At 40.0% G+C, this 288358-nt stretch overlaps 11 protein-coding genes and 2 long non-coding RNA genes across 24 annotated transcripts in view; 6 read left to right on the forward strand and 7 right to left on the reverse strand.

Moving 5' to 3' along the window:
• The first annotated feature begins 2838 nt into the window (after positions 1-2838).
• Positions 2839-7531, forward strand: LOC146501428 (C-C motif chemokine 3-like). The gene is made up of 4 exons (XM_085133294.1): positions 2839-3007; positions 5949-6060; positions 6179-6321; positions 7398-7531. Exons 1-4 carry the CDS (start codon positions 2935-2937, stop codon positions 7529-7531), a joined length of 462 nt encoding a protein of 153 aa, XP_084989420.1. The 5' UTR covers positions 2839-2934.
• Positions 7532-14888: 7357 nt separating this feature from the next.
• LOC146501429 (atypical kinase COQ8A, mitochondrial-like) lies at positions 14889-35357 on the forward strand. Of its 2 annotated transcripts, none has more exons than XM_085131855.1 (17): positions 14889-15430; positions 18362-18461; positions 20477-20556; positions 20642-20889; positions 20972-21164; positions 21281-21347; positions 25212-25286; positions 26926-27054; positions 29142-29227; positions 29386-29526; positions 29776-29857; positions 30010-30103; positions 31795-31936; positions 32109-32216; positions 32330-32395; positions 33304-33390; positions 33565-35357. In XM_085131855.1, exons 2-17 carry the CDS (start codon positions 18368-18370, stop codon positions 33859-33861), a joined length of 1989 nt encoding a protein of 662 aa, XP_084987981.1. In that variant the 5' UTR covers positions 14889-15430; positions 18362-18367; the 3' UTR covers positions 33862-35357. The 2 variants fall into 2 exon arrangements, with proteins under 2 accessions (XP_084987981.1, XP_084987979.1); XM_085131853.1 differs by lacking the exon at positions 14889-15430 and adding an exon at positions 15437-18243.
• Positions 25293-26856, forward strand: LOC146501430 (uncharacterized). Its single transcript, XR_014869164.1, has 2 exons — positions 25293-25962; positions 26112-26856. It is a non-coding gene; the product is annotated as an uncharacterized LOC146501430 (long non-coding RNA).
• On the reverse strand, positions 34472-59740 carry stum (stum, mechanosensory transduction mediator homolog). Its single transcript, XM_085131856.1, has 3 exons — positions 58744-59740; positions 47973-48155; positions 34472-42540 (listed from the first exon to the last, which is right to left on the reverse strand). Exons 1-3 carry the CDS (start codon positions 58952-58954, stop codon positions 42506-42508), a joined length of 429 nt encoding a protein of 142 aa, XP_084987982.1. The 5' UTR covers positions 58955-59740; the 3' UTR covers positions 34472-42505.
• A 6261-nt stretch (positions 59741-66001) lies between these two features.
• Positions 66002-67072, reverse strand: LOC146501432 (monocyte chemotactic protein 1B-like). The gene is made up of 3 exons (XM_085131857.1): positions 66899-67072; positions 66411-66522; positions 66002-66294 (listed from the first exon to the last, which is right to left on the reverse strand). Exons 1-3 carry the CDS (start codon positions 66969-66971, stop codon positions 66183-66185), a joined length of 297 nt encoding a protein of 98 aa, XP_084987983.1. The 5' UTR covers positions 66972-67072; the 3' UTR covers positions 66002-66182.
• Positions 67073-81769: 14697 nt separating this feature from the next.
• ehd3 (EH-domain containing 3) lies at positions 81770-101184 on the reverse strand. Its single transcript, XM_085132973.1, has 8 exons — positions 99941-101184; positions 94627-94803; positions 93996-94093; positions 87982-88123; positions 87748-87847; positions 86903-87073; positions 85350-85514; positions 81770-84177 (listed from the first exon to the last, which is right to left on the reverse strand). The coding sequence occupies exons 1-8, from the start codon at positions 100165-100167 to the stop codon at positions 83650-83652; spliced, it is 1608 nt and encodes a 535-aa protein (XP_084989099.1). The 5' UTR covers positions 100168-101184; the 3' UTR covers positions 81770-83649.
• Positions 101185-105701: 4517 nt separating this feature from the next.
• il20ra (interleukin 20 receptor, alpha) lies at positions 105702-110671 on the reverse strand. Its single transcript, XM_085132971.1, has 7 exons — positions 110339-110671; positions 109558-109684; positions 109099-109307; positions 108843-109018; positions 108319-108463; positions 107941-108077; positions 105702-107637 (listed from the first exon to the last, which is right to left on the reverse strand). Exons 1-7 carry the CDS (start codon positions 110385-110387, stop codon positions 106798-106800), a joined length of 1683 nt encoding a protein of 560 aa, XP_084989097.1. The 5' UTR covers positions 110388-110671; the 3' UTR covers positions 105702-106797.
• Positions 110672-111486: 815 nt separating this feature from the next.
• Positions 111487-134070, forward strand: med23 (mediator complex subunit 23). 2 transcript variants are annotated; one of them, XM_085132969.1, is made up of 31 exons: positions 111487-111701; positions 111956-111987; positions 112775-112862; positions 112945-113069; positions 113287-113398; positions 113647-113745; positions 113841-113942; positions 114041-114110; positions 114320-114432; positions 114515-114610; positions 115487-115504; positions 119614-119820; positions 120749-120892; positions 121050-121195; positions 121363-121608; positions 121689-121831; positions 122367-122541; positions 122999-123162; positions 123305-123429; positions 123552-123757; positions 124138-124318; positions 124433-124603; positions 124731-124947; positions 125194-125303; positions 125391-125517; positions 125877-126042; positions 126197-126269; positions 126356-126570; positions 126649-126769; positions 126872-127003; positions 132130-134070. In XM_085132969.1, exons 1-31 carry the CDS (start codon positions 111651-111653, stop codon positions 132355-132357), a joined length of 4203 nt encoding a protein of 1400 aa, XP_084989095.1. In that variant the 5' UTR covers positions 111487-111650; the 3' UTR covers positions 132358-134070. The 2 variants fall into 2 exon arrangements, with proteins under 2 accessions (XP_084989095.1, XP_084989096.1); XM_085132970.1 differs by lacking the exon at positions 115487-115504.
• A 23345-nt stretch (positions 134071-157415) lies between these two features.
• Positions 157416-205305, reverse strand: akap7 (A kinase (PRKA) anchor protein 7). Of its 3 annotated transcripts, XM_085132899.1 has the most exons (11): positions 204715-205303; positions 204393-204642; positions 203560-203715; positions 203051-203205; positions 202578-202714; positions 200405-200565; positions 197160-197272; positions 196640-196686; positions 195480-195580; positions 167640-167675; positions 157416-160825 (listed from the first exon to the last, which is right to left on the reverse strand). In XM_085132899.1, the coding sequence occupies exons 1-11, from the start codon at positions 204892-204894 to the stop codon at positions 160605-160607; spliced, it is 1557 nt and encodes a 518-aa protein (XP_084989025.1). In that variant the 5' UTR covers positions 204895-205303; the 3' UTR covers positions 157416-160604. The 3 variants fall into 3 exon arrangements, with proteins under 3 accessions (XP_084989025.1, XP_084989027.1, XP_084989028.1); XM_085132901.1 differs by lacking the exon at positions 167640-167675 and having other exon boundaries at positions 204715-205301; XM_085132902.1 differs by lacking the exons at positions 157416-160825; positions 167640-167675 and adding an exon at positions 182845-185258 and having other exon boundaries at positions 204715-205305.
• Positions 178093-182003, forward strand: LOC146501437 (uncharacterized). Its single transcript, XR_014869356.1, has 2 exons — positions 178093-179907; positions 181701-182003. It is a non-coding gene; the product is annotated as an uncharacterized LOC146501437 (long non-coding RNA).
• A 675-nt stretch (positions 205306-205980) lies between the features above and the next one.
• LOC146501438 (uncharacterized) lies at positions 205981-217521 on the reverse strand. Of its 3 annotated transcripts, XM_085132896.1 has the most exons (15): positions 217351-217521; positions 217166-217234; positions 216065-216186; positions 215888-215948; positions 215588-215734; positions 214692-214760; positions 212036-212157; positions 211874-211934; positions 211568-211720; positions 211077-211145; positions 210276-210338; positions 209178-209234; positions 208979-209053; positions 207172-207381; positions 205981-206913 (listed from the first exon to the last, which is right to left on the reverse strand). In XM_085132896.1, exons 2-15 carry the CDS (start codon positions 217224-217226, stop codon positions 206603-206605), a joined length of 1581 nt encoding a protein of 526 aa, XP_084989022.1. In that variant the 5' UTR covers positions 217227-217234; positions 217351-217521; the 3' UTR covers positions 205981-206602. The 3 variants fall into 3 exon arrangements, with proteins under 3 accessions (XP_084989022.1, XP_084989023.1, XP_084989024.1); XM_085132897.1 differs by lacking the exon at positions 208979-209053 and having other exon boundaries at positions 217351-217519; XM_085132898.1 differs by lacking the exons at positions 208979-209053; positions 210276-210338; positions 211077-211145 and having other exon boundaries at positions 217351-217518.
• A 21720-nt stretch (positions 217522-239241) lies between these two features.
• LOC146501439 (triadin-like) lies at positions 239242-264529 on the reverse strand. Of its 6 annotated transcripts, none has more exons than XM_085133389.1 (6): positions 264369-264529; positions 253066-253264; positions 249101-249142; positions 241149-241196; positions 239874-240023; positions 239242-239425 (listed from the first exon to the last, which is right to left on the reverse strand). In XM_085133389.1, exons 2-6 carry the CDS (start codon positions 253250-253252, stop codon positions 239403-239405), a joined length of 450 nt encoding a protein of 149 aa, XP_084989515.1. In that variant the 5' UTR covers positions 253253-253264; positions 264369-264529; the 3' UTR covers positions 239242-239402. The 6 variants fall into 6 exon arrangements, with proteins under 6 accessions (XP_084989515.1, XP_084989517.1, XP_084989514.1 ...); XM_085133391.1 differs by lacking the exon at positions 264369-264529 and adding an exon at positions 263483-263894 and having other exon boundaries at positions 239904-240023; XM_085133388.1 differs by lacking the exon at positions 264369-264529 and adding an exon at positions 263488-263890.
• A 23658-nt stretch (positions 264530-288187) lies between these two features.
• The window catches only part of nkain2 (sodium/potassium transporting ATPase interacting 2), a 110838-nt gene continuing 110667 nt past the window's right edge, over positions 288188-288358 (forward strand). The window contains exon 1 of the mRNA XM_085134071.1: positions 288188-288358. This exon is cut by the window's right edge and continues 1273 nt beyond it. The gene's annotated coding sequence lies outside the window, so the exon portion shown is untranslated.

Here is a 288358-nt window from a genome sequence, read left to right on the forward strand (position 1 = left end):
TGGTCCGAAAAATGCAGTAATTTCTACCTTCCTTTAGCATGTCCAGAAGTCCAATTTTATGTGCGATGGTTAGCATCTTCCTCTGCTTTTTGGGTGCTTGTTTTTGTTGTACAGTACTTCAGAGTCACACTGCTAGCGATAGAAGATTTATGTAAATTTGACAAGCTGAATGCATTCTGTACTGTACAGGAGACAGCACGGAGGAGATTGATTAACTTTTTTTTTTTTTTTTTTTAAAAAGCATGCAAAATTGCACAAAAAACCCAAAAATCTGCGAAACAGTGAGGCCGCGAAAGGTGAACCGCGTTATATTGAGGGACCACTGTATGTAGAAAGCAATAAATTGAAAGTCACTATGAGGAAAAATATTTGTGACATGCAGAAAAACACCAGTTATAAGGAACATACCTGATCTCAATTCACCAAGTTCCCCCTCCCCACATTTCCTCCCTCTCTGATCTAGTGGGCATCTCTCATGAGATTCATACTCCTCCCTAGTCGTCAAAGACTAAAATAAAAAGTCTGAGATGTTTTTGATTGTATTTCTTCTGTGACAACATGACATCATCTAACACTGATTCATATTTATGTCTGTATATTTTTACTGGTCACAAACTTTCTATGTACATTTATAATAAACCCTCTTGAGGCCTTCTAACTTTGATCCAGTGACTAGATATATGTCAGTAAAATTTCCCCCATGTTGTTTACAAATAAGTGAAATTCAAATGTCGAAGCAGATGTGTTACTCTACTGGTTTTGACACATGCACATGTATGCATTTATATTAAAATGCACTCCTGCCTGTTTCAAACCACAAGTTTCAGTTCAAGCTAGCGTAGGGTGCAGTTCTGCTGAAGTCAGCCTCGTGGTTTTTCTGGTTTTTGTTTTTTTTAAATTTATGTTTCTATACATAAAAATTAAACTAAATATATTCAGATTTTTCTTCTCAATATTTTATTTGTACCTATACATACTGAAAGTAACACAGTATCTGTCACATCTGGGGCAGCAGTTGTGTGGTAGAATAAATGAGGACCCAAGATGCAGACGGTGGTGGAGATGCGAGTGGGGGTTTATTTACAGTGAAAATAACAGAGGTGAGGGCAGAACTGAACATAAACCTAAACTGGGTGAAACTAACAAACAAACCTGGAACATAAGGTCAGCGGGAGAAACTCAGAGAAGGCAGATGAGGGCGGCTGGACAGAGAGACGCAGAGGACCATAGAGAATGAACACAGACGATCCAATGACGAGCAGAAGCCAACACACACTATAAATACACACCAGGTAATGAGGAGATGACACGCAGGGGTGGACACAGCTGAAACTAATGGACATAACGAGAAGCAGACCTACAAAGTAAAACAGGAAACACACAGACTGTTTTACAACACAAACTTGGGGATACGAACAGAGCACAGAGGACAGACACAGGTAGGGCTGATAACAACACTCAAGCACTAAACACAAGAACCAAACCCTAAGAACTAATACCAAAATCAGAATTAACACAAAACACAAGGTGATACCAAAAAGGAAACAAAACGCTGGGTCAAAATGACCCAGGACCATGACAGTATCTAAACATATTGTACAAATACAAACCCCAAACTACATTTTTGTGCAAACAGCTCAGACACACCAATAACATCAGCATGTGATCACCAAATATTGAGATAAAAAACAAACAATTAGTAATATGACTTGGCAGAGATGGGGAATCACAAACCCATTCTTGTGCATACCTTCCAATCCCACAGCACTCATCTCCACCCCAACAGTGTTTATATCAGGTGGCGCTTTATAATAATGTCACACTATTAAGTATTAGTAAGATATTAGTAAGGTGTTAGTAAGTGCTTAATTACTCCTCCTTAGTGTGCCAGTTATGAATACAGATATATCCATTTGTAAGGGTTACACCATGTACAGCTATCACTATTACTACATCACTGCTAGTAATAGCTCTACTACCTGACTGTAGTTTAGGTAACCGGAAGGTTGTTAGCTGTTGGTTCGATACCAGTCTGCTCCAGTCTGCATGCCAACTATCCTTGGGCAAGATACTAACCCCAGGTTGCTCTCCGATGCATCCATCGGAGTGTGAATGTGTATGAATGTTAGTTAGGTAGCACTGAAAACCTAGAAAAGTGCTTGTGTGAATGGGTGAATGAACAAGTTGTATAAAGCGCTTTGAGTGCTCAGTGAGAGTAGAAAAGCGCTATATATGAACCAGTCCATTTACCATTTAATAATCACAATCTTAGTCATAATCATAGTCATAAAAATATATCTATATTTCAAAGCAAGAGTTTGCATTACCATCAGTTTAGTCATAAATACTGTGAATAAGCCAGAAAAAGGCTTTCTAATAGATGTAACTACAGTCAGAAAAGCTACAAAGCCGCTGGCAGACAGGTTGTGATTGCAAAACCTGATTTATTCTTTTTTAGTTTGAAAGAGAGCCACTCTTAAAAAGTACACTGTAAATTTGATCAGACCAGGAAACAACTTATTTTTTCTGACACATTTACACCCAAATATGTGTCATTTTATCTCATCATATCACATATTATCTTATCTTGTAACAGGGAGACAAGCTTAAATCCATAAGGCATCTGCAGAATGCGCAATCATGCATATGTGTGTGTGTGACACATACAGCAGTTATGTTATGTTTTCAACTTCAGAGAAACGGGTTTCAGCCGCAGCATCATTTACCCTCCTCCCCTGATTCTTCTTTCCCCTGCTGACCACAGAACCACAGAACCACTGGGTAGTTGCAGCTCATATATTTTTGTAATGGAACACACATGCTTATGATAGCAGCTTAAAAAAAGGGAGAGGGGCAGTGTGAAAGAAGCTGTGCAGGCGAGTAAGCAGGCCAAAGAGACAAACAGAAACAAACAGGACAACAACACCAAGGAAGATGATGATGATGAAGAACCCAGTCATTCTGATGGCCTGCATCGTTCTTTTGTCGTCTCTCGTTACGTCTGAGAGTAAGCTGACTGCATGCTACTTATTTTTCTCGTAAAGGGCAAATTGCTTCTCCTTTTCTGTCTTTCAAAAGTCAAAATTTGGTCATTTGAACTTTTTAATTAAGCGTGATCGTGTTTGCTGAAAGGCCAAAAAAGGAGCATGATTTAAAAAAGAAGTCTTAGATGAACAAAATAGTTTAATAGTTTAATTATTTCTATAGCACATTTAATTACAACAAGAGCGTTGACCAAAGTGCTGTACAAGAATACAACATACATAATAAAATAACTATACAAGAATACAACATACCTAATAAAACAACTTAGAGTATTAAAAGCAAACACCAAATATGAATTAACAAATAACTCTCATGCTGTATTAAAAGCCAGTAAATAAAAATGCGTTTTAAGATAAGATTTAAAAAGATTGACAGTGGGAGCCTGTCTGATGTGTAGGGGTAAATTATTCCACAGCTTGGGCGCTACGGCTGCAAATGCTCGATCACCTCTATGAACCAGCCTCGACCTTGGTACAGCTAAGAGCAAAAGATCACTTGATCTAAGAGATCTAAGGGGGGTATAAGTCTGCAGGAGTTCAGATAAATACCCGGGAGCCTGTCCATTCAGGGCTTTGTAAGTCAACAATAAAATTTTAAAATTAATTCTGAAGGTAAGGGATCTAGTGAGGCAGAACTATTTCCCTTCAGCTGAAGATAGATCTGAGTATCATCGGCATATGAATGAAAACAAATGTTATATTTTCTAAAAATTAGACCTAAAGGCAGCATATAAATGGAGAACAATATTGGCCCCAGTATAGATCCCTGGGGAACACCACAAGTAAGGGGAGCTGAGGAAGAGATAAAATCGCCAAAGCTCACAGAGAAGGTCCTGTCAGACAGGTATGACCTGAACCACTCTAATGGGGTGCCCTTTACGCCACAATGCTCCAACCGTGTGATTAAGATGCTGTGGTCAACAGTATCAAAGGCAGCGGTCAGATCTAAGAGCAGAAGCACAGCTGAGTCACCTGAGTCAGTGGCTAATAAAAGATCATTAAGAACTTTTAAAAGCGCAGTTTCTGTGCTATGAAGAGTTTTAAAACCAGACTGAAACCTCTCAAGAACATTGTGTCCTTTTACAAAAGATTGCAGCTGAACAAATACAATCTTTTCCAAAATTTTCGACAGGAAGGGGAGCTTTGAAATAGGCCTGAAGTTAGTGAGGACGGAGGAGTCAAGATTAGGTTTTTTGAGTACAGGCTGTACAACAGCATGTTTAAAACAGGCTGGCACAACACCTGAGCTAAGGCTGCTATTAAAAATAGCTAAAATGTCAGAACTGACAACCTTAAAAATCTTTTTTAGAAAATGTGTTGCAATAATGTCATTTGGACACGATGATGTCTTTGTGCCATAACATACTTCCTCCACCTGACCAAGACACACAGGCTCAAACTGATCAAAAACAGCAGAGCAGGTGAATATTTTAGACGTGTCATGTGAAGGCAGGGCGATCATAGATCAAAGCTGTTTTATCTTATTGATAAAAAACTGCAAGAATCTCACAGGTGTCTGAGGAGCTATTAATACAAGAAGCTGGGGAAATATTCAGGGCAGAGTCAATAATTGAAAAAAGAACCCGAGAATTATTGGAGCTATTCTCAATAACATTAGAAAGAAACCTTGACTTTTCTGCTTTAACAATGTCCTGATACCTGTACAGACTGTCTCTCAACATGAGAAAGGACACCTGCAGCCCATCTTTTTTCCACTTACGTTCAGCCTTCCTGCACTCTCGTCTGGCTGAACGAGTGGCCTTATTTATCCATGGGTCTGGTCGTGGTTTCGAGTTTATAATTTTAAAAGGAGCGACCTCATCAAGGACAGTTTTGCATTTATCATAAAAATTAACTGTCATTTCCTCGGTACCAAAGCCAAGGGGAGATCTTATAACTTTTTTAAAAGCAATAGAAAATTGTTCTGTTGTAGATGGGTTAAAAACACGACAACGACGTGTTGAAATAAGAGGTGTAAAATGGCGGAGAGATAAAAGTATGTCAAACACAACAGGGCAGTGATCAGAAAAAACAGCATCACATATTTCCATGTTTAGGACCGGTGTTGTGCCAAATTAGGTATCCCCGACAGAATTTGTTTCCCCTGCGTCGGGAGCACACGCTGGACTGTCCAAATCACGGACAAATAGTATCCCACATTGTTGATTTTTAGTTTACAAACACTTCTTATAATGACTAACTACTCCTGACATTTTTGAGATGTTAGCTCTTTATACAACGAAGTTATAGTGGGATACAAATAATATCAGGCTGATCCTGCCACAATTTGTTCCCCCTGTGTAAATCACGGACAAACAGTATCCCACATTGCTGATTTTTCGTTCACAAACACTTCTTATTATGACGCATTACTCCTGAAACTTTGGAGGATTTAGCTCTTTATATAGTAAAGTTATAGGAGAATAAAAATAGTTATCAGCCAAAACGTTAATGGTTTGTTAAAAATAATCCCATCTGATACCCGTGAGCAATAAATATATAATTTTCTGTTGTAACCCTCAAACTGAATGGTAATGTAACAATACTAATTTTTCACTTTTTCACAAAATGAAAACATCAGTACTTCTTGGTGCTCCCAGCACAGGGGAAACAAATTCTGTCGGGGATACCTACTTTGGCACAACACCGTACACACTGGTGCCATCTTGAATTGCTAAAATGCAAAAGCTAAAATGAAAGACATCGTTATTCTTAAAAATACAGACAAACTGAACTGAGGCCTTTTAACACGACATTACTGCAACAATCAAAGTCCTGTGATTTTGAAAAGTTCACAGACACACAAAACAGCCAACTGTAAAAACAATTTTACAGTGATATAGTGACATAATTTTCCACTTGGATTTCTTTTAATAGTTTGTTATATCTCTATAATGTTTCCAGGCACCTTCGGTCCAGAAAAATGCTGCTTTCAGTTCCTCCAACTACGTCTTCCAGCCAAAAGAGTGACGAGCTTCGAATACACAGATAAACGGTGTGCAATGGAAGGCGTGCAGTAAGTGATTCCAGAGTTCAAAATAAGAAGAGTAGTATATATCTAGTATGCTTACATATATATATTTAAAAAAAATATACAAGTTGTCAGTATCATTAATTTTTTGTCTCTGTTTTAGCTTAAAGACGGTGGCTGGTAAACAAGTCTGTGCTGATCCAACCATGCAGTGGGTAAAGAAAATCATTGAATCCATCCAGTCGAAGAATGCCACCACCCCTGGGTTTCATGGTCCTGGGTTGGTGACCCAGTGTTTTGTATTTTGTACTATTAATAATCCTTGATTTCATAATTATGTGTCATTGCTACAGAAGAGGATAGAAGAAAAAAAAAAAGACGTGCCCACTTGTTTTTTCCAGTAGCCCTAATCCTCTTCCGTACATTGCTGGTCTCTTGATTTTTGTTTCTGTTTTTCTAGCTCTCTAAGTTCTTTAGTATCTCTGTGTTTGTTACCCTAGAGACTGTTCACTCCATCTCAGCTGAGATGGAACTATTTTTAAAAAGCTGATACGGGTGGAGGGACATCTCAACCTTAACCGTAGTTAATCGTATTTGTTTTGACTGGTCCTTCTGTTTGGAGCTACCTGGTTCTGCCTCATCTTTAATGGCCATGCTGGTATTCTCTGTGCCTGCCTTCATGTGGTGACTGTAAGAACCATTTATAGTTACTTCATGTTTTCATTTGAGATAATTTGTTTGATGCATATTCTGAAATTTGATATTTGGGGGAATATATATCATTTCAGTTTATTTTGAAAAGTCTCAACACGATCTTGAACTTTATTGCGAAAGGTTTGTGGAAAATAAACAAGCAGACGGCGGAGCCACATGATCGTTTTTACCGTCATTGTTGCTAACGAAAGTATGCGTAAAAACTAGAGATGGCACGATACCACTTTTTTAGATGTCTAATACTGATATCGTAAATTTGCATAACTGCTGGTACCGATATGAATCTGTTATAGCGTATTTTATAATCAATAAAAAATGTCACCATCTTCTCTTCCTCTATTTTCCTTTCAACCATTTCCATAAACTTTTCCATTACCTCTAACCTGGGTTTCTCAATCTGTCTCTCTTGCTCCACCATTTTACACGCCTGTGCATAGGTCACTTTCTGCAGTACCCTCGATTTTTGAGCAACTGTCTGCTGCCTCAACACTTCACATCCCCAAAAAGCAACACTGTGTCCCTCACACTGAATTTTATTTATGGTATTCGTGTTCGCCTCAAGCCTTATTTAAACTCACTGCATGTGAGCAGCTGGATGTGAGTAGCTATCATGTATTTTTAAATACCTTACCTCCTTCCCATGCTCTCCGGGATCGCTTCTGCTTTAGATTGCCCCACCATCGCTGTTTACAGCCTATTGGACACTATGCTCACCTGGATTCGCCAGCTGAGTTTCCACCTGTTCGGAGCTGGGTGCGGCCTTCCAGAGGTGGCACGAACCACAGCAATCTTCGCCTGTTGAGATCTGCTCCAATCAGCAACAATTTTATTTTACTCCGGATGGCCTTGCTAAATATCAGATCACTGGCTAATAAGACTTCTATGTTAAACAACGTTTTCCTCTTATCTGGGCTGGATTTCCTATTTCTGACAGAAACCTGGCTTCGTCCCGGGAGTCTTCTTCTTTTTCGGAGCTTCTTCCCCCGGACTGTGCCTTCGCCAGCTCCCCTAGGACATCTGGCTGAGATGTAGGATTAGCTTTGATTTTTAAACTTAAATTTTGGTGCCGGGAACTACCACCAGTCTTTTACACCAGCTTCGAGGTGCAACCTTAAGGGCCCCGTTTTCATCTGTAGTCTCAAATCCAGCTCCAGCTTTTAAATGCTCTGCTGTTTTCCAGCAGTTTGAGCCTGTGTCTCTTTTGGATGTGAAGGAAATAACTGATCACTTAACAATCTCCAACTCCCGACATGATATTCTTCCAGCCCACATTTTCAAGGAAGCGTTGAACACTACTGGACCTTGTATTTTATTCATATTGAATGCAATTCAAGCATGCTTTTGTACAACCTGTTATAAAGAAGACTAATCTTGACTCCAATGTTCTTTCTAATTATAGGCCAATTTCTAAACTTCCCTTTATGTCAAAAATCCAGGAAAAAGTAGTCTGCAAACAACTTCAGACCTTAGATACCAATGGTGTTAGTGAAAAGTTCCAGTCTGGCTTTAAGCCTCAACATAGTACTGAGACTCCTTTGCTAAGAGTTTTTAATGAATATTTAATGAATATGGCACCTAGCTATTTAACATTTGTATAACCAGTTATATAACCCCCGAAAAGCACTAAGATCCTCTAATCAAATGCTCTTAATGCAACCCAGGTCTAGGCTGAAAACCAGAGGCAATCGTGCCTTTGCTATCGCTGCACCTAGACTATGGAATAATCTCCCTATTGCCATTCATACTTCTGATACTATTCAGTCTTTTAAATCTTGATTAAAGACTCATCTATTTACTTTGGCCTTGACTTAAGTTAAATGGTAAATGGCCTGCATTTGTATAGCGCTTTTCTAGTCCTTAAGGACCCCAAAGCGCTTTACACGACATTCAGTCATTCACCCACACATTCACACACAGGCGATGGCAAGCTACATTGTAGCCACAGCTGCCCTGGGGCGCACTGACAGAGGCGAGGCTGCCGGACACAGGCGCCACCGGGCCCTCTGACCACCACCAGTAGGCAAACATGGGGTTAGTATCTTGCCCAAGGATATTTGGCATGCAACCAGGAGGCAGCCTGGGATCGAACCACCGACCTTCTGATTAGTGGCTGACCTGCTCTTCCATTAGTTCTCCTTTCCCCTATTCTTACAGTATTCTTCACTTTGACTTTGCACACCCCCACAAGTTTCCTTGCTTTTTCCACCTGCACTTCTGTGTTACAACCAACCAGTAAATTTCCATCTCTGAGTATCTTAGCATATTTGATTTCCCCAACTTGTGCTTTAAGTGCTCTTGTTAGCTTAAGTTAGCTTTTTCTGCTCTTGCTCTTGACGAAGGCGGTCGCACTTTTCTCCTCTCCTCCTCTCCCTTAGCTTCCCTGCTTAGCCTCTTGTGTCCTTGTCTAGTCTCGTGTTTTTTGTATTACTTTTCCCTGGAACACTCTCTTACAGTCTGTTCTCTAAAACCTAAAAGAGGAATTATGAATTGGATCATCTGGTCCCTAAATGCAATTGACACCCCTTTCTCAACGAGAAGTTTGGGCTTGGGTGAGCCTGAGTGCTGAAGATATCTACCTATTCGGAACCATGGTAACAGGGTTCTGGCTGATCGGAGCTGGCTTGGCCCTGACTTATTGAAGAATTAAGAAAGCGGAACCGGCTGTTCAAACCCCCACAAGGCTGCCTGCTGGGATTGGAACGATGGGAAAAGGCGTGAGTTTCTTAAAATGGGCTCATTGAGTGCAGCACGGATAAGATCTTGGAGAAGCTTATGGCTGTCGTGAATACTCAGAATAAGACTTCTGAGTGCAGACTGGATTACATCTTGGAAGGGCTAGCTCGGAATAACATCTCTGGGCGCAAATTGGATGACATCACTTCATGCAGATACCCAGCTGCGGTCGCAAGGCTGGAGCCGAACAACAACACCCTGATAACGACTGTGTTTAGTCTGTTCCTTCCCATTCCATGCAAGACCACCTGGGCTGGCTGGAAGACTGTTTACTTAGCCTAGCAGGGCGAAGGACACTGTCTCAGCTGAACTCTGGACACGCACACACATACATATACACTGATATGCACACACTCATCCCCCTCCCTTTCCAAACGGTCGGAGGGTAAGATGGCGCCATGCAATAGGTTGGCAGCCTTATGAAATTTCCCCTTGTGGGACTAATAAAGGTAAATCAATTCAATCAATTCAATTCAGTTCAATTAAGTGGATCCATTTTCTTCACGCCCTCAAACCTCACAAGGACATTCATACTTGGACTTGTTCCCTCTTCATTACCTTCACTATCAGTTCCTTCTATACAACCTTCACTTATTTTTCTTCTTCCTTTCACTAGCCCTGTGCCTCTTCCCCCCCTTTCCAACTTTTTCCCACTCATTCTCTTCACCATGACCACCAATTTCTCTAGAAGGTACTCCCTTCACTTGAATCCACACAGTTTAAAAAGTTTACATGTGTGAGTTTTTAGAGACACATTGTTGGAAAGAGAACAACAATGACTATCTTTTGAGGGTAAAATGATAACTGTAGAACTGTGGATACAGCAGCAGTTGAAAGAAGTTTTTTTAGATGAATTCTTTGGTTTCTCACACTGTGTCGGTTGAAGCTCTCACTCTAACCACCAACATTCTGTTCCATAGACACCCTCTAAACTCTGAACAAACTCTGAAACAAACCATGAAACTCAAACTGGAAATGAAGAAAAAGTATAAAAGATATTGAAAAGATAAATAAAAGCTGAGTAGTTCAATTTCTTGGCTTAGTTTTAAAGTTTGAATGGTGTCGGTAGCTCAACGTGTGTGAAAGTAGATAGAGTTGAATACTCAATACGCAATACTGTGACTGCTTAATCAGCATTCACACTGATAATGACCAACCTTGTCAGAATCAGAAAACAGGATTTTTCCAACAAAAATGCAAACCCCTGCTGAGAATTCTGAACCATGAGAGAACCATAACTCAGAGCCCCATTGTGACCTCCATAGGATAGCATCTTGTGGAGTAGAATGGGATTACTGTATAAAACAGAAGTCAGTACCATACTGTTTACAGTATAGGAATATGGCTTTTCATTTTATGTTGTCTCTTAAACCTCTGGCATTAAGGGAAATAATAGACAGTGACATAAGAACAAATAAAACAAAAAATAAATAAAAAGCTGTCAGAGAGAAAACTTACAGTCCTTGGTATCCTGAGAACCATGGGAGGGGGAGCCACAAATCTAACTTTACTTAACTTTAGGAACTTTAACATGGGGTGGAATAAAGTAGAGTTCTGAGAACAGATGGGCACAGTATAGTGCATGAAGAGGAAATTAATTCTATGTAGGTTTTTCCACTAAGAGATAACAAAGGGTAAACAAAGACAGCCAGAGCAAAATAGTTGTGGAGGGAGTATGCATCTTAAGGTGGATCTGGAGTGCATAAGAGGAATATACCTAGTGAGGTACTTAGTAGAGTTAAAGGGAGTCCACAAAATTTTAGAGAATAAGAACAACAAAAAGGTGCCACAGCATACTGTACCCTGAATAAAGACTGAGTAACAGTCAGTACAGTTTATGGTGGGAATACTTCGATTCCATTCTCGAGGGCTCGGTACCAATGAAGTATGCCGGTTTATTTTTTTTCCATGCTTTTTCTACAGCAGGCCACAGTATCTTTCTTCTCTCTCTTTCTTCAGTAGATAAATCCTCTGCGAGTCTCATGTATTTTTCAAGAAGGATGAGTTTTTAGCTGGGCAGCATCGCGGTAAATTCAGGAGGTAAACTGCAGAATAATGCCTCTGGGACAGGTGTTATTCATTTTCTTTGGACCAAGGCGATGCACTGTGTCCACAATGTCCGCTAGTTTGTCCTTGGCCTCTGGTAAGTCAAGTCAAGTGGCTTTTCTTGTCATTTCAAGCATGTACAGTGTTACAGTACAGAGTGAAACATTCCTCCAAGATCCTGGTGCTCCAGATGACATATAACAGACAAATATAGGACTATGTAAAGTGCAATGTGCAAAGACTGCAAAAAACCAAGACAGTGCAAAACTTCACACAACAGGACGATACAGACACAAAACAGTGCAATGGAACTGTGCAAAATACAGAGTATTGTGCAAAAAGTAACTTGGTGTCTGAAGGTGTGTGTGTGTGTGTGTGTGTGTGTGTGTGATACTGAAGATAAGTGCTTGGTAGTGACGTGTATGAAGGTGTGCGTGTGTGTATGTCATTCCAGTCACTGAGTGTTCAGGAGTCGGATGGCTTGGGGCAGGGGTAGGGAACGTTAGTCCTCGAGAGCCGGTGTCCTGCAGGTTTTAGATCTCACCCTGGGTCACCACACCTGAATCAAATGTATAGTTCATTACCAGGCCTCTGAGAACTTCAAGACATGTTGAGGAGTTAATTTAGCCATTTAAATCAGCTGTGTTGGATCAAGGACACATATAAAACCTGTAGGACACCGGCTCTCAAGGACTAACGTTCCCTACCCCTGGCTTGGGGGAAGAAACTGTTCCGCAGTCTGGCAGTGAGGGCCCAGATGCTTCAGTACCTCTTTCCACAAGGCAGCAGGGTGAAGAGTGTGTGTGAGGTCCTCCACAATGCTGGTGGCTTTGCGGATGGAGCAGGTGCTATAAGTGTCTGTGATGGAGGAAAGCGAGACTCCAATGATCTTCTCAGCTACTCTCACTATCCATTGTAGGGTATTTCGATCCGATATGGTGCAGTTACCATACCAGACAGTGATGCAGCTGCTCAGCACACTCTTGATAGTCCCTCTGTAGAACGTGGTGATAATGCATGAAAGGAGATGGGCTTTTCTCAGCTTCCGCAAGAAATAGAGACGCTGTGTGCCTTCTTAGTTATGGAGCTGGTGTTGAGGGACCAGGAGAAGTTCTCCTCCAGGTGGATGCCAAGGAATTTGGTGCTCTTACTGACCTCGATGTTAAATGGACAGTGATCTCTCCGTGCTCTCCTGAAGTCAACAATCATCTCCTTTGTTTTGTCCACATTCAGAGAGAGAGGTTGGTGAATCTACACAAGTCTGTTCTATGTTGCACCTCCTCTCTGTATGCTGACTCATCGTTCTTGCTGATGAGACCCACTACAGTCATGTCATAGGCGAACTTGATGATGTCGTTCGAACTGTGCATTGCTGCACAGACGTGAGTCAGCAAAGTGAAGAACAGTGGGCTGAGCACACAGCCCTGAGGGGCTCCAGTGCTCAGTGTGGTGGTGTTGGAGGCCTCTCCATCAAAAAGTCCAGGATCCAGTTGCAGAGGGAGATGTTCAGGCCCAGTAGTCGTTGTGAGGGGGTGTGGACTTCCTCACCAACACATCATTCTGAGTGTCAAACCGTAGGTAGGAGAGCTTGGCAGACTTGAATTGCTTCCTTTCTTATGTCCTCTTTTTCTTTTTCCTCCATGCCATAAAGGTAAAGATTCCAGTGGCGCGACTAACTTTCCAAGCAGGAAAGCTGTTTATATTTATTGATAATTTCTATTTCTTGAAATTTGGCAAGCTGTGTCTCAAAGTGGTCAACTCTGTCCTTCAAGAGTAAACTCCGCCTCTAGTACATAAGTAAGGACTCTGGTACGTCCTTCTTGTAAGTGGCAAATTTCGACTTAGATTATGAACAGTGTGTGCGTTCCTCATTATCGCTGCACGACACACGAGTGGGTCACGTCAACGCATGAAAGTGCTGCTGTATTTATTTGAGATGTTCCTTTAAAAAAATTATTTTGGGTGAAAGAAAAATGTGTCCATCTGGGATTTCGATGAACCTTTGTAAGTTTATCTATCTATCCATCTATCTATCATTTGATTTATATAGCATCAAATCACAATAACAGTTGTCTCAAGGTGCATTATATTGTAAGGTAAAGACCCTACAATAACAACATACACATGACCCCCTATGAGCAAGCAATTAGTGACAGTGGGAAGGAAAATCTGGAAGAAACCTCCAACATACCCAGGCTCAGGGAGAGGAAGCCATCTGTTGTGACTGATTGGGGGTGAGGAGAGGGAGACAGGTCAAAAGACACTCTGTCTGTCTATGGGAAGTATGCTATGGGTTGGTATGTAAGCTGACAGCACAAGAAAAGTTTTCCCTGTGGCCCAGACCTGAGGAAGCCAAAAGCGACCTCAAGCTGCTGCTTCTCTTTGACCACATTAGTTGTTGTGTTTGCATGAAGGTAATTCAAATCACACCTGTCCACAACAGCAGCCACATCCAGAGCTTGTGGGAAAGAAAGTCAATGATTCATGGGACCTTCTGAACAGAGAGGTTGATGTGGGGGGTCTTCCCCCTCCCTCCTTTATTAAGGTTAGGGGAGAAAAATTAAGCCTCTATGAGTCTTCTTTTTTCAATTCTTCAATTTTTTTCTGAACTTCGGGGACATAAAATTATTTCGTTTCATCTGTTGTGTATCTGTGTCACAAAATCTGGCTTAAGTTTCACAGCAAACTTATTTCCCATATTTTGCACTGGAATGCAAGCTGGAAAATTTGTCTACATCCTGGTCTCATATAACACATGTTAACTATAGAGGACAAGTGAATTTATTTAGTCTAGGAAAGCGGTTTAAATACAACTTGTTTACATAATGTCACAAGAGCTGTGCAGCTCTGTGGTGCCCTCTGTTGTCCCAATATCTAAACTGCAGGGAAAACAATAACATCCCTGTAATTTAAAACGAAATATACATATACATCTTTTGTTGTTTGTTTTTTGTTGATGTTGTGAGTAAAGACTGCTTCGAAGTTTTTTTCTTCTGCTAGACATTTCAATGTAATGGTCCAATCAGAACATTTTTAATTTAATTAAACATGGCCGCTCTAGTAAGGTACCGTCCTCTTACCAACAGTAGAGGGAAGCACAGGCCCATTTCACCGTCGAGGGCTGTATTTTTGTTTATATAGCTGACACCTTTGTGGAATTTGTCTTTTATCCACGCCGCCACCCCGCCTTGTAAAAGTTAAACTTGTTATCAGTAAACTCAGCTACAAATCAGGCGGTGGTCACATCTAACCGTGACTTTGTTTTTCTCCGTGATAAACCAATCAACACGCGCCTTTAAACTCCGCCTCCCGTCAAACAACCGTTGCTTGTGTTGTCAACAGACGACGGAGGACCAATAGGAGCAGAGAGCGGGACGGAGCGAGGGAGGAGAAAAACCAGAGTCTTGTAAAGCTAAAGTTATGTCAATTTAGCTTTAGTACATAGCTTATTATAATAAAGCAGGAAGACCCCCGAAAAATAAACATGGTGGTTGTACATGTCCCGCCCCTCCAGCCCCCCAAAGTCTAGAAGGACTCTGGTGCGTCCTTCTTGTATGTGGTAAATTTCGACTTAGTGTGTGCGTTCCTCACTATCGCTGCACGACACACGAGCCGGTTACGTCATCGCGCCGTTCTTGGTGTTGAGAAGTTGGTAAATATGGTTTGACCTCATGGTGGAGAGAGAGGGGGAGTGGAGACAAACTGGATTAAACGCTACCAGCAGTAGCAGCAGGAGGAGGAGGGCGGCTAGTAAATAACCTTTAGCTCCTGCTGTTAGCACACCGTTTCCCCAGATAAAGAGTATCCTCGGGAAAGTGCTGCTGCAGGTCAAATAAACATCGGCTGCTTTGACTCCTCAGGCGGGCCACCTTATCTGATAAGACTTGGGGAAACCAGCAAAGAGCCCACACGACAGCTGCTGGTGAGTACCTATCGTGCATTAGCTGCTAATTATTATGTACGCAGTCAAGTATATTTTTGGTTGGCCTCGTCCGCTTCTCGTCGCTTCAGCCTCAAACCAGCTGAACGTGAAAAATCCTGCGCAGCGGCGTGCTGACGTGCCTGCCATGACCATGGCTGCCCCGTACTTGTACAAACTTTGTCAAGCTGCAGACCGAGCGCTAATTTATTCGGGACATTTGGAAATCCGCTCAGGCTATTCGCAGCAGCCGTAATGCTAGTTTTAACTCCTTAACGTGGCACGAGTTTGTTGTTATGAAGTCTCGTGCACGCTCGCCTACGAGGAAGTGAGTTAGGAGGAGTTTTAAAAGAACAACTGTCGTTTGTTGTGCCCTTGCATTGAAAGAAGAGAGGCTGTAGTGTCTCGTTACGCTGTTAAAACGTGTGTTAAAGCTTAATTCCAAATGTATACGTTTTTGGAAGAGCGTGCACCTAGTGACTAGCATATGTTTATTTCAGGTACTGCGGGAAAAATAAAATTTCGCTTATTTGGCATAAACGGAAGTCAATTGTTGACACTCGTGTACGTGTTTTCGTTTCGGTTAACCTTTAACTGAAACTATTGTTAATAGTTTCCTGTAGTAGTTGTGCAACTTTCATATCTGCACAACATTTTAGAGCAATCGTTTCAAGAATCAAACACTCTAAAAACATATAACACATCTATTACTATAGATGATTATAATTTTTGAGAAGTTTTCTTTTTTTTTTTTTTAATGTCAGTCCCAGTACCCATCATCACCTCGATGTTATATTATTGTTTAAAGTTTTAGCTGTTATATATTATAATGTGTGTCATAGTCTCTTGTGATATAACTAATAGCATTAATCTGGCCAAAAATCTAATAAAATAGAGAAGCATGCTTTCCCATTTTACCATGTCAGATTATGTACACATAAAAGTGAGGTAGGTCAATCTAAGCCTCTATGAAGTGCTAACAGATAAAAGTGTAACAACTGGCTGTGATTGCATTATTTTTTAATACAGGAACTGCCTTTGATTGTGCAGTTTATTAAAATGGGAGAGACTCTTCTTTTCCAGGAGTCTCGCAGGGCGACGTGAGTTTATTCACGTTTCCTGCATAAACAGTGGTGACGCCACTGCAAAGATAACGGGAAACATTTCCCACTCTTGGCTCAGGAACACTTGTCAAGGGCAAGTGATGGTAGACTGTCAGGAAGCCATGAGGTGGACTGAGCAGGATTCAGACGCTGACTAACACTGTTTGGGCTATTTCGATAACGGTGAGACAACAGCTTGAGCAGCAGACAACAGCTGCGGCTTAGGTGTGCATATTTGCCACACAGTCAGTGTGCTGTTACCAAAATCATACCTTTCAGTTTCCCTCCTCTGGAGATGAGGGCTCGGGGCCCACACACACAGGCCACACACCGACTCTGGCAAATGGGAAGTTGCTCAGCCGATTAGATTTGGCAATAAAATTACATCTTAGTCACAGCCAGAGAAAAATCAACGGCACTGAAATGAATGTGGACCAGGGCACATTCTAAGCCAGAAAAAACCCCTGAAGTGTTTCTGAATCTTGATTTTATAACCGTGGAATCTAAGTACAGTAGGAGATTTTCTTTTACAGATTTAGGTCTAAATAAACAAATAAGAGATCTTGGAAGAGGCACACTGTGGGAAGTTAAGTTTAAGATGGCACAGCTTTGTAATTGGAAAGAGAGCGTTGTATTTCTATAAAATCAAAGACTGAAATTACCTTAAAAATTAGATGAATTAGCTGTACCCTTTATAGCTATTTCAACTTTCAAACTTAATCTTTAAACTTAATCTTAAACACTGTCAAGGAAAATGAGCATTCAGATTTCTCAAGCATGATTATTCCAGTGCAAATATTACTAATCTAAAAAAAAGAGAATAAATCCTATCACGTCTTTCCACAAACTCTTCATTTCTTCCCCTTCCTCTTGGTGCCTTGTGTCACAAAGTATCCACCATCTGAAAACAGAGCAGCCCTGAAGGAGGATGGATGACCCACTTCTGACTCAGGCGATGTATGTGCACTGCTTCACATACACGCTTATTGATATATTGCGTAGATTCCTTCAGCCACAGCCCCAGCAGCTTTCTCCACAGGCCCAAATCCTCGCCGAGCTGTTTTGCAGCCTGTTGTCACGCCCACAAAGCAGCACCTGTAATATTGTAACAAAAACAGGCAGCAAGCTGTAAGAGGTAGGAATGCAGCGGTGGCTCTGTTGTTTAGATAAGCCTGAAACAGACCCAAGTTTTATTCGTGTCTCAACTCAAACTTGAGATTTGCTTTCAAGCGTTGCCATCGCATTTTAAAGGCAACAGCTGTAACGGCCTGTAAAGATAACCAGGTTGTTTCCTGAAAGGAAGATGCGACATATTTAGATTCATAGAAAACCAGCCTCGTTGTCCCGTCGCTCGGCATAAAATATGACGGTGAGCCTCGAGCATGAACTCAACACGTGCACAGAAATAGCTGAAAGATTTATCCCTTGCTCTCCTCCCGTTTTGTTTCCAGTGACATTTTCAGATGCAGCACTGGACCACATGCACGCATATTCACAGCTTACGAGCATTCGCCTTCCCTTTCTTGTGCCTCCGTGTGCCCAAACAGGGATCGGAGGTCATGGGTATTTTTAGACAGAGTATTAAAGTCCTCTCAAGATGTGACAGCTGTGTATGTTTGTGAGTGTTTCCGTTGGCAGTGACTCGACAACGGGTTTTATTTCTTTCCATTTGCCTTCTTTGTTTCTATGGTCTTTTTTATCTTCCCTGAAGAGGTGAACTGACACGTTAAAATCTCCGACTGCTTTGTATCGGAGCTTCCAGGGGAATCGAAGGATGACATTCACCCCACATTTTTCTCTGTTTTGTTGTCTTTCTGTCTTCTGTTTGTAGTCCATCATGGCAGGTGATATGATGTTGCTAATGCGAGGCCTGGCTAAGCTGAGCCAGGCAGTCGTAGAGACTCAGACCAACACCCTCCGCAGTGGGACAGGTATGTTTCTGAACAATATTCCCTGTGCTTTTATCTTTCTGTTTCTCTGGTAGTCATGTTCCCACTTTACTAAACCAGACATTTCAGTGTGGGACTTGCAGCGACCCCAAAACTGACTTTCATTCAAATGATATGAGGCAGAGCCCAGTTAAATCCCCTTCCCTCCGGGAGGAAAACCAATTCATTTGCTTTGTATTGACTGTGTTTTGTGTGAAGGTGACTCCTTCTCGAGTCTGCTGATAGGATAAGGAGCCCAGAGCTCAGCGTTTATCAGGAGCTAAAGGAAGAGAAGAAAATGGTTTGAGGAGGCAAAAGTCACAGATGTTGGACACCAGCAGGGTTCAGGATGAGAACACAGAGATCCTGACATCCCTGTAGCAAGCATTTTGTCACTGATAAATGAAATATTCAAATTGTGTCAGTTTTATAGCCAAAACATGTTGACAGGAAGTTCATTTGTACTGTAGTGTAATGCACCCAAAGTTATAAGTAAATGTTTGTAAGTGCTTGAACTGACTTCTATCTACAACTTGATAACAAATAGCGAGTGTACTTTAACGTGGCATGTCTAATTTTCAGGCAGCTAAAGAATTTTTGTTAGTGTTTCAGTGCTTGTTTGGTTTGGAGCCCAACTTGTAATGTAATGTTAAGACTTTCATTGGGAGTGACCAGGATGGACATAATTAGAAATGAGCACATCAGAGGGGCAGCTCAAAATGAGAGGTTTAGACACAAAGTTAAAAAGGCAAGGCTTGGACATGTGCAGATGATGTTCAAGGGTGTTTAATATGGAGCTGCCAGGCAGGAGGAAAAGAGGGAGACCTCACAAGAGATTCATGGATGTAGTGAAGGAGGACACGCAGAGGGTTGGTGTGGCAGAGGAGGATGCTAGGGATCAGGTGAGATGGGTGAAGATAATCCTACGGTGGCCCTGAGAGACCAAACGCACTGCAACTTAAGAAAAGAAGAAAAAGCGTTTTTGGGGAAACAATAACATGACAGAAGAGCTGTGGAAGGGATAAGTGATAAGCTAATAGCAAACATGTGTCTATAGTATTATATATATATATATATATATATGAGTCATGCAATGAAAACACACATTACCTGCATCTTTTTCTTGATCACAGCACTGACGAACCCTCTGTTCTTTTAAGTGTGTCCATTTCTGTCACTTCCTCAGCTGTTCTGTCACATTATTATGTCCCCAAACACTTCTGTTGTGTTTTGTGTGGTTGTTTTTGTTTTTCTATTTGCTGTTGCTTTTTTTTTTTTTAAATTGCAGTGTATTTGACCCTGTCAGGGTCATCGCATGATCCGTATGAAAACAGCACATGAAACATTAACAGATTTCCCTAACGCATGTAGTTATTTACTACATTTATGCTCCGCCCATCTCTGCTTAGATTAGTTGGTTGTTATTTGGCTGTTGAAGGACATTGCAGAGAGCCCCCTGGTGGGCAAACTGTGTAATGTCAAAAGTCATTACATGGTTGAAGGCTGTTTCTCCATTTCTTCTTTACTTTTATTTCAATTTAGTAATATAAATGCCGCCACTGATAAATCAGCAAATAGCCAGTATCATACAATAAAGTCAACCCACCGATAAATCGATTGGGCTGTAGTCTTCCCACCAGTGGATCTCAGATTGTGACACAGTGGGGTGTGTCTGTATTAAGCTGTCCACTGAGGGCAAACAGAATCGTTTTATGATTGACGACTTTGGAATCATTTTCTAAATAACAGCACAGTAGTCTTGCGTAAAAGGACATCCTAAAGCTGTTTTGTAACTGTTGCTCAAGTTTTAAAAGAAATGAAAGTTTTACAGTTAATAAAGTAAAAGGAGGAATTGGTCCAGGAAACAGGATGGCCACAGGAACGTAGGGCCTTCTGCAATATTCAGTTGACTATTTTTAACCAGAACACTAAGATGCATTGTTGATAAAATATTAATACAATAGTTGCTTTATTATTAGCAGAAAACAACTTGAAGTTTCCTGTATTTGTATAACCAGCCCCAGGAATAGGCGCTGCTGTCCAAAGTGTCCAATCAGCTGCGGAGCAAGGCATCTCGGCAGCCATGGTAAAAATCCAGGTTTGTGCAGATAATACTGTGTATTTTAATAAATGTCATAACGGTACTTTGACTTTGTTTTAAATGTATGCATTTGTCTCTAAAGGAAATGTCCGGCCAGCAGCAAAGCTATTCCTCAGAGTCCGACTTTGACTTTCCTCCAGATGACAGCACATTCAACGCTTCAGAGTTCAGGGATGAAGGTGCAGACTTCACAGTGGATCACTCAGGAAGCAGCGATGACGCAGCAACAGGGGCGAAGCATGCCAGTGGGGAACACTCAGTATTTGAAGGATACAAAGACCCCAGCAAACAGTTCAGTGGGCACACCAGATCCTACCACCAAGATGTGAGGTAAGACTGGTTGTGCCATAAACGAGTCACTGCTGCCGGTTATGGTGGATTAAGGTAATTCTCTTTCCTTTCTCTGTGGCAGACTTCTTAGTGGACGTCAGCTCTACAACCACAGAATGAAAAAACATGTGTGGAGGCAGCTTTACTTTCAGCATCCTGTCAGTCAGTTCAGGAGCTACCATCAGGACCCATCCACGATGGGGGGATTGACGGCCGAAGACATCGAGAAAGCTCGAGAGAGCAAGGGGACTGATGGAAAACCACATAAACAGATGGTAATTCCTCTTTCTCATTTCCTGTTCGTTGAACACAAATATACTCGTGTAAACGCTTAATTTCTGCTATTGGTTTCAAATTTTAATGGAAAGTCACATTGCGTTGTCTTCTTCAGCTGAGTGAGAGAGCCAGAGAGAGGAAAGTGCCCGTGACCCGGATCAGCAGATTGGCCAACTTTGGAGGTACAGCATTACACTGCATCTGAGTCATGGATGATTCAGTGGATGTTAATATCTGGCTGTATCTGTAGTCGTGCAAGTCTGCATATACATCAGCAGCAAAGTAAAGCTTTGTGTGGCTGGACCTCAGCTTTTAATGGTCCAGATGACATTTATTGGATCCTACATTCAAACTAATATTTGAAAACAGGGGGATTTTTTTGTGTGTGTTCTTTCTGATTACACAGAAGTCAAAGTGAGTCTCTATTAGTTGAAAGATCTAGTTGTGTTGGTGAAATGTTGTCTAATTGTTGAGCTTTCTTTGTGCTTAATAATATATAAAAACTGAGTTGGTAAAATTCTATTCACCTAATCTTTTAACCTCCCACTTACCTTTTTAGATGAGGTCACTGGTGTTAAGACAGTACTAATAAATTCACGTGGACTACATAAGGCCATATGTAAATGGCAGCGAATACAAAAACAAAGCCCTTAAAGGAACCAAAGTAAACAAGACATTGAGAAATGTGTGTAACATGCTTGTCAGACCTTGGAGCCGCACTCAAAACAAAAACCTCTAGATATGAGGTCAAGCTTCCGCAGCCTTTTCTTTAACTAATCTGCTCCTGTTGAGATAAAAACATGCCCTGTTAGGCAGCTACAAGCTGGCACAGCAAGACACCGGCAGCCTGAAAGGGAGTTCTGCAATCGTGCAGCCATAAAAGGAATGAAATGTGTTTGACTTTGTAGTGCACACGGCTGTTGTTAATCTACTATTTCACCACGTTCACAGTTTTCCATTTATTGTCTGTGACACATTTAATGAATAAATTAATGCAGTTCAGTTATATACATTAAAGAAAAAATCAAAAATTTATTTTTAAAATGTAACATTCTCTGTCTGGTTTACAATATACTCACTTGCCACTTTTTTACGCACACCATTATGAGGTTGGACCTGTTTTTATTTTTTAGAACTGTTTTAATTATTTGCGGCATAGATGCAACAAGGTGATGGAGACATTTATTAGACATTCTGGTTAGAATTAGACGATCAAATCTCACAGTTTCTCCAGATTTGCACATCCATGATGCGAATGATCCCGTTCCACCCCATTCCAAAAGTGGATTGTGGTATTTAATGATGCATGGAAGCACAGATCCAAGAATGGATCTGTGTTTTCATGTTGTTTACGCTAAATTCTGACCCTACCATCAGAGTGCTGCAGCAGAAATCAAGACTCATCAGACCAAACAACGTTTTTCCAGTCTTCTTCTGGTCAATTTTTGGTGAGCCCACGTAAATTGCAACTCAGTTTTCTGTTTGTAGCTGCAAGACTGGCACCTGGTGTGATCTAAGACTGCTGTAGCTTAGCTGCTTTAAGATTCAGTGTGGTTTGCGTTCAGAGATGCTTTTCTGCATACCTTGGTGGCAGCAAGTGCTTTTTTTGAGTTATTGTTGCCTTCCTGTCAGCTCAAAGCGGTCTGGCTCTTTTCTGACCTCTGACATCAACAAGGCATTTTCAGCCAGAGAACTACAGCTCTCTGCATACTTTCTTTTTTTCCCACCATTCTCTGTAAACTCTAGAGACGGTTGTGTGCTTTAACTCACCATTCTTCCTGATTCTGATACTCAGTTTGAGCTTAAGCAGGTCATCTTGATTGCTGTCGTTGACTTTATTGACTGATTAGACATTTGTGTTAGTAATCAATTGAGCGCGTCTAATAAAGTGGCTGGTGAGTTAACCATTAGCCAAAGGTTCAATGTGTATCTTCCAGAAAATGACTGAAGTCATCAGCCTGCTACTTGTTGACTTACCTTACAACACTAGAGGCTAGCTGCCTGACGTTGGATGACTTTCTTGCTAACCTTGTTGCTAGCAACATTTGTGTTTTATTTTGTTTCTTTGTTTTTGTGTTGTTTTTTATTGTGGAGTTCGTGTTGCAGTGTGAGTTCACCCTTTTTGTTGACGTTGGTGATTAGGGGACGCAATTTCTAAGCTAACATTAGCTAATGTTGCTAGTTTTGAACATTGAGAGCAGAGGCAAGGTCCTGAAAAAAGACCTCAGCAGCAAGCATAAACACTTCAGAGGCAACAGAGAGCGCTGTGGGAGATCAGCTTTTACATTCTGTTCACACATTAATAGTACAAGACATTTAATACATAAAAAAACACTTCACATTATTCAGTCAGTAAGTTTAAACATATCAAGTGTCTCTTCTGATCCTCCAAATTGTGCCACGACAGGATGTTTTTTCAGTGCTAATCTTACTCAAGGCTCTAATGTTCACACAAGCACAGCAAAGAGCTCGCAGCTAGCCTCAGAAGTAGTTTAAGAGAACTGATCGGCAGCTTTTGTGTTAGGAACTTCTCCTCAGACAGATGATGGATCTGTCAGCAGGAGGCACAGAGTCAAACCGAAGCCAGAAATGTGAACGCGAATATAAAGTGGACAGAAGTGAAACATGAACAGCCTCACATAAGTCCGCATGGACCATCGACACTGCAGAATTTAGCCACAGCTCATTCCAAACAAGTTGGAATTGCAGGGAGCCACGGCAGGTAGAGAGCTGAGATGATTCAGCATGTTGACAGCGGTAACATTTAGAAGGTGTTGAAAAGAGGAGGCGATGCATGAGCCTGGCCTTGACCCCGTCCTTCACTCCCCTACAACATTTGGCAACAAAGTCAGACAAGGCAAAAAGCGCTAAACCGATTCATTGCGTGGCATCGGCCTCCTTTCGGCGTCACCTTTCAAGTCACCGTTTCCAAACGTTTTGCTGACAGTGCAGTTTGGTTCTGAATACCAAATAAACTGACGAGAATAAGCACCGCAGTCATTTTTGCAAACACGTTGCTTTTCTTGAGATCGAATGATGGACAGACACTTGTGCGTGGTCTGGAAAACAAAATATGTCACTCAGAGATGCTGCTAGAAATGCTGATCTCTCTTTGGCTTGACAGTTGCACATGCTGACATCATACAGTTTTATAGGTACAGTCACGTAACCGGCTGCCTCATATTCGGTGTTTAAATCTGTGCATTGCAAATCCTCTCTAAACCAGGAAACAAAACACATGCACATGACATTACTGTGAAAGGAAAAGTTACACACACACACACACACACACACACACACACACGAAGCAATGATGAATAAGTGCTCAGTTGACTTGTATACATGACACTGAAGCACACCGCGTCCCCATTTGTCCGTCCACCGCTGCCTCTCTGCTTCAGAGAGGCCGCTGACTAACTGATTATGTAACGTTGAGTTATGTAAGTTAGAAGCAAGCTCAGAGGAACTTCACAAACAACCGCCCACTTGCGCAAACTCTTTCTTTTTCTTTTAATCCTCTAATTTCTAACATGATTGAGTTTTTCCAAAAGCTTTCAGTTTTTTTGACATTATTTCCACATGCTGTGTTGGATGCAGCTGTTACCACTGCAGCCATTGCCAAATACTGACACGATCAAAAGCTTTATATGCTTTCTATTTTTGTCATATTTTCTGTTGCATATGTTTTATTTTGATAGGAGTGATAGCAGTTGCAACAGATGGCCTCGTTTAGTCAGGTTATTTACACTCATCACAGAGCAGAGGTGACGGTCCCGTTAAAGCCGCAGCCTGTCCATACTCTGATTTACTAAAAGGATTTTTTTTTTTATACATACGCTGCATGATTTGTGTTTTACTGTCAGTGTAGATGTGAGCTTTGTTTTGTTCTTTTCATCAATTAAAAAAAAAAACAGCACAACACCATCAGATGACGCATTCAGTGCTTTAAAATGTGTTGTATTTGTGTGTTAATGATGAAAACGCATTGGTCTTTGTTGTTGTAATACATTGGTATGTGTTTTGGTTTTTCTGTGTGTTTGCACCAGGTCTGGCTGTAGGTTTGGGTATTGGAGCTCTGGCAGAATTCGCCAAGAAGAGCATCAGACAAAACGGCGCAGAAGGTAACACTCAGAAATGCGCACACGCACACACACGCCTAAGTGGCTCGAGCAGTGAGCGGGATTTACACGTTACAGCTAAGAAATGGATGAAAACCTTACAGTTTGCTTTTAAAACACTGGTATATTTATTCATTTTTTACATGACGCTTGTTCTTAACAGTAGTATACACAGAAAAAAATCTTAGTAATGTTGTGGTGAGGACTCTTCACAGTGCGTTTGTTTTTGGTTTGTGGTAACAACATGCAGAGATTTTGCAGCAGCATTCCTATGAATTGCCCTCAGCACCAATCCCTCTTGCATGTTATTACATGTTGCACACTTCAATTAGGCCATCTCCCTCACAGCCTGCCCCCTAAACAGACGTCCCTGCTCTGCTTCGTCAACCTGCTAATCCTGAAACACAGGCTAAGCTGAAACAGAGCGTACAGGCGTAAATCTGGCATTTATGCATCTGTTTGTTGCTATTTATTTTTTGTGTGCGCTTTAATCCCAAGCACACACTGAACACGTGTGTGTGTGTGTGTACGTGTGTTAAATCTTCATTAAAGCCTCTGAAGGCAGCTTCAGATGTACCAGAGCGTACTACCTGATGACCTACTGACACACGTACACAGTCACACCCCTCACACATTGGTACAGTCAGATCCACAGTGCTGCGTCCCATTTACCACAGAAGTCGGATACCGGAGCTGCGAGTAACATCACTCCCAAGATATGCGTGTTCTAGCAGTAAAGCTGGATAAGGATAGTCACATGCATCACTAGCAGGACGGCTCAGCTCTTCTTTTTTTTGTTTTTATGCACTGCCAGTGTTCTGCATATAGCTTATATAGCAAGTCACAAATACACAACAGTAGTCCTGCACATTGCAAATACGGGGTAGGCTTAAATGTAAGGACTCTCTAAAAATTGTCCATAATTCCTAAATGTTGCACGAAATATTTCTGTTAAATCCTTGAATTAAAACGTTTGTCCTTCAGTCAAATCCTTGCTGCCTTATTTTAAATTAATTGTGTTGCTGCATAGAAGTAAAACAGTAAATGGGACACAAGAACTTGTGAACCTGACTGTGCACACAAGCACAGACCAGTCTTGACAAAACTTTGCAGAAACATTGCCTACTTCATATAAATGTGAGTGCCCACATCTGTGTGGCGTATACAAATCCCACGATCATATATATTTGTAGAATTGGGCACGACGACCTTACGACTACTATCACAGTGGCCACTTTTGTTGATGTTTAGTTTCTGCACGGCCTACATTTGTTACACTGTGGTCAGTGCAAATGTTTTAATCTTTCTGGAGCAGATTATCAATCAAGTTATCAAAATAAGCCTCAATAAAAATGTTCAAAGGCTAAAAAAAATAGCAGAGGAGAGCAGACAACTATGTGGGGATAAGTTTAAATTCAAAATATGTGTCACATGACCAAACAAGCACTTCAGGTGCAAAATCTGTCTGTATGGAAAAAAGCAAATACATACAAATACTTAATGAAATCTGTGAAACTTACAATTAAGAAAAGTAAGTATGCTTTTACAGTTATTGTTTATTGACCTGCTGATTGGATAAAACACTTAATATGCATCACAAAATGCACTACATGCAAATGTAATACTTTTTTTTTGTCTTCAGGTGAAAACAGGAAAGCAGTTCTGGACTCGAGCCCTTTCCTGTCCGAGGCCAACGCTGAGCGCATTGTCAGAACTCTGTGCAAAGTCAGAGGAGCTGCATTAAAGTTGGGACAGATGCTCAGCATTCAAGGTGAGGGACGGACATAGTCGCATTGAAATTTAGATTAAGTTTTCTGCTTGTGAATAAAAAGCATTCCTTACCCTGCCTTCTGTGAAGGGAAACGCTCTATATACAATCACAGTTTTCAGACTGATTATTGTGGTGCAGGTTAGCTTGACCGTGTGCTGTAGTAGCTGAGAACTTGTAAACTGACTAAGAGTTGGTACAGAGGACTTTTTGGTGAGCTTGTTTGTTTAGTTTTTTTGCTGCGGCTCTGTGTTGGCTCTAACCTGCATTTAGGTCAGTGCTTGTACACAAACAGATAATCCGAGAGCGAGGCCAGCGGCAGTAAACAAAACGACCAGTGCGTTAATGAAGCCGTGTCAGGTAACAGAAGTAAACCCATCATCACAGCTTTGTTTAGCTCTGTTGCTACCTCTGCCCAACCTTGACTTGGTGACCTTTTCCTTTGGTATTCGTGCCATCTTTGCCTGAACAGTGCAGTGCAGTTTCAAAAAAGACCAGGTCAGTCCACTGTGCTGAGACCTGTTGAGCAGTGTTACCATGTCTCTCAAGTGGTGACAAACTGCAGTTTCGAAGTGTGGCTGGGTCAAGGGTTAATGTAATATTCTGTGGGTGGACACACACAATCTCTCTGCTCTTTTCACAGAAAATGTAAAAAGCTGAAATGGATATTATTATAATAATAATAATAATAATAATAGTCTGCGGTTGACTATATGCAGAGGATAGAAATCCTTGCAGTCTTTGCCCTCTGCTGACATTTATCTGCCATGGCAGGAATGCAGTGATGGGCAGATGATTGTGTGTTCAGCCATTGTGCTCTTTTAGCACAGCGGTCAAAACGGTGTTAACCTCGAGAAGTCTGAAACTGTTAATAAAGTCTTTAATCCTGGTTACATATATCTTCTACAGCGCCGGCCCAAGTCAACATTAGACACTGGCATCAGTTTACACAGTCGAGTCTGATTTAACTCGCTGATTATGATTATGATGTGGTTTATTGTACTCAAGCAGTAAAATCAGGCAATTATTAAGAGTATTAAAGCTTGATTGCTGTATGTGCTCTTTATGTAGTATCTACCATTTTCAGTCCCATTAAACAAAGTACTGAACTGTACTTTTACTACACATTTTAGTAGGAAACTACACAGTAATTTAATCTACACATTATATCGATGTGTCTGGCTTAATTGTTTATGATAAATTGCTGAGTAATTGCACAATTACATTTGTGCTGTTACTCTATATTCCGACTGCTTTCACACTCACACTGTGATTTTTGCTTTTGACAGCTCAGCTTGTGTTTATAAGCGGACCCACAGCTTTACAATCAGCTAGCAAACCGTTGCCTTTGATCATTAACTCATGTCTGTAAAGTTAAGTTGACTCAAGCTGCAAGTATAAATAAAGCACGTCTGATAAGAACAGGTGACCCACAAGCCAGTCAGCTGAAAACGGCATTTCTCAGTCTGTATTTGATGCACGTTTCTCTCAGATTTCTCACAACCGGCTGCACTTAAATCAACGAGAGTCCTCTGACTGTAGCGAGGCACATGTTCAGTTCTGCACTACAGTCACTAAGAGCAGGATCTGTGTTTGTGCACTGGCCTGTGAGAGAGAGGGAGAGCTGCCCCTCACACACTGGCTCAGAGAGAGAGAGAGAGAATGTTTTTTTGCATCAGTTTTGCATCACGCAGTGTCTAAATGTTACTTTGATCTTTGATGATTAGGCTCTGGTGCCTGTTTCGTACGTGTTTCAGCACCCACTCCTGTGTGTCGTTCACATTTTTTGGGTTTTTTTTCTAAAGTAATGGTGCCGCTCAGGTTGCGTTATGCAACACAATATGGCAGTGAAAAAATAAGCAAATGGGTTTGCTGATGTTATCACTCTGACCTTATTTAACAAGAGTTGAACTTGGATCATTCTTTTTGCTCAATGATTGCTCAAAGTTGTGGGTAGAGGAGCATGTTTGGATTATTTTTTTTCCGTTGGTTTGTTTTTCAGCTTTTATGAGGGAAATAGCAGGTAAAATGTTTGAGAACCACTTAACGTAATCTGTAATTAAAGATCTCAAGATGTTTTTATGTTTCAGATGATGCTTTCATCAATCCTCATCTTGCCAAGATTTTTGAGCGTGTGAGACAGAGTGCTGACTTCATGCCAATCAAACAAATGACAGTAAGACTGATAGTTATGCCATTTCCTCAGCAACTTATATTTTATTTAATGATTTGAAGTAATGAAGTAGTATTACGTTGTGATTCCTGCCCCTGGCTGTTTTGGAAGACTTTTTTTCCAGTGATGTTGAAATCCTACTTGCTCCTGTCTGTCTGCAGAAAGCACTGAATAGCGATTTGGGCCCAAACTGGAGGGACAAGCTGGAAATGTTTGAGGAACGCCCTTTTGCGGCAGCGTCCATCGGGCAGGTTCACCTTGCACGGATGAAGGATGGCAGGGAGGTGGCCATGAAAATACAGGTTAGGATAAAAACATGTGACACTGCGTCCTCGTGTTGTCAACACTCACTTAAACTTGCATGCATACAGGAAACGCATAATCTGATTATCAGATGGCTGCGTTTCCTTACAGAGGAACATGTGAGCTAGTTATCTCATGCTTTTACTGAATAAAATAGTTTTATTGCTGTGCTGTTTATAGTAAATATGATTGTGTGATCAAATTAAACAAAGTGTTTGAATGTTTTTCTCTCTGTCTGTTGTCTTCAGTATCCTGGTGTGGCTCAGAGTATCAACAGTGATGTCAACAATTTGATGACGGTGCTGAATATGAGCAATGCCCTGCCTGAAGGTGTATACACACACACACACACACACACACACACACACACACACACACAGCATCCTCTTCATCTCCCCGTGTCTGCTTCTCTCTACCTGTTTCTGAGTTACTGTTTCCACGACTAGTCTAATGTTTTTGTCCTGTTTTGTTTGTGTCTGTAGGTCTGTTTCCAGAGCACCTGATAGATGTCATGAGAAAAGAGCTAGCCCTGGAGTGTGACTATATTAGAGAAGCCCAGTGTGCAAGGAAGTTCAGGTATTATGCAGCAAATGTTGTTGTAATCTGAAAGCCAAGCTTGAGAAATATTTTTTCCTTTAATTAAATTACTAAAGAAAATAATTTTTAGCTCATATGGCCAAAGGATTCGTGAGCTCATGCTATGGCAATTTCCTAGAATTGCTTTTCCTGGGGCATTGCTCAGATTTTAGTGACCACCTAATAGATCTTCACCCAGATTGTGGTCAAATTTGAGGTTCTGAGTGGATTTGAATTTCTACTAATTTAGCAATACACTCGACCGATGACAAACTTATCACTTTGTTTCCATATTTCATAAACATATCTTAAATCCTGGATTTCTAAAACTCAGTCTGTGTAAACCTGATTTAAGAAATAAAAGGTGTAGGGTAGGGCTGCTCGATTATGGCAAAAATGATAATCACGATTATTTTCACTGAAATTGAGATCTTGATTATTTGACGATATTTATTTAACAATAACAATGTATTGAATAATGACTTTAAAAAATAATATAAAATAGTGTGCAAATACTGATAACAGTGCAAATGTTTGCAATATAAGAAATAAATGAAAAATGTAAACATCTATGTTTAGTGAACTTTGCAGTGTTGCTCTGTGGTGCAGCTACGACACTGTAGCAAAGTTTACACACTGTGTCTACTTGATCCACGTCTGACTCCGCGAACCCATAAAGTTTTTTTACCTCTCTTTTCAACCAACGGCAGTCACTCTCCTCTCCAAATAACTTCTGCTTAGCTTTCCGAGCTTCCCTCGGGTCCTCTTAATTGTTGTGATGCATGTTCGAAATGCAGAGAGGTGCTCTCGATTTGCCACACGGAGCAGCGCGAGAGTAAAGCACGAGGGAGGGGCTAATAATCGGCTCAGTCATCGTAATTTAGATTAAAATTCGATTAATTGAGCAGCCCTAGTGTAGGGTCTAGCTGTCATGAATTCACATGCAGGAATCTGAGCCTAATGCTATATTACACTGGAAATGGGAAATCAGAAATCTTGAATTCTGCGTCATGATCAGCCCCTCAAGTGGAACTTGCCACTTACAAAAGTCTGAGAAGTCCCACCAACTCCAACTGCGTGATTCCAGCAGGATAAATGGCAGTAAAGCTGCAGAAGTTGTATTTGTGACTCTTTAATTCAGCGAGGCACAGAGAACCGACCAGGCTGCAGCATTGCATTGTGCTCCAGGTATTGTTAGCGATGGCTCCACCTGGCTTCAGAGCGAAACAGAGCCTGTATTCGTACTCACTGGAACACAGTCACCTCGTGTGTGACAGTCATTCCCAGCTCCAAGATCTGACTTCCAAGTTAAAAGGAAGGCTGCATTAATCTATGTGCTGGGATAAAGTGGCCCGTAGACCTAACTGTCATGCCAGTGACGGCACACTATCGTACTCGACTGAATCCCTGATGCACTGATCGAGTATTTGAGCTCACATCACGGCTCGATTCTCCTTTCTGTTCTTTCTCCACACTGTGCAGTCTGCTCTCCGTCACCCCTGAAACACTCGGGTTACACAGATATAGTTAGCTTATTCCATCCCCCTTTTTAAATGTTCGTTGCTTGGGTTCAAGGTCAGGCTGACTGTGATTGCTAGCCAGTTTTATATATAGACTTAACACTCTATGTGGAGTGTTGTGTTCTTAATTTGTATTTCATGTGTTTTTGTAACTGCTCTTGTCTGGCTCAGGGAGCTGTTAAAGGACCATCCGTTCTTCTACGTACCAGAGGTGATCGACGAGCTGAGCAGCCGCCATGTTCTCACTACTGAACTCGTTCCTGGATTTCCCCTGGACAAAGCCGAGAGCCTCTCTCAGGAGCTGAAGAACGAGGTACGGATGGTTATGATTACACAAGTTAGTTTGTGCAGACGGAGACATTCCTTTCTTAGTTGATCCCAGTTCAGTCAACACACTAAACACCACAAAAAAAGCAGAAGCGAGTACAATCTGGCATGTGTTTCTTTTCAGCAGGTTGAATGTATACCTTTGTCTTTTCTTTCAGATCTGCCTCAACATCTTGACTCTGTGTGTCAGAGAGCTGTTCGAGTTCAGGTACATGCAGACGGACCCAAACTGGTCCAACTTCTTCTATGATCCACAGGCGCACAGGGTGAGTTTCAGTACAACCTGTTGTGTGTTGTCATGAAGTTTGATCAGCTGTAAATATAAGTAATATGAAGTTGGCAGTTAATGGGAAGTGGTAACTGCCGTGTGCTCCTCTAGGTGGCGCTGTTGGACTTTGGAGCCACGAGAGGATTTGATCAATGTTTCACTGATGTCTACATAGAGGTGAGACCAGACAGCTGCTATATAATTATCATGAATGGTGATGATGTATGCTCTTTATGGGGCTTCACTAACCTTTTCTGTGTTGATCTTCTGACTGTGGGACGTTAATCTCAGATTATCAAGCCTTAAATGACTTTAGTAACTCTTAATGCTTCTGCATACCAAGACTTTTTGAACAATTTCTTTCATTCTCTCAACTTTGGGGGATCAGTTTGGGTTTGGCTCCTTCTGTTTCAACATGACTCATCACCAGTGCCCAAAGCAAGGTGCATATAGATATGGATGAGCGGTGTGGAAGAACTTGACTGGCCTGCACAGAGTCTTGACCTCAACCTGATAAACAACCTTTGGGACAAATTAGAGTGGAGACTGTGAGCCAGGCCTTTTCATTCAACATCAGTGTCTGACCTCACAAATCTTAAAAAAAAAAAAAAAAAAAAGGTCAGAAATTCCCATAAACACTCTTAAAGCCTTCACAGAAGAGTTGAAGCTGTTATAGCTGCAAAGGAGCCGACATCATATTAAAACGTATGGATTAAGAATGGGCTGTCACTCAAGTTCATATGCATGTGGAGACAGATGAGCGAATCCTTTTGGCAGTACAGTGCAGGTGCAGCTGTAATATTTCTAGCAGTAATCCAGAGACAGAGACAACATAAAGTTCCAGTAGCTGTACATCTCCCCTCAGGGTTTACGGCTTAGTTTTTTTCGCTGATGTTGACATTTTGTTACTCACACTTGTACTCATTTGCCTTTGATGATTGGTGAACTCGATCTTAATGCCAAATCAGAAGGTGTTAAAAGACCTTAATTGTTCATGGCAACCCAAATCCTCGCAAGAGATTCGAATCTAAATTTGAATGAAGAAAAAGAGAGTGACATGTGCGACCTGTGTGTGTCCTGTGCAGATAATCCGTTCAGCTGCCATGGGCAACAGGGAGGGAGTACTAAAGAAATCTATCGAGATGAAGTTCCTGACCGGTTACGAGTCCAAGGTAATGATCTCTTTGAGCTTTTTCTGCCTGCTCTGCTTTAGAAATGATGGCTCTGGCACTGTGGAGTAGCCATAAACAAGTACATAAGAGTTGTAAAAGTGTGCAAATATAATGTGTTAAGCATGTGTTTTGGTTTGTTTAATTTTTGGTTTTTTTTTAACTTGTGTTGTCCAGGCAATGGTGAATGCCCACGTGGATGCAGTGATGATCCTCGGCGAGGCTTTTGCCTCCTCGGAGCCCTTCCACTTCGGTTCCCAGTCGACCACCGAGAGGATCCACAACCTCATCCCGGTGATGCTCAAACACCGGCTCACCCCGCCCCCCGAGGAGACGTACTCGCTCCACCGTAAGATGGGCGGCTCGTTCCTCATCTGCTCCCGGTTGAATGCTCAGCTGCAGTGCAGGGAGATGTTCGAAATGTCGTATCAGAAGTACTGGGAAGGCCGCACGCCACCGTCTGACTCGGCATAAAACCAATCAGTGTTTGGAATTATGATGGACTGGATGGGGGGGAAGGGGGCCAACAGAAAAGTGCCCATAGATACCAAAACGGAGGAAAGAAACTGTCGTCGAGCACCAGCGTGTTGGGCATCCAATGAAAAGACCCGCATACATATCAACACCCATCATTTTTGGTTCGAAAGAGGGAGCAGCAACATGGTGTGCGTGTTGCGTTTAAGGCCAGAAGAAAAAAAGCTGTAAGAGACAAGAGTGAAGGAGAGAAGCAGCCTTGTTTTAGGTGTAAACTGAGTGTAAAAAGGTTGAATTTGCATCTCTTGATGATTTCACGATGATTCTTGCATCTTATGTTGCTGTGTTTTGTTGAGCTTTGGGATAAACTGTAAAGTTTGCTCTTTACCGTAAATGTCACAACATTGCATTGCGTTAACTAAGCTTTAATTTTAGGCCAGAATAACAATGCAGGTATTTCTGCTTCTTTTTTTAAAAAGCACATTTAATAATTAGATATTATGGCTATAAATAATAGGTATTGGTCTAAAAGCAGACTGCAGATAATTACAGTCTTTTTTTTATAAAATAAAAATAGAGATGATGACAATTATTCAAGCATTTTGCTTTGTTTTGTTTTTGTTTTTTGTTTTTGTTTTTTAAAGGGGGTGACAAAGTGATATTTCTCAGCACTTACACACAAGAATGTGTGACTTTAGCATATGTATATGTAGTATACAGAATCTTGTGTATTAATACACTCTTGTGTATTAATGCAGCCAGACAGTACTAAATGATGTTGTTTATAGCTTGTAGCTTCTAAGGGAAATTGTTTTGGGAATGAGATTAAGTCAAGCTGAATTCACAGGAGGATGAAAGTCTCTAAATTTAAATAGGTTCTGTCTTCTTATTGGGTTTTAAACAGTGTTCATATGGACTAACTAGCCAAGTTAGCATTATTGTTGCTCAAAATTTAAATTCTGTCAGACATAATTCAGATTTCCTGAATCTGAATTGGGTTTTTTTTCCTTATTTTCAGTCAGAAACTAACAAACCACATGGATCCATGTTGCTCTCTGCTTAGAAATTAATGTTTCCCAGAAGAAACCGGTCATAGCTCACACATCAAACACTGGACCTGAATGTTCACAAACTACCTGGATGGGAAGCGCTCGTCCTGATAACGCACAAGATCAGCTCGTGGGCTCGGCTCGCTCCCGCAAGTCAGTAATCTCTCCACGCCTCCTTGGGTGAAAAATCCTCCTAACTGGTGTGTGACTGTGAAAGTTCTCTGTGATCTGCTGTGTGAATACTGTTATGATGATATGATGATATGGTGTGAAAATGGGGGGGAGAAAAAAAAACAAGGTGCCTGATGTTTCTAGCAGATGGTTTGTAGCTAGAAATCTCTACTTTATATTTCATATTAAGCATCGCTGAGCAGAGGGTTTCAATTTTGTAATCGAAATGCATTCTTAACTGAACGTTGTAATAAAATATCGAATGAAAAGAGTAAATGTTTGAGCTACTCTGGTCGGGGTGTCTCTGTGTGGGTTTATGTGTGTGCGTGGTCCCTGCTTTACGTTATCGCTGTTACCCAGGCATATGTGTGTATAACCCAGATTTTGATGTGTGCTGGCCCCTTGGTTAGGTTGTAATCGAGTGAAAACACAGTAGAGGGAGAGAGGTCATCTTCCTTATTTAGCTACGTCTTGGCCAGCAGTGGAGGAACTGGCACAGAGCCTGGGAAATGAGAAGGCACGCTGAAATATTCAGACGATGTGAACCCGCACACTTAAAATATCCGAGCAAATAAATCATGCTGGTACCCGTGCACAGGGAGGTGAGTTGCTTTGGGGTGAGTGGGCGTCGATAGACACACTCTTCCTCTATGAATTTGCCCTCTTTGTGATCATTTTTGTCTTTGTTTGGAGAAACCCAAACCTATTGCAAGTAATTTCAGTTAACTGGGGCTTTCATCTTTCAGTGTGAAGTGCACGAAGAACCTGATGTAATTCACTAAATATCCAGCACACGGCGCTGCCGTGTTCTCCCACAGCGACTTCACAGATCAGCCGCTGGAGTAGGGACAACATCCTGATGAGAAAACAAAACATAAGCAGCCTGAAGCCAGACGGATAATTATATGGAACTCAGCTGGCTGCAGGTACAATATTGCTTTATTAAAAATATCCGGTGTGCAGAGGCGGGAGAGATTACACACAGCAGCAGTGATTAAATCAGGTGCGTGTACTTGACACTGAATGCTGTGTGTGTGTGTGCATGAGAGATTCATATAAATGCACACATGAAAGGTCATAAATTATACCTCTGACCCTGAAGCATGTGTTTATTGTGTTAGAAAATAGCCAAACAAATTATACAACAATTAAGTATTGGTATGGAAAGCTTGATCAGGGTTTTATTTTGTTAAATCTAGTCAAATACAGTCTGCTTGTATAAACCATTGACTGCTACAGTCAATGGTATAAACAGTACTGTGCAAAAGTCTTGAGCCACCCTTTGTTTCTGCACGTTTTGCTAAGAAAAAGGAAAATGGTTACAGTGATATAATGAAAACTAAGACCTGTTGACACTGACTTTCAGTCCAGTTCTTGTGTAATCTGGAATACCTCAGCCTTTCTCCCTGTTTCCCTTCTTTGACGGTGGCTTCCTGATGGCCACCTTTCCACTGAGGCCATTTTTGGTCAACAGTAGATGGATCAACTAATGGTCCAGTTCATCACTCGGGCCCTGTACCAGATACCAGCTTCCTCAAGGACACACTGCATGGCATGCCGAGATATATAGGTTTTTAGCTAACACCTCTCTGAGAACTGCCTTGTTAGTGCAAAAAGGCTATTTTATCCCCATCAAAGGGTGTTATTTTTGATGTTTTGGGCTGGACTGAAAATGAGTAAAAAAGTACTTACTGTCCAGAGGAAAAAATACCTTCAGTAAGCCTAAAAGCCGAAAAGAAATGTTAAAAAATTAGGAGTGCCTCAAGGCTTTCACACAATACTGTATAATAATGTTAGAAAATCTATCTGAACATCCTGTCTATCAAACTCAAAATACTTTTTAGAACTACTTTATAAACCCTGGCTGTGTGGCAGTTGGTTAAGACGGGCATCCAGCATCCATGTTTGGATTAAGACGTTTTTCTAGCCCACGTAGGTGCTGTGCTTCATCCCAGTGCCATGAATGTCTGTACTGACACTCCAACTTGCTGAGCTGAAAGAGATTTGTCTCAACTGTGGCTGTGTTTACATTACAGAGAGGATGGTGGGCGTGTTAGTAGGATGCCGTGGATGAGACATCTGGTCAGAAAAAGCAAGGGGTAAGAAATCCTTATTTGGTGACCAAAATCAAGTCTGTGTACAATCAAAAAGCCAAACTGCTCTTACTGCACAGCCTTTACCAGGTTCCTTCAGCGTGTTTTTGCACCAGGTTTGTCCTCGTAAGTGTGGAGAAGGTGAATTGCACATTTATTTATTTATTTTTTTAGCAACATGGGAGCTAATTTTTATGAAGTAATCAAGACCTGCACATCTCAGCCTCTAAATCAGATAAACTCTAAATTACCTCATATTTGGTAAACACATTTTAACTCCTGGCCCACATACAGCACATTTGATCTCAAGTGGGCTGGACCAGGAAAAATAATTATAATAACCTGAACAGATGATGACCAACCAAAGATACCTTTAAAAAGTGCAATTTCAACAATAATTAATTATTTAATTTTTAGTAACATTGCTGGAGCACCCCCCTTTTGGTCTGCCAAAATGCTCCCACACTGCCTAAATAATATTGAGGTCCGGTCTCTGGGGAGGCCTATCCACAACCAATAGTCATGTGTCATGATGTGTGTGTTTGAGATCATTGTCATGCTAAAAAGGTTTCCCAATGGTATTGCAGTGGTTCCAGGGGCGTAATTTCCAGTGGGGTTTGGGGGGGTTATGACCCCGCCACCAATAATCAGACCCAAACAATATAACCCCCCCGCCCCCCAATAAAATTATGAATTATCTTGCATAAATAGGCTGTTGATTTTCTTTACTCATTTCAGTTATTACCAGCAAAATAGTTGCATGTTTAATCATCTGGGAATTTACCCAGATTCATTTATTTATTTAGACAGAGATCTTGACCTCCCACCCCCTCCCATTGCACAAGGCGTTGCACTTCTTCTTTTTTCCTCTAATTGTCCAGTTTTCTGGGGTTTGTTTTTTTCTTGAAGGACACACTACACAGCATGGGGAGTTACATCCAGTTTTCAGCTGCTCTTTGGGAATCAATTATCTTTGGCATTTTTTGTAGATTCAACAAAAGAAATTGGGTCTAACTGTTTTTGCAGCAGACTTTTACGAATAAAGTGCCTAAAGGTACATCTTTAAATGAGATCTTTGCAAAATTGTCCGTTGTAAGCAGACACAGCATTGGTTCTTCCCTTGGGTTTGGTGCCTGTTTTATGCTTGAATGATTCATAGTTCAATGGTAAATGGTTTAACAATCAAACATAAAGATGAAAATGGTAAGGTACAAGGCTGGACTGAGAATAAGTGGGAGAGAAAATAAGTCTGGAGAACTATTGCTCAAGACCAGCAGTTCTTGAGCCACTGGTCTTAAAAATGACAAGACAGTCTGGGGGCAAAATATACAGAAATACAGGGTTGCTCAAGACTTTTGCACATTACTGCAGTTTCTGGATGAAACAGACTTTCAACAATCAAGTTTATACTGGAGATAAATGTCAAACATGTGACAGTCTGCAACCAGCAGACGCGTTCAAAAATACGAGTCAAATGAAAGTCCATCCACAAATGATTTATTTACATAAAAATGTAAAGCATAAATGCTGCTTTATGGTTTCCAGATGAAAAACAGAGACTGCAGCTGTTAAACCAGATTGAATGCAGGTGAGACACTCCACAAATATGAAACACCTTTAATTTAGAGGATGAATAACCAAGAAGGTTGGTTAGGTTAGTAGGAAGCAGTTAATAAATGTGCAAGAAGTCATTGTAGTTAATGACTGAGGCATATATTGATTCAACAAAGCACACACCATACAGTTACAAGTTTCCCATATTTGGACTAAAATGACTTTTAATTGCAAGACTTTTATATCTTTTGCCTCAAACTGCTTAATACCGACGCAGCAAAGCCACAAAAATAAGCCACAATCATAAATTATGCAAGTGGTCATTTGACACCAAAGATTCATGCAGAAAAAAAAATACTGTTCTACAATTTAAAAAAAGCATTACATCTATTTAATGTTCCCCCTTAAACACACTAAAGAAACAAAACAAAACAAAAACAGGATTGTGACAAAATCGTTTCATATTTAGATCTATGAAAAGAAACTCCAGCACCACACATACAGAAACACATGTGAGAGAACATCAGTCCATTGTAAGGCATAAGATATTGTCACCATTACAGACATCATTACCATCATCATCATTATCATTACCTCTATGTTCACACACTAACACTGTACGACATGTGCACATTTAAAACATAAAAATATTGGTGTTCGCAACTAAAATACAGAAATCTTCCTAAAAGGCATTTGTCTAAAATAACGAATATCATAAAAAAAACTCAAAGCGATATATCAGCATTACAAAGTATGGGGTAAAAATCACATGAATGAATGAATTTGTATTATTACGAGTCCACTTTTCTATTTCATATGCCATAAGAAATGATTCACGTGTATTTAAAACGCTCTGAGGAGCATTTTTACTGTTTTTCAGCTGCAAACAAATTCCACTGTTAAAATACGGTAAAGTGCTATTGGTGAGATTTGCTATTGTTTAAACTCTAGTCAGTAGTCACAACCACTTCGTTAGGTACACCTTGCTAGTAATGGGTTGGATCCACGTTTGCCTTAATTGTTCGTGGCACAAGTGCAACAAGTTGCTGGAAACATTTCTCAGAGATTTTGGTCCATGTTCACATGATAGCATCACATAGTTGCTGTGGATTTGTTGGCTGAATCTCCTGTCCCATCACATCCCAAAGGCGTTCTATTGGATTGAGATCCGATGACTGTGGAGGTCATTTGAACTCACTGTCATGTTCAAAAATCGATGACCTCGGCTTTGTGAGTTATTCTGATGGAAGTAGCCATCAGAAGACGGGTACACTGTGGCCACTGTGGAGGCTGTGGTCTTTGAACAATACTCAGTTGGTACTCAGGGGCTCAGCAGCCTAAATCTTTGAAAAAAGGCAGGACAGATTCATGCTTTCATGTTGCTTCTGCCAAATTCTCACCCTACCATCTGCATTTTGCAGCCGAAATTGAGACTCATCAGACAAGGCAACATTTTTCCAATCTCCTAATGTCCAATTTTGATGAGCCAGCGTGAGCTCTAGTTTCGGTTTCTTGTTTATAGCAGACATGAGTGGCACCCAGTGGTCTTCTGCTGCTGTGGCCCATGTGCGTTAAGGTGTAGTGCATTCAGAGAGGGTTATTTGAGTTAGTGTTGCCTTCCTATCAGTTTGGCCATTGAAATCTGGCCATTCTCTGATCTTGATCTTCATCTTGACCATGTCTGCATGCCTAAATGGACAGAGTTGCTGCCATGTGAGGTAACCCTAATGAAATGGCCAGTGAGTGATTGAGCTTTACAGTGTAACACTGCAGCTGTTTATTTGCTATTGTAAGGTCATTTGATCATTTCTATCGTAATCTCTATAAGCAGTCTATTAATGTAAAACACATCCTGAAGCAACACTGACCTTGCACCACTCAGTTAAGTGATTGTTGTTGCAGTCAGTACCATTAACAGCTGCACTGAAGACAAATGTCGGTCTGATTCATCGCTTTAAGAGTCTTTATTGCGGTGGCCCGCTCCCAGCTAAACCCTACCACTGCTCTCAGTCACACATCAACGAGAAACCAAACTTCGCATCCACAAGAATCAGGTCTAAGCATAAAATAGCTGATGGTGATTTAAACGTAAGCATTTGCAGTCCCTTAAGCCCTGCCAAAGAAAAAACAGCACTCTATTATAACTTAAAAAATGTACAATAGCCGGCCATTAATGTTCTTCACCGAAGGTATCTGCATTTAAAGTCTTAGTGATCAGGGAAAGAAATAGGGTATAAATGGACCTGATTTTATTAATTATTTCCTGCCAACACACTTAATAATTTTGATCTAGTACGCTGTTTTTCATTGTCATTTACTATATTTTTATTTTTATTTTTTATAGCCTTTTTGACTTGTTATACTCTTGGGTATTTTTTGAGGGAAATAGGGCAATGATGTGGTGCATGAGAAAGCTAATGGGGTATCATGGGAAAGGCTTTATTTGGCTCAACAACTCCACCGCAACTTACAGAGTGATGCACATTTCTCCCCCTTTTAGCCTCAGGACCACTTACACAGCTAAACCACATTCTTCAGTCTCCCTCTTGAACATTGCACACTATCCATCACACTAACGCGCCACTTACGTTTGGCTGCATGTGACACGAAACAGTGAATTAATCAGCTTTAAATGTTTCTGATCTGATTGTTTCAAAAAGGGAGATCGGAGTTTCTAATGGGAGGAGCTGGCGGCTTCCACCGACTCTCATCAACAAATAAACAATAGCTGTTGGAACATGGGCCTGTAACTTTATCTTCATCATAATGTGACAGACAGTGTGTCTTCCAGAGTGATTAATAGTGGGAGCTGATATTTTGAGACTGTTAATTAGATACAGTGCAGGAATAATGTGCTATATCCCTTTGGCACTGATTTACACATTTAAGAGGTATGAAAACTCAAATCAAATATTCATCAGGAAGAATGAATCACTTTTAACTCGTTTTTTTTTTCAGGTTTTTTTAGGCTCAAGCACATCATGTGACCAGCAAAAAAACATAATAGCTTCATTAGCAAGGATAAGATAATCGCCTGGTTGCAGATTTTCTATCCATTGTCATGAGTTTTTACTCAGAGTTGAGTGAATATCACGTAGCATGGTGTTGTATTTTAACCATGACATGGTCCACAGGTAGACGTGTGTTTCACAGCCCGGGCTCATGTGCTGTAATGTTGAGTTTTGGGATTTTTTGTATGAAGATCAATGGACATACAGCGCTGTGGCTGTTACTGTATATCCTGACATTACATGGAGAAGACTGGCGATTTGATATTATAACAAAACTGTAAGGGAAAGGCCACAATACACTAGAAGCTAAGGCTAAAGGTAGTCTCTGATACAACATTTAAAACATGTGATAAAAAGTCCTGGGGCAGCTCAATCAAGCTGCTCACAAATTTTCCTTTATCCATATTTGGCAATTAAATCAAAGAACAATGAAAAAAAAAATCCAACATCACTTTTATAATTACTCAACAAAGTAGTAGTTTTTATTCATTATTAATATCATTATTATCCCTTATATTTCTTGTGGCTGTAAATGCTAAGTATAATTTTCGGCAAACGTAAATGTGACCAATCAGCAGCTAGCGATTAAAGATTTCCATGAAGGGCAGCCTCTCGCTTCACTGTTCATTAATGAATCCATTCATCAGGTCTCGGCTTCTACACGGTGTCAGCTCAAGGTCATTACTAATGAAAAAGTCACCTTTGGGGAGGTCAAAGAGGTCAAGCTGTCCGTGCGACCCACCAGCTAGCATGAGAGCGGCTTCCCTCACACATCCTGAGGAATGCCCTGGTCTCTGCAGCCTGAGGAGGGAAGGAAAACACAAGGCTCTCTATCATTTGGTGTCCCTGCTATCATTTTTAAAAATGTTTTTAAATGCCTGCATGCAATTACAAATCATTCATTTGGAACTGTTGACAGCAGTCATGATTTTACTCTTCATTTCATCCAATTTGGCAAAATTCAAAGCGGAACTTGGCAGGACCCTGGTGGGGACTACCACGAGGCACGAGGGGCAAAACTAGGCTGCTTTGAATCCTGTTGTTGTTGGAGATACTTTTGCACAGCTCTTTCTGCATCTTTTTGCCATCACAGGTGGAGGTGAGCTGAACATACTGGGCTTGGAGATGATCAAGCGCAAATAAGAGTCACTAGAAACGAGAACAGAGCTTTGGCAACAAGATAATGGCATGTGCCTATACTGCACAAGCAAGTTTAATACAGTTAAAGCAAATGTACTGTGTTTATGCAGCACAATACTTTCAAATAGACCTATCACAGAGGTTGGCAAGGTGCAAAGTGTAGTTTGCAGTGTTTTAGGTCTGCCGCACATTTAACCCAGAACTATAAACCAAGCATTATCTCTGCAGGGAGGGAGGAAAGGTAATGCTTATTTCCCCCATAGGAAAAAGCTCCAAATCTCCCCCAAAACCTACAGGATGATGCCATGGGGGAAGATGTTGAAAAACTGTAAGCAGCAGCAGCAGTGATGGCAGCAGCTTAACTCCTGGAAGAGTCTATGTATGCCCATACCCCCTGCATTAGAATAAGTACTGGCAGATTAGGTGCAGTACTGTGATTACGCGGTGTGTTGGATATATGTTAAAGTGGGAGGAGGGAGTCATGTGAGTGGAGCAGCAGACTTGGGTTTGTCTAACAGAACAAGCATGCAGACTTTGTTTAATGTTGTTATCCATGACAAATAACTCAGAATCCACCAGTTGCCTGGAGTGTGCTTGTTCTAAATGCGTCTAACATTGCTTCATCCCACAATCCAAAGACATGCATGTTAGCTTAAATCAGCGGTGTCCAAACCCAGGCCTCGAGGGGCGGTGTCCTGCAGGTTTTAGATGTGTCCTTGATCCATCACAGCTGATTTAAATGGCTAACTGACCTCCTCAGCATGTCTTGTAGTTCTCCAGAGGTCTGGTAATGAACTAATCATTTGATTCAGGTGTGTTTACCCAGGGTGAGATCTAAAACCTGCAGGACACCGGCTCTCGAGGCCTGGAGTTGGACAAGCCTGACTTAAATGGTGTTTCTAAATGGGTAGGCATGGTTATCCAGGGATTTTCCTGGTCCTTCCAGCCCTCCTTAGCCTGAAGATGGACAAGCAGTTAAGAAAATGGATGGTTAACTCTGGGAATGAGAACTGAGCATTCTTGTGGAGCTCTTTAATCACACACACCATGGGTAAACTCAGCTCAGTTAGTAAAGCCGTCACTAAGCTTTTAGTCATATTACATGGTGCGATACCATAGTTTCGAATCAGGTATGTCGGATTAAACATGGCTGGATGTGTATGAACATTTACTGAGCTTAGCAGAGCAGGCTTCATGACAGCTCAGTCCACTGATGAGCAGGACGTTGTCACACAAATAGAAAGCAGTGAGTTGCCAAACTCTTGCTGCCAAGATCGTGAGAACGTTCCGATTTGTGTTGAAGTCCTTCAAGGGTAACTGTTTGTTTCTGGCTTACAATAACTGTGTTAAATTTAGAAGGAAAAAAAAGCTCGCTGTTCGCTATTTCTTTGACTTGCTTCTACATCCTCCGCAGTTTTATTAACTCAGTGGGGGACTGTTGGTTGTAAAAGAAGGGAAAAAAGAGACACCTACCATCAGAAACTTTCGTGAAGGAGGAGCGTAGAGGGGGAGAAAAGAGACAAGAGACGGTTAGTGAGAACACGTTTCACTGTTTTTAAGGTGATGTGTGAAGCTGACGGCACTGATGTAGTTCAAAGAAAACAGTTCAGTATGAACTATGAAACCCTTTTTGAGCTACAAATAAACGCAGCAGTTTTGGGGGTAACGTAAACATCCTCACTGTTGAAACAAAATGAGTTTTTATCTTAGTTTAAAAGTTATTGTTTAACAGAATAATCAGTTATTTATCATCATTTATCATTATTAAATATTATAATCAGTATTTTTTGTATATTGTCAGCAACCATCACTCCTGTGTTCCAGGTCATTGTGTTATCAAAGGGGTGGTGCTGGTGGGGACTTTATAAAGGACTTTTAGTCCTTGTGCAGCAGAAGACCACATCGGCTGTCATTTCTGTCAGGTAAGAACAGAAAACTGAGACTATGGTTCACACTGGTTCGCCAAAATTGGACAACGGAAGATTTGAAAAACGTTGCCCGGTCTGATGAGTTTCAGTTTCAGATGGTCAGGTCAGAATTTGGCATGAAATTTCTCAGCTCTCAATACTGTGTCTGCAATCTGCATCAACTGTGTGATGCTATCATTTCAACATGGAACAAACTCTCCGAGGGCTGTTTCCAGCCTGTTGTTGAATCTGCCGTTATTAAGAATTAAAGCATTTCTGAAGGCAGAGCGAGATGAATCTGGTCAGCGTTTGTTTGCAGTCGTTATCTGGAGCAGCTTTCATCTGTTGGGATGAGCAACAGTTTTCTGCCGTGCTAGTATCTTACAAGAAAACAAAAAAAGTTTTAACCTCAGTCTTTTAACATGAAAAACTTGTTTTTGAAAGCACTCTGAGCCCGTGAAACAGTGGAGCAGTGGTGGCTGACAATGATCATCTGTATGCTTAAGTAGATATTCCAGTAATAACCATAAATCATTTGTCACTTGCAACATTTCAAATTCATTTAAAGTTTGTCTGTTTTTTTTTTTTAAACTTTTTTTTCTTTAAAAGCAAGGACATTTGGAAGTGACCTCAAACATCTGAGTGGCAGGGTACATTACATGATCAAATGAACACATTTACAGTAACACGACCCTCATCCACTGGATCGATGGGATGAGAGATGGAGACGGGAACCAGTGAAAACCAAAAACTGAAGAAGAAACTGAGGCGGCGAGGAAGACTGGGGAGCGGGCAGCGAGTGGGAGGAATTATGTGAGAGTGAGCAGGAAGGAGAGGAAGAGAGGAAGCAAGGATATGAGAAGATCAAACAGGAACAATCACTGGATGGAGAAAAAAGGCAGATGGAAGGCGATCAGTGGGAGGGAGATAACACCATGATCATTAGATAGATGGGAACAAAAGAAGAGGGCGGCAGCCATGTATGTGGAGCTGGAGTTATGAAGAGAGAGAAAACTGATCATATACAGCACAGGCTCATTAGAGGGAGAGAGGGAGGAAGCTCACACAGAGATCACATTTTCAGAGGCATTAAATGCATAGAGGAAGAAAGCTGAATCAACCCATACGAGCATGAACTCTCAAAGCTACCGTGTATTGTGGTAATGAATAACTGAATAACAACTGATCTTCTAAATAAACAGCCGGCATTATTTCAGTCCAACTGGGAAACAGTCATCTTACGCAAACCCGAATATTCAACATGCTACCAGAGAATGATTTTTACAGTAACAGTTGCAGAAGAGGTGTGCCCAGAGGCCTGAAAAACAGCGGGGATCAGTGAACAAAAACACACCGGGAGGGCCGCTCACTCCCACACACACACAATTACTGTACCTCGCGCACAACAAACACGCACGTTCTCGCGGGCGTGTGCGAATCAATACACACTGGTGGCGCAGGCAGGCAGCAATTAGGCTACCTCACATAAGGACACTTACAGGGCTGTGGATAATTCAAAGGCTGCACTGAGACAATGGTGACTCTTGTGCGTGTGTGTGTGTGTGCACTTGTTCATGCATCAGTGCCTAAGGAGAGGCTGAGTTCCTGACAGAGAGGGTGGTAAAATTACCCAACCTTTTCATGTCTGTTCTCTGCATCTTTCTTTCTTTCATGTTTCTGCACGATTAATGTAAAATCCTTTGAACAACTTTGCAATCCAGAGCCACTGATTGCATCCCTTTGCAACACAGGCCTTGAAGGATAATGCTGCTATTATCCTGCTTTATTTTATTTTATTTTTGGAGGTTCTTTTTACCAATAAAAACCACAGAAAACACCCATGCCAGCAACAAATCTCACAGAGCGCCCTGGTTTCCAGCTGATCATACAATTCTTTAAAAATGGGTCGTAATTATGTTGTTTAGTTTTTCGGCTCTGCCACGTCTTGAGGATAGAATATTTAGCTTTGATATTTTCTAAGTGAAATAAAATAAGTTCTGCTTTAACAGCAGCAGGTCAGGGAGCGCAGATTTGTGTTAAATAACTGAATTTACGAATTTACTGGAGGGCATTTAGTGCAAACAGAGTAATTTTTGGAGAACATGGGAGGACTTTGGCTGCCGTCAGTGATGGCTGGTTTGGGCCAGACTGGTGAAACTCCCCTTTCTGTCAGTGTAAATTAATTTAACTACACATTTAACCCATGAAATAACTCAATATAAGGAAAAGAAGTGTAATTTCAACAGTACGTCTGAGTTTTTTTGACATGATAAAGAAATGTTTCGGTATTAAATGAAAAAAATCTGTGCTTAAATGGTAAGAACAAAATCTGTTAAATTACAGAAAAAAGTTCCATTAGCTCATTGCCCTAAGGAGCCCCGCAAGGGACATGGGAGAAAGAAAATTACGATGAACTTTTGCGAGATCTCGCAAAACAAACTCGGGATCTCGCAAAAGTTGAATTCCAACAATGGCGGTAGCTATTTAGTTGTAACATTACTCTTTCTGGGTCACAAAATAAACTTTTAAGATATTTTGAGGCGTGAATGTAGTTGTCAAATATCTGCTCGGTTTACAAGACATCACATATTTGCAAAAGTGCTCCAACGTTTTCAGAGATCTGACACCCACCATCTCGAAGCTAACGGGAGGTCGAGACCTACTACAGCTGGAAGGAACACCGCTCTCCCAGCACATCGTGCCTCGACCTCCCGGTCGCCTTCTTGCTGGCGGCCCCCGAAGAATGCGGCTAAAACTTTTGCGAGATCTCGCAAAACTTTTGTGAGATTCCGAGTTTGTTTTGCGAGATCTCGCAAAACTTTTGCGAGATTCCGAGTTTGTTTTGCGAGATCTCGCAAAAGTCCATCTTAATTTTTTTTACTCCCATGTCCCTTGCGGGGCTCCGTATTGCCCAGATTGTCCTGTAATTTTAAACAAAAGTTTCTGTTAATCCACAGATTACCCACAGAAAAAAAACACTTATGAAAATGCCATTAAAACAGCTCAAAATTTATGCTAATTTATTTGAACCATTCAGAGGGCCAGATTGGACTCTTTACTGGGCCAATTCTGGTCCCCGGACCTTATGTTTTGCTTGCTGAAACTAACTTTAAAAGTGCATGTGACACAGGTGGACAAAAGAAAGCAAAGGGGAAGATAAACACAGACACTATAGCTGCTACTGACTTGCCAGGATGACCATGTCCATTCCCCAGAAGATGCTCATGATCCATCCGACCATGATAACAGCTGTGAGGATCTGAATCAGGGCTGCTGCTACGTTGAGCCAGAATACACAGCAAACACCTCGCTCTGAGATCAGCTCACTGCGAGCGCCGCACAGCACTGTGAACGCTGAGATGAAGGTGCCTGTGGGAAAAACACCACAAGTCTGTTACCAAAAACAATCCAAGAAGTTATTGTTTTAACAGTTCTGATGTACTTTGCTATCAAATATCTCTGCGATGTTTATAGTCCGGCATGATAAAAACCTTTGAGGAGTTTTCCATTCTGGTTAATCTCCGGCGAGACCAAAACAGACTCCGGATGAAATGAACCAGAAAGGGTTTTTTTTTTATTGTTTCAAATAGAAACATCACACAGGTAAATTGCACTTACACATTTTAGTGCTTTGAGACAAATGCAGATATATTGAATACAATAAGCCTTCAACAAAATCATGTGGAGTAATTTGTAGACAGCTATTCAGGGCATGAGTACACTTCAAGGACCTTAAATGTACATGAATGTGCAAAAGTCTTCAGTCACCCCTAATTTTTCTGAAGAGACAGATTTCTTTGTTACTTTTTAAGGGGTCTCAAGCAATAGTTCTCCAGACTTTCTGAAGGTCTTTCAAAGATTTTCTTTGGACATTGGCTGCTTTTCCACTCATTTTCAGGAAAGTCCTGAACAATCTATGCAAGAATGCCAAAACATGACACAACTGGACAGATATAAAATAGTTAATTCTGTACCAACAAGCTGATTCCCAAAGAATCAGAAATTTTCTCAGTGGAAGGGTAGCTCTCAAGAAGCTAACCTAAAGAAGGTAAACTGGAAGTATCAGTCATGGACTGACCTCCCCAGAAACCGGACCTCAACATTAGTGAAGCTGTGTGAAGTGAAGCTGTGTGTGATCATCCAGGAAAACAGCTTTGAATGTCCTTCAAGAAGCCTGGAGAATTATTCCTGAAGACTTCTTAAAGAAATTACATGAAAGCTTGTCTAAGAGACTTCAGGTTATGTTGAAGGTCGTTAGATCTGTACAAACGAGGGGTGATATAAGACTTTTATGCAGTACTGTATTTACAAAATGTTATAAATCCATCCAGGAATTACAGTCTGCTACAGTAGTGAACCAGAACAACTCTCTTTATTGGTTTGAAACACACAGTCATGGTCATGGACAGTAAATGCTGCATTTCCTCTCACAACTGCATCTGTTCTTAATCCCTGAAGAGAGATAAGAAAGATTTTCTGTGACTGCAGCTGTCAGTCATGACATTACGCCCCGCTGTACTGCATCAGGTCCAATATGAACAAAAGAAGAAACTTATAAGCCTTGAACTTAGATCAGTGTCATAAGAAACACTTAAAATGTGAAAAATCATCTTTTTGTTTTAGTTTCAGGACCCTTGTCCCATCCCAATTAAGAAAGCAAAATCACCGTAAACAATGATTTTGTGAAGGGGTTTTGTTTTTTTAAATTCAAGTACAACAATAGTTGTTATCTTAATATTTATTCAAGCTTTCAGAAATGAAAAGTGGTAGATTACTGTTAAAGATAACAAAAGAAATTTGACTCACTGCTACTGTGTAGCAGTAGCAGTGAGTCAAATGATTGAGCTTAAATGTGCAGTCACCCCCTCAGAGGCCCATTCTGGGCTAAGAAAAACCAGCACTTCATTTTATGCGTTCAGTTTCATTTTTTTATTATTATTATAGGAGCAGTTGAGAGCTGCCCAATTTCTAAGATGTCAAAAGCAGTAATATTATTAATATAACGTAGTAAAAGTAGTAAAACACTTATTAATACAGATTTATTTACTTGTTTAATCTCAGTACTTTAAGAGATCTCTGTATACAGTAAAGATGGGCATGGAAATAACAGCAGCTGGATAAGGTGATACAACCAGTCACACCTGGAGAGCAAAATATTTCTCTCTGCCACAGAGAAATAACTGAAACTAGACTAAAGAAGCTGTTCTCTATTTTTTCTGTGTCTAAGAGAGAGAGTCAGTACTTAAGGTTTTCCCAGTGGCAGGTACCTGGCCATTGCAGCGATGTCTCTATGCCCTGGAGAAAAAGCACATATACTGGCTGTTTGTAATAGAGCTGAAACAGGATTATCTCAATGTTCAACTCCTATCTGTCTGAATTAAGTCCAGTCACACTCCTTATCCTGCTATCTGAGAGCCTGGAGACCATCCCCTGCACAGTAAATGCTCTGTGTGAAACTGTATGCATCCACGTATACAACTCTGGAAACCTTCTGGGTCCAGTTTTTCAAGGATTGCATAAAAACTAAAATCAAAAAATAAACCTATAAACAGAAGACAAATTCCATTCTTGTGACATTTGCAGAATATAAATGCTCAGATTAAATCACTATGCAGACTTGTGGATTTCAGACCCACAGTGTTTAAAGTAAAGATGCTGCAGATGTCATATTTTAATTAGGTCATATTTACTCACAAGTTCTTGTTGAGCTTAAAATAGCTCTTATGTGTCTGATAGTATAGTATTTTCTCAAAGTCACAACATCAAAAAAAACTTTTTAAGACCTAAAAAAGCCTAAATTGTTCAGACAATCAGTTGACGCTCGGGCTTGCTGTCCGCAGGCTTTTTGCAAAGACTAAATACTGTGAATATTGCATGCGACATAAGAAATGCCTGGTGGGCGTTGTGTGCATCATGGCCTTGGCCCTTCCCTTTCTGCCAGCTCCATTTCTTGTCACATTGGTGAAATTCAAATAACACAGCAAGCAGAACAGGTGGGGGGAGGGAGGAGCAGGCTCTGCCAGGCTGCCGGCCGTGTGTGCTTTTTTAGTAGAAAGGAAAGGCCAGCTCATGTATAAGTTAGTTTCTCACTTTATTCTCTGTTTCATTTTCTTTTTTCTCTCTCTCTCTCTCTCTGCTTCAAAGTTTCCATCCAGTATCAGTCTCTTTCATTAACTATGCGTTTGGAGACAGTTGTATCGTGGTGAATCTTTCAACAGAAGCACTGCAATAGTATGAGTCCGGATTGTCCGAGCACATCTGATGAATCTGAATGACATAAAATGTAATATTTACTCTCACAAGGCTTATACTTGACTGTCACAGAAAAGTAAGATAAGTAAGTATATACATTGGTGGAAAGGAAGAGATGAACCCTCATCTTTTCTTTGCTCATTTCAAAGCCTCGAGCAGAAAGAGCAACAGCGGGCTAAAATGAAAGTCCATCCAGGACCGACGTGGTCTGATCAGGAGCAGAAATTTTCAGGTCACAGAGGCCACACCCACCAGCAGATGCTCTGGCTGCCTTAGGAGCTTCCCACTTCCAGACATTAGCTGTGATTGACAGCCAGCTGGTAGCTGAATGGTTACGCATCACTTCCGTCAGAGTTTTGGCATGCACTGAAGTATTTCTATGGTGTGTTTAGTTTTACTTCTTCTGTATGACTTCCAACGTCAGCGGTCTCTGTCAGGTACTGTTCACATGTGTCGCTTTCACTGGATGCATTATTAGGTACACTTTAGTAGTACTAGTTTGGACCCTCTTTTACCTTCAAAACCCCTCAATTCTTCAATACTTAGGTAGGCTGTGGCATTTTGACAGGCTGTCAATCTGTCACAGGGCTAACCTGTCATCACAGCACAAATCAAGGCTGATCAGACCAAGCAGCCTTCTATTGTTCAGTAGTAGCCTTAGTTTCCTGTTCTTTTCTGACAGAAGTAGTGTGGTTTTCTGCTGCAGTAGCGATCTGTTTCCTGGTTTGACATGTTGTGCATTCAGATGTGCTCTTCTGCATAACTTGGTTGTAACAAGAGTTACTGAGTTGCTGTTTACTTCCTAGCTTGAAGCAGTCTTCTCCTCTGACCTCTGGCATCAATAAGGCATTTTTGAGTCATCGCTCACATGCTTTCTTGCTTTGTGGTAGATCTTTGTTCTGTCTTCACTGAGATATTTGAATGCTAATCAATAAAAACATATCACTCACATCCCAACAGAGTAGTACTGCTCACTGGATATTTTTTCTTTTTCAGGCCATTTTCTGTAAACTCTAGAGATAGTCTCAGTAGATCAGCAGTTTCTTAAATACTCAGCCGAACTGGCACCAACAAACATGCCACGCTCCGAGTCACTTTAATAAACTTTATTCCCCATTCTGATGCTCACTTTGAACTTTAGCTGGTTGTTTTGGTCATGTGTTTGGCTGATTAAATATTTGTCTTAACAAGCAGTTGAACAGGTGTTCCCAATTAAGTTTTTGCTGTCTGTTCCAATATAATTTATCAAATAGCAATGCAACAAAATATTAGATCTGCTTTTGAAAAAACAAAACAATTTGGAGTATTTGTTTGGCTCAGCACACCAAAACCTACAAGTTCGTTCTTCGAAATTAAGAAATATTTGAATCTGAGAAAGCAGGATGATGAAGGATAACTGAATGTAAAACCAAAACAGTCAACTGAAAGATACTAAAATGCTATGAGAACTGCAGAGTTGGGCTCTTCGAATTTGTCAGTGTGTCACTTTGTCAAATAAAACAACATTGATTAAATAAGTTTAAATTAAGTCAAATTATTAAGTCAAATTATCATTTTGGCATTAATGATCACTTGCCAAGTGAATATTACCATGAATCCGTCTAATAAGAGGATTTTGCATAGGGAAAAAATTATATAACTTTAAATATATTTCCAAAATTATTATATGTTGGATTAATTCTTAGATCATATTAAAACCATCAAAACAGTAAATTGATCAGTGGAGAGCATTTTAGTCAGCATGTAATCAAAGAGCACAGAGCTAACTATAAGGAAAATACTCCGCTAAATAATTGCAGCTGGGTAAAACCTGAACAAATATATGTGCTTAACAATATACATTGAGCTGATGCAATAATCAAGTCAGAATAAATCTTTCAGTTTTCTGCTAGAGAAATCCAACAATCCTCTAGGTGCGAAAAGCTCTTGGCTTCGTTGTATGTCGCATGTGGGATATTGTGAGTACGTACATGCGTGTTTGTGTCTATGTGTGTCAGTAGATATTACCCAGAATAATTACTATAATTACACAGAGAACTCTACAAAGCACCCACTGGTAGTGTGGGAGGTTAATGATGGAGTGTAAGAGTGTCAAGACAGCAAGAGAAGCTGACATAAAGGGAGAGAGAAAACAGGAAGGAAGAGAAAGGACCAGAAAAAAACGGAGGATGTGAACTGTAAAGCTGTGTTGATTAGATGAAATGGTACTTGCATCATTGGGTAGTTCAAATCTAAACAAAAAAAAATGCATTCAGCATTTTCTTGTGAAAAAATGTGCCTTAAAATTACAATTTGTAAAATCTCACCACTCGATCTCAGTAGATTGCAGTCAACTCTCCTGTACTGGGTTTCATGGGTAGCTGGTGTACATTTTTGTTTACTCTGAAGGAGGCTGTAAAACTTTGTTGAAGGAGTTTGATACAAGTCAATAACTCACATCACAGTGATATTGAGGTGACCTGCTGAGGATATACTGAACCTCTCTGTCAGTAAGTGCTACAGCCACTATTAGCTGCTCTTATCCTCTTTTACCTGCTGTTAGCCTCTGTTTGCTGCTCTTATCCTCTTTTACCTGCTGTTAGCCTCTGTTAGGTGCTCTTTAGGCTCTTTTATCTTTTGTTAGCCTCCGTTAGCTGATCATAGCCTGTTTTACCTGTTGTTAGCCCCTGTTAGGTGCTCATTGCCTTTGTTTGCTGCTCTTATCCTCTTTTACGTGTTGTTAGCCTCTGTTAATTGTTATTAGCTAATGTTAGCTGCTCTTAGCCTCTTTTATCTGTTGTTAGCCTCTGTTAGTTGCTCATTGCCTCTGCTGCTCTTATCCTCTTTTACCTGCTGTTAGCCTCTCTTTGCTGCTCTTATCCTCTTTTACCTGCTGTTAGCCTCTGTTAGGTGCTCTTAGGCTCTTTTATCTTTTGTTAGCCTCCGCTAGCTGATCATAGCCTGTTTTACCTGTTGTTAGCCCCTGTTAGGTGCTCATTGCCTTTGTTTGCTGCTCTTATCCTCTTTTACGTGTTGTTAGCCTCTGTTAATTGTTATTAGCTTATGTTAGCTGCTCTTAGCCTCTTTTATCTTTTGTTAGCCTCTGTTAGTTGCTCATTGCCTCTGCTGCTCTTATCCTCTTTTACCTGCGGTACTTTTACCTGCGCTTTTACCTGCAGTTCTCTAAAGTAGATAAAACATTGCTAGACCTGAAGAGTTAGCAAACTATCATTCAGTGCAATTAAACTGTTTATCAGAGAGTAAGTGTGCTTTTTATGACACTCAAGCTTAACATTAACTCTTGGAATGTTAGTTTATAACCAGTGTTAGTGTAACATGACACAAAGAAACATGTTACAGTAATCGCATAATATTTTTCAGTAACACGGTAATGTAATGCATTATTGTGCTAAATTCAATAATCACATTACAGTAACAATTTATGTGGTTACTCGTGTTATAAGGGTTCTTCAGTTATCTGCAGGCTGGGTTGATAGAAAGAAAACATATTAAAAAAACATTAATAAAAAAAGTCTAAACAATTAGACACGAATCAATGTATATTTCTGAGTACAATATTATTTTTCTTTCTATCAAATAACTTCAAAAAATGGTGAACTAGGCTGACTTAATCCCTAACTAAAAGTACTATTTCTTTATTTATTTTGTAAATAAGAGCAGTTGTGCACTGAACACAATGTTATGTCACCCACGTGTTAGACCAGTGACAACTGATTCATTTTGTGCACTGACGTTTAGATACCACACGATTTTTAAAATAGTTGCTGCTGATTGGGTAACACTTCTGACAAAACCACCAAAGGAAAAACAAACATACTTCATAGACAGTTGCACAGTCTTTCAGTGAAATGTTTTTCAGCCTGCAGCCATTTGCAAAGCATTTTTAGGCTGAACCTGCCCCTGACTTTTAAGGAGTATCACCTCACTGGACATATTGCTTTTGTTACTCAGCGCACCTTTGCCAGTGTTGCTTTTAAACTCAAAAGTCACGGGTTATAACAAAACTATGGATAACATTCCCTCCCTGGCAGAGTAGCTAGCCACCTACTACTAAAGAACTTCAAGCAGCTTTACATGTTTTTGTGTTTGCAGCCAGTAAAGTGTTAGCAAAACAGCATGTCTTTGGCTCAATTGGCTTGCCCTGTGAACACATATTTAACATGAAACTAAGTCAAATATCCAGGACAGCCTGTGCTTTGTCGCCCTGCTCTCTTCCTTGTCATACATCGTTTGAATTTGTTAGAGGATGACACATTCTGTCTTAGCAAATATAAAGTCCTCAGTTTAGAGAAAGCTAATGACAACAAGCAGCGTTCTCGGCTCTGGTGAGAGCCTGTAGCTCGTAGTTAGTCCCTCTCCAATTGAATGACCCAAGCTGGCAAGCTAACAATCTCTAGTATCTAAATTAGACCAAGAATGAACGCCAACCTGAGTGAAACAGCGATTATTAACATGTACCTGTTTTTAAAAAAAACCTTCATCACAAACTCCAATTCTTTTGTATTCATCATTTCCTGCAAATATGATGCAACATTCTCTGTTTCTGTTGGTTTTATATGTCAAATTCAATGTATTTAATGTATTCTTTATGTGACAGAATTTAGTTTGAGTGACCACTGAATACAGAATAAAGAATGAGGAAAAGCTGCCAGATGCCAGAAAATGCTAATCGAGGGTTGTTGTTGTTTTCTAGTATAAGAAAATGTAATGCAGTTGCAGAAATGGGACTGACAAAAAACCCATACACTACTGGATTATGTTTTAAATTAGTATTTTTAATGAAAACGTGTGCACTATGAGCATTAATCATGCAAATTGCTTTTGCCCAGTGCTGTAGACAAGTGAGACTGAGTGGCGTAAGAGAGGAACACTGCTAATTTTAGTGCAAGTAAACACATAAAAATTCAGGCACGAGATATCAACAGAACTCAGTAACAACACACTGCAGTGTCTCTAATATTACATGCAGTCAATCTCACAGGAACACACACAGAGAGAGGACTAAGTCACATATTTACTTAAGTGTTTTAAAGCTTCACACTTTCCTCTCCTCTTATGGCAAATATCGTAATGCAACCAGTGACCCGGAGTTTCTTCCACAGTAAGTGTGCGTAATTATTTACAGCTCTTGTATCAGTTTACACTGAAGCTGCTAACAGCTTGTGTGGTACTCGCCTGTAGTTTTTAACTCAGTCTCTGCTACATTGCTGGGATGATATAAGATTCTTGTTCTTAACATGTCAGCGGGCAGAGGCGGGGTTAATGCAAAGTTTAATCACGTAGGCTTGTGAGACAGAGGCTGTTTAAATCCTGAAAGTCGGCACAGACGTGTAGTCGTTGATGTTGGAGGCTGAGGAAACACGTCTGGCTAGATTTGAGCCTACTAGTCAATATCCACATGATATGTGAACTACCTACTATACATGAAATGGTTTGACTTTGACACCACTGTTACACAGCTCCGTGCAAAGTTTTTACACTTGATCTGTTTGTGGAGATTAAATAAATGGTATGTAACATGTTAAATATTCATCTTAAGACTTTGTCACATTTGAAAGACTCAAGGCAGGCCGGCTGCTTTATCTCAATGCTTTTGACTCAAGGACAAGTGTGCCCCAACAATCAGACACAAAGGAGCATCTTTTGTCTTTAAACAAACCTGGAGCGGATCTTTAGGTTTCTGTAGTAATAGTGCCAGAGATCATACCAATAATAGTAACTACTGTGCCAGGTGCTGTATCACCTGTTATCCTGACCTGTTGTACCTTTGCATGAACATGAATGTCAGGGGGGGAGAGGGCTCAGCTTTGGCTCATGTCCAAATTCAATTACACATTTCTAAATTTTATTTTGTCGGCAGGTTGAATAGCTTGAGACACTCTTTTCAGTCCCAGTCAGTTAGACTACACGCACACACACACTGCCATGCATGCATTGTGTTCATTTTAGTCAGGGTTGTCATGGCAACAGCTATTCAATGAAATGTCAATGCATTCAGGCAAACTGACACACATACACGCACACACACGCTGTAAACGCACGCTCTTCGATGAAGTGCTGCCGTGCTGCTTTCCGCACATATTAGGGATCAATTTTGTGCTCCTGTCAAGAAAAGGGAAAACGGGTCAACGGGGGTTTGCTGACCCTGTTGTAATGTTTGTGGCAGTCTCGAGGAGTCAACAATTCAACACTTAAAGAAAGATGGCAGCAAACAGACTCCTGAATGTGAGTCAAAAGGGAGGAAAATAGGAATGAATGTGAGAAAATATTTGGGATTTGAAGGCTATTTTTAGATGGAAGTATAACAAATAAACACGGCGAGAGTAGAGAGGAGTATGAATCCCATGAGATATGCCCACTAGATCAGAGGGGGAGGAAATGTGGGGAGGGGGAGGCTCTCCCTTGGTTATTTGGTGAATTGAGCTCAGCTATGTTCCTTATTGTGAATGTGCGGTGTTTTCCGCATGCCACCAAATCTTTTTCCTCATAGTGACTTTCACTTTATTGCTTTCTACATATTCTACTTTTCCTTGAAATCAGCTCCGTGTTATCGTTCCTGACGTTCTGCTGCGTTTGAATCAAACCACTGAAGTGATGAGTAAACAGCTGTGTGTGAATGCCGGGGTGCGGACGCGTGTGACTAAATGTCTTTCAAAGCCTTATGTAGCAGTATTCATTTGTTGACAGCCGCTCATTATATCTGTGTTTGTGCGTGCGCGTGTATCAGTCTGGCGGCAGTGGTGGGCTTTGTTATGTAGTGGCGATGAGCGTATCTGTGTGTCATTAGCTACCAGATGTTACATAATGTGACAAAGTGGAGGAATTAGATGGAGAAGGCAGAACAGAAGGCAGAAACACCCTTCCATTAGCTAATGAGCTGCAAACCCGGTCGATGTCGGCTTAGAAATACACACACAGCGAGACCACCGGCTTCATCACACACCTGAGAATGTGTGGGTGAACTGTGCACACTTTAAAGTGAGTCAGACTCAGCTCTGCTGCTTTGTTGTCATTTAAATTCATATTTTAGGGGGGGGGGGTTGTTTTGGGGTTTTTTGCTACAGATTTAACTAAATGTGAAATGCCTTTAAATGTATAAAATCCTTTTTTTAAAGTTTCAATTTGGATAAATCTACAAGTACTATGCTGTCAGCTCCAGGAGCTTAATTCAGCTCTTTCATACACTTTTGTAGTAAGAAAAAAAACATTTCTAAATAACATATTAAAAGAAAAAAAAAATGCAATTTGTGTCCATTTTACAAATATGATGATTAGTTATGGATTTGTGTATCATGTGATTCCCATAACATGAGCTTTGTATGAAAATGACACATGTTGAGTGTGTCCTCAGTGATGATGTGTCTATCTGCTGTAGCTGCACGGACTTTATTAACACCTGGCAGACTGAGCCCGTGAGTTTCTTACTGTAACACAATGTGTGAGTGGGGTCTTATTCTTAACACTTTTCTCACACATTTATGGAAGTAGCAGGAAAATACAAGCAGGGAGACTATTTTTTTCACTCCTCTGAGTTTTCTGATCTAATTCATGTAATATTTCTTTTTTCTTTTTGCCTTTACATTTGTACACCTCGTCTTGTGAGTTTGCTGACTGTTTGCACCTGAGTCCCAAACCAAATCAAAAACCAGGTGAAATTAGAGGGAATTAGAAAAGGAAAGAAGAAGAACGTGTGATTTTGTCTTACCAAGTCCAGGTATGAAGGTATTCAGAAAAAGACAGATGACCGCCAAGGGGAAAGGCATAGTGGGAATTGCAGCTCTCAGGGGGCCTTTCTTCTCCCTGACCTCCACCACCACTCCTCCACCTGCTGTAGGGCCCAAGGACATGGCTTTAGTCCCCAGATTATCATCTGTTTTGACACGCCCCTGCTCCGTTCCTCCGTCTTTCTGTGCCATCTCTCTTTTCTCTTTAGCTTAAAAGCAGCTTCAGGTGAGTGGGTGAGATTTGTTTCCCCTGGATTAGGATTTAGATGAGGGCAAAAATAAATGTAAAAAAATAGTTGTATCCACAGAGGATTAGCTAAATATTCAGCAGTTCATGTCATCAGCTGGCTCTCCACTCACAGCTTATGACACATTCACTGGCAAATAAACAGGAGCAGCAACAAGCTATAAATGTGAATTTGTGGCAAAAACGGTTAAACTGTTTATAGAAAAGCAATGCATATTTAATTTTATTTGAGATGAGATATATTTTTAAAGTCAGCTTAACAAATGTTCACACATATCCACGTCTCAGGAGAGCAATTGTCTTCGAGAACATATGAGGGAGATGTAGAGATTCGTCTGAAAAAGTAAATTTAAATCAGGGAAAAAAGTCTCAAACAAAGCAGAAGTTTCAAAATCCTGCAACTGTGAGTCCTTAAAAAGCACTGTGTCCATCATCAGAAGTCAGTGACATCGTCTGTTTGTTTCCATACATGTCCAGCATGTCCTTAAGGAAGCCTCCTTAAAATATTTTCAACATCTCCAGTAAAATCCTCAAACTATGTGCTGCAATTTCTTATTTTCTTTCTTTCTCTTTTTTCTTTCTTTCTTCAGAAAAATTCTGCTAATCCTACACACCTCTCCAAGACAGAGAGCAGATGGCGCACACACCGACCCCCGTTTTTCTACTACGTCTCTCTCTCCCTCTCCCTGTTTTCTCTCCCTCTGCCCCCCTCCATTTAAAGGAACAGTGCCATCACTTGCTGCCTCTGAATGAAGTCGATCCATAAAGCTAATGCAAAAAATTACACACTGTTGCTTAAATTAGCTTGCATGATGACCCTAAAGAAAACCTTTGCACGATTTTCCTGCAGCTTAATTCCAATCCAACTGATTACAGCCCAGTCCTTTTTGTTTACATTTATTTCATGTGTTCACACATCTCCACGAGCGCTTTATGTCAGCGTCAGATAATGGTTGAGAGAAGACACACATTTACAAATGTCCCCAGTCTGTAATATAGATAATTACAACTGATGGATTGTGTAATGATTGTGTAATTGCAGCGCTCATTTTCAAAGCTACCTGCTGTTCTTTCCCGTGAATACACAGCTGGGTTTACAGCAGGTTTACAAAACCGAGGAAGAAAGGAGAAGGACGGGAAGCTGAGACAAAGCAGATGCGGGATGAAAGAAAGAAGAAAACTCAAGGGCAGTGGAGAGCGAGATCAAACGAAGAGACAATCACTGTCAGTATTTCAGCTATCATTCATGTAATAGCTGAAATACTGACATACCACCCCCCCCCACTCCTCCCCTGACTTCCACTTAATCCTCCACATCTCACTTTTCAACTTCTCTTCCTCATCTTCTTCACCACTTCTTCAGTCTGCTCGCGCGAGCTTTATTTAAACACAGTTGCAAATCTGTGAAAGCCTGAAATTAATCTCGGTCTCAGTTTTCATCTCTCTCTCTCCCTCTACGTCTCTCTCTCTCTCATTTCTGTTTGGTTTCCTAGCAACCCAGGAAGCTGAAGGTAATTATACAAAAGATATTGATCTCTACTTTGTGGTCCCTCTCTATCCCCCTCCTATTTTTCCCATCTCTCCCACTAATTTCAGTTCAATCCCTACTTTTAATTTCCTCTCATCTCTGAATCACGGGCGGTGCTGTAACTGCCGACTCGGCTGTAGTCTTCTCTTTTGTTTTGGTTATGCAAAGCGGCATTATTATGTGTCTGACAGCCCAGGACTCTCAGAAATCTGGACCGATGAACTCAGTCATCGTTGGATTGTTGAGCCAAAGGCATGTGGTGTATGCTTATTACCATGACAACATGACAGGAAAAGTAATACAGTGTTTTAAAAAAAACAAAACACATTTCACAATTTATTTACAGTGAGCCAATTGTAATCAAAAACAACTTCTCATCGTAACAAAAATGTACATTTGAGCTACAACAGTTTAATACTACTGTTTGGATTCAGGTTATAATGATATTCTGGCAGTTATACTCCAGTCTCTATAAATAGCTTGATGCAGATTTGTTGGCGCATCCGTGATATGAATTTCTGGTTCAACCACATCCCAAAGGTGCTCTATTGGATTGAGATCCAATTACCAGGGAGGGCATTTGAGTGCAGTAAACTCATGTTAAAGAAACCATTGTTGGATAATTTGAGATTTGCAACACGATGTGTTATCCTGCTGGAAGCAGCCATCAGAAGATGGGATACGCTGTGGTCATAAAAGGATGGATGTGGTCAGCAATACTAACCAAGTAGGCTTATTGCAGTGCAGTAGGGCCCAAAGGGTGCCGAGAAAATATCTTCAACCACCACCAGCCTGAACTTCGTGCTTTTATGTTGTTTAAACCAAATTCTGACACTTACCACCCAAATGTCACTGAAGGAATCATGAGTCATCAAACCAGACAATGTTTTTCCAGTTTTCTATTGTGACATCTGACATAAACGAGTCATTTTCACCCAGAGAGCTGCTACTCATTGGATATTCTCTCTTTGTGAGGCCATGCTCTGCAAACCATCCAGACGGTTGTGTTGGAAATCCCAGCAAATACTCACCAGTCCATCTGGCACCAACAACAATGCCACATCAAATAAATCACCGTTCTTATGTTCAGTTTAAATTTTAGCAGGTCACCATGACCATGTCTGCGTTCCTAAATGCATTGAATTGCTGGTATGTGATTGGCTGATTAGGTATTTACATTAACAAGGAGTTGTGGTATCTAATAAAACACTCACACTACTGATGTAGTTTGGTTTGTTATCTTTCTTTGATTATAACAATAAATTAGCCTTCTTACAGTTCTTTTGTTTCTTACATCCCACAGCTGCATGACTCCTGTCATAGTTGAGATTGGGGAAAAACCAAACAGGGAGATGGTGAAAGCCGGTCACGGGTCATTAATCGCTACAGGAGTCGTGGTCACTTTGGCCTGTCGCTAGCTAAATCATAACACTGCATCAGCCACACAAACACTGTTTTTGAACATGTACTTTCCCATTAGTATATTGCATTCAAAATGTAAAGTAGTTTGCAATAAATAGCATTTTCCTCGTTACCAACAGGACATTATGTTACAAGTGCTCTTTATTTTTATAGCTAAACTAGGAGTTCAGTAGCCATCTTAAAATGCCATTTTGCTTTTAAAAGTTACACCAGGAGCTCAGAAAGATGTAGCTTTCTCATTTATCACTTCTCAAATGTAGCTGTTTGAGAAGTGATAAATGACCAACCTCGGACGGGTGATTTACAGTCTAATTTCCCTGCTGAGCACGTTAATAATCTTCTAATTGAGGGTGTCGGCAAGTAATACTTAACAGTGTGTGTATAAAATCTGCTTTGGAGGATGTCAGTTGTTTGTTTGTTTGCTATCATTGGTCTCTCTTTTTTCATTTTCATGTACCTGCAGCACATCCTGCTGGGCGTGTGTGTGTGTGTGTGTGTGGGGGGGGGTGCATAGGCCCTTTGTCATGAACAAATGCTGCTTGCACATTCAGCTGTGTGGACCTTGACTTCTTTGTATGTCTGTTTTGCTGCACACGCACACACACACACACACACAGAGTTTTGTTCTCTCAGGGCTTAATTTATGTTGATCCCATCTGTCAGGAAAAGCTGACATGACACACCAGCTATTTATACACGCCTCTGTCTTCATGTGTGTTCCATGCATGTGTGCACATGCATGTGTGTGCGCTGCTGCCGCTGATGGCATCCCATTGTGTTCCTCACCTCAGACCGGATCACCACGGTGACTGTACCATTCACCACCTTTCATCTCCATCCTTCGGCTGACTCGCTGGCTTTTATGCCTCCATGTTTTCCTCCTGTTTGCGCCTCTTAGTCGCCCATAACGCTGCACGAATTCCTCATTCAAGTGTATCACAGTGGATTGAGTTTTCACTCAGCTTTTAATGAACAAAAATTCTTTTATTGTTTGGGTGAAACAGCAGGAACGTGCTGCAAAGAAGGCACACTGTGTTCAGCCCAAGGTTACCATTTTATGACTGTCATACCTCAGTGCGAGTTAGACTGCACTATTTTGTGCACAGAAGGTCGGGAAACATTCTGATGAAGTCTTGGAGACAAAATAGTGAGTGACCTTTGACCTCAAACAACATTTCATTCAAAAAACCCCACAGATTGCATATAAAAATCAGGTGGACCTGCAGTAAAACATACCCTTCTTGATTCATGGTTTATTTAAAACTACATGGAGCCATAATTTACAAAACGAACATGTGTTTTACTTAGGAACTCGAAACTAGCCGCTATGACCATAAACACATCTGGAAAGCATTTACTGGGGTAGCAAATCAAGTGAACAGTAGGCTCATTTTACCATGAACACTGGGGAGTCGCCTCCTGCTGGCCTTCAGAAATAATGCAGGTTTAAGACACTTCACGAGTGTCTCACTCAGCACAAACTCAAGCCTTCTTGAAGTTATAACTTTAAATACTTTATTCTAGTGTTCACATATACGTTGTTGTAATGATTGATCGGTTGTTTGAGTTATTGTTGCTTTCCTTTCAGCTGGAGTCTGGCCACTTTCCTCTGCTGCTCACTGGATATTTTTGGATTATTATCCATAAATTATAGAAATGGTTGTGTGGGAAAATCCCAGTAGATCAGAAGCTTCTGAAATACTCACGCCAGCTGAGAAATAGCAATGTTGCATTCATTTACTTAAATCATCTACATGTCTAAATGCATCGACTTTCTGCTAAGTGACTGGCTGATTACAAAACCAATTGGAAAAAGTTGGGACACTGAAATGCAAGTGAAAACAGAATATAATATTAGTCATATTAAGTCATATTAAAAACAAACAGTGGGAGGAGCATTATTTAACTACATAGGGCAACTGGCAACAGGTCAGTAACATGACTGGGTATAAAAAGAGCATCTTAGAGAGGCAGAGTTTCTGAGAAGTAAATATGGGATGAAATTTGATGAATTTCTCAAAATAAAATTGCAAAGAGTAAATATCTTCAAAGATTTGGAGGATCTGGTGAAATCTCCGTGTGCAAAGAACAAGATCAAAAATCAATACTGAATGGCCGTGAACTTCACGTGGCGCTGCATTAAACACAGACATGATTCTGTCATGGAAATCAGTGCATGGGCTCTCTGTCTGTGAACACAGTTCACTGTGCCTGCCACAAGTGGAGGTTATTTATCTAAATTTCAGGAGCGAGACCACACCTCGCACACTCTTCTTCCAGTTCTCTGTCTATATATGCTTCCTGCACTACAACCCATTGTTCTCATTTGCGTCTCCCAGGCACACCTCCTCCTTTTAATGCATTTCCTTCTCATTAGTACGTGGGGATCCACCTGCCAGTCCCCTCTGAGGCCTTCCCCAGACCACAGCATCAGTTCACTGATGTTACAGGTTGTTGTGGAAAGAAGGGGATGCTGCACAGACATGACCCAGGCCCAACTTTTTGACATGTGTTGTTGCCATCAAGGTACAAAATAAACCACTTTCTCAGTTTATAATAATATGATTATAATTATCCTTTTCAGGGTTTTGATTAAAACTTTAGAGAGCCTCCAAGGTTTTCTGCAATTGGAGGTTATAGATTTGCAGTTTGGGCTAGCGAGCAGGTAAATAATTAAAGTGCGCTATGCTGATAAATATCAGCCATTTTTCTGTGCTGTAACTTTGCATTTTTCTGATGTCTGGTACTTTAACACTAATTTCACTTGTGTAAAATTCACCACTGGTGATTGCAGAACTTGAGGCTGTCTACTTCTTGCCCTACTTTCTACAGGTAGGTCAAGCTGACAGACCTGCTTCATGCAAATTTGACAGGGCATCTCCATAACTCCCTCCTTGGCCCCTTGAATGAGGATTTTATTACCATGACAAAAGCCGTGTGCGGCGTGGTTTAAATATAGCACTGATTAACAAAGCTGTTCAGCCATTTATCCCCTAATACGCTGAGCTCTTGTGCTGCCGATTCATTAGTTTGGTGTTTTGAAAACCATCATCGCAATTGCAAAGAAGGAGCACTCGAGCTGGCCCGCGTCCCTTCTGTTTTTCCCTTATTAATATGTAAAATTATTCAGCAAGGTCCTTCAAAATCTAATCACGCCATCTCTCCTGACGGGTCACCTGTGGCGTCAATAAGGCACGCGTTGTGAGCTTTTATGGAGCAATCAGATTGTACGTTCAGAAGGCTGCGCGCACTCATGTGAAGAAACATAAGGGCATGAAAATAAAAATCTAGGTCTGAAACTATTTAAGGAAAATCTGGCCGGTGATGTCACTGCGCTGATGTCATCTGAGGCGTCATTCTGGGGCAAAGGGAAAATTTCAGGTCATCTTGTTTTGAAAAATTACAGAGATTTGACAGAAAAGTAAGACCGTTTTGCTTTAGTTTGTAGCTGCCCAGTGTTGTTGTTGTTGTTATTGTTTTTTAAATATCTTCGTATTGAATCGTCTTTCATTTCAGTGTGATTTAACGATAGAAACCTCTGCAGAAGCTTGTAGCTGATGCAATACTCATAACCCAGATGAGATTAAACAATTCGTTGTTTGCCACAGTTCATTTAGAGAAGGAGAAATTCAGTAGCGGTTATGAAAGGTTTTTAGCCTCGCCAAAGAAATAAAATAGAGAATAGAGCGACATCTGCTGGCCACAGAGATACATCACAGCCAGAAATAATATCTTATTTACAAGATTAAAAGAAAGGGTTCAAAGAAAGTTTGTAAAATAGCAATGACCATAATAATTCTGAGGTAATCTAATTGACTTTTTTTTTTTACTGTGTGCATTTAGTTTTATTCTTTGTGGTTCTTTTTTCTTTTCTTTTCCTTTTTAAAATTTCCTGTGGCTTCATCAACCAGAAACCACATCACACTTTGATGCTTCGCTTTTACTGGAGGCAATGCAGTGTGTATTAACCCAGCGAATGCCGGATTTCATTCTTTTAGATCAAAGTTCTGATTTCACAATAAAAGCAAACAAAAACAAGCTGTAGAATAAATTTCATTTAATTTTTTTATTTTGCATTTTCAGTATATGTTTTGCTCTACAATAGCTTATACACAGACAAAGACAAGAAAATCAATCTGAAGATTTGATGGTTTGAAAATAGATTCATACACCAAGAGATCTGCTTGGTTATACTGTTATTAAAATGTTCATTTCACACTCGGTTATGCTGATCTTGGGGTGGTGGCATTCTTCGACTGGATGGATTCAATGATTTTCTTTACCCACTGCATGGTTGGATCAGCACAGACTTGTTTATCAGCCACCGTCTTTAAGCTAAAACAGAGACAAAAAAATTAATGATACTGACAACTTGTATATTTTTTTAAATATATCTGTAAGCATACTAGATATATACTAGTCTGCTTATTTTGAACTCTGGAGTCACTTACAGCACGCCTTCCATTGCACATCGTTTGTCTGTGTATTCGAAGCTCGTCACTCTTTTGGCTGGAAGACGTATTTTGAGGAACGAAAAGCAGCATTTTTCTGGACCGAAGGTGCCTGAAAACATTATAGAGATATAAATAACTATTAAAAGAAATCCAAGTGGAAAATTATGTTACTATATCACCGTAAAATTGTTTTACAGTTGGCTGTTTGAACTTTTCAAAATCACAGGACTTTGATTGTTGCAGTAATGTCGTGTTAAAAGGCCTCAGTTCAGTTTGTCTGTATTTTTAAGAATAATGATGTCTTTCATTTTAGCTTTTGTTCATCTAAGACTTCTTTTTTAAATCGGTTCCTTTTTTGGCCTTTCGGCAAACACGATCACGCTTAATTAAAAAGTTCAAATGACCAAATTTTGACTTTTGAAAGACAGAAAAGGAGAAGCAATTTGCCCTTTACAAGAAAAATAAGTAGCATGCAGTCAGCTTACTGTCAGACGTAACGAGAGACGACAAAAGAACGATGCAGGCCATCAGAATGACGGGGTTCTTCATCATCATCATCTTCTTCTTTGGTGTTGTTGTCCTGCTTGTTTCTGTTTTTCTCTTCGGCCTGCTTGCTCGGTGTCTGTCTTCTTTCACACAGCCCCTCTCCCTTTTATTAAGCTGATGTCATATGCATGTGTGCGCGTGTGCACATACGTGCATGCGTCTCTGTGCAGAACATGTACAAGGTAGCAGAACAAGTTCCATTACAAAAATATATGAGTTGCAACTCCCCAACATGCAAACAAAGTGCGGTTCTGTGGTCAGCAGGGGAAAGAAGAATCGGGGGAGGAGGGCAAATGATGCTGCGGTTGAAACTTGTTTCTCTGAAATTGAAAACACAACTTCTCCACCTGAGTCACCTAATGTTGCTGTATGTGTACTTGAGCATATGCATAATTGTGCATTCTGCAGATGCATTGTGGTTTTAAGCTTGTCTCATTGTTACAAGATAAGATAAGATGAATTAAAATAAAATAAGATAAAAAAACACATATTTGGGTATAAATGTGTCAGGAAAAATGTCTTAAATAAGTTGTTTCCCGGCCTGATCAAATTTCTGGTGTATTTTTTAAGAGTGGCTCTCTCGCAACCACAACCTGTCTGCCAGCGGCTTTGTAGCTTTTCTGACCGTAGTTACATCTATTAGAAAGCCTTTTTCTGGCTTATTCACGGCATTTATGACTAAACTGATGCTAATGCAAACTCTTGCTTTGAAATCCAAACACCAGCAGCACTTTATAATAATGCCACACTATTGAGCATTACTACAGTATTAGTAAGTGGTTAATTCATCATTTATAAAGCATTACTCCACTTAGCATGCGATTTATAAATATAGATATATTATTATGAGTATGATTATGACTAAGATTGTGATTATTACTAGCAGTGATGTAGTAATAGTGATAGCTGTACATGGTGTAACCCTTACAAATGGATAAACATATCTGTATTCATAACTGGCACACTAAGGAGAAGTAATTAAGCACTTACTAATATCTTACTAATCCTTAATAGTGTGACATTATTATAAAGCGGATATAAACATTGTTAGGGTGGAGATGAGTGCTGTGGGATTGAAAGGTATGCACAAGAATGGGTTTGTGATTCTAAAATGTTCCGGTTTTTGTACTCGTATCCTGTTCTTAGAAGTTGTTGATGTGTTTTAAAGGCTTTTCAGAGATAACAGGAAACGATGGGATACATATGTTGTAGTTCCTGGTCCCCACTTTACTAACCTGTAAACCACAGGAAGTCCACTGCTCTCTACTGAGATAGCAGCACAGTTTAGGCAATAAATAGCCACCGAAACTCCTACGAAAAGTAGGTCAATATAAAACAGCTGCTATGACACACGAGACAAGATCATAATGGAGGTGGTTTTAATGTGTGAAGGAAATTTTAATATCAGTCCAGCATCAGCAAATCACATCTCTGCCAAGTCATATTACTAATTGTTTGATTTTTATCTCAATATTTGGTGATCACATGCTGATGTCATCGGTGTGTCTGAGCTGTTTGCACAATAAAAATGTGGTTTGGGGTTTGTATTTGTACAATATGTTTAGATACTTTGTTTCTTTCAGTATGTATAGATAAAGATAAAATATTGAGAGGGAAAATCTGAATATATTTAGTATAATTTTAATGAGTTGGGTATGGAAACAAATTTTAAAAAAAGAAAAAAGAAAAAGAAAACCCCCAATGAGGCTGACTTCAGCAGAACTGCACCCTACGCTAGCTCGAACTGAAACCTGTGGTTTGAAACAGGCAGGAGTGCATTTTAATATAAATGCATACATGTGCATGTGTGAAAACCAGTAGAGTAACACATCTGCTTCGACAATAGAATTTCACTTATTTGTAACCACCACAGGGGAAATTTTACTGTCATATATCTAGTCACTGGATCAAAGTTAGAAGGCCTCAAGAGGGTTTATTGTAGATGTACATATAAAGCTTGTGACCAGTAAAAACACAAGACATAAATATAAAATGGCTTTAGATGATGTCCTGTTGTTGTAGACGAAATACAGTCATAAACATTTCAGACTTTTAATTTCAGTCTTTGACGACTCAGGAACGACTCAAAGTCTAGTTTCTATTTTTTTGGTGACGGTGCAGAAAGTTTTTGTTCCTCAGGAAAGAACCGCAAACCTGCACAAGACATGACATGACATGATATTCGAGACCGGCGAGGTTTTAACGGAAAGTCTGAAGCGGAAAGCCCGCTTGCAGATTGGATTGAAGAGGCGGGACTTGCCAGCACCACAGGTAAGAAAATGAACACCACAGGTTGTGCTACCTTAACCTCAGAGTTTTCCCCTATGATTTGGTGACAGGAAAAGTCTCCCTGTTCAAAGTTCACCTGAGAACAGATTTAAGTGATTTAGCCGATTCAAAGTTAAAGTGTGTGACATGATGTAACGTAACGGCATTAACTTATCACCTCGTTAGGCATCTTTTAAGTTCTGTATGACAAATTTAAAGCCAACTTAGGTTGTGTCTTATTCTGATGTTTGTAAAAGTCACCTTTTTTTCTATATCTAGCATTGAAATTTCATCTAGATTACCTAAAAACTACAATATTTCATGAACATGATGGATGGTACACTATAAACAAATAGATTTTATGAATTTTGATAGAGTGCTAGATTGCTTTTATTTTAAAACTGGAAAAAAAGGTGTCAGTCTTGCAAGAGGAATCCACTCTCTAGGGGATAAACAAAGAAAAGAAGAGGTTTAATGGAAGGGTCGCAAAGAGTAATGCATGGATACTTATAGGAAAAGAAGAGGAATGACTGATCACAACCCAGACATGAAAAAAGATGCTAAATGGGTAAAAGCAGAGTGAAGCAAAGCCAGTGGTTTTCTGCTGAGAAAGAAGAATATAGTAAATGACAAACACAGGGACAGATGCAGGAAATCACAACATGAGTAAGGTGCTGAGTCGCCATATTTCAGCATTTTGACAGCGATGTCAAACATCCTGCTCTGAATTATCTGTGGGTTCTCAGTTGGCCTGAGATACAAATTATTTTCAGAGAAGCAAACCACCAAACAACACACACCAAATCCAGTCTTTACCACTACATTGCTGTGTTATACACAGTCAAACACCAGCGACACACCAGGACTTAAAAACAATCCAGGACTCATTTGGCTTCATTCAAACTGGAACATGAATTAATTTTTTTATACAAACGAAAGCGATTGCTTAAAAAAAATTATCTTTATTAAAAAATGTAATTAAAAAAAACAAAAACAGATGAATGTGTAGTTTCATTGTTGGGTGTGGGGGTTTTTACCTTACATTATAACTTGGCTTCAGGCAACTGCTGTTGTGATTTGATGTTATATAAATAAAACTGGATTGAATTAAATATATAAACACCTATCTTAAAAATAAGATGTGTTGCTGACCATTAGGTGGCAGTGGGGATATGTAGACAGGTGTTTTTTCTTTGCTCTCTTACATTTTTACGCAGCTCACAGTGCTGTCCAAAAGTCCGGATCCACCCCTCATTTCTTTATACTTTCCTTCCAAAAAGCCAAACTTTCCATTGCTCAAGTGCTCTTGGGCAACAGTTCTTCAGGTTTTCTGAAAGCCTTTCAAAGTTTGTCTTTGGACATTGGCTAATTTTTCACTCATTTCCAGTCCAGTCCCTCCAACTAAAGACTGACCTGTAAATCATTCAAACATCAAAACAGCAACAAACTGAAGCAATGTTGTGTCTGCACATAACAGATAACTTATCAAAGAACCAATTTTACATTGTATTTGTTAGTAGTAGCAAAATATAAAGAAACAAGTCTTGATAAATAATTATCAGGCAGGTAAGGAAATCCCTGAAATTTGATTTTGTTCATCTGGATGTCGTGTTTTAAGTGGGAGAAACATTTTGGCACTAACCCGCCTTCTTCACGGTTAGCTGACTCCACGTTTCCCCAACCTTATAAAAGGCACAATGACTGAAACTAGCACTACTGACTAACAATGATATTTATCTTAAAAATAAATACAAGACCGTATTTACTTTTAAGGGTATATTGTATAATTTCATTTTTTTCTTTTTTAAAAGGTACTTTAAGAAATGTTTAGTGCAGTAAAAAAAGTTCTGTTATTTACATTATTGAAACTCATTTTAATATACTTGTCATAATTTGACGTAATGTTATTATTTTTAGTACAATGTATTTTTTTCTATGTGGATCTAGTATATTTGTAGAATTCATTTAGTTGTTTAGTAAAACAAACAATGACAATTTAAAAAATAGTGTTTTTTAAACAGAAAATAAATGTATTCAGAAAAGTTGTACATTTATTCAAATTGTTATGTCTATAAACAGTTATAACCTGTTACTGTAATGCAATACAAATAAAAGTTTGAAAAATAAAGTAATTAAAATTTAATGAAAATGAGAACTTATTTGACCTTGAAGAAGAGGTCAGAGGTGCAAAGTAATATATCTAGATATTTTAAATCTTTATGCCGTACTTTCAGTGTAACTTATAAGGACTTTCAACCAATAAGTCATTAAGCTGGTTTTAAAGACCTCAATGGATGTAATCCAAATTTAATGGCTTGTTAACATGACCTCATTCTACACCTTTACAAAAGTTTCATAAGAATTAATTCAAGATTTTTTGTGAGCTATCGTGTTTACAAATAGAAAGAATGACACACATGAGCCCAGTCAAGAAGAGAAAATCTTAGATGGATTTAATGAGACGTGTGCACAGTACTGTACATTTTTGTTTCTGCATTTGTATTTTTATTGTATTTGGAAGAAGCAGATCTAACAGGTACGATGGAGCTTCTGTCAGTACTGTAGCGACTGGTCTGCTAAAAGTTCAGTCATTCAAAATAAATGGTAAATGGCCTGTATTTGTATAGCGCTTTACTAGTCCCTAAGGACCCCAAAGCACTTTACACATCCAGTCATCCACCCATTGGTGATGGCAAGCTACTTTGTAGCCACAGCCACCCTGGGGCGCACTGACAGAGGCGAGGCTGCCGGACACTGGCGCCACCGGGCCCTCTGACCACCACCATGCTGTAATTTTATTACAAACTACTGTATGATTGCCCACTGCACATCCTGTCTCTCTGTTAAGGAAGAAAACATTTAACAATCAGCATACACCCTCTCCTCTCTGCACATCCTCTCCTCTCGTCACGGTGATCTTTGACCGCTTCAGATAACGGATGCTCATTCATCAAAGGATACGGCGTTCCCCTCAGCGTAGTGGTGCTCCATGACAACGAGTCTGCCTACAGGAAGAAAAGAAATCCCACTCTGCTTTACACTCAGACATCAAACCCAATTCAATTCAATTCAATTCAATTTTATTTATATAGCGCCAAATCACAACAAAAGTCGCCTCAAGGCGCTTCATAGATACAGAGAAAAACCCAACAATCATATGACCCCCTATGAGAAAGCACTTTGGCGACAGTGGGAAGGAAAAACTCCCTTTTAACAGGAAGAAACCTCCGGCAGAACCAGGCTCAGGGAGGGGCGGCCATCTGCTGTGACCGGTTGGGGTGAGAGAAGGAAGACCATATCACCCTATTAGAGCATGGATAAAGACATGCTGTGGAAGAGAGACAGAGGTTAATAACAGATATGATTCAATGCAGAGAAGTCTATTAATACATAGTGAGTGAGAAAGGTGACTGAAAAGGAAAAACTCAATGCATCAATGCATCACCCACCATGAGACAATTAAAGGATAAATCAGAACTACAGTGGAGCGGCGGGGACGGCTGGTGGGAAGTGACTCTGAGGTAAATTTAGGCCTAAGCAGTGCCAGGAGACACCTCCGTGGGTCTAAAGATGGCAAAAATTTTATTTTTATTGCATTACTTAACATGTAAGAACAGTCGGCCAATACGACTCTCACACAGTAAGTTATGTTTAGAATAACTGCCTGTAAAAGTAGCTGAATCAGAAACATCTGTAGGGAGCTGTGTATATCTGCCTTTAGATGATGTGTTTGAGTTTGTGGGAATACTGAAACATTACTGCAATACTGATGATTAGCTGCGGTCCACGCCTGAATAAATAAGACCTGCTGTCAGCAGTTGAGTCAGTCTGGTGCCTGCTGTCTCTGAAAAACATAACGTTCCCTGATATCATATCAGAGGATTCCTCATTCTGACATCTCTTATGTAACTCTGACCAAACCTTTGTTTCCACAGACAGTTTGTGTGGACACGCATCTGAAACAAGATCTCCATACAGAGAGACAGATTTAGCCACATCAATGAATTTATTACATACTTGCCATCATATTTAGCTCGTATTTGACCACCAGAGGCATTATGATTATTAATGTCAAAGCTAAAAATGGTTTGTCCTGCTTCGCGTCAGATCAAGAAGACTTTAGTCGCACCTTGGCATTTCTATCTAAGATTCTCACAGAGAAACTTCCTGGAAGTGATTTGTGTGGGGCTGGAAATCCTGGGAAAGTTAAAAGAATGTGAAACTGATAACTAACTGATAGCTGTGCCCAAGGACACTTCAACATACAGACCAGATGAGCCTGGCATTGAACCGCTGTTTGTCCACCGGAACACAAGGTCCAAAGGTCAGACTTGTTCGTGAAGAGATTTTTTGGGAAAAAAAAGGCATGCGTGTGGTTGTTTTCACAGGATGTCCACCCCGTCCTTGGCTTCAGTTTTAAGCCAGGGGGGAGTTCAAGGAATGGTCACCAGGATTTGGGATTATACTCTACACATACTCACACACATACAGTCATATATGCATACATGCATGCATATAACACTGAGGCTGCGTCCACACTACCCTGGATAAATTTGAAAACGGCGTTTTTGTCTGAAAACGCTCTGCGTCCACACTAGTGTTTTCAGTCGTTTTCACAGGGCTGTGCGTCCACATTGAAACGGCTGAAATCGCTTACGTTCCAGTACTGCGCATGCGTGAAACGCAAGACGATTTGACCTGCCTCATTTCTGTCTGTCTTTTGTTTACTTTCCGGCTCTTTGAAACGTCGCGGCAAAATGTCGAGGAAAAGCACAGAGTTTTTTTTAAATGGACTAACAATGAGGTGGAGTTGTTGCTGCAAGTAACACAAAAGTACAAAGTTGCAAAAGCAAGTGAGAATTAAAGAATTTGAAGAAAAGCTATCGGGAGCATGTACAGACTGATATTAATCTTTAGTAGGGCTGTCACAATTGAGAGCAAACAAAACAACTGCTGTGTGATGCCCTCAGCTATCTTAGTTTAATTGGTCAATTGACTGCATCACATGACATGTGTCATCGTTTTTGAAAAGGATCCTTTTTCGCTGTCCACACTGTGACGCGAAAATGGCGGTTTCAAATGTATCCGCTTTGGAAAGCGTTTTCAAAACGCTGCGTTTTACTTGACCGAAAACGTCGTCTCAGTGTGGACAGAAGGCCAAAACGGAGAAAAAAGGATGCGTTTTCAAACAAAAATGTGGACATGGCCTAACACTCACACACCAACTGTCATGTGACGGACAAACATGATATCAAATCATTTAAAGTGTTGAGCATTGTCTGTATTTTTGATACTTCGCTTAAAGCCATTCAGAGACTTTGGTGCATCCTTATCTTTATGTTAGAGATAGGCACTGAATGCAGGCAGTACATATGTCTAACTCTGTGATCACTACTTTAAATTCACTACCTGACAGACACACGGCTTAAAAACAAGATTTCCTGTATTAATTAAATGAATTTAAATAAAATACTCTCAGCAATAACAAAAACGAAGTTGAACAGCTGTGTTCTGTTTTGCTGTCGTCCTTTGCTTCTCACACTTTGTGTCCATGGACACTGAACGCAATTAGCAGCCGGGTGTCACCACTCGACCGACCTGGTGACTGCTACACCCTCTGCCACACTCACACTGCATGACTCACAAGTGGATGTGCCAACTAAAAAGGGTTGGAGAGATACAGTGGGAGATCCCTGGTGCGGTCCTTTTTATAGAAAGGTGACCTATCAAAGAATTGAAGGAAAAACCCGAAGCCCTGAACCCTAAGGGATCTGGTGATTTGTTGGTTTGGTTCACTTACAGGGAAAGGTGATGAAAGATTTCTGTTTTGGTCTCTTCCAAGGCCTCCATCTGACCATATGGGAAACAATGACCAACATGTTAGAGAGCGCTCTAACGTGAGCCTCAGAGACTCATTGTTAAGCAGCACCAACGCTTCCTGAGACACTTTAGTTTGTAAATTAGCATTGTTTGCCATTGGAAACAGTGACACATCATGTCCCTGTCACAGCACTATAGTGACTCCTATTGGCTGGTCAAAGAGATGTGAACTTTCCACAAGTTGCGTCCTCATGGTGAATCTCATGCTTGGCAGATGAAAAGAAGCAGCTACCATGAGTATGTGTCATACAGGCAGGACATGCCTGTTTCCAGGCCAGCTCAGATCAGGAGTGAGAGGATACGCAAACCTTCAGAAACGAGGAGCACTTGGCCTCTGACCTCAAGAGTCAGCTAACAGATCATCTGCAGAGGAATGGTTTATTTGAAGAGTTTCAGTCAGGTTTCAGAGTTCATCACAGCACAGAAACAGCTTTATTGAAGGTTACAAATGATCTTCTTATGGCCTCTGACAGTGGACTCATCTCTGTGCTTGTCCTTCTTGACCTTAGTGCAGCATTCGATACTGTTGACCATAATATTCTATTAGAGCGATTAGAACATGCTGTAGGTATTACAGGTATTGCACTGCAGTGGTTTGTATCATATCTATCTAATAGACTCCAATTTGTGCATGTAAATGGAGAGTCCTCTTCACACACTGAGGTTAATTATGGAGTTCCACAGGGTTCGGTGCTAGGACCAATTCTGTTTACATTATACATGCTTCCCCTAGGCAGCATCATTAGAAGACATAGCATACATTTTCACTGCTATGCAGATGACACCCAGCTCTATCTGTCCATGAAGCCAGATAACACACACCAATTAGTTAAACTGCAGGAATGTCTTAAAGACATAAAGACTTGGATGGCCACTAACTTTCTGCTTCTTAACTCAGATAAAACTGAGGTCATTGTACTCGGCGCTGAAAAGCTTAGAAATATGGTATCTAACCAGATTCTTACTCTGGATGGCATTACCTTGGCCTCCAGTAACACTGTGAGGAACCTTGGAGTCCTTTTTGACCAGGATATGTCCTTCAACGCACATATTAAACAAATATGTAAGACTGCGTTCTTCCATTTGCGCAACATCTCTAAAATTAGAAATATCCTGTCTCAGAGTGACGCTGAAAAACTAGTTCATGCATTTATTACTTCCAGGCTGGACTACTGCAATTCATTATTATCAGGATGTCCAAAAAACTCACTGAAAAGCCTTCAGTTAATCCAAAATGCTGCAGCAAGAGTACTGACAGGGACTAGAAAGAGAGAGCATATTTCTCCTGTTTTGGCTTCCCTTCATTGGCTTCCTGTTAAATCCAGAATTGAATTCAAAATCCTGCTCCTCACATACAAGGTCTTAAATAATCAGGCCCCATCTTATCTTAATGACCTTGTAGTACCATATCACCCTATTAGAGCACTTCGCTCTCGCTCTGCAGGCCTACTTGTTGTTCCTAGAGTATTTAAAAGTAGAATGGGAGGGAGAGCCTTCAGTTTTCAGGCCCCTCTTCTGTGGAACCAGCTTCCAGTTTGGATTCAGGAGACAGACACTATCTCTACTTTTAAGATTAGGCTTAAAACCTTCCTTTTTGCTAAAGCATATAGTTAGGGCTGGACCAGGTGACCCTGAATCCTCCCTTAGTTATGCTGCAATAGATGTAGGCTGCCGGGGGATTCCCATGATGCATTGAGTTTTTCCTTTCCAGTCACCTTTCTCACTCACTATGTATTAACAGACCTCTCTGTATTGAATCGTATCTGTTATTAATCTCTGTCTCTCTTCCACAGCATGTCTTTATCCTGTCTTCCTTCTCTCACCCCAACCGGTCGCAGCAGATGGCCGCCCCTCCCTGAGCCTGGTTCTGCCGGAGGTTTCTTCCTGTTAAAAGGGAGTTTTTCCTTCCCACTGTCGCCAAAGTGCTTGCTCATAGGGGGTCATATGATTGTTGGGCTTTTCTCTGTATCTATGAAGCGCCTTGAGGCGACATTTGTTGTGATTTGGCGCTATATAAATAAAATTGAATTGAATTGAATTGAAGAGTCGTAGGTAGCGTTTTAAAATAAGATCATTCAGAGAAGAACATGGAGAACACGGGCCATTTTATTAGGTACACCTTACCAGCACTAGTTTGGACCTCCTTTTGCATTCAGAGCTGTCTTAATTATTCACATACTGACATGATAGCATCACACAGTTGCTGCAGATTTGCTGCACATCCATGATGTAAATCTCCCGTTCCACCTCATCCCAAAGGTGTCATGTTCAAGAAACCAGCTTGAGATGATGTGATCTTTGCGACATGGTGTGTTATCCTGCTGGAAGCAGCCATCAGAAGACAGGTACTCTGCAGCGCAGTTAGGCCCAAATTGAGCCATGAAAATATCATTACATAAAACTATTACACCGCTACCAATGGCCTGAACCATTGATAGACAGCAGTGTATATTTTCCTGACTTATGTTGCCCCTGTTTTGGTGAGCCTATACGCACTGTAGCCTCAGTTTCCTGTTCTTAGCTGACAGGAGTGGCACCTGGTGTAGTCTTTATGTTATTTTATGTTATGTTATGTTATGTTATGTTATGTTATGTTATGTCTCTGTGTTTATGTTATGTTGTCTTTGTGTTTATGTTATGTTATGTTATGTCTTTGTGTTTATGTTATGTTATGTTATGTTATGTTATGTTATGTTATGTTATGTTATGTTATGTTATGTTATGTTATGTTATGTTATGTCTCTGTGTTTATGTTATGTTGTCTTTGTGTTTATGTTATGTTATGTTATGTCTTTGTGTTTTTGTTATGTTATGTTATGTTATGTTATGTTATGTCTCTGTGTTTATGTTATGTTGTCTTTGTGTTTATGTTATGTTATGTTATGTTATGTCTTTGTGTTTATGTTATGTTATGTTATGTTATGTTATGTCTTTGTGTTTTTGTTATGTTATGTTATGTTATGTTATGTCTTTGTGTTTTTGTTATGTTATGTTATGTTATGTTATGTCTCTGTGTTTATGTTATGTTGTCTTTGTGTTTATGTTATGTTATGTTATGTCTTTGTGTTTATGTTATGTTATGTCTTTGTATTTATGTTATGTTGTCTTTGTGTTTATGTTATGTTATGTTATGTCTTTGTGTTTATGTTATGTTGTCTTTGTGTTTATGTTATGTTATGTCTTTGTGTTTATGTTATGTTGTCTTTGTGTTTATGTTATGTTATGTCTTTGTGTTTATGTTATGTTATGTCTTTGTGTTTATGTTATGTTGTCTTTGTGTTTATGTTATGTTATGTCTTTGTGTTTATGTTATGTTATGTCTTTGTGTTTATGTTATGTTATGTCTTTGTGTTTATGTTATGTTGTCTTTGTGTTTATGTTATGTTATGTTATGTCTTTGTGTTTATGTTATGTTGTCTTTGTGTTTATGTTATGTTATGTTATGTCTTTGTGTTTATGTTATGTTATGTCTTTGTTTTATGTTATGTCTTTGTGTTTATGTTATGTCTTTGTTTTATGTTATGTCTTTGTGTTTATGTTATGTTATCCTTTTGCATTATTTAATATTGTATCATCTTTATATTTATTTGATATACTTTGGTTGTATTCAGACTGTATGTGCATACTGTACATGATCCATTTAGTCCTCGGTATTTATTAATAACTTTTTATTCTTGTCTTCATGAGTCAAATTCTTTTAAAGACCATTAGATGTTGGTTAGTAGAGATCACATTAAGGCTGCAATTCTCACGTCACCATCCTCTGTAACATATGAGATAAAGAGCATCACCCCCACCCAACGCTCTTCCGGTTCGCTCGAGTGGATGAAATGAATCCTGATGTACGGCTTCCTCATGCGTGCTTCTCCACCAGATAAACATAGTCATCAATCACGCGCATCCACTGTACTCAAACACAGGCGCATGTTCATACATCACCGGTGACGGATGCACCATGTTTAGTAGAACAGGGGAATCGGCTCAGAATACGCTGTTCTTTCCTGCTAAAAAGACAAACAATGAACCAAAAACAGAGACAAACACATTTCAGCATGTTTTTGCCATTCTTGGAATACTGGATTCCTTCTTCCTGCCTATTTATGTCTATTTCTGGTTTACATCCATCAACCAGTCGTAGTAGTCCACAATTTGCAGGAAAGAGAAAAATAGTGGACTTGAAATAGAGTTATTTATGTTTCTGATCACAAATTTTTGCCTGTCATATGTTATGTGTTTTTCATGATCTAGGGGTGCTTCTCACACACTTAAAATATTCACTAAAAAGAGCGTATAGTGTTTGATTTGCATTATTAAACATGAAACATCCTTCTGGGTTCTTAAAGGTGATAAAATGTAAAAAGTTAACGCTTACAAGACTAAGCTACACACATAATGTTAATATGAAAACATATTACGGTAAAGGATCCACGTGTGTGTGTGTGAGCGCATGAGAAAGAAAGGGAGAGAGTGATGGAGGTCAAGGTGCAACAGACAGGAAATGGAGGACAAAAACAGAACTTCCTGTGTGCGAGAAAAGAGAGCTGCATCTTCACTTTATGTGGTATATGTATATGTGTGTGCGTGTGTTCGCACGTGTGCATGTGTGTGTGTGGGTGTGTATGTGTGGTATATTTTAGGAGAAATTTAAGTCATAATACAGAGGGATGTTTTGGCTTCCTGTCAAACATAAACCGCATACATACATACACATGGAAGTCTCTAGATAATAGAGTAATGTCTGTGGTTCCATGCTTGGTTTCCTGTCACTTGGAGCTCGTCTCACGCTGTGGTCCACGTCAGATACACTTGCAAAGCAATCTGGAAATGTGCCCTCATGTGCCGCACAAAATCTTTTTAAGAATTTCGTCAGAGAAGACATTATCACCAGTTAAGCATGTTTTTGGTGTTACATAGAAGGGAAAACCTCCCTGAACTGAATCCGAGATAAGAACAAGCCCCTGGAGAAAAGAAAGACAGTTTCCATACTGTACAGTTTCTTCCACCCTATTTTTTATTGGCTGGGGGCTTAAAAAACATGCTTTTTGTACATTCATAGAATTCCTTGAATGCATTTCGTAGATCAGCCTTTCAAGTTTCTGGAAAAATGTATGTGAAAAAGAAAGCAAACCCTCTTAAAGGTTATACTTATCAGGCCATATTATTTATTCAACAAATACTGACCCTGTTAATACTTTAGAAAAGGATAAGAGCACCCAGGTGCTGCTCAAAAATGCATCATCAGCAATTCTGAGCACGTCGATTAAAGCAGAAGTTTTGGCAGTTTGATGAACTGAAGCATTCAGGCGTGTGTTAAGTCAATGCCACGGAGGGTAGACACCAGCAATGATCTTACAAGAGCAAGTGTTCATCAATCTGGGAAGGGTTATAATGCCATTTCCAAAGAATTTCAAATCTATCATTCAACAGTGAGGAAGATTATTTACAAGTCGAGAATATTCAAGACAGATGCTAATAGTCCTAGGAGTAAATGTCCCACCCATTTCACCCCAAGACTGATTGTGCAAGACTCAAAGAAACTGCAAAAAACCCAAGAGCTTCTTCCCAGACTCTACAGGCCTCGGTTAGCATGTTACCTGTTAAAGTTCATGACAGTACAATTAGAAACACACCGAATAAGTAGGACTTATTTGGAAGAGTTAGCAGGAGAACGCTTCTTCTCTCTAAAAACATCGTGGCAGCACGGCGTAGCTTTGCAAAGCTGCGTCTGAACAAACCACACGACTTCCAGACCAAAGTGACGTTGTTTTGCTATATTGAACAGCGCCACGTTTGGAGATAACCAAACACAGCATGTCAGCGCAAACACCTCACACCACCTGTCAACCACGGTGGTGGAAGTGTGATGATTTGGGGCCTTTTTTGCAGCAACTAGGATTTGGGTGCCTTGCATTTACCGAGTCAGCCAACTCCTCTGTAGACCAAAGTATGTCATCTGTTGGCCAGTAAACAGATCACATGTTACTGGTCCAAACTGGATCTTAACTACAGAACAGTGATCCCAAGCACGGCATCAAATTTACAACAGAACGGCCGAAGGAGAAACGAATAAAGATGTTGCAATGATCCAGTCATCAACTATAAGAAACCTGTGCATAAACAAATGCCTGCAAACTGTATAAAAAAGGAGGTTTAAAATTCCCTGACAGCAATGTGAGAGACTGAGAAAGTCATACAGAAAACGATGACTTTAAGTTGTCGCTGTTAAAGGTGGTTCTACGAGCTAATGAATCATTGTCTTTCACACCCTCCTTCTGCATTTCGACAGTCTAATGTGTTGTTGTTCCTCTGAGTTGTATTTAAAACATTTCCATACCTGATAAGGACCAGATGATTTTTTATTTCTTTACGTTCTGATACACAGAACCTTAGACCTGAAAGAGGATCTACTTTTCCTCTGAAATGAAAATTCCTCTAAAAATCTACACGTGTTTGGTCACAGTTCAGTTTACTAGAATTAATCTGAGGACTTGCAAATCAGAGAAATGATGTCAGAGTCTTCTGGCTTCCAGTGTTGCAGCTATAATTGCACTAAAATAATTTATAGCCATTTTTACAAATCTTTTCCTCAGCTTCTTGGGTGGTCGGGTGCAAAATATATACTGCACATGGTTGCCTTTTTGAAAACAGAGTCAACACTTAGATAGTTGTTACACATGAGTTTTATTACACTGTCGGCCTGTTTACATTGACAGAAAAGCAGTGAAGGACAGACTTAAGTACTGCATCACCAGCATAAAAACAGCCAAAATACCGTAACGCTAGTGTTTCCACTTAATGTGTTTACACAGGGTCCGAAAACAACTTGTGAATTTGACGAGAATCCACATCCAAGTCTTTTTTTTTCCCCACAGTCCAATCTTGCACACCTCCGAAACTTGAGCCGTAACGGGATAACGCCTGTGCGATTTCCCAACTCGAGTTAATGGAATGCAGTAAGTCTTCTTATGTGCATTTGATTCACAGTAAAGCACGAGGGTCAGAAAACGGCCATGAGCTGGAAACATTTCGATGAAGACATGCTTAAGATTTTTGTTGCCATGTGGGAATCCAGTTTTACTTATTTGAGTTGGGTTATCTAATGATACACCCAATAAAACCTCTGTTAACAAACATGAACATGGTCCTAACATGCTATATTTATGGAGACACACTCACACACACAGGCACTGGTGTGTCAATAGAGTGATGGACCGGAAACATGGCAAAGAAGAATTACATTTATTACATGTATACAATTTCAATGTGTGACATGGAAAGTTTCCAGCAAAAACACATAGAACAATGTTAAATGTGTCAATTAGTGTCATCACAATAAAAACAAACGGTGCTTTCAGACTATTACTTTTGGTTATACTACATTATTTAGGAAGGTGAAGAATAACTGATCAGTTTTCAGTTGATAACCCACTAACATACTCCACCCTCAGTAGTTTTAATAATGTTTCTCTTATGAATATATACTGTATATACTACAAATAATAACACTGATAACATGTGGTCAGATACCATTGTACATACATACAATAACCAGGATGTGTCCACACAGAACAATAGATGCGTTTCCATTCAAAATTCAAAGTCCGACCAAAGCGGTTATTCAGAGCATGCTGTCGCGCTAGTTTCCAAACAACACCCATAATATGTTCTGTTATTATAATCTCAGTATCAGCACGTGTTAATGAGAATCATACAGGTTCCTTCGTCCGAAGCAAAAGGTCGAGCAGCACGTCACATTTAATACGAAACGCAGGCCTGTTCCTCTTTAGGATGTCATTTTCATTCTGTTGTCTGTATGTGCGCATTATCTCAAAATACAAGGAATGTAAAATCTTCCGGTTTACATTTAAAAAACACATAATTTAATTTGGGTTTACTTCTTAGAGTAAACTGAATACTAATAATCATCATAATAATAAATTGGTTTGACCAAAGGTAAAGTTTTAACAGAAAAAGACTTTTTTATTTTTGTCTTCACATTGTTGCAATATTTCTCCTTTTTCCAGTAGTTTAGTTGAACGTACATATATGTCTTTATATTCCAGTGTTTCTTCTTTTGCACATGTCTAACACCCGTCCTACTCCAACAAGTATTCTGCTTTAATTTTGTAAAGCTGAGAGCCATGATTTGCAATCTTGAAACGCTAATAAAAGCTATTTAATTTTATAAAATTAATCCTATCTGGTTTAATCCTAATGAAGAGGTAAACTCACTTTGTTTTTATTTTTTGTTACTCAAAGCTTGCAGCCAGTATGCTAACAGTCTCAGTCGCGTGAAGATACATTTGAATGCATTGGCAGCTTAAATTAGGAAATTAAGACTACAGATCAGACGATGACAGCAACAGAACAGGAAGAAGACTTGAAATGAGCTCTACTTGTGTTAAATTGTTTTGTCTTTGTTCTTGTTGTTGCTACAGGATGACTCCTTTACTATTAAAGAACATTTTCTCTGGGGAAGGGGGAGGGGGCTACCTATGGGTTCTAGGGCTGAGCAGGTCATTACGGGTAATCTGAATTACATTTATTCAACTATTTTCCTCTTGGAAGGAGGCACCAGGTGTCCAGGCAGCTCTGATGGTAGTTCATGTCCCTCAAGTTTCACCTTTATCAGATGATTGGCTAAAGCAAACTCCTCATCGTCGAGCATGCCGTCCTTATCGATATCTGCCAGCTTCCAGATCTTGCCCAGCACTGTATTGGGCAGTTTTGACTTGACCATCTCCTTCTTGGCGTTGGCTCCGGTCACCTTCCCATTGACAGGAGATAACGTGTAGAAAATCTCGTCGTAAGCAGGTTTGTCGCGAGCGACGACCCACTCCGCTTCGTCGATGCCTTCGCCGGCTCCTTCGCCGTACCCGTGACCGAATGGGCCGTCCAACGTGCCGTCAAACGCACCGCCCTTCACTACCGCGTTGGGCCGCTGGGTTTCCTCTTGTCGGACCAGGACCATTAAGCTGGCGATGTCATTGGCTAACATGTCATCGACCGCCTCCAAGAGTTTAGGTTTCAGAGGCTGGAATTTGTTGAGATCCTGAGCTTGGAGTTGGTCCTGGAAAAAACACAAGTTTGTCTCAAGTTAGGTTATAATCTATATATAAACGATACCCTCAGCACAGATAAAGATCATTTTAAAATACACATCTGTAAAGAATGCTGATGTAGTCAATCAAATGTTCCAGAAGTATTCTATAAAATTACTTAAGTCACTGAAGTAACAATAAAATATGCTACAATAAAAGTTTCACTTTAGTAATATTTACAAGTACAATTAGGTAAGCATTACACAGTTCAAGTAAATAGCCTGGTACTTATATCACTATAGCACTCAAAGTGCTTTCTACTACAAGCCTCACTCACACAGATTTTTGTTTTCTACACTTTTATATAACATAATGGGAAGAATTGAATAAGCCCTTACTTCCTCCTTCTCCTTTTCAAATATAAAATGGTCAACATTTTATGTTTTTTCCATATGAAATTGATGGATTTCAATGATTTTGTGTTTATTTATTTTTAGTGCATTGATACTTGTTATTTATGTGTTCAAAACAAAGATTGGATTGACAAACTGATTGATTACATTCAAAAATACTCTGATGGATGTAATATCTTGCCCAAGGATACTTCAGGAGGAGCTGGTGATCAATCTACCGACATACTGCTCAAGTACTTAGTTAGCACTCTACTTTTAATGGAACTCTGTTTCATCCCATTTGTAGCCACAAAATATCTTAAAGTACATAAAGTAAAATAGAGTATTGTTCCAAAGATCGAAAAAAGAAAATAGAGAAACACAAAATATAGAGTGGTATGCAACGTTACGAGAAGCTTATTGAAATGTACAATATCAACAACATCAGAGGCTGACAGTTCTCTGTGCAGTAAGGATTAATATCAATCTCATATGACAATAATAATAACAATAATAAGTTAATAAAGACCAATTATTATCAGTTAAAGTCTCTGCTGAGTGTGTTGTACTTCAGTGGTTAGCTCAGGAAACGGTAAAACTCTTTTTCTCTTTGGAATTTGATTAGACTGACTGTTACTACTGTCTCTATTTCACTCCCTTGTTAGATTTTTTAAAAAAACAAGACATCAGCTAAAATTGCAATTAACTAACGCTACTCGTGTAACTTAAAATCAGTGAAGCCCCTGCATTCATTCCAATCATGTCAAAACCTCATTTACTAAACCTTAATCCTTTGCTTCACTGCTTACCTGCATCTTTTTCAGATTAGGAAAATCTCCAGGTGATATCTGATGTTCTCTTTCGATGCGTTTGTAGATATCTCCAAGGCTGGCAATGAGCTCTTTCTTCTTGTTCTCCTTCCCAAACACAGCGGGCATCTCTTTTTTAAGTGAGCTGATGATATAAGCGTGGACCTGCAGATTAAGAGAGTTATCGATGACTTCACATGGAAAGTATAAGCAACTGTGTTTGAATTCATTAAGCTTTTATTTGTTATTCTTGTCATAGGTGCTAATTGATGTTTATTAATTGATGGGAGCAGAAAATGCTCTTTGAGCAGGTACTAGGAGACTAAATTCTTTATAAACTTCAGTTAAAATGATTCAAATGTTTCCACTTCAAAATCGTGTTTGTTATAATATTCCACATTATGCTATAAAGCAACATCCCAAGTATGCAGAAGCAAAGAGCTATATAACAAAAAAAACTGTGCAAAACTGAGCTTGGAGTAGGTAAAAACAGGATCAAGTGCAGCAGAGGAAGTTAATTGTTAACTTTTTATGAGTGGGAAAAAAGTCACCTATTAAATGTCATGAGATTGACTTGTTTTTTTTGTTTGTTCTTCCAAGGCCCACAAGAGACACAAAGAAAAACAGATGCAAAAATGCGTGCAAGGAAAAGAAAAACATCTCTATCTGTGATATTTAACCAGACACACAACTGAAGCACTCTAATAAATCTATGAGCTCATACAAAGTAGATAATCAGATTACTTTAAAATAAAGATTATGTGTTTTATTTTCTCGGGTTCTCCTTGCAATGATTGAATTCTATTTGAGCTTCTGACAAGTGGGTAAAATGTAACACAAGCCACTGTGACAACATTAAGCTTGAGGACACTTGTTATTCCATAAACCGGATTAGTCATCCACTTCACTGTTACCTTTGTGGGCATTTCTTTTAATAATTAACAAATTCTAATTCACATTTGGAGTCCACTTTTCATTACAAAAAGGTTTTTCCTGGAAAAAGTGTTTAAACAATATTCAGCAGAAACTAAACGTGCAAAAAAAAAAAGAAAGAAAGAAATCCACAAATTTGTTCATCACTGTGGCGATACACGCATCCGGGTCTACCTCATGTCCTTGAAACTCATCACAAAACACACCAACACCCATCAGCTGTCTAACAGGAAAACTGTGCTCGACTCTCAGTGTGATAAAGCTGTGCGTGTTTGACTGTGTGCACTTGTGCGTTTCCTTTGCTGTGTTTCCTCGAACTACAACAGGCAGCAGACTGTCGCCTACCTAACTTCCTGTCCATTGAGGAAATGGGAAACAATTCATTGTCATTTATCTAACTCTATTAGTTCTGCGAAACATCTCTTTCTGTCAAGGTTAACAGCTGAACAACACAGCTGAGCACAATAAATAGGAAGCACACAGATAAATCGGTGATACTGACAACTTAAACATGTCAGCATGGTGTAACAGCTCAGCACTAAATGTAGGAAATGTTGCGTAACATCGACGTTATTTGACGTCAACTGTTTCGAACATCCTGTGTCGCAGGTGCTCCTCACCTTGGCTAGTCTTGCCCTCTTTATCAGATCGTTGAGTTTTCTAAGTGCTGCATTTCTCGGTAAGGACTGGATGTCCTTAAATAAGTCCTGTTCCTCAGCCTCGAACAGCTTCCTGTTGTCAGGAATCAACAGCGGGTGGGACCAAAATGAACCGATATAGACGCGAATCACCTGTCAGTAAGGGAGACAGAACAAAAAATAAATTAATAAGTAAATAAAGTCAGAGGCAAACTGGACCATTCTGACATAATATGCCATTAACAGTCCTTCAAATGGCCACCGTTATGGATCATAGCTCCTCAGATATTACATAAAAAACATTAAATATAAAGTCTTTAAATACTCCTACAACCAGTTAACAATTCTGCAACCTGTGAGCCCACAGGCTAGTCTGCAAACTTTGTCTGTGGGAGCCAGCATATGTGGATATCAGATGACAAATATCTGGTTCAAAGCTCCCAGTTGCATCTGATGGTCTTTATTTTAAGAATCCAGATCAATAAAAAATACATGTACAATTGCCAGTGGTTTTAAAAATTTAATTTTGGCTTTTAGTCTCCGTATTGATCTGTACCAACTCAACTCAGACTAGAAAAGGAAGTCTACAATCTTGTACCTCAGCCACAGATTTCACACATTTATGTGCAGATATCTATGTGGTTGCAAATATTAACAATCAAGTGCCTAATTTTATTATTTCACTCTAAAATTATTTCTTCAAAGCAATTTTTAAAAAAAAGAATCATTACAATTCTGTGATTATAATATTTTGACATAGGTGAAAGGATCAATTATAGGCTTAAAACCATATGAACGCCATCACAGAAACCCTCAGCTTAGCGTACCTCAGGCGTGTTGACTATTTTCCCCAGTGACCACATCAGAGCACCGTACACTCTCATCAGCTGCTGAGTCTCTATCTGGTCGGCCTTGTTAAGCACAACTCTGGAGAAAAAGACAGAAGAGAGCGGTGATGATTCTTATTACAAGCTACTCACATTAATATTGCATGGATGCCCAGGTACCAAGGATATGGTATTTAAAAAAAGAAAGGTGTGAATTTAAGAATCCCACAGTACCTGATCTTGTCCTCGTGGTTCTTTAGGGCCTTTATCACCTCTGAGAACTCATCAGAGATGTCCAGTTTGTGAGCATCAAACAGTAAAATGATCCTGTCCACTCGCTCTGCAAACCACTCCAGGACAGCTGCAAAGTCATAGCCTAGAAGCGGGCAGGGGACATCAGAAGGATATCAGATAATTCGATGGGGCACTGAGTGAAGCAGATAATTGAACACACATATATTTACCTCTCAATCCATTACCCACATCCAGTACCCACATCAAAACAACTTTAGTTATTGGTTATACTGGTGATCAACACAACTGAAGTTACAGACTGAGAACATGCATGCAACTTTAGAGGTAAAAGTCAGCAGAGCAAGTTATGATAGGAACATCATTATGGCCTAAAAATAGTCCCAAGACAAATCCAATGGCTGCAGGTCAAAGAGGAGGCATTAAAACTTATGCCCATATTGTAACATGTTGAGAGAAAAGAATGTCTGTTTCCTGATGAAAACAGTGCTGCCAATGTTCAAACAAGGTGGCTTTTTAAAGTTGAACAATAGGGGGAGAGCCCTCAAACTACAGACTGTTACTTCCATCTATCATAAGATTAATAATGAATAGTTTACACTAAACAAGTGCATTGTACTCGTGGCATTCTGCAAGAAAGCTGTGAATAATGCTTCCTCTGTGAAACAAGTAAACATGAATTAATGAATGAGTCCAACAGCAGGTGAACGCCACTGACTTCTTTGACTTTCTACCTCAGTCAAGGACGAAACGCTAGCTTACCTGAAGGAATTCCACAGGATATGAGAGGGAAACAAAGAACAAAGGGTAGATCGAAGGATTAGTAAGCTCTAGTGTTCAAACAACACTGAAGGACACACAACAGACGCAGAGTCAGTCCAGTGCTGCAGTATTTAATTATGAGCGATAACACCCAGGAGAAATCCTACGAGTAAGCAATAGTTTTAGGTTAATTCAGGGATTATCAGATGGATTTTCTTTGTAAAGCTATGCACGTAAAATATGCCTTTACATATTTAAAACTACATTCAGAGGCTGTTTGCTCTGAACATAACAACATTTGATCTTCTGTACATAGCTGTGATAAGAAGCCCCCATTTCACATACTTGCTGCCCAGTAGTGGAACAGTTTACACTCCACGGTGGAGTGTTTAACAAAACGTCCAAATATCTGAGTTCTTGTGTTAATGTTTACATGATGCTTCAATTGTTAACAAAAATGGGTATTTTAAGGAATAAATGAATCTCACTTGGCTAAAATGCATTCCCCAGTAGGACGTGAGAAAAACTTTAGCAGCAGCAGCAGCAAGTATGTAAAGCATTTGTTTCGGACTGCATCTGTATGAATAGAGCCGAGACGAGAAAGAGGTGTTAAGAGAGATATGGATACCTTGATATTTTAAAATTCTACTGGAATATTCTTCACCCAGTGCACTTCTCACGTGTTATGGGATTAAAGCAACACTTCAATTTTAAGCTCCGTTATCCAACTGTGAAGGGCACGGTGCTCCTAAGCGAAAAGTCAAAGTGAAATAACCTGCCTACAGTGGAGGTAAGATGCTCATGAGGTCTGACAGTGATGCTAGTGTTATGCTCTTGGACTATTAAAATGTGGAGACCAAAGGTGCCCAGGAGATTATCAAAATTACAGGAATTCATAAGAAGGACACAGACTGTACATAAAGGATGGGTGTAGCCAGTGTGGCTATTGTCATGGGGCAGCAGTAATTTTTTTTATTTGTTTGCATGTGCGTGTGTGTGTGTGTGTGTGTGTGTGTGTGTGTGTGTGTGTGTGTGTGTGTGTGTGTGTGTGTGTGTGTCAAATCATAAAAAGCCCAATTTTGAAGCTTCACACATTAGCTGTGGATTTGAGAAACCCATCACCACTTTTACTGTCTGACCAGAATGTAAACAAATAAAAATCATCATATAAAATATGTCTGTGTAGGTTCTCAGTCATCCAGGTCATGGTAGTGTAAGGAGTTTGAGAAGAAAGCAACTGGACTTCTTTAAATGAACTTAAAGTTAGTCAAAGAAGTACAGTCGCTTTCTTTTTAAGCTCCTTTGACAATTTTGTATTAACAAAAGACTTAAAAGTGTTCTATTTGTAAACAGAGAAGTCGCCCCCTGCTGACCATTCCAGAGAAAGCAGATTCAACTCGACATTTTCTTTATTTTCAGACCTGCTGGCTATGTCTATCTTTTATATACAGTTTATGAGTGGCCAAAATAAGTCAGGTAACTGCACAGATAATATTAATAATAATTTTATGAAACAAGGTGAACTTTTCCCAAAGTCACGTGACATGACTGGTGAAGAATATGTAAAAGCCCACAAATTCATCAGAGTCAAGGTATCATTTGAAGCCTTCTGCAGCTGGTTGTTGCCAATATTTATTATCTACAATACCTCCATAACGACATCTGCGCAGGCTGCTATAGCCTGACAACTCCTCCTCTGGAGACAGACACGCACACACAGTTGACCACACACAAACACAAACACTCTTAAAAACACTGAAACAGAGTAAAAGAAAAGTGACTAAGAGAAAGAATGTGACACAGAACATGTAAATGAAACATGATGATGATGATGGGGAACTAAATGAAAAGTTAATGAACACACAATAACAAAAAAATTGCACACAGAGTCCCCAGAGAAAACACAGCTGTGCTCACTCAGCAGAGGTTAAGTTTAACTTGTATTTGTTCTTTTGTGTTGGCCACAGAGTATCCGTGTTTCACCTCACTGTGCTGTTTATTTGGTTTAACACCACGTTTTTTAGACACTTGGGCCAAAAAGGAAAACAAGGTGAAACAGAGCTGGTGCTTGTCTGGTTCCTTTTAACAACTTCCAAACATAAATTTCATATTTGGTTAATGTTGATGAAACACTGATTTACCTCATTTCTCAACAGTAAAGCTGGAGACAACAAAAACTCTCATGACAAGCATTAAAGTTATGAATAATATCCATGCAGACCCAACCCTGATATGAAGTAATGTCCTGAACTCTGTGACCAGAACTTTTTCGCTTTTAATCAAAAGCTGAATAAGCTTCCTGTTACGTCATCTTATCACAGGACTCCAAATGTCACAGTACTGGTCATGCACAAGAACACAATAAATACTCTCTGGAGCGGGAACGTAGAAAATTATTATATTAAAACACCATTACTACTTTTATTTTTCAAGTATTCATATAATCAGTGATTTGCTTTGATGACAGACAATACTGGATATGCCAAAAGTCAATTAGTTCAGGCTTTACTTGGGTGCCTGTTCTCCTCGAACGGGGGGAGAAACAGGAAAATAGACAAAAGATGGAAGAAAAGAAAGCATTCGCCTTTGAAAGAAACTCAAAGAGGGTGGGTGCAGGACAGAATAAATTAAGACTTACTTTAACAAAAGAACTGGAATGGTTAATGTTAGCGGTTGGTATAGCGATGCCACCATTTAGCTTTGGGAATGCCAGCCATGCCAGACACACATCATCCTGTGAGACAGCTCGAGAACATTCTTGAAAACTTTCCACGCAAAGTTTCTCTTCACGTCATCAGCTTTTTGCATTTTAGCTGGAGCTCTGACAACTACCAGTTCGCTCTTTGTTGTAAGGGCAACATTATGGGCATGAACGAGGTGGTAATTTGGGGCGTTTAATGTTTACTTTGAACTGTTCCTTTTTCCACAGTGGAATGAATGTGCAGTATATATGTTTAATGACTTTAAAAAACAAGAACTGAGCACAAAAGTTTGTATTTATTTTGGATTTTCTCTCATCTATGGACTACACTGTTACAGCAACGCTTGAATCCAGGGCTATAGTGCACTGTGATTCCTCCGTTATCTCTTCCTATGCTTCATCCTTCGTGGCGCAATCCTGATAACAGCTGGAGGACAGCTGTTGAAACCTCGTATTCATCTTCACATATTTTTGTTTTCTGTTTATGTTTTTCTTTCCACTCACACACATACACACACACAAACACCAGTGTTGTACCGACCGCCGCATCTTTTCATTGCGAGGTTAGCAGACACAAATCGCAGAAGCGAACACACTCTGAGATGGTAATCACACACTTCTGACATGTCACAATTTTGTTCCGTCTATCTTTGGTGGGACAGTTATGAAGCTTTCAATATTGCAAGTATGAAATGTAGGACCATGGTTTTAAAGCCATGAATATTTACTGAAGTCTTTAACACTTGTCGTCCTTTATCAGGAATAGGGATGGGTACCGGTATCCGGTGCCATCATGGCACCGGTTCTGACATAAACGGTAGTAACCAGACCGAAAAGCAGCGCGCATTTCGGTGCTTTATTTCGGTGCTTTTTTTTCCTGAGCTGTGATACACTTTCTTCTTCCTTACATTTCTATTGGCGGTTGGCAAACAACTGAAAGGTGCATTACCGCCACCAACTGGTATGGAATGATACACTTTAGATTCTAGCCAATCATTTTACGTTTCAAGGATTGTAGGCGGGTCCAGGTACGTACGTTCTTTTAGAGCAGAGCTACAGATTAAAAATGCCCAAGGCAAAGCGGTCAAAAGTCTGGCTGTACTTCACAGCAAAAGATGCAAACTCAGCAGCCTGCAACAAGTGCTTTAAGCTGATACTGTCAAAGGAGGTCACACTTTAAATCCGATGAACCTAGCCCTGCCAGTGTAGCAGAAATGATGATGGCAGCAGCAGCCGTTCTTCTCTGCGTGAGTAGCTTAATGTTGTTCGTGTATAATTTACGTTGAGTAGGCTAACCGCGTTATTAAATTAATGCATGTAACGTGAACTAGCAAACACCATCATAGCTACATGCGGCTGTCTTCTTGTTTGATGGCAGATACTCCCTTCACCCTGGCCAAAAAGGCTAAAATGACCGAAGAAAAAGTGGAAAACAGCTAAACATGAGAGGTTTTGGACAAAGTTTGTGTTTTTTCCATTGTTTAAGCACTGCTTCCAGCCCAGAGTGATACCATATATGCCCTATACCTGCAGAAAAGACTAACATTGTTATCTTTTTACAAAAAAAAACAGCTGAACATGAGAGGTTTTTGGACCAATTTTGTGTTTTCCATTCTTTAAGCACCGGTTTGGGCACCGTTTAAGCACCGGCACCATTTCAAAAGTACCGGTTTGGCACCGGTATCGGATAAAACCTAAACGATACCCATCCCTAATCAGGAATAACTCAAAATTACACACACCTGCTTTACTGTATATGATATTAGATTAGAATAATAATGTCTTTGTCTAGATCTGACAAAGAGGTCAGAAGTTTGGGGTTTTGTTTATGTCAATCTTGTCCCCAGAGAAAAGGTATCAAAGCACATTGTACTCTCACCACTGCAAGACTCATACCTTAGATAGTTTTACACTTCTTTGGCTGCATGCCCTTCCTACTTAGAAAACAGTTCAAGATTGAAATTCCCAATCTAGCATGTCTTGTACAATACCTACAGATGATAAATATTCATAAGCATCCTCAAAATCCAATCAAATGTTTAAAAAGTTTAACCTAAAATGTATTTTATGGCATACTGTGCAAACATTTGGTTACCCACGAGTCCTCTTAAATCTGCAACTTTTTGTTTACACTATATTAAAGTTGATCCAAATGAACCTCATATAATTTTGTTTTTCTCTTTTTCATTTCCATGCGAGACTTAAGAAAACCACAAAGTAGAAAGTGTTCAAATTCAGGCAGTGTGCACTTATGTGTGCATGTTGGAGAACAAATTCAAAGCTCATCTTTTTGTAACAGCTTCCTGTTCTTTGAAATGAATGAAGCATAATCCTCCTGATAGCAAAAGCTAAAACAAACACACGGGTCCAAAGGAAATGCTGACATTGTAGTTCAGAGTTCAGTGGGACTGGGGGGGCTGCAGCTCAATGGATGCAGAGGATAAACACACATGCGCGCGCACTTACACACACACACACACACACCATAAACAGAAGAGAATAGAAGTTTGAGCATCACAAATGTGTTTCTTACCTCGACTGATTCTCTGCTTTTCTCCAGACAAAATCCCTGGCGTGTCGATCACGCTGATGCTTTCCAGTACAGGGTTAGGAAGCTGAGCACACACAAACCTACACACACACACACACACACACACACACAAAACAGACATGAGATAGAGAAAAAGTTCCAGGACACAAGTTTAAAATCATCCATCAGCATGGCCCTATCTCAGTTACCCTCTCTCCTCCGTCTCTGCTGCTCTCCCCCCAGTTTTATCCAGCTGAATAAATATGAACAGGTAAGCGGTCGTCTTCAATGCGAACCCTCTAAATCCCCACTGACAGACATTTTTTCCTGTCTCCTTTCAACATTGCTTGAGCCTCACACTGAGGACACTGCCATAAGAACTTCTGCCAGTGTACTTTTAAGCAGAAGGATGGCTCTACAGAGACTGCTGGCTGTCTCTCACACAGCCATTAACAAAGAAAACCCTGACCAGTGAGCGGGGGGGAAATTCAATCACAAAGGAATGTAGAGCTGCGGTGTGGATTCTCACTTGTGCTCCCTCAGTCTTTCCCTCTGTGCTTGAATACTTAACTCACTGTACACACCAATAAAGACCATCATCTGAAAGTGTGAGTGTGGCCATCTAATCATTTACCTGTTGAGAAATGCATTTCCAAATGCATTCAGCTTTCTGAAGGGCTTCTTGGGGTCAACCACCAAAGCATTGCCGGGGATGACTCCTTCTGTGTCGCCGTGCATCACTGCGATGAAGGAATCTGTGGTGGGTTCGGGGCCAATCCGCATGCCAGGAAAATCCTGCTCCAACAGGTAGCTGCGGGTGAGATGACAGGAAATAGCAGTTAGCAAAACAAGATGAGATAGGAGATGTTTTCAATCACCGTGTAAGAATAAGTCAACTGTGCAAAAAGGCTTTCTAAGTATGCTGAAATAATTCCTCGAAGATGAACAAAGAACAATAGTGAAAAAGGATCAACAAGATATTACAAGATTATGATCAGCATCATAAAGTATTATATAAAGGTTATATATACACATTTGTATTAGAATGTTTGATCCAGCATCAATTTTTAGATAAAACCTAAAATACATATTGCATCTGTAGCCTCTAATTTCAAAGTTCTGCTTCATTTTGTATGATTTTTTTAAAAATTTCTGATTCTGCTGATAAATGAAGTTGGTCAGGATGGTAAGACGCAATTGAGAAAAAAAAAAAACAGAAAACATGTCTGCCTTGAATTAGACGCTGCTGGAACCAAGATGTAGGGGAATTTTAGATGATCACAGACTGGATGGCTGCCACTGACCAGATCCAAAACAAGCAAAATTTAGTTTACTGGTAAACACATGGACCAATAAAGGGCTTTTGGAAAAGAGTGTTCTGATTGGGTGAGGTAAGGATGGAGGAATTCTGTCAATAAAGTGGATTTAAAAGCCTTGAAAATGCATACAAATATTAAAGCTTCTGTTACTTCCAAGCACAGATTTCTGCTTCTTTTCTGTTTTTTTTCCCCCTCACTGGTTTTAAGCGACCACAAAGCAAAAAGTGGTGTGCCTGACTGTCAGTCTTGTAACCATACAATCATGGCTTAACCGCAGACACATAGTCCAAAAACAACAAGGCAAACTCGGGTATTGAGGCTTTTCAAAGAGTTATCAAAAAAATTAAAGGAACACTTTTTAATTAGAGCAGAGCATCAAGTCAGTTAAACTTCTAGTATTTTGATATGCTTGCAGAGAGGGTTGCTAATCTGTTTCAGCTGCTTTGATGCACTAAAGAGGGGAATCAATAAGAACACCTCCGAAACAGGAATTGTTTTCAGATGAAGTGCCACTGACATTTTTCCAGAACCATAGAAAGTCCTTAACCCATCAGCAGGAATGTTATCTGCTCCTTTGTGGAAGCAACATGATGCACACTGATGTAAATGCCTCTTACAAAACAGCCAGCAACAGACTTCATGAGGGCTCTGTGCTCACTGCCCAGCACTACGGAGCCTGATGCCATAGAATACCTGAATTGGCAGGTCGACCACTGGTGCCCTGTGCTTTTTCAGAGATGACAGCAGTTTCACATTAACCACGTGTGAAAGACATGAAACAGTCTGGAGAAGCCATGGAGAATGTCATACTGCCTTTAATATTATTGAGCATGACTGGTTTGGTGGAAGGTCAGAGATGGTCTGGTGAAGCATATCCACAAAGGGACACACAGACCTCCACAGCCTAGGCAACAGCACCCTGCCTGCCATTAGGTATCAGGATGAAATCCTTGGGCCTTCTGTGAGACTCTACACTGACGCAGTGGGCCCTGGATTCCTTGTGGTGCACTACAATGTCCAGCCTCATGTGCAAAGAGTATGCAGGCAGTTTCTGGAGGATGAAGGAATTGATACCACTTACTGACCCCCATGCTCACCTGACCTAAATGGGACCTTGTGTTTCAGCCCAGCGCTGCCAAGTACCACCTCAAACTGCCCAGGAGCTGAGCGATCCCCTGCTCCAGATCTAGCAGGAGATCCCCCAGGACACCAGCCATCAACTCATCAAGAGCATACGGGGGCCAAGCAAACTGAGTGCCATTTTAAGTTGCTGCAATTAAATTTTGGCAAAATGAATGAGACTGACAAATCATTTTTACACTTTATCGGGATGTCTATGAATTCAGACATCCATAAGATGATCGTTTTAATTTCCATCAAACATTGTGACATTGTTTTGTTTTTAAACACATTACCCAGTCTATATCATTATAGAAATCCAGCATGATTTTCCCCCCATTGAGATCTGATCTCATTTCAAAGAGTTCCCTTTTTTCCATGTTTTTGAACAGTATATTCTCACACTGTTTAGATTAGTGGTACTGCAGTTAGAGGGCGTATATTTCTCAAAAGTGTCAACCGATTCCATTAAAAATTTAAGCCAAGCTTTCAATTTCAATCTGAATCTCTACTCCAGCGCTATTATTTTTTAGAACTGGTTCACTGGAAATGAAAAGAAGAAAGTGGACAAAACCAGAAATTAACATTGAATCAATCTTCTGCTGCACAATCAGCCACTCTTTTTAACCACTGAATATAGTGTTATTGACATTCCCATGGTCTAATTCTTGCCAGTTAGTAAGAATTTGGTTAAGAGCTTCCTCTTTGTAGAGGTCAAACAGTTAATATACAGCCTTGCCACAGGCTTGTTTAATCAATGATTATCACAGACTGCTGAAGTGAAAACGGCTTGGGAACAGGAACATTAAATTTGATGTATGGAGTGCTGTGCATAAATTTGTCAATGTGTTCTGCTGCAAAATATATCACAACTAACTCACAGCACAACTAAACTGGCCTTGTTGGCATTGCAGCTGACTTCCATGTGATATGTTTCAGATGTGAAAGGTTAAATCCTCAGCTGTGGATTCAGTGACAACACACATGTTTCAAATGAAGGCTGGTGTGTTTCTGTTGAGTTTCACACTCCCAAAAATGCAATGTGAGACCACAAAAGGAGATTTAGGCAAAGAGATTTATAGCTATAAGGGTGTGGGGTGCGTGCACATTTTAACTGCTACAAGGTGTACGGATGGTGCCCTGATATCCACAGACATACATCCACCTTGTCAGAGCTTGTCAAAGGAGCCAGTAGTGCCTGGTGGAGCCATCTCTGTGCACACATGTCTGTACAGTGAGCTCTTCTGTCTATAAAGAGGTTGTGTAATGCATGTGCACAACTACATACATATGCACTAGTATATGTGTCTTATCACACATATAATCCATGTATGTGCACTCCAGATATATACATCTGCTCCCATCCTATCAGTTTTCATTTGACTGTAAGATGGAGTTAAGAAAATCCTTAACCTCAATGATGCATCTCTTGAGTTTTAAAGATCAAAGTATATTGAAATTTACCTGTGAATGAACAGATTTAGGCACATGAGGAGGGCCCAGATTTACAGTTTATTATATTCTATATTGAAGGAAATTGTATATCCTGGCATTGGCTTGCTCTATGAAAAGTCACCAAACAGAAAATGTGAGACCTAGAAGGAAAAATCAATAAATTCAGCCCCAAACGGAGGGAAAGTTGAGACTGCTTAACTCTGAATAACTTCAAAGGCAGTCAGACTATATTACCCTCCATCAGCTTCTCCTGTCTTTAATCCATTTCCCGTCTCTGTCAGGCAGATATCCTTCTACGACTTTTCTAATTCATGCCGAGACAAATATTGTTTTAGTAAACATATTCACTGTAACGCCTCGTTTAAATCCACTGGCTATACAAGTCTGAAAATAAACTTCTAGCAAAGTAGGGAATAACACTGCTGGTAGTTTGTAGGTTGGCAGACCATGCAAGCACATCAAACCCCGAGGGAGACCACGGGGCATGAAATGAAAGAGAAGCAGCAGCTCCATCCAAGTGTTACTCAGCAGTTTGTACATTCTGCATCCTACTGCTACAATGTCAGTGGCGTGGGGGTCAGGCTGCTGACCGGGATGGTGTCGTGAGTGGTGACAGAGGAAGGAGAGAGGAGAGCAGGAATCAGACACAGAGGAGGAAGAAGAGAGAGAAGGCAGAGATTGGAGCAGAGATGGTCCCATCTTACAGAAGGAAGTCACTAACAGCATCCACTCTCTGGCTTTCAAAGGCTTAACCCACTAATTGCCTACTACTCTCCACAAGTGTGTGTGTACGCACAATTGTGTGTCTATGTCAAAGGGGTGAGATGTTAGCAATAGGACTGCAGCTCAAAAGAGGCTCGACACCCAGCTGCTAACACTTCTCACCATCACACACTAATTTCACTGATACTCCAGGTCATGTGCTCTGACAGAACAGCAACACATCATTATGAGGATCATTGCACAAAAGCAATGATCCAGTTCAGTAATACCAGTCAAATAGCAACATATGTGCTGGTTGCACTGACTAGGAAATTCTGGGCCGATACCGATGTTTAAACAACAATTTGGTCAATTGTTTCTCAGTTTTGTTTTTTGTGTTTGTTTCTCCACTTTGGTTCCAGGGAATCAAAGAATTCCTGATTTTTAAAGACTTTTATCTCTTTAAACGTTAAACCAGCATAAAACTGATGGGAGAAACAGGTTAAAAACTGAGCCAATACCAATACATGGTTGATAAATCGGTGTATCAATCTCCCTATGTGTAGTTGCAACAACAACAATGTCAAAACCATATTAGGACACTGTGTGTTACATAATATAATAACACAAAATGTCTACTAAGACATGAAAATGTGGTCAATTAGAGAGTTCAAAAGGTTTAATAAAAGGAAAAAAAACACTCAAAGCACATGTTTGTATACTTTTTTTCTCCATGCTGTAAAAAGCAAAAGTTAGGAGCGAGTCAAGACTTCCTGCACCTCAGGGCAAAACAGCTCTGCATGAGTCCTAACAGTGGGTTCCTACATGGAAGCCTCGCTGCCCACCTCTATCAGTTCACAAACTATATCAGCAACAAATAGCTGCTTATTGTTATTCCACAATAATTAAAACCAATAATAAACCATTTACACCTACATTTCCTGAACTTTGCCTCAAGTGAACACATTTATTTGACCAATACTCATGAAGTAATGCTCATTCAGTCTGACTTCATCAGGGAGAGCTCCAGAACAATGCAGTAATGCCTCCAAACGCAACAAGTCTGCGTGTGTAGGAGTCATGCCAAATAAACCCTTTATGAATCCAATAAAGCTTGAGGAGGTGTGCCTCCTCACAATGTTTTTCTCATTGTTCTGTGGGGTTTTTTTGGTTGCTTTGTGTGCATAATTATGACCACCTCTTCCTCACGCTTGCTGTCAAACTGCTGGAAAAGTCAGCTTGGGTGTGTCACGTTCTCCCTCTCTCTATCGTTCCTTCTTTTTTGGTAGCCTCTCCCTTATTTGTTTGTGCTTGTTTCTAAGGCTTTCTTTGCATGTGTGTGAGCAAACATACCGTATAAAGCTGGTCTTGCCAGTAGAATACTGTCCCACCAGTAAGACCATGGGCTTGTTGTCAAAGTCAGCATCCTCCAGTGCCGGAGAGTGGAACTCATGAAACTTGTAGCTCTCCTCCAGTGGTAGGAGCTTGGTTTTATAGAGTTTCTTCAATCCTTCACTGACTGTCTGAAAGACTTCCGGCTCCTTCTTCCTCCTATCATCGGTTCCAAGCCAGCTGAACATCACTGCTGGTTACTTATAATTAGACTTAGTTATGCTCCAGATAGGTAATGATAATCAAAAATGCTAATTATTGATCAGCTAGAAATCTATGCCAGCTTACTCTGTTTGTCACTGAACTGAAAGGCTACTAAATGTGTCCTCAATGTAGCTTAAGTGAAATATTCCAAAACTATTAAATGATATATAACGAAAAAAAGATCTAAGTTATCAAAACCAAATTTACACTAAAGAAAATGTTTTAATAAGACCTGCATAAATATAGATATTTTGTTTGTCCTGAAAATGTATTTTAACACATGTATTTTAACACACACAATACAGGACTATTAGTGTCCAATGGTTAACGTTAGTCGCTATCCTACTGCACTAAATGGGTGGTGACACTTGGGGTTTTTGATGATATATTAAGTCAATTTTGATTATGTATAGGCTTTACTCTGTGGTGATATGTACAACGTAAAAACAAACAAAACAAAAACAATCCTAAAAACAAATCGCTCCGTAAATCAATCAGAATTTAAACCTGATCATTCAGGTTCATCATATCAAGTCCATCGGTCCTCCCAGTCCAGTCCAGGCCACCTCTGCTGCAGAGCCTGTTTATGTTTACCCCCAGTCTACCTCAGTAAACAAACGCTGCCGAGAAAAGCCTAAATCATTCTGCTCTGACTCAACATCACATTACCGCTATTCAATTTCGTCCGAGGGCTAGCAAAGGAATCCCAAAAATGACGCACCGACAGGCTGTCAGGAGTGCAAGCCCCGTTATTGTTCCGCCGCTCCCGCTCTTCTGCTCAAAAACAAAAAGGAAAAAACAACACGACAACCAGAGCAAACAATCTTCAGGGACAAAGATATATTTTTTTTGTCGTTTTCGAGTTAAAAATAAGAGCAGACTGTCTTGCTAGCACTACCGGTTATTTTCTATAACAGCACTGGCTGAAAGTAGCAGCAGCTGATGTCCTGCAGCTCCATTTAAATGCCGAGTCGGAGGAAACCCGAGCCCGCCGGAAGTGCCCAACGGCTGGCAGCCCGACCCACCGTGGACCCGCCCAGTGATGAGAGAGCTGGAGAAGCCGGCCCGGACGACGCCATGTTGGATGAGACGAGACAGGGGAGCTACAGTTCAAACACATCGCGCCACCTAAAGGTTAATAAAATAACTTGAAATATTTGAACACGTTAACCTTTTCTTTCTTTCTTTCTTTCTTTCTTTCTTTCTTTCTTTCTTTCTTTCTTTCAATTATTGTACCAGAGTAACTTGTATCAGAGTAATTATAGTTTTGTATTTTCTAATTAGTTGGTATTTTATTGTTATTATTATTTCGACATTTTGTTGTTAATTTAATTTAATTCAATTTCCGATAGTTCCCACATTGGATTTCCCAGTTTCAGTTTAGGTTCCATTGTTTGAAAATGTTTCGTTTTAGTTTAGTTATTTTATTCAGTGTAAGCGTAAGATTTTCGTAGTTATTATTGCATGGAGGACATGTCAGAGGCAAGATATAGGAAAATCAGTATGCCAGTAAGGACACAAACTCTGGGAGTGGGGGGGGGATCAACGTTTTTCCACATGTAGTTTTAGTGTTTAGTTCAATTTTAGTTAACTACAATAACCTTGACTCATACACTTACAAATATTTTAAATTCTCTGCTTTGTATTTAACCCGAATACATTCAAATACGTGCCTTTATTCTTCCAATCCAGAATTAGACATTTAATCACGGCCCATTCTTAAAGTAATTAAACGTGTAAAAAAATGAACTTTCACAGCCTATAAATTACGCAGAGAAGAAGAATTGGCACGATAAAGGTTTTCAAATCACGGCGGGTAGCAAAGGTAAAGCGAATATTTCAACATTTTATTAACATGTGGGGACATACCTGACTGGTAAATGAAAGGTAGATAAAAGTATCAGCTGAGATGAGGATATTTGATATCCCAAAGCAAAATTGGAAGTTTGGATCTTGAATGATAGCGTCTGTATGCATTATATAATATTTAAGAACGACTTTTTACCCGCTTGTGTGGTTTAAAATAATCTATATAATTAAAATATAGTAATAATTACAGTATTAATAAAGTAAAACATCATTTATCTGTCTCACAAGGGTCCTTCTCTAAATAAGTACTTATCCCAGTTTTGTTTTCAACCTTATGTCATCTACAGTTTAACCAGCAGATGTCGCTATTGTCTCTACTTTCACTTCGGAGAGGCGCTAAGCATGTATTAGGAATAGAAACAAAAGTAAAACAAAAGTATTTGATGTCGTGTAAAAAAAATGCGATATTCATATGTTGTTGTTGTTGTTGTTGTTGTTTTATATATAGGTTTAAAACGGGCCTGGGAGTTTGAGGGTCCTGCGCAGTATCTTTACTTTTCCTACGAATGTGCTCTTCTGGACAGAGAGATCTTGGATGTCAGAGATATTGGATGTTGTGGGATCCAATTAAGCTACTCGTCCAGTTCCCTTGCCTTGCCACTTGTCTTCACCGTCTCATGTTCCTTCTTCCTGATGTTCCTATCACTTATATACAGGAACAACAACAAAGTGCACAAGTGAATGAAAGAACTTAATTTTGTTTCACCAACTTCTCAAATCAGGACATAGAATGATAAATGTTTTGAATGATCAGGGGCGGTAAGTGTAAAGACAAGGCAAAAGGTACACTTGCTTACTTTATCCTTTACTCTTTTAACAATTATCCTTTTATCTTCTTCAAAGCTACATATTTTGAACATTCATCACATATTGTGACACCTGGAACAAAATTCAAGTTATAAGCATCCTAAATCTAAACCACATTACCATAAATAAAAAATGTGACTTCAGGGTAAACTTGTAATTACAAAGTTCACTCTAACTTTGAGTTATTGTTCCTCAGTATTTTTGTCATTTTCCATCAACTGAATATTTCTTTTCTTTCTGCAAATAAAGCACACACAGGTGTCAGCAAAACCTAAACACTGAGATACACAATAAGCCAGGTTGTATTTATGTCTTTTGTGAAGTATACAGAGCTCAAAACCTCTGCAATCTCAAAAAGATAAAATGAATTGTAAAAAACAAAACAAAAATTAAAACCATGTAAATACTATCACAGTGGGTGGAGGAAGGTGACTTGAATACGAGGACTCCAAAGAACTTAACAAGCAAACGTAGTAATCAAATGACTACCCTTTAATTTAGGTTGGGTGCCAAAGTCTGTTGGACAAAGCAAGTATCCAGTGACAGAACACACAAACGAAGGTAAACAGATATTCAAAGATCTAAAGAAAAGCATGTTGTCAAGAAATTATACCTGGGTAATCAGAGTGAAGTGCAGAGAAAAAATCAGAATACACTGAATAACACAATTATATAATGACACTATACATCAAAATAATACATTACATATCGGATTTTGTGTTTTTTATTTCTATTTTATTTTATTCCTAAAAACAATGAAAGTCATGCTGTGTAATAACACAATGGCAGTGCTAAATTAATTGCTGTACTTTATTCAAACTTTATAAATATAATTTTGCAAAAGCGCTTTAATGACACTTAAACCTATCCCAGGCTGTTTTTGCAAGGCCTGCGGCGCTTGTTCGCTTGGCTCATGTATTAAAACAGAGACATCTATTTCTACAGCTACATCTATTTTATATGATATAATAATTATATATAATCAGATGGTAAAAATGGCTTTCATAAACACCAAGAATAATAAGTAATGAACAATAAATACATACATGTCTCCTTCTTTGCAAGCTACATATTCATTGCATTGAACCAAGTAATTAATTACAGGTACTATTAGCATTACTTTTTGGGGAACAGTTCTTCACATATTCCCGTGACCCCAAAGTGCCACTGCACTGAAAACTGTTTTTGCAAAATTTACTGACAACAATGTACATGTAAGTTACATGTAAATGTCAGTTAATTCTGAGAACAGCTACTACATAATGAATATAATCGGTAAGGATATGAGTGTTTAAAAATAGTTCCCAAACACTCTATAGACATTTAGTAAGTTTCTTGCAGACTGTTTAACGTATCTAGGGGGATTTAGGGAACAGACATCCATACGTACACAAACTTTGAGTGGGCCAGATAGAAACATTTGTCTAACCATACATCAAAATTGTGTTATATTATGTGCATTTAAGAACAGATACTTTGGTGCCAATTCTGTCTATTTGCATAGATGCAGGCTGAAATAAAAGCTCGCACAAACCTGTTTCCTGCGTATAAACAAGCTGTTAACAGGAGGATTACAAGCTAAGAACAACAGCTTAGAGCAAATAACAGCGTGCCTGATCTCAGCATCCTTTGATTTCTGGAAGTGTTCCTGAGTCTTTTACAGTATCATGCCTTTTTTTTTTTAAATGTGGTGCTACTACAGGGCCCAGAGATCAAAGTCATCCAATATTGATTTTTGTTCTTCTCCCTTGTGCACAGAGACTTCTCCAGATTCTCAAACAAAATTGATAATATTGTACTTTATTATGTACTATAGATAAAGTCTTCATAATCACACACTGAGAAACGTCATTCTAAAAGTATTCCACTATTTCTAGATGTAGCTTTTTGGGCAAACCCATGCTCACCTTTTGAGAATCTCTGCCTCTGACTTGTAGACTGACTTGTTGTCAATTAACATAATTAGTTACAAAATGCTCTTCCAAATATTTCTTTTTAGTACCACTTACCTTTCTAGCTTTTTGCTGCCCCCCATCCAAACGTTGTGATGTGTTGCTGCCATCTAATTTTTAAAAAGCTAATAGCTTTGATGAAACCGTAAAATGCCTCAGTTTAAATATTTGATATGCTCGCTGTGTTCAATTGGGAGTAAAATATGGGTTTATGACATTTGCATTGTACTCAGTGTCATAATGCCTTCTTAATATACAAGGGTTTAACTGGACAACAAACTATATAAAGCTATAAAACAACAAGAATATCATGGTTTTAAATGAACGGTTAACCAGAGTTCATGCACCAAACTGAGTTCTGTAAATGCATTAACCTGAAACAACTTGTTTTAGATGTTATCAGTGTGCAGAATGGACGTTAGAAGTGGGTATCGGAAACTAAATGTTCCTGTTTCCCCTCTGTGTTGTTTTAGTAACACAAAGGTTGAGCTTCTACAGGAAGAAATCATTTATTCTCAGAAAGTCCCATCGAGCTACAAAGAGATCGTATGAGTCAGACGTTACAAATTAACATATTTTGGACAGTTACAACTTCATGCAGGAACAGCACGGGCACAGAAAGAGGAACGGCGTTAACACAGACCACACTTATTTCCTTCAAAAAAAGTCAAAACAAAGTATAATTTATGCACAAATGTTCAGAAGTGCCAGTGACAGCCTTTTGTGTACTTTGTAATGATCACATATTTTAACTGCTATTTGAAGCGCGTTGTTGGTGTTGGAATGCAGGACTCACTGCAGCAAACAAGTCTGACAAGTTCTAAAGGACAAAGTGTAAAATATGTTCTGTTCAGCTCAGAACAGAAACAGCAAAAATGGAGAAGAACAAGGTAAAACCATAATGTTTTAATACTGCAGATGGGAATACATTTGCAAGGTTCAGAGAAGCGACAAAAGACGATATGATGGCATAATCAGATTTCACAGATTGAACCAGTTTTTTTAACCCAAAGGCACAAAGGTAGTGGACACATACTGCAGATCATAAAACTCATTATTAGATGTTGTACATTAAATAAAGCAATAAAGAGTAAAGTGCCTCTTGTCATGATCATGTAGTTACACTTCTCATTCCACTTAACATCATCATTTCCAGTTACAGAACAGATACTGCTGTTACTGGCGGTGAAAACGAGGGATTCGTTTCACAAACACAACAGCAAAAGGTGTATAGTCCACAGTATTTAAATAAAAGCAGGTTGAATGCTTTTCTCGGAACAGCATGATGGACAAGCTGATAAAAACAAAAAACTACCCACTGTAATTCAACCTTTACAAGTAAACACGGACACGGACACGTACGGTCATGCAACATCTACAATACACTGCGATCATATCCTTAAAAGAAAACACACGGGTAAAGTTTCCTATATAGGATTTTGCTGTACTTTCTATTTAAAAAAAAAAACCAAACAAACAATACATCTGATTATCTTAGAGAGAGATGTCAGACACCAGTCCAGAATGAAGTGTAGTTTCTTCGTTATGTTAGGTTATGATCATATGTTGTATTATCTTCTGTCACTATCAGACAGCTACATGAGGATAAATACAGATTCAAAACAAATTACATTAAAATATACAGTGTATCTTGTAATTAAGATAAATACATATTCTTCAAAGTTCACCATAGTATGATTTCTTCATGTGTATATCAGTAGATTTTCAGCTATAAAGGTAATATTATTAAGTGAGTACTAAATACTAAACGCTGCTTTTATCACACACTGTATGCATTTGAATAGAGCTGAAGAGCTGAAAAACTGTATACTGGCCATGTTTCCTGGATTATCTTTCAAGAACAGGGTTAGTGCTTTTTACTGATGAATATCATCTACTGATCCATGGGGATCCCAACAAAGTCCCATTTGTTGAAAACCTTCTCCACTTCACTCCCTGTTTCCACCTTTCGTGTTCTAACTCTTTCTATTCCTCTTCGTCACTTGCTTGGCTGACAGAAACGTTATCTAGCCTCAACCTAGCTCTCGTCACATACTCCTCTTCACTTCTACCTCTCTCTGAAAGTAGAGGTACATGCAGTCCTCTTTCATGATTGACACTAAAGTCATCTAGCGTGATGTCAGATTGGTCTGAGTGGGAGGCAGACATGTTTGGAATGTTCTGTGGGGCATAAGCAGAGATTAAAGGCACATTTTCACAGTTGTTTCCTTCCTCCACACCTCTGTTTGCCACTCCCTCCCTATGTGTGCTCCAGATCACCTCTCCATGCACCTCTTCTCCCCTTTTTACTTCCTCCATTGTTTGCAGATTTAACCGAATGCTTACCAGTAAACTTTCAATCTGTCCATCCTGCTTTTTATTGAGCCCACATGTAGCTGATCTTGGAAAAGACTGTAAACCTGCAGATGACTGGTCATGTGTTTGCATGGGGGTTTGTTTGCATGTCCAAGAAGTGTTAGCCTGAGGAGCGTAAGCTCCACCAGAGTTAACGCTCTCAACTCTCCGGTCTCCATCATTTTGATTCCCTCCTCTTGCTTCCTCTTCTCCTTCAACAATGATTTGAGGAGCCATGCTGATACCCCCGTACTCAACGGACAAATCATCCAAGGGAGCCTCATGCCTCTGGGGTGAGTAGCTGGGTGGGGGATCCACAACTTGTAGAGAGTAGATGGGGTGTTCAAGGCCTGACATTGTGAATAAGTTTCCTGGTGGCTCAGGGCTAATGGGGCTAATGGGGCTGATTGGGATGAGGTTGGAACTCTCAGGAGGGAACAAAATAGGAGACTTGTGAAAAGAAGGTGGGTTCTGGAAATTGGAAGGGAAGGAAAAAGGTATGAAATGTTTGATAATTTACCTTTGAAACACTACTCAAAGATATATCATTTAGGTGAAATGCAAAGCAGTAGTTTCAGTTTGCAAGTGCAATTATTTCAGTGGTTCCCTAAGGTGAATTGTTAAATTCGTATTAAAAAAACCCAACAACAAACAACAACAAACAACCAAAAAAAAACAAAACATGCATTGCCCAGTCTGGTGAACCTACATTAATTAAAGTTAAGTGCTGTTTAGGTATTGAATTGCCAGTATGTTTATATGCATTTCTATTACCAGTATATTTGGACTGTGTTGGTCTTTCCCAGACAGGTAGCGATGGAAAAGGTAGGCAGCTGCAATGATCATACCAATGCACAAAGCTGGAACAACAATACCCACAATCACACTCTGCAGCTGCTCAATCACAGGGTCTAGAGAAGAAAAAAAGAAAAAAAGAAAGAGGGTGAAGTGAGTGAAAAGAAAATAATCTAAAATTGGAACCATTTCCTTGACCGACATATTTGGCTCACACAAGGAAGTACAATACACCTGCCGCACAAACACTAATTGCTCTCCAGCTTTGATATCATGTTTATTGAAATTTTTTTCTACATTTCAAACAGGGAGCCGAATATTCTCATTTACAGACACGGTCACGCAATGGAGTTGTACCTTGAGGTGTGGTTATGCAGAGCCATGCAGAGGACTGGCAGTGGATTGGCATCGAGGGGAATTTTGACTGTGCAGAAAAGCAGTATTCCATGTTGTACTTCATCAGGCAGTATTTGTACACGCTGCCAACAACTGGGAAATGGTGCTAAAAACCAACAAGTGCACAGATTAGGCAGTGCTAGAGAGTGGGAAAGAATTTTGTAAAAAATTGCTGCACAAAAAACAAAAAGTTTATGCTTTGTTGGCGTAGGTTAGTTTGTCGTCATAGCTAAGCAGTTAAAAATACTACAAAAAAAATGAAGGTGTAGTAGGTGACTCAGTGCTTTACAAGGAAGTTTTCAATGTAATGTCTAGCATGAATCTTTTTATTTGTGCCTGACAATCCTGTTTTTGAAATGAAAGCAATTCAGGGCAGCAACATCAGATAGAGATTGTTTCACCTCTTCCTAGAATTTTAAAACTTTTCTTAGTATGCAGCGTCAAGCTACAGTAGTCATATATATTTCTACTTGATTTATACCTACCGTGTGGTTCTGACGGGTGTTGCGAACAGAGAGGTTGTAAGTCATCTCGGGGTAGAGTGTCGCCATGGAAAGCGCTGGGGTGTGGTTGTTTGATGGATACCTCATCGGTCCCTTCATAGTGATGGTGGCACTGTTGTTTTCAATTTCCACAGAAAGCAGTGGGGGCCCCAAAGTAGCTACAAAGTTGGACAAACTTCTATTGTTTAAAGTGTAAACATGTTAAATATGATGTAATGCTTTTGTTTCTTTAACTTACTGTCTATCTTTGGCTCAAATCTCCTGGATGTGATAGCCCATTTGGAAGATGCTCCCCTCTCCACAGCACGAACTTTGGCATAGTAACTCTGTTTCTCATCCCACATCTCACTGGTCAGATCACACCACGTCCGCACTATTTCTGTACAGTGCTGCACTGCCTTCCAGTTCACCCGTTTCCCCTTCTTACCTTGAATTCTGTCTCCATAGCTGGAAAAGACAAAGACCCACACATTCAGAGGTGAACTTTTGCACAGGTTGAGCAGAGTTTGCTTAAAGTCACAGTCAATAAAGAAAATTAACTTAAACAAAGCAGACTGATTTTGAGATCTTGTTGCATTTTATTTCTTTTAGCCTTGCTGGAACTTTTTTTTGTTGCTAATAAATCCCTTTGGGACTGCATCTAGGCTAGTTCTTGGGAACTATAAATTTTTATTTAAATTCTAAAATATTTACTCACATGGCATATTGCACTGTGTAGAGTGTTTCATCTGCATAATTGCCTTCTCCTGGAAACCACTGCAGCACGTTCCTCAGATTTACAGAAGAGAAGGTGACATTGATGGGGCTGGGAACAGACTGGGAGACTGAGGGGAAAGAGACAAGAGGTGAGGTGCCGGTCATCAGAATATACACTAACTTCTAGTTGTCCTGACTGTCCTTTAAACTTCCCTTGTGTTTAATGGTACTATTCAACTAGTTGTCCACATATGACCGTAAGGTGTGAGCTATCACTATGATTCACTGCCTTTCAGACTTTGTTCCACCTCACATAGTACACTTAGCTCCTTATAAATCATTTCAAGTAGGCAAACACAATAAAAGTGTTTGATTAAAGATTCTCTATGGGAAGATTATCCAGAGTACATTTTCTGTTTGCACACAGATCAAATAATGTGTTTTATGCTTTGATCTCAGGATGAAAAACCTGAGTCTGTAAAGTGAGTTTACACTTAAAGTAGAGCTAGATGGACTAATACATTTGGTGTGTTTTTGTGTTAACAAAACCACACGTGTTTGTAGCTCTAACAGCCGCTTTCTGTATTTAATGTGGAAGAACTAAATGTTGTGTTAATTTCTTTAATGATCTCATCGTTGGCTGCGTTGTTGTAGTATAAAAGTCAGTCCGCTTAAACTGAATAAACGCCATAAAACTAACGGAAACAGTGGAAACAAAGAAACCCAGCAGCCACAAAGTAACAACAAAGAAAATAGATATTAGCATTTAAATGCAGACCTACCTGTGGAGTGCAGGCTATAAAAAATGAATAATGTGAATATAGCCAACATCTTTGTACGGAGTCGTCATGTTTTCACAAAAACAAGAAAGCAAATACTTCCAATCCCCTCTGCAGGTTCCCCCCAGTTCCTCCTCATAGTACACCTGCCCGCAGTTCTCTCGATTAAAGGAAATTAAAACCACGCACTCAAGGTTTAAAGTGAAAGAATGTAGCTGAAGTCAGAAGGGTTACGTGAAACTGCCAACCAATGAAACCCCGTGGATTCAGTTAAAGGAATCCCTGCGACCTGACAGGTTTCCTTGTTCCTTATGGGGAAAGGAATGTGACCTTACTCGTTTGTGAACAGTTCACCTATGAGCCGCGTGTGGGCGTGGGCGTGTCGACGTCTATTGAGATAATAGGCTACAAAAATCTAAGCTTACGTACAAGTAATTAGTAAACAATTAGATCCACTCCAATATGTGGAAAGAAATAATACATTATACGTGACCCATTTCCAAATAAATCCGTGAACTGTGTTTAGTTTTGCGGTGGTGTGGCGTGTGGAGGCTGTTATGTGGGAACAGGTACAGTTTCCTTAAGATGTTCCTGTGGTGTTTATCCGGATAGCAGCCTGAGTAATAAGGTGCTCCATGTTATTTCCTTAGTCCGTTTCCCCCCAGCTAATATCCTCTCTCTCTTTAAATACACTGTCAAATGAGATTAGATATTAAAAATTAATATTGACCCTACTGAGCTAAACCTGGGTAACCCATTTGCAAAGTGAAAGCTGTTTTGTTTAAAGTGTAAACATTTACTCTTACTCTTCTTCATCACACCACAATTATTCCACCACGAACCTCACGAAAGCTATAAACAAAACATGGAAAAATCAATTAGCAAATATCGAGAAGAACAGCAGGTGCTCAAACATCGTCCATTGTGACATCTTGTGGCCACAGACCTGTCTTAGTGAAGGGACAGAATTTTTGAATACAGATTTTAAACACTCAAAAATGCAAGCGTTGTGATAAATATTTGGAAAAAATATTATTAATGTGTAACTTTATTATTTGCAAATTACTAAGGTATGAGAATTACAATTTCTAATAATAATAATAATTAAGCAAAGAAACAATGGAGCGGAACTGTTCCGCTTGTGTGTCCGTTGCATACCCGGATTGTTTTTGCCATCGCGCTTCTCATGCGGCGGCTTTCATCCTGCTTCATTTTAGCATTTAGCTTGTTGGGGTTATCGTCTGTGCTCCCGTAGAGGAGTAACGGGTTTGAATTCTGGGATGGTTCGTTGAATAATTGTCTTTTGGTTGCAAACATGGCGCTTTCGATGGAAACGCAGCTTCAGAGCATCTTTGAAGATGTTGTGGTAACTTGCACCTTTGTTTACTGAGTGGCAGCCGAGCTAACATTAGTTAGCATGTCAGATAACTGTAGTAGTATTTTCTATTTACTGAACTTACTTTGGATTGCAAATGAGCAGTCCTAAAAATAACCAGATGGTGTTTTTACTTTATGTCCCCAGCTCGCTAACATATGAGAATTAATAGCTATGGGTGTACCGTTAATATCACAAATCTTCACTTACGTTAATGCATTTTTATTTTCTCCTTCTTTTCTTAGAAAACTGAGATGATAGAAGAGGCCTTTGCTGGGTAAGGCTGCGCTGAATTCATGTTAATAACGCCCGATATTTGCAATTGTATTGTTATTACCTTTAAAAGGTGTAATGTTAAGTTACTGCACACTGGTAGTGCTGTTGGATGTTTCAGCAGTAAGACCATACATACACTCACAGGCCACTTTGTTAGGTGCTGGAAACATGTATCAAATATTCTGGTTCACACTGACATGACAGCATCACATAGTTGCTGCAGATTTGTTGCAGCAACTGCATCCATTATGTTCCTCAGCCGCTGTAGTCCATCTGCCTCGGAGTTTGACATGTTGTGTTCAGAGAAGCTCTTCTGAATAGGGGGGTTGTGTTTATTGGAGTTGCTTTTTTGCTCCCAGCACCTCAAAGCAATCTGGCCATTGTCCTATGACCTCAACAAGGCATTTTCCCTCAGAGAACTGCTGCTTGCTGCCTTTTTTCTCTTTTCTGGACCATTCTCTGAAAACCCTAGAGATGTATATGTGGGGAAATTCCCAGCAGATCATCACATCAATTTCTGAAATAATCAGACCAACCTGTTTAGCACCTACAACCATGCCATGTTCAAAGTCACTTAAATGACCTTTCTTCCCCATTCTGATGCTCAGTTTGAACTTAACTAGGTCTTCTTGACCATGTCCACATGCCTAAAGGCAGTTAGGTGATGTCGTGTGATCGATTGATTAGATAACTGTATTGAAAAGATGTGGCTAACAGAGTGGCCGGTGTGTGTATATTAAAATGTATGGAGCAAAATTAAATGCTAAAATTAAGAAGTGTGTTTTTAGGATGTTTATGGACACTCCAGAGGATGAGAGGACTAAGCTGATCAGTTGTCTTGGAGCCTTCAGGCAGTACTGGGGAACCCTGCCACAGGTTTTTACACACACACACATACTTCCACTTGCTCACACCTACATGGCTGAGATTTCTCAGTTGCTCCAATGTCTTTCTGCAGGAGTCTCATGAACAGTGTGTGCAATGGATTGTGCGCTTTATACACAGTCAGCACAGCCCTAAGAGGATCTCCTTCCTCTACGACTGTCTGGCAATGGCTGTGGAGACCAGTCTTTTACCACCCAGGTACACACATACATATAGTGTGAGATTATTTGACGCCTAAAGAAGTAAAATGGGTTCAAAGAATGATTTATAATATTTCGTTATATTAATTTATTATATTTAATTTATCTGTTTTATGACATCCCAATAATGAGTTGTTTTTAACTGTATTTATTATGTTTGAAGTTGTAACATGTAATCTGTTATTTGTCTATCTCATTAATCTTTGTGTCTTTAGGATGGTGTGCGTGGCCTTAATAAGCTCAGACAGTTTGGAGTGGGAGAGGACACAGTTGTGGGCATTAACTTTCAAGCTGATCCGCAAGATCATCGGGGGAGTGGACTACAAGGTCTCTGACACGAAACTTCTAGCACACAGACACATCTGGATCGATTCTTCCAATTCGTTTCTTCAATTCTTCGATTGTTTGTGCTTTTTTGTTTTGATTTTCAGTGGTTTTATATTTGTTGACTGCTGCTAAACAGGGATCTCTGGCTTTTAGAAGAATATCCTACAATGTGTCATACATTTTAAAGTCGTTTTAAGCTTTCCACGTGAGACACTTGTTCATGAATTCTTTTATACTTGTTGCGTCAGGGTGTTCGGGACCTGTTGAAAGCTGTGCTGGATAAAATTCAAACTATTCCTACCACTGTCAGCTCAGCTATAGTCCAGCAGCTTTTGGCTGCCAGAGAGGTACCCATCTTTTTACCTTTAAAATGAATCATATGTCATTTTTGATGGTTTATTTGAATACTTTTTAGGTTTACTTATATTTATGCATGTTTCAGGTGGTAGAATATATCCTGGACAGAAATGCCTGTCTCCTTCCAGCCTACTTTGCTATCACAGAAATTAGAAAACTGTATCCAGAGGGGCAGCTCTCACACTGGGTGAGTGTTTGTGTAGCTATGTGTAACATTATATGTAACACTATAGTCTGAATTTTTATTTGTGAATTCCTTATCATGTCTGTGCATCTCATTTTCAGCTTTTGGGCAGTTTGATATCAGACTTTGTGGACAGTTTTAGACCCACAGCCCGGATCAATTCTATCTGTGGTAAGAGGAACTGGTTGCTTCTCCTTTTATGGATTCCTGGAGATTTAAATAAGCCGCTTATCATTTGAAGTGTTATTATTATTATTATTATTATTAATAGGACAGTCACTAGAAAGTGAATGAAAACTAAAAAGACAGTTTGTAGTTATTTATCTCATGTAGTCAGTCTGGTATGTACAATCATTTGTTGCGTCCGTGTGTCCTCACAGGACGATGCAGTCTGTTGCCAGTGGTGAATAACAGCGGTGCTATCTGTAATTCCTGGAAATTAGACCCCAGCACTCTTCGCTTCCCTCTGAGAGGCATGCTGCCGTTTGACAAGGTAACAAACGCGCTGGACTTATATACCACGCACACCTTTAGATGTACAGAAGTTTGATCGTGATTTGTGTGTTATCATATAGGACCTTTTTGAGCCACAGACAGGGTTGCTACGCTATGTACTAGAACAGCCTTATTCAAGAGAGATGGTGTGCAACATGTTGGGGCTCAACAAGCAGGTAAAACAACCTCATCTTCTTTTGTATTTGTCCCTTTGCCTCCATATCAAGCCCTCCAAATGCCCTCACACTTCCTGCCCCCGTTATTTTCATCTTACCATCTTTTATCTGCTCCTGCTCTTGCTGTTTCCCTTATCCTCCATGATCTTTTCTTTGCGTTTCGGCACGGGTTCTTCACTTTTCTTTGCCACCCCCCTTATATCCTTCTCCCCTCACACCTCTCTTTTACCTTGTTTCCCTTGTAGTCCTTATGACACACCTATATAAGAACAAATGTAAAGCAACGCTGTGAGCTTGGCCCATAATGCACTGGTGTCAGTTTGCCCTGTTGGGTTCATGCAGTTTCAGCTCAGCCCAGTTCACTTAGCACAAACATCCACACAGTGTGTCAAGCTGTCATTGAATCCAGACAGTTTGGCATTATCACAAATATTTCTGTGTAGGTTCTCAGTTATCCCGGTCATGGCAATATAAGGAACTTAAAAAGAAAAGCAACTGGACTACTTTAAGTTTCTTGAAGACGAAGCTTCTTCAAGAAACTTAAGGAAGTCCAGTCGCTTTTCTTCCGGGCTCCTTGGATTGTTAACACAAAGCTATAATCAACGCTGTATATGGATTTTTCTTTATATTTTGACTTGGAGTAAATAACCCAGAATCTGGTTTATATATCTGAATTGGCTGAGTTGAAACTAACTGTGCTGAACAGACAGTAAACAACCTAGCTACCTTAGTCACCACTTTCTTTTCTGTCTCTCCTTCCCCCGCCCCCCCTCCTCTCTCCGTTTCATCCTCTTTCTTTGTTTCTCTTCCTTTTCTCTCTCTTTGTCCTCTGGCTGTGTGTTGTATTTGTCTGTCTCTCTGCCATGCGCTCTCTAGACTCTGAACATTGCCCAGGTATGTCCTCTTCCTGGTTGCCTGACCGACCCAACTAACCAGCTCAATGGACGCTTAGCTTTTTTTTTAGGCACACTGACGACCTGAAACTGGAGAAATGAAGAAAACTTGAAGTGGAACAAAAGGGAAACATGACAGAGCTTGAGATGGACACAGCAGGGCTCCATAAATGGTAGACTGGTGTAGTTAAATAAATATTTGACAGGTGCACTGTTAGGGAGATATTAAAGATTACCAGAAAAAGCAGTTAGTTTAATGGGAAGCCAGGGAGACTTTGAGTCATTAACTGCACATGACTTGTTCAATTAACAGGTCGCTGTGTACATTTTTAATAATGCCTGTTTGCTTTGCATCACACCTGCACACCTTATCTCTACCTTACCTTATCTTTTTTGTATCCTCCTTGATATTTTCTGTTAATATTCAGTATATATGATCTTGGCAAAAAAAGAAGTACTTTGATTATAATTATTTAGGCTTAGTTAAATTAATGCATATGATAAATATATGAAAAATAGGTCTGTGATTAGCCATGATTACCACTAAGCCTCTTACATTGGGGGTTGTCAGTCAGCTGAAAGCTTTCAAGCTCCAAGTTCCTCAGTAATGCTTAGTACTTGGATTTGTGCTTAGCATGTTTCTGCATAATTCTATTTACTTATTAATGAGTACTCCGCAACTTTGCCTTATTGTGGCCCAACAGACACAGTTGATTACGATTTTTAGTTAGCAATCCTAATGTCAGCTGAGCTAACTGACACTGATCATACGGATACAGTCCAGACTAAGAGAGCTGCAGCTCCTCTGAGCCGCAAAAGAGCAAATTTAGTCCCAGCTAACAAGTCAACCTTAATTATTTCTGACTTTAAACCCTGCTGTTGACATTTCAAGTCCTGCTGCACTGCATGTATGGATGTAGTCTGGTGCTTGCCTGTTGTTAGCAAGGTCCTCCCGTGTCGGACCTGCTGCTGCTTTCTGTTGTGCTGACCGGGGGCAACACTGAACTATTTTGAATAAGCGGTGCTCTTGTCTTTGGTGATTAATGCAATTTGTTATTGTTATATTTGTTAGCCAAGAGCAAGCTTGCAAATCAAGCAACAGCTAGCCATGTGGCAGACAGTGACTACAGCAGACTACAGACCCAGACAGAAAGGTTAGTGTGTGCCACAGCAAGCGCAGAAACATTGTGCTGTACCTACAAGTAGACAAGCAAAACATTAGGCACCTCACAGGTTAATTTATCATTCCAACTTTATTACTTTTTACATAAATAAAAGGCAGGCTGGCTATGCTTTGTTTAATTATAGTCCAGTCTGCATTTTAAGTTGGTAGCTCTTAAATAATGTTACTGCAAACTGGATTTTAATGCAGCTTGTCCCTTCCACTCATTCAGTTGCATTAGTCAAAAATGAGAAAGTGGCTCTAATTTGTGTTGCTTACATTCACCTTAATCCTTTCCAGTAAAAGCTGTGAGGTGACTCTGAAAGGTCAAATAAACTGCAACTTTAGAAAACACCAGGTTTAGCACACAAAACACAAGCTAGGTTAAATAAAACAGTGGAAATAGGGAAAAAACAGGTTAGTGCGATGGCTAGCACAGTTGCCTCAAAGCAAGAAGGTCCTGGGTTTGAACCCCCATCATGCCGGGGCTGTTCTATGTAGACCTTGCTTGTTCTCCCCGTGTTTATGTGGGTTATGTCTGGGTTCCTCCCACAGACTTAGTGAGGTTAGGTCAATTACTGTATATAAACTGTCCATAGATGTGAATGGTTTGTGACCTGTCCTGGGTGTAGGGTCTCTCACCCCATGATCCTGAGTTGGATAAGTGGAAGAAAATAGACGGATGGATGAACATAGAACAAAATACTGTCAAAGCACACAAAAAACAACTGAAATAGAACAAAATCTCACAACACTTTGCAAAAAAAGAAGAAACACAATGAAAGTGTCTTTGGGGGACACGATAATGTGACGGAAGAGCCGTGGAAATGACAAGCTAACAGTAAACGGCTAATAGCAAACATGTATCTACAGTATTATACAAACCACGTTATTAAAACACACATTACCTGCAACCTTTTCTCCTCAGCTTCTTGTAAGTAGGTCTCAGTGCGGTCGTTTGCATGTTTTGGTTTTTGTCTCCCCAAAAAACACTTCAGTTGTGTTGTATACATTTGTGTGTGTGATTTCTTTTATGTTTGTTTGTTTAGTTTTTTCTGTTTCCATTGTGATTTGTGTGCTTCTGCGGCGTGTTTTCTTAAGTTGCAATGCGTTTGACCTCTCTGAGCCACCGTAAAGCTGGCTCATAAACCAAAAAGTTCTTTTCAGGTTTGAGATGGACTGGATTTTTGTTACAGGTCAAAATAATTAAATAAGGGGGTGGCCTGTGAAGACCGCAGTGCTTTATTGCATTTGCATAGTTTGTGGTTATTGTCAGCAGGTCAGTGGAACATTTTAATTCTGGGCACCCAGGTGTTATGTTAATAAATAAGATGCTACCTGAGTTTATCTTCCTGAAAATGCAATTTCATTACATTGTGCTGGTGCATGATGGGTTCGAATTTTAAAAAAAAGAAGAGAAAAAAAAAGGTTCCCATTAGTCAGGCTGTTGATCAGTTACAGTATAAACTAGCTGCTGGTTATATTGCTGGTTTTTAAATATATCACTGGGTGATCTGTGTACATGATTTATTTGTAGACAACAGATATGCCTGTGGATCTCTCTCTTACTCTTTTTCTTCTATCTGTTTGTTGCCCTTTTCTCTCTCATTCTGTGAGCATGTGTGTGTTTGGCTGCGGTGGAAGAGAAGCTGTGCCGAAGGCCAAAGCAAAGAAAAATCGGATGGTCATTTTCACAGCTACTCTTCTTCCTCCCACTCACACCTTTCTTTGTCCCTTCCCAGACCTGTTAGTCTGCATGTGGGAATGTGTTGCAGTGGCTGGTTTGCTGTTTTATGCTGTGCCTTTTAGTGCTGTACCTGACTTGTTCGTGCTGTGCTGTTCAGTCCCTCGTGTCTCAGTGTAAGAAGGGCTCTGTTAAGAGGCCTGACATGAATGTCAAAGCCTGCGCTGCAGAGATCCTCACTCCTTCTGCTCGAATTTTGCCTTTTTACATGTAGAAGACGGAACAAATGTGAAGGCCATATGTCAGGAAAGTGTGCAGCATTTTCTTATGAAATCATAGTTCTTTTTAAATTAAATAACAGACCCAGCGACATGAAATATCAGCTACCTCATACAGTAGAACAGGGGCTGTGTGGATTGTAAGTGAAGCCTGTATTATTATTATTATTATTATTATTATTATTATTAACCCTTATTAGATGGGAAAAAAACTCTCATTACCACTAATCCTCCATTTCTTTTCCTTTTTTTTCTTTTTACCCCACCTGTCTTTTATAGAGATGCATTTTTTTTAATTCTCCATGACAGAGCATGGGTTATACTGGATATACTGGAGCCAGTACAGATTTTGAAGTGTTAAAAATTCTAGTATGGATATTCTGGCCAATGTTCTTTCTATATGTTTGCTCAGACTATAATATAATTATATTAAAAAGGAAAATTAAGGGTTTATTTGTCAAACTAGTTAGCTTTAGCTTCTATCCGTTTCTGAATCTTCTGATATAACAGCTACTTCTAAGCTTGTGAACCTTGTGACTGGTTCATATATAGAATGAAAACTCTTATTTTATATCTTTTGTATGTATTAGAGCTATAAAAGATTTCACAGAAGACGAAAACACATCTTCTTTTCTGTATAGTAACACAAGCTGAGGATTACCAGAATATTAAGGGATATGGGTAAATACTGGAATATGGCTACAGTCCATTGTGACAACACAAGAAGGAGATGCTGTCCTGCGCGCAGTGATCTTTTTAACAGTATCTGGAATAACTGTCAACAAAAATGTTTGAATGTGAAGTAATTTATTAAAGATGTTATTTTTATTCTCTCCTATGTCTGTCTCTCTGTCTTTCTTCCTTCAATCCAACCTTCCTTTCCTCTCTTCTTAACCCCTCTTCTTTTTGTCTCCTTTGGCTTTTTTCTTCCCTTCTTCTCACCGTTTTCTTTATCCTGTAACACACCTCCCCTCCTCCCCTCCCAGCATAAGCAGCGTTGCCCGGTGCTGGAAGAGCAGCTGGTGGACCTGGTGGTGTACGCCATGGAGCGCTCTGAGACTGAGGAACACTTTGACGCCGATATCGGAGGAACTAGTCAGCTGCTGTGGCAGCACCTCTCCTCCCAGCTCATCTTCTTTGTGTTGTTTCAGTTTGCAAGTTTCCCTCACATGGTGCTGTCGCTACACCAAAAGGTATGAGGAGTTGACTGCAGGCACGCTGATAGAAAAAGAAAAACATTTACAGCATGTTTACAGTCAGTTAGGGGCATGAGTGTAATACATGTGTTTACAGTGAACTGGGGAAGCCTCTTGGATGAGAGGTGAAACATCTTCCCAAACTTTAAGAAGCCCGGTTGCCTTTTTCAAGCTTTTGAGACGTGTTTAAGGCTATGTCCACACGTACACGGGTATTTTTGAAAACTGAGATTTTCCGTTTTCGTTTTAAAAAATAATCCCGTCCACACATAAAGGCAGAAATGAAGGAAAACGCTGCCAGGAACATGCCAAAGCAGCAGGTGGCGATATATTCCTACCGTGCAGAAATGTTGGCCAATCAGAAGTCTAGAAGCCTCGGTGGGAAAAAGTAAACAAAGCTGGGGCATAGAAGCAGAACCGAGTCGTATGTGTGGAGGGACAGTAACTGTGTGTGTATATGTAAGCATTTAAACACTGCAGAGAGAACAATTAACAGTAATAGTATTGTAGAAATTCATTTCACCGAAACAATAACGTGGCGCACAGTGTGACGTCAAAAAATGCGCACACCTTTGACGCTGCGTTTTCTCCGTTTTTAACGCAAATGCAAAAACGGAGTTTTCAAAAATATCCACCCTGGCCGTAGTTTTTAAAAATCTCAGTTTTTAGTGACCAAAAACGCCGTTCACGTGTGGACGAAAGGTGCAAACGCATAGAAAAATCTGCGTTTTCAAAAATACCCGGGTACGTGTGGACATAGCCTAAATGTATGCAGTGGAGTGAGTTGTAGCACGTGTCATAACATTTATTAAATATGTTTAACAACATGTTACTAACAAGGAAAAAATTAAATGAAGCAGATTAAATTCTGTGTATATGTGTTTTAATGATTTATTTTCTCTTTTCCCTTATTTGTTCTCATCAGCTTGCAGGTAGAGGTCTCATTAAAGGGAGAGATCATCTTATGTGGGTCCTGCTTCAGTTCATATCAGGAAGCATTCAGAAGAACGCCTTAGCTGACTTCCTGCCTGTCATGAAGCTTTTTGACCTGCTTTACCCAGAAAAAGAGGTACAAGTTATTGCAACTTGTACTGTCCCATTTTTGTCTTGTTTTTTATTAGATCTATGTTTTAAATATTCATCATTCTAATATTTTACTGGGGTGGTACAATAGACTAATATTGCTTGTGGTATGAGTGTCACCATCGCTTTCTGTTCCTCTTCAGTGCATTCCAGTTCCTGACATTAACAAACCCCAGTCGACCCATTCGTTCGCTATGACCTGCATCTGGATCCATTTGAACCGCAAAGCTCAGAACGACAACTCCAAACTGCAGATACCCATACCGCACTCTCTGAAGCTGCACCATGAGTATGTCTTTCACAAAGATATGCATTTAGCGATAATAAATACTTCAAAAGTCATAATTTTCCCTATACATGGCATACCTGGTTAATTGCTAATGTCTTCCAGAATTCATAAAATGATAAACGTCCTCTGCGGCTCTCTGTCCACCGCTTTTCCCCTTCTTTCTTTAGATTTCTTCAGCAGTCTCTGCGTAACAAGACCCTGGGCATGTCCGACTATAAGATCGCCCTGCTGTGTAACGCCTACAGCACCAACTCGGAGTGCTTCACTTTGCCAATGGGCGTCCTGGTTGAGACCATCTATGGAAATGGATCCATGAGGATCAACCTTCCCGGCACCAACTGTATGGCTTCGGGATCGGTCACTCCGCTGCCCATGAATCTGCTGGATTCGCTCACTGTGCATGCAAAGATGAGGTAAATAAGTAAAACACAGAGAATGTTTTAATTCATTTCTTCTACTTCAAATCCCTGATCGCCTGCCCTCCGGTTTCCAGTCTGATCCACAGTATTGCCACGCGTGTCATCAAATTGGCCCATGCCAAGTCCAGCATTGCTCTTGCCCCTGCATTGGTAGAGACGTACAGCAGATTGTTGGTCTACATGGAAATTGAGTCCCTGGGCATCAAAGGATTCATCAGTGAGTCTATTTTTAAAACTCACTTAAAGTTTGCACTATGTTGAATTGTAGATGTATGAAATATTATCTTATTTGAGGAGGAGATCATTTTGCTTCTTAACGACTAATAGTTGTAAAAATGTAAAGAGAAGAATATACAGATATTTGTAAAAGTAAAAAGTTGCCTGAAAAATAAATGCTCAGGTAAAGTACAGATACATGAAAATTCTACTTAAGTAAAGTATGAAGTATTTGTACTTCATTACTTCCCAGCTCTGCAAATAGCCGACATAAAGCCGTCTGAATGTGTCAGGCTTCAGAATAGTGTTATTAATCTCTATATTTATAGTATCATGAACATTTTAATGACATTTACTGAGGAAGCAGGTTTATTTACAAGATACTGTTTCATTATGGGGTTTTGCAGTACTATCAATATACTGAGCTAGTAAAATTTGCAAGTATTACAGTTTACTGGGACACAGTTACATTATTATTTATTCTCTTTGGGGCTGCAGAAACGTTTTAAATAATGAGAAACACTCTGTCTGTCCAGGTCAGTTGTTGCCCAACGTGTTCAAGTCTCACGCGTGGGGAATCCTTCACACGTTACTGGAGATGTTCAGTTACAGGATGCATCACATCCAGCCACACTACAGAGTCCAGCTGCTGAGTCACCTGCACAGCTTGGCTGCTGTGCCACAGACCAACCAGAACCAGCTACATCTGTGGTAATGTAGAAGCATGTGTCGCATATAGCTAGTTCCTGCTAATATTAGAAATTTAAAGCAAAATTACACATTTTGTTGCTTTTTGAAGTCGAAAGATTAAATCAAAACAAATATTAAAATGCAGCTTGAGTGTTGTGTGCTCTTTTAATGCACTTTATTGCCTTTGAACTTAAAATTTGTATTTGTGATGTTCCTACCATGAAGTGAAAATGATCTGAAATCTTCTTCTTTTAAGAAGAAGATTATTCTTTTAAGTGCTTCTGTTTGAAATAGTTATTTGCTTAATTCTAATTATTTACTCAGGTAAACAAACTGTGGAAGACAGAAAAGTCCCACACAACATGTTCTCATGTTGTCCAACTCAACTGAGAAACAAATTAAGCACAAAAAATGTTCATCAGGATTATGATGTAGTGAAAAAGAGTCATCCATTCCTCTTTCTGTCTTTGTCTTGAAGTGTTGAGAGCACAGCTCTGCGCCTGATCACAGCTTTGGGGAGCTCGGAGGTGCAGCCGCAGTTCACCCGCTTCCTCAATGACCCAAAGACAGTTTTGTCAGCCGAATCCGAGGAGCTGAATCGCGCCCTGATCCTCACTCTGGCCAGAGCCACACACGTCACCGGTACTCACTCAGTTTTTGAAGCCTCATTTGCAGTGTTGTTGGGTTTTTTTAGTCGTTGTTTCGCTTTTTGCTTCACTTCTAATCATCGTGTTTGACTGAAATCCGTCTCGTGTTATTTGTCACCTGCTTTCTGTATGTGCAGATTTCTTCACAGGGTCTGACTCCATCCAGGGCACTTGGTGTAAGGACATCCTGCAGACAATCATGAGTTTTACGCCTCATAACTGGGCCTCACACACGCTATCCTGCTTCCCTGCACCACTACAGGTGCAGATATTATGTTATGCAAAATATTCAAGTGATAATTGTGGTTTATTGTTGTTTTTCTCTGTCAAATAAAACGTCCGAATCTTGCTGTAGTGACTCCTGGACCTCTGTTTTTGCTTCAGGCGTTTTTCAAGCAGAACAACGTTCCTCAGGAGTCGCGCTTCAATCTGAAGAAGAACGTCGAGGAGGAGTACAGGAAGTGGAAGTCGATGGCCAATGAGAATGACATCATCACCCACTTCTCCATGCAGGGCTCACCTCCACTGTTCCTCTGTCTGCTGTGGAAGATGCTGCTGGAGATGGACCATATAAACCAAATAGGCTTTAGGTTTGTTATACATGAGTTAAGCTTCCACATTTATATAAAAAGTAGACCGCAGCGGGGGAAAAGAAATACTTAATTAAATAATCCAAAGCTGTGATCAGCGAGACTATTACTTGTTTATGTTTCCAGGTTACACTCGCTATTAAAGACACTGCTGAGTGTATTTTAATGAACCCTGTGTTAATGATGCATGTCATCACTGTTGTTGAGGCATTTTAAATTTAACATTTTACATCAATTAACCAGGAAGGGGTTGCGGGGGTGGGTCCTACACAGCATCTGTGACTAATTGATCCCGAGGGAGAAAGCTGCCTTATTGTGGGAGGATGAGCTAACTGCTGTTTTTTGTGGGGGGGGGTTCCATTTCTTTTTTGGTCCCTCAGGGTCTTGGAACGTATTGGAGCACGTGCACTGGTGGCTCACGTGCGCACATTTGCCGACTTCCTCGTCTATGAGTTCTCAACGTCAGCTGGCGGGCAGCAGCTTAACAAGTGCATTGAAATACTCAATGACATGGTGTGGAAATACAACATAGTCACGCTGGATAGACTCATTCTGTGCCTGGTGAGGACAGACGGAGAACTACAGGATTATATACTGTAACAAAGACATCATTGATTCTACACTTTTTCTTTGCCCATGCTGCAATGCGATAAGAATCCATGTCTCTGCCTTCAGGCGATGCGTAGCCACGAGGGAAACGAGGCTCAGGTTTGCTACTTCATAATCCAGCTGCTGCTGCTGAAGCCCAATGACTTCAGAAACCGAGTCAACGATTTTGTCAAGGAGAATGCTCCCGAGCACTGGCTGCAAAACGACTGGCACAGCAAACACATGAACTACCACAAGGTATACGTGCGACAGAACATGTTTCGTTAAAAGTTAGATAGTTCCACAACTGTGAGACATCTCAAAAAGTCAAGTTAAATGTAGAAATTAAATTAAATGTGTTTTAAAATGACTGTTTTTCTTCCAGAAATACCCAGAGAAGTTGTACTTTGAGGGTCTCGCAGACCAAGTCAACCCTCCCATGCAGCTCCAGCCTCAGTACCTGCCAATCTACTTTGGGAATGTGTGTCTGCGCTTTCTGCCTGTTTTTGACATTGTCATCCACCGCTTCCTGGAGCTCCTTCCTGTCTCCAAGTCTCTGGAGACGCTGCTGGATCATCTGGGAGGGCTGTACAAGTTCCACGGTGAGTAGGGCCAAAAGGAGGACTGTGCAGGTCCAAGATGAGGGGAGTTGGATTCACTAGGACGTCTTAACGCATTCTGAAACAGGAAATCCCAGGCAGCTCATTCAGTGGGAGAAATGTTTCATCACTCATCTAAGTAACTTCTCCAGTCATCCACTTATCAGAATCAGCTTTTTGGGATAAAAAAAGGGAAAGTGAACTTTGCCATTATTAGCGGATTTGTATTTTCCGCTGCGTTTTTTGCAGATCGCCCTGTGACCTACCTGTACAACACCCTTCACTACTATGAAAGACACCTGAGAGACAGAACCAACCTCAAGAGAAAACTGGTTCATGCCATCATGTCTTCACTGAAGGTAAACAGAGAAGACACATTCATTAATTCATGTATCTGAATAGCTAATGCGCAATTATTGATATCAGTGTAACGTTTTATTTTGCAGGACAACCGTACTCCAGGCTGGTGTCTCAGCGAAACCTATCTGAGGTTTGGCATGAACGCCCGTGAAGAAAACGTGTGGATCCCTGATGACACCTACTACTGCAAGCTGATTGGACGCCTGGTGGACAATATCCTTCATTAATCACTCTTAACAACAAAAGACCAATGTCTGAACATGGAAAGTCATTGGTCTTTTGGGCTGCTGGAAAGTATATTTACCTTACCGCTGTGAGTTCTTGTCTCCCTTAATAGCTTTAAAGAGGGATTGTATTTATTAATCCATCTAAGCTCATTTTATTGCAGCCTCGGGGGTTGTTAAAGTGGAAAAGAGTTATTAAAAACAAGATAAAATCGGTTGGATGGGGTTCGTGTGCTCCACAAAAACAATATGCGGTTAATTAAAAGTGGAACAAGTAAAACATCCGCGCTTCCACGAAGGCTGTTTTCTCCTCCGGTGATTGTTTATCCTCCTTAGCTTTTACCTTACCCATGGCGGGAAAGTCACCGGGTCCTTTTCCCAACTGTGACTGGAGGTTCAACGAGTTCCCCAACCCTGCGGCCCACGCCCTGCACGTCACCTGTGTGGAGCTGATGGCTTTGGCCGTGCCAGGAAAAGATGTGGGAAACGCTTTGCTTAATGTTGTGTTGAAAAGGTGCAGTAAGCAAGCCATGTGCAATCACTGTAAAGTTTATGGGTCTCATTAGGCTTAAATGCCATCCTTTTGGAATTAATAGTGTTCTGTAGTGTATGTAGAATATTTTAATGATCCCTAAAATTACCTATCATCTTCTCCTTTCACCTTTTAGTCAGCCTCTGGTCCCCAGAGAGAACATCACTGCCTGGATGAATGCCATTGGACTTGTGATCACTGCACTTCCAGTAAGAAAAATACTCTGACTTTCAGCTTTCACGATAAACTGATGTTCAGATTTTTCCGCCGTGACGACCTGCTATCTCCTCTTCAGGAACCATACTGGATCGTTCTCCACGACCGCATCGTTTCTGTGATCAGCTCTCCGGCATTGACATCGGAGACAGAGTGGACAGGCTATCCCTTTGCCTTGCTGGACTTCACCGCCTGCCACCAGAGCTACAGTGAAATGAACTGCAGCTACGTGCTAGCATTAGCACACGCCGTGTGGCATCACTCATCCATCGGACAGCTGTCTCTGATCCCCAAGTGAGGCGCTCTCCTTGTTTCTATCTTGTAAGACTGTTTCTTTTTGCTCTCCTCATGTCTTTATGTGTCTGTGCGTAGATTCCTGTCAGAGACTCTGAAGCCAATCGTCAAGACAGAGTTCCAGCTGCTGTACGTGTATCACCTGGTGGGGCCGTTCCTTCAGCGCTTCCAGCAAGAGAGGACGCGTTGCATGTTGGAGGTACACTTCAGACGTTCTCTTTATCTTACATCAAAGATATCATTTAGTTTTGTCTTTCTCCTGGTGGATTTTTGTACATTTTGTTCTGTGTTGCTATTTCAGATTGGTGTTGCCTTCTATGAGATGCTGCAGGCAGTTGACAAACACTGTCAGCATCTCAGCTACATGGACCCGATCTGCGATTTCCTGTATCACATTAAATACATGTACACTGGAGACAGCGTGAAGGAGCAGGTGAGCTTTTGACGTCTTCTTGGAGCATAGCAGTGTCACAACAACAATCCAATCCAGTTTTATTTATAGGGCATTTTTTATACGTGCAAATTTGACAAAGTGCTGTACAAAGCACCAAAACACCACACACAATCAGTGAAACAATAAAAAAACAACAACAATAAAAATAATAATATATTGAAGGTAAGAACACACCACTGTCATTGTGAGTTAAAAGCCAGATGAGTTTTTTAAAAATGAGGAGATCATCCTAAAATATGGGCAGGGAGATCTTTCCATAATTAAGAGATGATAACTGAAAAAATGGTCCATGTACCTCAGCGATCTTGAGCGAACATATGCGGTCAGCAGAGATGGGCAGTAACGCGTTACTTGTAACATTAGATTACCGTTGCTTTCCCGTAGGAACGCTGCGTTACTGCGTTACTAAAACCGTGATTTTTTTTTTGCAAGAATGTCTCATGACAGTGACGTAAGCGAGTGCGACGTTCGTGACAACAGCTGTGTGCAGATCAACAGTGGATCATATATCGAGTGCAGGAGAGAGTATGAGCGTGCAGCGTTTAAAGCGTGGAAGTACTGACCTTACTTTGAGTTTGATTCCATAAAAAGTGACAAAAACATTAGTGTCCGTTGTGCGTGGGAAGAAAACTTCTTTTTACAGCGAAAAAAACCCTCTAAACTTCCAAGCAAGCACCGAGTGCGCTACGACATAATGGGAAATTCACAGAGAATTTGCCCTGGTGCGGCACACCTGCACCAGGGCAAACCTCCGCCCACCCCACTCCTGCTTTGCAGGTGAAAATAGAGCAACAGGACCGCTAGTCTTTGACTTTATTTATTTTCTGCTGTGTTTTACTTGCATTTATTTGAAAGACTGAGTGTAAACACAAAAAATATTTTATTTTATGTGCTGGAATGTGCAGAAAATAAGTTTAAATGTTAAACTAATTTCTTCAAGTCAGTGAATGTTGCATATAATTAAATTTTTGCTTGATGCATAAAGTTAAAAGATTAAAACTAATAAAACAAGTTTTAAAAAGAGACTTTTCCATTTGATTACATTTTGTATGATGATTATGCAGAAAAAGTAGAATTGGGCTGAAAGATCTATCGCTTTATCACCTATTCAGGTTGTAAATCGTGTTTTTAAAAAGTAACTAAGTAATTAATTACTTTTGAAAATAAGTAATCAGTAAAGTAACAGGATTACTTTTTTGGGGAAGTAATCAGTAATTAGCTACTGATTACTTTTTTCAAGTAACTTGACCAACACTGGCGGTCAGCAGCTCAGACATGTACACGAGCGGTCATCCAGGAAAGGTTTTAAAAGCAAATAATAAAATCTTAAAACAAACAGGGAGCCAGTGGAAGGAGGCCAGGATGGGCGAGCACTGGTTAATACAAGCTGTGGCATTTTGGACCAACTGCATGCGAGCAATGGAAGCTTTGATTTATTGTGAACTCACTAATAGTGGATACAGGAACAGGAAAGTTCCTGTCATTTAATTGTTTATCTGTTATTGCCAGTGTGGGAAAAGTGTGGTCTTTATCAATAACAAACGCTGTGAAAATGATGAAAATACAGTTGAAAGTTAAAAATCTTTGCACTCCTTCACATTTTCTAAAGCTGTCCAGTGAGCCGGATTAGCGTCATCATCAGGGGATTCTGGCCCCGAGGCCTTATGTTTGACACCACTGCACTAGAACCATATTAATATTATTTATGAGCCCTAAATATTACCCTCTAAATACAGTGCAGTTATCAGCATTGCCTTGTTTAATTGCACTGCAGAGGCGTGCATACGGCATTGTTTGTCTGTAAATATCACGCTTGCTAACGGAAATTTCCCTGCAGGTTTGAATAAGAGGCCTGACTGAGGCAAGGGTTACCCTGTTTTCTGCTTTTTTTTATCCACCGGATAAACTACTACTGCAGCTTAGATTGTGCACAAAATTGACCTATTATGTTGCAGATGAAAGCTTCCAGAAGACGGAACTACTGCAGAAATTCAAATAAATCCAAACAGAAAGTCTCTAAATATTCATTTCGTTTGGAGAAATGATGATATGCCAGTAGGACTGTGTAATTATGTGCACAGAGATTAAAAAGTGTGCTACCCTTTGAATAATAGATACCCTAAAATCTGCAGTAAGAAGATGATGAAACCATCATCATGTAAAACAGGGAAAACCAACTGACAAGAAATCTGTGGCTTTTACACACATTCTGAGTACATGCTGCTCCTCAAAACACAGTTGCTGTTTTTTTTAAATCTCCATTTATCCACTCATTCATTTTTTTGTTGCTTATTTGGATCTGAGTCACATGGGCAGCCATCTCAGCACAGATGCCCAGACCTCCCTCTTTTTGCAATGTTTCCAAGCCACTTGTCAGATGTAATCTCTCCTTCATGTCCTGGGTCTTCTTTGGAGCCTCCCTCTGGTGGGACATGCCAGAAATATCTCACCTGATCAGATGCCCGAACCTCAACCTTCCTCCTCTTGATGTGGAGGAGTAGCGGCTCTACTTTGAGTCCCTCGCAGTCTCTAAGGTTGAGCTTAGACACCGTTTGCATGGAGTTCATTTCTGGTGCTTATATCTGCAATCTTATTCTTTTGGTCAGTTCTCGCAGACATAGGTGAGGTTAGGTCTGTAGATGTACAGCTTCACAACAGCAGGTAGCCTCTGCATGGATGTCAACACTGCACAAGTCTGTTCCCCTCTCTCGTGAACAAGACCGATCCATCCAGGGGTTGCAAGGGACCTGGAGCCTATCCTGTGTCAGTGTGAAAGAGTCAAGAGAAACACTCTGGACAGGTCATCAGTCTGTCACCAGACTAACAGACAGACAACCATTTGAACTCACATTCACCTGTGGGTAATTTAGAAACACAGTTTAAGCCAGGCTACCTCGAGAGAAACCTTGCAGGTTCCATGCAGAAAGGCTGTCATGGATTCGAACCCAGTACCTTCTCTCTGTAAACACTAAGATCCCAGAGATACAGTGGGGCAAAAAAGTATTTAGTCAGCCACCGATTGTGCAAGTTCCCCCACTTAAAATGATGACAGAGGTCAGTAATTTGCACCAGAGGTACACTTCAACTGTGAGAGACAGAATGTGAAAAAAAAATCCATGAATTCACATGGTAGGATTTGTAAAGAATTTATTCGTAAATCAGGGTGGAAAATAAGTATTTGGTCACCTCAAACAAGGAAAATCCCTGGCTCTCACAGACCTGTAACGTCTTCTGTAAAAAGCTTTTCTGTCCCCCACTCGTTACCTGTATGAATGGCACCTGTTTGACCTCATCATCTGTATAAAAGACACCTGTCCACAGCCTCAACCAGTCAGACTCCAAACTCCGCCATGGCCAAGACCAAAGAGCTTTCGAAGGACACCAGGAAAAGAATTGTAGACCTGCACCAGACTGGGAAGAGTGAATCTACAATAGGCAAGCAGCTTGGTGTGAAAAAATCAACTGTGGGAGCAATCATCAGAAAATGGAAGACATACAAGACCACTGATAATCTCCCTCGATCTGGGGCTCCACGCAAGATCTCATCCCGTGGGGTCAAAATGATCATGAGAACGGTGAGCAAAGATCCCAGAACCACACGGGGGGACCTGGTGAATGACCTGCAGAGAGCTGGGACCAAAGTAACAAAGGTCACCATCAGTAACACACTACAACGGCAGGGAATCAAATCCCGCAGTGCCAGACGTGTTCCGCTGCTGAAGCCAGTGCATGTCCAGGCCCGTCTGAAGTTTGCCAGAGAGCACATGGATGATACAGCAGAGGATTGGGAGAATGTCATGTGGTCAGATGAAACCAAAGTAGAACTTTTTGGTATAAACTCAACTCGTCGTGTTTGGAGGAAGAAGAATACTGAGTTGCATCCCAAGAACACCATACCTACTGTGAAGCATGGGGGTGGAAACATCATGCTATGGGGCTGTTTTTCTGCCAAGGGGACAGGACGACTGATCCGTGTTAAGGACAGAATGAATGGGGCCAAGTATCGTGAGATTTTGAGCCAAAACCTCCTTCCATCAGTGAGAACTTTGAAGATGAAATGAGGCTGGGTCTTCCAACATGACAATGATCCAAAACACACCGCCCGGGCAACAAAGGAGTGGCTCCGTAAGAAGCATTTGAAAGTCCTGGAGTGGCCTAGCCAGTCTCCAGACCTCAACCCCATAGAAAATCTGTGGCGGGAGTTGAAAGTCCGTGTTGCTCGGCGACAGCCCCAAAACATCACTGCTCTTGAGAAGATCTGCATGGAGGAATGGGCCAAAATACCAGCTACTGTGTGTGCAAACCTGGTAAAGACCTATAGTAAACGTTTGACCTCTGTTATTGCCAACAAAGGTTATGTTACAAAGTATTGAGTTGTATTTTTGTTATTGACCAAATACTTATTTTCCACCCTGATTTACGAATAAATTCTTTACAAATCCTACCATGTGAATTCATGGATTTTTTTTTCACATTCTGTCTCTCACAGTTGAAGTGTACCTCTGGTGCAAATTACTGACCTCTGTCATCATTTTAAGTGGGGGAACTTGCACAATCGGTGGCTGACTAAATACTTTTTTGCCCCACTGTACTTAAACGCCTCCATTTGGAGCAACAGCTTACTCCTGATCAGGAGTGGCCATTCCACTCTTGACCAATTGAGAATCCCGGCCTAAGGCTCAGAGGTACTAATTTTCATTTTCAAGTGTTCACTCTCAGCTGCAAACCTCACCAGCGTGACCTGGAGGTTACCGCTTAAAGAAATTCATCATCTTCAAAAAGTAGAGAGGCGATCCTGAGACTTCATCTCTTGGCTGGTTTTCATCACTTTTTTGCAGTTTTAGTTTGAGCTTAGGTGCAGTCCCAGAGGCGTGCCCGACTTTATAAGAGCAGATTTGTTCCAAGCCACCACAGGACACAATATGCTGTAATTCTAAAGAAGCAAATGTGATAAATACTGATGTGATGCTTGACTGGTAATTACAAAGCACCTCTCTGACACAACCTAATTGCCTTTCTTGTTTAGTTCCTGCTTTTAGCTCTGTCTACATCAGTGTATTCACTTCTCATCCTTTATCCATCCACCCTTTTTGTGCTTTGTCTAGGTGGAGAAAATCATCATGACTCTGCGTCCTGCCATGAAGCTGCGTCTGCGCTTCATCACGCACAGCAGCAAGATAGAGACGTCATCCTCAGCTGCCAGCGCTGCCTCCGCTTCCTCCGCCTCTTCCTCCTCCGCCACCCCTCAGCCCCCTCCGTCCACACTCTCATCCTCCACCGCTGCCGCCTCGCCCTCGCCCTCCTCCTCACAGCACACACACACACCTATGTAGGTGGCCTTGCCAAACACAAACGCACAGTAGCGATCATAACTATGAACTTACATTTTGTTCGTTTTCTTCTAATTTGGATATTTTGTATCTCGTGTGTTTATAAACAAGGCCTCCTGCAAGAATTTTGTGCAAATCATTTTCAAAATCTCAACTTATGACAAAGTTAAAACAAAGAATTTTTTTTCTTCTAATGTTTTTTTTGTTCAGGAAATTCCATAGACTGAGTTTGACAAAATATTTAAGCCTTAACATAACAGACAAAATGGGTCACAGGAAAACAGAAGGTTTTTTGTGGCGTAATTTTATTGTATTTTTTTTGTAGACATTTTTTATGTTGTACATTATTACTTCATTAAAAACGAGGGAATTTTTAAAATAATGGGTCTTTGTAACAGAAACTGTGTATTTCTTTATTTAGACTGTATCCTCATGGTCTCAAACCAGTGATCTTTCATGTGTTCATGTGTCAACCACTTCACCTACACATGGATCCACTATGTTACTGTAAATATAATAACCATGCATATTAAGGTTTTTCTAAGAATTATTCAGTCAAACTAAAATATTGTGTTTTTTGTTGCTCCTCTCATGTTTTTCATTTGTTCCTGGGCAGACTAGAAATACCAGACTGATTCTGACAGGTCAGCTCACCCCTTACTCTTACTGTGGACAAACACCTGTTTAGTAGGTGAGCGTCTGCACAACCCAAAGCTCTCAATACAGGTTCTGTCTGATGCAATATAGTAACAACCAGCAGGGGGAGCCCAGCATTTACAGTCGACATCAGTCACTTTCCTCACAGATGGAATTAATGAAGGATGGAGGGAGTCATACATTAGGAACCTTACCTTACCTTGCCCCTTTTGATTGGTTCCCTTTCTCTATGCCAGAGGATATGAACAAAGCACATAAACAGGTATCCATTAAGTTTGGTAGAAAGTCGCACTCTGAGCCAGTAACACTTCGTATTCTGGCAGAGAGCTGGATCTGGGAATTTTGCCATTTGACAGTTGGCAGTAAAGCTAATGGTTAGACATAGACTTCTTTCCAAATCCTTGGGGTATATTGTTGGGTCAGTAAATCAAATTATAATTAAATTGGTGCCTTTGCTGTTGGGCAGTGGCGAGGGTAACTACATAGTTTTACCAACTATTTTTACTTCCCACTGGAGAAGCTGAATTACAGCAAAGCTGATCAATGGAAATGTAGTTTAGATTCCTAAAGCTGCTTAGAGGAAGTAGTTAAACATTAGTTTACATCATTTATTCAAAATATCACAGAAAACTACCAACAAATGATATTTCCTTTTATGTCACATTGTAGTTTTAGTATGTGTTTATGTAAATCATCATGGAAATGTATCCAACTGCAAAACTGAGTCAGAAGGAGTGAAGTCTTATTCTCTAATGTCAGTGTTCATCTCTGATTATTATCCCAAATTTGCTGTTATATGGCACGTGGGTAAACTGTAAACATCGTTCCACTCAAGAACAAATGTAATATACTAAAATAAAAAAGGTCACACTGGTGCTGTAAAGTGTAACATATTACAAAAGCATCTTAAAGGAGTGTGTTACTGCACTTGTGTGTTGAAAGGCATAATGCTCTTTGACCCACAATCTGGAAGGATGTTAATCGTGGTCATCAGCAGCAAAAAAAAAGCACACTTGGACCAAATGCAGTTCCTCAAATGGCCACTTGAGGTTGGCTTCATACAACCCAACAAATGACTTACAGACTGTCTGCAAAGCTTCACTTTAGTTATGTGTCGTTTGCAAACGAGCCGACTCTAAAAGCTGATTCTTTGTATTGAACAAGAAGAGCTGAATCTTCAGACGGTCCTGCTCAGCTGGCAGAGGCAGGACTTTATTTTGATGGTCGCCCCATACAGCCAATCATATGCAAAGACAGACAAGAATCATAACATTGTATAAAAGAAGGAAGGGGAGAGACACTCTGAAAACAGCGAGTATAGTGCACAGGCAAAGGTACACAACAACATTGTGACCCTGCAAAGATGTCTAAGAACCGCTCACCTGTCCGTGCAGCTGGAGGAAAGCTGGCCCTCTCTCCTCCAGCTGCCACCCACTAACCCTGGAAAAGTGTCTTGTTTTGAGTACTTCTGCTGTAGCATCCAGTCTTGCCAAAAACTGCAGGTATACCACCTTAAACTATAATGACTCACTTATCAACAGGTAAGTGTCGATGACGAGCTGGGTAGAATGGTAGCCAGTGCTATTTTCCATTGTTGAGAACAATAGGGTTCAAACTATCGGCCAGGCTTTAAACTCCATGTAAGTTCTCCACAGTGGTGGTAAATGTTTATGAAAACGCTGATTTAAAAGTTGCTTATCAACATACAAACCATTAGGCTACAATAGAAGGCCTAGAACTGAAGAGCCATTTGGGCTGGCTCTTTGAAAAGAACCAGACCTCTCATCACTACATCCACTGAATCAAGTCACCGAACTGGATTTCTCGACTGTGTTTATGCCGTTGGTGCCTTTTGGAGCATTTTAATGCAGCTCTTTAATAATCACTATGGCAGTACAAATAAACAAACAGCTCATCCAAGAAGTGTAGTGTTGTTTTTGTGTGAACTTAGCGCTAATTAGCAGGTTTCCAGAGACGTGGGAAGAGCCGAACAGGTCTGCACAGCTGAGAAAAATCATAGCAAAATGAGCATAATATTTGAACAGCACAGCATTAATTAAACCTCTGCTCATGAAGTACACACACAGGTGAGCAAATTACCATAAATAAGAAATATTTTTGCAAAGAGATCCCTTTACACACAACTCCCAAGAATATGCATTAAGCCTAACATGTCCCAGTACACATAATATTTTAATATGTTCATTCATGCAGCTGGAGTCAAATTTATTTCTGCAGCAATCATATTAATGTAAAACTGCTCCTTAACATTAATGCTAAACTCCTTGAAGGCAGCTCGTAATAAGTCAGAGCTTTACCTTCATCCGGATGTACGATCCAAATCCAAATGTATCTTTGAACTCGGAGTCTTAGGAGATATATTTCCTCATGAGGGGCACTAATGTTGCACGTGTTAAAAGTATCTGTGGATATACTGATCGGGAAGAGGTGTGTGAGTGTCCTTTGTGTCAGGGTGAACCATGAGGAACTTTTTAATTCACGCTAGCTGGAGGCCAGTGATACTGGTAAATTTTAGGATGGAGCTGATCGCCCTCTCATCACTTCTGTTTGAAATATGTATAGATTTTAAATGTTCAGCGTCTGTTACATCACATTACCCCCACCATGAAATCCTTGACCTTGCTGTCACTGTAAAAGTGGTATTTATAGTCAGCACACACGCACCAAATATGAGCGCTGGTGTAAAGTTGCACTTTAACCTTGAACGCCATCAACCATAAAGATGTTGTCAGCAGGTAGGTGCCAGTAACTGCACAAAGGTCAGTCTGGTCCATTTTCTCTCACACTTTGCTGATTCACTTCCTCACCAGTGCTTACCTTAGGAAGTCTTGACACAGGCTGCAGTCTCACCCTGAGCCCTTCGTGTTCACTTTAAAGGCTGTCCTTTTGCCCACACGTAGAGTATTTGAATTCTGATTAAAAAAAAACAGTGTTTACACAGATCGATAATCAATCACTCCTGATTATCCACTCTCAATTACATTACATTGTCAGTAGGTCAGCTGTAACTAAATTACATGAAGATTGTGCAAGCTCTTTGTTAATTACATTAGAGACTTGAGCATCTCTTGTGATTTCCATTGTGGTGACAGCGCAAAGTCTTATTCATCCTCCTTGTGGCTTTAGAGAAGAATGTCTTTGTGTTGAGCAACACGGATTTGGCTTTTGGAGACATGCGGCTTGATGTCATTGTTCCTCTTTATGAAAGTTTTGCGTGTACCAGGTCAGCTGTGACCTAATCACATCACCGTTGGTGCCATGCACTCCGGGTGTTTAATCCCATTCTCCTTTCTGTATGTATGAGTCATCCTGTGCTCTCCCTATAAGGCCCTCGCTGAGATGTAGGTCAGCGTATGTGCTGCTGGGCCCGTGGCTTACCCATTAAACTCTGGCCCTAAACACAATGTGGCAACACACAGGCCTGTAGATGTACTTTGGGAGGGGTGGCGGGGTGATATCACAGTGTAGTCAAGTAAAGCTGTCATTACATATGTGTCTCAGCTCTTGTAGTGTTACGTGGGAAGCCAAGGTTTAAATATAGCATGGCAGCATATAACGCCTATGCGCTGGGCCAGTCTACAGCTTCATGTGTCATCCTGTATCGATTCTGGATCCACGTATTACCTCGGTTTGATTCCTTTAACCGTTCCTGACTCTTCTCACGCTAGAAGTTTATTATTATTGTTATTAATAAATAAAATGACATGAAAATCAAATTAAGGACTCTTTTTGTCACCTATATCTCACCGCTAGGTGAATTACGATGGAATCAGTGTTTTTTCCAGAAAATTAAGCCAAATGATCTTAGCGGCCCTCTCAGTTTGCATCTCATGACACAGTAGTATTGATTGCCCTGATATTTAGTACACACATTCATGTTCCCTCATGGGATAATTGTAACAATGGGTGAATTTATTTTGTGTCATTATCAGGTAAAAATGTACATTTGTCTAGCTATTATACTATAGACTTTGCTGCAGCCTACTTATTTGTGTTTAGCACTGATCAGCATGCCAAAATAAAATAATGAACATAGTAAGAGAGTGTATATAATGCTGGATGTAGCCACCATCACATCACCCATTGGTTAGAGACATCCTGTGTTAAAGGATGTAACGTACACTCACAGCGTGGTCTGACACAAACGCTTACCTCAAAAACATCTTTTATTTCTAAATGTTCCTTTTAAACTGGATCAGAACTGCTTTTAGTCTACCATTTCTCAATTATGTTTAGTTACTGTTTCACCTGGCCTTCACTGTTAAATTACCATTGAAACACTTTATTGTCTACTTTTAGCTACTCCTCCATTTAACACCAGTTATCTATTAATTCCATCCATTTCTCCACTGTGTTTAACCTTTTTGTAGCTAATCATTCAACCACACATTTGTCAAATTTACAAACATTTTATTCCTAATTTTATTTTGGCATGTTTTTAAATTTATTTATGAAATAAATTCTTTATTTCTTAGTGCTAGCTATGCTTTAGCTAGCTATTTTGGCATTTATGAATGTGGTTTTATCATTTATCCTTTCCATTTCTACAGTTTATCCATTTCTTTCAGTGAAATGTCAACCACAACATTCTGATTATTAATTTAATGTTAGTTTATGTGAAATTGTGAATGGTCTAGGTGAACATCAAAATTTGCTGCCTACATTATTGTGCTGTATCTTTTTAAATATAATTCAATTTCAGCTCATTAAATGTTTATTTATATAGTGCAAAATCACAACAACAGTTGCCCATATTAGAGAGAAACCCCAACAATCAAACTAATCCTATGAGGCCCGTGCAAACTTAACTCTTCAGTCTAATCAAAATAGAAGAGAAAGTCATGGATTTCCTAAAATGTTTATTCAAAAAACATACACAACACAGGCTATCGGCTATAAAATGCTAATGCTACCCAGTTATATGCAAAGTGTTAAGGCCAAAGTGTGACCCCGACCAGCTGCTGGGACACAAACTTCAAGACAAGAGCAGCAAAGGTAGGTCAGAGTGATGAGTATTATCACAAACTAACCAGCTGCTATTACCAGTTTTAATTCACTTAATTAAATGCATAATGGATTTAATAATTAAATGCATTTATATAAATATGTAACCGTACATGTAATTAATTTCAAATTGAATTTCTGTTATTACTGCAGCCCACCTGCAATACTTTTGCCCATACCTTAGGAATCAGTTTGACTGATTCCTATCAGTTTGACTGATTCCTAAGGTATCAGGAATCAGTCAATCTGACTGACTAAACTGACTAAAAAGTTTTTACCGCTGAAAGTTGCTCCACACACTTCACAAAGTATCTTATTGTTCCTGAACCAAATTGCAAAATGTGTCCACACTCCTCCCAAACGTTGATATATTTGTCAGATTTATAATAAACATGGGAGCTAGTTTTGTCTTTTAAGAAGTTCCCCCTTCCTTTGTAGCGCCATCATTTGCTAAAACGTTTCGGTTGTTGTTTCTCATTGAACTACTTGGTTTGACTCTTAAAGGGTTATGAAAGATTTCCCTGTACAAAGAAGTTTCATCACAGTCATGTTTTTGTTTCCTTGCCCTTCAGGCAGAAACATGAAAACACAACCGTCCGTCTTTGCGTTCGATTACTCTTTAATGGGACGCTCTGAGCTAAACACACACGCGCAGACACAAACGCAGAGCACTCCAGTCACTCACGTACAGTTGCCATGGTAACCGGATGTATCTGGGGACGCGAGTATGCTCGTCGCTTACTTGCCTCTCTGACCTGAACGGCGCACACGAGTGGGTGATGATCTCTTAACCCAGTCGCCGTGAATCTCCTCTGAAAATTGTATTTTTCTGACAAGGAGCAAAGAGTTCGGGGAGAGGAGGAGACGGGAGCCGAGGGGTGAGAAGAACAGAGAGGAGTGGTAGACTGACAGAAGCAGCAGTGAAAGGTGTTGATTGTTGTTTTTTGGCACAATGTCAGAAATCACACCTGTTGCACGAGAAGGACTCAGATCGGAGTAGAAATCAATGTGCTGTTTATCTTAAAATGAAAAAGAAAAGCGTGTGGTTAGAGTACCCACAGTAGGGAGAGTAGGGGAGACCGGGGATAGTTGTAACGTGGGTCAGTTGTAACACTTCCAATATCTCCAATCAGGGCTAAGTTTCAAATGATGTGACTCATCCTGTGCATGCCCAATTCATTTCTGCTATCACATGTGAAAAATCAGCACATTTAGTCAAACACAGACAATTTAACATGAAAAAAAGTAATTTGTATACCAAAAAGTAAGTTTTTCTACTTTATTTCAATTTCTAATAGCATTATCTGCTTTGCAGTTAAACTCATCAAACTTAAATTATGTTATTTGTATGTCTATGAGGATATATTCTGTGTAGGTCTTTAGTGCTAATGTTTTAGCCGTTGGCTGTAATGTTAGCTAGTTCATGGCTATAGGAGTCTGGGTCAGTTGTAACTAGGGTTGCCAACCGTCCCTTAAAAAACGGAATCGTCCCGTATTTAGAAACAAAAGTACACGTCCCGTATTGAGCTAATAAGGGACGCACTTTGTCCCGTAATACAGTGAGAATCAAAAGTAGTCTATAAGTTTTAATGTAATTAACGCTTTGTTTGAAACCATAATTCCCAGCCCCGCCCCTGCTTTGTGACCAATGAGCTGACAGCACACTTATGACAATTCGAGTATGACAATTCAGATTACCGCTCATCTCATTGGTTGAGGAAAGGTCGCTTGCGGAGAAAATACCGGAAGACAACAGATGACCACAACAAAAAGCATGGCCAACAGGGAAATAAACGCCGACACTGCGGTGCAAGTCTCAGACGACAGTACACCTGAAGCTGGGCAAACACTGTGCGATTTTCAAACTGCACGATTGGCTCGCATGGGTTATAAGTTCGTAGGTCACGATGCAGGGTCTCACACTATACCGCCCGATGCTCTGATGCGACCTGAGTCACACTGTGCCTCCATAAAATGAAGGTTATAACAGAAAATCTGTCGCTCGCTCTCCCTCTCTGTCTTTCACTCACACAGACACACACCGCCATCAACATTGCTAAATTACTAATGACAAACATGATCAGGCAGCTGTGATTGAGCAGCAATGTAAATCCAACTATTTTCACGGTTGTTGTGGTCGTGATAATTTGGTGATGCCACATCGAAAAGGCTCGGATGAGCTTTCCAAAGTTCTACAAGTTGTGCCTCCATCGCTTGTGTCCAGATCACACGCTGCACAGCCGTGCTGCTCCGTCTTTTTCACCGACATTTACGTGTTTGCGCGTGAGCAATGTGAGCGGCTGCGGTGACACCCTCACGAGCGATTGATGATCGGGAGCTGGTCGTGAGGTGTTAATCGCTTCTCGTTACCCCACGTATACTACACTATGCACGATGAAGGCCAAAATCGGGCCGATCACGACTCAAAAATCGGCTCAAAATGGGCCAAAAATCGCACAGTGTGAGCCAGGCATTAGACCAGCAATGTTTGTGCCTCTCAGAGAAAGAAAAAAAGGCTGCAAAAGTGCAGGGAAGAATGGGAAAAGGAAAACACCTGGCTGGAAAAGTTCACGATAACACCTATAAAGCGCACTGCACTGTGTGCCGGCGCACTTTTTCCATAGGCATGCTTCTAATGGTGGGCACATGAAGAACATGAGGGGCGTGAAAGCTCGGGGAACCCTTAACCAATTTTTGTCTACCAGGCCACGGCAGAACCAGATATGGTAAACACTGGTTTGTTTGTTTTTAAACCCTCTGGTTAAGGTTAAAATGGGCATGTGCAGTGAATATCAGCGCTATGTGGCCAGAAGTGTGATAATATAATTTATTTTGTGTAATAAACAACTGCAAGGATAGATGATTACAACAAATAGATGAGTAATACATAAAAGTAATACATAGATGAATAATGATGATGAGTTATGACGCGTAATCATGGGAACAAGTGGGTTTACAAACGGGAGCAAAAGCTGAAATAATGCCTCTGCTGAAGCCAATTGCACTAAATGCACTAAATGTGCACTGTTACAAGAATATTTTTCTTTCTATTGTTTTCTATTAATTTATATAATTTTAAGTTAAGCAGGACAGAGTTCTTTTAAAGAAAGATTTACTTTTATTATCAAAAGTTAAGCATGACAGGCTTCTGTTTAAGAAAGAGACCTGTTTTATTGTGTTAATGTTGTCATTTTGAGCTAAAAATAAATGGCTAAATGATTTTTGTTTCCCATGTGTTGATATCACAAAGAATACGCATCTACTTAAATCAAATTCAAGTCAAATGGTTAAAAAAAATAATTTCACACACAAAAAAAGAGCTAAAAAATTCACCACACTGGGAAGGGTGAAGACAACTGGGTCGCCCGGCCCTGGCCACGAGGTGTCCCTTATTTATTTCTCAGGGAGTTGGCAACCCTAGTTGTAACAGCAACAGTATGGGTTAGTTGTAACAATAATGCAGATGTTACAACTTACCACACTATTACTTTAACTTATATTAAACAAGTTTGGGCAACGAAATCAGCAGAGAGAGGTTCACTGGTTGCCTTTGTATATGCGGTTAATACCATTGGCAACACAATTCCTCCACTGTTTGTGTTCCCACACATACATTATGCAGACCACTGTGTCAGAGATGGACCAGTAGGAAGTACTGGTAGTGGAAATAAATCAGGATGGGTGCAAGAAACATTGCTCATCTTTCTGAAGCACTTTGCAAACCACACCAAGGTAAGCCATGATAAAAAGTAATGGAATTGTGATACTACATTTTTTCAGCTTCATTGTTATGTTCATTGGTGCAAGAGTTGTAGGTTATAATGCCCACTGAGGCCAAACTCAAGGAAGACCAACCAAAATTAATGAAATATTCAGTTGCAGAAAATTCCATAATTTGTCTTTTTTGGGGGGGTTGGAATATGTTCAAAAGCTAGATTTCTGCATTCTGTCACACACACGCATAGCTACATAAATGGCTCTAAGTGCATTCATGTGTTGAATAAACAAAAATTACATGGTAATGTTTTGTTAGTACCCTTATTTCATTGTGTTACATTTCACCCCAGGATATGTTACAACTAACCCAGACTATGGGGTTAATTGTAACATTTCACTCTTTGTGTTTGAGACCATACCATGCAATGGGTAATTGTGCTGCAGAGAAAATAGCTGCACTATTTAATAGCCGAGACATGTAAATACTTTGCATTACATTTTGAATCCACTACCTTAAAAGAACTCTAATTTACAGACAGAAATGTCAAAAATGTTACAACTATCCCCGGTCTCCCCTAATGATGCCAGAGAGGAAGCAATTATTCCTGACCGCACAGTAATTACGATTATCGTGGAGGACAATGACATATGGGCGAGGAGAATGAGAGCAGCGTCCGGTTCAAATGAAAAATCACATCATTTTTTGGGCGCGCGATTATGAAAAATAGGCGTGGAGCCTCAGTTTCGACTTTAGCGAGATAACTTTATAATTGCAGGGCTGTATTACTTACAGTAAATACTTATTAGAGGTCATTACGTTTTGTTTGCCTTAAAAAAAACCTCACCTGTTCGATTTTATTGGTCTTGAACAGATAAACAATGAATATAGAAAAAGCAGAGACATAAACCTTCCCAGCTATATGCAAGCTGAAACTGCTCGGCTGATTGCTGATTGCCACTAGTGTGTCACCAGATAATTAGAGGTACTGTTTTCCAACATTTGCACAGGCACAGATGGCCCCTGAAAAAAAAAAAACCTGCCCTTTTAATTGTTAGAAATCTGAGGAATGAATATTGAAGACCAGATAATCACTAACATTGTTAAGGCTTATTTTTATACTGAACTGACGCAAATGACCGGTGCCTTAATCATCACACTTCACATTTCTGGGCACTCACTGCTGAGCAGAAAAAAAAGTGTATTTCAAATGCTAAATACTTAGTGGGGGCTCACTTTGGGAAAAAAAAAAGTACCAGTGACGAATTTCTGTGACTGTAAACCATTTAAATTCACTTTGATGCAGTTCCACTTGCACAGCAGCATGTGTATTTGCGGAGGACACCAGATGGTAATCGGTGTAAGCGTAAAGCAGGTGGACAGTATTCTCATCTTCATTATTCCCGATTAAAGAAACAGACAAACACTTTCATCCTCCTCAGTTTTCTACTGTTGCTAGGTGAAAGCTTCCCAAGGACAAACTGAACATTTTGGACAATAGGAAGCAGCAACATTGTGCTGAAGAAATTGTGATAATTGGAAAGACTGGGCCCTGAAGGCATTTACTGCATGGTGTTTTTATCCCAGCTTTCCTGTCTTCTCTTCTCACTGTGGTGTCACAATAAAGGCTAACAAACATTTGAGAAGTGTGGCTCTTTTGTCTACATGTCATTAAAAATGTCATTAAAAAAAATCCTTTTAAAAGCCTTTTGAGGGTTATGGCCAAGTGGCAGCCTTTGAGCTAACATTGACCTGCACTTCCTCAGATGTCCACTTGAGGCACAATCCAAAAGCAAGTTAGCACCTTCAGACTCTCATGCTAAAATGCTGAACTTTACAGTGAACAGAAAACAGCCGCAGTCTCTGTTCTTACTTGTCTTTGAGCTGAAGTTATTAATCTCTGTCTCTCTTCCACAGCATGTCTTTATCCTGTCTTCCTTCTCTCACCCCAACCGGTCGCAGCAGATGGCCGCCCCTCCCTGAGCCTGGTTCTGCCGGAGGTTTCTTCCTGTTAAAAGGGAGTTTTTCCTTCCCACTGTCGCCAAAGTGCTTGCTCATAGGGGGTCATATGATTGTTGGGCTTTTCTCTGTATCTATGAAGCGCCTTGAGGCGACATTTGTTGTGATTTGGCGCTATATAAATAAAATTGAATTGAATTGAATTGAATTGAAAGATGTTTTAACTGGAATGTTTACATTTTTAAGGCTTAAATTTAGTGGAGTGATTTCCTCGACTAACATTTTAACCAGTACAAGCAGCTGTAGCCATTAGCAGTTTATTAGGCTTTACCTCCTCTTATTTTCAGGATGCTTTTTTAACTGAATTGGATGTCTCGGCTGTTTTTATGGTATTCCTGGAGCACTTTTAATGTCATTATCTGATGTAAAAATCATTAGTGCTGTCACCGTTAATCTCGTTAAAATAAAGCCATGCTGGTAATGCCACACCGCATTAACGTGGCAAATCTCCAATAGTGATTTAAGGCGGATCGCCCGCAGTGCCATGCAGTGCGTGGGGCTGCAAGGCACCAATGCGTCAGCGCCGTTAGCTCGTTAACACGTTAGCGCCATGCAGCCCCTGGTACGTGGCGATCCACGTTAGCTTGCTAATGGAGATTTAATGCGGTTATGGCATTAAGGTCATTTTAACAAGATTAACGCTGACAGCACTAATTGTTATAACAAAGACTACATTCATCTTTTATATGAAATTTAAGTTCCAGACTTCAAGACAAAACACTCTGGCCGTCTGTGGCTCCAGAAGTTTGTCAGCTGATTGGATTATTTGTGTGTTTGGGCACATTTGTCTGTCTTGATCTCATCTGAGCTTATAAAAGCTGCTTTTGTAAGTCAGCGACTTTTGAGGGAGAGTGGAAAGATTAATATTTCTGCTCTAATTTGTCATGCCTGCATGAAATAAACCGAATTAAATTCAAAATATAAGCAAAAACCACGAGTTATATCACATATATTGCTTTGTCTTGTAAGATCTGCTGCTGATTCTCACATCGCCTCACGCCAGGTCACTCACAGTCATGCCTGGTCAGTCACAAACAAGCACACAGTGTTCACAAATTAATTTGCTGGTGACATTTCTCTGTGGTGTAAATTAGAGTCGTTATTAGAGTCAAAACAATCTTTACTTGAGGCCGGGGGGACATAAACAAGGCTGCCAGATACTCTATGTGAAAGTGAACCGTCAATAAATCCTTTCTGTCACTTTCCTCTTTCTAATCATCTCACACAAAGATGCAATGACCAAACGTGCACACACGCGCATTTTTAACTCTGTAAGGTCCAAATGAGACAATAAAATACTGTTGCCTTCACTGGCTGCAGGAACTTTTCCACTGGATTCATGCAACATGATCTGTTTCACAACATTTTCTTGTGTTTTATTTTTAGAGGCCCGGACTTTCATGGTTGTCATCACCTATACATTACAACGTCTATAAAACTTACTTACTTTGTAGACATGGTCACACACCAACTTAATCAAATGTATTATTTTATTTTTGTAGATTGTATCTGATTCCATGAGAAGTCTGTGTGTTTAGCTTCAACAAACTGCTGCCTTAAAAATAAAAAATCAAGTAAATTAAATTAAGTAGAAATTTTTATCGTTGACTTTTAGTATGTTCCTATGTCAGATTTAATTACCCAGACTCTAACAGATATCTTTATGGGAACTTTATTTTGATGAATTTATTTAGAAAAGACTATAACTGATATAATTTGCCCAAACGTGCACTTCCAAAAAGCTGAATCAGTGACTGATTAATGTTTTATCCTAGGTCTCTCTTTGCTCTGTGCTGTCTATGTCTGCCCTCACCCCACCACATATTAGTGGAAGATGTTACCCTTCCAAAGCCTAGTTTCTTCCTGTTAAAACAGCTCTTTCTTGCCACTGTCATTAAGTGTTCAATCAGAGGGGGTCATCTAATTGTTGGAACTTTCTCAATATTATTGTAGAGTCTTTCCTTTACAGTGAAAAGTATGTTGTTGTGAATTGATGCTGTATATAAGTAAAATGAAATTTAATTTAATTTAACAGAGTGTCCCTGACATAACCAGAAATGTCAACCATATGCTTACAGTACGCTATATGAGATTATAAAAGAGTAAATACTGGGCTTAATTTCATCAGAGAGACAGAATCATTTCAGTAGATGTGCATAGATAAAATCTGTCTCTAATATTAATATAAATATTAATATAATGTGGGGCGATCGTGGCTCAAGAGTTGGGAGTTCGCCTTGTAATCAGAAGGTTGCCGGTTCGAGCCCCGGCTCCGACAGACTCGGTCATTGTGTCCTTGGGCAAGACACTTCACCCGTTGCCTACTGCCTACTGGCCTACATTGTGGCTGTGGCTACAATGTAGCTTGCCATCACCAGTGTGGGTGGATGACTGGTTGTGTAAAGCGCTTTGGGGTCCTTAGGGACTAGCAAAGCGCTATACAAATACAGGCCATTTACCAAATAACTGACTGGCCGTAGGTGTAACGGCATTAAAGGTGCACTGTGCATGTAATCAGAAACCAATTAAAATCACAGATTTTTTAAAATTAATCCACAGAAAGCAAATAACCATCACTGGCATGTCTTGGTACACATAAAATGCAATTGTCTGAAGTGTCTCTTACCACCTTTAACATCTTTTAAAAAATTATTCTCAGGCTTATTAAAAATCACACAGCCATTTTGACCCTGTCAGTATGCACAGTCCTTTTTCTATTAACCGCTAAATTCATATGACAGGCCTCAAAAAGCCTTTTCCCTGCTGCTGTATGAAAAAATTCAGTTCATTAAAATTAATGTTGTTTGTTCACTCTGACCCAGTGGTGTGCTGGTTTTTATCCTCGTGTGTCTGTATGATGTACTGCAGATAGCCATCGTGTGTTTGTGTTGATTCACTCCATCTGTGGTGAATGATGAGCCCACATGCTCGGATGCTTTGATGAAAAAATGAAAAGAAAAAAGAAAAACATCGCACCAGCTGTGACTGTGTCATCGCTAAACCTGAGTGAAACCTGGTCAGGGAAAAACAGAGGAAATGACACGATTATCTGAGAAGATGACCTCGGGATTAAAGTTTACACGCACCCGTGTGATGAGTTATAGTCACATCTGTGCTGTGACGGGAAAACCCAGAAAGTATCAGTCAAACAGAGCTGAGAGCACAGATATGAAATATGGCTACATATGAAAAACATGACTGAAGGTGAGTCACAACTGAGCTGAATATAAAAACCATCGCAGAGGCTAACGGGTGAATTACTGTTTGTGTTGTTGCTAAAATTTAAAGCACAACTGCAATCTGGGAAACGTGTTTGCATTTGACCCACCTGACAGCAGGTGTTTATCACAACAAATGAACAGAAAATGGCTTTTGAGGCAATGTAGAAAGAGTTTTTACAGTTTTACAAGCACAGTCCATTGTTTCCAAAGCTGTGCAGCATGTAGGTTGACAGAGTAGTTCATCACAGCTGCCATTTGCGGGTGAACAGTTTCACAGTGTTACAAATACCTGTTCCACAATGTTGTAGTATCACAATAATACTGTACTATTGCAAAATGAGAAATAAAAAAATCAGCCTTTTAGTTTACATTATGAAAATGTAATAAAACAACTATCTGCAGAATGAATGATGCGTAACCTGAGCTGTCCTAACACAAATGAGTTTAACATTTACACATTTAGACAGCTTACCCTTAATATGTTGTAAATCAAAGAAACATGTTGGAACAGCTCGTCAGATTCGCTGTTTTACTTTGTCGAAGTAGGCGGGGTGTTTTTGCGGAAATTGGGGTTCAGCATGTTAGCGCGGGGACAGTCTGCAGACGGCATGTCTACCTGCAGAGAGCATCTGTGGTTGATGGAGGCAGTGTACAAACCGGTCTGCAGGCTACGCCTTCTTGTGCTGTTCTTGGTTCTTCAGAAAAGGGTAAAGTTATACAATTTATTATTTATAATATAATGATGCTGAACTTTGGGTGGTGGGGCCCCCTGTGAATTTTTGCTTAAGTCCTCGACAGACTCTAGAACCATGAGTGTTTCTGCTTACCCTTGGCCACTTCTAGCTTAGCTTCTAGCATTGCCCAACATTGCTTATGTACTTTAGGAAACTCTATATATAGACAGAGAAAATGGGCTAGAGAATCAAAACAAGGTAAAAAGCTTGTCTCTAAAATCTTGTTTACTTATATTTACATTTTTAATTAATATTCACTATTCATATATAGAGTGATGGGCAGTGTTGGGTAAGTTACTTTAAAATAGTAACTTAGTTACATTACTAGTTACTTCTATCAAAAGTAACTCAGTTACTTCAAGTTACTCGTTACTTTCAAAGTAACTAGTTACTAGGGAAAGTAACTTTGGTTTTACTCAGAATTCTCTTATTAATGTGTTGCTTCCATAACTTTGCCAGTCTTCTAGCTTGCTTACTTGCCACAAGTGCACTGTGCCACCTACCAATAGAAAGGAAAAGATAATACATATTTCCACGAGAGAAATCCCACGCCTGGACCGTCATTGACTGCTGCCATGATTCTAGCCTACGTCACAGCATCATGTGCGCCTTTTACATCCAACACAAAAACTGCAGTCGTGGTGCTTTGATTGTACTCAGAACTCGGAAATTCTGCCTTCTAAATAGGAAGATGTAGGTAACACCACACTGCAGATGAGCTGCATACAGGGCTGGACTGGGACAAAAAATCGGCCCGGGCGTTTTGACTAGAGACCGGCCCACCATTATAGGAAAAATCATAAAGCCTTTGAATGAAAACAAACGCTGTTGTGACAGTGATGTTCACTGTTTTGATGGTATATATGCATCAATCTATCAATCGTTTGTTGTAAGATTCAGATAATTAGTTTTTAAAATCTAGACATTTTAAATGAGAATAAGAAAGAAAAGTATTTCTTTGTGCCCACCGCTCCCTGTTAATGCCCTACCTGGCCCCCCTGGCAAAACTTTGCTAGATCCGCACCTGCACAGTTACCAGCTGTCAGCTACCTAAAAAAGGATCCTGGGGTTATCTGTCTCTCAGAAACAGTTCATAACTTCCCTTCAACTCATTCATGTCACCTAAAAGGTAAACCTGTTTCTCCATCACCTGTTCAGCTCCGATGATTCAGTAAGGACATCTCCTGGTTTCATCTTCATGTTTCCCTCTCACCAGATAACCAAACTGATATCATGACCAGCAGCTTTTTTGCAGCTGTGGCTCCAGCAAACATCAGCTGATACTAGAAATTAATATTAAATAAATTCTAACAACTGCTAATCAAGCTTAAACGTGCTGCTGTTGTTTAACGTGACATTGGCTGGTTTCCTCTTTCTGGCGCAAAGTGGGCGATAAACAAACAAGAGAGCCGATCAGCTGATCATTGATCAGTTTTCATGATTGAAGTAGAAACAGGAGAGAGAGGGGAGAGAATGAAAGAAGAAGAGGCAGCTGTGCAGCAAAGACACAGAATAACTCCAGCTTTGTGTCTTTTTCATTGTAGCTGAATTACGGGACAAACTGTTCCTTTTCACCTCAATAAGAAACGCGTAATATTTTCTCTGAATACCAGACGGGACAGTTGGCAACTCTAATAACTTATGAACAAAATAAAGTTCAACATCATTAACTTCATAGCACCCACCCAGCTGTATAGAAACTCCGTCATGCTAGCTAGTACGCAGTACGGAAAAAGTCAGAATAACGAAAATAAACTCCACCTAAACTTGGTTTATATCTGACTCGGATAGCCTGCAGGTCATAACTTCTTACCTGAAGTTCAGTTCACACTTGGACCGGCGGCCGCCTCGGGTCTCTTTTCCTTCTGCGTCCCCTTTCCCTCATCCACCTGCTGCCTTGATGGTATATATGCATCAATCTATCAATCGTTTACAACAAACGATTGATAGATTGATGCATATATACCATCAAAACAGTGTACATCACTGTCACAACAGCGTTTGTTTTCATTCAAAGGCTTTATGATTTTTCCTATAATGGCCGGTCTCTAGTCAAAACGCCCGGGCCGATTTTTTGTCCCAGTCCAGCCCTGTATGCAGCTCATCTGCAGTCTGGTGTTACCTACATCTTCCTATTTAGAAGGCAGAATTTCCGAGTTCTGAGTACAATCAAAGCACCACGACTGCAGTTTTTGTGTTGGATGTAAAAGGCGCACACGACGCTGTGACGTAGGCTAGAATCATGGCAGCAGTCAATGATGGTCCAGGCGTGGGATTTCTCTCGTGGAAATATGCACATTATCTTTTCCTTTCTATTGGTAGGTGGCACAGTGCACTTGTGGCAAGTAAGCAAGCTAGAAGACTGGCAAAGTTATGGAAGCAACACATTAATAAGAGAATTCTGAGTAAAACCAAAGTTACTTTCCCTAGTAACTAGTTACTTTGAAAGTAACGAGTAACTTGAAGTAACTGAGTTACTTTTGATAGGAGTAACTAGTAATGTAACTAAGTTACTATTTTAAAGTAACTTACCCAACACTGCTCCTGAACCACAGAGGTGTCTTACCTGAGCTAAGGAGAAAGAGAACCAAGCTGCTGCTTAGTGGTTCAAAGTCCTATTTTCAGATCAAAGTATATTTTGTATCCAGTGTAAAGTTTCTGCAGTCTGTGATGATTTGGGGTGGCATGTTTTATTAAGTCCAAAGTCAATGCATCCGTCTACCAGAAGATTTTAGAGCGTTTCGTGCTTCCATCTGCTGAAAAGCTTTATAGAGATGCTGACTTCCTTTACCAGGAGGACAGTGCCAAAATTACTACCAAATGATTTGTTGACCATGTTATTACTGTGCTTGACTGGCCAGCCACCTCATATGACCTGAATCCCACAGAGAATCTACAGAGTATTGTTACAAGAAAGAAAATACAGACGAGCTGAAGGCTATCAAAGCAATTCTGGCTTCAATAACACAGCAGGGCCTCCACACCACACTGTACTGAAGCAGTAATTCGTTCAAAAGGACCGCCAACAATGTGTTGAATATATAACTAAACATGTTTCTGTATTTTGAACTCATTTTTGATTGCTTTTAGGAAATCTTTAATAATTTGAGGTGCTTGAGCGCTAATCATCAGCATTAAACCAAAAGAGGTTTGAAATATTTCATTTATGTGTAATCAATTCACACTTGTTTACCCTTTTAATTTTAATAATTTAAAAAAGACTTAAAGTGCCCCATAATGGCTCATAGAAAATAATAATCATCACTAAGAAAGCATTTTATAGTTTTATGCATTGTGTTGAAGATTAAATAGCAAAAGAATGAGAGTAGCACAGGATACCATGAGGTATTTATATTTATTAATTTAAGAAAATCGGTTTGTTCTATTATATCTGCAACGAAAATGTATGCCAGTATTTCTTTAGCCAAAGCTGATCTTTCACACTTAGTGTCTAACTGCTGGAGGGTTTGGTAAGTACATAATCCAGAACTTCCACCATCCGTCAGGCTCTAATCGTTGTATTACAAACATATCGCACACAAATGTGCTGCTGTTCAAAGACAGGCCTGCAATTTGTACTTGTCCTGGTGTTTGACAGATACAGTGTCACTGTCTCTAACAGATCCTGTGGATCCATATATGTGGGTAAGTGCAGGAGGGTTAGCTTGCTCATATTCCAGTCATGTTTGTGTCACCTTGCAGCTGAGGCTCTTCACCACAAATAATTGCTCTCTGTTCCTCCTCCTCCTCCTCCCTCTGAACCTCATTTTCTTAAAATTAATACTGCGATAATTGCCCGCTTTCCGCCCACAGCCTCAGTAACACAGCTTTTTATGTTCAGATTTTATCATTGTTATTACAGTATTTCACATATATATACAGTGTGTATATCTGGCACTTCCAGGCTGTTTATTGAAGTAGGAAGTGAGGGGAGAATTAAACAGGATCCACAAGATGATGATGGAAAGATGGCTTGAAAGTGCACATGCACTTTGTTTTAAAAACACACTGTCTGAATGTGTTCAGGAAGGCAGATGGTGCCATGACCCGAGACTGAAATAGAAAGAAAAAAAGAAGAAGGATATTTTGTCTTTCAGAGCAAAAGCAGAGAACAACCCTGTGGGCTTCAGAGAGTGTGCACACAACATGTATACACAACACAGAAACAGCACATTACAGTTAATGGACACTGGCCACATTTCTTTTTATTGAATTATTTTTTTAAAAGCTCAAAATAATAACATTTATAGGTCGGGACTGTGAACCCCAACCAAACCCAATCTGAAAATGGCTTAATTATCAAAGTGTCCAACAAAAAAAACTCCCAAAAAACAAAATGCTGGATCCTGCACTTCCCAGAGTGCTCACAGCACAACCCTATTAGACCACATCTGTCTGGTGAAAGCCACAAATATTTTAAACTCTGTATCTCAAGTTTGTGACTCATACTTTCTCATAAGTCTCATGCCAAAGCTGTGATTTGTAATTCATGACACTCCCTCAGACGCCAGAGAAAAGCTCAGTAATCCTCAATGAACAGTAAAGTGATCTTCATGTTTAACTCTGCAGAAGATTTGATAAAATGATAGATCTACCTTAGAGTTGTTTTAATTTAATCCAATTCCAGTTCTACTCTATTCAATTTTATTTATATAGCGCCAAATAATAACAGCAGTCATATCAAGGTGCTCTATATATTTTTAAGATAAAGACGCTGCAATAATACAGAGAAAACCTAAACAATCAGACAACCCCATTTGAACAAGCATTTGGCAACAGCAGGAAGGAAAAACTCCCTTTTAACAGGAAGAAACCAGAACTAGGCTCAGGGAGGGGTAGATATCTGCCATGGCCTGTTGGGGGTGATGAGAGAAAGAAAGGATTAAAACACACTTTAGAAGAGAAGAGCTAATGATTAAATGCATGGATGTGTATAAACCCATAGTGACTGAAAAAAGATGAGTGAAGAAGAAACACTCAGTGCATCATCTGGTCATTAAGTCTGACCACATTAGCCGTCCAAACGTCGCTTCAGGTCCCAATGTCAAATGAACTCTGCGGTATCACTGAGAGTTAAAAACTGTCTAAATTCTTCCATCTGCAATAAAATGATCAGTGTGGAGGCTCTACCAGGTGTAACAATTAAGTTTAACATGCAGGCATCCATGAAAACAGAATTTATGAAGTTAAACGGAGGTTAGCAGGCATTTAGCTTGCTAGTTTCCATCTAAAGATGAGATACCATGTTCTGATTGAGGGATTTCTGAAAAATTAAAAGGCACAGCTCTGCTATAACTCGTGACATAAATGAAGACAGAAAACTAAACAGCAGCAATGTTTGTAGGGTTACTGAAGTTGGGCTAACTGGTATATAATGATGTGCTACGTGGTGGCTAGCTACACAGCTATGGTTAGTATGATATAAACACATTAGCACAGTGAAGCTGGAAGATGAACGCTAACTTTTTTCCACTCAATAAAAATTAGCAATCGCATGGCAAGATGCTGTTAATGGACCAAACTGAGATAATCCATCCACAATCAAGGTTAGTCATTAATATATTGTTGCATGGGCTGGGCTGTAGTTACATCATAAGTTTGTTTTTTTTTTTAAACTGAGCTTTAAAACATGCTGCTGACGAAGTGTGGTAATACAAACTGAGCGAGATCGACAGCGATCATCTCCTTTTATGGGGGGCTTGTTCAGATTAAATAATACAAGATACAAAGCATTAAAACATCTTAAAAACATAACAGCCTTAATAAAAGCAGAGTAGTTTGGACCCAAAAGCAGAGTTCATACGTCATCATTTAACAACCAGATTGGAAGCCGCCGGCAGCTTAGGCCTATTGCAGCATAACTAAGGGAGGATTGAGCGTCACATGATCCAGACCTAACTATTTGCTTGATTAAAAAGGAAGGTTTTAAATCCTATTTTCTATCTACACTGAGAAAGATGGAACAAGTGCATGCTGGAGCTCACATTGTGCAGAAAGCCAGAAGAAACTCTTGCTATCCTCTTCAAGGTTAAATGAACTGAAGGAACAACCCAGGTGGTCACAGGGTTCATGAATATGCAGGAGCAAGCAATGAAATGAATTCTGTTTGTGATGAGCCACAGCAGGTACGAAGCCCTACTTCTAACACTTTGCAGTAGGTGCTATCATTGACCTTGTGATGAGCTGACATTTTGACATTTTGCAGCAGTGAAGTCACACTATGAAACGTTAGCACTGACAACCCAGAAAGTCAGGAAGAGTAGTGCCCTTTACTCTCCTATTTGATGGGACCGCAGAAGAACAAGCTTTCACATTTACCCCGATGTGAAACTCTGAGAGGGCCGTAAATGGGTGACAGCCGAAGACAAGATTTCAAGAGTGTAACTTTAAGATTGCTACACTGATTATTTGAGTCACACTGGATGGTGATAGAAACGTGCCCTCCATCCACCCTCAGCCTCACAGTCACACTTGGCTTTGTGAGTGCTGGTGAATCACACCGAGTGTGCTGCCATCACTGTACTATATCGCATACAGGTCGGCCGACGACTGACTCATGGAATCGGTTGTGCTGCATTACTCTGTGTGATTCAGCAAATTCGCACATTATGAGGGAAGCTGTGAAATAAAAGAGCTCGGAGGGTTTCTGCCGATAACACCCTGGTGACCCCGTTTTACAGAACTCTTACAGACATTTTCCATTTATTTAAAGATGATGTAAAAAAAGAAAAAGAAAAAAGGAAAGCTCAGAAAAAAATACTTTAACAGTGTGTACTTTACTTATGTGTATGTGCTGGTTGCCTTCCTAGAGATGGAGGGTCATAAATGTAAACAAGCAATAAGGTTATTATAATTTGAACCGAGCTTTGAATCATTTCCAAGTCACGTATTGACCGTTGTTTTGTTTCTTGATGGCTCCAAAACTCAGTGTCCGGCTATCTGCCTCCTACTGGTCAGTAAGCAATTAAGCAATTATCTACAGAGAGCACACACAACCACATCCATACGGTTCATTGCCTCACCTTTAAAGCTACATGAGGGGTTTCTTTGGCCTTGCTTTCCCATGAAGCTAGAGAAAAGAAATACAGTTGTCAAATCCTTCATGTCTAATACAGTACTGTGCAAAAGTCTTGAACCATCTTTCATTTCTTTATATTTTGTTTCCAAGGAGCCTGAGTTTCGTGTAACTTTTAAAGTGGTCTTGAGCATTAGTTCTTCAGGCTTTAAGAAGGTCTTTCAAAGTTTTTCTTTGGACATTTTCTGCTTTTTCACTCATTTTGGTGATTCCCGAAGAGCTTTTAGCCAAAAAGCTGGCATATTCCAGCATGGTGTGCAAGTTGTCTCTAAAATATTTGAGGAAACTGGACAAGTGGCAGTCCTAAAAAACATCATCAACAAAAACAATCCGCAGTAGATGAACACATACCTAAAAGTTATTTTCTTTAGAAATAGGAAGACTCTGATGTGAGGACTTGAGAGATTGAATGAATCAGGTGAGTCAAGATTAAGAACGATTCGGATGTGGCTATTTCCGAGTGACAGGTGGGTTTCTTGTTAAACAATTGGTAGCCAAAGAATTTGATCTTGTTAATTTATAAATCAATGGGCACCATTAGACTGGCTAGATTTATTGTGTTTTGTAAAAATATAACTGGAGAGAGAGAAATCAGCCTTGCACAGAGATTTAGTTGGACAGGTTCAAGTAGAACAGACTCATGTTTGAAAGCCTCCAAAGTCTTAAAGTTTCAAGGTGTAAGTTGACATCTAACAGGTGAGAAACTGTACATTCAGACAGAAATGGAAAAAATAACAGGGGGCAACTTAAAAACAGCTTGTCACTAAAATAACAGCAAAATATGTACTTCAGTGCACTATTAGAACATCAGTTTGAAGATTCCCATCACTTTGCTGTTGTTTCTAAACAAATACCAGTTGAATTTACCTGTTTGAGTTGATGTGAAGTACATGTTTTCCATTATAAGCTTGAGTAAGGATGTTTGAAGTGCTGCGACTACAATAACCAACTATAAGTAAAAGATTTGTAACCTATAAGCCTATTTTATGTGGGACGCCGAGTCCTCTCTGCCATTAAATGAAAGACCTTAGTTACCATTATTGAATGCATAGTAATACAATAAAGGGAGTTAGTGTAGAGATTCATGCCCACATTGTCCTAGAGCTTCATGTACATCAGCTTTGAGGTGGTTATATTTGTAAACAGAGCCTTTTCTCTCTATTACAATCCTTCCTCGGTTTCAGCTGAGGCAAAATAAAAATTGTGTGTGGGTGTGCTTGGGGTGTGAAGGGCCTGTGAATGGTAAATGCATAATGGTAAATGTTCTTTTCAAAAGATGAGATGTGCACAATTTAGCAGTGATGCTTGGAAAGCTGATAGAAATAGAAACATTGCTTTAAAATGATTTTACATTCTTAAGAATCCTGATTTAAATGTTAATGGTGACTGGTTGCTTTTTGGATAATGGATTTTGGTTTTGCAAGAACAAATTGTGGTGATTCAACAGACAAAATTTCTTCTCCAAAATGTCTGTGGGAAAAACTGGGCCTTTTACTGCCAGGAAACCATATTATCTATCTATCTAACTTATTCTTCTGGGGAAACTTTAGTGTTTGCATTAATGTTACTTAGGCAAGTACCATAAATCTAAATGGTGAAGCAGATCAAATATGACCCTGTAGGGCAATAGCATGTTTGACAACAGCATGACCATGTAACCCGCTACTTTGCAAAAGGCTGCTGAGTAAAACTTGAGGAACATGAAACTAGAGCCCAGCGTGTTCATCCAGCCTCTAAACTCCTCAGATCAAAATCCCAGTGACTGTCAGTGGGATGCAGTGGAACTCAGCAGCCTACAGTTGCCCAAACCCAGAGTTTCACTTGCAAATGCACTGGTGGCCTGGATGGAGGCAACCTGTCTCCAAATAATCACAGACTGCCTCAGGCTGACTGCAATCACTCTCAGGTAGATTAGCAACATGCTGCAATCAATCCGAGTAAGTGTGGGACAGTGAGTGCAACTCATCCGCATCTCCACTCAGCTGGTTTGCAACTGGTTGCCAAGCGCTCATGTCATTTTGCAGTTAAGTGACCATACTGCAGAAACTAAATCACAATTTGTGCAGGAATTTCTATTTTAGATCCATGAAGTTCAGGTTTTACTCTGAATGCAAATAGTTAATTTGGGAAGTTTTGTTTAAATTTTGTTTGTAGATGGCAACAATTTGCCTAAAGTTTGCACTAAAGTTGCTTTGAAGATGGCAACTGACTGAGTGGTTCCAGACCCATCTTTGACTCATCTTCTTTTTTTTTTTTTTTTTTCTTTTTCGCCTGTCCCATTTGGTTCTTTAGCCGTCAGAATTGTTGCCTGAAGACCAACAAGGATACCCAATGGATTTATTTTGCCAAATGGATCATCATGGCATTGCCGTATTGGTCCATTTGATCGACCTTTGTTTTTATTATTTATTTTATTTTCAGTTGTTACAGACGGGACAGACATGAGTGAGGGATAGGAAAGGGAGAAAGAAAGAGGAAGGAAAAGAAAAACAGAAGGGGAGAGGGACAGTGAGAAAGGGGGGAAAAATATCTCCGGGATCACCTGTTGAGAGAAAAAGAATAGAAAACAAGCAAATAAAAAAACAAAACAAAGCAACATACTAAACACAACACCATCGCATTAATCTAGCTAAGTGTAAACAGCAGTAAATACTAAATATTGAATGTTGTTGTGCAGCACGCAGGACAGACAGCGCACAATGTGCTTTGAAGTAGCAGCCAAGAAAGGTGTGATTTAAGTCTACGAACAGTGAACACCCGTGTGCACACCTGTGTGGATCGGTGCGCTTGTATTCAAATGGTTTCCCCATGTAATGGTCTGCAAGAGGATGTAGAGAGCCATAGCCCTGTCCCCCAGGGCATGAAGCAGGCATGGAGGAGATCCAGGCCCCAGACATCCAGAGGCCCCAGAGTGCAAGAGCCCAAGGAGGACCACCGGAGGGGCATCCGTGCCACCTTCATGGGAAGGGCTGAGGATCCCCAGACGAGGGGTCACCCAGTAGCCACCGGGCAGAAGCTAGAGGGGGCTGCACCGACGTGCCCGCCGGCAGACTCATCTTCAAAGGCAACAAGACTTCAAAGACTGCAGTAATTTTGAACGTGCTGCGGTCTCCCACCACTGTGACTCCAGCATATACAATTGTATCAAAGCAAAACAGTCCCTTTAAAATGCTCGCCGCTGTTAAAATAATTTTCTTACTGTAATCTTAATGTAGTAAAACACACACACACGCGTGCACCCAGACTGAAATAAGGAGACGGGGATAAGAGGATATTAGTTCTGAATCTCATATCCTGTTTTATTGTTCAAATATGGCAGAACAAGATATACAACACAGTACAAACAACACACCCACTCAGTCGGACATACACGTGGAAACATGGAAAGGCAAACAGAGAAGACATATTTGTACACTTGTTCACACACGCGCACACACACACGCAAGTCTGAGTTTCCATGATTGATACAGACAAGAATTTCTCAGGGGAACCACTGATCAAACGTCCCACAGACAAACACATCCACGCTTTCACAGACACATGAACAGGCCAACAGGACAACTTGTGTATTAAAGGGGATTTTAAGGAGATTAAGGACCTGGTGACAACAAAAAAAAAAGCGAAAAGAAAATCTTCAAAGTCCACCGTAAGACAGCTACCCCCCTCCTCCTCCTCCTCCCATCCGTCTGTGTTATTGACCGTTTAAGTAGGTTCCACAGAGATGAGAGTGCATTTTCCACACCTGTTCTCTCTGCAGGGAAATGAAACCTCAAACAGCTGAAAATCAAAGTCACTTGCTTTTTTCTTACAATGGAAATAACACATTTTCTGTTTTATGGTGGACTTTTTAATTTTTTTAAAACATTTAACTCAAGAATCCAACCCTTTAGCCTCAGGCTGATGTTTAAGAGACTTTGGCAAATCGCCGAACCTACCCCACACGCGGGGTAAAAACCATCCTTCAGGAAAACAAGAATCGCACGAGTTTGTTTTAGTGACTGAAGGCCACTTTGATCTGAACAGTATAAACCTGCTCTGTAAAATCCAAAACCAGATTTTAAAAACATAAATTACAAAAATCTTGTGCTTTGTACACCTTTGAAATACAAACTAAAATCCAGCGTCTTCATTTTTTTTTGTTTTTACATTAAATCGTGTAAATCAGCTGTAAGACAAAGCAGCTAAACAGATAAAAGAATCACCGTTCTAGCCGTTTCCTGCAGTAATATCTAATTTAACACTGGTGCGTACGTATTTCTGAATAACAGTGGATGGATTTCATGAGCACAACGCTATAAGGGCCTATGTCATTAAGCTTACATTTAAAAAGAAGGATGGAAGACAGCAAAATTAGGAGCTGTGGGGTTCTCAGCTGTGAGGAGCTATTGTGTGACTCTCAATCACTGCTTGCCTTTAACAGCTCTTCCATGTACAGTACTACAGAATCAGATGCTTCTCAGCATCAGCATACTGATACACCCCAAAACAAAAACACTGAGCCTCAAACAAACGGACTCCAGCCTGTGTCACAGACTTAATAATTGACCAACGTGCGGCGCTGCTCTTTAAAACTGCATTTCATAGAGAATCAAACAAAAAAGAGAAAAATCACACTAATGTATTAGAGAAGAAGGTGAGTTCTGAAATAAATACTTGAGTCTAACAGTAATAACAGCTTGTCAAGGATTTAATCATGAAGGTTTTGGCATTAACGGAGATACATTTTTGGCAACTCATAGTGTAATGTTACGCTGAAGCACATCATTTTATTTTGTAGCATCCCCAATCCACCAAAGTTAGTGTTTTTATTTATTCTTAGTGGAGGTCGATTTATAGGATTTTGCTCAAAAGCATCACTTAATTTTCCAAAGTGAATCTATCTCAACTCCATGATTGTCTCGGTGCTGCCTCGGTAGTACACGCTCTGGTAATGCAACTGTAATACATGACACTTAAAGCAAAGCTGTGGAGTGGGGGCAGGTTATGTCAGTTTCTGTACCAGACGTGAAGAAGATAAAATAAAATGCTAGAAATTTAAATAAGATCTATTTAAGTGGACTGCCAAATGCAACAGAAGCTTGCACAGATTCAAGTCCAGCATACTGAAGCGTGTCTCACACTTAAGTTTGAAGAATCCAGCCAGTCACACGGCTTCTTCAGCCTCAAAGATGAACAAATGATTTTCTGTCTATGAAGGCAGAAGACGTTTAAAGGATGGTGAAAGACTCTTCACCTGAAACCGTTTCAGCAAAAGGCTTTTTTTCATTATCAGATGGAAATAAAGAACATTTCAAGTTCATTTTAAAAGGTAAACTAAACTATAAACAAAACTTAATTTTTCTTATTCTAAAAGGGCAGTTTTGCAGTGACGGGTCACAGTGAAGCCTTAAATACGGAGTGTCTCTACAGGAGTGCTTCACATCTGTGTTCTGGGTTTGAAGTGCCAACATGTTCCCCCGCAGATCAGTGCAGAAGGAGGGGCCAAACTCTCGCTGTTAGATGTAGGACAGCAGAGTTGGTGCGGTAAGTCAACAGGCTAAACAGGCTGGCCTGTTAGGACGGTCACCTGGCGTTAATTTCAAGCTACATTACCTATTTAACTAGCACTGTGTCGAGCTAGGTCAGGTGGGCGGGTGGCTAGCGTGGCTGGCTAGCTGGGTTAGCTGGTCAGCAAAGCGGGCTGACTGGTTGGCTGGTTCAAGCTTTGTGCCCAGGTCTTACTGACTCTTCTCATGTCTAACCAAGCCTGGCTGATGGTGTCCGGACTGCTGGTTTTTCAGTCTCTGCGCCTCGGTCGGGTGAGGTCACTTCCTGTTCACTGTGATGGAGTTGGTTGTAGTGTTCGTCTTTGTAGCAGTTTCCTCTGTATTTCCAGGGGGCTTCACTGCGGCAGCATTAGGACCGCCCCCATTCTGAAGTGTTTCCTGTTTGTACTGTTGCAAGGCGCGGTTGACGGCGTCCTCGACCAGTCGCTTGCTGACCTTCAGCAGCTCCGCCTCGTCTGGCTCAGACCGGCGACGCCCACCTGGGTAGCAAAAGCACAAGTATATGAGCACGTCATGTCGATTAACAGCGAGTTGAAAAAAGTAATAAATCACCTTTGCCAATAAAAGAGTTTGTCAGCAAGATTGTGGGGAAACAAAAACAAAGAAAATCACATAATTGATCAAAATCAACAAATCTTAGAAGATCAGTGGAATTGTGCCAAAGGAGGAAGCCATCCAGCCATGGGCCAGATTCAAATTACTTAATTAAAAGGGCACTGGACATAGCAAAACATTTTACATAAATATTGCCTCAAGGTCGAGAGTCTGGTCAGTAACGACCCCTCCTTCCCTTAGTTAGCTCCAGTTGCTAGGCAAAGTGTGTACCACTTGCAGTTGCCGAGTTGCTGCTGGAGTTGGTGGCAACAATGATGCAGCACATGGAAGGCGCTAGTGAGTAAAACTAGTGAGTAAAACTTGCTTCTTACCAGTGCAACCAATATTTTTCAACACATTGACTTTAAGTTGAAAGTCAAACGTTGCCACGTTTCTGGCTTGCATATCAATTTTGCAAGTTTGACTACTGCTGAGTAAGTTGTTGGTGAGTATTTTCAGACAAGCTGGCATCTGCCATTCAATCTAGGATGCAGCACTAGGTGCAGCACACTCTTTGCTACCAATTACACCCGGCAACTCCAAGCAACCTCCAGCAACCACTTGCCAACTGGTTGGGGAACACGTACATTTCCCTAGCAACTGGATGTTGCCATAGGGTCAATGACTGATCTGTAAGCCTGCGTGACTGAGGTCTAAATTCTTTTTAGCCCATATTACGCGTAGTTTTAAAATGTAATAAAGGCAAATTTTGTATAACTGGCACCTTCAATGTTAAAGGCGACCTATTATATTTTCACACACTGTTATAATGATGGGTGCTCCTATTAAACACAAACCAGTGCACAAACATCTGAATGATGTCAGTGGTAGGAGATTTCCACAGTATTGTCATCAACCTGAATGCAAAGCTACGCTACACAGTCCAAGAATAAAAACATGGGAGTGATAACAAGGATGCCAATGAAACTCTAAACCCGATTTATACCACCATCGTCAACTGTCAGACTATAAATGCCCCCTCGTGCCTGTAAAAGGGCATGTTAGAGCAACATCCGTACCTATAAAAAAAATATCCAAACCCATCATGAAACTGCTGATTGTTCTCTGTGTTGGTGGCTCCAGCTGAGCTTCCACTTCACCATATGTGTCAGGAATTAGTCAGTTTTTAACTGTAGTGACATTTAACTCGACGGTAAATTTGATTGCAGCACTAAGCTGCTTCCTGTGGTGTCTGAGTGCCTTTATGATGAAAGCACGACCCGTTTCATTCTTTTTCTAATATGCTCAAAATGAAAACAGAAAATAACCATTAATCTGACAATAATTAACTGTGTGCATTCTCCACTCATCACAGACTGAACACGGCGACAACAGATTGATGTCCCAATAGGAAAGAAGTGATCGTTGCAGAGATGATAGTCACAGAAGATGTAAACAGCTGATATTCATTTCCTTTTTGGTTTGAACACCAAAGCAAATCATTTAAGTTTAGTTCAGCTACAGACAAAATGGCAGACAGAAAGACGGCAACGCCAGTCAGAAGAATCGCTGAGATGGTCAGTCAGTCAATAATTCATGTAGAAAGAGAGCAAAGCAGGCAGGCAGGCTGTAGGATGGACAGGCAGGAGCAAGCCATTCAGAAAGAGAGTAATAGAAAAATCATTCAGCCGTCCAGTCTGTTTGGCGCACACAAACACACACACAGACACGTACGCACAAACACTGTATAACCGCATTAGCTTTTGATTACCAAGGCCAAGCACAAGATTCGCACACTAACCCTCTTTACCACAGAATCCCACTGGGCCCATAGGTTTGTTTCATTTGAAATCAGCGTCATGCTCTATTATTCATTATACAGCGAGACAGAGCATACAGCAGGAGACGATGACGATGATAATTTTGCTGAGGTCAGAACCAGCCGAGAGTATGATGTGTAATTTATTGTCATCCGTTTTTTTTTTTAAATTATTTTTTACATACGACAGAGGTGTCTCAAACCAGCCATGTGTCACATTCTGTTCTTATGTTTTTTCCCCCGTTTGTTTTGTTGTTTTTAAATATTAACCTGCAAGATGGTGAAATTAAATTAAAGCAAGTTCTGCTGCTGTGTTAATTGTTTAGTCATCGGCTGTTAGACTGTTACATAAGTGGCAATCCACACACACAATGAGTCATTTTATATGAAAATCCCTCTGTGCAGACTACTAAATTAGCATACCCATGAATAATAAATACAACAAGGTGCCACCGACCTTGCTGTGCCCTCTGTTAATATGCAAATACCAGTGAAGTGCATCTGCTGACCTCTGTGCAGAATATAATACAGTGGCGTCAGTCACCAAAGACCGACTGTGAGCTGAAATCTGTTGTCTAGACCACTGGAATAAGTCACTGTCGCGAGTATATCACCTCCGCCACGGTCTGATGACACGAGCACTGTGCGACTGTGGATTTATGCTGTTTATGCCAAGCGTCCAACCTGCTAACAGCACGCCAAATAGAAAACAGGAGTCGTCAGAACAAGCCAGCAGTTGCTTCTCACTCCAACTTCCCCATGTGCTCGAATCAGCTTTTCCATCTATTGTTTTTGAACATGTTGTTCTGTTTTAGCAACTTGAGGTTTATCGAGTTGTGATTTCTACAAAACAGCTGCTGCTGCTGTTGTACTGAGATGTTATTTGATTACCTGCCTGCTTGTCTTTTTGAGTGAGTCATACCTCTGATTGATGTTTGTTTTTCTATCTACCCCTTAGTTTTAGTGACTGAATTCACTGAATATGCCTTTTCTCAGTAAAACTGCAGGCACATTTCTAAGTAGCGCAGAGTGGCGCTCCTAGCACTAATGATCGCAATCGTTTAAATCATGTGACGGTCACCCTGTTTAGTCTTTGCTCCACTCTTAGAACTCCCTCACAGTCAGCGCCACAAACCGTCCGCTCATTACTGATGACCGGTTTCTGATTCATGAGATAAACAGCAACTGGGCCAATACTTATTTATTTATTTTTTTAAGCAGGGAGCATATTCTGCACTTTACTTAGGCAACCTCCTAGTGGGCGACCGTCTGAAGTAAAACAAACATTAAGATGTTTGCAGTCCTCTCTGCTGTCAGAAACCATTTAATCAACATTTAAAATGTAGTAAAACTGCAGTAAATGTAGTTAAATAAAACTGTGCCTAACAAAAGTAAAGCTGTAATTTGGTCAAACTAATCTCTGCTTTCTTTATTTAATTAAACTGTTTAACAACACCCTAAGACTATGTGAGGTCTCCCTGTTTTTGTTACATTCTTTTCAGCCAGGTTGCAACACCTTGTTCATCTGTAGACTACTTCTGTTTTCTTACCCATCCCAATTGAAGTGCTTAATCTCAGCTATAGTAGTTATTACAGGACAAACAAAAGTTTGAGTCAGCCAAGAGAGACCAAAAACATTAGGTGTAGACTGTACCTCATATCAGACACTGACGGCATGTTTCTACAACTGTTTGGAGCCGAACTGTCTCAGAGTTTTTTCCCATCCGTGCAAGACTGTCAGTCCACTGTTAACCTCAGCTGTCAATGCCGGGTGACATCTACCTTTATTTACTCTGGAGGAGGCCGTAAACCTTTGTGAAAGCAGTCCAGTACGGGTGAGTGAATCAGAGAATCCTACTTCACATTGATGGCAGCCAGGCTGAGGAGAATTGTTGAGGGTGTGCTGAACTGCCGAGAGTAAACGCAGCAGTTTTTGTTGCTCTTAGCTGTTGTTAACATCTGTTAGCTGCTGTTTGTCAGCATTAATTAAACTTTCTTTGATATGGCCTAACACATTACTGGACTCTGGGGCAGCTGATTTATTACATTCTCACATTGTATGAGAGGGTATTCAAAGTGTTTATCAGACATTTGAGCCTAGCATTAGCCTACATACATAATGTTCTCCTCCACCTTTGGAGTACTACATATTTGACTGGTCTCTAGCCACATGTGTAAAACACCAATAGTTGGAAGGGAGATGTCCTTCCCAGACTCTGTATTCAAATATGGTGGATGGTTTGTTGGAAGATGCACACTTAGACTGAGTACAATATGCAACCCAATATTGATGAGTGTACATTTAAAAAGTGCTTCTTCAACATTCTTTTCAAAAATTATATTTTTTGCTTTGACTGACTTGCTGGGAAAAATGAGGAGCTTTAGAAAGCACATTGCTTTCGAACAACTTTACATTGCCTCACCCCAATGGAGACTAGGGATGGGTATCGAAAACCGGTTCTTGTTGAGAACCGGTTCCCACTGTTTCAATTCCTTGGAGTTGTTTGCCATTTTTGCAAACGATTCCCTTATCGATTCCAGTCGCCCCAAATGACGTCACCACGTTGCGGAGCGTCATTTACCTGGCAGGAAACACGGCGCCTAAGCGGCTCAAACGCTCAAAAGTTTGGTTATACTTTACGAGAACGGATGACAACAGGGCAGCTTGCAATACTTGTAAAGTAGATATTTCATTTAAGGGAGGAAACACTACAAATATGAAAAAGCATTTGCTCACAAAACACACGATGACCTTAAATGAATGTCGTGTTTTTAATTCCGCTCCGGACTCGTGAATGTCAACCCAGCAGCAGCGGTAACATTTGCACGTCCTCTCCCGTTAATGCCGCAGGTAAATAATCAACTAACAGTGCATATTATGTTAGCGCGATCTGCCTTATTACAAAACCTGCCATTACTGTGCATTTAGGTGACCATGATGAGAGAGACAGACAGAGTCTGGCTCAGATGCTGGCAGTTCTCGCTACAGTCTACCGGTAGCGTCTCCTTTCAGGCCAGGATAGACGAATGTCACCGAGCAGTGACTAAGTTTGTGGTCAAAGGCTTGCACCCATTTGCCACAGCAGATGCCTCCAATTTTCGGTAAGTGAATGTGTTTAATTGTAGGCAGGGACATTACTGGATATTCTTGTGTAATTGCTACTGAATAATTTATGTTATACTTTGTTATTGCTACAGAAGAATATTTATTTTATTATTTTACATTTACAATTTTTTTTCCTGGGGACCCTGTGACACCCCATTGAAGAGCCGTAGGCTGTGGATCTCTTAAGATGTCACTGTTGGGTTTGTAAGGCCATGTTACTCCTAAATTTCTATCTTGTTCAAAGAGAAGATATAAAACAAAGTCCTAAGCTAATCGACCTTAGTGTTCTCCTTTTTTAAAAAGAATCGATAAGAGAATCGAATCACTAAACAGAATCAAAAATGGAATCGGAATCGTGAAAATCTTATCAATACCCATCCCTAATGGAGACTGCTGGCTCAAACTTAGTTGAGTAATGATTAATATTTATAAAGGTTGCATATAGTGCTGGCTCCAAATTAACAGTAAAAGATGTCATTGGCGTGGCTGGATTTTCTTTTTAAACATTCAACAAAGACATCCATGATAAACTCTGCAGCAGTTCACATATAAAAGCTGAAAACTGTACATTAATTGTGTTTTGTTATTGAGGTTTTGTTAAATTTTATGTTGGATATTTGAGGGTTTGTATAAGAATGCATTAGAGCTGGCATATTTCAATATGTTCGGTCTAATCATCATTTTATGAATTGAGAAATAGCCCAGTCAGTGACGGTTACAGCCAGAACAAACTGGGTGAAACCTCGCCTCTCATCAAAACAGAAGAATCATATCACAGTGGGAACTGTGTAATTTACTGCAAAGGACAAGACGACTACAAGAGATATGGAGCATATTTGCCTTAATTAATTGAGGCCAATATGGCTTGGGCCTCAGTCCCGCAGGCCTAGCGACAAGTCTGCGCAACTTCCAGTAGCTATGGGTGTTCCCTGACTATTTGGCAAGTGGTTGCTGTAGGTTGCTGACAGTCGCACTGAAACCTCCTTGTGACTGTGTTGGTCAACAGCAGATCAATAAGGTGCAACTTTTACTCCGTGAAGTCTCCAATTCCCCTTTGTGTTGCACTTTTTCCAAGTTTCATTACTACTTAGCAAGTACCAGCTGGTTGCAGAATGATTTGTAGGCCTACATCACTGGGAGGTTTTCATTCAGTGGCTGGTTCTACAGTTGAATTGCAGTTTGTACACATGCTGAACCCATTACATGTCCACTAGTTTCTAAAGGTCTCAACCCAATTTAAGTAATTTATTTGCATATAGATTTAAAATAAAACACACGAAGAAGGAATGCCTGTAATAAAATATGTGTAAGTAAATACCAAAGTAAGAAAGGTAAACCTAAAATGTAAACAAGGATTATGATTTAGAGTGCAGGATGAATTCAAATGAAGGGGATGCAACTGAAACAAATACATAAAACCCAGCAGCACGATTAATGGACAGCCTACTTAATCACTCCCTGCCCAGATGCTCTAAATAGGACAGAGGCTGCTTCTGCTTCCACCATTTACGCTAACTTAATAAAGAGGAATGAGATTGTCTGTGATTGGATTACAACAATATTAGTAAAAATACTCAGAATGATCAGAGAGACGATTTGGATACAAAAAAAGCAACGAGATGGTATCCTCTTTTGTAATCAATAAACTGGAGATTATTCCAAGGCCGGAAGTAATCACACCATTAATCAGCCTGAATTTGATTATTGTGAAGGTATATGGGAAATGATGCCTTTAGGGTCATTGCAGTTGTAGCTTGTAATCAGATGCAGATCACATTTTGAATGAACCCTCCCAACTCTGATTGCACACATATGACGGGAGGAGGACACGTACTTGAGCGTTTAGCACGGACTGGAGCCTGAACCAAATCTGCAACACAAGCACAAACATCAAATATTAAGTAAGCACGAACAAACAAAGCAGACATATTCTGGCGTCTCAGGGATTGCACACACTCTCCAAACAGCACCGTTACAAGAGCCTCTTTGTGTGTTACCACGAGGGAGATACTTTCAGTGCTAGACAGCAGTGATTTTAAACATTAGGTTTGGACCCCGGGGCTACATGAAGCCTAAAAAGGATGCAGAAATACTGTGAAGGCAAAACTGTTAACCAAAGCCACTGAGTCATACTACCAAAATACTGCATTAGGTTGGACAGAAGGATGGAGAAGGAAAGCAGGGCACAATACCGTGGGCAAGTTTTCTTCTTGTAAAAGTGGCTTTTAAAAGAAATCTGTTGCATACCAGAAGCTTTTATTTTGAGGCCGCACTTCAGAAAATAAAACACTGGACAAGATACGATGACGTAAGAGTGAACTAAAACCGTGACTTAGCGCTTCTTGAGTTCCTTCCGTTGCATTGAACACCCAGAAAATATCGCTTTCGATGCCAACCTTACGTAAGGCGGTTTCGTCTCGCTTGTCAAAGGTCTCTTCTGTGTCTGTATCTGTTAATGTGACTGCGTGTTTCTATCTGCCTATTCAGTCTTGACCTGTCGAAGTGACGGCCTTTATGATGGCAGTAAAGCCATCCTCTGTACCGGTTTCTCACCCACACACACTAGCAGAGAAACAGATAAGCTTTTCAAACTGCGGATAAACGGACTCCACAGCAACGAGGCTGACAGACACATGAATCTCACTCGCTCAACTTATCTCTTTCTCTCTCTCCCCCGACACACACTCTCAGTGCTCCCACAATTTCTCAAAGCGCCAGCCCTCCTCGTATCCTCTCCTCTCGCTGCCACTCTGCTTTTACCTTCTCTAACCTCGCTCTCTCTTTATTCAAACATTTGTTCCTCTTGCTCTCCCTCTCTTTACCTTTTTTTTTTGCTGGCTGTGTAGTCATGGTGACAGTGATGAGAACCATACACACACTTTTAAAAGCAAAAGGAGGTTGTACCGACTTTCCATCTGTTTTTGTTGTCAAGTTTAACTCTCTATAGCCTCTAAGTATCATCTTCTCCCAAACCAGTTTGTCTTTTCCTATTTGGCTTCTTTGCCTCTTTCTTACGGTCCACTTCCTCACTTTTTGGCCCTTTTCAAGTCTCTAAAACAGCTTTTTTGGTCTTAGACTGAAAGAAAAAAAGAAGTAGAGAAAAAAGTTGCAAGTGCTCTGAACTGAGGTCTCATCATCAAGGAGTGACCCTAACCCTAATCATATGCTAATGTAATTTCTGCTCTCATTTCTAAAACAAAGAGGTTCATTGGTTTTCTACTTCGATCCAGGTTAATGTATCTGAACTATCATGACTAATACATCTTTTAGTGTAACTTTATTGACTTGACTTGATTTTATCCACATCCAAACTAGAATTACAGCATTACAGTTAAAATTATTACATTACAGCCTTGCAGTTGTGTCCCTCCCGTAATCAGTCAAGGTGTAGTAAAGACTTTAAAACTCATTTTATTAGTAATTCAGTTTCTTATCTTTCCCTGAGTCACTGAATAATAGGGGTGGGGGAAAAAATCGATACTGTGTAGTATCGTGATATTTTGTTTGCTAATAATGTATCGATACAGGGACAGCAGAAATTGATATTTTGTTACAAAAAAGTTTTTGCTCTGACTTCAGAGCATGTTGATCCTTTTTCTGAGCAAGAATCCTGACATTCCTTCACTGTCCAAATGTGTTTAACTTTTTTTATGGCAGCAATAAACATGACAGTTTACGTATTTTAATTTAAGACATGTTTTATTTTAATTAAGTTTAAAACTTTTTTATTTAATGTAAAATTATATTTTGTTTTAATTTACTTTCAAATTCTTCAGTTGCTGAAGGGGCTGCATAGTTTTCATAAATTGCATAGTTCAGAATAGCTATAATTGTACCAGAGGGTTGCATTCAGTTAAGTTGGACTAGACTGTAATACAAACCGTTCAGTTTGTCAACAATAAAACTGAAATGAGAGAAAGACTGAGTGTGACACTTTGATATTAGATAAAATGAATATTGATAAAGTTTACCTTTATGTACAGAATCTGAATATCGCAAAAATATTTAAAAAAATTGCAATAATATCGTATCGTGCGTTAAGTATTGTGATAATATCGTATCGTGGGATGTATGGTGATTCCCACCTCTACTGAATAATGGTCCAAACAAGGGGTTTTGCAAATCCTTTTGATATTACAGAAAAGCTGACCCTTGATCTTTTACAGCCACAATCTTATCAGTTCGTCCTTGGCTTTAGCAGATAGATGGAGACTCCTTTCAAGAATTACTGTGATGACATATTCACAAGAATGGGCTTGGCACTGTCACCATTGACAAACAAACTCTAAGACGTTTATTACTAAGTTTATTGTTATATCTGCTGCCGAGTCCATGTGAAAAGTTGTGTAAAATGTAATTAGTTCCCTCAATGTGTTTAGGACATGTGACGAGGTACATAAAGACATATGAAATCACTATTCTGCTGCTGCTGGTTCAGATCCACAGAAACTCAACCAAATGAATATGCATTCAATCAACAGCAACAGAAACTGTCTTATTAAATAAAACAATTCTAATCTTAACACGTGGAGTGGTTTTCAATAACTCAAAGAGGTTTTCTATTAAGTTTTCTAAATAAAAAGGTCACTCTGCCACAGTCACAGCATGTCAGTGTACTGATGCCAATATATAGTTTAAAGCATCGGAGCTGCTGGGTGTTCTTGATATGTTCTCCTTTAACTTTGTTCCTCTCTGATGTGCTCCTGCTGTCTCCGTCTCTAATATCTTCCAGGTCTCATAGTTGCTTCGAGAGGCAAAGGTTGAAAGGTTCTTGGTGTGTTGACGCTATGTTTAGGATTTTGACCGTACACTGTCAGCTTTGAGTCTGTGCAACGTCAAGTGGCAGTGTGTGTCTGCTCGAAGTCACCACTCCACTGTAATATATGTTGCCCTTTGAAGGGACTGTTAAACACCATTACTGCAAATTCTCTTACACAACCTCCCCTACTTATTCATCTTGGTTTTAACAGCCTCTTCTTCAAGAGAACCATTTGCAGGATTCTGTTGAATTCTCAAACCGGAAATTAAACGTACCAGATAACGGCAGCTACTGATGATGCAAAACATGCACAGGAACTAGCTGTAGTATCTAAAATGATCCTTAATAATCGCATTGAATTGAATCTAATTTACTGGATTGTGTTTGCTAACTATCTGAAAATTTGCTGTCATAAATACACTCTTTTTACTTTGAATGAGCTGATCATTTTTGAAAGCTCTCGCAGGGGTTTGAGCAGAACATCAATGGAGCATATCTGCAGAAGGAGGATGAAAGGAATGGGTAAATAAAAAGGAGGAGGAGAGGAGCATGTTCGGGCCCTAGAGGAAGGCTTGCTGTATCATGAGTGCGTGCTTTGACCTCAGCATCTGCAAACAACTGGGAAAACAGAAGAATTTCATAGTAGTCTAATAATGTAGAAGAAACTGAATGTAAAAGCTTCTTCTTCAGTACGTGACTTTAGGAAGCAGAGGGTAACAATATCTGCGCAATAGGATGGAGCTTGAAATGAGAAAAAGCAGGGAGAAAAAAAAAATGAACTCAGTGCATTTGAGGACAAAGACGAAGAGAGAAAGCTGAGGTTGAAAAAGAAGAGGCCGGCGGGGTTTTGTAGGCAGTGGAGGGGTGGGTTGGGGTACAGAGCACTGACAGTTTGCAGAGAAATATACCAGAAAGTTTTCCATACTTGATTCTGACTGCAGCAGAGTGCAGCACATTTATGCCTGATTCTCAGCAGCCCGTATCCTGGTATACACTTTATGAGGATGAGCTGTCCATGGATCGTTTATTATTAAGCACCAGGTTAGATTATTAGCCTCTCAAAAAGCAAACAAATGCGCTCCCTAAAAACATGCAGGACGCAGTATTAATCCGCCTGATTAAACATTTGCTTATCTGCATTAATTCAGATGAATAAACCTGCCAGAAATGGCTTTGAAAAGAAAATTCTGCAGCTGTAATGTGGCTTAATTTTCCACTACTTTGTAAATTTTGCAACACAAGAAACTAATTACGTTTCTGACCATCTCTTCGCCGTGCCAGAGCAATGGGATACAGCAGGGTGTTGGTGCCCAGATGTGTGCAACTCAACCAACGCAGTGAAGACAATTTTAATGGCTCAAATAAAATGAGGATGATGAAGAAGACACCAGGATGGACCCACTAATCTGCTTTCATATCATTCTAAATACAAAATAATGAGATAAAAAAACCCAATGGTGATACATAAAGTGTGATCAGAATTGTTTTTGTTAATTTCAAGTTTCTCTCAATAAACTTGAAAAGAGGGAAGCTTCCTGATTTCCACGCCGCTCAGCAAACTGAGCTGAAAATGGACACGGATGGTAGCGAGCCAAAGCCATGCTGACTGCACAATTACACACGGAAACAAAGTGCTGAGGACTCATAGATGGCACCAATAATCACCAATAATAACAACAGATTTAGTAAAGTGGGGTAGCATTACTCTGTGGGACTATAACTGAAAATATTTCAACAACCTACGCTGTAGTTCCAATTTTTTCAAACATTTTGAAAATGTGGCAGCTTTAATACTGAAGCAGTCCAATAATACTTGAACAAAGTACGTTTTCAATTTTTTTAGGCAGCAGTGGTTCCAACAATTACCATAGTTTTTTTTTGGAAAGATGATTATCACAAACTCAGTGAGAGGAAATCAGTTAAATGAACATCATGCAGGAAGAAAGGCTGATTAATATGTGAAATATATGGTTTATATGTTTGACTGAATAAGTAAATGTAAATACTGCAGCGACATCTTCTACTTGTGTTGAGCCATTTTTATCTGGTCCAAAAATATAAATCCAACTGATGAGCTGCAAGAAATGTCAGCAGATCCAGTGAGCAATGATATCTAGCCCAAAAGACCAGCGCTGCCTTCATTGAGCCATGTGACCGACAATGAATAAAGATAACAGTTCCAGCGTTGCTTTCATTAACTTAAGAAGAAAAAAAAGTGGCACGTGATCTTTTAAGATTCGGCCTGTGGGTTTGACACTGGAAGCAGACATTAAAGCTGCGGAGCCGGGCATGTGCGGCGTCTGTGAACTCAGTTTGACTGCATCAAACAGCCCGGTCTTTTAGTGTGAAGGAAAACAAGCACGGGAAAAAAAAATCCCACTGCATTTTGATTTGATATGTTTCAGTCTTTTACTCTGGTGTGACAGAGCAACACATCATAGTCTGTTTGCTCATTTCCACACCTCAGCAGTAAGCAATGATAGTAAACTGGTTTATTTTCATTACTTACACATAGAACTGTATCTAATTTGGCTTTATTGTGTGCTGGAGATCTTTATAACGGCTGGAGACAGTCTGGTCCGGTTCTAAAACAAATTGCGCTTAAACAGAGTCGGCACAAACACAGACGCTGACTGCAATCCTGTCACAATCAAGCACTGATGGGGAAAAGGCACTGAAGAAGTGAACATCACGTATTGATTGCACCTTAAAAAAGCAGACAGTGGGTTGTCTTCATGTAACAAAAGCTTAGTCCCCAGGCCATTCTTTGGGCCATGTGTGGTGTAATTTAAACCCAAATGTGACTCACTCCTTAGTATCAGGACATGAGGAAAAGGCAGACAGCACTCAGAAATGGCCTTTTCTTCTCAGTGACCTGGGCTGTCAGGTCCACTCTTATAAAAACACACTTACAGGTCATGAAAGAATGGGAATATTGCAGTGTTAGTAATACAGAGAAAGGTTTTTGAGTGCTTTGGCATTAGCAAAACTTCTGATCTGATTACTAATCCAATGTGGTTTGATCAAAGACAAACATAAAACATCTTCAATTTAGGAGAGGAAACTTTAAATGTGGGTTTTATAAATAAAAACACACAAAATCCAGTTAATCACACAGACTGATTTCCTTTACAAAAATAAAAAGGCTGTTTGGTGTGAACCATGCAAAAAAAACAACAACAACAACTTAAGACTGTTGACAATCTACTTTAGAGTTGACATCTGGCTTGGATCACATAAAAAGCAAGACATGTAATGATGAAAAGTTAGAAACAAAACCAAATAAAACCCCCAAACCCATGGGTACCACCAAAACATGCACAGATCAACAAATTCCTAAAGTCGTGTTCATGTGTCTATCATAAGGAAAACACTGAATGGTGTTAGAGGAAGGCTGGTTCCCAAAAACCAAATCTGCAGCATATTTTACGTTTGTGAAAGATGATTTCAGTGCTCCACAACACTCTTGGAGTAGCGTTTTATGTGGACACACGAGACAAAAGTTGAACGTCCGCGGTTGAAGAGACGTCAAAGCAGACCAACACAAACATCCTACCCCAACTACGAGGCATGGTGGAAGCAGCATGGTGATTTTGGGCTGCTTTGAAAGGTGACTGTTGCTCCTAAAGGAGATGTTACTAAATTTGAGAGTTTCCCTACTTTTTCACTTACCGAGTGTGTCTGATCAATTACAGCTTCCTGTATGTTGTTAGTTCAGTCAGATTGTTTTCGTCTATAAACGCCTGAGCCCATCTGATGGGTAATCATTTCAAAAATCCTTTCATTTCCTGATGTTTCCATACAACAAGGACGAGTGAAACCAGAGAGGCGCCAGAATAAAAGAAGATATGTTAGCACAGAGGAGTGGCTGGGAGGAAAGAGGTGAAATGAGCAGCGCTGTATCCATCTCTTCCCTTTCTCTGTTTCTCTTTGTTGTCGACTTGCTTCCCCTCTTCCGCACGTGGTCCCTGCTGACTTCATCAGCACATCTCACAAATACAAACACAGAGCTGGATATCTAACACTTCTGTAATGTCACAGTTGTGCAAACCCATGCGACAGGGAAAGATGTCCGATCAAGGTCACTTCTGCTCTTTAGTTACAGATCATGCAGGTGATGTGTGAGGAATAAAGTTTACCTTTACCAGACTGTTAGAAGAAGAAAAGAATCTAAGATATGGGTACAAATTAACTGCACTGAAAGGACATGAGTGTTGCTCCTGTCCTTTCCATGTCAGAAAGAAAGCTGGTTTAAGTAAGTTTGAATGTGGCATGGTTGTCGGCACCAACAACAGCTGCACAACAGTTTCTGAGTATTTTAGAAACTGCTGATATTTCCCCACACAACCATCTCTAGAGTTTACAGAGAATTTTCTGAAAAATAGAAAGGATCCAATGAGCAGCAGGTTGTCTGGGTGAAAATGGCTTGTTGATGTCAAGAAGTCAGAGGAGAATGGCCAGATTGTGTTGAGCTGAGGCAACAGTGAAGCTATTTGCACACTGAAAACGATGACTAGTGATCATACAAAGTGAATGACATTCCCTGACTTCAGTGGACAATGGGTGAAAAAACACTGGCAACACAGAGTGAGTGGACCTGAGATAATTTTTCTGAACTATCAGGTGAGAGATTAAAGCAACTACCAATGAGAGCCCAGGATACTGTTGACTGATGTGTCATTTCGTAGTCGAGGGTCAATACTAGTCAACTGGAGCCTGGAAACTCTGCAAGCAACCAGCTGTCAGCTTCAAACAATGCAAAACAACCTAACTACATCTTTTTTTTTTTAAACGCCGCAAATCAAATAACCACCTGTTACGACCAAGCTATAGAAGAGCACACATAAATGCATAACACATTGAATGTTGAAGCAGATAAGCTACAGCAACAGAAGACCAGACTGGATGGCACTCCTGTCAATTAACAACAGGAAACTGAGGGTATAATTCACACAGGCTCACCAGAACTGGACAACAAATGATTGGAAATATGTTGCCTGACTTGAGGAGTCTTAACATTTAACATCGTCTGCTGTAACATTTAGATACTGGCGTCCAAATTGGGTGTAAACGACGTGAAAGAACAGATCCATCCCACATTGTATCAATGGCTGAGGATAGTGGTGGCGCGTAACGGTGTGGGACATGGTTTCTTGTAACACTTTGAGCCGAGCATCATTTAAACACCACATCATACCTGTTTATTGTTGCTGATCAAGTCCAGGATTGGGTTTCGATTACATTTCTCACAACTCGTCCTTGCACAGAGCTCCAACATCCCCAGGAAATCCACGTGCTCATTAATACTCAACTAAATAACAACCGTAAGAACACATCTAGCTCTCAGACGGCATTTTAATGAGTATGACAAAAAATGGCTATTATTCATAAAGTTATAGTCATATAAAGAAATTAATTCCACTGTTTCAATTTTCTAAGTTTCACCAGCAGTGACAGCCAACACCACCGTGTGACACCCCGTCTTGTTGGTCAGTGTTTTATTCACACACAGATACACAGCAGGAACACAAGTACGCATGTGTCTTGTTGCGCTCACGAGGGGCAACTGTCACCACATCACAGGGGTAGCATCTGACCTACAGAACACACATACGCACACACACACATATTTGTTGTGTATGTGTGTGTGTGCGTTGGCTCACTCTACTTGCCTCTGTCTTTGTCTCAATATTTCTCTTAAAGCCCAATCCCTCCTTTCTCCCTCATTAGTTTTCATTCCCTGCGCCGCTCTTTCCTTTTCTCTATCCTTCTCTCTCCACACAGAAGTAGGGCACAGTGGCTCGACTGTTTATAGCAATGCAGCTGCAAGCGGGGGAAAGAGCAAAGAGACACATCGGGGAGAAAACAGAGAGAAGGAGGGGAGAACACACTCAGCCCAGTTTAATATTTCTGCCCTTACGAAAAAAGAAAACACACACCCACACACACACCTTCTGCAGACGAGCCATTTCAGCTGGTGTCAAAGTCTGTCTTTATGACCTCATGATCAGCACGATCAACATCTCATGTAAGGCCTGCACACACAAACATACCCTTAACTGACCATAAATCAGTGGACGATTGTATTACTTTGTATCTCTGTTTAATTATTAATCTAACTGACAGGTCGTAGAAGGCATCATCTACCTTCTACGTAAGCGTAGCCTCACACAGAGACTAGCTTTCCTATTAGTATCTACATTAGATCAATTTCAATTTACCGACTCTCATTTCATTACTGGGACTGAGACAAACAAGTAGCGAATCCAATTTTACCGAAGAGAAAAGAGAAACCCTCACACTGACTGAAACCCTCCTTTAACTAGAGCAAATCTATATGTGGCAGCATGTGTGCATTCAGTTTAAGACGAGAGATGTATTGACTTTTAACACTACTCTTTGATTTTGCGTTAAATGTGACATGCTATGACCTTCCACAACAGATTGTGTGTGTGTGTTTTGATAATATTGGAAGAAGAGAGTAATAATTGTAATTCTTGTCTTATGACATGCAGCAGCACCAAAAACTACGCTGCACATTCATGCAAAACCCAAATTAACTAACAATACAGCTGCTGCAGAACAATGAGAGGGAAGGCTGCAATCAAACCACAAACTGCTCCCATAATTATCCTCTGGAGCTCGTTTAATTTCATGTAAGCTGATGAAGAGCAGCCTCTTTTTTGTCGCTGTCACTTAGTGGAAAATTTGTCGCCTGACTTTAACTATTTATTCATTTGAATTTTCCTTTAACCGACCGCAGATATTGTGCAACGACCCCGTGCATTAGATAACAGTTGGTGCTCAAAAAACAAAAACCCATCTTCCAGAAGACGCGTTAACTGGCTAATCCATGGCACATGACGATTAAACGAATGCAGAATGATAACTCAAGAGGCATTTACAAGTTATTTTAGAGCCGCCCCTCCCTCCACTCGAAAAGCGTTTTGCTTATTGTTCCCCTCAGTCGGATATTTGACCTTCACTGCGCAGCGTGACTTGCAGAGCTTGACTGTGAGATGAGCGTTTTCGTATTTGTCTGCAAAAAGGTCGAAACTTTCTTTGTGCCCAACTTGAATCTGAGTTTTAAGACGTGCACATATGACGATGACATTGTGGCAAAGCAACAAATCGGAGCCAATTATGCCCAAAATTGTAGCTCGGCCAGCTGATACGCTGACCGCAGATCGAGAGTTTCAGTGAAACAGCGGGCATCGAGTTTAAAACAATCAAATAAAAACCATAGAGTAATGAACAGCTGTGAAGGGGGATGAGGAGATCTAACTTCAAGGAGCATTAATGAAAAAGTGCGTCAGTGTGACAGGATCTTTATCTTACAGTCCATTATGTTAAAGCAAAGCAGCAAAAGTTAATAAAAGAACATACTCATAAGTATTATAATTTATACGATTAAATAAGAAATATAAACTTATAGGCAAGTACAAAAGCAAAAAGCTCCTTTACTTGTTTATTTAATAACTTTATTATATTACATAGCAGTGGTCTTTCATAAAAATAGAGGTGGAGTAGTAAGTAGTAGTCACAGTTTAGCCCCGTTTTGTTTGGCTCGTGTGCAAAATAATGCACATGCACAAGAAATTAAGGACCTGCTTATCAGAAGCAGCGACGCCGAAAACAAACAGCCAAACAAACACTAATGAAAAGCCACAGAGCAGCTTTCTACAGACACGTTTTGCACTCCCTATTCACAAAGTGTTTCATCTGAAGCTGTCACTGCTTTGTGGCTCTGCTCGGCCACTGATTAATTACACACCGATGACACAGAATTACACAGCTGAAATAGGACCACTCGTCTACAAACGCTCAAACATACACAACACGAATCTGCACACAAATGCTGTGACATGGTGCTGCTCTCTCACAGACACTCCTTGTCCATGTGTAGGTCACACACTGACATGTATGTAGCTGTGCGCACACACTCAGCTGACACAAAGCACTGCGCACACACACATATACGATGTGCAGTATCTTCCTACACTGCACACATAAAGTCTTTTCCAAAAAAGCAGCACCGCTGAGTATCAATCCGATTGGTTTCTCCAACAACACACACCCACGCATGGAGACAGGAGCAGGAGGCACTTACTGATTTTCTCCTCGGCTTGGGAGAAAGGGAAGCAGCACAGTTGACCCATGGCGCCTCCTTCCCTCTCCTCCTGTTCCCCTCGCCCTGCTGTTACCCCTCTTTTTCCTCAGCCCCTTGTTCTAAGCCTGACGGATGGAGGGAGAGCCCCGCTTCTCCTCCCGTCTTGCCCTCTGTGTCACTTGTTCTTCTCCCCTCTCAAAGGGCAGACAAACCCAGTGAGGATGAAAGCAACCAAACAAGAAAAAAACCCCAAAAAACCCTCCCTCTCCGTCCGCGCAGCCCGAAGAAGACAGAGAAAGACAGCAGACGCTGGAAAAAAATGAACGAGTGATTCCTTGCTCTTGCTCTACTTTGCACTAACACAGGGAGGAGGGGGGCGTGTATCAGAGAGAGGGAGAGAGATAGGGAAAGAGGGAGGAGAGAGAAAGAGAAGAGAATGGGAGAGCTGGACGGTGCATGTGTAGGAGACAAAAAGACAGAACAAATAAAGAGTGATTTTGGTTTGAAGTGAGCAAAGCAGGGGAGGGGCGTGCACGAGTAAGATAAAGAGTGCATGTGTGTGAAACTACATGAGGACAGAGGAGGAGGGCTGCACGTATGAGCAGGCTTCAGTGAGACGACACTGAGCAAGCCTTCGGATGTGGAAAAGGGAGCAGCGCGTGTGAGGAGACGGTGGACATCGCTCTGTGTTTGTGTGTGTGTGTGGAGGGGTCGGGTGCCTACAAGCTCCGCCTCCTCTCGTCACTGTAGCTTGAATAATGATTGTTGAACAGCCGGCAGCTGCAGCCTGCTACTGGGTTTATCTGTGTAATTTATGAGGTCTGGAATGGCATTAGGACGTGGTGAAATAAAGAGGATAACATAAATTACAGATAAAAAAAAAAAAGTAACAATTCTGGACTCAAGTGTGGATTATGACTAAAACAATAGTCCGGGCTAAACACCGACGTCCCAAGATGAGGGTCAAGGAAAGGCACATAAGGAGATTATCATCAGCTTCCTATATATATCCACTCTCTTATTGTGAAGGTTGCAGTCGTTCAGATGTAATGACTAGTAATTCAATGTGGCATTTACATCCTGGATCTCAATGAGCCTGACTGCGGGTGCTGAACTGCTAATGTCTTCTTTTTAACATCTTTACAGCAAGTTAGTTGGCAATAAGTGATTTTCAAATGCTAAACAAAAAATGGTTTGGAAGAAAAGTTTGTCATGGTTTCTCAATTTTTGCAGGTAAATATTTGCAAATTTTGTTTGTTGTCTGGTGACAGTTGTCTTAATTTTTTTGTTATTATTTGCAAAACCAGGTAAATGCGCTCTAGACGACATAGACTACTCCTTATTATTAGAGATGCAATCGATCATTATCCAACCTGGATATAAATTTAATTGGAAATAAGCATGTCAATTACTGGAAATACAGTTAGCAGATAGGGCTGGGCCATACTGGCAGGCATGTCTGACAGCGAGAGCAGTGTTAGCGCCTAAAAACTAAGATGCACAGTTCTTTGTAAATGATGCAGGAAAACTGATCCTGCTAACAGTGGAAACAACAAATGTTTCACCATTTGAGGTTAAAGCACATCACCGAGTACAGCCAGACCGAATCCACATGAGGAAGACTAGGGCTAGACCCACGACACAAAATATTTTCTAATTTTATATTTTATTACACAATACTGTGTAGTTCCTGAAGAGTTACAAGAATGATCTACATTTCTGTTAAACTGGTGTGTCAGGCAGTCAAAATTACAAAGGAAACCACTTCTTAGGCTACTTTTGTGCTCACATGTAGGACTGGGTATTGTCACTGATTTCTAGAATCAATTCGATTCCTATTCACAAGGTCTGGTAAATTTCGCCTAAGACAGTCAGAAATATTATAATTCTGATCATTTATCAGTACTGACACTTGTGAGACTTCATCAGAGGTGTAAGCATCACAGCAGATGCCTTCGTATCAAAGTAACTGAGGATAAAACACAGAAAAACATGAAGGAGATTTTCCTGGCCTGGCTTTTTATAGCAGATAACCTTAAAAATATTCTGCAGTAGAATAAAAACGGAAGAAAACATGACTCAGCATATGAACATTACCTGATGCTGCTGAAGTGAAGTTACAGAGGTTTTATTAGAGACGCTGCTAAGCATTTTGCCAATTTGTCATAATTTTAAAAAGTTTGAATTTCTGCTGTTCAATACTGAAGAAATGTAAACTAACTTAGGTAGTGTTTCATCATTGACAGTAACTCATTAACTGAAGAAGATGTACTATTACGTGTACTATTGAGATTTCTTTTTCTATTTCTTTCCTATGCCAGCAAGACTTAAGACTTTTGGCCTTTCAGACACTTATTAATATTTATATTCCTTATAAATGGTAAAAACATCATTTTTACATTACTATGTATATATTTCCTGTTTCTTCTGTACTGAAAAATGTATTGAACTGAGGTGCATGCAGATTTATGTGCCGTGACATCTGTTAGGAGAGATAAGTGAAAAGTATCGTCTGTGAATCGATTGGTTTCTTGTGCTTATCTTTAACGAGTACATCTCTTGGTCTTGGCTTAATCCAGCTCGATGATGTCAGCAGGTTTTTCAATATTTATATAAAAAAAAAAAAAGCTGCTCGACAGCAATGATGTAATGTGCATTATGGTGCCTAAAAATGCAGATGTTCCTGCTCCTCTCTCAGGTAAGCGTGAGGTCCTACATTCAAAGGCACTGACCTCAAAGAAGGATCGCAGATGGAGCTCGGTGTAACAGGCATTGCAACTATTCCAGCAAAGGAAAGAAAATGTTTTGCTTCATCCATCTGTGAAAATTTATTATGATAATGGCCAACAGAGTCAAAACAGACCATCAGATTGTGCCTGTTTTAATGAAGTTCTTCTCAGGGCGCAAAACACAAAATATGGACGCGCATGATCCCTGTAACACTTTCTCTGTGGAAACTCACACCTAAATCAAAACGATGGGCTGCTGAAGAAATTATATCCATGTATGTATATGCCACTTTCTAGCTCTGCAAGCCAACATGCAATCTGCAAAAAGTAGAGAAGCAAGGATCAATTTTACATGAGGATGGTGATGAGAACTGGGTCTCCAGGTGTAAGGCAGAGACCAAACAGCTGTAACCAAGGTAAGATTACAACCAGGAGCATGAGTATCACGCTGCATGATCTGTGCTGTGTGCCATGTGTATCTTTTAAGCCTTGCCAACACAATCCTTGTTCACCACCAGCTTCACCTGCCAGATTTTCCTCTCTAAAACTTCACCCTATACTCCACAATGAAATTAAAGTTAAAGAGTTGTTTTTTTTTTTTTTTAAATAAGGAGACAGATTCAGCGTGCACTGCAGACCCAGAAACATCCAGAGGTGCACAAGGAGTCTATTTTCAGGGGTACATAAGACAAATTTAAATAAGGTGAGTGAGGAGCCTCATTCTCCCTAAACTTAAGGTCTCAACTGGATGGGTCAAACACCAATACCTCCCCTTGCATGTTTTCAAGTTTCAATACCACTCTGTGGTTAGTTAGTAAGTGTTTGAAATCACGTGCGCATCTTCCATGGAAACTACAGGTGACCATGAAAATCTATAATTTTTTTTCTCCAGCAACCGGAGGCTGCCGGGGCCTCACCAACTGCTCTGTCGGTCTGCACGGCTGTGGCTTCCATATTCAAAGAATTTTTGATTTGGTTTTTCAGTCTTATGTCAATGTAACTTACATCAATATGGGAAAAAAAAACAACAAAAGCAAAGTCAAATTACAGGCAAACAAGTGTTAAGCTAAAATTTCTAGCCGTCGTTGTTGGAAGCACTTTGCTGTTACGCAGACGATTGTGTGAAACAATGAGGATTCAAGGAGAGTGACTACACACACGACACATAAAAACATAAGGGTGCATTCAAGTGTCCTCAACAACTCCCTTCAGAAGCTCTGCGGATTGGCCCTTGAGTAATAAATTACTCTCCACCAGTTCCAGGGACGCGTTTTTCTAGCTGCAAGTGTTCATGTGGGTCTGCTTAAAAGCACACCTCTACCCTCCAGCATTAATGGTGGATTACACACAAGGGCTAAGGGTAAGGGGAGATGTGTTAAAGGAAACGCACACACACACACACACACACACACACATATATATATATATATATATATATATATATATATATATATGTAAACCATGTGCATTGTGGAGTTTTATAAGCTGAGCTCAGCTGCGTAAGTAGACAGCGGAGCCCTTTCTCTAACTGAAGAATTCAGCTCACAGCTGCCACGTTTGACACAAACACACTCGCAGTTGTGAGGAGGTGTTCTCATTGATTTGCCTTGATTTCTATTGAGTATCAGTTACACCATAATAATACAGTATGTGTACACGCAACGCTTGGTATTGATTTTGGGCTTTTTAGTGTCAGATGTTCAGGGTTAGCCACAGGGTTACTTATGCAAACAAAAAGCGATGTGAGGATGTTTTATCCCAGAAGAACACATTTATTCTCCGCATGTTAAACCATAAAAACAGTTGGGGAAAATTAACACAGCAGTAATTGGAGGTATCTTAAGTACTCTTCCATTTAAGCCTCACAGTGCACACACAGCAATAGCTAAAAAAAGAAAAGAAAAAGACACAGTGTGGACTTTGTTTAGCTGATCTGAACTCATGGTGCCTCAGCACTTTGTCACAAGACAGGTTATGCACACAAAGCAAACAAGACAACTGCATACTTTAGATAACCGAGCTCTACTGAGAGCCTGTTGTTATCAATGCTATGTGATTATCTATACAAGTGCCCACAGTTATGTAAGACTGTGTAACACACCTGGCATTTCAATAAAATCAACCAATACTTACTTATATAATTACTATAAACATTTGGTCATATAATTTGGCATTTCAAATACATAAATCAAACCAACGCCTCTCCATCTATTCACTATGAACAAACTGAAAGTTATCTTATTGCTGCTAAGGTAAACTAAAGCTACAGGAAGGTAAATTATAAATCATCTTTCACTGCAAAGAAGATGAGATCTATTCAGCACAGAGGTGCAGATTTAGAGATTACTGCTCTCCTGGCGCGGTCGCCACAAAGTAGGATTTTTACCATAAAAACTCAAATTACTTATCAACCTAAAAAGGAAAAAAGATTACTCATCTGCATTGCACATTTCAGCCAAGACTGAACACAAAACCAAATGAGCTTTTTAGTGGATAATGTGGTCTTTCCACAGTGCAGACAGATGAGGTTTTTCTAATTGTCTGTTTTATTTAGACAGAAAACACCACATAAATTCACTTTACTTTGGCTGCTATAATGTAGCCTGTTTGCTCGTCTAAAGTAGCACGTCCCTCTCCACACACGGGCCTTGTTATCATGTTCAATTGTTTGTTGTGTTGAATCAATTTGGCGAAACTAATGTAAAGTAGCATTTTTCACGTGGTCGCTCCATCAGCGTTCACTCACACTCCAATAAACAAACTGTCCATTGAGCTGGGATCTGTATTTACTCATTCACAGGCTGGTGGTGCTTCTTTCGCTCAAACATACAATACTACTATGTGAAACCCTCAGGCTGTTTGCAAATGTCATTTTGGTAATGTTTTTTCCCCCAAAGTAACATGTAGTAACATGATTCTGGCAATTGGATATGCATCAGAAAGACATAAATTATGGTAAGTATTATGGTAATATCTAGGTAAGTAACAAAATTCTCTTTTGTATTTTAATCTTGAATATTTCACATGCATATGAAGAGATCAGCAGCCTGGTGTTGTTGGATTGAATCAAACATCATGTCCCAGAGGTTTTTCTATTGCAATCAGTGGTATCAATTCCTTCATTCTCCAGGAACTACCTACACATTCTTGCCAAATAAAGCCGGACATTGTAGAGCACCAAGATGAAGCCAGGTTAGAGTCTGACAGAAGGCCCAAGGATTTCATCCTGATACCTAATGGCAGGCAGGGTGCTGTTGCCTAGGCTGTGGAGGAATGTGCGTCCCTACATGGACATGCTTCACCAGACCATCACTGACCCACCACCAAACCGGTCATGCTGTGAATCAGACTGTGAATGATGTTACAGTCTCCAAACGCTTTCTCGTCTGTCACATGTGCTCAACGTGAACCTCCTCTCATTTGTGAAAAGCACAGGACGCCAGTGGTCGACCTGCCAGGTCTGGTATTCTGTGGCAAATGGGCTTGATACAGCCAGGCTCACTAGAGAGCATTCAGACATCAGTCCACCCTCATGAAGTCTGTTTCTGATTGTCTGGTCAGAGAGATTCCCACCAGTGTCCTGCTGGAGATCATTTTGTAGTTCTAGCAGCGCTCAGCCTGTTCCTCCTTGCACAAAGGAGCAGATACTGGTCCCGTTGATGGGTTAAGAACTTTTGACAGCCTTGTCCAGTTCTCCTCGACTAACTGTGTCCTCTAACTGTTCTGGCACTTCTCCATGCTCTTGAGACTCCATGCTTCTGGAGTAATGATGTGTCATCCTGGAGGAGATCGACTACCTGTACAGCCTCTGCAGCGTCCCGGGATCACCTCATGCTACCAGTAGTGACACTGACCCTAGCCAAATGCAAAACAGGTGAAAAACAGTCAGAAAAAAAATTATCAGTGGCCTCCACCTGTAAAACCAATTCTGTTCCTGTTTCTCCAACTTGATTAAGTAGATTTGTATCTGAGACATTTAATTGACTTGATGCTAAACTCTGATTAAAAAGCATTCTTTTATTTTATTTTTTTAAAAGCCACTACCCAGTCGTCCATCTTTTGCCAGTCCCTCTTGTCATTGCAGTGTCTCCTTAGCTCGGCCGAGCCTCCTCCACCTCGCCTTTTAAATCAAGCTTCAATTCGGTTGTCTGTTTAATCTCATCTTCACTCAAATCTCCAATTTTCTCTCACCATCTGTCTGGCCAACCTATCTGCCCTTTCCATCCGCACGATCTATTTAATTCTACTGATTGTGCAAGCCCGTTCCTCCCTCCTCCGCCTTTCCATTCTCTTCCCGCACTCATTTATCGTTCTCGATTAATCTTACTTATTTCTTGCTCTCTCCTTTTCAATCTCTTTCTGCTGTGCTTCCATCCTCCCATCTATTCGGCCGGATTATTTGCTCCTTTCTCCTTCTCTATTCTCATCTCCTTTATCTTGCTCCAACACACCTGCTATCCTCTTAGCGGTCACTACTGCAAATTGTCAGGTGCTTATAGTTTGCTGCGCTCCCTACAGATTCAGATGTCGACCTGAGATAACATAACCGTGTGCCGCGCATAAGCTTTACCGTTCTTTTTTGACATCTGAAAAATTCCTGGCAGGGCCTGCTTGATGCTGGAGCCTTGTTATCTGGGATAATGTGTAATTCCAGGATCATCATAATATTTCTTTTAAGATGTGAGATACAGCAGTGAGAGTCAAGAAACTGCTACTTGGCCATGAGACAAGACTAGACCCTAATCCTTCATACGACAGCTTGGCATTTTCATAGCGTGCATGAAGGACAAAGGTGATTGTGAAGGGGGTGTTAATCATGGCAGCACTGTCAACGTCCGCGCTCTTCCTCGTCAACATATTCTCATGGTATTCGTCGGGACTATGACACACTGCAGAATTTGTCAGACTAGCTGAGAAAATGACGTTGTTCCCAGATGATGGACAGTTGTCTTATAGTTTACTTCTAGTAGTAACACAGCATGCAATAAAACAAGCATCTGTTTTACTGTTCTGCGATCATTGGACTAATATTGTGTAATCTGACTGTGTACAATTCCTGATTTAAATCGGGCTCCCCTTCAAGGTCAACCTCAGTAGTCCCTATGGTTCAGCTTCAGCATTGCTGCTATTTTTAGGCAGTTCTGTGGGAATCTCGTTCGCTGCCTTTAAACTTCCTCTTTGATTAATAGTCGTTTTTCCTCCGGTGTGTCAAACTGGTGATCCTTTAACTGGATTTTTATTTCAGGGGAACTTGACGAGAGATAAATCTGGCGAGTCGATGGTATTCTTCTAGGTTCTCACTGCAAGGTTTACATGCTTCAAGACATTTTCATCCTAGGGAACAAATTAACAGTGCACAACTTAAATTGTGGCACAACTTGGTGTCGCTGGATTGACTGCGTTTGAACTGTGGACCTCAACTGAAACATGCTGGGTCAAAGCCAGAGACCCACTTTGCCACACAAAAATCAGGTCAGCTTGAAGGAGAAGTTTCACACCAATAGTTTGCTTACTCTGGTCCGAATCAGTTGATAAGTTTGGAAACTTGTAGCTTTTCCCCGTGACTTGGTTTCTTTTCACAGAGAAAAATCCAAGTGACCTCCACGCGAACCTAAAGGCGTCACTACAAACAATGTGTGAATGTTCAATCGGCTTATTGGCCAGATGTGTCTGAGGCGGGAGCAACAAAAACAAATAGAGGAAGAAGATGCTAAGTTGTGTACTATTAAGAAGTATACTGTGTATACTTAAATTATAGTGTACTATAGTCCCTTGCCACATCCCAGAATACACAGCACACATGGCTACAGAAAGTTTTTCTTAGCTCAGTCTTGCAACAAACCCCTGGTAGCTGTTTCAGATTAAGGTTGGATCGCCTTGGAGTACATGGTCTTGGTGCTGTTCTTTTGGTGAGCACGAGTGCTCACATCTGCTCAAATGAACCAGAGCTCAATTTGAAAGGGACTAAAAACTGCAGGTGTGAAAGGATCCTAAAGTGTGCTCTACAAATGTTCATGTAAGTAGTTATAAAACGATTTCCAGGTTGCGATTTAAAAGTGGCTCTGAAAGCAGTGAAAAGTGCACAAGAAGAAAAAAAACTTGAAGGAGAAACTGCCCAAGACATTTATGATTACATGAAAATTGTTTACATTTTTATTTTTGTACAATTCTGTTTTCCTCCCTTGTAAGCACATCCAGAGTTACTTAAGTATAAATTATGCTGGTCACACCAAAATTGGCAATACCTCTGTTTTATGAGATGGCGCTATATAGTACTAAATCGAAGGCCTTACACAGATGCTCCAGTGTAACAGACACTCATATCTTCCCTTCTTACAAGGAATTACAGAGGAGGAGGCGTGTACAGGAAGAGAGGTAGTGTATATTAAATTAAATCAATTATTAGAAACAGAGCCAGGCGGATATGCCAATATTACCACACGGGAAGCTTTAAGCATTAACAGTGAGAGCCTTTAGTATAATTAAGGCTCGTTTGTTTTACTGTTTTATTTCCCTAGCGTACCCAAAATTGTTGTGCTTACAGTCGAATGAGGACACTGATCACTGCTTTTAAAGCAGTAGTGACAGCCATAAAAACGCATCTTGTAACAAAAGATGAGAAATAAGGGGAGAAAATCTAAATTATCTGCTGAGTGACAACAAACAATGAACCATTACCGAAGTAATTCCAAAAAAAAGCATTTTTCCATGGTCCCTGCACTCGAATGTTTGGCATGTGTCTTTCAACAAATAAATGCAAGGCAGATAAGATTCAGCGGACCTACCCGTCCTTGTGCCTTCTACAAACCAGAGGAGTAAAAAGAAAAAAAATTAATAATTAATAATCCATCCAACGAAACCATCTATCTTTTTTTTTTTTTTTTTACAAAACTCTTAAATGTTCAAAACATCAGCGGCCCCTGAATGCCGTTAAACTCTTTACAGCTCAATTTTCATCCTTTAAATATTGTAAACCCCCGATTCAATATTTCTCCAGAGAGAAATTAGCCCACTTACACTCAAATTAACAAAACCGCATCATCAGTCTGTGTAGCTGCTGAGCGGAAAACGAGCACTGCCAAAGAGTTACTTCATAGAAGAAAGAAAACATGCAGCACAGTCTGTAAAGAAGTGAGTAACCTTATCTTAACAAAATACCAAAGGGTCAGAGAGCAACAAAGCACCTTCTTGAGTCCATGTGCACACAGTCCCACAGTGCTGCTGAGCACTTCTAGTCTCTGCATGCCTGTTAATAAGCATTTACACCCATTTATTTGGGTGTCTGTACATAAAGCTGTAGGTGTGAATACTGTAAATACCAAAAGGTCCCGAGTTGACCTAGACCTATTATTCTACCTCCACAGACACAGACTGGAAATAATACACTGACCATCTCCTACGTAAGGCTGCTTTTATTATAGGCTCGATTTCCCTTGGCTGTAACTACATACTAATGGGAAACTGTTCTACCTCTAGCGGGGGATAAAAAAAAAATAAATCAGGATAAGTATAACAGTTTAAATGTTCCAGGCACATTTTGTAGTGACATGAGTGATGAGGACACTTTTCAACACACGCACACAGACTTCTTTCATTGTTTTGACTCCGTGGCTTAAATTTATGTCACATTCCAACAGGCCAGCGAGTGGAAAGAGAACGAGAAGAGACTCAAGTGTTTTTTGGCGTCTTCGTGCTGAACTTTCAGCACCTGTCCAAACAAAAGTGCACAAACAGCTTTTCCATTTATTCTCTGGCCGCCAAAGAACAAAATAAGTCAGATAAACATGTCAGATTTTTGTAAAATCAGACCGTTTGTTTTATATTACATCTGCAACACAAACTCTACATAGTATCTTTTTAACTATTTCCTGTTTTGATTGATGAAATTATTTTTTCATGTGCAGGTGAGTTAAAAGCAAATAACATAGTTTTTCTTATTTTTAACTATGTGGTGTGAGCCTCACTGTTTGCACTTCACTTTGCTGTATATGTTAGGCACTATCGGCTTCTTTGGCAACACTGCAAACACAAACCAGTTGCTCCCTGTTGCATGAAATCCCTGCTTGCTTCAGGACCTGTACTACTAAACTGTAACCGCCACACCAAACTGATCTCTACCGAAAACATAAAAGTATACAACTTAAGAACATTACAACAGGCAACAAAAATCCCCCCCTTCACTCTTTGTTCTTGCACTCTGTACAGTCTTGCTTCTTCAAACATAAAAAGATGCCCTTTTAGATTACATTCAATGAGCTCTGTGGATTATGTTGTAGTGTGGATTATGGGATTAAGATATACACATGCAGACTCTGACCACTGTGTGAAAAAAAACAGAATGAGAGCCTGAATAATTCTGGATTTTATGTTTTTTACCAATCAATTTATAACTTGAATGCGTTAGGGTTTTACTGGATTTTTAGTTGATATTCTGCCTTTCCATTAAAATTAAACCGAGACTGTTCATCTCTTTGTAAATTCAGCAGGGGATCAAATAACCATTTCCCCTGCTGTATGTATTAATCAGATGCTTCGCTGACCCTCGACATGATCCCGTGAGAAACACGGATGTAGAGGAGAACAAGCCCGACCAGTTCATCGGGCGCTATCACCTGCAACGCATTATGATATTTTATGCAATATTTTGTAAGCAAGTACGAGGCCTTAATGAAAACTAACAGTATGCGATAAAGCTCCACTTTAAATTAGCCACGTTTTTAGCAATTTCCCATTTGAAATACGGTTGAAGTGCCAAGTCTATTCCCGCTGCATCGTCGTCTCCGTTGAGCCATAAAACAGCAGCAGGTGTGCTGGCTGAATAATTGCTCTCCTACAGAGAGAGTGATGACACACGCTGCTCATCATGTGTTCTTTGCTTTAAAGATTTCAAGTGTTCGTGCGGATGTCGGTCACTCTTAAACCACAGGTGTTTGGGAAGATGAATAGTTTGTTTTTCTTAACTGCTTCAATTCTGCCATTGTTGTGCACCGGTATAAGTAGATCCATCATACACAACATTTCTGCTCTTAATGCTGCTGTTGTAGCATGGCTGGCAGCAAGATGGAAAAAAAAAATCGGTTTGTATCGGTTTATTGGTGTGTTTGAGTGGTTTGTGGGAAAATGAAGAAACTCTGTTTCTAAACATAAAAAAGCACAGTGTGCTTTGGAGGGCATCCATCAATCTGGTTTGCTACAGAATAAAATCAAACACTATCGATGGCTCAGAGGAGAGGACTTTTGCGGTACAGACTCTCATCTTGCTCTCAGTGTTGCAACAAGTAGCCCAGTTATAGCGATCTAAAAATATGCTCAGGTCTCATGTCAGATTTCTGTCTCGTGTTGGTGAAGCTGTGATTATGGTCAGCATTGTTCTGGTGTTTAGTTAGGTGACGACGTTAACAGCTGTCACAAATATACAACACTCACAGGAATACTGACAGACACCAGTGCTACCCCTCAGTCCCATGATAGCTTCACCTATGGTATCAATTTGAAAATCCTTCCTTCTTCAGTTATCGCATTTACAACATTTTCAGAAAACCTCAGAACTTGTTTTTGACATCGAGGTAAGTGAGATTTGATTTTTTTTAGTAGATGCACGTATGGCATCAATTTGAAAACCCTAAGTTCCCTTGTTCTTAAGTTACTGTGCTCACAAAGTTGGGTTCCAAAACCCAGACAAGGACGAGCATGGTGGTCAGCATTTGCCGTCTTGGTCGCAATTTACTCCTCCCTCACCTCCATCAGCACTGGCTTTATCTTTATGTGGCTTTTACAGTTTGTGTATTAAGTGTTTAGTGTTGTGTATTAGTCCTGATGGACTAACAGTAGTTTAGGGGAGAAGCTTGAATCCGCCAGCCCACTCCGAGGTTGGTTCATGGTCTTCTTCTGTGTGTTTTAGCCGGGGCTCCCATCTCTTTTTGTTGCAGTTGTTTGTAGGTCACTATTTTCATTATTAAAGGCTTGTTGAATGGCGGCAGTGAGACCACGAGACTTTGCACAGTACAAAACATCACTACAGCTTCAGCTGAGTTATTGTAGTTCTTATTTTGTACGAGGACGATTTTGTTTTTCTCTTAAAGTTTACATAGTCTCGGTTTAAAGCTTACGTAACCTCTAAGCTTGAGGGACTCATCCACTTAAATCCTGCCTTTCCTAGTATTTTGCTCACACACAGCGAGCAGTATCACATCATATTTAAACTCTTCACTGTAACATTCAGTGTGCAGGCTGCATGGTAACATCAGAGCAATGGATGCAATATTTTCCCCCCATTTTCATACATTTTAAATAAGCGCTGTTTTGGAAAAACACTTGACAAAAAACACAAGCTTTTTGATGATGTGAAGTGTGAGGTAAACACCCCCCTCCCCTCGACTGTTTCTCACTCCCACACACACACACACACACACACACACAGTCGCTCTTTGTCTCTCACAGACAGCCCAGTGATCCACAAAACATTGTGACAGCCTAGTTACACTGACAGCTCTCTCACTCACACACACACTCACGCATACACAGCAATTACTGCAGATACTTGACAGCGAGACTTAGGAAGTGCTTGTGTGTGTGAGACTGAGGTATACACAACTCCTGTTAACTCCATGGTAACTAAGTGTAGGACAAATTTTGATGTGACGACATATCGGAGTGCTTTTTCTTGTGAAAGCTTTCTGCAAAATACCCTAACTAAAGTTTATGCCACTTTTCAGAGCCAAACTTTATTTCAGACTCATGACTGAGACTGAGTCATAAAAATATATAAATATTTCTACTGAAGTAAATATTGTAATTTTTTTGCTTTGAAGCCAAGAGAAATGAGATATTCAGTGGATCCTTTCATCTGAAAGACGAAGATGAAATCCACCATGAATCTTCCTTCAGTACTTCGGACCTGTTTTACTTGATGGCATCTGGCTTGGACCCCAAATTTTGATGCTTTTATCTGCTTATTAATTTAATTAATTTTAATTTAATAATTTACGGGCGATCGTAGCTCAAGAGTTGGGAGTTCGCCTTGTAATTGGAAGGTTGCTGGTTCGAGCCCCGGCTTGGACAGTCTCGGTCGTTGTGTCCTTGGGCAAGACACTTCACCCGTTGCCTACTGGTGGTGGTCAGAGGGCCCGGTGGCGCCAGTGTCCGGCAGCCTCGCCTCTGTCAGTGTGCCCCAGGGTGGCTGTGGCTACAATGTAGCTTGCCATCACCAGTGTGTGAATGTGTGTGTGAATGGGTGGATGACTGGTTGTGTAAAGCGCTTTGGGGTCCTTAGGGACTAGTAAAAGCGCTACACAAATACAGGCCATTTACCATTTACCATTTTTAATGACTGTTTAGGTTTTCTGCTACACTTAAAACATGAATGTAACGTCTGGGTGAAACCAAGGAAAAGGGGCTGATTTGCGTGGTTGCAAAAAGACTTCTGTACCTATAGAAGTCGGGCAAACGGCTTCTGTAAACACTTTCCTGATGAGTTAATGGGCTCAGTCACTCATTAGTTAGTCGGATCATTTTTTAAGATTTTGTAAATTCTGGTAATACTGTGTTAAGAAAGGATTATTTCGGGTTTGCAACAATCACAAAATAAGAACTTGTGATTGACAAGTTGTTAGCCAAAGAGCATGCGGTTTCACACTCAGACCTGCCTCTTCTCATCGCATCAGGTTTTCGTGAAAACATCTAAGGCTACGTTCACACTGCAGATCTTAATGCTCAACTCAGATTTTTTGATCAAATCCGATTTTTTTGTCTGCTTGTTCACACTACAAATAAAATGCGACAGCAAACGTGCTCTAGTGTGAACGCTCAAAGCGGCCCGCATGCGCAAAAGAAGACGTCACACACAACGCGCTCTGTTTAGACCCAGAGCAAACAGTATTGTTTGACTGATGGCCCTTAATATAAAGACTTCGGACTTCACGTTTCCCAATTTTTGCTTTAAGTTATTTTGTTATTTACATAATCATGTAAATAACCTAATAATGATCCTTATTGCTGTTTTAGAGGAGCAGTGCTTCAAAAGATAGTTGCAGATTTCTGTCAGAATCTGCAGATTATACAGTACAAATAAAATGTTCACGTTTCTCCAACGTTGTCTTCCCAACAGTTTCACCGGATGGCCAGGAAGCGTTCACGATGTCTTATCGGGTGCTTCTCCAGCGCTGATAATTGGTGTCTGTCTTGTGTCAGTGACGTAAAAGACGGATTTAATGCGACATGACCATCAAACAGCAGTCGCTTTCTAAAACATCGGATATGTATCGGATTCAGTACCACATACGAAAGTGACCCAGATCGGATTTGTGCCGTTCACACTGTCATACCATGATCGGATATGGGTCGCATAGGGTAAAAAAAAATCGGATTTGATGCGCTTTCGCCTGCAGTGTGAACGTAGCCAAAAAGCTTCAAAACAGGACTTCACAAACAAGTGGGTGACACCAAGGTGGTTTATGTTCTTACCCAGCACTCAAACCATATTTTATACTGCAAGCTGCATCCAGCATTTGCTAATTTAATCAACTCAATTTGAAAAGAGGGTCATCAGTCATTAAATTCAGCACTTCATTCATCTTTTCCTCCAGCTTTCTTGGAGTACCTTTCACATTTACTCACAGATATTATGAAGCATCACAGGTGACCCTATAGGGCGTTAAATACTGTGATACCACTGGTGTGGCTCCTCTGTGAATCCCACTCATAATAGAAAAACATGTGGCCAATGCACAGAAACAAGTCACTCAGTGTTTCCATCCCACTGTGAAACTAACTGAATGATTATTTTGTTTTTTAATTATCACACAAGTGATTTTCATTGAACCACAGACCACATTAATTAGGTCAGCAGAGTTTCTCAAGTTAAGACTTCTTAGTTGGCAGATTGAAACACTAATCAGTCACAGCTTAAAACTACATGATGGATGTTTTATGAAAAGCACCATAAGTGACCCTGAGAGAAGCATTTGTGCTTCTAATCTAAGTACAGCATGTTGCTTTGTTGGTATTTCAGAGCCGAGGGGCACATTTTCATTTTGTTTCTAAAAGCAGATTAAATGATTACAATAATTTAACATCTTTTTTTTTGCATTTTTTAATAACAAAATGTCTCCAATCTCATCTCATCATGCGAGGACAATCAGTCTATTGTTTTTCAATGACGCATGACAAGAAGTGGCCGCTCACAAACGAATCACGGCAATTTGTTTTATCCCAGACAGACAAAGCTGATGGAAGTAATCCTTTAAAAGACACGTTTTCCTCTAAACACAATTCCCTGTCGGCTCCCGGTAGCTGCTAGACAAGAAGAGCACAAACGTACTGACAGTCTGGCAGCATCCCAAGTCGACAGTGCCGTGTCAAATCATATCTGGCTACAGAGTAACAAACAGCACGACATCAATGACAAAGGAGCTGAACGGGCACGAGAATTATTCTACTTGATTCACATCAAACCGAACTAAAAGCATGAGCCATTCCCCTTCATGTTCCACTCACAGTAATGAAACTGCTTAAGTTTTTAAAGCAGAAACCTTCCAGTACTTCTTACATTTAGAGGAAATTTGAGTCATTATTCTCTACCGCCAGGTTTTCAAAGACCCGGCAGGCGTTAATACACAGCTGGGTGGTAATGGCTAAAATGGAAATTAGCTCTCTTGTGTAACACTGCTGTGTTTGATTAGACCACTGTGCCTCTCTTTTAAGTTCTGCTAAGTACTTGAGGTTTGATGGTGTTACACAAATCCCCTTAGAATAAAAAAGAAAACTGATCAAACCACCACCAACAACAGCAAATAGCAAGAAAATGAAAAAACTGTAGTCATACTGGCAGATAAAATCAGCAAAACCACCAAATCCTCATTCTAATGAATAACAAAACTGAGCTCCAGTTCACTTCTCAAATTAAAAAAATATTAAGCCAAACTGTTGTTGCTGTGAGCACATTTTACCCACAGCTATGAAAACCAAATTGTTGAGACTCTCATGTGAGCTGACAGCGCCCTCCGGTGGTTCAGCTTTGCCTCTGACACAACAAAACAAGCATCAAAAATAACTGTGTGAGTTTGTGCGTTCACTAACCGAGCTGTAGTGACGTTTCAGTGTGGTAATATCCATCTTGCTGCTTCTTCTTCAACATAGAACAAAGATCCACCCGCTCCACCGTCTGATCTCCAAAAAATCTGTGGTGATGAAACGAAAAACAGTCACAATGACAAGATAAAGACGCAGCGAGCACCGAGGCCTCCAGCAGATAATAAAGGCAGATGTCAGTCATATAGCCGCTTGATGGCAAAGAGCAGCGGGGGTGACAGCCAAATTTAAGCCTTTTTCACACGCGGCAGGTGGGAGAGAGAGGATGAGCACTCGTAAGCTGGGAATTCAAAGGATTATTACCTGCACTATTCTCATGCTGGAGTGATCAGATGTCAAATGTATTTTGCACCAGGGAGATGGCTTTAAATACATGGTACACTAGGTTTCTGTGTAAATTTGCATCTTAAAAACCACAAAAACTGAGTCAAAACATTACGAGATGCCATAGGCTACGTCCACACGTACACGGGTATTTTTGAAAACTGAGATTTTCCGTTTTTGTTTTAAAAAATAATCCCGTCCACACGTAAAGGCAGACATGAAGGAAAACGCTGCTAGGAACATGCCAAAGCAACAGGTGGCGATATATTCCTACCGTGCAGAAATGTTGGCCAATCAGAAGTCTAGAAGCCTCGGTGGGAAAAAGTAAACAAAGATGGGGCACAGAAGCAGAACCGAGTCATATGTGTGGAGGGACAGTAACTGTGTGTGTATATGTAAGCATTTAAACACTGCAGAGAGTACAATTAACAGTAATAGTATTGTAGAAATTTATTTCACCGAAACAATAACGTGGCGCACAGTGTGACGTCAAAAAATGCTCACACCTTTGACGCTGCGTTTTCTCCGTTTTTCTCGTCCACACGTAAATGCAAAAACTGAGTTTTCAAAAATATCCACCCTGGCCGGAGTTTTTAAAAATCTCCGTTTTCAGTGACCAAAAACGCCGTTTACGTGTGGACGAAAGGTGCAAACGCATAGAAAAATCTGCGTTTTCAAAAATACCCGGGTACGTGTGGACGTAGCCATAATGTTCAAGCACCGTGTCATCTATAGCAGCTGTGTGAGTCTTACAAGAAGTCCAAACCTTATAATGTGCTGTGCAGATTATGAATTTTTCATTGTATGAGAAACAAAGCACCTACTTGTCAGTGTAGTTGGAGTAAAGGGCCGGGTCCACACGCTTTATACCCTGAGAGAGACAAAGGAGAAAGGAAGTCGTATTAGTCACAGGTTGCGATAAACAAAGTGAAATTTCTGCACGCACACAAATGCACTGACAGGAAGAAGACAAGTACGCCGCCCGGCAGGCACCATAAGGATAAGCTAAGATAAAGTGTCAGAGGGAACGAGATAGATGCTATAATTCTTCTTCCCTCATCACCCACCCTCAACCATCTTTCATATATTCTTTGTTTATCTCCTCTCTCTTCTTGGTGTTTGGCCCTTAACCTTTACAGTAGTCATCACGAACTCTAAAGTGATATAAATTCAATTTCTTCTTAGTTATTAATTCTAATGGCCATTATCAGTTTCTGCTGGAGCCACAATGTGACATTTACCTACAGGTGAAACATTTTAACAGCTGCTGAGAGGAAGGGGAGGGAGAAGCACCAGTGCAGATGGTGTAGATAAAAGCAGCTTTTTATTAAAAACAACACAAACCTGAGATCGGAGTTTTGAAGCTCTGGACAGCTTCATAATGGTGAGGTGGGGTTCAAACCCTCGGCAGTCTCCTTGCAGAAGCCCCTGCTCCTCGAAACGGCTCCGCAACAACTCTGCAACAGACGTGCGCACATTTATTTTTAATATAAACCTTCTCCCACTGAGTCATTCAATTAAATACTGAAAATAAGCACATCAAAAAATTCAGCACATTTTCACAGCAAACCAAAACAAGCACATTTAATAAACTAAAAGGAAGGATGATAACTGATATAATGATACACATGCATAAATATAGAGAACATGACGTGGATTCTAATGCACAATAACGTGACTCCATTTCTTCCGCTCAAGCATCTCGACTCCCTATTATAGATTTTTTTTACTGCTATAACAGAGCAGACAAATGGAGCGGCCACAGATGGCTGAGAATGTGTGTCGGATGATGGGGAAAAAAGCTTTTAGCCCAAATATCATTTATCTACTGAGATAAAGATAGATAAGTGAACAAAGGCGTGAACACACAGACAAGCCTGCAAGGACAAATATACAGACAAACAGTGTTTAGAGTCAGACTACAGAGGTATTTTTAGATGAGGAGCTCTACAGGGAGAGAAAGGTTAGTATATAATCAATACCAGTGGTGGAAAGTACAGACAAGATGACGAGAGGGCCTGACTTCCTGTCTTATATTTCCTTTTCTTATAGCACTTCCCATAAGGAATTTTGAGTAATTTTCTGCAAAAACAACAACCGGAGCCGTTCTTTATGAATGCTGCTTGTTAAACTTCCAACTTTTCTAAATGCTTCATAAGTAGGGCTTCAAAAGAAGCTTCAGTCTACGTGAAAACTTTAATGTTTCAACATAAAACTTTGTAGCGGTACTAATGTTACTACTAATGAGGAAAGCCTTATAAACTCAGAGATTCACAGGGGGTGGGGGGGCCATTAAAATATTCCATTCATCCCATAAAATGTAACTCTACACCTTTAACTTGTTTAATATGCAAAGATCTATGACTTTCATATCAGCCCTTTTGCATTATCCTTCCACTTGCCTGCAACTCGTCTCCCAGAGTCCTCCACACTCTCAAATTCTCCAGCTTGTTTTGATAACCAGATGAGAAAAGCCCTGTTCATTAATGTCTTAACCAGGAGGTCCTGGAACAGGTCCTGGTGCTGCTGAGAATTCAATACAGCCATCCAAGCAAAGCTTTTACATACATTAACATTAGTGCAGTAAAAGCTTCCCAGCCAAAGAAACATCAGCATTTTCTTTGAACCTTAATTGTCACTTTCTCTCCTCTGTCTGCGTTTCTGTTTCGTCCGGAGGAGCACAGGAGACGTACACGATGAAGCAGAGAGCGGAGGAAAGAGCGAAACACCAGCACGGACGTAACATCAGCCAAGCAACACAGCGATTTTGCAATACGTGGCACGCTGCTTTGACAGATCATGGCATCCATGCAACCAAAAGATTTAAAAAACCTGCATAAAAGGTGTGAAATATGAATTTATTCCCTGCACTTTGGTCTCAGTGTGCATCAATACCATTTAATTTCAATGCAAGTGTTACCAGCTGTCCAGTTAGCATTCCCCACTGTCCGCCATTTAGTATTACCTGGTACTGTTCTCTGCTTCAAACAGCTTCAAGTTTCACTAAGATTGATATCTGGTGCCAGCTTACTGATAATTGTATCATAACAGGATGTGATACACTATATACTCACATCAGCATTTCATCCCACTTCTTTTAAGTTAGATAACCTTGTCCCAAATCACTGGTTCTGGCAAGTTAGCCCCAGCTAATTACAGCCATGCCCAAAACCCATCGCTGTCTGATTCAGTGTTTTTGAGACTTAGATAAAATAAAACCCCCTCAAACGCTCAGCTCAAAAGTAATAATATGTAGAAACTTTGCCTTTGTAGCTCTGTATAAAACAAAACAGCTTCTGTTTTGCTGAATTACACCAAACCCTGACATTGAATTCTTTCTGGGATTTGCCTTTGCTTGGCCAATGTAGCACATTTTTGGCTCTCAGCAGCAAATCTCAGCATGAGCAGCTACAAATCCCACAAAAACAGTAATGCTGCCCAAACACTATATGTTCACTTTAATATAGAACATCTCACAGAGGTAGAAACAATCGAAAAACCTTAAGTATCATACACACATTAATTACAGCATACTTCCAATTTAACTGTTAAGGGTGCAAATGGAAAGTATTAAGTGAAGGTCACCTCATTTACTGTGTATGTGTGTGTGTGTGTGTGTGTGTGTGTGTGTGTGTGTGTGTGTGTGTGTGTGTGTGTGTGTGTGTGTGTGTGTTTTAGTGGTGCAAGAGTATTGGAGTGGGAATCCTCTTAGAAATGGCTTAATGTTGTTGCCAGAGGCACAACACAAAAACAAACACGCAAAAGATTCTGAAGGCACCCACACACGAGGATTTAGGCACAAGAAGAAAAATGTAGGAACAGAAATGTTGACATGTACACACACACACACACACACACACACACACACACACACACACAGAGATAACAGAAAAGGAAAAACACCAAAAATTCCATTTTATTTAATCAGATCGACTAAATTACAGATGAGGACGTGTTCACACTGTGAAGTCTCAAGTCTCTGCACTACATAGAGTATGACTTTAATCATTTCTACACGTTTGTACGATGTATAACTTTGACCCGGAGGTTCTTACCAAACTGGTTGCCATTTATTTTAAGAATTCCGCTATTCTCGTTTTACCAGGTCCTCTGTTGTCTCCGAGACAAACGTCAGGCTTAGACTTTCCATGACTTCTGAATGAGAGACTTATGACTTAAAACATCTTAAAAGATCTTAAACATCTCCTTCTCTTGCAGTTGTCTAATCATTGATACCCATAAGAAAGGCTCCACCACATCAAGCATCCACCTGCATTAAGGTGTTTTAAGCTTCGTAGTGTCTCGAGAAGGAAAAACCCTCCAACTGTACATACTTTTAATTGATCTCATATGTAGAAACGTAAGCAGACACTATTAGCTACTAGCAGCTGATTCCAACTTCAGACACCCCTCCAGAGTGCACACCAAGCCAAGTACAATATCACATTAGCATTGAATTTCACCCTCTGCTAAAGCGTGAAAAGCAATTAGAATAAAAATGTCACTCAGTGCTTTCAAACCTAAACACCAAAGAGACAGAGAGAGGAAGGATGACCACAAGAGCAAGAAGCTAAATGTTTGCCACTGACCTGCCAAGCTGTCCAGTGTGTGTCTGTGTTGTCCGGAGGCCAGTCCGACAAACACCACCTCCTTCCTGAAATGACTTATCCCTGAGAAGGGCAAGACCAGATCCCTCCCACCCAGCAACTCAGCCAGTGACGGCTCAACCTGAGCCAGCACCGCTGCCGCCCTAAAAGGAAATATACACATGAATATACACAACACACAAACACGCACACACATTCATGACTTAATCCCCTCTCTCGCTCCCTTCCTGTCACATTACATAATGGGAGAATCTAGTGATTACTAATAACACCATCTTCTTCTTGATGGGATTAAGCATCACTTCATCACATAACGCAGCTCCGATGTCCCCAAGTGTCACGGAGTTAGCTCACAAAAACACAGACTGCCTTTATATTTCCATCAGCCTCTAAAGCTATGCGAGAACAGCAATTTCAAACTCAAATCTTTATTTTTCTACTGACTTTCAAAATACTTCAGTTATATATGATATGTGCAGTGGCAGAATTTGAACTCATTTAGTATTTTAGCCTTTAGGATGTGTGTGGGACAGATATGTGCTGACAGAGTAAAAAATAACTGAAAATGCTTAAAATGATTAAAAGAAAGTTTAAGATGAAAACGACTAAGCTGATTAAGACAAGGCTTACTCTAAAACATCCAAACCGCTCGTAAAAATGTACAGCCTGACCGTCGTGGAAGTGCTGAGAGGAAAAGATAAGACAAGCCGTACCTAATGTGACACGTTGGTAATTAGTCACTGCCGACACTGCATCCATATATTTACTTCTGCAACAGGATTTTGCCGAGCTATCAGAGCTATCTGATGTTGTGATAATGTGCAGCTTTAAAGAGGCTAAATGGGATTCAATGAGAAAATTTGATTCTGACAGTAAACTAGTTTGAGAGCACTCTGTTTGATTGAAGTTCGGCATTTTAGGATTACTGTGCATTTTATGCTCAGAGAACAAATAAAGAAAATGGAGAAACCGGAACAAAAGAGATGTTGTTCTAGTCAACCTACATCCCAAGACACGACACCTGCTGTCACTGAGTACACCGCTGCTACATGCATGTGTGCATGTTTGGGGGGGAAAAAAAGCTGCTGAGGATTCTCCGCATGGAGGAGGAGGAGCGACCCAACACAGTAATCTGGGGGATACAATGATCTCAGTGAGGGGCAGAAATTTGTTTTGGTAAAACAGTTTTTTGTTGCATAGCTTTGGCCATTTTATTTGCCGCCCCTCTCTGAGCCTGGGTCTGCTGGAGGTTCCTTCCTATTAAAAGGGAGTTTTTCCTTCCCACTGTCACCTAGTGCTTGCTCATAGAGGGTTGTGCAATACTGAAGGGTTTCTTTCTTATATTTTAGGGATTTTACCTTACAATATAAAGCACCATGAGGTGACTGTGGTTGTAATTTGCCACTAAGTTTACCTGAGTTGAACTGAATTGAATCTGAGTCCTCTTAGGTACAATAATGAGCCTCGGCCCAGCCCTGTAATGTAGCATCCAATGTGTGTTATAAAAAAAAAAAGAAGCTCTGAAGGAATGAATCAAAGAGCTGCAAGAATGTGTGTGTGTGAGAATGTGGCTCGCAGTGCTAGAGTGATCAATAAGACCAGAAAAGTGGAATATAAAAAGCAACCCACAACGCTGTGAGCACTTAGATGATCATTTTCAAGCTCACAGAGAGAAGCTCTGCTGTAACTAATAACATTAACAATAGCCGTCTTTTTACTGTTACTACTCAAGGCCATTTTTAATGCTATGAGTAACAACTGAGTTCAAAATGGCTGCTGTAAAAAAATCATTTTGTTGTGCGATCAACAGAAGACTTTTGTGACAGAAGTCATTTTATTATGTCGCAGTAAGAAAAGGATGGGTATCTAAATGATAATTAACTTCTTCAGTCTGAGGGCGACTCTTATTCAGAGCAAAGTTTACTTCCTGATGTAACTACTAAAACATAATTTATTGCTGTCATGAACAATATAATGTCTGCTTTTTAATGTTAGTGTGCTATAGCATGACCAAAATATGACATGCACTTACATTCTACAATCTAGTTATAGTTAGTTAAAGAAGCAAAGGTCATTTCAATTTGGGTGTCATAGTATTCATATGAACTTCTGTGTGTGTGATGTGATGTGGATGTCAGCATGCGCACCAACTCACAGGTCTACTTGCTCCTGATTGGCAAGATGAGTGACTAAAAGCGTGATGTGAAGAGTTGGGACAGGGATCATAGCTTTGGCCAGTCGGGGGTCCTGCTGGAGCACGGCCTCTTGAACCTCACTCACAGCTGAGCTTATCTGTCAGTGGACAGAGAGCAGAAGTCAGTTAAAAGCCACGTCCTTAAACTGTGATTTCATATTGACTGTATGAAAGAGGAAACTAAACTGACAGCTATCAGCCTGAGAGAAACTTGAGGTTTGTTAAAGAACACCTGCCAAGGCCCAGGTGAGGTTCGTAGTGTTGGTTACCATAGTAACTGTCCCTTGATTTCCTTCACTTTCCTGTTAACAAACTCAGAGCTTTCAGTAAACCCACTTTCTGGAGGAGACCCTTTTTTCTAAACACACAGCTTTTTATAGATGAAGAAAGGAAAGATGCTATGTGCATAAACTCCACCTGCTCCAGCTTCTTACCTGAGTGTTAGTAATGGGGATGGAGACAAAGTAATTGGGTCGCTGGCTCTCTTTCTTTTTCTTCTTCTTGTCCCCATCGTCCTCACTGTCCACTCGGCCCTCGCTGTCTCCTCGCTTTCTCTTTCTCTTTTTCTTAGTTGACTCTTGGCTGGGGACTACGGACAACAGCAAAATGAAAGTTACAATTAAAAATATCAATTGAAAGGTCCCAAATCGTGAAAACACATCCTATTTTGTTATGTAGTTCTAATGGAGTTGGAGGTGTAAAATATAAGCTATGAAAATATGAAGTTGCTTCTGATTCCGCTCCTCTAGCACCAACACCAGTATGAAAAAAACTGGACATCATGCTAAGGATTTGCATAAAAATAAATATAATACAGGATCAGGACAGTGAAAACAGACCACTTATTAGCCACAACGTGCCCGCTTGACTTGTCATCAAGGCTTCTTAATAGTGGGGGAAAAATGCTGCTAATTCAAGTAATTATAAAACATTAGGAACATACATAGTGCTTTCCATGTTGTTGGGCTGGCCAAAGCAAATGGAAGCTCTGACAATAAGTTTTCAGAAGTATCAGAACACTTCAGCGTTGTCTTCATCAGTTTCTTCCTCTCCCTCCTCAACTTCCTTCTAGTCTTCTTCTCACTTGATCCTGAAGGAGCTGTCAAAAAGCAAACAAGTTTAGCATACTGTATATACATGAACTGAATATACAAATGAAAAAAAGAACAGACATGCAGTGTTACCCACAGACTCGACATGGCTCATGAAATAGTGTGCTAGAAACAGCACCAGAACCCAAAATTATGATACCCAAAATCTGAAAGTCTGAGAATCATACAAGACGTGTTGGTACTGAGTACTAAGTTTCTGGCACCGTAACATTTTTACAGTGTGCTTAAGTTGCTTAGGTGCAGAATGCCGGCATAGAAGATTGTGTTCTTCTAACGTTAAATTATTGCAACTGTACGAGTCATCATCTAAATTGCATCTGGACTTTGACTCAGGCAGAACCGCATTATAAAACGTGTTAAGCCATAATCTTAAGAGTTTCTGGCAAAAACTTAAAGTTATGTTTGGTCACCTCATAAAATTTTAAAAAGCAGTTATGAAACCTTTTTTCATTTAAATTCAATCATGCAAGGACATGTGGCAAGCGTGTTTACTAGTCTATTGTTTTCCACGCTCACATTTGATAAATATTGCTTTGCTAAATAAAACACAGATTTCAAATTATGTGGTACCAGGAAGCCAACAAAAAAGTGAATCTATTCCCCAATTAAACCAAAGATTAGTCAGTATTGTATGACAGTTTCAGCCATTTTTTTTTTAACTTACTGGACACCGAGGCAGCTTCAGGATCTGCAGGACTTTCCTGGACCTCCATGCCGACTGCCCCTGTCTGGGCTGAAGTCATCACCATCTCTCTCAGCTCCTTGTGCTCTTCTCCGACCTCCTTTCCTGCCAGATTTTCATCACCCTCATCATCCTCATCTGATGCAACTGCAGTTGTGTCTCTTCCGTAGGAGATGCTGGCTGGTTGCATATCACACAAGGTGAGCAGATGATGATAGGACGGTGCTGTCACCTAAAACAGAGAGGCCATGTATCATTTCCAGGTTACACTTTCTGCAGCCAGCTTGATTTTTCCCTTCATTACCTGAAATCTGAACCGCTGTGCAGGCGGCTTGAGGCGAAGAGCTCTGGCTTGTTGGGAATGACCGACAGATACTGAATGCTGACTCCTAAGCAGCACTTCATTAACAGCACATATCCTCTGTAAACACGCGCTTTGTGAACGCTTAGACCCGAGGCTCAATATCACACGGCTGAAGATCATAACACACAAGTCTGTTCAATTTTAGATATAAACTTTTAGATTTTTAAACAGAGAAATATGTGAAGTAGGCATCACAGAGAACAACATTGCAACTACCACACAAAAAAAACAACAACAACAAAAAAAACACAAGTCTGCAGCTTTTTATGAAACTCAAAAGACTGGCTTTACCTCCGTTTACAACACCTGTTGAAATATATCAGAGCCATGCTGCAGAACATCTGCTGAGCTACACAACTGTTAGCTAACTCTCTCTAACGGAGCTGTGCTACTGTTTATCAAATTAAACGAAATACGTGCACATTTTTCTTACTTTTCTTTATATCGAGCTGGTAGTGTTTGTATCAAAACTGGTAAGGTAAATAACACAAAATAATATTCATGCCAACGCGCTAAGTAGCAGGACCTACCGGAAGCATTCATTTGTAAACAATATCAAACTTCCGGTCTAGAAAAAAACTAAAACAAACATTTTCAAAATAAAAGTACAAGTTATATGTCCTCTCCATTTAGGAAAACAAAGACACTAAAGACACAATCATATTCATCCAGCTTAGTTTAACTTCATATTTACTATTTTTTTCCACCTTAATTTTCCCTTTCATGAATGCCTTTCTGCAGAAGCTCTACGCCCCAGGGGGCCTCAAAACACGGTTTAAGTACCACAGTGCTAATCTAAAGAATTAATAACACGTCATTTATGTGACATTAATTTGGCGTTGCTAGCAAATCAAAGGACCGGATTAAACGTAATTATTCCGTCAAATACTAGAATACAGCGCAGTTTATATTAGTTCATTTTTATTTAGATGACAAACTTTACACGAACCATAAAGCAAAAAAAAAAAAAAGAAAAAAGAAAAAAAAAGTTTGTCACACACAATTTTTCATTTTCTATGAATATAATGTATACATGTATAAAGTGGCTTATCATTGAATATGTGGTCTTTGCACTCTTTAGTCTTTCTTAGAGTGAATAAAGGTCAAGAATATCGAAAATAACAGCAGAAATATTAGCTGAACTAGGTTAAATTATACTGTAAATACACTGGTGTTTGGAACTGTTCAGGACCCCTCAATTTAAAAAAAAAAAAAAAAAGGGAAAAAAGAAAAAGAAGACAACAGATGTTTTTTTTACATTTTTATTCACAATTTTAAACATTGGCTTGATTTTTTTTTTCCTGAAAGATGAAAATAACTTGCAGATTTACATAGCAACTGTGAAACTAATCACAATACATTTGACTTTGATATAAATATATTTATAATTTATCTTAATGATCAAAGGACTTACGATGTCACTGTGTACATATAGCTGTAACTGTCACTTTTGTTTTTTTTAGAGATAAACAGCAGTTGGTACAGTTGAAAGTAGTTTTATGGCTATCTACACCCATATACTGTGTCTCTGACCTCTTCTTTGACACTTCATTATCACACCTGTTGACTCTGCAACTACCCTTACAGCTGAAATATCTTAAAGTACTGAAATAAAGGTCACAAAGACAATTCTGTGCTGCCCTTTTGTTTCACAATGTACAAAATAATTATTTTGCATGATCAAAACCATAAAATCTTCGCTTCCTACTCAAATGGTCAGAGCAATCTACACTACTGAAGTGATACAGCGCAAAAAAAATTTGATTACAAAAGAGTAATGCATGGGACATATTTACAGTTTCTTTGACTTGTGATATCTGACTTTACACTATGAAAATCCCAAAAAGGATTGAATTCTCATTAATCGACCACCACTATTACTACTTTTAGCAGTGACATTCTGTGTCTTTCCACTTGTATCTTTAATTGTCTGGATATCTGCGTGCTGCAGTAATGCCTTACGAATTTCAGAAATGGCATCGTTATTTTGCTGACACTGCAACAATCCATGCACTGTCTCATGGTAGAACACATGGAATGGTAACATAGCATTAGAAACGTCATTCCATGTTTTCATTAAAGCTACATGCTTGGGTTCATGTGTGTGATGCATCAAAACCAGAATGACAGGCTGAGAACCTACAGAGAGCAAAAAAGAGGAGACGGATTACGAGAACATAACATAACAGTGGAAAAGTATTAAAAGAAAAAAATTTAATGGCTACAGATTTTCTTATACTATAGAAACATTAGACAAAATTCATGCTATTCTTGATGCTTTTAAAAGCTCATCATTATTATGAGTTACTTTCAGGTTGTATTCTCAAACCCAAAAATGTCTCATAAAACACAACTGCAATTTTTTGAATGCATGACTAATTTAATTCTTTCCCTTACCTTTGACTTGCGTCATGGCTGCATCAATATCTGTCCCCATACGTGAAACAATGGGACAGAAGACAATAATGGCCTGGCAATCCTGATCGCTTTCTTTCTGTTCGATCAAATTCAAATCTGGATCCTCACTTAAAGCCTTTACTTTTTCCAGTATCTGTTGATGGGCATTAAAGGTTTGTCCACTTTTCACCATCTTGTACTTCAGTGTGGCTATAGAAATAATACAAAAAAATACAAATAAAGACCAAGTTAAATTCACAGGAGAATCAAATTAAACTTCCTGGAATACAGTGATTCATGATAAATGAAATAAAAGACTTTGCTTCAATGAGTGAAATCAATTTATTAATATAGCACAAAAAATTCTTGCTTAAATTTCCAAAACATTACTAGAATGATTAACAGAGCTGTCTGAGTCTTTTAAATATAAAGTCTTGAGTTGAACAGGTTTTAAACATAGTGTTTTAGATCATCTAAATGCAAATATAAAAATGTTAAGCATTCTCGAAAACAATATATGTGCTCAGGTAACTATACACTTTACAATATGCAGCTGAAATTTTAGGGTTTATTTTTCAATAAATTTTTTTAGAGTGGAACAAAATATCATTTGATACACTGTACTGCCAAAGGTATTTGCTTGTCTGCTTCTACACACATATGAACTTAAGTGGCATACCATTCTTAATCTATATGGTTTAATATGATGCCAGCCCATTGTTTTCAGCTATAACAGTTTCTAACTCTTCTCGGAAGGCTTTCCACAACGTTTAGGAGTGTTTATGGGAGTTTTTGAGCATTCTTCCAGAAGCACATTTGTGAGGTCAGACATTGATGTTGACGAGAGGCCCTGGCTCGCAATCTCTGCTTTAATTCAACTGAATGTTGTCCTGTTAGGTTGAGGTCAGGACTCTGTCCAGGCCAGTCAAGTTCAGTCATGTTCCTTCTATGTTGGAATAGAAAGGGGGCATCCCCAAACTGTTCCCACAAAGTTGGGAGAATAAAATATTTCAAAATATCTTGGTTTGCTAAAGCATTAAGGGGCCAAGCCCAATTCCTGAAAAACCATGCCCCATGATCCAAGCTATGATCCCCCTTCCACCAAACTTTGCACTTGGCACAATGCTGTCAGACAAGTACTGTTTTCCTGGCAATCGCCAAACCCAGACTCATCAATCAGATTGCCAGACAAAGACGTGAGATTCGTCACTTGAGAGAACACGTCTCAAATGCTTCAGTAATGTCGTGTTTTACACCACTGCATCTAACACTTTGGACTTATTGAAATAAAGCTTGGATCTAGCACCTTGGCTACGGAACACCATCCCATGACTCTACGCATTATGTGCCTCGCTAAATCCGCTCTGTGATTTTACGTGGTCTACCACTTAGTGGCTGAGTTGCTGTCATTCCCAATCATTTCCAGTCACTGAGAGTTGATTGTGAAATATTTAGCAGCAAGAAAAGTTTACAACTGCACTTGTCAGACAGCTGGTGTTTTTTTCACGATACCATGCTGGAATTCACAGAGTAAACTATTCTTTCAGAATTGTCTGTAGAAGCAGTCTGCATGGTTAGGTGCTTGATTTTATACACCTGTGACCATGGAAGTGATTAGAACACCTGAATTCAATCATCTGGATGGGTGAGTGATTACCTATAGTGTGTATAACAGTGTATTAAGTTAGATTTCTGAGATTTTTCTTAACATATAATAAGTGAATATTGAATATTGCCTGGAGTTGGAAACCTTAAAACCTGGTCAATAATACAACCTTACATTTTAACAGTGAAGAGCTAAATTTACCTTGTCTTTTCTGTGGATGGTCACGCTTGAAAGAAGGAGAGCGTGACAACCGATTTGCACTACTGGTACTTGTATCTAACAAATATTCATGTAAAACAGCTATGTAGCTATATATGGCTATTGTTAAATAGCCATACATAGCTCCATATGCATGTGTCTGTGTGTCACTAGAGTGTAAGTAAAAGAAGGGGAAATTTACCTTGTTGTATTTCTGGAAGGTCACTAGTTTGGCTATTGTGACTACTTGACGAAGAACCTGTTGAGTACAAGGGCATAACACATTTACAAGAAATAAAAAAAAATACAACTTATGAATGTATGTAAAAATCTTAACTGTACTTAAGTAATAATTTACCATATCGTCATATACTATAGTTTTATACTATATGTAAGGGGTTTCTGAAAACCTATCCTGTGAATGACAACATAGCAGAATTTTGACTGACTTGACCTTTTCCATGTGTTTGTGATTCATGTGCAAGATTTAACACTTGAAGCAGACTGCTACACCAGCGGATTTTGTGGCAGGAACTTAAATCAGATAAAATTACACGAATGTTTGCACTTTTACTTTTAATTCTAACCAGTGAGAAATACATAAAATCAACTAAATGAAAAGCCAGCAGTGTTTAAATTACTGACTAAAAAGAAGATGCCTGTTGAATCTACACTCATGAACTTACAACACGTTAAGATTAGGCTGATTATACAAATCATTTCATTATAATTACTTTTGTGGTTCTGTTTTTTTTTTAATTATTATTATTAGTTTGCGGCATAAGGTATGTGTTTCTGACACCTATACTCAATTGCTGCAACAAGAAGCCTACTTACTTATAGTACCATCTAAATGCAAAACATGTTGCAGCGAGCACAGAAACTGTGGGAGCTGTTAGCCCTAGCCGTTCGAGTACCAACAAAAGGTGTCGGCAGCCCAAACTTGATGAAATGACTGGTTTTAGGACCAGACAAACTTACAAATTCTCTCAGAAAATGGATTGCTGTAGACCACCATCAGTGGTACAAGATAGGGGGTTAGAAAATGTGCTATTTAGAGTCAGGTGATCCAACTTTCCAAATGCCATGCAGAAAAACTATATCATGTAAAATTCAACAGCTTTATGACACTGAAAAGCAAGCAAATAATATTAAATTCGATTAATAGAGATTCATTAATTACAAAACCTCTAGTTAATTAGATTAATTTTTTTTAATCGGGTCCCACCTCAATATAAATATTTACATTTTATTTTCTCTAACAGTGTAGAATAAATATTCCCAAAACACTGCCACTTACCTTCCAGTTTATCGGCTGTTTTTTCATCCTTGCGTCTTTTGTCTTTAAGCAAAACATATTCCTCTGCAGAAGAGAAGAAAAAAATCAGAGAAAACGGAGGTTGGACATTTTTGTTGCTGTCATCCTATTGGATTGGCATGACTTCTAAACAACATGGAAAAAGACCTGCTGTGCAAGCTGGGCCTGCAGGAGCAAAAGACAAGATGCCCCAATACTGTTAGATGTAGATATTTGCATTGTACTGTCAGTCTATTCAAGCTTCATCAAAAAAACACCCACCATTTACGGTCAACAAAAAGTGAAAGTAGACTGACTGAACAGTTTGGTCATGCTGTGGTTATTGGAGTACATGCGCAGCCCCGCCCACTATAACCACGCGATCGCTGCAAAATGTCCACCCTACTGTTACTCATTTTATATTAAGATTTAAAAATCTAGTTGGTATTGGTATGGTGAGTAGCCTTCAGTAATAGTAATAAATCACACAGCAATAGTACATTCATGTAGTTGTAAACAGCATGATAATATATTATGTAATCCAAAGTATTCAGAATACGTTACTCTCATTGAGTAACGTAACGGAATATGTTACAAAATACATTTTGGGGCATGTATTCTGTAATCTGTAGTGGAATACATTTTAAAAGTAACCTTCCCAACACTGACCTTAACACCTGGTGAAGAGCTAAATTTACCTTGGTGTGGACAACATTGCACTACTGCTAATTGTATCTAATAAACCTTCATGTAAAACAGCACTGTGTGTCACTGGAGTACAAAGAAAAACAAGGTGAGATTTACCTTGTTGCATTTGTGGAGAGTCACTGGTTTGGCTATTGTGGCGCTTCACTGGACCACTTGACAAAGAACCTGTTGAGTACTTCTTATGAATCTTATGAATGTTTGTAAAAATCTTAACTGTACTCTAGTTCTAATTTACCATATAGTCATATACCATAGTTATATACTATATGTAAGGGGTTTCTGAGAATCTATCTTGTGAACGGCAACATTTTTGACAGACTTTACCTTTTCCATGTGTTTGTGATTCATGTACAAAATGTAACACTTTTTGTACACAGACTGCTCTGAGCATGGCATGGGCAGAATGACATGTTAATTGAGACTTCATGTCTCTGTTATTTCCATTCAATGGATTCATGTAAAAAATAGATGTAAAAGCAAAGAAGGTTGAGCTGTGGTCAGATATTGTGTCTATTCAATACCAAAGACATGGCTTATGAATATTCAGCATAAATGGACTGGATCAGATAGAAAACTGGATTAAAAACCTTTGTTCTGGTTCTGCAATGGTTGAGATTTCCTGAAGTCCTCCAGTAGATTGATATGTGCATCAAGGAAATCTTGCACTTTATTCATTTGGGTCTTCATTTCCTTCAACATTTTCAGGTAGTCGACCAAGACTCCATTTTCGGTTAAGGCAGCTGGATGGAAAGTTTAAGGTTATGTATAAGAATCTACATGTGATATTTTCAAACTTCCCCAAAACATCCTAAATCCATCCATCCATCTATTTTCTTCCGCTTATCCAAATCAATCAAATGCAAGAGCCAACAATGTTAGCAGGCTGTACTTACCCCTGAGAGATTCATGTGGGATGAAGTCCTTGAATTCCTCTATGAGCACACCAATTGGTTTCTGAAACAAAGAAAAACAAATAAAAGTGTTTATTGTCCAGATCTGACTTTCTATATGGGTTACACACGTCCAGCTGAATCCCTCTCCTCTTGCTTGCTTACCTGCTTGTGTATTATATCAAAGATTTCCCTTATCCGTTTGACATTTTCAACTCCAGGGAACAGCAAACCCAGGTCTTGTAAAGTCAGTAACTGGAGATCTGAGTCAGCTCTCAAACCTTCCCCTGAAAGATCAGATGTGTTATTGATCAAGTAGTCTCCTGATTGTCTGTGAAGGTTCTCAGTCATCCAGGTCATCGTAGTCTAAGGAGCTTGGAAAGAAAAGCGTCTGGACTTCTTTAAGTTGCTTGAAGACGTTTCACCTCTCATCCGAGAAGCTTCTTCAGTTCTAAGAGTCAAATGGTGGAGAGTCCCAGATTTAAACCCAGTGGGAGTTTCTCCCCAAAGAGGGACAAAGGACCCCCCGATGATCCTCTACCTAATCACATGAGTCAAGGTGTGAAAACGGGTGTGAGCTCATTGTGAAACCTGGCCCCACCCTATCATGTGATTTCCTGAGGTCAGATGGCCCAGGGTGTGAGTGGGTGTTAAGACGTCTGGGAAGGATCTCAAAACTGGATTATAGATGGCAGACAGTTGGTGTCGTAAGCCACCGCCTCTGTTCAAAGATGGTCAGTCACAGTGGACATAAATGGCTTCTTTCACTCCTCTTTCAAACCAGCTGTCCTCTATGTCCAAAATGTGAACATTGGCATCCTTGAAAGAGTGACCTTTGTCCTTAAGATGCAAATGGATCACCGAGTCTTGTCCCGTGGAGGTGGCTCTTCTAAGTTGTGCCATGCGCTTGTGAAGTGGCTGTTTGGTCTCTCCAATGTAGAGGTCTGGGCATTCCTCGCTGCACTGTACAGGATACACCACATTGTTAAGTTTGTGTTTTGGAGTTTTGTCTTTGGGATGAACCAGTTTCTGTCTGACTGTATTGCTAGGTCTGAAATGCACTGGGATGTTGTGCTTGGAGAAAACTCTCCTAAGTTTCTCTGATACACCAGCTACATAGGGGATGACAATCTTGTTGCATCTGTCTTTCTTATCCTCCCTCGCTGGTGTCCGATCTTCTTTTCTGTGCATCTTTGCTGACTTTATAAACGCCCAATTAGGATACCCGCATGTTTTGAGTGCTTCCTTTACATGTGTGTGTTTCTTCTTTTTCCCTTCAGGCTTAGAGGGAACATGTTCTGCCCGGTGGTGTAGGGTCTACTTGTGAAAAGATTTTACCTTATTACCTTTATGTTTAGCTTTATTTGAATTGCACAGTAATGCCTGTACATAGCATGTCAGCAAATTCTTTAGCTGCAACAAAGTGATCACATGAGGAAGTTGCTCAAGTTTAGACAACACCCACATGTATGGCCTCGTATGCAAGCAGCAGATAAGAAGTTGTTTTTTCCTAACTTGTACTCCACCCATGAGTGTTACGTGAGAGGACAGTATATAATAAACTCTGAGTGAATGCCTGGCGCGCTTTGCCTACACTTTCTGTAGTCGACGGAACGTGTCAGGCAATCGTCCATGTACATGAATTAACTCTGGGCCCGTGATTCTTTGCTTTCCTGAGGTTTTTCTCCTTACACTACTTTTTCCAAGTTTGTGTTCCAGAGGGTGATGGGAGTCAAAGAGGAGGTACTGGTCCGTGTGTGTGGGCTTCCGGTAAACTTCAATGTTGAGGTTGCCATTCTCTTCAGTGTGCACAGCACAGTCCAGGAAAGGCAAACAGTTGTCCTTTGTGTCTTCCCTGGTGAACTTGATGTTTTTATCCACGGCGTTAATGTGCGCTGTGAAGGATTCCACTTCTTGTGTTTTGATTTTGACCCAGGTGTAGTCTACATATCTGTACCAGTGGCTGGGTACTCTAACTTTAAAAGAGCCAAGAGCCTTTCTTTCCACTTCCTCCATGTAAAGGTTGGCTACAATAGGTGACACGGGGTGTCTGTAGAAACCCTCATTGTATTTGAAATATATAGGTGGTAAGGCAGAGGTCTAACAGTGTGCAAATCTGATCGGGTGTGAAGTTAGTCCTGTCCTCCAAGGAGTTGTCTTCTTGTAGTCGTTTTCTGACAGTCTCCAATGCCTCCATGGTGGGTATGCAAGTGAAGAGAGAGACTACATCAAAGAACACTATGGTTTCATCTGGATCCAGGGTAAGTTTCTGGACCTTGTCGGCCATCTGGACCATCTGACCTTAGGAAATCACATGATAGGGTGGGGCCAGGTTTCACAATGAGCTCACCCAAAACCATGGCAGATTGTGACCCACACCCGTTTTCACATCTTGGCTCATGTGATTAGGTAGAGGATCATCAGGGGGCCCTTTGTCCCTCTTTGGGGAGAAACTCCCACTGGGTTTAAATCTGGGACTCTCCACCATTTGACTCTTAGAACTGAAGAAGCTTCTCGGATGAGAGGTGAAACGTTTTCAAGCAACTTAAAGAAATCCAGACGCTTTTCTTTCCAAGCTCCTTAGACTAGTCTCCTGATTATACATTATTGAAGTTATTATTGTTCGTTGTTGTGATTTGGCGCTGTATAAATAAAACTGAGTTGAATTAGAATTATAATTCAATTAATGGTTTTGTTTGCTTTTTTCTTGTTAGTTTGCAGCATAATGGAGCAACAATGGAGCCTACTTACTGTAATATATTTATGCCTATTTACATCATATTTACTCTGACAGTAAAAATTCTCAGAAAACTACATTTACCTTCCAGTTTATTGGCTGCCACTTCATCCTTGCGTCTTATTTCCTTAAGCAAAATATCCATGATTTCACCTGCAGAAAAGAAGAAAAAAATCAGAGAAAACGGAGGTTGGACATTTCTCATACTGTATAGTTCCTGTTTCTGTTCTCCTGTTGGATTGACATAACATCTGAACAATGTGGAAACAGACCTGCTCTACAAGCTGGGCCTGCAGGAGCAAAAGAGAAGATGCTGGGATGAAACCCCCCCCAAAAAACAAATACTTTTAGCTGTAGATATTGTTGATCATGTTGTCAGTCTAGCCAAGCTGATCACAAAACGCCCATCATTTCAGAATTAACCCACAAGGTTTAGTGTTCATGGGAATTTGTGACGTCAGACGTTAATGTTGATGAGAAGGCCTGATTCCCAGTCTCCACTCTAATTAATCCCAAAGTTGTTGTGTCGGGTTGAGGTCAGAACTCTGCGCAGACCAGTCAAGTTCTTCCACACCAAAGTAGCTAATTGATGACTTCATGGACTTTGCTTGGTGTATTGGTGTGCAGTCATGTTGGAGCAGCAAGGGCCCATTATTGACTAAAAAAATGGATGCCTGTTAATCTGTCCATTACATTGAGAGAATGACATGTCAATTGAGACTTCATATCTCTGTCATTTCCATTCTGTGGATTCATGTAAAAGTAGATGTAAAAGCAAACAAGCCTGAGCTGTGGTCAGATATTGTGTCTATTCAATATCAAAGACATGGCTTATGCATATTCAGCATAAATGGACTGGATCAGATAAAAAGCTTTACCTACATTAAGTTGAAGTTTGCTACCCTCTGTAAAAGCTTTGAATCTGCACTCGTGAAATTAAGACACGTTAATATTAGGCTTAAAAAAACTGGATTAAAAACCTTTGTCCTGGTCCTGCGATGGTTGAGATTTCCTGAAGTCCTCCAGTAGATTGATATGTGGATCAAGGAAATCTTCATTCATTTGGGTCTTCATTTCCTTCAACATTTTTAGGTAGTCGACCAAGACTCCATTTTCGGTTAAGGCAGCTGGATGGAAAGTTTAAGGTTATGTATAAGAATCTACATGTGATATTTTCAAACTTCCCCAAAACATCCTAAATCCATCCATCCATCTATTTTCTTCCGCTTATCCAAATCAATCAAATGCAAGAGCCAACAATGTTAGCAGGCTGTACTTACCCCTGAGAGATTCATGTGGGATGAAGTCCTTGAATTCCTCTATGAGCACACCAATTGGTTTCTGAAACAAAGAAAAACAAATAAAAGTGTTTATTGTCCAGATCTGACTTTCTATATGGGTTACACACGTCCAGCTGAATCCCTCTCCTCTCAGTTATAAACAGCTTGCTTGCTTACCTGCTTGTGTATTATATCAAAGATTTTCCTTCTCCGTTTGACATTTTTAACTCCAGGGAACAGCAAACCCAGGTCTTGTAAAGTCAGTGACTGGAGATCTGAGTCACTGCGTAAATCTGCCACTGAAAGAGCAGATCTGTTATTGATCAAGTAGCCTCCTGATTATACAAATTAAAGTTATTATTGTTCGTTGTTGCGATTTGGCGCTGTATAAATAAAACTGAATTGAAATAACATTCAATTCGTGGTTCTGTTGATTTTTTTCTTGTTAGTTTCCAGTGGTTTCTGACACCTATACTCATTTGTTGCAACAACGGAGCCTACTCACTCTATATATATATATATATATATATATATATATATATATATATATATATATATATATATATATGCATAAATATTTACATCTTATTTACTCTAGTAGTGTAGGATAAATTAGGGCTGTTTGATATAACGATATATATCGGATGACGATATAAAAACGTCTATCATTTCGTTTTACACTATCGTTTGTTTCGTGGTGTTGCAAAATAAACTGTTTACGGCAATATTTTTTCATCGTTTTGATGGTCACTGTAGTGGCTATATTAATTTCTTAAAGTTCTCTCTTTGTCTTATATTTAATATAACCACACTAAGGATGGGCAAGCGCCTGTTTTTATGCGTTTCTGTTAGCAACAATGACGGTAACACCATTGCGTGTCCGCTTGTTTATGTTCCACATAAACCTTTCACAATAAAGCTCAAGATCCTGTTGAGACTTTTCAAAATAAACTGAATCAGGTGAAAGAGCAGATTATTTACAATGAGAAGTAAAAAACAGCTGCCAGGTGATAAAAAATAAACCTTAGACTCAAACGTTAGAACAGGCTTTTCCCCGCAGCACGCTGTGTAATAAATACTCACAAAGAAAACGGCTTAACTTATGTCTAAAAATGTATAGTTTCATGCATCTGTTAAAGATTCACAGAATTTACAGAAAATGTTACATTTTTGTGATTTATATCGTTATCGGACGATAGAATTCTTATATCGGGATATGAGATTTTGGTCATATCACACAGCCCTAGGATAAATATTCTCATATTCTCTGCCACTTACGTTCCAGTAGAGAGGCTGCTGCTTGATCCTTGCTTCTTATTTCCTTAAGCAAACCCTCCATGATTTCACCTGCAGAAAAGAAGAAAGAGTCAGAGAATACGGATGTTGGACATTTCTCATACTGTATGACCTGTTTCTGTACTCCTGTTGGATCGACATGACATCTGAACAACGTGGAAACAGACCTGCTGTGCAAATGGGGTCTTCGGGAGCAAAAGAGACGCTGGGATGGAAAAAAAAAAACAAACCCAAATACTTTCAGATGTATTGATCGTCAGTCTAGCCTAGCTTGATCACAAAAACGCCACCATTTACAGTCAAAGGAAAGTGAAAGTAGACTGACTGAACTGATTGGTCATGCTATGACGTCGCAGGGCTTTAAGCAACCATTGGTTCATGAGCAGCCCCGCCCACTATGACTGCTAAAAAAAAAAAAAAAGTCTGGGTACTAAAATATCCAAAGTCACGCACTGTGTGTTAAACGTACACATAATTTTTACACAAAGTACATTTCACATTTCACATTCTGGCAAAACGAACAAGAACAACACCATGTCACAATGTAATCCTGTAATGTGTCTCATCTGTAAAACTTTAAAAGTCTATATAACAGTTAAGTAAGGACTTCGTTGTTTCACTCGAGTCCCACAGCATCAGTCTTCAAGTTTGTGTTACAGAGCCAGATTGAAAGAGCTCAGCATGCAAACACTTAAAACACCAGCAGGGTGCAGCAGTGCAGTTTTTCTTTGCTAGTGCAACCTGTACAAAGTGCACACACTGCCATACATCTCAGTGCAGGCTTGCACAGTAAAAAGACTTCCCTCCAAATATGCTGCCGGTAAAAAGACTCCAAAAGAACACTAAAGGGCGTTAATTTGAAAAGGAACAGGGACAAAACCAAGAAATGATTTCATTTGTTTCATGTGCTGTCAGGATATTTAAAGGTGAGGAACCTTTAGTATTAACCCATTTAATCTCAAATAATTTTCCCCTGCAAAATAAGTGCATGCATTTTACTCCTTAGACATCCCCTACACACAATATGTTACAGTACAGCACTGACTGTGTTCTCTCCGTTCATTAAGCTTTCTGCTATTTAATAGTAGCTTCAGCAGCAATATTTTTTAAATTGTTTTTAAATGTTATAAAAAGCTGAAAATTGCAACTTTTCCTTTATTTTTATTAGTACGTCTTCTTGTCCACTAGATTCAAATAAACCTCAATAAAAATTGCTCTGCACATGTAGCATGTGTGTGCTCACTCTGTCCTCAGAGCCAGTTTCACCAACAGCTCAGTCAAATTTGTGCTTCACTCTCTGTATGTCTGCAGAGAGCTGAGAGATAAAGAGAAGCTATCTTGAAGTCAGAAGCAGCGGCATGTTTGTCTTTGTGTCTATATAACTGTTTGAGTTCTTCTTGGAGGCCTTTTGGCAGTCGCTGACAGAAGGTGAAGTGCTTTTTTTTCTCTCTCCTGTCTCAGACTTTACTGCGGGGGGGAGACAGCTCCTGGTGGCTCTGCTTAGCTTCCTTCATGTATGCTGTTGGAATGAAACAGTGTTGTGTGAATCTGACTGCGTAACATAGCAGTCTCTACGCAATGACATTCAAAGCGTGTCTGAGAATGTGAAAACGTCTGGCTGCTCCTTCTACGACGGCTCAGTGTTTAGCTTTTTGATTGTGGCATTCAAGCTTCTTCGGTGGTCCCTTTGAAGAGAAAGCAAACAGTAATACTAACAGCAGGGTTTGAGCTTTAGTTTCAGTAAACAGCAGAAGTTGTTTTGATATTTCAGTCTTTCTGGTTTTAATTAAACTGTAAGCAAATACGGCACATTACTGCCGAGCTGCTTCAGTGACCATTACTTTATCTGAGGGGGAAGCAGTGACAAGCTTTGGCCAGAAGATGGTAATCAGGCATCATGGATCTATCGATTCAGCAAATGCAGGAGCATTAATGGATAAGTTTAAGAGCACATTTGGACTCTAGCCTAACTTTTCAATGATGCCAAGTCTGCAGTGCATCAGAAAATACTGAACTGGAGCCAATGCTTAACCCAAACAGATGTCTCCGTCTTACTTAGTGGTCTCATTTACAGCTATCAAGATGATATCTAATATGTTTGGTTCCAAATAAGTAAGTAATGATTCATTTTGAATAAATAAAAGAGCAGTGAGTGGGAAAACATGTATTTGACCATGTGAAAGAATGAAGATGCCAAAAATGTGTAACTGCAGAGCACTTTTGACCCAAGAAGTGTATCACACAGAGGAGGAGATTATAATCAATTAATCACATGTATGTTAAAAAAAAAAGTAAGGTCGATGATATCAGATTTGAACCTATGGTCAAAATTACCGCAAAGTGATGCAGAAAGACTTCTGATTTAGAGGCTGGTGACTGCTGTCTATACATCCTGCAGATGGCACAAGGAGATACAGTTTGTAAAACTGCATCTTAAAAGCAAATCAAACTGACATAAACTCAGCATTTCTGCTCAAATCTCAAATTCCTCTTGAACTTAACTTCAAAAATTCTTGCAGAGCAAAGTCTGCAATCATGCGACCTGCCTTCATTTAAAGCCAATCTCAGAGAACATTCAAAGGACACCGTCGAGCCAGCTGAGAAATTTAAAATTATTCTACATGCAGAACTTTTCGAAAACTTTAAATGGGCTCAGAGGCAAAAAAAAAATCTGATTTGGTCCAAGGCTATAATGCCATGTCATGTGTACCAGCATACAGCATGTATGAGGCTCTCTTTTTAGACCACAGACTGTCCTGTGCTTCATCATCTGCTCTGCTGGTCATGTCAGAGTACGATGACTGCTGGCAGACTCACACTTCTATGCTATGATCAGAAATAGCACTCACTTGAGTTTCGACTGAGTCATGATAGCAAGGCTACCTACATTGTGAAGCCTCATGGGTGCTCTTTGGTTGCTTTATTCAGGGGCAGTGATATGAAAACACTGCTGTATTGCCTGTGCACATTACATATAATTACATATAAACTGAGTCGAGGGTTTGGGGGGATGGAGCAGCCATATATAAAGGTATTAATTCCACTTTTCCTGATACCAGCTTAGACAACATTATGACGTGTTTGATAATGTTGCTTCAGGAATGTGAAATTGAATTAAAACAATTATAAAAACAACAACAACTGTAAATACAGGCACATAAATAAAGGATGGACACAGTACTACAAGGGAGAATGTATGATTTCCTGTGTGTGCATGCTGCAAAGAGCAGACGCTGACCTTTGGATTTCATAAGCAAAGAATGGATGTGGAAAGACGATGTCAAGTGGGGAGAAGAAATTCATATGTATTTGATCCTTTGATATGAATGGCAAGCAGATAAGCACAGATGAGAGGTTGTTCTAAAACAGGGGAACAGTGATGCAACTCGTGTTTCTTCGCACCAGGAGTCTGATCTCCTCCTCTTAACACACTCAATTATCTCAGAATGAGATTTTCTCTCGACTAGAAACAAGCAACATGTAAGATTAAAAGTCAACGCTTTGTAGGCACTGATGCACACACATTCACGCACGCACACACACACACACACACACATACACACACACACACACACACACACACAAAGCGCGCACAGTCACAGACATTGCCCTGAGTTATTATGCATTCATAAATCAAAAGGTTGTGACGGGAATTAATCTAAAACGATGGTGAGCGTAAGTCACCGGATGCAAATATGACAGCTTTATTAGAAAACTAGATTGCTTGAATTTGTCTGAATTAATGTGACACTTTTTCTGATTAAACAGCACTCCCTTCCCTTCACTTACCAAGCTGGGGATGGAGGGGGGAGGCGATTAAGGCGACCACAGAGAAGCAGAGACTGCTCATATCCACAGTGGGGGTTTTTTTGTTGTTGTTGGGGTTTTTTTTGTTTTTTTTTTATCTTATTGTTGTTTATACAACAGCAATACTTTTTAATTAAGTTTCTGAAATGAGCAGTCCAAACCATTCACTGCCTATGATCCGAACAAACTGAACAATCACATTCATAGGGAGCTCTAAATACAAATATTTAACTCATAATGATGAATATGCAAGCTGCTATTCTATGTCTGAGCTTAGATGGGCCAACTATTGGATTTAAATATTGGTTAGTTGGCTGAAATTACAATTTTAAATGATTCATATGTTAGCAATTAGCAAGTATTTGCAGCAGTATGGCAAGGGTGTCAAACTCATTTTACATCAGGAGCCACATGGAGCCCACTTTGATCTGAAGTGACATTTCTATAGTGTGAAAATCCCAAAAGCTTCCAAAACAGTAATCCACCAACCAGTGGGTGACATCCCCTACCATCTATAGGCCTCCAGCTAAATGGTTGTCATAACCTTGCAGACACAGCCGTCCCGCTCTTTTTTCCTGGCAGTGCTCGGCAGGTATTCCCACTCCAGCTGCAGCCTCTTCAGCAGACCTGTTCTCTGTTACCTGCTGGGGATTTGAAGACCAGGCTGTTCCACCAGTCTCCGCCAGATTGTTGTACTTAGCAGCAGTAATCAGACCTGTGCTTATCCTATGCTTTGCTTAACCTCGGGTTCTCGCTTTTCTTCCTTGTTCCCTCCTGATGTGTTTGGTTGCTGATTCCTGGTGAAAGCAGTCGGAGCCTGGATTGGGAAAATCAGGGAGATATTCAATTGGGATAGCACAAGGACATGCAATACGTAAAGGTGTGCATCTTTAAAGCAAATCCAACTTAAATAAACCTCACATTGCTGATCAAATCTTAAATTCCTCTTGAACGTAACATCAAAACGTCTTGCCGAGCAAAGTCTGCAATCATGCAACTTGCCTTCATTTAAAGTCAATCTCAAAGAACATTGAAAGGACACTGTCAAGCCAATGGAGAAACTTAAAGTTATTATATGTGCACAACTTGTAGAAAAACTTTAAATGGGCTCAGAGGTTCTTGTTTTACAAAAGCAACATTTAGAACAGGTGTCATGTTTAACAGCATAGAGCATCAATGAGACATACATCTCCAAGCAGATGTCTCGTTTTAGACCACAGACTGTCCTGTGCTTCATCATTTGCTCTGCTGGTCATGTCAGAGGACAATGACTCACACTTCTGTGCTACCACCAGTAATACTGAGTGAGAATCTTGGGCTCTCATTTTCCTTCCTAGTTCTCTCCTGATTCAAACAGTTGGTGTCTTGATTGGGAAATTCCCTGAATAGAAATTCTCACCTGTAAAAACCTAACTGGCCAGGACAGCTCTCTGCCCACTTAAATAAATAAGTTCCTGCCTGAAGAATTTACATGCCTGCCTACTGTAACCCACACAGAACACACCAGCACTGCAGGTTATGCTTCCCTGTCAACACTCACCTTCACTCCCCAGGTGAAACTTGCATTCTGGATAACCCTGCCTATAAATACAACAGTTAAACCGGTAACATTTGTCTGGGTTTACTTTTAGGTCCAGACATTCTAGTCCAATGTAAAAATGCAAATTTATGGCATTTTAAAAATGTTATATATACTGTATGCGCATGATAATGGCCTGGTTCTTTTCAGCTCTTCTTGACAACATGTCTCATTCAGCCATTGGCACACTCCCATACAAGCACGCTTTTCTACATTTAAGTGCTTTCGACCTAACTTTAACACTCTAATGAATTCACCAGGAACAATTCAGTTTAGTACTGTATCTTTTCCAAGGTTACTTGGCATGCTAGCAGAGACTGAATGACCAACTTTACTATCAGTGGATGACCTGCTCTTCCTCATGAGCCACACCCACCCCGACCAAATATCTGAAAGCTAAATATTCACAGCTGCATCACCATTTAGATGTTTAGATCTTGTTAATGTTGATATTTTGTGTAATCTTCTGTTTAGACCCAGCTGAGATCAATGGGAATGTCCTAAGATATTTTCTTTATGTTGTTTGGAAAACATAAATCCAAACTATGATGGTAAAAATGTGAAATTTGCCCTGGGAAGACATAGACGAGGTACGAGTGCACCAGATCTGTAGAATATATTTGTTGAAAGATTTCATTCAAAATTCAGGAGATGACCCAGTCAGTCAGCTTTGTCTTCTGGGAAGCACTGAGGTGTCCATTAAAAAAAGTCTCATAGTGTTACTTCAAACGGCAGTTTAAGCTATCTCCGTGAGGATTGACTGACTGCTGAGTGACAGATCAGCCAACCAAAATTTCTCCCCCTGGAGAGAAACAAAAAAGATTGAAAAAAAATTAAAGAAATAGCAGCTATAATTTACCTCATTTGCTGCATCTTTGTAAATATTAAAAAATGTTTGTTTTATTCCCTCAGGAAATTCTGATCACAATTTGGAATAATTAATCAGGCTTTGATTTAAAATGTACCTGATCAAAATAATTGTTGCTGCTCAGTGCTCTTATTAGCTTTTTAAAGAGAATGATGTGAAACAGTGGTGCTGGGGGATTTTCAAAGTAAAATGAAGAAGTCTTCCAGCTTTTACAAACTACTTTTACCTATATTTAACATCACAAATCAACAAAGTGTTCAGCTTCTTGTTTTACATACAGTCTCTATTGTACCTACTGCGTTTCTTAATGGTGCTTGTTGTCATTATCGCTCTCTCTTCTGTCTTTCCTGTTGCCTTTCGCTTCCTTTTAATTATAGAGCACTTTTCCCTCTTCTCTAAAAGACATAACCGCAAACAGAATCTGTGAATTACCTCCTCTACTGAGTGCTGATGTATAAAATACAGCAGCGAGGCACCAGAGACGGGGAAATAAACATAAAAAAGAAGAAGATTTAAGTCAGAGGTGATGTGACATGTTTATTGAACAGATAGGTTTTGTGGGTTATGATGGAAAATAGCAAGTGACTCTGCTGATTCCACCTTTAGAGAGGAGGGATAACCAGCCTGCCGCAGGGAGAGCAAAGCAAAGTGGCAGGTAACGACAGAATGCAGATCACAGCCTGACGTGCACAACTACACTCTGGGCTACGGGTTGGAGGTTGGCACGCCAGATTTTGTATTCAACACACAGCCTTGTGAAGCCAGTGGTGGGACTGTGTTAGTAGACGGGGTGGGGGGAAAGGGGACTCTCAATGTAAGGGCTAAAGAGTGCTTTGGGAGTCGAGCCAGGAGGGACGGTGCAGCAGCCCGGGTGGGATGACTAAAGCATGAAAGGAGGGTTAGGTAATTTCCTTTGGGAAGCAGGAAGGGGAGGGGGGGTCTGGTACAGTGGATGGGTTAGACTGCAGTAGCACATCGGTGACAAACTGTAGTACACGGGAGCAGGTGGAAAACGGCCAGGAGACCAGCAAAAATGCCACTGCGTTCCCATTTGTCTCAAATTTTCTGTGGCTTAGCTGCTGTCTTCAGATCAGTCAAGTGAACCTCTGGAGGAAAAAAAAAATCTTGTGCCTGCAAAAATGTTTGGAGAAATGGTGAATGTTTTAGACTGTCAGCTGCACACACTTTGAAACCACACTGGAGCCACAGCAGGAGCCACATCTGTTTTTATTTGAAGAAATTAAAATCGACATAAGAGTTACAAGCCTTTGCGTCTTTGAGTGCTGTATTAAATGTTGGAGAGAGATGAAAAACAAAAGTCTAAAAATGTGCCAAAATGAAACATTTTCCTCTCACACTGCAGGTTTAAATGGCGTGGGAGCTTCGACTGATGACTTACTCCCTTGTTGGATTCTGCTTTGAGTGTGTGTGTGTGTGTGTGTTTGTGTGTGTCTATTCTTCCAGCCAAGCTTCTTAAGGAAAACACACAACATCGAGCTGTGGTGAGATTTGCTTTGTGCAGTCGATGTAAGTGTTTGTGCGTTTGCACGCCCCGAGCTTCGTTTTGCCAGCGCCGGTGCAAGTAAGAGTCATGGTGCATCCACGTGCCTCATTGTGCATGTGTCTGTGTGGGTTGTTGTGCATGATAGTCATGGGAGTGCGATTCCTTTGATCACGACAGCTGCATGGAAAGGCGATTACCTTTCATTGCTGCTGTTTGTGACAGAAAAGCGCTCTCAGGTTGACAAACCCCACCAGCAAATTTAATATCCTCCTCATTTCGCCGACGTATCCCGGGCTACGAGCAGTTGCCGAAGTTATTTGAGAATATCATGGAACAGTAAATAATGTGACAATATCTGTCGACTCAAAACGGGGAGCACGGGACTGAGGTGTGCTACTGAACAGATTGTTCCAGTTTGGCAAATTCAGCTGTGAGCAGATTAAAAATGATCCCCAAAGTATTGATACAGGTGAAGATTTTTTTTGTAAGTAACTATAATTTGCTGCAAAGATTGTTACTGTCTAAAACCAAATACTTCCAAATCCTTAAAAATTCAAATGTTGAATACTACCAAAAAAATAAGAAGAAGAAGAAGAAGAAAAAGTCAAATAAAAAAAACAAACCACTGAGTTGTTTTTATTGCAAAGTGTTACAGTTGTGCTTGGACTGATTTGGGTCTATTTTATACAGGAATGTGTACTGTTATTTTTTCCCCACAAACACACATCCTGGCACACAAATGTATATTAACTAATAATATACCCATATTCTTTCCACCTCTCCTGTTCAGGCTAATGTTAATTCCCCCAGACGGCTCTCTGCCTGTCAATAATTAGTTTGACATTTTAAAAAATTGCCCTTTTCTTGGAAATTGACAGTCCTCTCATGCCAACCTCCAGGGCTGAAAAACGAAACCTTTTCCTTGAATTGCCACTTAAAACCAGCTCCTGAGGGGATTCAGACCCCATACATGCCCTCCCCACCATCACCACCACTGTAATAAAATGGCTAACTTTAAAAAAGGTTACACCCAAGAACAAAAACTGAAACTGCGGAGTTGTTGAGTTTTGATCTACTCATGTGATCCTCTCATTTATGCTGTGGTATGGTGGTTAGCACTGTCACCTCACAGCTAGAAGTTCCTAGGTTTGGCATAGGTCCCATGCCAGTGGGAGGCCCCAAGGACTGTCAAACCTTAAGCTAAAACAGTGACAATGTGCAAAGTTTTCAGTGATAGCAGGACAGATGTGACCTTCTAAAGCCTCGATTATACTCATTTGCGGACACAAACAGCCAGAAAACCCAACGGCTGAGTAGTTGTTCCTGTTTTATTTCTGTAAACTCTGCTTGCAGTCCACTGGGTCCCAAGCAGACTCTAATAGACTCATGGACACGAAAAGTATAAAACCCTCATAAGTGAGACCCGACGACCTGGACTCAGTCCTGTTGCAAGTGGTGTGCACGATTCTGTTTAGCTCTTTTCATAACCAAGGGCAGTCTTTGGACCTGGAGCATGTAATTACATCTGCACTGTAACCAAACTTTAAAGAATAAGAAAATGTTTAAATTTGCAGTGTTTTTTGTTAGTGTCAAACTATAACATACAGCATGGCTATTCAACTAAGAAGTTAGTTGGGCCAGATTTTCAAACCGAGGAATTTATCTGGGCCAAATATTTTTTTGCAGCCAGTAAGCAGCAGATCATGATCAATTTCAAACCCACACAACTGTATTGAAAAACAAGTAATTTTTTTTTTTATTCCTTTTCCCCCTGTAAATCTGGTGACCTCTCACAAATGCACACCAAAAGGTCCATTTAAAAAAGTGGAACTATAACTAAACTATTTTTTTTGCACATTTGAAATAATAATAATAAAAAAACAATTTTGATAATTTCCTTTCAAATTAAAACAAATATTTTGCTGACCACTCACTTTTCCTGCCATGGATGGAGCCCCATCCATCACAAGTATACAGACACGCTTCATATCCAGACCATTTTCCTCAAAAAGAGCTGAAATCTTCTCAAACATTATTTCGCCAGCTGTGTGTCCCTCTAACGGTAGCAAGCGAGCAATTTCCCATCCAAAAAAAACGGACATATATGCACAACTGTGCATTATCAGTTCTGTCTGTGAACTCCTGCTATAGATATTACATCAGTTTTCCTCAGGTCATCTAACAGCATTTCAAACTCGTCTGACGCCAGAACTTCAACTCTACGAACTGTCTGACATGGGTACGTTTTTAATAGCAGATGTCACACTTACTTTAATTTTTTCGTCACTTATCACCGCATCCACCACGGCCAGCATGCAGAATTTCACTGTTTCATAATCTGTGAAAGGCCTTTTCTTCTTCGCCAAGAAGCAAACACGAAGGGAAGCTGCTGCAGCTCTCTCTTGGGCTGTACAGGACCCTCACCATGGTAGTACAACTCCGGTTGTAAGATTATTAAACTCGCAGTTAAACTGTACTTTTGCAGCCCTCTCCTGAGATTGCTCTGGAAAGTTTGTGTAGAAAGTCTGGTCTTTGTCATTGTGGTGCCTTCGTAAGTACAGCAACACACTCACTGCAAATTAAACACATTGGTTTGGCATTTGGATTTGGCGGTAAAATGAATAAGTATTTGTCAGTCCAGGCAGGGTTCATTGTCAATTTTGCGCTTTTTGGACTGAGAAAGACGTGCTGTTGTCGCATCATATATTACGATGATTGTTTAATATGTTTACATCACGGTGCATTGTGGGTTAAATATTGCTAGGCTACTGAAGTGTTGCATTCACAGTCTACACTACGCTGTAGGAATTTTTAGTTTTTTAATTTTTTACAAATTAATTAATGAATTAATTTTTTGCGTTTTCTCTGTGTTTCTGCCAGGACCACAGGCAGGGCCACTCGCAGGTTGCTTCTGGGCCGCATTTGGCCCGCGGGCCGCCATTTGAATAGGCTTGACATACAGTATAACATAATGGTGATTAACACTGGTTGATCCCTTGTGAAGTTTTGCCTACAATCCAAAGAGACTCTAGAAATGCCATAGTGCTTCCTCCCACAGTCTAAAGAGATGTGCTAATCTATATGCAAATTTTGTAATGATTAGCCTCAAGGATAACTTGTTTTCTTACAACTATGCAGTTATTTAGTCCCAAATCCTCAAGTTCTCTTGAACAAGTGGAAATGCTTTTACGTACACTATTAAACATAGTCTTGAGTTGTACGGATGATTTCACCAAAAAATGACCCCCGATCACGACCACCTTTTTCCCTCAAAGACGAGGGTTCACCTTCATCCTTCAGGGATTTCATAAAGTGTTGGACAGTTCTTAACCCAGTTTTAGCCGTTTCAGCAATCTCCATATCTGCTTGATGCAGGCCGATAAATGGAGTTGAGTAACCTGTGTTTCCATGACCACAGCTGATTAAGATATAAGAAGCTGCTCGCTGTATCACTTAGGATTAAATAACCTGTTGCCAGCTGAAACATATTAATCACTGCGGTGATTATCCAGAGGAAGGCTCTTACTTATTTGCTTAGTTAAATCCAGATGGCGACTGGCCAGGCAGTGTACCTAAACACTTAAAGAAAGATGCTGTGTGTTACCTCATTAGGGCAAGATTCTGTCTTCAAGTTGCATGGCACAAAAGAAACTTAATGAGTAGTGTAACTAATTACTCTCTGTAGGGAACATCAAGTAACATAATGCGTTAATTTTCTGTAATTTCAGAGTAATATGTGATATGTTTCCATCCAGTTTGGGGAAAGAGGGGAGAAAAAAAAAGCTAAACTGGAGGCTTTAAAACTGGACCATAAACCAGACAAACCAGTGACTTCAAAGTTGCTATGTTTCAAGGTTTTTTCAGTCCTAATCACCATCATCATTAAAATTCATTTAGGTGATGTTACAAAATATCTGCCCAAATAAGTGCATGAGTGGCAAGACTTACATCAACCAGTAATTTTTATTTATACACAGTACAATATATAATTTCTATTATAAATAGAGGAAGAAGCAGCTTAGTTTGGCAGAAACTTTTAAAATGACCTAACTATGTCTAACGCTAACTAAAACTACCAACACCTTATCAGCACGGGTGTTTAATTAAACAGTCATTAATTAATGACAACAAGTTGCAATTTTAGGAAGGTATACCTTTTGTAGTGTCTGTTTCCTGGCCTGTTGCAGTAATCTTTTGTCTTTTCTGTGAGGTTGCCAATTATCAAAGTTAAATCAGGAATTTAAGAGGATTTATCGAGCAGATTTAAATAATTTTGGATGGAGACAATTTCCAGTCTTTGTGCTAAGTTAAGCTAATAAGCCGTTGACAGCTTCACAGATTTCAGACACTAGCGTAGCATCGGCCTTGTCTGCTGTAACTCTTGGCAAAAAAGCAAACATGCAATAATTCCTTTAATGTATAGAGCACATTGTAGTCCTATGTCCCGACCTATGGCCTCTGAAACCACTTATTTTATTGGTCCAGTCCAGCTGGAGGTGTTTCTAGGTGAAATATACACAAAAACATAACACGACTAAAGATTTAAATTAATATAAAAATTAAATATATGATTTAATATTTCTGTGAAATGACTTGATAAAAGCAATACCCAGCTTTGTTTCAAAAAGCCCCCAAATTCTCACTGAGGCACCAATAATAGTGTCAGCAGCCTGCTTGCTATTGTAACACTGGCCAGTGTGTGTGTGTGTGGGGGGGGGGGGGGCTCCTGCAAACTGATAATCTGATCAAATGTTGGCTTTTGTACTTACTGCTTGATTTCTGTGTATGACTATAGGCTGAGAACTTATTAATGAGAATATGAAGATGCGTGTACAGTAAACAGCTTACTGCGATTATAAGCTCAGCATGGGTGACAATCCAAAGTGGTGTTAACACCGTCTGTAAACACACTCTGGACTTCTGGCAACATGAAGCTCATTATGGGGTGAGCGTGATCAAAGGTTTATGGCACTGCTGATCCTGAAATCTGTTTTGGATAACAACAAGCCTGGGAAAGAAGATGTTAGACATTAAAAAGCTGCTGTCTCAAATGAAATCAGAGGTAAAGACTGAGACTCCTTGAGCCTGTGTAAAACGGATACACTGCATTGCTTAAAGTATTCACTCTCCCATCCAGATCAATGAATTCAGGCCTGTCAATCACTTCCATGGCCACAGGTGTATAAAATCAAGCACCTCAAGACATTTCCTCACAACTAAATATCCCGCTGTCAGCTGTTAGTGGTATTATAACAATATGGAAACAAGTGGGAACGATAGCAACTCTGCCATAAGTGCCATAAGATCACAGAGCTGGGTCAGCGGATACTGCACAGAAGTCACAAAGTCTGCAATTCAGTTCAGTTTTATTTTTCTCAAGGTAAAGAAAACAGAGAAAACAGCAACAATCATATGGGCAAACGCTTTGGTGACGATGGGAAGGAAAAACTCCCTTTTAACAGGAAGAAACCTTCAGCAGAACCAGGCTCAGGGAGGGGCGGTCATCTGTTGCTACCGGCTGGGGGTGAGTGGATGAAGACAAGACAAAGACCCGCTGTGGAAGAGAGACGGAGATTAATATTAAAAAATAATTAAATGCAGAGAGGTGACTGAAGAAGAAGCACTCAGTGCATCGTGGGAATCCCCCAGCAGTCTAGACCTACTGCAGCAAAACTAAGGGAGGATTCAGGATAACCTGATCCAACCCTAACTATGTGCTTTATCCAAAAGGAACGTTTTAAGCCTAATTTTGAATCTGTCACCACAGACCTCCAGACTTCATGTGACCTTCAGATGAGCTGAAGAACAGTGTGTAAAGAGCTTCTTTGAATGACTTTCCATGGCCTGGGCCATTGCAGCACCTCTGTTCTTTTAATTTTCAAACACATTTCACTCTAGAATACTTTGGTATACAAAGGAGCTCAACTTAAATGCAGGTACCCAGGTCCTTTGGCAAAACAAGTCCAAATCATCACCCCTCCACCACCGTGCTCGCCAGTATTAGGTGTTTGTGCCCATGTGCTGTGTTTGGTTTTTGTCCAAAGGACATTGTTCCAGTCTTGGAGTTTGTTCAGATGCAGCTTTGTACACTAAGCCCTGCTGCCATGTTCTTTTTAGAGAGGAGAGGTTTTATCTCGGCAATCCTTCCAACCAAGCAATGCTTGTTCACTCTTTTCCTCAATGCACTGTCACAAACATGTAATATTTAACATGCTAAGTGTAGAGTAGAGTAGACTCTTTGTTTCTTTTTCAGACTCTGAGCATTGCACAGACTGATCTGGGGGTGAAGATGGTCTCGATGTTTTCCACTTGAGAATCTTTCTCACTGAAGAATGATGGACTTCAAATTATTTGCAAATGCCTTTATAACCATTTTCAGACTGATGGGGAGCAACAATAGCTTCTGTAAAATCTCTACTGTATTATATTTCCTCCTTGGCATTTTGTTGCCACACACCTGAATGCTCCAGAGCAGCAAACTGCCAAAAGTTCTGCTTTTATAGAAGTGAAGACAGTTTCTGATGATCCATTCAGTTAATTGAATCCATTTGATTCACAGCACCTGGCTGCTACTTAGCCTCTTAAGGGTATTTATTGTAAGGGTATTTTATAGTTAATGCTATGGCAGCAGTAAGTCTCCACAGAGTCGTATGAAAACAGTCATTTTTACATTATTATATAATACTTGTTTTTGTATAACTGGTTTTATGGTGTTTTCTTTCTTTGGTGTTTTCTTTCTTTATTTACGAAACTTTCCCTGACTGTGTTTCGTGGCAGGGTGGTGCTCGGATGTAATGGTTTTATCCATAACAGCACACTTAAAATTGTGGATTTCTACATTTTGTACAACTGCATAAACAAGTTACCTCTCAAACACCGGGCTGTATTGGAAAAATATTGACAACTTGTAATTAGCAGGGTTTGTTATGAACGTCTCATTGAGTCGTGTTGTCATCATGATGGTACTCGCTCTGGTGCCCCCCCTCCATGTTGCTGATTAGGCTGAACTGTGATGATGTGTACTCCAGCATGCTGAGCCATTGAGTATGAGAATGTGTAAACCTGAAACTCAATTATACGTTACAAGCTCATCTCCCTGTTAAAAACCGTGATTTAAAAAAACTGCCTAGGTTACCTGTTAAATAAACATCGTCACTTTTTTAAAGTAAATATACTAAAATATGTTTTTAAAGAACCAGATAACTGGTGTCCGTCCCTGGCACAGTGAGACCAACAGAACTTTAATGAATATTAACTATAAATTCAACTCAGTTTATTTGTGAAAGTGTGAGAAACACAGTTTCTAAAAGAAAATTTGCTTGCACGAAATTCGAGTACAGAAATGTGCATGTTTCATGTGGACTGTGCCATGCGCATGTACCCCTCCCACCCTCGGGTGCGGTTCACTTTTGTGTAAAGCACCTAGCCTGAGGGCTGACGTTACCAGGTTGTGTAAATAAATTAAAGCAACAAATTATGTTTAAAAGCTTCTCCCTCAGGCCAGGGAAAACCAAGATCCATTATTCATGGCTCTTACTGCCGGGAATCTAAAGGCAGGTGTGTGCGTGCGCGCGAGTGTGTCTGTCGGTATTTTTTGTCAATTATTCAAAGATTAACCACCCTTACCTCATCACATTATCTTGCTGATGAAATTGAATATCATTTACATTGTGAAACCGGTAATGAAACCACAACAACGGGCACTGCTCCTTTTCACGCCGCAGTAAATGGAGAGATTCTGGTTGAAATCTGATGCCAAAAACAAGTAAAAGCCGACATTTCAGCTCACTTTGCATCAGATATTAGTGAAAAGGGAGAAAAGAAACAGAAGAGACAACATAGCAAGAAGATGTGCGGCCAAAGAAAGCCTTGAAAAACCTCCTATTTAGGGCCTTAAAAAATAAGAAGTTTATATTTTGGTGATAATTTAAGTAAAAATAATGCATTAGAGATAGAAGCTCTACAGTGTTTTCCAGTCAGGTGCGTTATAATTCTATCAGCATGCACAGGTTGGGGGAGGTTTAAAAGGATCTCCAACAGCACTTACTTCACACATGACCACACCACTCTAGCTTCACACTGTAATATATTAAATCCTAAAATAGAAAAGTAGTATCAGGTAAATGATAAGTGGTAGGAACGTTTGTGCTGGGGTTGCTGTTGGCTGGGGGAGGAAAATTAAGGAGGACTCACTGGAGGAATACGGCCCTCATGCATCTGTGTGTTATGCCTACAGTTAAATAATATACACCCACATTAGTAGCAGAACAAGAAATATTAAAAGTAAGTTAAAGACTTAAAACATTACTTATTTTTGCTTCTTTGACTGTCATGTGTAAACGTGTTGCTAGCAGTTAGCGGACCCAAATTGCAGACCCTGAGACTGATTCAGAACTCACACAGTTTGTGGTGGGGCTTGGGAAACTAAACACAAAACAACTGAAAACACAGTCTAAACTGGAATCTAGAGCTTAATAGTTACGTCAGTCCTGTCGATATTTGAATCGATCCGCTGCTCAAAAGGCACCTGGTGTGGCAGCACAGTAGGGCTGCCACGATTAGTCGACTAGTCATGATTACGTCGACTATCAAAATCGTCAACGACTAATTTAATAGTCGACGCATCTTTTGAAGCTTTGTAAGATCCCAAAAGACGCAGGACTAAGTAGTAGGATTTAAGAGTGTAATAACGGACTGAAACAGAAGATGGCAGCACTGCATGTACAAGGATGCCAGCTGCCGTTAAACCCCGAAGAAGAAGTAGCTCTGTCCCAGAATTCATAGCGCGGCCCTGCTCAGTTTCCAACAATGGCGGCAGCTAGTTAGTTTTAATGTTATTCTTATTATTCTTTCTGGGTCACAAAATAAACGTTTAACATATTTTCAGGCGAGAATGTAATTGTGTAAATCTCAAATATCTGCTCAGTTTATCAAGACACCACATATTTTTTCTGAGACGTCTGTTACTCACCAGCTCGAAAGCCAGCTGGGGTTCAAGGCTCACTAGAGCCCGTGAGAACACCGGACTCCCGGCAAATCGTTTTCAAACCCACCGCCGTCTTTCGCTACTCAGGTTAAACATGATATATAAGTCACTTAGAAAACTTAAAAATGTTATTGTTTGGCTTTTTTCAGTGTTTTATTTGTTCCTGAGTAAATCGGTTTGGCTGAGATTAAAGTTATAGTTTTTCACAGCTGAATAAACGTCAAGCAGACAACTGATTAGAAGTGTGAGATGCTCGAAAATAAACTCCGGTGTCCCGTTATATTTTAGATAGCAAGGAGCAGACGGCTGAGTTTATTAAACTTCACCAAAACAATCTGCAAATTTCATTAAAATGTAATAAACTATCATCTTGTCTTTATTTTTAGTTAGCACATACCTTAAACACTTAAAGCTGTAAGCTAATGATAGTTATATAAGAGCAGATGCATGCTGGTGCAATAAGCTGTAGTTTTACGTCCAATGGATGCATGATCTGATTAGTCGACTAATCGCAAAAATAATCGGTGACTAGTCCTATCAAAATAATCGTTTGTGGCAGCCCTACAGCACAGAGTGGGCTTACGCAAGCTTGGCAAGTACTCATGTATTTTCCTTTGCTGCTTCTGTTTGTCTGCACCTCTAATGCACCCTGTTATTACAAAATATGTATTTCATTTATTTTAAAGAAAAGCTCAATGATGAAGATGAAGATCATTCTGAAGTTCAAATCCAAGAAAAGCCACATATGCCCTGTCAATCGACACAAAAAGAGTTACAACATGCTAATCCAAGAGTTTAGAGTTGCTAACTTTTTTATGTTTACTATCTAATTTTTCTGCAATAAAGTGGACGAGCTTATTTCCCCATTTACTAAATTCTTCATTTAATCCGTAGTAATGTGATCATTGTAAAGCAATCTCATTTCTCATACTGCGTCCTTTTGTTTAAGGTGGTGTATATAATCAAACTTCATTAACACTAGTCATCATTAGCTACTAAATCATCATCTGGTTATAGTATGCATTAGAGAGAATGGATGCTAAAAATCCTAACCTCTCCTAAGGTAAGTGACTATTTTTCACTTAGCTATTCACTTATACATGCAATGATGAGAAAGAGCCTGGGATAAAACTGTCTTGCATAATTTCTATTTAAAACTCTTCCTAAGCATGGCTTGAATAGATAATAATGTATAATGCAATGTAATTTAGTGAATCAACTCCCTGTTCAGTTAGATTTTCTACTACGCCAATGTGCTCACCCCAGCGTGCTTAAAATCCATTACAGCTGCAACAAAGTTATGATTTCATTATAATTTCAATTTAAGTTCATGATTTCATTATACTGGAAACTCATTCCCAAAATACTGGTTACCAGCTGCAGCAGTACGGCTGGTATTGTAATAACCTTGTGTATGTTTGTGCATGTGTGTGATCTTTAAGTATTTATATGCCTTACTGTTTATCTGCAGCCTTTTATCAATGCAATAGTGTTGCAACCATCTACAGTATATTCACCAAACTTTTTAGGTGTTTAGTTTAGTTTATGCTGGATTCACAGATGTTAAAATGCCCGAAGGACTGGAAGTTAGAATTAGCTCATTAGCATTTTTGTACTTTAAAAGAACATTAGCTGATGCAGATAAGCTAGGTAGGTTACTAGTAGCCAAAACTGATGATTAAAACAATTTAAAAAACCAACAATATGTAGCACTTGGTAAAGTGTAAACCTAAAATATGTCTAAAACATTGCATAAATCTGTTGGTATTTGGGCTATTCAGCCATATGTTTGGGTTTTTTGGCTGCTACATGTTTCCACCAGTAGAGGGCAAAAAGAAAAGAAAAATGTTCTGTAAAAAAAGAGAAGAGCTTGCTTGGGGTTTTTTTTTTTATGTAAAAGCCACGGTTCTGGAGTACCCAAATAAACTCGGTTTGGTGTTTACACCAAGTTGTCCTGGAGTGGTGTAACAAATACAGATTTTTATAACCTCCATAGCCTTAGCTAAAAAGTTAAACATTGGCTTAAATTTAGCTAAATGCAAATGAATCCCAAGGCTGTTCAATTTTAACGCATATGTTTAGTAATATCTGACTCAAAAAGAGCATTTTTATTTTACTTTTACTAGCTAGTGTAGGTGCTAGACCATCTTTAGCTAACAAAGGTGAAACACTCATGAATTGTTGTGGGCCTGATCTCCGACGACATCGAGACGGCCTACCTGGAGGAGATTAGGAACCTGGAGACCTGGTGCCAGGAGAATAACCTCCTCCTAAACGTTAGCAAGACTAAGGAGCTGATCGTGGATTTCACTACAAAGCAGGCGAGGAATTACAAGCCCCTCATCATCAGTGGCACGTCAGTGGAGAGAGTGGACAGTTTCCGATAACTGGGTGTCCACATCACTCAGGACCTGTCATGGTCCTGTCACATCAACACCCTGGTTAAGAAAGCCCGTCAGCGTCTCTTCTTCCTCAGAAGACTTAGAGACTTCCATCCGCCACTGAAGGTGCTCAAGAACTTTTACTCCTGCACCATCGAGAGCATCCTGACGGGAAACATCTGCACCTGGTTTGGGAACAGCACCAAGCAGGACAGACGAGATCTGCAAAGAGTGGTGCGCCCTAACGCATTATTCAATCAGAGCTCCCTGACCTGCTGTCCATCTACACCAAGCGGTGCAAGACCAAAGCTAGGAAGATTATGATGGACCTCTCCCATCCCAACAATGGACTCTTCTCACTGTTAAGGTCTGGGAAGCGCTTCCGCTACCTTAAGGGAGACATATTAAAGAGAGAATGAGGAGGAGATTCTTCCCCCAGGCTATTCGGGCCCTGAACCAGGTGTAGAACTGGACTCTCCCACACACATTACATCACTATAAGACTGGACTCTCACACACATCACATCACCACACGCACTCTGTTTTTTCTTCATGCACACTTCCTATAATTTATAATCTCTTTCTGCTATTTGCACATTTTTTTACTGTAAATTTCTAAGTTAAATCTGTAAATTTTGTATAACCTGTAAATTGTAAATACTGTAAAACCACTGTCCTTTAATGGTCGGGCATTGCATTGCACAGCTACAAGCATTTCACCTCATGTCATACTGTGTATGGTTGTGTGTGACAAATAAAATTTGAATTTGAATTTGAATTATTATTGTTAATTAATTAATAATGGAGAAATGCTGGCACACTCTTCTTTACGTTGTTACTTTGGTTCATTTTGTGGACATTTGTTTATGCAAAGCTCTCTTAAGATCTCACTCAGGATGAGGTCTGGACTTTGTCTTGGCCATTGCAACACCTTGATGCTTTTCAACCACTTTTCTGTAGATTTGCCGCTGTGCCCCCGACCGTGGCTCAGGGGGTTGGGAAGCGCATCTGTAACCGGAAGGTTGCCGGTTCGATCCCCGGCCTCTCTGTCCTGGTCGTTGTGTCCTTGGGCAAGACACTTTACCCTACCGCCTACTGGTGTTGGCCAGAGGGGCCGATGGCAGCCTCGCTTCTGTCAGTCTGCCCCCTCGCTTCTGTCAGTCTGCAGCTGTGGCTACAACCGTAGCTTGCCTCCATGAATGAATAGTGGCATTGTAAAGCGCTTTGGGTGCCTTGAAAAGCGCTATATAAATCCAATCCATTATTGTGTTGCATGATGCAATTTGGGCCAAAGCCATCTTCCTGTAAAGCAGCTGGAGCTTTTTCTATGATGTTTTGGAAAAGGATGACTGAGTTGTTTTCTCCTTTATGTATCTCTCTTTAACCTGTTCTCCTGCTCTGCTTTTTAAGAGGTTCTTGGTATCAAAAACAACCAAAATCATCACCCCTCCACCACCATGTCTGACAGATAGTGTGAGCTATTTGTGCTGATGTGCTGAGGTTGGTTTTATCAGAACTGCATTATAAGCAGACATCTCCACCGTAGTAATGTCTGTCCAAAGAACGTTGTTCCAGGTGTCATTTGGACAGTTTGTCCAGTTTTTTTCATATTCAGTTTTGCAACACTAAGCCCTGCTGCTGTTTTCTTATTAGAGAGAAGAAACTTTCTCCTGGCAATGCTTCCACTTTATTTTTGTTTAGTTTTTTTTTTTTTTTTTTTTGCATTTCTCTGAACATTGCACACTCTGACCTTGGAGTGAATTTGCTAGAATGTCCACTCCTGGGAATCCTGGCGACTGTCTTGAATATTTTACACTGAATAATTTTCTTCACTCTGTAGAATGATGGACTTCAAATTATGTGGAAATGGCCGTCTATTTTTACTGGATTGATGAGCGGCATCGAATGCTTCCTTAGGATCATCGCTGATACATTTCCGTCTTGGCATTGTGTTTACACACACCTGAACGCTGCAGGCTGGCAAACTACCAAAACCTCTGCTTTTATAGAGGTGATCAAAGTTGCTGATGAACAATTATTCCTTGGTATTGAATGATTACCTGAGTGCACCTGATTAGCAGCATTTGACTGTTACTTACCCTTTTAAATCCTATGGAAGCACTTTGTACTTTGTTTGTTCACTTTGCAATATGTCATGTTTTGTAGTTGCCCTAAGGTTGTATTTACCCATTACCCATCAAACTAAGCCAGTATAACTCACTGGTAAACTAAAGTAACCATCACAGTACTGCTTTGCCCTTAAAGTGTATGACAATCTAAAATTAAATGTAAATGAAGCTGCTGGAGCTTTTTTCATGATATTTTAAACATAGTCTACAGTGCATACCTATGTGTTTGATGATGAACACTTAAAAAGGTTTTCATGTGCCACTCACACAGGTCCCAAGTGGCATGGACTGCTGAGCTTGTGCCCACGGTGCCGATTTGACAATCTTGCCCAGGGTCAGACATTTTACTTGTTTGTTTTGCTGGCACTGGCAGAAGGGCAAGGAAATCATAAGCATTGATTGGCTGAGGCAGTTGTTGCCCCAGGGGTGTTGTTCTCTAGACAACAAACACTTGGGAAGACGTGCTCCAACTCACGAGTCCTGGTAAAAGGGCCAGAGTTATGGGTGCTCGTGTCAAGGCATAAAATCAAAGGCAGAGATACTCGCGAGCTGTTGTAATGCTGGACGCATGAGAGGTGACTGTCTTTTGTTAAAGAGCAATAAATTCCTTTTTTGGATGTTGCAATGGTGGAGGCAGAAGCCAGGAGTGTTTCATTTCATTACCTTACATTTTGTCAATTTATGTCTCCATGGTAACACAGGGAAGATGTAATGTGCCTAAAATTTGATTAAAAAAACAATCTACCTATTTTAGAGCAAATCACAAAAGTCCAGTAACTACAAGCAGGAAAAAAAGCGCAAAGGTTTCAATTTGGAATCTTTTATTCATCAAATTAAATCATAAGTTACCGCTCAACAACAGACAGAAAAAACATTACTGCGATTTAATGTGCAACACTGTAACGGCCGTCTCAACCTTTCTGTCCTCTCTCCTCCAGCTCTGGTTCTTTTCCACTTCCTGTCCTTCAGAGTTCCTCTGAGTGGAAAGCTGATACGCAAGAAACAGAGTTCATAAAAACAAATTTTCAAAGTTAAATATTGCCAGATGGTGAGCGACACATACGACAAACTTTCCATTACATGCATGAAAATAAATGGCTGACATTACCCAGCAATCAGTTTAAGACTGGGTGCATAAAGGAATGATTGTTTGCCTTTTGATTGGCCTTGAACTGTAGCACATCTTTCTGCTGCCATCAGTGTGAATCAGAATGACTTTTAGTTATTTTTGAATCTACGGTAAATGTTTTAAATGCAGTTTTAAATTGCCCTCAGCGGCATGTGTGCACACTTTGTCTATTCATCATAACCCTCTTAGTCAGCTACTGCAAAAGCTAAGCCCTTGATAAAACGTTAGGCAGGATGAGCATCGCATGAATTGTTAATAACGGTCAAACAACTGATGGTTAATTTAATGTCAGGTGATGTTTTCTTACATGTGAGGCTTTCGGTTAGATGATGAATACCTTCCGCCTCCTCATCAGGAGCTACCAGACTGGCTGCAAATTCCCACATCATCTCCAGCCAGTCAGTGCTCTCCTGAGGTGAGACTCCAGCAGAGCTTGATTTTATTGGACGAACTCCACCTAAAGTAAAGCAGAATAGAGATAAAGATCTCATGAATAGTATATAACTAAACAACAGAACCTTTCATTTTAATGTTTTATCTAAGCTAGAACGGCAAGTCAAAGTTTCGCTGGAACGTAACTTTCTCTCAGACAGTGACCGAAACTAAGCGCTTTCTAAGCACTTGTCTGCACCAAAAACCATACCACAGTCAAAGTCACTTAAAATCAGCTTTCTTCCACGTTCAGATGTTCAGTCTAAACTTCACCAGGTTGTCTACGTGCCTAAATTTGCATGGAATTACCGCTATGTGATTGGCTGATTAGATATTTGCATTAACAAACAGTTCAACAGTTATACCTAATAAAGTGGCCACTGAATGTTTACTATCCTGTATTTATTTGGACTCTAATAGAGTATCTTTGCTTTCACAGTTCAAAAATAATCCTTAGTTATCTGATCTTGGACTTTGGAAACAAGCTGTTTTAGCTCTTCTCCCTTTAAGAGGGCTTTCTTCTGATTGGCTGTCCATCTCAAGCACTTTTGACCTCACAGTCAGAGCTGTGTGTTCGAATATCCACTCCCACTGATATCGTGTAGAGACCAGAGCTGAAAAACCAAGGTGACACAGAGGGTTTAGAGCAGTGTGAAGCCCACCTGAGCTTTTGGCTCATGGGGATTACAAATAAATAGACTGATGTCATCAACTGTAACTTTGGCCATGTTTAACATCCAAACAGTAAGATTTTATATGACAGACGCTTATATAAGACTTTACCCTATGAAGCTGTTCAAGCTCACACACTATGATGGGGTTTGTCACAGTTCTGTAAGCCTTGGTTTGTTTTCGCAACCATATAGAATAGAATAGAATAGAATAGAATTCAACTTTATTGTCATTGCACATGCACAGGGCAACGAAATGCAGTTTGCATCCATCCATATATATATATATATATATATATATATATATATATATATATATATATGTGTGTGTGTGCTAGTATACTACCATAGTATACAATATGCTATATAGTATATGCTATTTAGCATATCATAGCATAGTATAGTACACTATGCGACAGGTTTATGTTTTGAATTTGGGTGTATATGTGATGTATGCTGGCTTAGAAGTCTCTGCTTGCCTCTAGTCCTCATACTTCTCTTCGCAATGGCAGCAGGGGGAGGGAGGCCTGAGGAGAGGAGACACACAAGCACGACATTAACCGAAACTGCATCGTATGAAGTACACACAGGACGCATGCTGAGAGGAAAAGGAAGAACACGCACAATAGAAAGATAATCCACAACGAGAGCTGAGAAAAACAACGATCAGCAGCGTTCGTCTCTGCGCCTGACTGCATAGTTCGTGTTTTCAGCCACATATAGCGTTAGAGTTACAGCTTTGCCGCTTTAATGCAGCAAAGATGTTAAAGAGAAAGAAAAAAAAGCTGCTCCCGAACACAAATCACACTTTCCATTAAAAAAACATTTTTTTCTCCATGATGCAGAGCACATGCTGAATGAGAGCACAGCAAGAAACCACAGCGGTATTAAATTTGCAGAAATATTAAAACATTCTTGATTAATTTTTACCTGGATTTCCACCCCTGATCTCATCTGCACAAATATAAATAGTTGTGACTCACTAATCTTTCCATTCCAAGCACCCTGATACTGGATCTTTAAATCTTTGAGTCAGTTAACTTGTATAGGACCAGAAGTCTTTTTTGAAAACAACAGATATCACTGCCGGGAGATTTGAAAAAGCGTGCAGGTTTACGGTGACTAGCATTGGCTTCATTCTACAGAGCTGGAAGCTTCGTCTATTTTTTACTCCGTCGCCTCTGTCAGTGCGCCCCAGGGTGGCTGTGGCTACAATGTAGCTTCCCATCACCAGTGTGTGAATGTGTGTGTGGATGACTGGATGTGTAAAGCGCTTTGGGGTCCTTAGGGACTAGTAAAGCGCTATATAAATACAGGCCATTTTAAGAATATACCAGAATATACCAGAACTGGCTTTAGCAGGTCACCACTTTTTAGTCAGTTGTCCAATTACTTCTGTTTTTCTGTGTATAAATGTGGTTGTAATTCCTAAATAGTTCATAAATCCCTGCAATAAATAAGGACCTAAAATTAAAAAAAATAAAAAAGTGCACTGTGGTGGCATACAGAGGCAAAAATAGAAAGATAATGACATCGTCACAGCATGAATTTAATTATCAGATCTGTATTTCAGATCTGTATTTCAGGTCTGTAGCACAGTGGCACGGTGGTTAGCACTGTTGCCGCACAGCAAGAAGGTCCTGAGTTCAATTCTTTCTGTGTTGAGTTTGCATGTTTTCCTCGTGTTTGCGTGGGTTCCCTCCGGGTACTCCGGCTTCCTCCCACCGTTTCCATGCAACTTGTGGGGAGAGGTTAATTGGATAATCTAAATTGCCACTAGGTGTGAATGTGAGTGCAAATGGTTGTCTGTCCCTGTGTGTTGGCCCTGCGATAGACTGGTGACCTGTCCAGGGTGTGCCCCGCCTCTCACCCTATGACAGCTGAAATAGGCTCCAGCGACCCTGAAAAAGGATAAGCGAAAGCGAATGGATGGATCTGTATTTCAAACAAATAAGCAACAAATGTTAGTGACATAAAAAATAAAAGTTGTCATATTCATGTGATGAAAATATTATTATTATTATACAGACTAATATATAAATGATCTATAAATATATATACCGGTCTAATATACTGTCCCTTGTTTTATTAATATCTATGTATAACTATTATATCTACACCCTGCCAAAAGTATTGCTTTTTTAAAAATGTGTCATATATATTATATAAAATTATCAATATTTAATGTACAGTAGATCCACTGAATTCTCTGCAGTCTGCAACCCAAGTATCTGCTCAGTATCAAAATGTGGACCTGAAATATTAAACACTCTGCCTCAACCATAAACTGCTCTACAAGTGTTTTTTAAAAACTGATTTATATTTGTTCATCTTGTCAAATTGCCCCCCCGGAGTCGTCCACAAATTCACTCCACAGGCTGCTATGAACATGGGCCATTGTTTTTGTTTTTTTTGCACACGCATACACACACCTTTTTAATTTATTTATTTGCCGATGAATAAAAGATCAAAGAAACAGTGAAGGAGATGAGGTGGGTTGTGTGTATCAAAAATGGTGGGGGTCTCGGCGTGTGATTTTGTCATGTTATTGTTTTAAATGCACGCTGGGTATCATAAGAACGACGACCGTGTTTTTCCAAATTGGGTCAAATTGTTCTTTCAAGCTGAAGTCAAGTTTTCTAAATTTGTATGATCTGTCAGGAAACTGAGCCACTGTTTTTCCAGTAAGATATTTAGTTGTTTTATTTTTCGGCGATGGTTAAATCTATTAAGATAAAGGTTTGGAGTTGTCAAAGAGGACAGGTCAAGTAGAAGTAAAAGCAGAAGGGGATTATGGGATGGTGGATGCATTTTTATTAAGATCAAATATAAGGATTCAATAAGAAGACTTAATGTCGCTGAATTAAAAAATAAATAAATGGAGATTTCAATCAAGTTTACAACGATACACAATTATTAGCAATGAAACCAATAGACCTACCTCAGCTAAAAACATTTATAAAGGGCGACCCCTCCGAGAGGGCCACCAAGGTACCAAATGATACGTATTTTTCTCCAATTGTGTCATTTTAAGGATTACCTTTTTCCACGGGAAATTGGGCGCTCGGTTTCCTACAAATTGCATTTCCAGCTAAACTATTATTCCCATAATGATTGTAATGGTGCTCTGGATTACATTCAGAGGCGGTGTTTTGTTGAATGAATGAAGCATGCCGTCTATTAACGACAAATGCATTAGTTAAACACACATTCAGCTAAATGTTTCCTCGTTGCGGTAATAGAAACTGTAATGTGATTTCTAGGTTGGATTACTGAACACGGGCGTGATTAGGTTGCAATCAAATGCTGCACGAGAAGCATTATGAAGACATGATGCTAGAATATTGTTTTCTGCTTCCTCCCCTATGTGTCTTTTGAACACTTTTTTTGTCTACTTTAAAGGCTGTTTGTGTGTCACAGCTTCTTTAACTCTTTCTTAAACTGTCCAGTAATTGCTGCTGTGTCTGTTTATTGTCTTACCGAGCTGCACACGTGAGCTTTAAATGACTTGATCTCATGTGCAATCAGCTGATTAAGGCGTGACCTGTCGCTGCTCTGCCTGAATATATCTGCAAGCAGCCAGATATTAATTTTTATTTTGGCTTCTCTGGTCCTGAAACTATTACCTGTTATTAAGCTGCTAAAAGTCCTTAAAACAAACTGTAATCATATGCTGCCGCTGCAGTGCAGCCGTTTTGCATCTGCCTCTCTGAGGAACATGCGAATTAGCACATTCATCAATACTCTGCATTTAGATAACTGTTGGCTCCGGAGTGCTAAATGGATTGTTTGGGTTTTCTCCGTGGATCTCTTTCAGTCTCTCTCTCCCAGGTGGAGGAAGCTTTCCGCCTGCTTCTCGCCCAGTGCGGAGGAGGTGCATAGGCTAATGGAGCCTCATAAAACAACTGATTAATGCACTGACATTTCTTTGATTGGCACTGCAGACACAGAGCCAGAGAGACAGGGAACAGGAGACCAGCTTTCTCCCTTGCTAACGCTCCCTCTCCTTCTTTTGATTGCTGTCACTCAGTTTTTCTTCCGCTCCACCTTTCTTTGTCTTTCTTTCTTTCTTTTCCAATCACATCTCTCTTCCACGTCGCTCCTCTTTAAATCTATTTTCTCTCACGCTCTCACTTTCATGTGCTTATCATCCGACTCTTTTCTTCTCTCTTCTGCCTTTTGTTTTTGCTATGTTTTTAGTTTACTGCAGTTTAGCAGCCACATCAAAATGATAAAACACAAAGGATATAGATGAAAAATACAAATTGTGCAACAGAGATTTAAAAAAGGGAACCCAAGGGGCTCTGACTTCAGAAGAAAAGCGCAGAGTTCGAAGAGACAAAAACAAACTGGATAAGAGAAAATAAATGATACAAGAGAATATTTTTTCTTTCTATCCTTCCTTCCTTCTTTCCTTCCTTCCTTCCTTCCTCCTACCTGGAATATTCTGAAATTCTTGGGGAGTTTTTGGCTTTGTATTCTGGTTCTTTATTCTTTATTCTTTAGTCTTCTGGTTATGGAAATATATTACAATTCCTGTGATTAAGTGGATCCAATGTCCGACACCTGACCTGTAGTTACCTGCTTGCTTTTGTTGTTGACTCCCCCCCCCCCTTCCCTCCCATTAGCTTAGTGTAATCCTCTTCTGTGTCTGTCTGTGATTTCCTGTTTTATTTTGATAGTCTCTTGTTTTGTGTGCTTTCTGTTTAGTTTTGCTTTCTGTGTCTCATTGGTCGCTTCAGTCTTGTTCCCACCTGTTACTGTTCCCTGTCAATATTTGATCTCATTCTGCTCTTTGTCGTAATCGTCCTCAGCCTGTTTGAGTCCTTCCTCGATCTTTCCCTGCATGCGTCTGTTTGTTGGATTACTAGCTCCTGGTATAAGTTTATTTTGTATTTTTTGCAAGGGTTCAGCAATAAAGCTGTTTTCATTTATACTTTTGTCTGCCAAGTCCTGCATTTTGGGTCCTTCCCTGCCTAACACACAGCTGAGACGTGACACCTTTTGCTTTTGCATTTCTCACGCATCTCGGCATTTTTCCATTCCTGTTTTTGTTATTTTTATTTTTTATTTTCTTCTGAATTGCCTTTGTTATAGAGTATGTCCCTGAGAGTGTGGGGATCTCTGTCTCTGTAATTCCGTATGTTATCCCATATTTTTTGTGCAGTTTTTCTAGATTTCTCTGGTGCAATACTCACATCAGCAACATCATCTTCTCCACTCCTAAAGCAGATATCAAAACAGTCAAGGTATTTCTCATAATGCCGACTCACCTGTGCAAAAGACTAAAACACAACTTTTTCTTTCTTTCTTTTTTCACGTGAAAACATACAGAGTGAGCGATCACGAGTAAAAACCCTTTCAGCTTTTATGACCTTTCATTTTTAAGACTTGGACACCAAATGGTTTTATACATTTATCAAAGCCAACTGACTTTGGTCAGAGTGCTGTAAATATTGTGGCCTAAAGTAGAGTTGTAAGTGTTTGGGATGTATTTGAAACTTTACACAATATCACTGCTGAACCTGAGAGCAGCAAAATCCTATATGTGAAAGTATCTTCCTATTATTATTATTCTTTTGACTGCTTCCTTTAGGGGCCTCCACAGCAGATCATCTACATCTATCTCACCCTGTCCCTAGAGTCTTCCTCTGTCACACCAACTCTCTGCATGTCCTCCTTCGCTATGTCCATCAATCTGCTCTGAGGTCTTTTTTTTTTCCTCCTGCCTGGAAGCTCCATCTCCAACATCCTTTGTATCCTTTATATCCACAATGTCTGGGAGTACCAGGATGGACAGGATTAGAAATGAATACACCAGAGGGAAAGCTCAGGTTGAGTGGTTTGGGACAAAGTTAGAGAGGTTTGGCTGAGATTATTTGGATGTGCAGAGGAGGGATGGTGGATATATTGGGCAAGAGATGTTGAAGATGGAGCTGCGAAGAGGAAGACTTCATTTCAGTTCCTCAACCTTTTTACTCTACCTTAACCCGTATTATTTGCAGCACTATTACCAAAGTCAGATAGACACCAAATGGTTTTATACATTTAAGTCTTAAATGCTCAAAGGGTTTTTATTCATCGCTCACAAGAGACTGACTTTGCATATTTTTACATACAGTGCTATGAAAAATGATTTGTCCTGTTCCTGATTTATTGATTTTTTTACTTACTTTTTTTTTGTCAGACTTGTTTCATATAATCAAGTAAATTTTAATATTAGACAAGGATAAACTGAGTAAATCCAAAATGCAGTTTTTAATTTGAGGGGAAAATTTTTTCCAAGGTTTTTCAAAAGTAATTGAACATAATAACTAGTTGTGGCACCCTTGGCAGCAAGAACTTAAGCGTTTGCGCTAAATGGCTATAAGTCTTTCACATCGCTGTGGATGAATTTGGCCCACCATTCTTTCCAGAATTGTTTAATTTGAGCCAGACTGGAAGGTTTGGGGACAAGGTATTTATGTCTGCAGCTTGATCAGATTTTAACCCAGACTTTGACCAGGCCACTCCACAACCTTCATTTTGGTTTTCTGAGCCATTCAGAGGAGGACTTGCTGCTGTGTTTCGGATCATTGTCCTGAGTGTGCGTGAACTCCGGAGCAGGAACTTGTGGCCGGACATTTCCATCAGGAGTTTGGTTGAGAGTAGAATTCATGTTTCCATCAAAATGGCAAATCATCCAGGTACCGAAGAAGCAAAGCCACCAGACCATCACGCTACAACCCCCATGTTTGACCGCTGCTGTGATATTTTATAGCAGTTGTACTGGGACTCAAACCTTCCAAATTGTTACTTGATGCGTTGCTTTTTGAGATATTTTAGCCTCACTTTGTCAGAAAGCTTCTATTTAAATGAAATTTAACTCAGCTTTCCAATAAGTGCAGTTAATCACAGTTAATTCATGATTTAGCAACATGGGCAATTACTTTTTCACACAGAGCTACGTGTAGGTTTGGATTTTTTTCCCCCTTGATTATAAACACTTTAATTTGCAATCTGCCTGTTGTGTTTACTTGTGTTATCTTTGTCTAATATTTAAATTTGTTTGATGATCTGAAATGCAAAAAACAAAAAACTCTACAACTGTATTTCTTCTTTAATATCCCCAAAATGTCTTGTAGCTGTTTTATTTACATACGCTGTTCTTTGCTGAAATGTTGTGATGGAAGAAGGGCCTTGTGGTAAAGCCCAGCATTTTGTCATTTTTCACCTTGGAAATGTTTGCTTCAAAAACTGAAAGGATGAAAGGAAAAACTATCATGTGCATCCTACATTGAGCTTCTAGAGAATCCCTGTGTACTCCCATTCTCCGGTCTAGCCCCTCGGCAAAAGGTTTCCTTGACTTATATAAAGATGGGTAACTTTCATAAACAAGTAAACTCCCATTGAAGGACTCTGTTATTGTTCTACGTTAAAATGATCCTGTATTATCACGTTAGCAGTCATGGAAACATGCACCACATTAATCATCACTCAGACAGTCCAGACAAGCATGCAGTACACATGCTGGTTTTTATGCACAACACTGGGAAAGAACGAGGACACGCTGATGGGTAACAAACTAAAGAAAACTAAAAGCTGTGCAAATGATTGGAGAAACTGAAAGCGAGCACTGGGTCACTTAATGCTTTAATTAAAACAGTGGACTTCAGTCAGCACTTCTCAAACCATTTGGGAGGTTCAAGGCCAGGGACAGTGCTCTCCACAATTGCCAAATGAAAACACCAAATGATGAAATGGATTTTGGAGGAGCAGCATTTTAGTAAAGTGCAGGAATGATGTCAAGGAGCACTGAGTCTATTCTGGATGCTTGTGACAGCCAAATACCTTTCTGTCCTTCATTTCCTTTAATTTGCCACCCATCCGTGGGCCTTGATAAATGCAGACTCTTTGCGCTTGGTGACAGAACAGAACAAGACTGAATTCCAGTGAATCTAAAGTAAATTAACAAAAGCTTGACATCAGAGCAGATCGACACTGTGTGCCTTAAGCTTAAAGAGCGAGTAAAATAACCGTTCGTTCTCCAAACAGACTGACTGTCTGGAGCCTTTAGGTGCTTTAGTCTTTAAGACTTGTTTCAAATACATTTTAAGAGGCATGTAAGGGCAATCATCCCAATCTGACCACCGGGATCAGTGGATTCATTAATGTGGGTGAAAATGTACATCGTTTTAGATGGAGGTTCATTTGTTCTGCAAGCGAGATTTGGGAAATCCAGAATGTAAAAAGCTATTATAGCTTATTAGCCTCTTAAAAAATTGAGATTTAGTGTCGATTTACCCATTAAAGGTGAAAGTCAAAGCCTCCGAACTAAAGAAAAACATGCTGAGCAAAAATCACATCTATCCAGATTTGACTCTGGACAACTGCAGTCAACACTCTGAAAGCAAGCGGAGCAGTCAAACAGTGTTTTTGCTGTTGGTTTTACCAGGAGGTAAACACACGGGGTCGTCACAGTATGAGGTGTAGTCTTTGGATGGGATGGCAGGTGATTGACAGCATGAGCATGGAGGGGAATTGGAGGGGGGGTAAAGAAAGGGGAAAAGTGAGGAGAGGAGTTAGAGATGAGTGTGTTGGATGTGTGAGGCAGGCCTATCCTTACGCTGTAGGATAGTGATGGTGATGTGTGGTAGCAACCGGTGGGAGAGTAGAATAGATAGAAGGGTCACTATGTCGCCGTTGTACATGGAAAGAAAGGGAAGCTCAGTTGCAGTTTGATATTTAACTTTCAGTTATACTTGGCTTATTTAAGTTTGCCGAGAGTTAGTTATTATTCTTTTATGGCTTCAAAAAACTTCAAAAAAGAGCAAAAGAATGTGCCAGTAGGTATAGAAAGAAAAAATAAAGAAAACCAAATCAATTCTTTTTATTTATTTAGGGGACGTTTACTCTACCTACAGCCTTTTTTCGCATTTTTCTTCCACAGCCAGGTGCTGCTTATAAAATGCACTTCATTAATTTATCATCAGCAAGTGTTTTCACTTTGATAAAAGCAGAAGTTTTGACAGTTTGCCGGTCTGGAGCATTCAAGTGTGTTAACACATTGCCAAGGAGGAAAGACAACAGCAGGGATCTTACAGAGGCAGTTGTTGCCCATCAGTTGGTAAAGGGTTATAAGGCCATTTCCGAACAATTTGAAATTCAGTATTCTGCGGTGCAAAAGAGGCTTCACAAGTGGAAAACATTCAAGACAGCTGCCACCCTTCCCAGGAGGGGACATTTCAGCAAATTAACCCCAAAGGTCTGATCGTGTTCAGAGAAACGGCAACAAACCAAAGAGCCACATCTCAGACTTTACAGGCCTCAGTTATGCTAAATAGTGAAGTTCATAGCACTACAATTATAAAAAGACTGAAAAAGTATGGCTTGTTTTGAAAGACTTCAAGGAGAAAACCTCTTCTCTCTAAGACGAACATAGCAGCATGGCTCAGGTTTACAAGTTGTTTCTGAACAAACCACAAAAGATCTGAAGAAATGTCTTTTGGACACACAAGACCAAGGCAGAGATGTTTGGCCCAAACCAAACACCTCATCAGTTAAAATTTGGGTTTGTTTCTTTAGTCACGGACCTGGGCACCTTACGTTCACTGCATGGACCATGGCTCCTCTGTATACCAAAGTTTTCTGGAGTGGATGTGGAGACATCAGTCAGACAGATAGAGCTTAGCTGAGACTGGGTCAAACAACAGGGCAATGATCCCAAACACAGCACAAAGGCTGATAAAAGAAAAGAATCAAGGTGTTGCAATGGCCCGGTCAAAATCCAGACCCCAACCTGACTGAAATGCTTCAATGGGATCTTAAGAGGCTTGTGCATAAAGAAATGCTATAATCATTAATTAATTGAAGCAACGCTGCAAAAATGGAGCATGAACTAAAACTCCTCCACAACAATGTGAAATGCTGATTAATTTTTTTTGAAAAAATTTACCTCAAGGGATTCGAGCTAAAGATGGTTCTACAAGTTATTTAATCACGAGATGTAGTGGTTAACGCATTTGTCTGGCAATGAACGGTCACTGGTTTGAGACACAAATCCCCCTCAGGGCTTTATCACAAAGAATATCCAGTGTAATTAAACATGTGGCGGTACCTCCAGTGACAACCCCACAGGACTGCGTACAGTTTGTGTTGCATGTGTCGAATGCCCAGCTGGGACAAATATGAACAGACTGTTCACATGACCGGCTAGATGAACTAAAGCATAAGACCAAGATGAATGAGATATTAAAAAAATGTATAGGGTGAAACTGCAACCCAGCTCCCTTCCACACAATTAACAGATAATAGTTTCATTATTGAAACTAACACTGTTTCAGAAGAAGCAGACACAAAGTGTACTGGATACAATGATGCTATCAGTGGAAAATAAACACATTCATTTAGACTAAAGGTGTGACTGAAACAGTGTTCATTTCAAGATAAATATCAAACCTGTCATGGATTAAATGCTAATTACAAGTTTACACTGACAATGTTAACATGCATACCAATGGATTCACCCTAACTGAGTACTGAGTATTTAATCAACTGGGACAGTATTTAAGGAAATACACTTTTACAGACTCCTGCCTGAGAACTGGATGAGAAGATTGTGAAGCTCAACTAAGAATTCAGCTGGTAGATAATTTCCGCTAATACTGACCAGCTAAAGATACTGGCATCTATGTATGTGAGATACGCTGATATTACAAATTTGTTGTTTATTTTTATTATTTCATTATGACAATGTGCATTAATATGTGCACGAAAACATTTTTAAAACATCAGCATTAATAATCTGAAATGAGGGCAAACCCTAAAATACAATCTGGGTCAGACTCTAAAGTCTTATCCTGACATTTATATCCAAAAATTAAGAAGCGACATCCTTAGCTTAGCTTAAAGAATCGTGTCCAAACAGCTCTACTTGCCAGTAATTACTTAAAATAACACTTTAACGTGTTACACTTTGATGTGCTAAAACCGAAGCGTAAAACGAGAATTTGTTGTCTTGTGCTGAGGTTATTTTTGACACAACCAGTTGCCAAGCAGTCAGCTGCTGCTGCTGCAGGAAGTTGCTGATCTGAGTCAAGAAAATTCACCAAATAATCCTCTCTGAAAATGACAGTTTCTCAGTTAGACAACTTGTTTCTTTTTCCAGGAATAAACACTAAAGATATAACGTAGGAAACAGTGAATTTTAGAAATGAGTTTAAAGTGTTTTTTCCTTCCAAACACTTTTTTTTGCTAATAAAAAGAAGCATCAAGAAGGGCATAAAATATGCCAACCTCTCTGGCGGCATCTTGTCAATAAAGAAGCGGCTGGAATTTGTTTTTGCCTTTTTGAGAATGAATTCAAAGTGAAAGCAGTGTAATGTTCAGCTCTGCACCGCCGTGTCTCCGTGCTATATTATTGTGATTTGCTGCAATGGACGTTTCCCCTAATATATAAATTAAAAGCTTTCTACAGATTTGCAAGCCTTAAGCAGAACTGAAAATGCTTAAGCAGAGATCTTCACTGTTGCATTCACTTCAATCAGCAGTGTGGTTGTGATCTCAGGGAAATTCATTTCCTGTTATCTCATGACAATGAAGCAATTAAAGCCGGATCAAAGCTAACAAAATGTGATTACTCGAGACAATTAAGTCATGAAATGGAGATAAAGGGATTAAAAAAATATATGAGAAAACAAAGCTGCTCCCCGTTTGTGTAATGTGGCAACAGCCGATGCGCAGGATTCCACTGATGTCCACATTAAGCAGGTTATTAAATGAATCATTTTACTTTGTACGGCTCAATGCTGTAATCAACCCCTGTGACTCCATTATTAGTATGCATGTTAACACCAGAACGCACCCTTTCGATCCATTCTACGGCCGTATGAGTGATATTTAGGAGGAAATGAGGAGCTACTGCCCTGATAAATAAGCTAAGAAAATGGTAGACTAATTAATGTTAAAGTTTAACTGAGTATGTGAACAGGAGGAAATGCATTCGCTAAACCAGTGTGTGTCAAGAAGATGGGAAACACACCTCGCGTTACTCTGAACAGAACTGGCATTAAAGCAAAACACACACATGTCGAGGCACATGTGGTGAAAGCAACAAGGAGATGGTGTGTGTCCCATAGTTTGACTCGGTGAAAATGATGTCCACTTTTGAAGTTTGCTTCAAAAATGTCTGAAGTCTTGTTGGAAAATGCTCGGATGAAATATGGAAGTGTGAAATGTGGAAAATGGGTGATTGATGAGTGGAAGGAAAGTGTCATTAGGTATTATAAAACATTACAAACACATCATGATAACAGTTAATGATAAAATATAATAAAAAACAGTTAAATAATAAAATTTTGAGAATAAAATGCTGAATTAAGTTCGGGATTTTTAAGAAGAAAAGTAAACGGCCGTTACCTGCCAGAGTTTTATAATCGAGCAGATCAAACAAAACGATAGCCACTGCTGACCACGTGATGATAAGGGCCACGACCATCAGCCAGGCCATTGGTGAGGTGAACGTTAATATGACATCATCCAGAAATGTCCTCTGATTGGGCCGAGATGGAGAGGCCTCCTCCCTGACGCTGGTCTGACTGCTCATTGGTGAAGATAGCTGGGAGCAGAGGGAGAGAGGAGAAGGGAGGAGATGGAAACTTGAGTTTGGGCATTGAAATACTTGCAAGAATGTTTAAAAAATTAAAAGCATCATTGCAAGACCCATTCATTGTAAAGTTACTGAATCCCCGACTGATTACTGAACAATATTGGCCTGTGCATTGGCAATTTTGCACACAATATAATATAATTTAATATAAAAATGCATTCTCAATGTTGTATCATTGTAATAGTGCTGAACTAACACACTTTATATTTTGACTCAATTCTTTATTTAATTTATTAAATTTATTTTTTAATGCCTGTTATTTATTTAAATTAATGTAATGTAAGTTTTGTTTGTTAATTTGTGACGAGTACTTGTACGGTACTTTCATTGCTCAGTGTAACCATTGTGTTTTGCAGTGTACATAACAATAATTCTTTTGATTCAGTCATTTGTTATTTATTAGCAAATTACAATATATGTGTGAGTCCTAGCTAGGCTTTCTGGATTGCAAGAAGGCATTACAATAGTGAGAAATCTAGTGATTCATTCCAGCATGGCATGAATAACATGTCAAATAGTTTCAATTTCATGTTTTTTTTTATTTCTTTATTTTAAGAATAAGTCAAGCATAATTTCAGTGAGACATTGCTGATGAGTTATGTTTTTGGGGGCACTACAGTAAAAAACGCGAGTAGTTTCCAGAACTTGAAAAAATTATGCAAACTCGCTGCCTTTGAATAACTAAGTACAGCTCGTTTAAGGTGACTAAGTTAGGGCAACTCATTTATTTTGAGTACAAGCACCACAAGGCAAAAAGTATTTAAGTGTATTATATTCAAGAGGAGATAAACAGTTCTTCAGCCATTCTCTCCAAACTCTGGCTAAAAGTAAATGTAAATAGCACTACTGTGCTACTATTTAACATAGATTTGCAACAAATTGCTTCTTTTAAGTGTAAAGTGACCATGACAAGCTTGAAACGTGAGTTCAAGTGCACTGCAACTTAAGGAAACACAGGAAAATAGAAAAATGCTGAGAAAGCCTACAAAACTCAACAGAAGTGTTTTTGGGGGAAGCAATAATGTGACGGACCAGCTGCAGAATGATAGAAATGGAAACATTAGAATGATGACACACTTAAACAAAGTGAAGGATTCATCGGTGTTGTGAGGCAGAAAAAGATGTGGATAACGTTTGTTGTTTTAATCACACGACTCATATAATACTGTAGATACATGTTTGCTATTAGCCGTTTACTGTTAGCTTGTCACTTCTGCAGCTGCTCTGTCACATTATCGTCTCCACAAAAACACTTCTGCTGTATTTTGTAGGGTGTTTTTATTGTTTTGTTTTGTTTTTTTGTGAAGCATTTTTTTTCTATTCCAGTCGTGTTCTATTCATATTTTATATATTTATTTTATCTTTTATTATCTGCTTGCGTTTTCTTAAGTTGCAGTGTGTTTGACCTCTCAGGGCCACCGTAGAATGCATTGAAATAACAATCAAAAATATGGCTGAAGAAGAGGGAGTTTTGTTAAATAATATAATAAGATGTACACATAAGTGTATCCATAAATATTAAGTGATGACAAAACCGTTACCTAGTTAACGCTCAGTTCTAGCTTACTTACCGACTGTAGTTTACCAAAAAAAATTCTTCTGTGACTTCAGCGAAGTTAGGGTAGTTTTCCTAAGAGGCGTCCAAGGTTTGAAAGCAATGTTTAACAGAAACAAATAATCTGATATTAAATGACAATTAGCATTAAAACAGATGTTTCAAGCATTTTAAAAACTACACAAACCTCTGGAGCGTTGGAGGGCTAAATGTTTTGTGGTCCTGAACTGAGAGTGAATGCTGGTTACAAGAGTTGCTACATTATGCAGATATGTTACCACCACAAATTCACTGCACCCGCACTGTCAATTTGTGCTCAATATAACAGAGTAACTGGCACGTCTGTGGCATTGATGTTAGCAGCTCAATGCGCAGCAGGTGTTTATTTATGCAGCATTCTGTTTTTCTACGTCAGGATGAACACAAGCTGCATGAGGAGGAGAGGGGCAGAGCGACAGAAAGACGAGGAAGAGAGAGACAAACAGAAGAGATAAGACGATTACATCCCCGCTCCAAAATCGGCGCTTCAAGACAAATTACTTCTCTAAACAAAGTTTTCATCACTGTATGGCAGCGGGGGCCGCGCTCCAGTAACATGATTACATGCCCGTGTTAGGTTGTTTGTGCTCATTATGTGGCGCTTGGGATGATTCTCTTTTTTCTCTCCCCTCTTTCTGCGCCTGCCTCTCACACGGCGTATCTGCTAATATGAAAGGAGAGATTTGAAGAAACTGCTCTGTATCCTTCTCTTTAATTAGACTCTGAAGGATGCAGATCCATGTGAGTGCTGCGTGCTTTGTGCAGTCTGGTTTAAGCATTCATTATGAAAGTCTCATTAAGAGAATCAGCTGCTGTTTCTCACCTTTGATGCCAATTAATTTAAACTCAGTATAGAGTGGTGACAATGTTTTTGCTGTCCTCTTATTACATAATGAATGTACCACAAGGCAAAATGCATCCCATGTTATTTCTCCACTTTCTTCTTCTGATGAGTTAAACCCAGTCACGTGGGTATCTGGGCTACATTGTACTCTATAAAGTAGCAGCTATTATTTCTTGATATTTTGCAAAGAAAATGGGAAACAGGTGCTCTGATGTATTGAAGCATGTGTAGACATTTGTGGAAATACTGTATATAAGGCAAACTGGACAAATCTAATGGGCTTGAAAGTCAAGATTTAGTATGACCACCTTTGTCCTTCTCCAGGCTTCTTTAACCCTTTAAGACCTACCATAGAACAAAGTCCACCAAAGCTTCTATTATATTTTTACATGCTGTAGTGCCATTTTTGGAAGCATTTCAAGTTGCTATACATCAATACAACCATTATAGCCCAAATTTTAATAATATGCATGCATTAAGTGCATAGAAATTACATAAATTGCAAGAAAGTGCAATAAACTACAAAAAAATTGAAAATCATTTTTGTTTTTTTAACATATATTTCTAGTTAGAGAAATTTAAGAGGCTTATCCCTCAAAACTGTAAATACAAAAAAGTTGCACAAAATAGTTTCCCACCACAGGAAATTTATTTTGAGTGTCTTCATAGTTTTATTTTTGAAATACACCAATTTTTATATACTGCAGGAAAAACGAAAATAAATATTATAATGCAAATTTGCAAAAAAGCAGCATATGCATCAAAAGAAACTATTTCCAGCAGTGCAATTTTAGTTCTAAGCATCCCAGAAACGACACAGAAAGTCATAAAGTCAAACATAACTTTTAAAAACACCAGTATAGGCTCATGAGGTCCTGATGGTAAAAAAACTACATTTCCGCGAAAATGACGTCACTTCCGGTTTCGGGCAGGTAATGGCGGGCATGCGATAGTTCACGCTGATGTCTATTCTAACGTAGGAAGTGTTATGAACAGCTGTTTCTGGAATATTATGTTTTTGTTGCTGCAAACGCTTTTTATGCAGTTTTTGCAAAGCTTTATGTGGAAGGAAACTGTGACCTAGGACAAGCTGATAGCATAAGATGTAAGTACAACTCCTCCAGTTTCATATGCAAAAAAAATTATTGCGCTAGCTTACGTGGTTGCAGTTTTACAAGGATTTAAAAGTAGTTGCGCAAAACAGAGCGTGCCCGCTCTGACCGGTTTTAAAGGGTTAAGGAGATTCAAAGCTGTTCTTTAGATGTTGGCTTCCTGTTGTTCTGTTCTCTGTCAAGATCATCCCAAACCGCTTCACAAATTTTGAGGTTTGGGCTCCGAGGTGGCCAATCCATGACCGATAGTGTTATATTGTGTCTTCTTTTATCCACTTTTACTGCATTGACAGCGTGTTTCGGATCATTGTCATCCTAAGAAAGTGAAGCCATTTCCAACTCGACAGTTTCTAAAGGGTATTGCGTGATGGATTGAAATCCAGCAACAAACTCCCCAACACCACTGGCTCTAATGCAGCTCAAAACCACCGCAGAGTCTTCATCCTATTTTCCATGCTATAGACGGTTGTGATCCCACTGTTGGACCTCCCTCCTGACCTGGCGATTTGAACCAAATATTTCAACTTTGGATGAATCACTCTGTTGATTTTCAGTCCAGTTCTTTTGTAATTTAGCATACCTCTGCCTTTTCTCCCTATTTCCCTTCCTTAAGAATGTTTTTTTGACAGCCACCCCTCCACTGAGAGCCATTTCTGATGGCTTTGACAAACAGAAGGTGGATCAACTGAAGGTTCAGATGCATCTCTCAGGTCTTGTTTAAGACCTGAGACTTGAAGATACTGTTCATCAGCTGTTTGTAGGCCTGCCTTCTTTTGTGCTTCACTTGACCAGGTTTCTTAATTTTTTTTAAGCGCATAGTGCACGCCATGCGATAGGCTGCAAGTAACAAAGTTCTTAAAGATCCAATTTAAAATTGTCTCTTTGCTCAGTTGTCTGTTCTGTGCAGGCAGAACACTGATTCATCTGGTGAGTTAGGTGCCTTTTTTTTTTTTTGCTTGAATGATTCACAGGTCAGTGTTAAGTGGACACACACCATGCTGCAATATATCAAGTCTCAACTAACAGCTCTTTGAGAATCCCCTTGTTTGTACAAAAATAATATGTCAGGGCTGTGCTATCTTTTACATTTTTCACACATTCAATTCTTTCTTTTTTTCAGCATGGAGTTCAGAAAGTAAAATGTTAAGATTCGGTAGCTGGTCTCGGGCTGACCTTTCTTTTTGCAGCGTTCAGTTAACAAGTTGCAAAATCAATTTAACATAATTCTACCCACTCACACCCTAATGCACATTTGTGTGTTCGTCTGATTCGAGAAAGCTGAGCATTGATCTGGTGAACAACAGCTGCCGTCTGTGTTATTTCAGCAGCTGAGCTGAGAGCGCGTGCGCGTGATATAAAGGCCGACCATTGATCAAGCGAAGCCTTGGCAACAGTTAGTCGGGCCAACATATTGATTTGCAGCAGGTAAAACAGCAGCAATGTTACAATGACAGAAGGACTGGAGAGCGGTCAAAATCTCCTGCAGCAGGTAGAGGGGAAAAGCTGCACAGTGCAAAGATCCACTTCACTGTTCTGCTCCTAAATGTATTAATTAAGTTTATTTCCTCTGTGTTTGAAAGTTTCTGTCAAACTGTGTGTCACAGTCTGCAACCTTTTCCCTTTTAATTTTCCTCACTTGCTTTGGTTTATTTCCTGAATTAGACTTAAACGGGACCTGTTTGCTCATTTTTAAATTCAATAACATAATTTTTGGACTCAACTAGAACAGCTTTGTATTACCCTGATATTTAGATTCATATGCATTTGTTTAAAATAAGTATTCACCACTGCAGCAGTGCATAGAGTCGTGGTATACAGTCTTTGAATTATAAGGTTTCATATACAGTATGAGGACTTTGTTAAAAAACTGGGTGATCTTAGTCAGGTCTTAAAATGATGTAAATAAAACCACAGATGAACAACAACACATGACATATTCCACTGTGTCATTATTTACTGAACCAACACTAAACCTCACTGCAGGAGCAGTGAGTGAAAAACCAAGTACACCGTGACTGCTTCCATAGGAATTAAGTAACAGTCACTAATAAATGCACTTGATTAATTGTCCATCAGCAAGTGTGAGCACCTCTATAAAAGCAGATGTTTTGGTAGTTTGATGGTCTGGAGCATTCAGGTGTGTGTTAACATGAGGCCAGGGAGAAAAGACAACAGCACTGGTCGTAAAGAATTAATTGTTGCGGCCGATCAATGTGGGAAGGGTTATAAAACAATTTCCAGGCAATTTGATCTCCATCGTTTTATTGTAAGAGAGATCATTCACAAGTCAAAGACAGTTTCTCATCTTCAATGAAGTGGACAAAAAGCTGAAACACTACATCTCAGACTCTACGAGGGTCAGTTATTCCCAGGAGAACATGTTTTGGAACATGGCAGCATGGCTTAGGTTTGTGAAGCTGCATCCTAACAAACCACTTCTGTAACAATCTGTCTTTTGACAGATGACACTAAAGCGGACATGTTTGACTAAAATATACATCGCTGAACATTGATGAACACCAAACAGAGCATTCCAGCACAAAAAAGCCACACCAAAGGTGATATTTTGGGTTTGTTTTCCAGCCAAACGACCTGGTCACTTTGCAGTTATTGAGATGACCATGAACTCCTCTATATACCAAATTATTCTACATTCAAATACGAGACCATCCATAGGACGGACAAAGCTTGGCCCACACTGGGTCACTGAGCAGAACATATGGTGGCCCTGAGAGGCCAAACGGACTGCAACTTAAGGAAACACCAGCAATAAGAAAAACGCTGCAAAAGCACACAAAACACAATGGAAATAGGAAAAAAAAAACAAAAAAACACAAGAGAAGTGTTTCTGGGGAGACAATAACCCGACGGACCAGTATAGCGCTTTACTAGCGCCTAAGGACCCCAAAGCACTTTACACATCCAGTCATCCACACACACATTGGTGATGGCAAGCTACATTGTAGCCACGACCACCACCAGTAGGCAACAGGTGAAGTGTGTTGCCCAAGGACACAATGACCAAGACGGTCCGAGCTGGGGCTCGAACCAGCAACCTTCCGATTACAATGCAAACTCCCAACTCCTGAGCCACGATCGCCCCAACATAGTCAAAATGCTTAGCCATGCTGCCACCAACAACAATAACAACAGCATACTTTGTGAAAATAATGCATTATTTCTGTATATTTTAGTTCCAAAAGGGCCAAGATACACAATTTTGTAAGTGGGAGATTGATTGCAGGAGACTTTATAGGTTTTGTTTTTCAGTGATAAATCATGTCAATACGATACATTAACCTCCTAGGACCTCTCGTCTACATATGTGGACATAACATTTTGGGTTGTCTAGACCAAAATACAAAATTTTGCTCTACAAGAGCCTGATGACCACTTATGAGGACATTATACTGCCACTGTTCTATTGAAATTTTAAACAAATATCCTCATATGTGGATCTCATTTTTTTCAGAAACAAAAATCTGTTATTATTTTTTTTTTAATCCAGTAATTCTTTGTTTTTACATTCATCAGGTCCCAATCAGCCCAAATAGCAAAGAGATATTAAAAATGCGTGCCGGGTCTTAGGAGGTTAAAGAAAAAGGCTTTTTTAAAGAATGTCACACCGAAAAATAACTAAAACTACATCACCACAGACAACTGTAGATGCTGGAAAAGACTTTCCAAAAGGTATCTCTTGTAATGTGGAAACAATATGGATTTGAGAACATCAGAGGGACAGCTCAGGTTGAGTGATGTAGAGATAAACTTGGTCTGGTCTGGGCATGTAAGAAGGAGGGACAGTGGATAAATTGGGGAATGGATTTTGAACATGGAGCTGCCAGGCAAAAATGGGAAAAAAGGAAGACCACGGAGGAGATTCATGAATGTGGAGAACATGCAGAAGGCTGGTGTAGCAGAGGAGGATGCTAGGGATAGGGTGAAGTGGAGGAAGATGGTGAGCTGTGGCAGCTAAAGAAAGAAGAAAGAAGAAGAAAATAGCTGAGGCGACTGCACAGTTCTGCCAGCATGTATAATACGTCTTGGTTGTCGTACCCAATTAATACAGCAGACATGAATAATAATTTCACCAACTGGGAAAAGCATTCAGAAGATAAAGAAACTGCTTTCACAACAACAAACTGTGTTTGAACATTTCTGATCTGAGAAATGCACCAAAGAGAAAGAAATGTAATGCACTCCGCCTTCAAATACAGACGACCCAGCCCACCTGCTGTTACCCTCGAGCTCTGAGCTTGATCCGCACTCACACACACAATGGCCGACTAGTGCTGCTGCCTCCTCCACGACAAAGGAATGAGCAGAATTAGAACAATGTGGGTGCCGACAACTAACTGGCAAATGAAAGGGCAAATGAAAGACAACAACAGTTTGGTCAGAACTCTGAGTCACCGAATGCTGTAAGGAGGAGTCAGCACAGTACTGCTTACAAAGTAAACTTTGTAAGCAGTCAATTGACGGTTTGTCTCATCAGGAAAGCCCAGATGTTCATGAGTGTGAATGCAGGGTTTTTTGGGGTTTCTTTTGCATTATTGTCCTCGTTACTTTGATATACAGCACCAAATACAACCCAAACCACTGATAAATGCTTGTTATCAGGATGATAAATTCCTAAAATTATCATGGATTTACTGCATGGAGGTGAAAATATATTTGCACATGTGGTTCAGTTTCTGGGCACGATAAATGAAGAGTTATTTATATGTGAGTCTTTTCTCTTTATTCTATTTTACAAGTTATTTGATGGCACAGAGGAACAGGAAAAAGAGTAAAGCGTGAGAAAAAAAGAAAGGCAATTGTTTCAAGATCAGAGCGAGTGTTTTCAAATGCAGTTGTTCCCCACCTGGGGTTCAGGACCCCCTATGGATATGAAGACATGTTAGAGAGACCCAAAGATGCTTTGAAAGAAAGAAAGGGGAATATATCTTTTTTCGTTCTTTTGGAAATTTCGATTCTTTGAACTCTGCAGGCTTTAATAAATAACACACGTAGCTCAATTTTAAGGGGGTCACAAGTGAAAAGGGTTGGTAGGCACAGGTTTAACGGGGGCATAAAGAATGAATTATGGTCCTAACAACAGTGCTGAGCAAAAAGTTGCTTTTTCACTAGATTTTGTGCTGACAGTGTGATGTGGTTTTCCATCTTTGCCAACTGCTAATTTCAAGGGATAGTACATTTAGTTTATAGTTTTTAGACATGTTGGCTTTGGAATTGCAGGTAAGTGCTCAATATCATTACATCCATGAAGAAAGAGAGCAACTGGTCATCATACAGAATTAAGTCATGAAGGAGAAATTTAATGTAATTTTACTTGCAGTCTTGAGCAGTAGGTCTCCAGGCTTTCAGAAGGTCTTTCAAATTTTTTCTGTTTTTTCATGCTTTTTCAGTCTAGTCCTTGTACCAGACCGTTTTCACAATGTTTGTTATGTTTGTTGAGCCACTTAACACTGACAATGAATCATTCAAGGATCAAAAAACACCTAAGTAAAAGGATGAAGCAGTGTTGTGTCGACCTATAACAGACAACTTAGCAAAGGACCAATTTTAATGTGTCTCTTTTGGCACTTTGTTAGTAGCAGCCTGTTGGAAAAATGCATAGTTTGTTTGCATTTTTTCATTGAAACTACAGAAAATGACAAAGATAGCACAGTCTGACAGATATATAAGAGTATTTTTGTACCAACAAGGGGACTCCTAAAGAGCTATTACCTGAAAATTTGCTATATCTCTGCATGGTGTGCAGTTTGTCCTTAATAGATTTGAGGAAACTGGACAAGTGGAGGACAAGAAAAACTATCACGAGTAAAAACTGTCTACAACAGAGAAACAGTATGTCAAAGTCATGCCCCTAAGAAATAGGAAAATATTCAGCAAAGACCCAAAACAGGACCTGAGAGATTAATCTGGGGCTTCAGTTGATCCATCTACTGTTCCCTGAATCAGAAATGGTTTCAATGGAAGGGAGACTATCAAGAAACAATTCTTAAGGAAGTGAAATAGGGAGGAATAAGATTTAGAGTGAAAATCAGTGGTAACAGGTCCCAAGGAGTGGTAAACCCAGCCATCAGTAAAACATGATGGAGGCTCTGTTATGATTTGTGGCTGAAATTTGTTTGGCAAGGTGAAGAATCCATGACTGATAGTGTTCATTGTTTGTTTTTCTATCCAGCTGTGGCACGATCGCCAACACCAATGAATAGCATCTAAATGGGAGTCTTAGTGTGCACATATTTCCCATTTTTCTATAATTCAAAATTAAAAGGAATGAGGGTTGTCTCAAGACTTTTGCACAGTACTGTAACAGCCACTAATGTCTAATCACAAAGTCAAGAACACATTTTTAAACTGACCCTCAGTTTAAAAGACCAGTTGTGGTCCTTTCAAAACCTCAAGAGGAAACAGTGACATAAGAGATATGGCCCAGATGGTTCTCCATGTTATTAATAGCGCCATCTCACTGGCTGTTAGTTACCTAATATCTATTTTAAATGACAATTAAAAAAAGAGTAACTGGGTGGATTGCAAACACTCACATTTCTGTTTTGAATTTATTATTTTTATAACTTTTAAAAGAGTGAAATGGATTTTTAAAGTACCTTACTCTTTGAAGTTGCTGGATGTTCACTGATAATCTTCAGTCCTTCAAGGGCTCCGGGAATGCTGTGTTACCATAGAAACAAGTATGTAACTCCTTGTCAAGTCCTGTTTTTGACCCGAGTCGATTATGAGAAAAGAAACACTCAAATCATACAGCAAAAAAAACCCACAAAAAATTGTCTTAAGCCAGATCACAGCGGGTCTAAAAATACACAAAAACTTTCCCACAAGTGGCGTGAAACTGGGATAAAATCCAGGAAGTTTTGTGTCTCAAAAAGTTACCAGGGCGAGGTTTCTGAGATTTCAGTGCTGGAGAGAGTGGGACAGAAAGGGAGAGACTGATAGAAAGAAGCAGGGAGACGGAGTTTGACCCACTGAGTGTCACCCAGCCCCTCTGAGGGTCCAAAATAGACAGATAGGGAAGGGAGAGAGGGAGGGAGCAAGGAACGTAGAAAGGGTGTAAAAGGAACAAAAGATTTAAAGAAAAAGGAAAAAGGCAGGAAGAGAATACAGGGAAGAGATGAAGGTCTAAAAGTCTCCTACTCACATATCCCAGAAACACAGAGCTTATTAATCACCAGCAAACAGCTGATATTTCATCAGTGTTTCCTCTGAGAGGCCCATTTCCTCACCTCATCTCACCCACACTGACTTCCTAACTGTAAACAAATATAAAGACAATTCCTTTACATCTGCAAATTGAATTAAGTAGTACTATTATGATTAAATGCTTGGTGGTTCCTCAATAACACTGACAAAAGTACATTTTACAAGATTCTCAGGGGTCCAAGCAGATTCACTGTGTGCCCTTGACAAGAACTTCAAGAAAACAGAAGCACTTAAAACTTTTAACTTTCTAAATTTCCCAACCTTTCCCAGACTTACTCCAGGGGAAACATGTTTCCTCCTCAGTGCCCAGGCTTGTCAAATGGAGGTCAAAGTGAAGAGTAAATAAGTGAATAAATACCTAGCTGAGCCCCATGTGAGATTTTAGGCCTTGTCAGACACTGTTTTTTGGAGGCCCAGTTTAAACAAGGATGTGTGTGTGAGTGTGTGCTTGTGTCTGCTTGCGAGAGCTTTCAGAAGGAGTAACCTGAACCCCCCCCAGCTTTGCCCTGTGAGCCTGTACGGCAGAAGCTATAATTAGAGATACAGACAGCAGCTGGTGTTAACATTGGACTGGACTGCTTTAAATGTAGGGCACACAGAGAGGGCACAACACACACAAACACACGTGTTCTTTCTTCTGTAAGATGTATCACAAAAAGTTAGGCCAACACTGTATGTTGAGTCTTTTTGGATTGGGTAGGGGAGTCATTTGTAACTGAGGAGGAAAAGTGGGCTATCCACCAACTGGAAGGTTAGTGGTTTAATTATGGACTCCCTAGTCTGCATACTGAAGACAGGACTTCAGCTTAAACTCAGCTTTATTGCCAAAAACTGTAACAGCGAACAAAGATGCACAAAGCAAGGTAGTAACAGCATTAACTGGAAGCTATGACTCAACAAACAGCATAGAGGGAGGTCGCAGCAAGAGACAGAGGGAAACTAAAGGCTTAAATACACCCAAGGTAATCAGGGAAATGGAACACACCAGGGACACAGGTGAATTACATCAGACTAAGGAGACAGGGGAAGCAAAACTTAATATAACGCACACAGGATGACAGACTATCAAATTAAGACAAGAAATAAACATAGACAGAGACCCAGACTCCAAATATACAAATTTGCCACAGGGAGGAGTAAACAAACAGACTGGAGACAAGATTCACCAGACAGCCACAGAAACAGGGCACAGCGAGCAGACACGGAGACACGACTGGAGAAACAGACTGAGTCCAGTGGAAATGACTGACAAATGAGACAAGGACAGACACGTGAACATAGCCTGCCAAAGTAAAACAGGAAATAACCGAACAAGGAAACAGAAATGCGGACTTAACACTGAGAAAAAGGTAAACAAATACTGAGCTGGAGACCAGACACAGACAGACAGAGAAACCAACACAGAGGCCAAACTGACGCGCAGAGATGAGACCAAGATAGACGAAAGAGAACTAACTAAATCAAACAAGGAACTTAGAACTAGGAATATAAATACAAAAACTCAGGTACTAGGGAAATTGAACACGATACTTGATTCACAAGAGCTTGAAAATCAGTTCGTTTTTACAACTCCAAGAGTATGAATCCCGAGTCCATAACAAAACTTCAGAATTCAAACTCTGGGACTAATTTCTACCACTTTACAAACAGCATAGAGGGAGATCACAGCATCATGAAAAAATGTTACTCAGTTTATAAAAAAAATTTCCGCACAAATTATTCTGCAATCCCAAATCCCCCCCCCAAAAAAAGTTGGGACGCTGTGTAAATAAAAACAGAATGCAATAATTTACAAATCTAATAAAGTTATGTTTTATTGACAAATGAATATAAAAAAAACAAATGTTATCAACAAAAAATGATGGGTGCTAATAAACGCTGGAAAAGTAGGGAGGACGAAAAGGAAACAGCTGGAGGAATATTTTGCAACTAATTATCTTAACTATAAAATGAGCATCTTGGAGAGGCAAAGTTTCTTAGCAGTAAAGTCAGGCAGAGGTTCACCAATCTGCAAAAAAACTGCATCTGCAAATTGTGGAAATAAAATTTCTGAACATAAAATTATGAAGACTTTCAGTATCCCATCATGTATAATATATATTATCATCAAAAGAGTTTGATAATCTAGAGAAATTTCTGTGCTCAAGGGACAAGGCCAAAAATCAATATTGGAAGTCTCTGATCTTCCACAAACAGACATTGTGCAGGGTAAAGCTCTGTCATGCAAAGAAATCACATGTGCCATCTTCTCTGAGCCAAAGTGGAACACTGTTCTGTTGTCACATCTGGAAAGGCACCATCAATGCCAAAAGGTGTATATATACAGGTTCTAGAGCAGTATATGCTCCAATCTATTTGACGTCCTTTCCAGGGAAGACCTTGCATATTTCAGCAAGACAATGCTAAACAGCATATTGCATCAATTCCAACAGCAAGTTTAGAAGAGTTCAGCTGTTGAACTAGTCTCATTGCAGTCCAGACGTTTTATCAACTGAATACATTTGGAGCATTATGACATGAAGAATATGACAAAGAAAACCTAGGACTGCTGAGCAGTTAGAATTCTAAAATCCAAAATTCCTCCCCAAGAAATCCAGCAGCTGATCTTCCTTTTCCCAGAATTGGACTGTTTTTAAAAGGAGAGGGGATGCTAATGTGTGTTGCTGCCATTAAATTCAGAATAATCTGATTTTTTTTTTCTTATAATGGTACACTTTGTAAGTTTAAATATTTTCAGTGTTTTTTATGTTCCATTGTGAATAAAATTTGGCTTTATGGGATCATTCTGGGTTTTTTCTCCATTTTCCACAATGACAGAAACACAGTTTGAACTCAGGATAATAAATATTCAAGTATGTATCCTATCAGGTGCAGTTTGGGGGCACTGGTTAGCTGGCCTCTTATAAAGTTATGTTAGTAGTAATAGTAGTAGTAGTAGTGTTACAGCACTAGCTTTGCTACTGCCTCTAGATCTAATTCATTCTCATCCCAAGACACGTCAAGAGACTTTGTGGTCATGTCTTGATAAGATCATGTTTTGTGTCAGTGCCGTTCTGCATCAGTGTTATGTGTTAAAAATGACCCCTATCTTCAGAATTCAAAAATTAAATGGATCCTTTGCGTGATCATATGTGATAAGCTGAGAGTGTCAGACCCATCTCACTGTGGTGTCGACGCACTGACACCGCAGGATACACCACCTTCTGTGTATATGAGGGACCTCAACAGCTTTGACAGGAAGCACAGCAACAGATGCCTTGTGTGAATTTCCTAAATCAAGCAAATTGAGTTTGTCACTCTATCTTGAAACAAGTGATATTTTGAGAGACATCTGGTGAGAGGCCTAATGTAGGCTATTTTAAGAGTTATTCTTCCCATTTCTGGATTTCTGTACTAATATAGACACAATTATATGGTTATTCTCGATTTAAGTTCATTATCTAAAATCCAGACTTAGAAACAAGTAAATCTTTTTTAAAACAAGGCAAATAATCTGGCCTGTCTAAAAATATGATTTTAAATCATGGCAAGCACCAGATAATTTGCAGTGTGGTAAAATCTTCCAGCGAATGCGGTTGGTCCGTTATCCTCCACCTGCAAACAGTGATGAAAACAGAGACAGGACTCTTGTGTTCTGCATATCTCAAACTGCATTTTCGGGATCATATACCCCCACCAAAACCTTTTTTTATTACTTGTTTACTGGTGAGCGTGTTGCAGCTTTAATCCTGATTTTCCATTATTTCTTTGTGATCTCATTTGATTTTTCTCTCAGCTAGCTGTTTCGAGCACACACAAATGCACACCCGTGAGAGATGTACTGATGAAACCAAACACCCAAAGTAATTCTGATGAAACTAACAGCAATCAACAAGAATGGCGCTCATGTCTGCACTACAGTACGTTGTGTCTGCCGGCGTCTGGCTTTGTGTGGCAGTCTGACAAAAAAATACACAGATGCATCTTGTTTTTGTATATTTGCAACTGTGACTCAGCATATTGAAGAGGTATTTGCAGAAAGTCCCCAGTGATGCAGTTGTATAATAATTCCAGTGGGTTTTAAGAGACTAACCATCACACTGACAAATTGAGGTCCTCTGTGACAGTGCATGGAGAGCTTTACTGATCCCTGGGCACTGGCACGAGTTCAGATCCTGGAGAGATATTCAGCCCTGCTGCTTCCTGTTCAGCACCTAGGACAGCGAACAAGGACAAGCTCCCACCTGAGGCCAGAAGACGCAGCTGGATGGGATGTGTCCAACAATCTGGTTCAGTGCCTCAGGTGAACAGTTAGAGCTGAGGTTCATAAATCTCAGTATGGGAGAGTATGAAGGCGTTAGTGTGAACCTTACACAAGTTCTTGGGTACCACTACTGGCATGATGCTAAATCTTACTTTTAAGACTTGAATTAAAGCTCAGTGAAAAAGATTACACTTGATAAAGTTTTGGTTTTTTTTTTTATTTCAAGTTAAGTGATGTGGTACACAATGTCAAGAATTAAACAGCATGAAGGTGTACAGGGTGGGCCATTTATATGGATACGCCGTAATAACATGGGAATGGTTGGTGATATTAAAGTCCTGTTTGTGGCACATTAGTATATGTGAGGGGACAAACTCCTCAAGATGGGTGGTGACCATGGTGGCCATTTAGAAGTCGGCCATCTTGGATACAACTTTTGTTTTTTCAATAGGAAGAGGGCCATGTGACACATCAATCTTATTGGTACTGTCACAAGAAAAACAATGGTGTGCTTGGTTTCAACGTAACTTTATTCTTTCACGAGTTATTTACAAGTTTCTGACCACTTAAAAAATGTGTTCAATGTGCTGCCCATTGTGTTGGATTGTCAATGCAACCCTCTTCTCCCACTCTTCACATTCTTCATCAGTGCCTGTCCTAGCTTCATTCAGCAAGAGCCCACAGCGTAGCACAAAATTATATGAAATTAAAGGTTTATTTAAGTTCATTTCACTTGACCAGATTCCATGAAAATTATTTTTTTACATTGTAACTTATATCACAACGTTACATGCAATCAAATTACTTAAATATACATTTGGAGCTTTTTTTGTGTAGTTGCTTTCCAATAATTTAAAACGTATTTTTGAGGAGATTTTTAGCTTTTACTGAAGAAGACAGGAAAGCTGAGAAAGAACACAGGGCAGAAGAGACAGAGGCAGATTTGAACTTGGGCCACTGCAGCAACTTTATAGAAAATGGGCTGCTTTCTTTGTCATTTTTTATATACAGTCTGTATATGTTGTGCTTGTTAGCTCCTTATAGTGTTACCTAAATTAAACTTGAGGAAAGAATAATATATTTGTAAGGCCAAAAAGAGCGTGTGCAGGACATTGTTGATCCAACATTTTGAGTTTGGATTTTCAAGTTCAGTTTACGATTGAATATTTTCTCTTGAATTCATAGTTTTCCTACCGTTCCTCAGTGTTTCCCATCTAATCCTGTGGTTTCAGTTTCCCTGTGTTAAGTTTGTAGTTGCAGTTTCCACTTCCTGTTTTATTTTAATAGTTAATTGCCGCCTGTGCCTTGTTTAAAGTTTTACTTCCCTCGCCTTGTCATCATTGACTTGGTTCTCTTATCCTAATGTTACCCAGCCATGTCTTGTATTTTCCTTTGTGTTTTTCCTTCCTAAATGTATCCATTCAATCCTTGGTCCCATTTCCTTTGGACCAGTGGTCTCCAACCTTTTTTGCACCACGGACCGGCCTTTAAGGTGTCGTGGATAAATACAACAAAATAAAACCAGTACCAGTACCAAAAAAGAAGATTTATTCAAAACACATGGGAAAAGACCCAGGTAAACCGAGTTAACTATAAAAATGATTTTAAAACCATAACTATAAAAACCCTGAAAACCATCAATCAATACCCGAGCTTCAACTCTCGCGGCCCAGCACCAAACGATTCACGTACCGGTCCATGGCCCGGGCGTTGGGGACCACTGCTTTGGACTGTTTCAGCTAACATTTATTAAAGGTAGGCTTAAATTTTTACCTCGCCTGCCTCTGATGAGAGTGCATTCAGGTCCTTATTCATCACAGTCTACAGCTAAAGCTTTAATTTTCACATTGGAATTAATTATAAGCTAAATGAGGAACGCCATCAATTCTCTGGAAAAACAGGTAATAACCCACAGGTACATGATGGAGTGTTACTTCACGTAATGAGCTGCTAAGTCGTCTTAACATGTCAAATTAAGATGTATATTAGACTGAATAAGATGTGATTTTAAATTACAAATTAATTTGGGGGCCGGATGCTTGCTCGTGTTCCATGTGCTTCCTTAGTAATACTGCCAGGGGGTACCAGTCACCTATTTTGGTTGAGTAGATAGCTGCAGGCCTTTAAGCAGCAGAGGACAGCAAGGACACTGTTATTAAACAGATGTGAAGAACAGACCAGTCATACATCAACCGTATATGTCTGTCTTTCCATGCCTCTCCCTGCTCCTTCATTACTGCCTGACTTTTTCACCTACCCTCTTTCTTTTCTTCCTCTCCTCCCTCTTCTCACTTCTCCTCTCTGCCTTTGTAACTGTATGTCCTCCTTTCACCCTCACCTCTCCCTATTCCTTTTCTTAGTCTCCTCTTCTCTCCTCCTGTCCCTTTGTTTATCCAACCTGTTCTAGAGTTACACTTCTTCCATTCCTCATTCTTTCCCCCACCATCCATCTCCCTCTCTCTTTTCACATCCTGCACTTATCTATCTCTTCGTCCCTTGCTGTCTTTGTTTCTCTCACTCTCCCCACACACACACACACATGAACACACAATTCTTCTTATTAAATTAGTAATAATGTCACCATGCTCCCTCCCAGGAGGCCAGTGTTATTGACTTCATTATGCAAATGTAAACCAGCCCAGAGCTATACTACTGATGGGATAAGACATGTACACACACACAAACACACACACGCTGTTTATAGGGCGAGTGTGCTGGCCAGGAAAAAATTTCTTGCTGTTTCAGATAATTATGTCAACCAGTGGAGTTGATGTGTGAATTAGCATGAAATCTGCTAAATCCAAAAGGCCTGGGGCTTATGATATCAGTCTTGGAGTGACAATGTGTTAGTATTATACACAAGACTAGACTATGGAATAGAATAGAATAGAGTTATCAAACATATGCGATTGTGTAAATAATTGGCAATGTTCACATAAAACATATTAACTGTAATGCAGGCCAAGTTACCCAACAGGTATCTGAATGGCCCGTGACATGTTTTGGCTTTGTGGTTTGGCCAGGCAGCGACTGTCCTCTTATTTGGTCTCTGATCTGTTGAGCACGCAGTTCGTTCTATAGTAGTGGCACTGACTGATAAGAGTTGCCAAACCCTGCTGTGTCTTGATACAAGTTCACAGACCTGGAAACGTACTGGAGTGTATACAGAAAACACACAGGCTCACATATGGGCGCACATACACACACACACACGTTCAGCCACAGTATTGGCAGAGTTGGTCGGGACAGATGGAAAGACAGCAGAGAGCAGGGAGGAAGTGGAAATTAAAGTCACAGTGTCAGGATGAACAATTGGAGCTCAGGGACAAGCAATACATGCTGTTAAAGTATTCCACCTCGATATTAATCAGTGGCACAGTTTTCCTTTTTACAATTCTTCATTAATTACAGTTTGAACAAATAAAAATACAGTTTGTTTTTCTAACACCAAAATGTGTCACCATCGTTCGGATAGTACATGCTGCTTTATACCGCTTCAGCTGATTTACTGAAATGCTTAGGTAGTTGTTTTGACTTCCATTGTTGCTTAATTAAAATTGACTAAACCTCTGTCTTGTTTATTTGATTTGAATCCAATATCCTATTGAGCCTCTCTGACACGTCTTTGAAATTAAACCTCCACTTAACAAACCTTAAAGCCATAGTTTGTTACTTACCATGTAGCTGCAGCTCATTTGCTCAGCGTAAGCCCAAAGAATTCAAGTAAGAGCAACTCATGATCTGAAATAAAGCTTAAATAAGTCTTTAGAAATCATAGAATTAATAACTGAATTAGCCAATATAAATATTTGTTGATTCCATGATATTTCTTGATCGTTCTTTTTCTTTTTCTTTTTAGCTGATCTACTATTTTAGTGCATCCTGAAAAATCTCAGCAGCTCGATGAATAGGCAATAAACTTTGTACACAGACTACTGACTTTAGCTTTCTGTCTTTATCTCATCGTGACTGGATATTAGATGAAACAAGACAAACTGATAACATACCGCTTTGTTCCGCCTTTCTTTTGTTCATTTATGCATGCTGACAGCCTTGTCCAACGTGCTGCACTTTTTCTCATCATCTTCACCTTTTTTGAACTCTCTCCAAGCTAAAGAGTTGTAAAATGTCATAACTGTAGTTGTTATCTAAATATGCACTATTGGCAGACGGTGATGAGTCGTATAGGATTTTTTAAACCCATTCGTTTAGCAAAAGGAGGAATAAAAAAACTCTCTTCACACACAAAAATGTATTACTGGCAAATTGTGAATTAATGATAAAAGTATTGCAGCAAATCTGTTTAATCTCCAGTAATCAGTGTTGGGGAGTAACGGAATACATGTACCGCCGTTACGTATTTAAAATACAAAATATGAGTAACTGTATTCTGTTACAGTTACCATTTAAAAAGGTGGTATTTAGAATACAGTTACTTTGTTGAAATAAATGGATTACACTGCAGTACTTTCCTGTTTCATATTGTGGCGGGTCAGGACTGTTTGGGTTTTGGGTTTTGGGTTTGGGCAGCATTACAGTTGCCATGGTTACAGGGCGATTCTCTCTCTCCCTGGGTGAGAGAGCGCCTTGTTGTTGTTGTTGTTGTTGTGCTAAGCTAACAGGCAGAATGCTACAAGCATAGCTCTAAAGATATCTCTAAAAAAAAAAAAAAAAAAAAGGTTTTAATGAGCTCAGGAACACAGGTATACACCTTAACTCTCAATATCTACACCAGGATTGAAAATATTAATGCAAAATGAAGGCGCTGTATTAGCAAGACAGCTTGTTTAACTTTGTACATTCAGTCAGCCAAGTGATATCTCAACCATGCTAATAATCAAAGTGCTGACTGAGCCTGCACCTATTCAAGTTGTCTGTTTCATTGAAGCAGTCATGGACCTCTCTCAATCATCAAGGTTTTCACTGCTAATGTGCAAAAGGATTTGTTAACGTTTTAAAACCACTAACTACTAACTTTAAAACTCTAACTCTTCTACATCCTGCACGCACGTTGGCAGAGGTTGTTACTGAGGAAAAACTTTTCTGTAACACTGATAACTCACAGAGGGCTTGTTTACTTGCAAATTTTAGCTCTGTTTCTACACAGAGCGGAGCGGCAGCTTTCCCAGTTCATCAGTTTCCCGTGAGAGACCATGGTTTATCTATAATGACCAGAAAAGGCTATGTTTTCTGGAGATGCCCATCAAAATACTGGGCCCTTAAAGACTCCAGCGCAGTAGGAGCCAAGCTGACACAAACCTGCTTCCAGAGATAATATTCAAATGCAGCCACAAGAACACAGGAATTAAAAGGTTGAATGCAGCAAACAGTTAAGAAGTTTTGTGACAACACTATTTGAAATGATTGAGATCATGTTCATTTTGTAATGTTATAATTAATGTCTACTTTCAGATTTTACTGGACAAGCACTGCTTGCCTTGCTTGCTCTAACTGAATGACACTGCTTTATAGAATATTTACACTTGTGCTTACTTCCTCCTATGCTTAGCGGCGCATCGGGCAGCTAACGGTCTCCATTGATGTAAGTCAGCGGCGACTGCTTCAGCTTCTACCCAGGCGATGGATGGTTTTCAGATCATCCATAAACGTTTGACACCATGTGATCTTTGGTCAGCCTTGCTTTCGCTTGCTAGTGCACAGGAACCATGTAATGGCGATTTTTTTGGCCAGGCGATAAGGGGGGTCGACGTAGCTAATGTCGTTGCAGAAAGGGGCTTCCGCTTTGCAGGCCATATTCTACGTCTACCCCCTTATCGCCTGGCCAAGGTCGCTCTTACATAGAATATTTACAGCATGGTACAAAAAACTGTTCTGTTGGTCTTATCATACTGGCTAGCTAACATTGAACCTGTCCAGCTCTAACCTGTTATCCAAATATGGCCTATCTCCACAACTCAACATGTTAATCTACAAACTATTTTTCTCAGGAGACTTTTTGAGTGGTCATAGTAAGGTTTATTATGACTCAGGTGTTACATTAATTGAGTTACTTTTTTCTGCAACTAGATACCACAGAGAAAACTAGAAAGAAAAGTGGTAAATCTATACATCCTTCTTTTAAATTCAGTTTATTAGTAAAACGATAACTTCCGTCCTGTATATTACCACTGTCATTTAGAGCATGTAAGCACAGAATTCAATACTGTGCAAACTCATAGCCTCAAACATACGATAATGTGGTTCTCAGTATGTTGTATAAAGGATGAGAAATCCTTTTTTCACCTGTAGTTCAGCCGAAACTGAACTACAGGTGAATAAAGTAAAAAATTGTTTAAAGAGCCAATTCGCCGACCAACTTACTGACCATTTGTAAAAGGGGCCGATGCCATCTCACAGTTCACTGCCTCAGTTTTGGTTCAACAATGTAGAGCTCTTAGACTGACAAGAATATCTCTTTATTCATCTGTTCTGGTTCCACAATTCAAAGGAAAAATGGAAATGACATTTTTACACAAGTTTAAAGCACACAAAGCTTTAATTTCTTCAAAATATTCTGCATTTAAAACAACTGAAACCAGGCAGACTCATCAATTTCAATAAGATTGTACTTCTGATAGAGACTTTGGAGTGACTGTGTTATTTAGCGCCAGATTGTGCCAGAGACTGACTGACTAGCTGTGCTTCCATCTGCCTGTTACTCAGCAGTGTCTGACTAACTGACTGACTGACTTATATAGAGCATCAAATGATATAAAAACAGCTATTAGACACAGCTATTCGCAAAGATTATGTTTTTGATTCTGCCTGTCTGGTCAGAAGGCATTAGAAATGAGGAGCTGCACACCAGACACCTCATGCATTTTTAACCAATCAATATCCTCTGTTCTACATCTCTTTTTCCTTCTCTATTGCTCAATTTTTCTTTGCCTCTCTCTGTCTGCCCTTTGCTTCCTTTACTCGCTGACGTTCATGCTGCTGCTTTATGCTGTGATTATTTTTCTCTCTCTCATCTCGCTCTGTTTGTTCTCTCTCTCCATCACTTGCCACAATATTGCTCTCAAGCCAGCTTCTTGTCTTTTCTTTGCTCTGTCTCATTTGCCTTTTGTTTTTCTTTGCTCCAATCACCACGATCTCTCTGTCTTCATATTCCCATCCAATTTCTTTATTATACATTATTAAAGACGTGATTCATTTTGGAAATCACTTGACCTTGGATTTGACTTATTCAGTAGCCTTTCTTTCTTTCTTTCTTTCTTTCTTTCTTTCTTTCTTTCTTTCTTTCTTTCTTTCTTTCTTTCTTTCTTTCTTTTCTTTCTTTCTTTTCTTTCTTTCTTTCTTGCTTGCTTTCTTTCTTTCTTCATTATTTAGACAATATTCCCAAACTAGGGAATATTCAAACTGGGTTCTAAGCTTAAAAGAATCTAGGACACTAATTTGACAAATTGATGCTACTTCTGATTTTTATTTATTTATTTTTTATTTATTAATACAATATTAAAAAGCAGCACAAATCTTGGAAAAATATCTTAAATCAGTGTGGCTCACCACTAAGAGTTGTGAGTGGTACAATACACTTTTAAAATCTCCCTATCACACCCACAGAGTGACACCCCCCTCAAACTAGGCCCGAAAATCTGAGGATTTCGTGCAGTACCTTAGCTGCTCCTGGGCCTGCACATTTCTGGCCAGAGATCTCTGATGTTGTGCCTGGAATTTGCTGGAGCCACTCTTCCAGTTTCAGGGTTATAACTCCTAATGCTCCTGTTTCCTCTTGGACAACTTTGGACTTTACATTCCACATCTGCTCTGTTTTCTTCTGCTCCTTCCTTCTAATGGTACTGTCCACCAGGACTGTATAGAAACCCATCAGATGCTTTATTAGTACACCTCGCAAGTCCTGGGTTGGACCCTCTTTTTTGCCTTCAAACTCTGTTAATTCATTCTTAATGTGGCACAAACTCAGAAAGGTGTTGGACATTTAGAATCATGTCATTCATCCATGATGTGAATCTCACATTCCACCAAATCCTAAAGGTGCTCTAATGAATTGAGATCTGATGACTGCAGAAGCCATTTCAGTACAGTGACCTCACTGTCATGTTCAAGAAATCAGCTTGAAATTATTATACTTTAACATGGGGCATGGCTTTTTACATGTGCTTACATCTAAAAGTCATCAGACAAGTATTAGACAATGCTCAGTTGTTTCTAAGGGGCCCAAACTGTTCCCCAATACCATTACACCACCACTAGCCTGAACTGATGACATAAGGTCCATGTTTTCACATTGTTCATGCTAAATTGTGACTCTACTATCCAAATGTTCCAGCAGAAAGACTCATCAGACCAAGCAATCTTCTGTTGTTGAATTGTAGCTTTACATAGCTAACAGGAGTGGTATGGCTGCAGTACATCTGCTTCAAAGTTTACCGCGTCGCCCATTCAGAGATGCCCTTCTGCATACCTTGTTTGTAACAACTGATTATTTGAGTTACCGTTAACTTCCTATCAGCTTGAAGCAGCCTTGGAATTTTTCTCTGATCTCTGGCATCAACAAAGCATTTTCACCCAGAGAACTGCAGCTCACTGGGTATTTTCTCGTTTTTAGACCATTCTCTGTAACCCCTAAAAATGATTGTGTAGAAAAATCCCAGTAGATCAGCAGTTTCTGAAATACTCGTGTCAAGCTAAGAGTCACTTAAATCACTTTTCTTTCCCATTTTGATGCTCAGTTTGAGGTTCAGAGTGTTGCCTTTACCATGTCTGCATGCCTAAATGAGGCCGTTAAGTGTACAGTCGGTGATCCTTGTGAAATTACAAGGCAAGTCTTTGCAAAAATGAAAAAAGTGACACGTTTGATAGCAGCGTTCTTAGATGCGTTTCTACTTGGTTTTCAAGCGGTGATGTAAGAAGGAAGGCTGCCCTTCAGATTTTATCATTGTTATGAAAAAAAAACTAGGAATGGCAGAATTAAATGTATTAAACAGAAACTCAACCAGAGCGGAATTTGATAACGGGACATCAAGCTTGTTGTGGTTTACATTATACATTTAGCCCCTGTTCTTGATAAAAAATGACAAACGCAGTGAATCGTATTGGGCTTCCGTGAGCTACTGCTGCAATATCAAGATCTAATAGCACTTACTGTTGTGCCTCCAGGCACACACACACACACACACCACTGAGTACATGCACTATCATGAGCCCTCGCATAGACAAACACTTGAGGCCAGCCTATTAAGAAGGGAAAATGCTTTCAAAGATAAGAAGCACTAAAAGAAAGGAGGGAAAAGGCTGGATTAGTGTGTGTTTATGACGTAAATGTCTGCATCCACACTGTGAGGGTGTCTTTGTTTGTTGCACAGTCACAATAAAATTCTTTGAAGACAAGAAAGGAAGCTTTTATTTTAGGGTTACTGTTACTTATTTTATGTCATCAAAGCTTTTTAAAGGTTACCATTATGTTTCAAGGTAATAAATGAGTGTTTGTGAAAATTAAAGTGTTTTGGTTTTTTTGTTTTGTATTAATTTTAGGAAATTTATTTGACCTCGAAAACTTGAAACGCTTCTGTGAAAATAAAAGCTAATTCCTGATGTTAAAAACGGAACCTGACAGCTTTGAGACTTTGTGGTTGTTCTCTTGGAAACTATGAGAATTTACAGGCACTTGTTGCTGTCAGTGTCATGATTCTGTTTAAATAAAAGTCTTTATGCAGTGTCTTGAAAGGGCAAACCACGAGCTAAAAACTGCTCCGTTTTGTTGCCCGAGCACATCAACAGATTAGGTGATAGATTCGACCTTCTACCACCACCAGATCCATGCTGTGCTTTCCACATTGTGGCTCATCTGTTGTATTATGCAGAGTGAATTCATGTTGTTCGAGATGCCCATACTGTTGAGATAAATGTGCAAAACATGTGAGAGCCTGGCATCTCCACCTCCTCACCCTGGTAGGTGACAGGTGTCTGTATTTCCCGACTCTGCCTGAAATATTTTTCCTGCTGCTGAACTGCAAATGTTTCTGCTTTTATCAAGCAACAAGCTCTCCGCCACACTGTCCATAATTAGAGAAACGGGACAGGTGGCAGTGCCTCTCAGAGAACAAATCAATATGGCTCTGCACCAAAGGCCATGAGTGGGAAAATGTGTTGGTTTATTTTCCTGTCACGGTGCCCATGTGACACGATGGTTTTACCAACAGTGTATATAACAAACATGACATGAGAGCATCATCCAAGTACTGATTGGATTAGAAATGATGGAAAGCTAAATAATCTTTCGCACAATGCCCCTTTCAGTGTCTTAAGAGCTTGAAGCCAGGAGAGTTCTTCACTTCAGATCACCCCAATTAATCACAGCAGATTGCTGCCACTGCCTGAGCCTGTTTCTGCGGGAGGTTTCTTCCTGTTAAAATGGAGTTCTTTCTTCCTACTGTCACCAAGTGCTTGCTCATAGATGGCATTCTGATTGTTGGGGTATTCTCTGTATTATTGTAGGGTCTTTAGCTTAAAATAGCATCTTGAGGTGACTGTTTCTGTAACTTGGAGCTGTATAAATAAAACTGAATTAAACTGAACTGAATTGCAATGAAATGAAATGAAAAATAAGTGGTATTTAAACCATCTCCTCATATTTAAACCCAAGTGGATGTTGTCCCCTTTGGAGGTTGTTGCTGACATGAGGTAGCCCTTGCCCTACCCTATCATGTGACCTATTGGGGTCACCTGCAGCAAGGTGTGAGGTGGGGAGAGAAGGGATCTCAAGACTTCCTTGTAAGTGTCTGATAGATGGTGTCATACACAGAGTTAAATACCAAGGACTCTCCACCTTTTGTTTTTAGAACTGAAGAAACATCTTCGATGAGAGGTAAAGGGCACAAATGTTATTATTAAACCCCGATTCTTTTGTCCCCATGACAGAACAGAGAAAACCGACTCATAGTGTGTTAAAATATTGATATTTCTTTTATTCAATCATCTTCCGGAAGAGAGAGACCTCTGCACAGCTCAAACGCCAGTTGCAAGAGCTCTCTAACATTAGAATCATAAACTGTGCCTCATATAGGTTTTATTTTGGTACTTTACACGTCACAGTCTCAAACATTGCTTATATGGCAAGTTCCTCATTTCAGTGTCTTATCTATTAATATGGCTGTGCACTAAAACTTCCTGTTTTTCAGTCCAATTGCTTTCATTTATCATGCTCTTAACACTAGCATGACTTAGATGGCAGAAAGCCTATACAGACACGCCCCTTTCAGTGTACGCATACGTTTTAAACACGTTTTCATCTTTGTTCATGCATCAATATAGCAGAGTTTTAAGTTTTTGAGCCAGTGAGCATGAAGTCACACTGAAATGCTCTGAACGTTATTTTTTTCTCAGAGAAGGCAAACTTTCTCTTCACCCAATTCAAATGTTAACAGCCTATTAAATGGCCATCAGTTGTGATTACTCTGACATGGAGAGTAGGTGTCCTTGTGGAATGATTTCCAGGCCAGCAGGTGTGTTATCATCCATTCTGGTCAATTATAAACAGAACGTATGATGTAGGTGACCTCCAGCGCTCAAGAGAAAGTGCGTGTAATACCTCCTGGAGACTCGTTACTACTCTAACCTCTAAAATTGAGTTTTCTCACATAGGATTTCTTTCCTAATCTGTTGGTCAAATCTGTGTGAAACTCATCAGATTTTTTCTTCTACCACCCATCCAGCCTCCTTATGCCAAGTTCTCCTAAATGGATTTTCAGCAGCTCTGCACAAACACCATTACATGAGGTGATAATGACCTTCTGAGCCTACTAGCTGGCAGAGGAGGCTGTCTATTGACAATATCTATGGGATTGACAACAACAACAGCGAGCTTTTCTGTTTTTCTCTTTATTTTATAATCTACAAATGCAGACAGAACAATGGACCATGTTACCGCCTATATATTTAAAGTGGGTTCTCTCAGCTTCAGCAGCTGAGCTACACTGCTATGTTGCAAAAACGTATGCTTAGGGAAGCTTGTTTTCTAACTTGTTTAACATTTTAAGATGTTTGTAGGGATGGCTGTAGCTCAGATGGTATAGAGCAGGTTGGTGGTTCGATGCCTGGCTGCTCCAGTCTGCATGCTGAATATCCTTGGGTAAGATACTAACCCCACGTTGCTCTCTGATGCATGAGTATGAATGTGTGTGAATGCTAGATAGAAAGCACTTCCACAGAAAAAAAGTGAATGAAGTAAGGTGTATTGAGTTCTCAAGTAGAGTGAAAAAGCATTATATAAGAACCAGTCCATTTACCATTTACCATCTAAGCAAACCAAGTCACGGTACTGGATCTGTGACCCAGAGTTTTGTGTGTGTTTTAGTTATATTCTTTGATTATTGTTATTTATGGGTTTTGGTTCTGCTTGTGTTGTACTTTTAGTCCTAGGATTTTGGTTTCTGTTACTTTGCCTTGTCACTCTTGTCTCCATGTTCCCTCTGTTTTTCCAGTCAGTGTCTAGTCTGCATCTTTGTGATTGTCTCGTGTTTCCTGTTTTACTTTGAAAGTTTGTATCCTATGTCAGTGTATCTAGTTTAGCTTAGTCCCAGCTTAGATTAGTCCCAGCTGTGTTTCCCTCCTGTTTCCCTCATTACACCCTTGTATATTTAAACCCTGTGTCTTTGTTGTGTCTTTGGTTGTACTGTGTGTTTTCGCTATGTTCCTCACCATCCTCGCACCTAGTTTCTAGCGTCCCAGTTTATAGTTTCCTAGTGTCTTTGTTCCTCGTCCTTAGTTTTTAATTTTCTCCTTTTGGATTTTGCTTCTAGTATGTTTTTGCTACAGCGCAATAAAGCTGCATTTTCCTTTCGTGTCTATACGTCCTGCATTTGGGTCCTACTTCCTGGTGCCACACAGCATAACCTGACAGAAACCAAGCAATTTTGTTGTCTTAGTTAGTAAAACAGGAACTGATAGACCTCCTGAGTAAAAGGTTTTGACTTGTACCACAGAGAGTAATATTTCTCATATTGAGAACCTTGATTGTGAAACTAAAACGTGTATTTAGTTGCTTAAGATAGGGGGAAAAGATCAAATATCTGGCTCGTACTTTTGCCAAAAAATATTCCTAGAGCATGTCAGCATTCTCTTCAGTTTCTTTCTTCTTCCTTTTTTTAAAATATATTTTTGTTATTGTTTCATTGATGCAAAACGACGTTCTTGTCAGTAAGACAAAATGCATGTGACAGTCCTCCATTTTAACGCGTTTTATTTCAGCCTGTTTGCTGCAGCAGAGTGCAGAGATCTCCTAAGTTGCCTTAGTCTAACTCGGTATGCGCTTTCATGTTTTTGCTGCTGTGATCTGCATATTTCTTCTATTTTTACATCAGGACCATTAACATGGAGGTTCCCTTTTTCAGAACAGCGCAATATCCCCCTGTGACCCTCTTGTGTTGCACTTCCCATGCTCGCCCTTCTTTTCTGTCGCTGTCATTGCCTTTCTTCTGTTTTTTCCCCCCATGTCTTGTTTTCCCCTCTATTTGATCTCATTTCTGTCCATCCTCAATTTTACAGGGTGTAAACCGTGTATATGAGTCTTCAGCAGTTCACTCACTGTAACTGATATTTCACAATCACATATTTTCAACTATCACGGGTCTGCAGTTAGATTGTTTTCACATAGGACACGGTGTAGGAGGTATTGCATGTCAAAGTGGCAGAAGGATAGCGTGTGTGTGTCTCTGTTTTCCTTGCATTAGTGTGCGCGGATGCAAGTGTGTGTGTGTGTGGGCTGAGATAGGCTGGCAGCAGCAGGCATCTGGTGACATCTGGTCCAGACAGATAAAGTAATAAACACACACTATCTTTCTATCAGCGAGGTGTAGCCTATCGCACCTTCTCTTTCTCTTTCGTTGTCACTCCGTTTTTTCGTTTATATCACTTTTGGCCTGTGTCAGAATCACTGAGAGGACAGGAATCAGCAAATACTGGCAAAGCAGTGTTTAAAATCAGGATGGAAATGATAACAATAGGTAAAATAACCAAGGATGCATTCTAAACTAATGCTGTGCTGGCAAAGACAGGAATCTTTTATCCATTTATTTTACTATCTTTAATAGTGGAAATTGTCATGAATGTAATAAAAAAAAGGTGCAGTAATAATAATAATAATAATAATAATAATAATAATAATAATAATAATGGATTGCATTTATAAAGCGCTTTTCTAGGCACCCAAAGCGCTTTACAATGCCACTATTCATTCACTCTCACATTCACACACTGGTGGAGGCAGCCACAATGACCAGGACAGAGAGAGCAGGGGGTTCAATCCCTCTTACAGATGAGCTTCCCATCCCCTGAGCCATAATCTGTTTACGCTTCCCTTTGACAAGATCTAAGAGACAAAAGGACAAAACCAACAAAATCTCAGCGTCATGTTTTGGGTCATTGCCATCCTGGAAGATCCATCTACGACCCATCTTCAGGGTTCTGGCTGAGGGAAGGAGCCCGATTTTCTCATCCAAGATTTTACAATAAATGGCCCCATTCGTTGGCCCTTTAATTTGGTGAAGTCATCCTGTACCCTTAACATAAAAAACACCCCAAAGCATGATGTTTCCGGCTCCATGCTTTCCTCCCAGGATGGTGTTCTTTGTGGTCATTTGGTTTTGCATGATAGTGGACTGTATACACATAATAAGTTGGGATCATTAGTATCTGTAATCAGCTGATTGTAATCAGATTACAGAGCTCAAGCACTTATTTCACTCAATGACACGCAGTTTATAACTTCCTGCAATGTGTTTCTTCTTAATTTTTGTTTGATATTATGTCTCTCTCCATTAAAATGAAACTTCCATAAAAATTAGAGACTGTTCATTTCTTTGGAAGTGAGCAAACTTACTTCAAATAATTATTTCTCCCACTGCATCCTCATTTATCACAGAGTTCAGCAACCTTTTATATCAAAGGAGCTATATTTGAGCAATGTTTCCAACAAACAAATTTGCATGTAGCTGCAAAACATATTTGAGCCTTTTGATGAAGATGGCAAAGCCTGATAGGTATAAATTAGTCCATCAAAACTGTGCAAATAATTCTCCCCTTTCATCACAGTCTTTGATGCATTATTTAAGTATAGAACTAGAATTAAAATAATGTTATATTTTAACAAAGAAACTGAACAATTAAGTTGTTCAGGTGGTGAAAAGTATTTATTAAAATGATAAGGCTTACTTTAAAACCAACCGGCATTATGAATCCTATCTTTTCAAGTACAAATGAATCAAATTAAAAGCTTTGCTTTGCTTTGATAAAATAATAACATATAAAGAACATATAAAGAAACCGAACGACAGCCCAATAGCTTTAAAAGTGATATAAGTTAAAGATAAATAAATAAAAACAGGCCACTTTCAATTTAATTTTTCACTGAAGTCCTGAAGCAGAATACCAGTAATCCAGCAGTGTTGATTAAAAGCATAAAAATCTGCCCAAAAATGGTAAAATACTGTATTATTTGTGGTGACATTTGTTTATTTGGATTTCAAATCCATATCTAAGGAGACTCAGGACTAGTCACAGCTGTCTATTCATCCATGCTAGCCGCTGACAGTGAAGCTTTAATAAAAACTAAGAGGATAAGACACCAGGCGGCAGACAAAGGCTATGTCACACATTTTTAAAACTGGAGAATGTAAAGACTTATTAATGCTATGACAAATAAAAATAAAAAATGTTTAAAAACAATTTCCATTATCATTTGGTTTTTATCGCGGTTACAGGGAATTACTGGAGATGAACTAAAGGGCTCTGGGGGCTCTTCCACTGATAACAACTCTTGAAGTCCAAACTGAAATCCTTTTGTTTGCTTCTTCTTCATTAAAATAAGACTAGTGCTATAACAATATATGCAGTTTTTTCCCCCCAGTGGACGAGGTTTGATCACCACATGACAAGTTTTCAGTAATATCCAACCAAAGCTGTCTAACAAGAAGGTAGTACCACAGCAAGTGCATTCGCATAAATACTACTTCACAACTGTAGCCGCACAGTTTGGGAGATGAGTACTCAATTTTCTCCAACAGACGGGGTTCAAGGTGCTATCTAACACGTCTGTGTCTGCACTTCTTTTAAATTAGCGTTGTTATGCTTGCTTTTTGTCCTCCTCTTCTTCTTGATTTCCTTCTTTTTGTGTGTGTGGTTTCTTTTGAAGTTTAAACCCACTATTTCACTGAATCCAGATAGACTGATGGAAGGAAAGCTGGAACCTGATCAGTGGGCAAACACCACACAGTCCAATGAATTTTATATTACATATGATTGATTACCCTCTCTGAAACAGCAAGAAATCTTGAAAAACAAATGAAATCTTTCTGCCAACATGGGCAAGATATCCTTGCAATATTTCGTTTACCAAACCATAAAATTAAATTCAACTCACAATTGTTCTTGCTTTTCATTTTAGAGGAAAAAGTCATGCAGACTTTTTCACAGCAAAATTGGCCTTTTCCCGTAGTTAAAGTCTGATGATTTTGTTTTTCTTCATTAAGGTTTAATCTTCAGATTATTTTTTGCTTAATCAAATGATGCCTCTTGTTTTGTTTGGAGGTTTAAAACCCCAAGATATCCCATTTCCAATCAGAGACAACAAAGAACACCAGAAAATATTCACATTTAATGAGCTGGAATCTGTTATGGGGGGTTTCTTCTTTTTTTTCACAGTTTCTGCAAATAATCGCTTGCTGATGAATTTGTAATTTATCTCCAGATTAACTATTTCACAGCTCCTCATTTCAGACTTTACTCTTACCTCCCATATCTGCTAAAATCACATATAAGATGTGTACACACGCGCAGGGGAGATTTGTTATTTACTCACCCCTGAACCACACGGGGCCTCGCTTTCAGTGGTCAGAGCCTCTGTGGGTACAGGCCCAACTGGCCCCGTCCAGAAGGCTTTTCTAAAGAGCAGATGATGTGTGACAGGGAGAATTAGGAAAGCCGACTTCTACAAAGGCCTCAGAAAAGACACCAGGAAAGGTTGAGAAGGAGCTGGGAGTGGTTAAGAAAAAGGAGGCTGACTATAAGCGAGAACCTGAGTGGAAATATTGGTGGATGGAGTGATGGATGACTAAGTAAGTAAATGATAAATAGAAGGAGGGCTGGGTGGATGAATGGGTGGATGCCTCGACACATGGCCCCAGGGAGTCAGCCATTATATATGCTACTGTCACTCAAGATTAGAGGCATAATTAAACTCCTGTCCCACTGCGTGTGGCTGGAACGAGTGTGTGTGTTTGCATTTGTTTGTGCATGCTTGGTGTGTACCTGGATGTGTGTGTGTGTGTTGTTTTGGGTGCGTGTAGGAGGGGCAGACTGTGACAGAGATTGATGGTGAGGGGAAAGCGGGCCATTATGTTGTCTAGCAAAAGGAGTGATAGCCTCTCCACCTCTGTGTCTGCTTAAACTGCTGGCCATTTTATAGGCGTGGCACAAGCGACCCCACAACACACACACACACATGCACACACACAGATTCTATAAGTCTTTAATTAGGAACAAACTGCTTATTTCGAGGAGCTTCTTGACGCTTCATTTGGCTGCAGTTGGTAGCTGGAAAGCCTCTGCTGGATTGCACAGGCACTGTACACAGCCGCTGAGCAGAAACTAAGTGTCATTTATAAATTAGACAATAACCCTCCAAAGTGTTCACCCAAGGCTCTTTCCAACAATTTATAGATATTTGCGAGTTATTTTAATAAGCTACACCATTTCCCCCTCCCCTTTAAAATGTTTAGACTTAATAGCAGGTTATCAGAAAACCATTCAGACTTCAATTAAGTGAATGAAAAATGAGGATAAAATGATTATCTTGACAGCTCAGAGAGGACAGCCGACTGAGAAAGAGAGAGCGGCTTCATTCACGATGATGGTTAAAGGCCATGCTCATGAGCAGCTGCACACCGACCAGGGCTACGTCTCTCTCTACATGTTTGTGTTTCAGTGGGTGAAAGAACCGCGCCGCTCCCCTGCCGAGCAGAACATCAGCCTCATCAAGTCCGCCGGGCTCAGATACAGCACGGGGGCAGGATGGCATAGGCTGCCTTCAAAATAAAAGTCCATTAAATAAAACCAATGTTTAAAAACGGGAACATTTGACATTTGTTGTACTAAGCAAAATTTGCTTGAATAATTTCAACTTTTAAAATATAAAACAGAATAAATTATTATTATTTTATTATTATAAAATAATAATAATTATTATTATAATGCGTACGCATTGTGTGCTTAAAAACATGCCACTGTAAACACTATACTGGTTTTAAATTTTGGACTGACTGAAGCTGATTAAAAGTAGTTAATGTCTACACTATCACAGGTACTGTATTATAATGTATCATCCCTGTTATCGTAGGGCAGGGAAGTCAAAGTCATTTTAAAAAGAAGGTCACACGCAGCCCCCTTTGATCTTAAGCATGCAAGACGAGTGAAACTCCACTTTCTGCATATTTCAGTTTTTCTACATGATGAAGGTGTAAAATTGCTGAAAAAAGTTCTTGCAGGTCACTGCACAAACTGTCCCATTTTTTTTTTTAAATTTACCTACAAATACATAGCAGTATATTCACTAGAATAGGGGGTAACAATTAATACGTTGCATTTTTAGGGACTTTATTTTTTTGTTTATTTTTTGTTTTCTTTTTCCAACAGCTGTTGAACTGTTGTGAAAGAAGAAAATCAAATCTCACTTGGATCTGTCTTTATAAGATCAGATGGTCCTATACTTATGCCCAATGCATGCTGGTGTTTATTTTTTATATTCTTATAAGGAGGAAAGGAAGATCAGTCCTTACAACATTTTATATGTGATATAAAAGGACAGTTGAATAGTGCAACATCCATGATGCACATCAGTATGATGTACAATAAATATGCAAATAAAAGCAAAGTGAAGACACTGCATAATACAGCCGGCCCGTATAAGGACAGCATATTTACAATACAAGATGGGGAAATTTGTTTTTATACTAAATTAGCCAGATGTTATTCACTCTTTGAAATGACTTGCAGTATCATTATTTGCTCTTTCTTGGAAATACTTGATATGTTACCTACTTATTTTAGTGTATATACTGGTAAGTATTTGCAGGTAAATATAATTACATCAGAAAATACATAAAATTTCCAGTTAATTCTTGGGGAATTACACCCTTAGTCGCGAGAATATTATAAAGTGCTATTAGCCCTGATAGCAGCGTGGCACTCCACCTGCTTTATATTAAAAACACTTTCATGTCCAGTGTAACTGTGATGCACTCTGTAAACCGCTGAGTATGCAGGTTAAAGGTCGGGAATAGGTAATGTGAAGGACAGACAGTAAACAGTTTAAACTGAACCCTGCACTCTTACATCACTTAGCACACACTAAGATACTGTTTGCTTTGCGCTGTTTGCTACACTTAAACTGTTACCAGTGTAGTCTGATATTTGCTATGCTGTTTGCATTTAAATTGTGCTTTTGCTTTTTTTGATCATTTCGCCAGTTATTAGAAAGATGATTTAAAGTAACTTAATTTAAGTATTTGTCTCCGACAAGGCCCATCCCTTTATGACCACAGTGCACCCATCTGTTGATGGCTGCTTCCAACAGGACAAATCATCATGCCACTAAGCTCAAATCATCTCAAACTGCAGCTTCAAATCATGGATGTGCAGCAGGTCTGTGATGCTATCATGTCAATCCAGACCCAATTTGAGGAATGTTTTCAGCACCTTTTTGAATCTGTGGAGAATTAAGGCAGTACTAAAAGCAAGAAAGAGGCCAACCTGGTAATAACTACGTGTACTTAATTAATGGCAAGTGAAAGTTTTGCCAATTCTGTCCACGTTTATTTTGAAAATCCCCACCGGAACAGCACCACTGTACCGAGGTATTTGACTTGACAGATGGCAGGCGGGAGACGCTCCTCTCTCGGCTGTCTCTCTCGGTCCGTTGGTCCATCCCGGTTCTCATTGTCTCCCCTGTTCACTCCTTGAAGACAACCCCGAGACGACCAACTAAACTTAGCCGTTTTTTTCCCGCTCA

This window comes from Neolamprologus multifasciatus, chromosome 15 (assembly GCF_963576455.1).
Source record: "Neolamprologus multifasciatus chromosome 15, fNeoMul1.2, whole genome shotgun sequence".
NCBI classification, from domain to species: Eukaryota; Metazoa; Chordata; class Actinopteri; order Cichliformes; family Cichlidae; genus Neolamprologus; species Neolamprologus multifasciatus.

Excerpts from the sequence above, each read along its gene's own strand:
- stum (XM_085131856.1), bottom strand. The coding sequence starts at position 58,954 with ATGGCACAGAAAGACGGAGGAACGGAGCAGGGGCGTGTCAAAACAGAT. Across the intron at positions 48,156-58,743 it reads TACCTTCATACCTGGACTTG|GCACCTTCATCTCAGCGTTC; the intron begins GTAAGACAAAAT and ends TTTTTCCCACAG. Across the intron at positions 42,541-47,972 it reads GGACATGGTCATCCTGGCAA|GCTGCAGAGACCAGGGCATT; the intron begins GTCAGTAGCAGC and ends TTCCCTCCTCAG.
- LOC146501429 (XM_085131853.1), top strand. The coding sequence starts at position 18,217 with ATGGTCTTTTTTATCTTCCCTGAAGAG. Across the intron at positions 20,890-20,971 it reads TCCTACCACCAAGATGTGAG|ACTTCTTAGTGGACGTCAGC; the intron begins GTAAGACTGGTT and ends TCTCTGTGGCAG. Across the intron at positions 31,937-32,108 it reads CTCAGGAGCTGAAGAACGAG|ATCTGCCTCAACATCTTGAC; the intron begins GTACGGATGGTT and ends CTTTTCTTTCAG.
- akap7 (XM_085132899.1), bottom strand. The coding sequence starts at position 204,894 with ATGATCTTCAGCCGTGTGATATTGAGCCTCGGGTCTAAGCGTTCACAA. Across the intron at positions 200,566-202,577 it reads AATCAGGAGCAAGTAGACCT|GGCGGCAGCGGTGCTGGCTC; the intron begins GTGAGTTGGTGC and ends ATTTCCTTTTAG. Across the intron at positions 160,826-167,639 it reads AGTCCGTGCTAAACGCTCAA|GTGGGCGTCGCCGGTCTGAG; the intron begins GTACGTGTCCTC and ends TTTGCTACCCAG.
- LOC146501438 (XM_085132896.1), bottom strand. The coding sequence starts at position 217,226 with ATGGAGGGTTTGCTTAAGGAAATAAGAAGCAAGGATCAAGCAGCAGCC. Across the intron at positions 215,735-215,887 it reads CCCACATGAATCTCTCAGGG|CTGCCTTAACCGAAAATGGA; the intron begins GTAAGTACAGCC and ends CTTTCCATCCAG. Across the intron at positions 206,914-207,171 it reads AGCCATGACGCAAGTCAAAG|GTTCTCAGCCTGTCATTCTG; the intron begins GTAAGGGAAAGA and ends TGCTCTCTGTAG.
- LOC146501428 (XM_085133294.1), top strand. The coding sequence starts at position 2,935 with ATGATGATGATGAAGAACCCAGTCATTCTGATGGCCTGCATCGTTCTT. Across the intron at positions 3,008-5,948 it reads GTCTCTCGTTACGTCTGAGA|GCACCTTCGGTCCAGAAAAA; the intron begins GTAAGCTGACTG and ends TAATGTTTCCAG. Across the intron at positions 6,061-6,178 it reads TGTGCAATGGAAGGCGTGCA|CTTAAAGACGGTGGCTGGTA; the intron begins GTAAGTGATTCC and ends TCTCTGTTTTAG.
- ehd3 (XM_085132973.1), bottom strand. The coding sequence starts at position 100,167 with ATGTTCAGCTGGCTTGGAACCGATGATAGGAGGAAGAAGGAGCCGGAA. Across the intron at positions 88,124-93,995 it reads AAAGCAGAGAATCAGTCGAG|GCTATGACTTTGCAGCTGTC; the intron begins GTAAGAAACACA and ends GCCCGCTTCTAG. Across the intron at positions 87,074-87,747 it reads AAATAGTCAACACGCCTGAG|GTGATTCGCGTCTATATCGG; the intron begins GTACGCTAAGCT and ends CCTTACTGACAG.
- med23 (XM_085132969.1), top strand. The coding sequence starts at position 111,651 with ATGGCGCTTTCGATGGAAACGCAGCTTCAGAGCATCTTTGAAGATGTT. Across the intron at positions 114,433-114,514 it reads GCATGCTGCCGTTTGACAAG|GACCTTTTTGAGCCACAGAC; the intron begins GTAACAAACGCG and ends GTTATCATATAG. Across the intron at positions 119,821-120,748 it reads TGCTGTCGCTACACCAAAAG|CTTGCAGGTAGAGGTCTCAT; the intron begins GTATGAGGAGTT and ends TGTTCTCATCAG.
- LOC146501432 (XM_085131857.1), bottom strand. The coding sequence starts at position 66,971 with ATGATGATGATGAAGAACCCCGTCATTCTGATGGCCTGCATCGTTCTT. Across the intron at positions 66,523-66,898 it reads GTCTCTCGTTACGTCTGACA|GCACCTTCGGTCCAGAAAAA; the intron begins GTAAGCTGACTG and ends TAATGTTTTCAG. Across the intron at positions 66,295-66,410 it reads TGTGCAATGGAAGGCGTGCT|CTTAAAGACGGTGGCTGATA; the intron begins GTAAGTGACTCC and ends TCTCTGTTTTAG.
- LOC146501439 (XM_085133389.1), bottom strand. The coding sequence starts at position 253,252 with ATGAGCAGTCAGACCAGCGTCAGGGAGGAGGCCTCTCCATCTCGGCCC. Across the intron at positions 240,024-241,148 it reads GAGAAGTATGAGGACTAGAG|GTGGAGTTCGTCCAATAAAA; the intron begins GCAAGCAGAGAC and ends GCTTTACTTTAG. Across the intron at positions 239,426-239,873 it reads TCTAACCGAAAGCCTCACAT|CTTTCCACTCAGAGGAACTC; the intron begins GTAAGAAAACAT and ends CTTGCGTATCAG.
- il20ra (XM_085132971.1), bottom strand. The coding sequence starts at position 110,387 with ATGTTGGCTATATTCACATTATTCATTTTTTATAGCCTGCACTCCACA. Across the intron at positions 109,308-109,557 it reads TACACAGTGCAATATGCCAT|CTATGGAGACAGAATTCAAG; the intron begins GTGAGTAAATAT and ends TGTCTTTTCCAG. Across the intron at positions 108,464-108,842 it reads ACACCCGTCAGAACCACACG|CACCATTTCCCAGTTGTTGG; the intron begins GTAGGTATAAAT and ends GTTGGTTTTTAG.